The sequence below is a fragment of the Meriones unguiculatus genome, chromosome 2 (genome assembly GCF_030254825.1).
Source record: "Meriones unguiculatus strain TT.TT164.6M chromosome 2, Bangor_MerUng_6.1, whole genome shotgun sequence".
In the NCBI taxonomy this organism is placed as follows: domain Eukaryota; kingdom Metazoa; phylum Chordata; class Mammalia; order Rodentia; family Muridae; genus Meriones; species Meriones unguiculatus.
The window spans coordinates 52889999-53112144 of record NC_083350.1 but is presented as its reverse complement, the minus strand read 5'-3'; the positions used below and the strand labels follow the sequence as shown (position 1 = coordinate 53112144).

Sequence of the window (222146 nt, the reverse complement as noted above, 5' to 3'; positions counted from 1 at the left end):
GAGCCACTCCCTCCGTCCCTCTAGGAGCTAGGAGGGCTAACAAGCTCATTCATAGGGTTGTTCGAGGGCTGAGAGGACATCATGCCAGGCTCATAGTAGGCACACAAATGTGCACAGGATGTAGTGTCCTTAGACAATTGCCAGACTCCTAGCTGGGTTCAGGTCAGGAAAGATTCAACCGCAGGCCACTGCACTAGCCTCCAAGGCCCACCTGCCCGTTGGAGGCTGATGAAAACCCCTTCCTTCCACCCCTTGCTCTGCCTTCTAAGCTGAGGCTGGTTGGAGGCTGACCCAGGCTCAAGGTGGCCACCTGCCCCCAAGAGCTAATTTTTTAAGAGATGAGGAAGTCAAAAGCAGAAAAGTAGAATTTAATCAGTGTCTCCACATTGAGAACAGATGAACAAACAGATAAAGAAGAGGAAAACTGGAGCCAGGGACCCCAGACGTAACTTCGGGACACTGACAGGCAGTGGTTGAGAGGGGTGCACAATTACACAGTCCTGTCCCAGGTGTGCTTTCCTTGATCTTTCCTTGATCTTTGTCCCACTTTGGCTTTGCCCTACCGTGGCAAGGAGACTACTCGCCATACTGCTTGAGGGGACAAACTGGCTCTTGGGGGCGGAGGATGGGGTAACTCCTGCCCTGTGGTGCAGAACGGATCTCATGGACGCTTACCCTTAGAGAGGGGATGTTCGGCTCCTGGTGCCACCAAGCTTTACTTCCTAGAATCTAAGGTGAGTTCAGGTAAAGGACAAAGACTCCCCTCTGTGCCTTCGGCAGTGAAGAGTGACAAGCTAGGTGCACCCTGAGTGGTTAACACGCCCCTATGCATGAAGCAAGAATGGGGATCCAAAGCAAAGGAGCAAGGCAGAAAGTAACAGCAGACACGCCAGGCTTTTCTAGTTACCTTGTGGCCCCAGGGGAGGAGTAAGAAACTGTTAACAAAGAAGGTTTTTTTTACGCTTACATATATGCCATGTGCACCATGTGTGTACAATACCCACAGAGGCCAGAAGAGGGAGTCGTATCCCCTGGAAATGGAGTTACAGGCAGTCTGTTAGCCACCACGTAGGCGCTAATAATCAAATTCAGTATCTCCGAAGGAGCAACAGATGTCTTTACCCGCTGAGCCATCTCTCCAGCTGCATGAAAATTGTTTTATTGCATTTTTTTTTTTTTTTTTTTTTTTTTTTACACAAACACACACTTTCCATTCAGCGCCTGAGGTCGACGAGTTGCAGGAATCGGTTGTCTCTGCCACATGGATTTCAGGGATTGAACTTAGGTCATCAGGCTTGAAGGCAAATGCTGTTGGTATATCTAGTGGTCTCGATTGAGTCTGTTTTCTCTGCCAATTAAAGGACTAAAAGCCAGGCTAGGTCACCACAACCCCGACCCGACACAGGGTTTCTCTGTGTAACAGAGCCCTGATTGTCCCGAACTCACTGTGTAGATCAGGCTGGCCTGGAACTCACAGAGATCCACCTGCCTCTGGCGCATGCCTTTAATCCCAGCACTTGGGAGGAGAGGCAGGTGGATCTCTGAGTTCAAGACCAGCCTGGTCTACAGAGTGAGTTCAAGACAGCCAGGAATGCACAGAGAAACCCTGTCTTCAAAACAAAACAAAACAAAAATCAACAACAAAAATAATTAAAAGTGAGGAAAGCTCTTAGACACAGAAGGCAGCTTTGTAACAACCTTTATTATAAGCAAATAGACACACACACACAGGTGAGGGATAAAACACACAGAGGAAAAGACTTCGCACAGAGCAGAGAGGGGACTGGAGTGCTGTGGGCTTTAGGTGGTTTTGCTGGCCTGGGACAGGCCCTCTTTCCCTAATTTTGGGATCATCAGCTTAAATAAAGAAGGGGAGCTGCGAGACCCACACCTTTATGTAAATGTGCTCGGAACCAGCCTTGAACACATCTGACTAGCTTGGATCTGTGGGTGGGTCCCATGGCAGGAGCAAAAACCAACCAGGTCTTTGACTCAAGTCAAGACTATCTAAACGGCCAGCATGACTGTTCCATGATATGATTAAGGGGAAGGTTTTTATTGTACAGCTGAAAGAGGACAGCCAGAGGCCTGTGGAAGAGTCCAGAGTAGAGACAGAGAGTAGACGGAACACGTCAGCAGACCGGACATGGGCAGGACTATCTGCAGGAAAGGGGAGAACAGCAGCGGATAAAGAATAGGAAAAAACCATAGTGAGAGAAGTAGAACAGAGAGCTATTGAGAGAAAGAGAGGGAGAGAGAGAACGTGGAGAATAGTGGAGTCGGGAATGAATTCCTGCGGGAGGGAAGTCTATGAGATGAAGGGAGTTTTCAGGGTAGGGGAAGAGGTGAGAAAGGCTGGGATGCTAACTTGGAGTTAGAGATGTTTAACAGGTGCTAGTGCTAATGAGGGAGCCTGGAGGCTGACGTGAGCTTTAACATGCTAATAGGTGCCACAGGTGGCCGCATGCCTCTTCTGCCAGAGGTGAGGGAAATGGTTAGATGGGAACAAGTTCCTGAGGAATGCTGGCTTTTATCTAATCACCAGAAATCCAGCTGTAGTCCAGGTTGAACCTATTAGACTGCCTTTTGGAGTCTGGGGGACTGGGGTTTGTTGTTATAAAACAGTAAAATCCAAATTGTTTGCTTTTACCAATGAAGTCTCAGGAGCCAGATGCTGGGGTGAAAAGATATTAGCTCAAAGAGGCAGAGAAAGCACCCAGCTGATCTTCATACTCAGCACAGGTCCCAGAAGGAAAAAGCAAAAACCCCTGTTTCTGTCCACACTATCTTAAATACCCTCTCAATGTCCCTCCTTTCTGTTTAACCCCTTGCCAGCTGGTTGCTTACTCTGCCCCTTAACCTAGGTTAACTTCATTTAATCCGGTGTACAGAAAACTATTGGATTAAAGGTAAGTGATAGGGCCCAGCTATACCATAACCACCTGTTTACAATAAACAGAAAGCCTTTGGGTTAAAGGTATGTGTTAGGGCTGAGCCACACCAAACAAGAAATAGGTTTTTACAGTTTACAATCTCCGGTTCACAATGGGATCAAATATTCCGCAACTGCAGTTTCCTTTAAACCTGACAAAAATGGTAAAAAAAAAGAAGCCGGGAGTTTGACATCTTTATTATACACCCTTCTCTGTGGCCCCTTTCCCTATCTGACTGCATTTACCTCCTGAGCCATATTGCTGGCCCAGCAAAGCAGTCTTTAAGTGCCTGTGACAGAAACTCCTCTCTACAGTGCTAATTCAAAACTGGCGAGGCTTTGTGACTTCCCCAAGGGGTCAGCCACTCCTCAGTTGTCATTTTGTTGTACATCACTCGGGGGTGGTGTGTGTGCATGCAAGTGCTAACTGCATCGTAGGTCTAGTTTTCTCTAATCCTCCAACAACCTGTGGAGGGCGATGTTGTTTTCTCTCTTTAATGCATGGGAAACTGAGGCTGGAAGGGGAGAAGGTCAAGGGCACAAAGCCAGTGGGCAAGTCTAGTTTGGCTTTGCACACACCTGGAATTCCCGCTCTCAGGGTACAGAAGCAGAAGATGGTGGGTTCCGACCTGGACTACATAATTAGACTGTTTTGGAAAAAAAAAAAAAAAGTCAGTACGTGGCCAAGATCCAAAGCCAAGCAGCCACCCACACTGAGGTACTTCCAAAACCTCAGGCAGGGAATGCCGACTGCCGATGAGTTCCGTCGGCGCTGTGTAAACATGTACCTGATCCCAGCATTTGGGAGGTAGGAGAATCCAACGTTTAAGGTCATTGTAGCAAGCTTGAAGCAAGCCTGGCTCGCCTAAGATTCTGTCTCAAGAAAAACAAACAAACAAAACCCAAACACCCTTTAATCAGGATGATACCATTTAAATTAAACCTTTCTTTTTTACAAGATTTTTTTTATGTGCATTAGTGTTCTGCCTGCATGTTATGTCTGTGTTAGATCTTGGGGTCACAGATATTGTGAGCTGCCATGTGGGCACTAGGATTTGAACCTGGGTCCTCTGAAAGAGCAGTCAATGCTCTTAACCTCTGAGGCATCTCCCCAGCCCCTTAAATTAACCCTTTCTAGTAAATGGTAATTTTCTAAGAAATCGAAGCGCAGAGAAATTTAACAACTATCTGGCAATCAGCCATATTTATTCCTTTCCCCCATAACCTCTCTGTTGCTGATTGCTCCTTATTTTAAGACTTCATACAACCTGTCATTTGCCAGACCAGAGCTGGCTAGATAAATGTTTACCAGTGTACCCAATGCCCGTTTGCAGGTATCTGCATTTGGGCAGTGCTTGCTAATTGAAATCCCTGTGGTTGCCAGGGCCTCTCTCCCAACTCTCCTCCACCACCGCCTGAGGGGGGAAATCCCTTGGGTACAAAGAAGTGCGATGACCTCAGATTGGGCCAAAGGCAATAACTGGGCTGGGAATCCGGCCTAAGGTAGCATAGAAGGCCCCAGAGCAAGTCTGATTTAATCCCATAATGGAATGTGACTCAGACAAAGCTTTTATCAGTCTTTCCTCGGACACGACAAAAAGGTCATTCTAGAATCACGGAGGGACGGTTGATATTGTCCTGGGGCTACCCAGAGGTACCAGAAAACCTGACCCATGGGAAGGTCCAGGGGAAAGAGAAGGTATGTGGAGGTGCATTTGATCCATATTCTCCAGGGCTGAAGAAAACAGGAGAGGATGGCGAAGCCATTAGGCTGATAGGACACCAAATTCTTTTTTTGTTTTGTTTTGTTTTGTTTTGTCTTGTTTTTTGTTTTTCAAGACAGGGTTTCTCTGTATAACAGCACTGGCTGTCCTGGACTTACTCGCTCAGTAGACAAGGCTGGCCTTGAACCCACAAAGATCTGCCTGCCTCTGCCTCTGGAGTTCTGGGATTAAAGGCGTGATACTACTGCTAAGAACAATAATGAGGCTCCTCATTAGGCACCGCGCTAAGCCTTCCCTTGAGGTGCACTAGCCCACAAAGCCGCCTGGACAGGAATTCAGGAGAGGGCGCAGGCATTGCCTGCCCAAAGTCACACGGTGACTAGAGTGGAGACGCTGAGATGTGTACCTCCATCTGGCCGACGAGGACGCTCTCCAGAGTAAGCATAGCGTGACTGGCGTTGCCCAGCCGCTGCCTCGCACTGGACTTGGCTCTTGGTTTCCATGCTTCCCCCTCTTCCTGGAAGAGTTCCAGGAGGCTTTATGTAACCACAAGCTTCAGCTTACCCATTGCCCCCAAAGGGAAGAAATGAAGCCTAAAGCAAGGTGATCAGACCAATCAGGAGGAGAGGGGCTACCCGTCCACCCCCACCTCCCACCCCCCAGGGATGACTGCACCAAAAGCAAAGTGGAGCCTGGCATCCTGCCAAGTGCTGTCTCCACCCCACTGCTCCTTCCTCAGCCTCCCAACTCTCCTTCTTCACTTTTTTTCCAGATCAACTTTACTTTCCAGACTCCCAACCCACTGGTCTCCTTCATTGAAGAATACTCCTAAGTACTCATTGTTAGCAGTGGCCTGGGGAATCACCTCCCAGGCCGCTGGAGAGAATCTGTTCCATACAGTGTTGCGCAATGCAATATTAATGGTGGCTAACACTTAACCGAGCCAGGCTTCTTTCATCTTGGGAAGAAAAAGGCAGGCAGAACGAACAAAAGCTTTTACGTCCATCACAAGAGAGCAAGTTAGACAACGGGAGGAGCTCGTGTTTCATGAACTTTGTGTTAGACCTGAACCCTAACAGGAGGCAAAACAGCATGTTAACAAAGAGTACAGACCCTAGGTTCATATGGAGAAGCCTGAGGCCAGCTCCATTATCATCTTTGATTCATTGACAAACAAACTAATACTCTGAATATCAGCTTCATCTATGAAAATAAATAAATAAATATTAAGGTCTCAGTGTTAGGATTTTGGAACCAAACCTGCTTTTGGGTTGCCTAGCAACTTATGATGTCATCATGTGTCACTGGCCAGGTGGCCTCACCTGGAAGTCGTCTTTACCTTGCCCCTTAAAGGGACCAGCCAGCCATGTTGTCTCTCTTGGTCCTTCTTTTCTTGGTCTCTCTTCTCTCTTGGCCTCTTGGCCTTCTCCCCTTTCTCTATTGGGGTGTCCCCTTCTCTTTCTTTCCCTCTCTCTCTTCCCCCTCTCTTTTTTTCTATTATGTCCTGCTTCCCCCTTCTCTCCCTCTCTTCATATCCAGCTAATAAACCTCTTTCATAGAAGATCTGTTGTATGCTAATTGTCTTTATTTAATTTGTCCCATAACATTACACTCAGGTTACTGCCATCGTTCTTGGTTGCCCTAGGATTGCTCGCTGTAGATTCAGCACACTTCTGAGGCAGGACATAGAGAAATCAAGCTGGGACTGACCCGGCAACTTCCTTCCGGCTAGCTCACTGGCTCGCTTTCACAGCACTGGGAGATGTTATGCAGGCCACAGAGAGAGAAAGGTCATCAGTGGTGTTATCTAATGGTAAACCCTGACCTCCAGGAGCAATACTGACCTGCCAGGAAAGATGCACCCACCACCACAATAGGGGCTTGAGGGTTATGGAGTTAACTATCCACTCTCTGATTGGATTTGGGGTCTGCTCCATAGGAAGGAAATTTATTCCTGATTGAGAACCTATTCAAACACCCAATGCAGAGACTTAAAGTGACTGTGGAGTGCCCCACCCTAAATAAGACATCTGTGTCACCACCGTCAAGGCTGATGGAAGAGGAGGCAGAAAAATGTAAGAACCAGATGTTGTGAGGTGGTCTGGTGCTATGTATTCTGAAGCTAATTATTGGACCCCAAGATCTGGTTGCTGCCCAAATGAGCAGACACTCATGTACCCCAAAATGATGTCTGTAAAACTTATTCCTATGATGCCTAAAAATGATGCCTAAAAACTTATTCCATTAGACCAATAAAAAGGTGACAAAGCTAGGCAGAGCAAATGGGGTAGGCATGACTAAGGTTCACTGGCTTTGCGGACAGGGAGGATCTTGGGAAAGAGAACAGGAAGAGGAGGAAGAAAGGGGAAAGTCATGATGGGTTAGGTTATCGTGGAAGGAACCACGTGGGCTGGGAGAAAGAACTCAGAGCATGGCTTGGAAAGGAGCAGCCCAGATGAAGAATATTTTGGGATTACGGATTGCAGTATCTTGGAATTATGGTGGAAGGTAGCCCAGATAAGAACGGTTAAAGCAGATGGCATAGGATGGGGGGGGGGATAATGAGAGAGCATAGGTTGAATGATCTGTCCAGCCCAACGTGAAATAAAGCAAATCTAAAGTCTAACAGGTGTTTGTGTCTTTGTTGATTATGATAGCAGGCTAGATGATACCGCCATAATAATTATAGGGCTAATAATAAACAGTATTAGGCCTTGCCTTTAAATTAACATCAGCAGCCAGGGAGTAGGAAGGAGCAATGTGGAAAGATGTCTTCTGGACATGACCACTGTGCTCATGAATTCATTCTGACTGTGGTTACTGGCATAAAACGCGCAGAAGGTCAAGCCATCAAAGCAAGGCAGCATTCCAGCAGACACTGGGTTACAAGAAAGAAGGAAGAGAGGGCATGAAGTTTGGAAGGGGACAGGCAGAGTGTTCAGGGGAAGAAGATGGGAACAAGAAGACAAACAGGGCCACGTGTAACCCAAAATGGTCTCCAATTCACTATGTAGCTAACGACGACCTTGAACGTCTGGTCTTCATGCTGCCATATCCCAGTGCTGAGGTCACAGGCGTAAATGACTAAGCCTGGTTAATCCAGTACTGTGAGTCAAACCCAGGGCTTCTTTTATGCTAAGCAGGCATACTGCCAACTCAGCTATAAGTACTTAAAAATTTGAAACTTTGATCTCTCCTTGTTTCTTTCTCTCTCTCTCTCTCTCTCTCTCTCTCTCTCTCTTTTTTTTTGAGACAGGGTTTTTGTGTGTAGACCAGGCTGGCCTCGAACTCGCAGAGATCTACTTGCCTCTGCCTCCCAGCCTCTCCTCCTTTCTCTCTCTCTCTCTGGCTTTTTGAGACAGGGTTTTTTCTATGTAGCCCTGCCTGTCTTGGAACTCTCTTTGTAGATCAGGCTGGTCTCAAACTCGCAGAGAGATCTGCCTGCCTCTGCCTCCCAAACACTGGGAGGTGACCTAGAAAAGCTGCATCGCTGAAGATTCCCTGAGAAGTCTACAGAAAGCCACACCACCGATGAATCTGAGCCCTGTCTGTTGTTTACCTTTCACATAACTGAGAAGTGAAGCTTGTGACATTTTCCTGAAGTCTGATGAGCCTCCCCTCCATCCACAAGGTGGCCTTCACACAATCGGTGGTGGTGCACCTTTAACCCCAGCACTCGGGAGGCAGGGGCAGGTGGACCTGAGTTTGAGGCCAGCCCGGTCTACAGAGCTAGTTCCAGGACAGCCTGGGCTGCATAGAGAAACCTGTCTTGAAAACCAAAACAAAATAAAGACAGTCTTGAATTTCTAATCTATCGCTGTCTCCCAAGCACTGGCACCAGGTTTACAAGGGAAAGTTAATAGGTTTGCTGTAGTAAGGGTCTTCTGTGGGTGGTCACCGCTGCGCTGGTGCTAGTTCAAGGCTCCTACATTCATGTCCAACCCGGAGCAGACAGACACATAACATCCATACAGAGACAAACTATTTGGGACCATTTTTTTAAAAAAATAATAGTGAATCATTTCATGAACTCTCACCTGAAATCTCACACTCTCCACAGGACTTCCCAGGCAAATACTATACTCATTTTCCCTTCCTCTTTGAGACAAGATCTCACTATGGACCCCCGCCTGGCCTTGAACTCTCAGAGATCCACCTGTGTCTGCCTCCTGAATTCTGGGATTAAAGGTTTACGCCACTATGCCTAACTTAAGTATCTTAGTTTTACTGTTAGTGTGTATCAGTGTATGTGTCCTGTGAGTGCCCAAGAAAGCTAGAAGATGCTGTTAAATCCCCTGGAATGGAAGCTATACGCAGTTGTGGGTGCTGGAAACCCAGTTCAGGTCCTCTTAGCTAGGGATCCATCCCTCCGCCCCTTCGCCATTATCCTTGTCTTACCAATGAGGAGCTTCAGGCTAAGTAAGAATTAAAGTCACAGAAGCTCAGCCAGCTTGTTGCAGAGCTGTGCTCTTGAACTCCAGAGATGGGAGGCTTATGCCATTGTGGTAAAAAGTCGTTTTCAGCCACTAACTTGGCTCATAGGAATCCACAGCAACCTGTGAGGCAGCAAGGGCTGGTTCAAATAAGGTGTCTGCAGATGCTGCTGCTGAGCCCTAGGCCATGGGGGATGAAAACCTGGTCTGCAGTCTGTGGTTGGTCCACCATCCCATACATTATTGACCTTCACAGCCTATCCAGGGCCCGTGCCTCTGGAAGCTCTGGAGATCGGGGTAGTTAGAAAGCTTCTCTCCCTGGGCCACATGGCACTTATGTTTAATCTCCATACTGGGGAGGCAGAGGCAGGTCTATTGTAGTGAGTTCCAGGCAAGCCCGGACTACATAGTGAAACCCCATATTTAATACAACTAAATTTTTTAAAAAGTAGTTGGCCATGATAGCACATGCCTTTGATCCCAGCACTTGAAAGGCAGAGGCAGAGGCAGATGGATCTCTATTAGTTTCCTCAGGTTTTTTTGTTTGTTTGTTTGTTTTTGTTTTGTTTGCTTTGTTTTGTTTTGATACAGGGTTTCTCTGGGTAGCCTTGGCTGTCCTAGACTTGCTTTGTAAACCAGGCTGGCCTTGAACACACAGAGATTCACCTGCCTCTGCCTCTGGAGTGCTGGCATCGCAGGCATGTGCTACCTGGAACAGCCTGATCTCTATTAGTTTCAAGGCCAGTGTGCTCTACAGAGTGAATTCTAGGTCAACCAAGGCTACACAGTAAGACCCTGTCTCCAAAAAGACAGGGTCCAAAAAGAAACAAGTGAAAGAAACAAAAGAAAGGAAGAAAGAAAGAAAGAAAGAAAGAAAGAAAGAAAGAAAGGAAGGAAGGAAGGAAGGAAGGAAGGAAGGGAGAGAGAGAGAAAGAAAAAAGAAAGAAAGAAAGAAAGAAAGAAAGAAAGAAAGAAAGAAAGAAAGAAAGAAAGAGAAAGAGAGAAAGAAACCTTCTTTCCCTAATTTGGACTCCAACCTTTGTACCTGCCCCCAGAAAACTACTGTCCCTGAATCCCTTTTGCAGATGACAGGAGTTGGTACCCCTCAAGTTCATAAAGAAAAGCATAACGAGGATTTCTGGCTCAGGGGTGTGGGGTGGGGAAACTGCCTTTTTGCATTCGGCTTCTTTTCCGTTAAGATCGAAAGCTGCAATTCAATCAGGAGAAATTTGCCCTCGGGAACACTGAACAGACATCTTAGCTCAAATCAGGCCCTGAATACAAGTGTCAAAAGAACCCCACACTCTCGTTCATTGCCAGCCAAGTCTCAGGGGACGGTCCAATTGATTTGGGAGCGCTCAGTCAGACCTAATGTTTAGTGCACACATCTTCTGCTTGCTGTAGCTTACAGGCCAGCCATCTGATTACAAGTTCAAGGTCCCTGTTTCAATGGGTAAGATGAATCTACCTTGTGATAAGTAGAACACTTGGGAATGAAAGACACAGATGATGTCCTCTCCATTGGAGGATGGCCTAGCTGAGAAGACCAGATGCACACACACACACACACGCGCACACACACACACACACACACGCGCACACACACACACACACACACACACACTCCTCAGGATTTAAAAGAGTCAGAAAGAGAGCAACCACCAAACAACAGACAGATATAGGCGCCTCCTGAGTGCTGGGATTACAGGTGTGCACCACTGTGCCCAGCCCTAGTTCGCTTTCAACTGCTGTGATAAAACACAGCATGGGAAAGGAAAGGATTTATTTGGCTCACACCTCCCTATCACATCACAGTCCATCATTGTCCATCATTGAAGGAAGTCTGAACTCGGAGAAACCAAAACCAAAACTAAACCAAAACAAACAAAAACCCCCAAGCACAACCAAGTAGGGTGGATGCCATTACCACCTATAGGTGGCATAGAAAGTAAAGTTTGTTGTTGTTGTTGTTGTTTTTTAATTCTTGGGGGGGGTCGTTTTTTGTTTTGTTTTGTTTAGTTTTGGTTTTGGCTTTGGAGACAGGATTTCTATGTGTAGCCTTGGCTGTCCTTGACTTTGTAGACAAGGCTGGCCTTGAACTCAGAGATCTGCCTCTGCCTACCCAAGTGCTGGGATTAAAGGCATGCACCACCATGACCAGCTAATTTCTCTCTTATGCTGGACATGGCGGCTCACATCTGTAATTACAGATGGCAGGTGGATCTCTGGCCAGCCTGGTCTAGAGACCTTGTCTCAACAACTCAGAAATTATTGGGACAAATTCTTTGGGTGTGTGGTTCAGTGGTCATCATTCTTTTATTGCTGTGTCCCATTGTCATCACTTATGAGAAAATTGTGAGTAAGTGGGGTTTGTGATTATAAAGATATGGATTCAAATCATGGCTCTTTATAATAATCACGGAAACAGCCTCACTCTAAATATTTCAAACAGGTCCTGGAGAGACGGCTCAGCACTGACTGACTGCTCTTCCAGAAGGATCCGGGTTCAATTCCTAGCACCCACATGACAGCTCACAACTGTCTGTAACTCCTGTTCCAGGGGATCCAACACCCTCACACAGACATAAATGCAGTCAAACACCAATGCACATAAAATAACAATAAGCAAAATAAATATTTCAAACAGAGATGATTTAATACAGGAAAATTAGCACTGTGGCTGCTTTGGTGGTGGAGAAGCCATTGCTGATGTGGTGTGGAAAGTAAAAGCAAGCCAGACATTATGAACAGGGTCAGGAAACAGCAAGGCTAGGGGTATTTCGCCTTCTGTCCCCTTTGTTCTCTGCATCAGTTAAGTTCATGTCACTGTGACCACAGTATCTGAAAGAAACAACGTAGAGGGAGGAAAGATCAGAGAGTTTCACTCTATCATGGAGGAGAAGGCATGGCAGAGTAGCTCAGCTGGCAGGATGGCAAAGCTGTTCATATTACTGAGGCCCAAAGAGAGGAAGATCAGAAAACATTCTCTACCCCACTCGCACCCAGCCAGCGGCCTGCTTTCACCAGCTAGGTTCCACCTCCCAAAGGGTCCTGGGCCTCCTGAGATAGGACAGGCACTTGGGATCTAACCTTCCAAACAGGAGCCTAAGGGCACATAAAAATACAATAAATTGGGAAGGAAGGGAGGAAGGGAACGAGCCGTGGGCCCGCGGAGGACAATTCACATCCACACCGGAACCTTCCCATCTTGTACCAGCGCCTCCCACTGGCCTAACTCAGCCAGGAGCCAACTAGCAAGGGAGCCTGGGAAATGCAGCCAGGTCAGGAGTGGGGCAGGATTAGAAGATAAGGTGGGTCCTTGTAACGCGATAACTGAAGCAGAGCAGCAGATGTGAAGGCAAGCTAGCGGCGAGTTCCTGCTTCATAAAACGGCTTGAATTCAATGGGCAAGTATACGGAAAGCGTGAGCACAATCCTTGGCACCTGCTGGGAAAAAGTCAAGCTTCAGATAGGTTAGTAGATTTGTTCCAGCAAAGAGACTGGGCATCTGAGTGGTCGGGGCAATCTTGAGAAAGTCAATTCTTTTCCTTCCTCCTTAGCTCTCCTTCCCAGTCTTTGGATTAAAGAAAATTGATTCTGCAAATATTTCCTGAGCACCCATTGCATTCCAGGTACCGTGCAAGGCAGACACACAGTCCTCACTCTCCTGGGGTTGGCAGTCTGGCGGGAAGAAAGGCAAGGTACGCAGGTGACCATCCAGTTGCATAATGCCACAAAGAACCAGGTGCTGTGAGGGGGATCGAGGTGACCCAGTCTAGTCTAGGAAGGTCAGGGCATCTTCCTTGTGACCCGGGGAGGGTCCCAGCAGAGTGCGCGGGACCAGCAGCCCAGGAATCGCCAGAACCAGCGAAGCTAAGGCCAGGCGGGGATCACGCCTCACAAGCGCTCGGAAAGACCCCGGGGGGGGGGGGGTCGCAGCAGGGCACCGGGTCAGGTCCACACAGCAGGTCCCAGGCTCAGGTTCCCCGCCCTGGGCCGCTGCTGATCCTGCGCACTAATGTGTATCGAATTTTTGTAGAACTGGCCCGCGCCGAGCGTGCGGGGGTGGGGAGGGGGTCGTGCTGCCAGAGCCTCCTAATTCCCTTTGTATCGATCCCGCCGTTAATGACATAACCTTCTCCTCTAATTAACTGACGACTGCATTAGCGGCCTCCGCTCGCAGCCCGCAGCTCCCCGCCCCCGCTCTTCCCCTCCCCCCCGCCCCGCTCGCCCCTTCCCCGTGGCCGCATCCACCCGGGGCTGGACGGAGGCAGGACGTTGGTTCTAGAAGGGTTTGGCCAACTTTGCAGCCGCTCAGTCGCTGTTATTCGTGTTCCAACACCGGGCAGAGCACTTAACATGCTTTAGCTTAGGATTCATTATAAAGACTCAAGAGACACATAGTGGAAATTGGGGCTAGTAGGAGGGAAAACGCAGGAACCACGGATGGGGAACAAGCCACTGGGAAGGCTGGATTCCCAGCCTCCTGCTCCAACCGGGAGGACTCCCAGATTTGTGTTTGAACCGGTGGGTGACCCCAGCACTATTCTAAGAGCATTACAGGTGCTTCGCACGCAGAACAGCAGATGATTGAGCCCTCGGTGCCGTGGATGTTGGAGCTGCGATTTGTGTTTTATTTTGCTTTTCCTTCCTGGATGCTCATTTCACAGAAGTGGTCCAGCTTTCGCTTCGCTTCGTTTTTAATCATTTAATTACATTTCACCTATTTTGTGTTGGGGGTGGGAGTCTTGGGTGTGCCACGGCGTGTACGGAGATGAGAGGACAGCCTGCAAGAGATGGTTCTCCCTTCCGCCCTGTGGGTCCCCGGAACTGAACTCAGGTCCTCTGTGTAGCAGCAAATAAGTGCCTTTACCTGCCGAGCCATCTCTCTGGGCCTTGTTTTAAATTTACAAAAACATATCGTTTATTTTAGGCGCCTGTGCGGAGGGTCCAGGATAACGTGCTGGAGCCTGTTTTCTCCTTCCGTCATGGGAGCCTCTCGGAATAGGGTCATCAGGCTTGGCGGCAGTGCCTTTACCCAGAGTGTCCTTCGGTTGGCCCTGGTGTTGATTCTGAGTCAGGGTTTCCCTGTCGAAAGGAGTCGAAAGATCCTCTGTCTCAGCACATGGGGTGCCGGGATTACAGATCTGTGCCAGCATATCCAGAAGCTGGTCGTGTTTGCCAATTCTTTGGGTGGCAGAGAAAACAGAGAAAGTGGTCTTCTCTTGCCAAACACAAATACAGGGTCCCAAATTTTGTATACTTTACAGTTATTATCTCTCTGTCTAGCTCTGTCTGTCTCTCCTCTCTCTCTCTCTCTCTCTCTCTCTCTCTCTCTCTCTCTCTCTCTCTCTCTGTGTGTGTGTGTGTGTGTGTGTGTGTGATTATTTTTTTGAGAGAGTCTCAAGGGCCCTGGGCTGGCCTTGAATTTCTGGTCTCCCTGCCTCAATCTCCCAAGTACTGCAACTTCAGTCCTAAAATGTAAAATATTTTTAAAAATCTGTCTTGGGACTGGAGAGACCGGCTCAGCAGTCCCGGGCGCTGGCGGCTCTTGCGGAGCATCTAGATTGGGTTCCCAGCACTAGTGGCTCACAATCATCTGATTGTGAGAATCTGATGCGGCTTCTGACCTCCTCGGGCACCAGGCATGCGTGTGGTACATATGCATACAAACAGGCAAAACACTCATTCACATGATTTGAAAGAAATAAATAAGAATTCGTCTTAAAAATAAAAGATGATGCAACACCAGGTGTTGGTGGCGCACACCTTTAGTCCCAGCATTTGGGAGGCAGAGGCAGGTGGGTCTCTGTGAGTTCAAGGCCAGCCTGGTCTACAGAGTGAGTTACAGGACAGCCAGGGCTGCACAGAGAAACTGTCTCAACAAACAATAACAACAACAAAAAAGATGAAAAACTCTCCAGCGTATTCATTACATAGAGGAGACACGTGAAGGTGGAGAAGCTTCAAGTGGTTTGCGGGGACTGCTCTCGCAGAGAAGAGAGAGCAGGACCAGAAGCACCTCATCTGCCACCTCCTTCCTGTCTAGGAATCCTTCCTGAAGGAGAAACCTGTATTTGACAGGTGTTTAACATCCAACACTGAAGGGCCCATGGTTCTTCATTTTATTTTTCTTGTTTGTTTGTTTTGGGGGGTGTTGAGATGGGGTTTCTCTGTGTTGCCTTGGCTGCCCTGAACACACATCTATCCACCTGCCTCTGCCTTCCTGAGTGCTGGGATTACAGGCACAGGCCACCAAGCCTGGCTTGGGCCCATCCTTCTTTAGATGGAGACGGAAGAGAACAGGATTAAGCCCCAGTCCTCTCAAATCCAGACCAAGCCGGATCTCCTTCCCACCGTGCCCCTTATAGTGACCCTTCCCACCATGAGCTCTCACTGACAGCCAGCATGCCATTTCTGAGGAGCTGAGATTTGGGAATTCACTTCTAGGTTCCTCAACACAGAGCTCCCTCTCTTTCCCACAGCAGGGAACCAGCTTGAGTCAGATGGTCTCTTTCGGGGGTTACAAGGGGTCTTTTGTGTTAGGAGGGCACAGACAGAATCCGCCTGGGGCAAAGCTGGGAAACAGACAGGCCCCTAAGAGCCAGGCTCACCCTCCTTAAGGGAGAGGGGTGAAATCACTCCCTCCATATCCTATCTGGTGTGTTTGTCCGAAGGCCTCCCTTCTAAGGAACAAGCCTTCAGCGATGCCCCTCATGTCTCTTCCTCATAAAGCCTGAATGAATGCTGAATTCCTGACCCTCCCATGCTCCCAAAGTCTTCAGAGTGCATGTGCTTTCTCAGAAAACAAGCAACATACTTCCAATCCACGAACTGAAGGTTAGTGTTCGGACTCTGGGCATGAGTTAACCTCTAGACACCCGTTTCTCCTCTCTGAAAATGAGATAATAGGGGCTAAGGAAATGGCTCAGCAGGTAAGAGTATAAACATGACGACCTGTGGGTCCCAGTACCATTGTGAACAAACAGACAACAACAGAACCAAAACCAGCAGAAGGCTGTTGAAATGGCCCAGTGCTTGCCATCAAATCTTGATTTGAGTTCTCCAGGACCCACAAGAAGGAATGGAAGTAGCAACTCTTGCAGGTTGGCCTCTGGCCTCCTCTACACATGCACAAGCACTCACACACATGTTAATGGATAGATGTAATATAATAACATTGTATTAATAATAATGCGATTGTTAAAGCCCAGTGTTGTTGTTTGCTTTTATAACCAAGCACTGTGGAGTTGGCACGTAGAATTGATGTGATTTGCTGCTTGCCTGACTAGCTCCAGGCAGCAGGAGATCCTGTCTCAAAGGAAGAAGGTGGACAGTGCCACAGCAGAACTGATATGCCCCTCTGACCTCTTCAAGCAAAAAAAACATGAGACGATGATGGATTTAAAATAGAATAATAAGCTGGGCCTGGTGGCACTCACCTGTAATCCCAGCACTGTGGGAGGCAGAGGCAGGTGGATCTCTTTGAGTTCAAGGTCAACCTGGTCTACAGAGTGAGTTGCAGGACAGCCAGGGCTACTCAGTGAAACCCTGTCTTGAAAAACAACAATAGGAACAACAACATAAATGGAATAATAAGCCAGGTACAGTGGTGCACAGCTTTCACACTAGCACTAGGGAGACAGAGGCAAGAGGATCTCTGAGTTCAAGGGCTCCCTGGTCTACAAAGCCAGTTCTAGAAAAGCCAAGGCTACACAGAGAAAAGAAAATAAATTAAAATGGGAAACAGTGACAGCCGTAAATAAATATTTACTTTATTTTACGTGTACATGTGTTTTGCCTGCGTGTATATGTGGATGAACGTACGTACATACCCATGTGTGTGCCTGGTGCCCAGGGAGGCCAGGAGAGCTGCACTGGATCCCCTGGAACTGGGGTTACAGGTAGGTGTGAGCCACCACGTGGTTTCTTGGAACTGACCTAGGTCCTCTGCAAGAGCAGGAAGTGCTTGCTCTTAACCCCTGAGCCGCCTTTCCAGCCCCAGACTTTAAATTTTGCTGCCATTGTTTTTTAAAGAATGTGCAAATTAATACTGAAAATCTCCTTCAAAGTTGGCGAGTTTCAGAAGGATACCAGAAGAGACAGACCGCAAGGCAGCTCCACTTCAAAAGGCCACACAGGTAGAGTTCCTAGTACAGCATCCGACACTTACTGAGCCCACGAAGAATAATGCCTCTGCCTATGGTCTGTCTGTCTCCACCACAGAACTTTATCTCTATGCCAGTCTACTGCCTGCATTACCCAGCGCGCAGCAGGTACTTAGCAGGAAAAGACCCAACTCCAGCAACAAAAGTATGAGCATCCCAGGATCTGGGAAAAAAAGGCCTATGACTTAACTGAATGGAGACTCCAGACAGCCCATTTGTAGACATCCTTCTCGGGGGGTGGGGTGGGCCTCTCATTCTTGGTGCTGTTCTACCTCAGACACAGGCTCATTTCATCCTTTCACCCCCACAGGCCAATGACCTCTGTTCTGGGATGTGAAGGGTGAAAGGTCATAGATCTCCTCATGGCCAAGAATACCAAGCATGCCAGACCAGACCTCTGCATACCAGCTCTCCAAGACCCCTGTCCCTTCCACAAGGCCTAGCTTGTGTACTAGCGGCGCTGCCATGCTTCCTCAGGGAAAAAAGTGACAGGAACGGTTTGCTCACAGGACCCTAGTCACAGCCAACCACTCCTCATCCCCTCAACATTTCTGGCCTCTGCATTTGTCCCTCTGATCTCTGGACTGCCCTCTCCTCATGTCTGCAAAGCAAATCCTGTTCATTTTTCAAGCCTGGGCCTCCCAGAAAGCCTTCCCTGCACCCTGGAAAGAGCTCCCTCTGACTGAGCCTGGGGCCAGATCCTGTCCCTTCTTGTAATTCAGGCTGTGTGGTTGCAGCCCAACACTGGACAACAGAAGCTACTCAGTCTGCTGTTAGCTGAGTCTTGATTGTTAGATCGCCTGCTCTGTAACCTTGGGTAAGTTGCTTGGCTGCACTGAACCTCCTGGTAAAATTGAGAAAATAAAATAGGATAATTATGAAAATTAAATGAGATAATGCTCATTATGCCATTAGCATGGTGCCTTATGCACATTAAACTCACAATAAATGTTAGCCATTATCATTGTTTCTGTTTTCCTCCCACTCCCATCCCCATCCACAGTACACAGATAAGGCCTTGACCGCTTCAATATCTGAAAGCAGATTTCTTTATTTTTTGAAGGCAGAATTTTATTGGAACTAATCTCTTAGATTCCAGATGTGAAAACCTTTTTCCAGAAACAGCTACATTGAGAACATTGTTAAGAACCAAAGATCACAGCCAGGCACACTCCTTTAATCCCAGCACTCTGAGAGGCAGGGGGATCACTGTGAGTTTGAGGACAGCCTGGTCTACAAAGCGAGTCCAGGACAACCAAGGCTACACAGAGAAAAACCCTGTCTTGAAAAACAAAACAAAACAAAACAAAAGAAAACAAAACAAAAAAGGAGTAATAAGGCAGAATTGCTGAACTGTAAGACTACCTTTCAAATGTGCTATGAAGAAGAAAACAGAGGGCTTGTCAGCCAAGGAAAGCAGCTGGAGGCTTACCAAACAAAATCAAATTAACAAATATGGGTTTTTTGTTTGTTTGTTTTTATTTTTGTTTTGAGATCTCACTACAGCTTGGGCTAGCCTGAAACTCTTATGTAGACCAGGCTGGCTTCAAACTCAAGAGATCCTCCTGCCTCTGCCTCCCAAGCGCTGGGATAGAAGGTGTGTGCCAGCACCACTGTCCAGCTCAGATCTACTTTTTAAGAGAAGGAAGGGCTTGTTCTGCCTCCTGGTTTGAAAGCAGAGTCCTGTTGTGAAAAGCGAGGTGTGGTGTTGTGAGTGTAAGGCGACTGATCACAGACAAATACAGATCAGACAGATTAAGAGGAGAAAAGGCACCAATGTTTGCTAATATTTACGTGTACAAGAGTTCATAGAAAAGAAGTGAAAAGGCAGGAAACAATTAGATTTGAGAGTCTCTGTCCCTTTTAAGAGAAGGAAGAAAAGCTGGACAGTGGGTGGTAGAGAAGGATGAGGAAATGTGTGGGAGCAGTGAAGCCTTTCTGGGACTGGAGAGACGGCGCGGTGGTTAAGAGCACTTGCTGCCCTTTCTTGCCGAAGTCCCAAGTTCAGTTCCCAGGACCCACAATGTGGTTCACAACCATCCTTAACTCCAGTTCCAGGGGATCTGATGCCCTTTTCTGCCTTTCTTAGGTACCAGGCATGTATATGGTACACGGGCTTAAACACAGGCATAACACTCATACACATAAAATAAAAACAAATCTTTTAAAACTTTCTTTTTTTTTTTTCTTTTTCTTTTTTTGGTTTTTCGAGACAGAGTTTCTCTGTGTAGCCTTGGCTATCCTGGACTTGATTTGTAGACCAGCCTTGCCTCAAACTCACAGTGATCTGCCTGCCTCTGCCTCCCGAGTGCTGGGATTAAAGGCGCGTGCCATCGTGCCTGGCTTTAAAAAACTTTTTTTCAGAGTAGCTTTTCTTCAGGTGTCTAGGTACACATCAGCAGCCCCAGCTCTCTGGGAGTCTGAGGCAGGATTGCTTGAGATGAAAAGTTTGAAGCCAGCCTGTGTAATGAGAGGTCTAATAACTCCAAAGCCTCTGAGAGACTCCTGAAGGCCCCAATCTGTTTGGCTAACCTGACTCCATGACAGGCTTCATTTTCAACTTTGCCTAACTAGGCCTGAGTTTCTATTTCTTGGAACATAAACAGTTTCTGGAAAACCGGAAGCTCACGGGCAGCCAATCATCTTGAAGGTTAACACATGGGCTTGAGCTAAATATTATGATTCAGAAAATCTGAGGAAAAGTCGTTAGCAACTCTGGAAAGTTCCTAAATGCTTAGCTAATCCTAACCACCACCACCCCTTTTGTCTTTAAATTGAGCTGGTGTGCTTACTGTATGGTCCCATCCTAAGGAGTGGTGGCCCCGGCATGCTAGAAATTTTCTGCAGAATAAATGCTCCTCGCTTTTGCATACCACTTGAGTCTGGGGTCTTTCTTCAGTGATTCTCGGACACTAACAGGTAACATGGGGAAACACTGTCTACATGAAAGAAGAAGAGAAAGGAGGAAGGAAGGGAGGGTAGAAGGAGAAAGGCAAGTAAGCTAGCTGAGTCTGGTAACACACACCTATAACCCAGGACTTGGGAGGTGGAAGCAGAAGAATTGGAGTTCAAGGTTATCCTCTACTACATAGCAAGCTGAGGACAGTCTGGTCTACACGAAACCTTGTTTCAAAACCCTCAGGGAGAAAGAAAGACATTTTTCTCACTCTGCCACCATTGTTGGGTGAAAATTTATGCCTTGCTCTCAGGAAATGAAAGAGAGAGAACTCTTCCCATTTCTGTTGCTTCTCAGTTGTTTTCAGCTCAGTGCAAAAATAAACATTTTGTGTGTAGCACATTCACTTTGCCCCTCTCTGCAACAGCCAAGACCAGAAATCTAGCAAGCCTGCAGTGATCTCTGTTTCCTGAGCCTAGTAGTGGCCCTGTCCAGAAAAATCAATCCAGATTTCCTCATGTACAGAGAGTCAGTTTGCAGAAAATAGTAGACAGTTGAAGATGTTCCTGGCCCCTGACTCACCAGTCTGGCTTCCCTAAGGCCTACTGAACTTCCTAGCATTGCGTAATGGCTAGATACCCTTGTTCAAAGCAAAATCAAGTAATTCTGTTACTTGCAGTTAAAAGACTATTGACAAATAAGCTGTCTTTCATGTGCCAGGCATGGTAGCACACACCTGTAATCCCAGCATTCTGGAGGCAGAGGCAGGCAGATCTCTGTGATTTAAGGCCAGCCAAGACTACACAGAGAAACCGTGTCTCAAAAAAAAAAAAAAAAACAAAAAAGATGCTGGCTTTCTTTGCTTTCGAAACTCATTCAGGGTCCCTTGGGATCTGAGCTGCAGATTCAGGATGCGGGTTTCCACCCTGGAGCTCAGATCTTGAAAAAAAATGTCCTAAGGCAGCTCCCCCCAGAATCTGAGCACAATTGTTGGGAGAGTCACCTGCATCGCCTTCTGGGACATAGGACAGAGCTCATGGTGCCTACAGGTATCTCTCCCAGAAGCAATGACAACAGTGCCTGTCTTTATTCAGTGCTCATCCTGTATGAGGCATCGTAATAACTTCCAGCCTTCAAAACAACCAAGTTGGGGCGCTGGGGAATTGGATCGATTGGTGAAGTCCTCACCCCACAATCGTAGGGACCTGGATTTGGATTCCCGGCATCCACATCTTAAAAAAAAGCTAGGCATGGCAGCACCTAGCCATCGGTGGGTGGAGACGGGCGGATCCCTGAAGCTTGCCCAGCTAGTCTCGGTGAGTCAGTGATCTCTAGGTTCAGTAAGAGACCCCACCTCAAAAATAAGATGGAAGCCAGGCATGGTGGCACATACCTTTTATCCTGGCACTCCAGAGGTAGAGGCAGGTGGATCTCTGTAAATTCAAGGCCAGCCAGGGCTACATAGGATGACCCTGTCTCAAAACAAAACCAGACAACAAACACACACCAAGTCTGCTGCCTCAAGACTGTCCCTCAGCACTCGGCCCTGCTACCAGGAGCCCTTCGCAGTGTGCTACACAGAAACTAGTCAAATGGCATTACCCATCCCAGCCAGCCACGACAGCATCAAGAGCTTCTGCCCAGCCAGTGTGCCTCCACATGATCCTGGCTCTGGGCTGTGGGCTGGGAGAGTGTCTGGTTGTTTACCAGGAATTTGGACCTTCTTCAGAGAAAAGCACAGATGACCTATTAGTCTAATATAAGCACTTAGCAAGGAATGACTGTACCATTCACACCCTCAGGCCCAGGCTAATGGAGCCAAGGCAAATGGAGAGGCTTAACTGCTCAGAACTCTCCCTGGGAGGAGAGGAAAAAGGAAGGTGGGTGGATCCTGTGCCCCCACTGGAGTTTGCAGGGAGGCAGCTTGGCTGAGCATTTTCTGGGCTGGGCAGGCTGTGAGGGCACAAGAATATGCAAGGAGAGGCTTGCCTGTTCCACCCACTGCTCTGGCATTGGCTGGTGTGTATATACAGGAACACACACATCCATTCAGATCATAACTTACAGGAGTTGGTTCTACTGTGGAAGCCCTAGGGATCAGACCTCAGATCATCAGGCTTGCTGGGAGTGCCTTTATTCACTGGGCCATCTGCTCTTCAGAGAACTGGGCTTTCATTCCCCTACATGGTGGTTCACAACTGACCAAAACTCTAGTTCCAGGGACTCTGACGATCTCTTCAACCTCAGTGGGCACCACACATGCACGAGATACATGTACATACACGTAGGCAAAACACTCATGCACACAAAATAAAATATTTTTAGGTAGAAACAAACAACAAAAACAATGGGATATGCCTCAGTGGTAGAGGACTTACTTAGCATGTGTGAGGCCCTAAATTCAATCTTCCGCATCACACACACACAAACACACCCCACAACCTTATATCAAAGAACAACAGGAAGGGCTCCGATTTGTATCTGATTTGTCTCCACAGAAAGTTTTGTTGGAGTTTAATCTCTACTCTGAGGAACTCAGAATCTATAGGCCGGGCATGGTGGTGCACACAAATCCCAGAATTTGGAAGGCAGAGGCAAGAGGATCTCTGTGAGCCCGAGGCCAGCCTGGTCTATACAATGAGCTTCGGGACAGACGGGGCTGCACGCTGAGACTCTGTCTCATCACCTGACCCCCACCAAACAACAATAGCGGAAACAATCCAACTTTAGTATTTAGAGGTGGGGCTTTTAGAAGGTGCTGGGACAAGCTCAATAAGGGTGCCTCCATGGTTGAACACTGGTGGGAAAGGGGAAGAGGAAGAGGGAGGGGAACAGAGAGGAGAGGGGGCAGGCATGGTAACAAACAGCTGCAATCCTAGCACCCAGGAGGCTGACACAGGAGGACTGCTCGGACTTCTCTGGGTTACACAGGGAGCTTTAGATGAGCCTGGGCCGCAGTGTGAGAGTCTGTCTCACGAAAAATAAAACAAAAACTGCTGCACATGGTGGCATATGCCAACGACCCTAGCACTTGGATTAGATTAAGATTCCAAAGTCATCCTCAACTGTGTCGTGAGTTTAGAGCTCCTGGGCATGTCTCACATGAGACACCATGACGAAGACAACTTATAGAAGAAAGAGTCCACTTGCTGTAAGGTTTGCTTACAGTTTCAGAGAGCAAGTCTGCGACCACCCTGGCACGGAGTGTGGCAGCGGCTGGCAGGCAGCACTGGAGCAGGAGCTGAGAGCTGACATCTGATCCACAAGCAGGAGATAGCTAACCGGGAATGGAGTGGGCTATCGAAAGCTCAAAACTCAGCCCCAGAGACACACCTCCCAAGCCTTCTCAAACAGTTCCACCAACTGGGACTTAGCATTCAAATATATGCACCTATAGGACCATTCTCATCTAAACCACCAAGATCATGTCTCAGACACAAACAAAACCAGGCATGGTGGCACATGCCTTTGGTCCCAGCTCTCAGCAGGCAGAGGCAGAGGCATCTCTGAGTTTGAGGTCAGCTTGGTCTACAGATGGAGTTTCCAGACGGCCAAGGTTATACAGAGAAACACTATCACAAAAAAAAAAAACCCGAACAGAACAAAACAAAAGTATATGAGTTATGGGGGGACATTTCAGAGATTAAGCACATACAAGCCAGTATGGCTGTAGACTTATAGAGTGGACATTTCACATTCAAATATAACACAGTGGTTCCAGGAGATTGGCTCATCAATTAATAGCACTTGTTGCTCTTGCAAAGGACCTGGGTTTGGTTCCAAGCACCTATCTGGTAGCTATAACCATCTGTAATTCCTATAGAGGGTTAAATGAACCAATGTGTGTTCTTAAAAATAATATGCATTAAATAGTATTTGCCACACAGTATAAGCTCAATAAATGAAAGTCAGTGTTAGAATTTCTTGCTGCATTTATCACACTGTTGTTTTTTTCTTGACTGTCTTATCTGTGTCCCTACTTCGGTATGTGAGAGGTTTGAAAATAGAGTCTGAGTCTTGCTACCTCAGAACCTCTTCCATCTAGCACAGTGTCCTACAGAGTCAGGACTGATTCAATACCCTTTGAAAGAGTAAGTGAGTGAGTGAGTGAGTGAGGAAATGAATGAATGAATGAATGAATGAATGAGCGAACACTCACATCTCTATAAAAATACTGTTCGGCTACTCTGCATGGGTAGATGTGTCCTTACTCCAGTAGGATTACATTCAGCCTCTGCTTTCTTCTAGGCCTATTGCAATCTGGAACAGATCAGTAACGCAAGGGTCCAACCGATGCTGGGTTGGCCGAGGGCCTCCTCAGCTGCACTGGTAGATGCCAGGCAGGATCTCAGGGTCACCTAGAGCTGGGATGGGTACTATTTTTCTTCCAGCTCTGTGTCAAGAGAGGCTGAGAGACTTGCTTGAAGTCGCACAGCAGTTACCAGTAGTGCTGCTGCGTCTCTTCATCACCCTGCTGGTGCCCTCGTGCCTGTGACACACCACTAATTGTGTAAAACTTACAATGTAAGAAAACGGGGAAAGACCAGAGTCTTCAGTCAAAACGTTTAATCATGACATAAGGGGCCAGGGGCGCTTGGGGACAGTAGTAGGCGTTAAGCAAGACCCAAAGGCTTTAGCTCTTCATGCCCAAATGTTCAGAGTTGCCTGGCAAAGCAGTGAAGACAACAGGTTCCCACCTTCCTCAGCGAGGGGAGGAGGGGCTGGAGCACTAGCCTTCCTCACAAAGGGACCTTCTTGCTGTGCTGCCTCAGAACCCTCAGCCCCTCCTGCCTGGAGAATGCAACAGGAATGACTGATGTATTAGGCTCTGGGTGGTCCTGGTAAAGAGGAAGAAGGGCTGGGAGGTGGAGCGAGTCCCCACCAGAATATAAGGCCAAGCTGGATAGTCCTAAGGAAAGGCAGCCTGCGCCAGAAGCAGGGGTAAGGGACTTTTGAAAACTCGCCTCCCAGGCTCTGAAGGCCACAGCCCCTTGATTCCACTAAGATCTCATCTGGAGCACACAGGAGATGCAGGAGGATGCCTGGTTGGTTCATTGATGCCGGGCTGCCCACGGCATCTTCTTCCAGGGGCTGTCATTTTCTCATTCATAACAGGCTGCAAGTCGTCTGGGTGCAGTGGAGAGAACAAAGGACCCCGGGGAAGCCCAGCTACCAGAGGGTCTGAGGCAGAATCAACGAAAGCACGAAGAATGTAAGAACGGGTAGCCTGGGCTGCGGCCTCAGAGCAGGGTGATTGTTCTGTGGAGGAAATGGAACAGTGTCAGCCCAGGGGACAGCTCCCTTTGTCACCTAAGCTGCCTTCCCTCCACGTGTGCATTAGAGGTCCCTGAAGTTCATGGCCCCTCTCCCAGCCTCTCCCTTTGTCTGCTTGGTTTGAATGTTCTCCAACTGGCGTAGGAAAAGCTTGTGGTGTATGACAGAGAAAGTCCTACCTGCTGTGGCGTCACAGAAAAAGTAGAGGCTGCCCAGTCCTGGGAGAAGAGTTGTCTGTGGAAACGCATCTTAGCTGCAATGGCCTCCACTGTGTAGAGGAGAAAAAAGGTTGGAGCAAGGTGCCGGGAAGCTTCTCAGACTCCCAGGGCAAGAGGAGGGGGGTGTCATGGGTCCCTGGGATACAGTGGGCAAGTGGGTAGGAGTTGGGGTACACCATGATGACTTGTTTTGCCTGCTAGTTCAAGTTCTGGGAGCCTAGACAGGTTGAGCGGGCAGCATGGAGGTCACTCTGGGAATGGGAGGAGTGGCCGAGGGATAGAGGGCTGGTCCCGGAAGAGGGGTGCTCTGACTAAAGAGATGGACAGGACCCATGTGGCTACACAGCTGGCTCCTCCCGTCCCTCGGCTTCAGGGCTGGGTGCGCAGGAGCATACGCACTGAGGCAGGGGTTCTGGGAGAAGGACCTTTCCAGTTGTTCACACTCATCCTGCAGGTTACCACTGCCGCGGCAGGTGCAGGCTAAGGCCACGCTAGTGTTGACCTTGCTGACGAAGTTTGGAGTCATGGCAGTTCCTGTTGGGTGAAGGAAGGGACTGTCAAGGTCTAGACAAATTCCTCTATCTTCTTCCACCTGCCTCAGGACCAAAATACCATCCTGGGTTCAGTCCCGAACTTTCCCACCTCAGAGCTGATCAGCCTGCTGACTCCCAACACATGCCCCAGCCTCACCAATCAGCCCCAGGTATGCCCGCAGACACCTGGACTGCTCAGTGGCACAGGTCCCGAGGATGTCCATAGGATGGCAGTGGGTCTGGAAGTCCATCAGGCGTGATCTGGAAGGAAGGAAGTTTCCAGGGTCCCCATTGAGGATCTTGACTTCCCCCTCACTGTCCTCCAGCTGGCCATGCCTCTCTTCAGGCCAGCTCCTTCTCTGCCTTCGGTGCCACCCCCTCACGATTCGGTTCCCACTGCCGCAGCCCCACGGACCATCGCCATGACTGTGAGCGCCACGTTCCCTCGCCATATGATCTCAGACAGCTCCTTTCAAGTTTCCTTGACTGTGAAACAGCGAGGACCGCAGCAGGACCAGGCCGAGTTTTGTGAGGGCGAAACACGAGAATGCACATAAGGCCTTTAGCATAGCGCCTGGCCCATACCAAGACACTGTGATTATTAACAGTCACCCTACATTAGAAAAGCTGGTTTTCCTAGCTTCTCCTCCTGTTGCTAGGATAAAATGCCCTGACAAAGCAGCATAGGGGAGAAAGGGTTTAGTTTAGCTCACAATTCCAGGTTACAGCCCAACATAACAAGGAAGCCACGGCAGCGGAAACGTGAAGTGGCTAGTTATATCCCCGATGCCGAGAAGGGAGAGGAGAACACACACTTGCTGGCACCCAGCTCACTCTCTCCTTCTTCATACAGTCCAGGACCCCAAGCCCAGGAAATGGTGTCATTCACAGTAGAGGGTCCTCCACACCGAATACTGTAATTAAATGTAACCCCAGGACTAGGGATGGATGGCTCAGCAGTTGAGAGCAGTAGCTGCTTTTCTAGAGGACAGGGCCTCTTAGCACCCACATGTGGCTGACGACCATCCTGTTCCAGAGTGTCAGATGCCCTTTTCTGGCTCCCAGGGTACCAGGCATGTACATGGTACACATACATACACGCAGACAGACAAAACACATATGATATCAAAATCAGTAAATATTTAAAGCAAACAAACAAAACCACCTAACTATCATAACAGTTGTCTTTAGGTGCCAAAATTGTGAGTGTGTCCTTCTGTATACATTTCTCCAGTTTGAAGTGCATTTTGCCTTGTGCTGGGTTATTTGTTTAGTTCTCTGTTACTCCTGCTCAGCTAGGAACTCCTTGAAGGCAGGGCCAGTGTTTTACTCTTTTCAGAATGTGTGAGATGATAGCAATGGCTGCCAGAACAGTAATCATCAGGAGCACAGAACGGTGAAGACTAAGTCACATTCCTGTCTTCGAAGCCAAGTTAGAAATCTGACTTGAGACGGGCACACGCCTTTAGTCCCAGTACCCGGGAGGCGGAGGCAGGTGGATCTCTGTGAGTTCGAGGCCAGGCTAGTCTACATAGGAAGTTCCCAGTCAGCCAAGCCTACATAGAAAGATCCTATCAATAAAAAGAGAAGAATAACAGAAAAGAAACCAGACTCTCTACATAATAAACCTTGAACATGTTATTTCACTTCTTTATTCTATGATTTGCTCATCTGCAAACTGAGGATGATACAAAATAGTAACAGCAACTATCTTATTTGTAGGTTTCCTGGGAGGCTTAGACAAGAAAATACTAAGTATTTAAAGTGGCATCAAGTTGGTAAGAAGTGGCTGGCAACGTTAGTATTATTATTGAGAGCTCCAAGCCCAAGCTTTTTAAAAAAGATTCATTTATTTTAGGCGTATAGGTGCTTGCCTACATGTATGTCTGTACAGCGTGTGTGTGCCTGGTGCCATGGAGGCCAGAAGATGGAGATCCCCTGGGACTGGAGTTATAGATGATTGTGGGCCATCGTGTAGGAGCTGAATTCAGATCCTCCGTGGCGGCCTCAAGGCTCTTTACACCTGAGACATCTCTCTAGCCCCTCACCTGGGATTTAAGCTAGGTCTGACTTTGAAAACGTCTTGCTCATACCTGTCCTGCCTTCATGGGAAATTACATATGAAGTAAGATACATGCCATGTCTGGAAAACTCAAGACACAAATGTGTCTATCTTTGTTGTCTGGATAGAAAATGTCTGGCAGAAAATGCTCTCCAGAATACAGTAACAGGATATTGAGTGATGTTTTGACATATTTTTATTAACATATATTAATTATGCATAATAACGGGCTTTGTAGTGACAGTCTCATTCCACTTTTAATTTTCGTCTTTTGAGACAGTCTTGCTGTGTTTTCATGATGGTCTTAAATTTCCTCCTGCCTCAGGCTTCTAAGGTTCTATGAGGTGTCTGCAAGAGCAAGGATAGCAATGCTGACCTCATGGGACTCTGGTCAGAGTTAAGTTGCTGGGTGTGCTCAGCCTCATGGGGGAAAGCAAGGCTCAGTGACTGCCTGTGTTTGGTAAGAACTTGATTGTGATTTCTTTCTAAGGTTTGGGTTTTTCTGAGACAGGGGCTTATACAGCCCTTGCTGGCCTCAAGTTCAGGATGTATATGAGGATTTTTAAAATTCCTGATCTTTCTCCCTTGGCTTCCAAATGCTAAGAGTTCAGATGAGAGCCACGATCCTGGGTTGGAATTTTATTTCTTTTTAAATTTTGTTGTTGCTGTTGTTTTATTTCTGTTTATTTTGAGACATGCTTTCTCTGTATAATCCTGGCCGTTCTGGAAATGCTCTGTAGACCAGGCTGGCCTTGAACTCACAGGGACTGGCCTGCCTCTGCCACCTGGGGATGAGAGCACAATTCCCTGGGGTCACTTCTCACCCACCACCTTGTTGAGACACAGCCTTTCTTCTCTCTGCAGCTGCCTGCTCTTGGCTGTCCTGGAAGCTTTTGGGAGTTCTCCTGTGTCTGCCTCCCAGCTGTAGGAGTACTGGGACTACAGATGCAAACCATTACATCCCAGGGCTGCCTAGCACTTGGGAGGCAGAAACCCCCCCCCCCATGCTCTGAGTTTTAGGCCAGCCTGGTCTACATAGTGAGTTCCAGGACAGCCAGGGCTATAGAGAGAGACCTTGTGTCACAAAAACAACAACCAAAACAAAAGCAACAAACAGAAAAAAAAAGAAATAAAGAAAAGAAAAAGAAACAAAGAAGCAAAAGTTAAAGAAAAGAGCTTCTAGAGCCTGAGATATGAAGTCACCTAACAACAGGAAGTCTGAAGACCTAAGGTCCCTCCCTAACCCACCACCTACTTAGAGGGAGAAGAGAGTTGACCTTCCACCTCCATAAGTACACTCAGACTCTGTGAGGTTTCAGGACTACCCCATCTCCTTCACCTCACTAAATAAATGAATAATAGATGTAGGGTGTTGGGTTGTTTTGTTTTTTTTAAAGCAGGGTTCTCACTTTGTGCCCTGGTTGGCCTGGAACTCACTAAGTTGACCAGGCATTTAGAAGGTAGGGGGAAAAGGATCGAAAGAGTTCAGGGCTATATGAGACCTTGTTTCAAAAAATTAAATTAAATTAAAAAATAATAAAATAAAATAAAATAAACGCACTCAGGAAATTGAGAGGAAAACTTAGGCCATATGATGTAGGGGTCAACCTGGGCTACATACAGAAAGGAGGGAGGAAGGGCGGGAAGCCAGACCCCGGACACCTTGGCATACCAAACCCCTGCCCAACCTGCCCACCCCCACAGGGCACCTGCACAGAGGGTCCGAGCGGCAGAAGCCCCGCAGATCCAGGCAATTGGGGGGCACGGAAGGGAGAGCACAACTGGGGGCGATGGTGTTGCGCCGGCGTTCCCCGCAGCCCGCATCTTCCGGCGCGCAGGGACACAGCAGCAGGCCCTGAGCGTGGGACTCGGCCGCCTTCTCAAAGAAGGAGCGCAGCTGGGCGAGGCAGAGGTGGCGCTGGCAGCGAAGCCCTGAGCAGGCCTCCCCGTAGGCCTTGCGCAGGCGGTCACACTTGTCGTTAAGAGTACACAACATGGCAAATTTGAGGCAGAGGTCCGAGTCTGTGGGGAGAGTAGCACCAGGTCACCAGGCGGAGTCTCGTTAGGAAATTCAGTAAACCCCTCCTGTGACAAGTAGATGAGGTGGCAGAAAGGAAGGACTGTTCTGAATTAAGCCACCTCTAACTCTTCTTGTACAAACCCTGTCTGGCTCCCTGTCCTCATCTTGTCTGGTGAAATGCTCGTCATAGTCATCACCACCGCTGCTGCTGTGGTCGTCATCATCATCATCCACCATCCACATACATCTAACACCCACTCATTTATTTGTCACGCAAGCAGCAGGCAACTCAAATAAACAAAACGGTTCCCTGCTCCTAGGCAGTGAGAGCTGCTGTGGGAATCACAAATCAGAGAGCTTTCAGACGGCTAAAACACAGGCAACCAAATTTTAGTTAGGTTTGGCTGGGGCCTTTCTGTTCTGTTCAGGGTTTTGTGTTTGAGAAGGACATTTTCTTTTTTAAAAATTGTGTGTATGTGTTGTATGTGTGTGTATGTATGTATGTATGTATATGTATGTAGCCCAGACATGGCCACATAGTGAGAACTTGCCAAAGGAAGGAAGGAAGGAAGGAAGGAAGGAAGGAAGGAAGGAAGGAAGGAAGGAAGGAAGGAAGGAAGGAAGGAAGGAAGGGAAAGAAGGAAGAAGGAAGGAAGGAAGAGAGAGAGAGAAAGAAAAAGAGAGAGAAAAAGAAAGATGTGTGTGTGTGTGTGTGTGTTTTAATTCTTCCAGGCATATGATATACTCATATAATTTCAGTATTTGGAGGAAGAACATGAAAGAGCAATTCTTCAAGGTCAAAACCCAGGACATCCTGAATTTAAAAACACAGGGACAACTATACAATAAATCTTATATCTTAAAATGCAGTGCCTTATGTATTCTTTGGGGTTTTGTTTGTTTGTTTGTTTTTTAGATAGTTAGCTCAGGGTGGCCCAGAACTCCTTCTGTAGCCGAGGATGCCCTTGAACTCTGATCGTCCTGCTGCTACTTCTCAACAGCTTGCATTAAGGCACATACTGCCCTACCCAGCTGTGCATTTGAATACTCTCTCTCAGTTAGTTCACAGCCTCGTTGTCCTGGAGAAAAAAAAATGTGCATCAGAGCGTCTCCTGGACGGTGGCTTCCACCCAGAGTGACCCCTGTGAGGAATGAGACTCCTTTTTTCTGCCCAGTACCTCACCCACTCCATTAGAATGGTTGATAACAAGCATTTTCATAGTCCTTGGGGACTTTTGAAAAAAACCTACTTTCCTGCCACCTTAAATGTGGGTAAATACTCCATTTCAGCGTGCTGCCGCCACTGCCACTCCTACATGCCCTTCCTGAGGACCTGGGGCCCTAATGGGCTCTGGAGGTTTCCCTAGTAACTGCTGCTTTTTGATGATTCCTGTGAACAAAGACCACGCACCGCACCGCACAGCAGCTCAGACTTCCATCCTGATACAGCAGGCTGGAAACTCCTCCCCTGAAGTCCCCCCCACCCCAGTCTGTGCTCCCCTCCCCTCCCTTCCTCTCCCCTCCCCTCAGAGCCCAGGCCCAGCCGCTCTTTCCCCACACCTGGTTTAAGCATGTTCAGCTTGCTGAGATTCATTTTCCAGGGTTTGCTGGTCACTGTGTCTTCATAGGGGGAGACATCCAACTCGTAGTCACCTGGAGAGAACAGGGAGGTGTGTGCATGCCAAGGACAAAGGCTTGGGAAGTGGAGCAGGGAGGCCTGAAGCTGCCGGGTCAGCCTGCAAGGCCTCGTGGAGCAAAAGAAAAGACATGACCTCTCCCTACAGAGAAAGCTGCAAGCCATACAGAGACCGGAATAAGTCAGTCGTGAAGGTACAGCTTAGGCCCGATGAATAAACATAAGAGAAGAATTAAGAGCTACCATTAAGCACACTGGATCCCAAGCACACACAAGGGCACAAGCACACTCACAGCTCACTCCATCCCTCCTACAAGTCCTTGAGAAGGTGAGAAGAAGCCGAGAATGAGAGGCTAAGTGACCTGCTTGGATTCACGTTCGCTTAAGAAGGGGAGCCGGGCTAGGCATGGTGGTGTATACCTTTCACATCAGTACTGTGGGACAAGGAAGGAAGGTCTCTACGATGCAGAGGCCAGCCTGGGCTATACAGCAAGTTCCATGCCAGCAAGAACTATAGAGCAAGACTTTGTCTCAAAAGAGGGGAGAGGGTTGGCTATAAAATATACACCCATTCCAGAATATCTGCTCCTAAGTATAGACATTGCCTGTGGGCACACAATCAAGCAAGGAGATGTTTTCTCTTGCCGTTAGGGAAGGGACAGGAATGGATGTTGTTCTAGGCTTAACCATTCACCGTGGAGACACATGACGCAGCACAAAAACGGAAGTGAGGCCAGGTCCTGAGTTGGACCAAAATGAGAAAAACCAGAGGAAGAAAAGACACAGTGACCTCACAACCAACACATTTCTCCCGGTCATCCCATGGACTATGGGTTACTGAGGGGGGAATTAGTTAGGTTGTAAGCACAGTGGGTGTTTAATAAAAGCTAATTGATAAGTTTCCCTGGGGTCTGTGGATGCAGTTGAGTTGTTAGGGGGCTTGCCTGCCATGTACAAAGCCAGCAGCACTGAGAATAAACTAGGCAATACCGGCATTCAGAAAGGGGAGGCAGCACAGCAAGAGTTCATGGTCATCCTTGGCTACACCGAAAATTAGAAGCCAGCCTGGGTACATGAGACCCAGTCTCTAAATCAGTCAATCCATGAATCAATCATAAGAAAAAGGTGAGCTTGCTGGGTGCCACCCACCAGGTCTTGGTAAATGCATCTTGAGGACTGGAGGAGTGTGGGTGATGTCACACTAACAGGAAGACCTGGGAGCTCCTAAAGGGGAAGCAGGAAGTGGGAGAAGCCCAGAAAATGTCTCTGGGGAAGATGGAAAAGAGAAACAATTGGGCAGAGGAGTGGAAGGCAGGAACAAGGAATGTTATAGATGATGTCATCACTTCCGGTTACTGCCCATCGCCCGAGCCTGCGGGAGCATGACGCCTCCCACCTGTTGCCGTGGGACTTGCATGTCACCTGTGCGAGGAAGACACATGCTCAGCCCAGTGGTGTCAGGCTTGCTTTGGCCTATGAAGTGTAGGCAAAAATGATGTCAACCACACTGGAGCAGAGGTTTTAAGAACCATTGCATGGTTCTGCTGTTCCTCCTTTCTCTCTGCCAGCCTGGGTCCTCCATGGAGACCAAAGGTAGAACAAAGTTAGCTATTGGGAGCTGGCATCAGATGCAATACAAGCAAGAAATACATTTTCCTTTTAAAAAGCCAGTGGTCTGGAGGAGGGCTTGTTGGAACTGCAGCTTAACTTGGAAAACTCCTGTTTATGACGGCCTGGGGAGGGCTGGCAGTGTGGCTCAGTGGTGGAGTGATTGATAACAAGGGTGAGGCCCTGGGTTAGATCCTGAGCACCAGAAAAGGAAAAAAAATCAACTAGGAGGAGAAAAAGAAAGGTGCAGTTAGTATGTAGAAATAGATTCCTATAGTAACAACATTTTCCAGATGTGTGGCTTTGCTCTGTGACTGGACAGTGGGAGGAAAGGAGGCTCTTAGGGAGGGCTAGAGGATTGGCAGGCCCCATTGACGAAGCTCTTGGTAAAACTGTTACCTGCAACAACTGGGAAGATGACATATGAGGAAGATGATGACTGAGTTCGTACTTTTAGGGGAAGAACCTGAGATGAAGGGGTCTAGGGCCATGTATTGAGTATGCATGTGTGTAAGAGTGTGTGTGTGTGAGTGTGTGTGTGAGTGTGTGTGTGAGTGTGAGTGTGAGTGTGTGAGTGTGTGTGTATTTGGAAGCCAGCTCTGGATATCTGCCTGTCCCTGCACCCCAGCACTATTAAGGCCTCCGTGCCCAACTTTGAACGTGATGCTGGTAATCCAAGTTATTGGCTATGACTGGCAAGGTGCTGAAAGAAAAATGGAAGCTCAGAAAAGAGCTGTCCAGTTCAGCCTAAAGTGAGAGAACTATCCACTTCTGAGGCAAATGTAGGATGCTTGCTTAAGGCCAGGAGTTCTAGACCAACCTGGGCAGCATAGTGTGCTCTCATCTCCAATAACAACAACAACAAAAACAATAACTGAGCAGTGGTCAGTTAAAGTGCTTGCTGTGCAAGTATGAGATCTGAGCTTGGATTACCAGCACCACATTCAAAGTTGGGCATGGAGGCCTTAACAGTGCTAAGGTGCAAAGACAGGCAAATACCCAGAGCTGGCCTCCAAATACATACACACACATACACACACACTCACACACACACTCTCTCTCTCACTTACTCATACACACACACACACACACACACACACACACAACTGCTGGCCTCCAAATTCACATGCACACACTCCAGTTGGACAAATATACTTAGGAGAAAAGAAATAAAAAGATTAAAGCAGTGATTCTCTCATGGAGGCCTGACAAAGGAAAGAGACTTTTGTTTTGTTTTGTTTTGAGACAGGGTTTCTCTGTATATCTCTGGCTGGCCTGGAACTCATTCTGTAGAACAGGCTGGCCTTGAACTCACAGATATGTAGCTGCCTCTGCCTCCTGAGTGCTGGGATTAAAGTCATGTGCCACCACCACTCAACTCTGGCAACAAACTTTTAATTAGGTTTAGAAGGAAGTGCATGTCTTAAATTATGGAAAAGGCTACTGGGTGCACAAGATGGCAGAAATTAAAGATATAAAAAGCCATTATGTGTTGCACAGCCAAGAGCTACCAATCTGTATTAAAAGAGACTATGAGACTTAAACTCCCTCACATCCTCCAGGCAGGAAACAGTCTGAGAATATTGCTTAGTCCCCAAGGAGGCTGCAGTCTCTCACGCCCATTTTAACCATGGCCAAAGAGAATAATAGAAAAGCAAGAACCTGGCAGAGGGCTGGCCAAGAGCCCTAGAGAACAATGGACAGGGCAACTCCTCCCCTAAAGCAAAGGCATCCTTCCTCCTCCTGGGCATGAGGACTTTCAACATGTGCCATGAGTCGGCGTGTGCCAAATGCCTCCATCGGTGTACTTTTTAGAAGCTTTACTTGTGTCTCAGTCTGTCTCCTCACCGCACACTGAGTATGTATGGAAGTCAGGTCACTGGTCTCTTCAACTTACAGGTTTCTAGATCCAGAGGAGTCGGCTCCAGACCCAGCAGAGAGAATCCCATGAGCCAGGACATATGCCCGTGTTCTCTGCACTCAAAGGTTGACGGCAGGAGGAACACAGGGCAGAGGCCAGTCTCAGCTTAACCCCTGGGGCAAAAACATAATGGTCTCCAAGTGCCAGAGAGGGTGTTGGCTCCCCTGGGACTAGAGTTCCAGTCACAAGCCGACTCCTGGCTGCTGGGTGTTGGGGGCTGCTGGGTGCTGGGATTTAAACGTGGGACCTCCGGAAGAGCGGCAGTGCTCTTACCTGCTGAGCCAGCTCTCCAGCTTCCCTCCCCATCCCCCCTTTCTTTTTTTGAGACAAGGCCTCACCCCAGCCTGGGACTCATCAAGCAGGCTCAGCTAGCCAACATTCTCCAAGGATCTGCCTATCTGCTTCCCCAGCCCTAAAATTACAAATGTCTCTCGCTCTCTTGTTTTGTTTTTCATGTGGGCTCTGAAATCACCTTAGCTCAAGGCTGACTGAGCTACCTCCCTAGCTGTTTTTGTTTTCTTCACTGTCCTCAGATATGTGGGGATCCTCCCACCTCGGTCTCTTTTTTTTTTTTTAATAATTTATTTAATTTTATTTTATGTGCATTAGTGTGGAGATGTCAGATCCCTTGGAATTGGTGGTACAGACAGTTGTGAGCTGCCATGTGGGTGCTGGGAATTGAACCCAGGTCCTTTGGAGGAGCAGATAGTGCTCTTAACCACTGAGCCACCTCTCCAGCACCCACCTCGGTCTCTTGAGTGCTGGGATTACAAACATCTGTGCTCAACTATGGAGGTTTTGCTACTACAACACAGTCCATTAAAAGCTGACTAGTAAACTCGGTGGTGGCGGCTCACAACTTTGATCCCAGCACTCAGGAGGCAGAGGCAGGCAAGTCTCTGAGTTTGAGGCCAGCCTGGTCTACAGAGTGAGTTCTAGTATAGCAAGAACTGCCCAGAGAAACCTGGTCTTCAAGACCAAAATGCAAATAATTAATCAATTAAAATTTAGTTGATTTAATTAGTTAATTAATTAATCAAAAATTATTTAATAAATCAATTGAAAAATTGACAAGCAGAGACAGGGGCCTATGGAAAGAGGCAGTTGTGAATCTTCTGCCTGGCTCCCTCTGTGCCTGCTCTTTCACTGTCTCCTGTCTGGTTAGGGACAGCCTTTCCGTTAAAGACTGTAATGATGTGCTGTCTTCCCCTCTCTCTGAATCAGTAGGTTCCAGGAAGTTCTGAGCCTGTTTCTGAGCTGAGACGCTTTCCTCACTTTCCTGCCCTAGGAGCTCCTCAGGCTGGGGTTCTCTGTGGTTTAGAGCTTGTGAAGAAGGAAATCCAGGTAAGAAAGTGGACATAAGGGGCCAGCAAGATGGTTCAGCAGGTGAAGGCACTTGCCACCAAGCCTGGGAGAATGAGTTTGAGTCTCAGAACCTACACTCTGGAGAAAGAGAACCAACTCCACAAAAATGTCCTCTGACCTCCACACACACACACCCTGGCATGCATAGGAACACATCTGCACATATGAATAAATAAATAATTTTTGAGACAGGGTTTCCCTGTATAGCCCTGACTGTTGTAGAGCAAGCTCTATGGACCAGTCTGGCCTCGAGAGACTCACCTGCCTCTGTCTCCCAGCTGCTGAGATCAAAGGTGTGCGCCACCGTGCTCAGCTGGAAATATTCTTAAAAGAAAGGTAGAAGTAGGTAGAGGAAAGGGCAAAGTTTGAAGGACCCAAGAAGATAATGCCAAATTTCCCCTCCATCTCTTACTGATGCCACATGCAAAACTCCATTCGTCCCCACCAAAATTAACCATATGGCTGTCCTACACCACCGAGAAATGACTTCCCCAAATCCACCCTTGTGACGTAGTCCCCTCTAGGAGAGCGGCCTTACCAAGGCTTCGGGCAGGGTGGACGGTCCAATAAATGTTCAGACAGGTAGCTTGGTGCTTCATGCGCCGGTGGCACGTGCAGCCCATCAGGGAGCTGTTCCTGAGTTGTTGTGCTGCCTCGAGGCAGTCCGGAGACAGGGCAGACTCCTCGAAGGGCAGTGGGGTGCTCACACCTGAGGTGCAGGAAGCCAGGCGGTGGTAGGCAGCCTTGCAAGCGGGATTAGCCTGGCATTTCTTTCTGGCTTGGATACAGCTGTTCATAAGCCTGTTCTCTGTGGGAAGGAAGTCTCCTGCAAAGATAGAAATCAAGTGAGGCCACAAAAGCTGCCTGGGAACAACACCAAGTCACGAGGCAGGGTAGGGGAGAGTCCAGACAAAAACCACAAGAAAACTCTAGGGTGTCTATCACAAAAGCCCTTTAAGGATAAGTGTGGAGGGGGCTGAAGAGATCAGCAGCTAAAAGCACTGGCTGCTCTTCCAGAAGACCCAGGTTCGACTCCCAGAACCTATAGATGGTGGCTCATGGCTGTCCCTAACTCCAGTGTCAGAGGATCTGTCACCCTCTTCAAGGCACTGGGCACATGTGGTACAGCACCCAAAACACTCATATACATAAAAAACCAAGATATGTCTGCATCATGCTGTCGGCACCCATGAAAGAGCTGTTCCCGAGTGTGTGTGTGTGTGTGTGTGTGTGTGTGTGTTTAAGAGGCATGGAGATAAAACAGCCAACAGGACTGCAGTTGTCCCAATATACAGACAAGACCCGAGGAGAGATGAGGATGTGACGAAAGAGGTTGCTCAGCCTCCAGGAGGTCAGAGGAGGCAGCTACCTGGAAGTAAAGTTAATGATCCTTCCGGAAACGGGAAAGGTTGACCGTGGGCAGAGCCATGCCATAGGCAGGGCTCTCCCCATAACCAGAGGGTTGGCAGTTGTATGGCAGTACCGAATTAAAGCCAGCAACAAGTCCGAGTCTTTGCTATGAAACGTTTACGGTAGACTGCTAAGACAGCTCAGTGGCTAAAGGTGCTGGCCCCCGAGCCTGAGGGCCTGAGCACAATCCCTGAGAGCCAGGCAGTGGAGGAGAACCAACTCTCAGGAGCTGGGCTACGGCACACATGCCCCCCACAAGTAAATAAAACATAGTTTTTAAAGTGTGTGTGGGGGGATTTGACCCACTTATTTGCTCGGAAATACCAAGGCCGGTTGCAGTCCAGTCCTTGGAGAAGCTCTCAGACTCGGCGTGCCCACCGTGCGTCATGGCAGAACACTTCCCGCCAGTCCTTTAGAGCAGTGGTTCTTGGCCTGTGGGTCTAGACCATTTTGGGGATCAAATGGGTCACCTATCAGACATCCTGCACATTAGGCTTTTATGTTACAATTCCTAACAGCAGCAAAATTACAGTTATGAAGTAGAAACAGGATAATTTTACCGTGGAGGGGTCAGCACAGCATGAGCAACTGTATGAACGGTGCAAGCACCGAGAAGGTTGAGAACCACTGGTTTAAAGGGACAGTGTGGGGCTGGAGAGATGGCTTAGTAGTTAAGAGCACTGGGTACTCGTCCAGAGGACGTGAGTTCAATTCCCAGCACCGACGCGATAGCTCACGACCATGTGTAACTCCAGTCCTAAGGGATCCAACACCGTCTTCTGGCCTCCTCCAGCACCAGACACACTTGTGGGGCAGAGACACGCATGCAGGCAAAACACTCATATCCTTAAAATAATAAAATAAACAAATCTAAAAGTTAAATGTTCTGAACCCAGGACACTTTTTAAAAATTAAGTGAAAAACTTAGCAATCCTCATTAATTCTTTCCTTCCATTGCTATCCTGTGTCCAGAAAGCCCTCTTGGCTCAACAACTAATCTGGAATCTGTCTACCGTCTTCCTAGACCAGGTCTTCCTACAGCCCTCCTTGATTGCATCTTCCGAGTCCATCCTCTCTCTCTCTCTCTCTCTCTCTCTCTCTCTCTCTCACACACACACACACACACACACACACACACACATATATCTTTTTAGCGATCCCCTTTTGTAGGCTAGAAAACCTTTTATTAAGGTAAAATCCACACAGCATAAACTTTACCCTCCTCAAAAATTGTCTGTTATGAAGGGCGTGTGTGCTACGGTCAGAAATCTGGAACTCTCGTTCAACATGTAGGTCCCAAGAACTGATCTCAGGGCATCAGGCTTGATGGTAAGTACCTCTACCCCCTGAGCTGCCCTGCCAGCCCCCAGATTTACCTTCTTCTTTATGTGTGCGTGCGTGTGCGCGACTGTGTTGCCCATGGGGGCCAGATGGGGATTTGGGTATCCCAGAAGCAGCGTTTGACAGTTGTGAGCCTCCATGTAGGTACTAGTCATCTCTCAGAGCAGCAAAGTGATCTTAACCATGGAGCCAAGTCTCCAGTCCTGCTGTGTACAACTGTGGGCGGTGGTGGTGGAAACGACTAAATTGTTTTCCACAGAAGCTACACTTTCAGATGGCCACAATGGAGCTGCGAAGATTCTGGCTCCTCGTCAGACTTAGCAAGTCTTGTTATTCTCCATTTTTGTTTCTATTACGGCTATCCTCATGGGCGTCAAGTATTATCACGTTGTGGCTTTCATTTGCATCTCTCTAATGACTAAGGTTGCTGAGCGTATTTTTATGTGCTTGTTAGCCACTTGCATGCCCTCAGTAATAAACTGAAGAATAGTACAGGAAAGGTCCATGAATAAAAGATGTATAGAGAAATGAATTTTATAAATGGCGTACTTCTATGTACCCAGCATCCTAGCAAAGACACAGAACATTATCCATGGCCCAGAAGTCCTCGTCTAAGCAACTACTTGTTGCTGTTGTTTCGGGTTTGTTGTTGTTTGTTTTGGTTTTTGGTTTTTCAAGACAGGGTTTCTCTGTGTAGCCTTGGCTGTCCTGGACTCACTCTGTAGACCAGGCTGGCCTAACGGCATGGACCACTGGCTTTGAAAGCTTTCAAGTTTGTCTTTGAAAATTAGTATCTTATTGCTAACCCCAGAGATCAGTTTTATTTTCAGTCACTTGATATGTGTGTTTTTGCATCTTGGCATGTATGCATTCGAGTATGTTTATTTTCGTGGTCTGTTGCCCATGTATTACCTACACAAATGTGCAGGACATGTGCCTATCCATGCGCACACATGAAGAAGCCACAGAAGGACACAGGTGTCTTTCTCTGTTCTTTGCCTTGTGGCTTTGCTGGGCCAGAAGCTCACCTCTTTGGCTAGGCTGGCTGACCAGCAAGCTCTCACAGTCTACCTGTCTCTGTCCTACAGCGCCAGGATTATAGGTATATACAGCCGTGACTGATTTTTTTGGGGGGAGGGGGTTCGAGACAGAGTTTCTCTGTGCATAGCCCTGGCTGTCCTGGACTCACTTTGTAAGCCACTACCCTGGCTCTGACTTTTATTTATGTATTTATTTATTTATTTTTTACTGTGGGTACTAGAGATTCAGACTCGAGTCCTCATGCTTACCAAGTGATCACTGCTACCTACTGAGGCACCTCTCTAGCTCTTTTTGTGTTGTTTCCTCTTTTAAACAGCCTTGCTAAGGGTCCCAGTGTAGCGCAGGAGCTCAAGCTGGCCTTGAATTCGCTATCCTCCCTCCTTCCTCAGACTCCTGAGTGTTGAGATCACAGGTGTGAACCACGATGCGTGACATAGCTTCTTTTGCTCAGTAATATATTTATGAAGTCTACCAATAGTGGAGAGGATTTGTCGATTGCAAAATCCATGAAAGGTAACAGTAATGGTAAATAACTGTGAGGCTTTCTTTCTCTTCTCTTCTCTTCTCTTCTCTTCTCTTCTCTTCTCTTCTCTTCTCTTCTCTTCTCTTCTCTTTTCCTCCTCTCTTCTCTTCTCCTTTCTTCCCCTCCCCTCTTCTCTTCTCCTTTCTTCCCCTCCCCTCCCCTCCCCTCCCCTTCCTTCCCCTCCCCTTCTCTTCTACTAGAGTCTTGTTCTGTAGCCCAGCATAGGCTGGCCTGGAGACAATCCTCTCACGTGTGAACCACCACAACCATTTAAAAGTCCGTGCTTGTTTTTTGAGAGAGAGCCTCAGATACTCGAGGTTGGCTTCAGACTCTCCGTGTAGTGGAGGATGACCTTGAACCTCTGATACTCCTGCCTCCACTTCCCCAGAACTGAGATTACAGGCATGCGCCACCATGCCCATTTTAGAAGCCTTGTCTGGGCAGGCAAGATGTCCTAGTCTACCAAGCCAGGACACTATTGCAGGTTGTTCTTTGACCTCCACATATGTGCCCTCCACTCCCCCACCCCCCATAAGTAAACAAACGTAAAAGATGAAACCGAAGAGGAGGAAGAGAACACGGTGGAGATGGCTCAGCTCTTAGGAGAGAAGGTCCTTTGTTCTTGCAGAGGACCTGAATTCAGTTCCCAGCATCCACACAAGACAGCTCATAACCTCTTACAACTTTGGTTCCAGGGTATTCAATGCCCTTTTCTGGCCTCCACTGGCACTTGCACTTATACACACATAGTGGGTTCCAGGACATCCAGGACTACGTAGGGAGACCTTGTGTCAAAGAGGAAAGAAAGAAAGAAAGAAAGAAAGAAAGAAAGAAAGAAAGAAAGAAAGAAAGAAAGGCAGGCTTGGGTGAAGGAGCCTTGGCTGCAAGGCAGAGCTGGTACCAGTTTCATCCCCCTGCAGCTGTGGAACAAAGGAAGTGTAAATGAAAGCCCCCCACATCCCAAGAAAAAAGATGTCAGGCATCCTGGAGACCCAGTTTTGCAACTACAAGAAGTCCTGTGATGTGAAAATGAGCCATGCTCCCAACATTAGTCATCTCCTGTGCAGGGTGTCTAGAGGAGTTCCAGACACATAGACACCTGTAAGGCAGCCAGTCAGTAGCACTGTCAAGGACCAGCCCCTCCGCAGCCCCTGACCTGGGTACCAATCCAGAGACTGTCCAGGGTTCCAGGGTATATAGGTCCAGGGCTGTGACAGCCCTCGAGCTGTGTGTACAGAGTGGATGTGAATGCGTAGAAATTTGTGTTTGCACATGCATGAATGCATGCCCACCTGTGGGGCTGCAGATATGCCTGTAGGGTGGCCCCTGACTGCTTGCAGGTTGGGTGGAGATGAGGGGTCGTTGGGTCTCACTCTGCAGCCCCAGTGGCCCCATAGAACCTCATGGCTCACATGACTCTGAAAGCCTGTCAATAAAACAGCCAGTGTGAGAGAGAAAGAGAGAGAGAGAGAGAGAGAGAGAGAGAGAGAGAGAGAGAGGAAGGAAGGAAGGGAAGAAAGAAAAGAAAAGGAAATCTTTACCAAAAGGGGGTCATGGATGTAAACAAGTCCATGAGAATTCTAGACAGATACTTATTACAAATAAGTGTAGGTTAGTGGCTGATTGAAATAAATACCTTAAGTTTCAGTGTCATTGCAGTTACTGAATTAAACACTTAACTGAACCAGGTGTTGAGTCCTAAGCCATTCCAAACGAACAAGCTCTCTCAGGACTCTTGGTGGATTCACCCACCTCTCAGGTCACAAAGAACTTGGAAGACACTTTAAATTTCAAAAGAAAAAAAAAAAAAAAAAAAAGGAGAGGTTGCTTCCTAGACTGTGACGCAGGGGTTTAATTCCGGGCAGCATCATAAACGGATACAATGCACAGATGTTTGCGTTCATTGACACATATGTTCTCTTCTTGGCTGCTGCTGGGAAACGGAATCTAGGGCCTTGTTCACGTGAGGCAAGGGCTCCAGTTCTCAGCTCTGTCCCCAGTCCTTTTTCTTTTCTTTCTTTTGCATCTTCAGTTCTGCTGATGATTGGAGATTGAACCCAGGGTCTCACCTGTGGGAGGCAAGGGCTACCAAAGGGCTGTATTCTTTTCTTTCCTTTCTAACTTTTTTCTTTCTTTCCTTATTATTGTTAGTGTGTGTGTGTGTGAGAGAGAGAGAGAGAGAGAGAGGAGAGAAAGAGAGAGGTGTGAGAGTGTGTGAATGTGTGTGTGTGTGTGTGTGTGTGAGTGTGTGTGTAAGGTCTTTCCAAGCAGCCAAGATTGGTTGGAACTTGCTCTATAGTCTAGCTGCTCTAGAACTCACTATGTAAGGTCAGTCTTGTCAAACAGACCTTCCATTTCTTCTACTTCACGGGCTAATGAGGGAGAAGTGTTGAATGTTTATCCCTGCCCCTAACATGAAGCCACATGTCAGGAGTAGTGGAGTTTCCTGGGGGGCAGCCAAGTCAGACTGATGAGTGCTCAGACCGCAGAGGCATGCCGCCCCACCAACTTTGCCTTACTCTTCAGCTACCTCCACCTAAAAGAGAGATTAATTAACGACTATTTAAAGGCCAGGTAAGCCAAGCATGGTGCACACCGGAGGCAGAGGCAGGTGGATCTTTGTGAATTGGAAGCCAGCCTGTGTACACAGTGAATTCCAGGCTAGCCAGGGCTCTGTCTCAAAACACACAAAAAGCGCGATGCTCCACAGGCATGGCAGCACGTGCCTTTCCGCAGCACTCAGCCAGGAGAGGAAAGTGTGCTCCGAGAGTTTAAGGCCAGCCGTGGTCACACAGTGAGACACTGAGAAGAAAACCTTAAGAAGCTAGATGATTTCATGGTTTTAGTTGTGCCAGTTTCTCTAGGAAGAGCGGGCACATCCAGGCTCCCCTGCCTTTAATCTTATATCCAGAGTTAAGCAATGACAACCCCATTTAAGTACCTTGTGCCTTTTAAAAACTGATTCTAACTGGATTCTTCAGAGAACAATTAGCTGTCAGCCTCTGCATTTGGACACAAGAGCCTCATCTGTTTCTCTCCAGCCTGGTTCCTTGCATGAGTACCTATTTAAGGGTGACTGAGCCAAGAAAAGTAACAAGCGTCAGGGAGGTAGTCAGTGGAGCCGCGCTCAGACTCAGAACCAGGAACTCCTGTTTCGACCTGGTTTAGAATGATTCTCAGCCCATGACGCGGCATCCCTGAGCAGGGAAAGTCCCCTTTATGTTCAGCTTGGGGTGAGCAGTGGCTATTCTCGGTAGTGAAAAACTCCCTTTCGGTCTTTGCTCACAAGCAATTGGATGTCAGCGGTGCGTACGTGTGCATCTGTGCGTGCGTGGTGTGCGTTTGCGAGAGAGTGTGCGTGTCTATGTGTGTGAATGGTGCATGTGTGTGAGTGTGTGGTGTGTGTTAGTGTGTGGTGCGTGTTTTTGCAAGAGTGTGTGTGTGTGTGTGTGTGTGTCTGCATGTGGGGTGTGTATGTGGCGTGTGTTTGTGAGAGCATGGGTGTGTGTCTGTGTGTGTGGTGTGTGTTTATGAGAGAGAGAAAGAGAGGTGTAGCATTAGGGATTAAACCCGAGGGCCTCAGGAATGAAGCAAAGCAAGTACGCTAACACCTAAGCTAGCTCCCCAGGCCCTGGGAAGGCTACTTGAGCAGAAATTATTACAAGTGTTACTGTGGACTGAACCTGTCAGTCATTCTGCTTCACCATTAATGAGGAAGGTGTCTACTGTTTACCTCTGACCCTAACAAGCAATCCTATGTTTGGACCAGTGGAGTTCCTGACGGGCAGCTGAGTCAGATGAATGAGCTCTTACACCGCACCCCCACTGCTGGCATTACAGATGTAAGCTGCTGCTCTCAGCTTTTAACGTGGGAACTGGAGATCTGGAACTCGGGGCTTCCCCAGACACATGCTACTCCCTCCCCACCCCCTGCACCTTTTTTTTTTTTTTTTTGAGACAGGGTGTTGCTAGTTATGTAGCCCAGAATATCATGGAGAGTTTTGGCAGCTCCATGCCAGACTGCTCACGACTGTCTCTCTATCATACTGCCTCTCTTGTGTGTGGTCTCTTGCTCAGGATTCCTTCCACACAGGCTAAGTTGGCTGTTTTTGTTTTGTTTTCCTAGAGCATGAGACCCACAATGAGACTCCAAGTGCCTTTTCTCATTCCTAAGGTCTTGATCATTCTTCCCGGGGATGGTGGCCTTAGGCTTCTCTTCCTTGGGGTGGAAGGACATGATTATATAGTCCCTGAACTATATAATGCCACAAAACTCTTCCTGTGGCTCAGTTATCTTCTGAGAAAGGCATGGTTCCAGGCACCTTGCTGGAGGGAAGTCCTGATGAGGAGGTCCCTACACTGATTTTATGGGAGCGGGTGTGTCTCTGACTCTTCTGCCTGCTCTTGGGACTCTTTTCCTCCTCTCGGATTGCCTTGCACAGTCTCAATATGAGGGCCTTTGCCTTATCTTATTGTATTATGTTGTCATGTTTGGTTGTTGTCTCTCGGAGGCCTGCTCTTTTCAGAAGGAAAATGGAGGGGGAGTGGATCCAGGAGAGAAGGGAGATAGGGCAGGAGCTGGGAAGAGTTGGGGGGGGGAAACTGTGGTCAGGATGTATTTTGTGAGACAAGAATCTATTTTCAGTTTTAGAAAGTGTACCAAACAAGTGAATCTCAAAAAAGAAAAGAAAGAAAAAAGACTTTAATCTCAGGACTTGGGACACAGAGGCAGGTGGATTTCTATTGAGTCTGAGGCCAGCCTTCTTTATATAGACAATTCCAGGGTAGGTAGGGCAAGATAGTGAGACCCTGCCTAATAAAAAATACAAACAAAAAACTCACAAGCAAACAAGAACTCCCGATATCCAGTGAGATTAGGGGGTGTTCAGCTGTGTGCTCTACTAGCATATCCAAAGCCTTTGGTTCCGCCCCCAGAACACCACAAACCAGGAGGCTGTGGTGGCACACATCTGTAATCCCGGCTCTTGGGAGGTGGAAACAGAAGCATTAGAAGTTCAAGGCCGTCTTATTCCTAGCCAGTTCCGGGACAGGACCGCTCCACGAGAGACTCTGTCTCCAAAATTAATTCATTAACAAGCATATCCCAGGGAAGGAAGAGAACAAGTTGGTGGTAAAATTCTCAACCACAGAAGCAGGTGACGAGGTTAGCAAATTCTAGGCAGCTCACAAGCCTATTCTGCGGCAAGTCTACGCATACTCTTTCTTTATCTGAACCTAGTTTCTGCTTCCTTCAAAGAGTTGAAGGCCACTTAGGGCCGCTGGCAGCCTCTGATCAGATTCTCCCTTCCTGGAGATGATGCTGACTTGACAGTGGTCTATTGCAGATGGTCCCATGACTGCTTTAAACGCACCTCAAAAAGGGGGAAGAAGTAGAAGCAAGGGCGAGGAGACGCTTGGGTGGCCAGGGTTTGCTAGGGCTCCACCTACAGGAGTCCACACTCTTGGATAGGCTCGGAAACTCTGGGCTTCCTACTTCACAGGTCCCCAGACTGGACAGAGGAGCGCGACCAGAAGCAGCTGGCTGCACCCCCTCTCGGCAGCAGCAACCTGCGTCCCACCACACTCTCACCTCCACCTGCCCGGCAGTCCCAGGGTTCCGGCTGAGCGAGTGCGCGGGCGACAGACACTTACCTGCTCCAAGTGGCAGCCACAGCGACAGCACCAGCAGCAGGACCAGTGGCGGAGGCGGCGGGCTCCGAGAGAGCCCCATGGCGACGTGTGGACGCCGGGTGTCCGCTCCCCGGCGCTCCGCTGCCTCCGTGCGCGGGACTCGGAAAGCTGGGCTCCCTCGGCCGGCGCCTCCCACCGCTGCCTCCCGCCCCTCCTCGTGGCGCCGCCACTCTCCCACTAGGGTCGCGGGCACCGCCCTCCAACTCTGAAGCGCCGGGCAGCATCGGAGCCTCGGGCCGCTTACCACCCCGCCACCCCACCCCCCACCCGGACCCAGAATGAGATGAGACCTCAGGGCTGCTTGGGGTCAACAGCGTGAACCACTAGTCTGCCCACCTCCTGTCTCGCTGCTGTTGAGTGTCAGAAACAAAGCACTTCTTTCCGAATCCCTCTGCCCATCCAGGAACAATAACAGCCACAAATGAAATCTTGTAACAACGCTTGAATCAACTAGCGGTGGGTGGCGGCTCACTCCCGAAATCCCAGCAGTTGATCGAAACCTGACCTCGAGGGTGAGTTGGAGACCTGTCCGGGCTACAGAGTGACACCATGTCTCAAAAAACAAACCAAAGCCAAACCAAACCAAGAAACTTTGAACCGTCACGGTTCAAGGGTATCTTGATTTCGTGTGTGTGTGTGTGTGTGTGTGCGCGCGCGCGCGCGCGCCAAGGGTAAGATTTTAGGATTACTAAAAACAAGATTTCTGAAAAATGGTCGTCACCCTGGCGAAATGACGAAGGCTAGCCTGAACTTTGCGAAATCACACTGCTCCAGAATGAAGACCCTTTGATTGAAAAGAATATTCCTTAAAAGAATATCCCTCCCACTCTACCGCTACACAGGGCAAACACTGACCAAAACTACGATGCAGCATAGTCTGTAGAGGGAGACCCTGGATGCAGTGCCCAGCATAGCACTCAGAGAAGGAGACAGAAGTACCAAAAGTTCAAAGCTGAACCAGTCTGGACTAGAGACCTTGTTCTCAATCACACCCCCTCTCCCCCAGCCCACCAACTGCCAAATCACTGAAGACAGTGACCAGAGACACCACCTAGGAGCCTATTTTCAGATGATGAGAGTTTGTGAGCAGTCTTCTGTACCAGGATTGAACTAGCCTGAAACTGTTGTGTCCAGAACACAGCATGTCACCTCTGAGGACAAGGAGAATTGTCAGGCCTGATTCCCACCAGTTTCCAGAGTAAAAACCTGACTTGGAAAGATTAGAACTAAGCAGAGTGGAGAAAGAAAAACAAGAGTAAAGGGTGATGTGAGAGATTTCATCTCCTAACCCTCCAACGTGAGCACCCCCCACCTCCCACAGCCAGACTGGCTGTGGGCCAAGAGGGAGTGTATTGTGAAGTAGAGTATAAACCTGAGATTTATTGGCTGCTTCTTCTGAATATGGCCATCCTGTTGTGGCCTCTGGGGGGCATTTGCAGATGTAATCAGCCCAGAAAGAGAGTCATCTCAACCAGGGGTGTAAATCACCCTTCACAAAGCTGGAAGAGAGACATGTGGCCCTAGATAAGAGGAGGACTGGTTTGGCCTCTGTGCCCTTGCCTCCCTTCTCCTGCCCAGGGGGGAGCTGGCTCCTGAGCTGTAATGCACTTTAAATGGAGTTTGTGCTTGCGTTTTAATCTATATCTGCCCTGCCAGTTTTACAGGAGAGCTGTGAAAGCGAACATCTGGCTACCCACACAGGGCCTGTTTGCTTCCAGCTCCACCCTCCTCTCTCAGCACCTGAGCCTTCTCTCCAGTGACATCAGGAAACCTGCAGCTGGGGAGCTGGTGGCCTTTACTTTCGACTTCATTCTTGAAGGAGTTTCAAAAAGAATTTACAAAGAAAAGGGGAACAATTTTCAGGTGTTCGGAGTGCTAGGAATGAACCGAGTTCCAGGAACTCACAAACGTGGCATAGTCAAAGGGAACCAGCTACCGTGCTATGTCCAGTTCACTGCAGAGAAGTACCAAAAGTATCTTTCCAATACTGTTCCCATAGGATGAACCAAGAATTTGGGGACTGTCTGGCATGGTGGCGCACACATTTAACCCAAGCATTCAGCAGGCAGAGACAGGGATTGAATCTCTATGAGCTTAGTGCCAGCCTTGTCGACATCGTGAGAGATCATCTTTTTAAAAACACGCAGGAGCAAGATCAAGCAGATTGACTAGAGCTGCCAACTTTCCCCTGAAAGAGGCGACAAAGAGGTGCCTGAGGCATTGTTTCTTTCTGAGTTTACCATCACTGGGCTTTAATGAGGATTGGTAAACAAGGTTAGGGAGGGCTGAAGAAGCCTCTGCGAATAAATATGACTCCAAGACCAATGACAGCCCTCTGGCATACTTTCTTCTCACCAACTGTCCTCAGACTGCCAACACCTGTTAAGTATGTGGCATAGCCCTTGGGAAACTTGTGATGAAAAATGAGCCAGTCATTTCTACAAAGATGGTGTCATTCAGCTATCATCCAATGTCTTTTTAAGATTGGCTATCTGCACATATGCATATGACATAAGATTGACTATATAACATATGCAAATTTGGCTAGTACAAAGTGATTAAGACACAAATCCAGCCTTGGGAGGCCTTACAATCTACTACTGGTGCCCAAAGCTCCAAAGTCCCTCTACCTTACTGCACTTTGATTTGTAATGTTGATTTTCTCCTCTGATTAGGCTAACAGGTTGTGCTTTCTGCCATCGTCCCCCACTATGGAGCTTTACCTTCTAAATTGGAATGATAGTATAGTAAATAGTTAAGAGCACAGATTACAGTTGCCTAGGTTCAGTGCTCTCTTCAGCACTTGCAAGGTGACAATAACAAGTCAATTTTCTGTGCTCGATTTCTATGTGTAAAATTAAGGACAATGGATTATATGATGTTTATGAGAGTTAAATACACATTAAACATGGAGTTCAGCAAATGCCCTCAGCAGCACAAGCACTAGACAAATTGTACCATCTCAAGTAGTTGTTTTTCTTTTCTTTTTTTTTTTTTTTTGTTTCTCGAGACAGGGTTTCTCTGTGGAACTCTGGCTATCCTGGAACTCACTCTGTAGAGCAGGCTGGCCTTAAACTCACAAAGATCCGCTGCCTCTGCCTCCCAAGGACTGGGATTAAAGGTGTGTAACACTACACCCCGCCCACCTTTTAAATTTTATTGTTTATTATTGTGAGTGTGGGTAAGAGAGCATCCTAGCACGTGTGTGGAGGTCAAAGGGCAACTGACTGAGTTATCTGTTTATTGCTGTTTACAACCAAGGCAACCTATAGAAGGGTTTGTTGGGGCTCACGTTTTCAGAGGGTTAGAGCCCATGACCGTCAAGGTGAAGAGCGTGTTGGCAGCAGGCAAGCATGGTGCTGGAGCAGTAGCTGAGAGCTCACAAGGTAAGAAAACAACCAGGAGACAAAGGGAGATAAATGGGAAGGGGGTGGGCTTTGAAGCCTACCTCCAGTGAGACACTTCCTCCAGCAAGGCCACCCCTCCTCCAACAGAAACATGTCCTAATCCTTCCCAAACAATCCTACCAACTAGGGACCAAATATCCAAACAAATGAGCCTATGGGGATATTCTTTTTTAAACCCCCACAATGACTTTCAGGCACCCATTCTCTCCTCCTCCATGGTCAGGCTTGCATAGCAAGTGCTCTGCCTGCTGAGCCATCCTGTTCAGAACCCTTGTCAGCTGTTTTTTTTTTTTTTTGTTGTTGTTGTTGTTGTTTTGTTTTTCTTTTCTTTTCTTTTCTGGCAGGGTGTTGGGGGAGTCTAAGACAGGGTTTCTCTGCATAGCCCTGGCTGTCCTGAAGACCAGGCTGGCCTAGAACACAGAGCCCCACCTGCCTCTGCCTCCTGCATCTTGGGATAAAGGAGTGCACCACTGCCTGGCTTTGTCAATTTCTTTCTTTTTTTAAACAGGGGTTCTCTACGTCACCCAGGCTGTCCTGGAACTCACAGAGATCCTTCTGCTTCTGCCTCCCAAGTGAGTGAGTGGTGGGATTAAAGGCACCACTGATGAGCCCTGTCAGTTTCTGTCACAATTACGGTGGCACCAAGAAGGAATTGTCTTTTATTTTTTCCTAGGCTAGGATTTTCAGTGTTGCCCTGGCTGACCTGAAACTGACTATACAGACCAGGCTGAACTCAAATTTGCAGAGATTCTCTTGCCTCTACCTCCTGAGTGATGAGATTAAAGCCATGTACTACCTTGTAGTACCTTGGGTATATTTACCTGAACTGAATGAGAAATGGCTTATGCCTCCCACTTTATGTTCCTAATAAGGTTAGCAAGGTACTGAGCTGACACTGATAACCACTCAGTTTTTAGACCAAAATATCTCCACTCTTTACTACCTGACAAATATCAGGTAGTCAAGGCCACCAGTGAGCGCTGTACCCCCTACACAGCCTTGTACTTTAGTGTCTGTGGTTGGCCTATGTGACACATGAGTTCTCAAGTACCTACAAATGTGATACAGATTTAAAGCTGGACAGATCACCCACTCCTAAAACATCCGCTATTGTTGGATGAGGATTTGGAAACAGCAAAATCCATGAAGTAGGGGAGGAATACAAGGGCAGGTAAGGGAAGAGTAATCAGAATGTATAAAATGTGTGCATTAAAAAGTCAAAGAACAAATTTAATTTTTAGATCCTTATCAATACTGCATAAAAACCTGAAAACAAATGAACAATAACAACAACAAAACTAGAAAACTCGTGAAAGGTAACTACTATCTATTGTGTGGTCTTTTCTGTTTACTGTTTTACATGCAAGTGTGTGTGTATATGAGAGAGAAAAAGAAAGAGAAAGAGAGAGAGGAGAGATACTGTCTCAAGTAGCCCAGGCTATCTATGAATTTATAAAGTAGCCAAAGATAATCTTGAGTTTCCGATCCTGTCTCTACCTCCATAATACAGGAATTGTAGCTGTGACCAGACCAGGGCTTTGTGAATGCAAGTACTCTATTAGGTTACATTTTCAACCCCTTTCCCTTCGTGAGATAGGATTTCATGGAGCTCTTAAACTCAATGTGAAACCAAGAGTGTCATTCAATTTCTTACCTCTCTTCCACTACCTCCCAAGTACTGGGATTACAAGTGCTCCACCATACCTGCCTTTTCTGTTTTTGTTTGAGACATGATCTCACACTAGCTCAGACTAACCTAGCCTAGTCAGACTAGCCACTACATAACCCACCCTGGCTTCGAACTCTAGGCAATCCTCCTGCCTCAGCCTTGGGTGCTGGGATTGTAGGTGTGAGCCACCATGTGGGTCAGCTATGTGATCTGTCCCTCAATTTCTCTCAACAGGATTGTGAAATTAGACTGTTTATATGCGATGAGTTTAGAAAGGTTTTTATGCAGCAAGCAGTTGCAAGGTGTACTTTTACCCTTGAAAGTAATATGCATTAAACAACCCAGTCCTGATACAGTGCGAGAGAAGAAACCTTGGGTCTAGAAAGCTGGCTCAGAGATTGAGTATTTACTCCTCTTGCAAAGGACTCCAGTTCAGTTGCCAGGATTCAGTGGCTTACAACTGCCTAAAACTTGTTTGGGCCTCCAGGCAAGCATGTGGTCTACATACTTATATTGGGCACTCACTCACTCATTCACTCTCTCTCTCTCACACACACACACAAAATAAAGCCTATGAGAAAGCTGGAGTTCAGTGGTCCAACACCTGCTTTCAATAAGACATACTGAGCACTCTGCCCATGCCCCGCCCACCAAATAACGAGACAGTGTGGGGAAATGTTTTTAGACAAACACCGATTTCACAAAGAAGATAAAAGTCCTAGCATTTTCCTTTACAAGAATATCCATTTAAGAGGACTGAAATGAGCTGGGAGTGATGACACACGCCTGTAATCTCAGAACTCAGGGAGGCAGAGGCAGGTGGGTCACTGTGAGTTTGAGGCCAGCCTGGTCTACGAAGTGAGTCTAGGACAACCAAGGCTAACCACAGAAACTGTCTCCAAAAAATAAAAATAAAAATTACTGAAATGTGAAGACAGACACACCAGCGTATTATTGGTGCTCAGTTCTACATTTCTGGGGAGATTTATCAGGAAATAACCCACTACCCGGTTATTTCTGCTTGAAATAACCACTGGAAATTTCTGCTTGATCCTGGCACGTGTATGGACAGACCCAGGTGCAGCTCCTCCCTGCCTGCCCTCACTCTGCTTTCAGGTTAACTTTCCTTCTGACAGACTGCTGGGAGCAAAGGCTGCAGGCTGTCTTTGAGAATACAGCAGTGCCCTCTGCTGTGAAGCATGGACTCAACAAGAAATCAATCCAGCCACAGGCATGGGCTACTCTTCGGCTAAAGCCCTTTTACCCACTCTCATCAAGATTAGCCTATTCCAGAATCCGGGATTTTTTTTTTTGTTGTTGTTGTTGTCTCTAAGTTTATGCTTCAGAGTACTTATTCCTTTCCTAATCTTGGACTATCAATCACCAGTACCAGAGCTGTGCCTCTCACCGCACAGATGAAAGCCCGACCACCTCAAAGAGCTCTGGGAAAGTTTGGAGCACTGCAGAACAGTCTGAAAGGTTTCTGAATTCTCTTTGCGCTTCTATTTTATTTCTTTCTTTCTTTTTTTTTTTTTTTTTTAAGACAGGGTTTCTCTACATAGGTCTGGCTGTCCTCGAACTTGTTCTGTATTCCTGGTTGACCTTGAACTCAGAGATATACTTGCCTCTGCTGCCCGTGCTGGGATTATAGGTGTGCACCTCGCCCAACTTCTGCACTGTTTTCCTCTATCTTTATCTTCATATATCACAAATCTCCATTTCCAACTAGCTTAGACCCTAAACTCTATCCTTGACTATAAAATGGAATGGAAACATTTAGAAAATAGAAAAACAGAACACCTCAACTATATAAAAGAAAGTTGTTGAACTAATTTAGAGCTATGATCTACCCAAAACACTTTTAGGCAACTCATGTGAAGCAAGCACCTGTCAGGACACCATCGAAAACTAGCTTTTTTCTTTTGTTTCTCTGCCTAGCACTGGCTTTCCTGGAACTTGCTCTGTAGACCAGGCTGGCCTCAAACTCAAAAAAAGATCTGCTTGCATGTGCCTGAGTGCTGGGATTAAAGGCGTGTGCCTCCACCACTCAACTGGAGCAGTTTTTCAAAGTCTTGTTTTGTGCTGGTGACTTAAGGGTTGTTTTTTTTTTGTTTTGTTTTGTTTTGCTGTGATAAACACGACGGCCAAAAGCAACTGGGAAAGGAGAGGGTTTGTTTCAGCTCACAGCTGTCAGGTCACCCCCTCGCTGAGGGAAGTCAGCGCAGGGCCCACGGCAGGAATCTGGAGGCAGGAGCTGATGGAGAGGCTGTGGAGGAGCACACTTGCTTACTCACTTGCTCAGACTGTTTTTTTAACCCAGGACCACAAGCACAGGGGCGGCATCGACACTGAGCTGGGCCTTTCCATATCAATCACCAACCAGGAAAACGCCTAACAGACTTACCTACAGGCCAGTCTTATGGAGGCACTTTCTTTCTGCTGTTTTTTTTGTTTGAGAAAGGGGTTCTCTGCATCCTTAGCTGTCCTGGACTTGATCTTTAGAACAGGCGGACGGCAAACTCAGAGATCTGCCACCTCTGCTTCCTGAGTGCTGGGATTAAAGGTGTTGCTACCAAGCTCAGCTTGGAGGCACTTTTTTGACTAAGATTCCTTCTTTCCACATGATCCTAGCTGTGTCAAGTTAACATTGAAAACTAGCTATCACAGCTAGTGAGGTGTCTCGGTGTAAAGAAAGGCATTGCCTCTTGAGCCTGATGTCCCATATTCAATCCCCAGTTTGGTGGTGGGAGGGAATCAACTCCTGCCATTTATCCTCTGGTCTGAGCTACATGGCATGTGTGCCCACATGTAGAAACTCATGCATGCCTACATTGTATTTATTATATTTACAAACACTTGGGTGACAGAGGCAGGCAGCTCTCTGTGAGTTCCAGGACAGCCAGGGCTAGATTTATAAGGTTTTTAACCCCATGTAATTATGTGCTTCAAATGTGTGCCAGATGCCTTGGAAGCCAGAAGAGAATGTCAGATACCTTGTTAGCAGAATTAGGAATGGTCTGTGAGTCACCATGTGGGTTGGTATCTTCTGCAATAGCAACAAGTGTTCTTTCTTTCTTATCCAAACAATGTCCTGTCTGCATGTATACCTGTGCGCCAGAAGAGGGCACCAGATATAGATGGTTATGAGGGACTTGAACTCAGGACCTCTGGAAGAGCAGCCGGTGCTCTTAACCTCTGAGCTGTCTCTCCAGTTCTTTAAAAAAGACAAATCAGAAACCAAAATATTTTAAGTCTGTGCCATGTGTAGGTGCCCACAGAAGCTGTAGCTGGAGTTACAGGTGGCTGTGAACTCCTTGGTGACAGTGCTAGGAACTGTACTTGGGTCCTTTTGAAGAGCAGCAAACAGTACTTTTAACTACCAAGCCACCTCTCCATCCCCTTGCCTTTTTTATTATTGGTTTTGTTTTGACTTTCAAGACAGGGTTTCTCTGTGTAGTCTTGGCTGTCCTGAACTTTGTAGACCAGGCTGACCTCAAACTCACAGCAATCACCTTGCCTCTGCCTTCCTGAGTGCTAGGACTAAAGGCCAGCGCCACCACGCCCAGCTTCCTCCTTATTTTAAAGCCGTGGCTTTCTGTAGCCTGTGCTGATTTGTACCCAAGAATGATCTTGACTTTGCAACCTTCCTGCCTCCATCTCTGGACTGCTGGGATTAGAGGCATAGACCAGCAAGCCCACTTATGATACATGGAGGTTGAGCCCAGGGATTCATGCATACTAGAGAAGCACTCACCAACGGGCTCCAGATTGGCCTGAGCCTGGAGCTGGGACATGGCTTGATGGTTAAGAGCACTTGCTATTCCCAGCACTCACGTGGTGGCTCAGATCTTTCATTCCAGTTCCAAGGGATCTAGTGTTCTATGATGGCTTCTGTAGGCATCAGGCACACAAGTAGTATGTTTGCCACAGGCTACATATCTTGTAGCGAAACTCACTGTTAGGTCTTACCCAGAACATTTTCCCAGGTTTGTAACCTAACTCTCACCCATCCTCTTGCCTTTTAGAAATACAAACATGTACCACCAAGTTAGCTCAAGAATAGAGCTGAAACTTTCCCTTAGTTACTATGCCTCAAGGTGCACAAATTCCCTGAAAAAGTTCTTCTCTTTGGTTCTGAGACACCCTCAAGCAGCTGAGGCTGGCCTGAACTGACATGGAGCTGAGTGAGACCTAGAACCTCAGCTCTTCCAATTCATCAAGTACTCATTACAGGCATTTGCTCCACACTTGGCAAAGTTTTACAACTTAGACTTTTATTCTTATAATGGAAGAATAAAATCTGAAGTGAGCCATTAATTAAACACACACACAATGCTTCCCAACTCTGCCCTCCTTGCAGGGGTCATGCTTTTGTTCCACTTTTAGTGGATGAGCTGCTGAAGCACCATGATTTTTTTTTTAAAGATTTATTATGTATACAGTATTCTGCCTGAATGTATGTGTGCAAGCCAGAAGAGGGCACCAAATCTCATTGTAGATGGTTGTGAGCCATCATGTGGTTGCCGGGAATTGAACTCAGGACCTCTGGAAGAGCAACCAGTGCTCTTAACCTCTGAGCCATCTCTCCAGCCCCATGATTTTTTTTTTTTTTTTTTTTTTAAATTTCAAACAGATTCCAGGTCCAGGCTCTAAACTTGAGCACTAAAAAAAAGAATGTTGGCATATATCTTTAGGTCTCAAAGCCTAGAGTGTGCACCTGTGTGAGGAGCTCAGGGGATGGATAACCTTGGGTGTTGGCCTTTATCTTCAAGTCAGAGTTTTTCTGTCATTCATGTGCACGCCGAGTTAGCAGGCCTAAGAGTTTCCTGGGCTTCTGTCTCTACCTCCATCTCATGGTAAAGGCACTAGGTTACAGATGCACAGAACAGTTCCCAGCTCTATGCAGCTTCCTGGGTTTGGAACTCAGGCTTATGTAGCAGTATTTTACCCACTGAGCCATCTCCCTGACTATATTCTTTGTTTATGGTGCAAAAGCTCAGATTCAGGGTTCTTCTGAATAAGAAGCCCCTTAAAGGAGCCTCATCTCATGACTAATCTCCTTATGTAGATCTTCTAAGAGACTGGGTTCATAATGACACTTTCCCATTTGAGTAGAGGATGGGAAGCAATGGAAGGAGAAAAAAAAAAAAAGCCAGACCTATGCAGAGGAGCCGTCTGGCTTACGGTAAGGTATGAGAGACTGGAAAGGGAACTCTCTGAAGCAGCACCAATATCTCTGCTCACCATCCAGAACCCAGCCCACAGCTCCCCGGAAACAAAGCCAGACCTCAGGGGTAGCACTTCATCACTACGGCGCCCTGTTGGCCTTTAGACAATCTGGAGGCTTTTGTTGAAGGGGTTTTGTTTTGTTTGCTCTGTTGTTTGTTTTTGAGACAGGGTCACATGTAGCTCAGGCTGGTTTCAAACTCACAGAGATCCTCTTGCCTTTGCCTCCTGGGTGCTGGAAGTAAAGGCGTTTGTACATGCCTGACTATGTCCAGCATTTGCAGATACTTTTTAACAATCATGGGGTTGGCAGCATGGAAGATGACTCTCTTAGGGTCTCCAGTGGCTTCACTGTCATTCCCACTATCATGGGCTCACATCCTTCACCAGAAGGGCAATGTGCTCCTGCAGCTGCCGCTCCCCTTCCTGGGCTCTGCTCTGGCTCCGCCATCTCAGCAGCTCAGCCTGGTGGTCTTGGTGATGCATAGGACAGTAGTTCTGCGGATCACACAGTTCCTGAAAGGTACAAGACGTCAAAGATTCCTTAGACTTCTGAGATTTACCTAAGAGATGCTGCTCATTGTTGCTGAAGAATGTAAAATGAACTTTTATTCTTCTGCTTCAACTGTTGTCTTGGAGTTACAGCAATCGCCTTGCCTCTGCCTTCCTAAGTGCTAGGACTAAAGGCAAGCGCCACAACGCCTCCTGCTAACCTAGGCCTAGCCCTGGAAGCTTCCAGCCTCCATACAACATAACCTAGGCCTAGAATGTTTTCAGCCTCTGAGACTTACTGCTTAATATGCTCACCCTCTCTATTTTTTACTGAGGCCTGGGCTGGCTGGTTCAACTCAGCTGTTCTGGCTCAAACTCCTCTTCTAGCTGACTTACTCAATCTGGCTTCTTTCTCGCCTCTGAATTGCTCTGCTTGGCCTTGAACTAACTGCAGCCATCTGTTCTAATCTCCTGGCTCCTTCTTATTCTCTGGTTCATTCGGTATTCACCTGAATTCTCTCTTTGCAACCTGTCTCTTTATAACTGTCCCGGTAAAACTGCCTCCTCTCTCTCTCTCTTATTGCCTTGTAAGTAGCTTCTCTTTCCTCTCTCTTCTGAAATTTGGGCATATCCTAGTCTGTCAGATCTTTCTCTGATCTGTCACTTTTCCCACCACTCAATTAAACATCACTTTGAAACTTGGGTGCTTCCTTCTACAAACTAACTTTACCTTCACTGTTTGGGATTAAAGATGTGTACCGCCACACCTGGACCTAAGCTTTTCTTCACCTGAAACTTGCTTTATACCAGGCTGGCCTTGAACTTAGATCTGCTTGCCTCTGTCTCCTGGATCAAAGGCATGTTTGTATCACACAGATCCAGAAGGTCTTGGATGTGATCTCTTGCCAGAACAGCCATGTTCTGAAATAACATTCCTCTACAGAAGAACAGTTTCTTCTTAGAATGTTTTACCATCCCTGGAGGTTGCACGCTAAAGCTGAGTCTGAGCCCACCCTCCCCCAAGTTCTTCTACATCCCTTTACCATATATTCTGGAAAGAAATCTCTGTATCCCCCTTTGAGGATATACAGCTCGGGGTAGTATAATGTCGGATACTGGTTCAGAGCTCTGTCTTTTTCTCTCAGAGCACGGCACCTGTAGAGAAAATCCAGAGATTGGTGGAATGAAGGATGCACAGTCAGGACCTTCAGAGGGAGAACAGACTACGGCTAATTCCTCTAAAGGACCTTTAGTGCTGGGAAGGTAGCTCAGTGGTAGAGCACTGTGCAGCATAGGGAAGATATAGATTTACTCTCCAGCCCCCCCTAACACACACCATGTTTACTAACCAAGGTCCGAATAACATTGTTTTCCTTTCCTCAATGAAGCTTCATTCCAAATCCATTTGTATAGGTGTGTGTTTACATGATTTTTTTTTTTTTTTTTGATTGCTGGGGATCAAACCCAGGGACTTGTATATTCTAGGGAAGCACTCTATCAAACTGCAGTGGAAAGCATTCATTCACGTTAGTCCTTGCCCAAACTGGTGTGCCAAGTCTCACTCATGATCCATTTCCATCACCGGCTTTAGCTCATGTAGACACTCACATTCGGGGCCCTCTCTCTGAGGAGAATTCACAGAGGAACACAATGATGACTCTTTTCTGGATGTCCAGAGGAACAACAGGCTTCTTCAGAAAGAACTCATGCAGTTCCTTCTGACTGTACAAGTTTAAGGCTCCCTGCAGAAAAAGAATGTTAGCAAGTACTCTTCACGAGCTGTGCACAAGAATGAGCAAGATACTGTTCTGGGACATTTAGGCCAGAAAACTGAGGCAACACGGAATTCCAGGGTAGGAATCTAACCCTACCTCTGTACCTACCCTAGGGTTTGGCATAGAGTTTGGTATTCAATAAACGTTTACAGAACTAAACCACCCAGAGTACAGGTTAAACTACTGAACTGTCTGTGAACATTAAATGTTTGCAAAGTGCTTCCTGGTTCCTGGATTGTTTTCACTCCAGGGCTCCCACAGAAAACAGGGAGACTGTCAAGGAGGAAAAGGGATTGCTGAGGGTACATAGGATCCTTTGAAGGGATCCAATGTATAATGGCTGGATTTCACAGGATCCTTTACCCTCATACCCTTCTCAACAAAACCAGCTCTGCAGCTCTTCCCGTGCCGATGCCCACGATGGAACCTCACCAGGACGTGTCCTCCCAGGTACTCATAGGGATAGCGGCAGTCAACGATGTAAAACCTCTCTATCAGACTCTGGAACTTTCCAGACAGCAGCGCAGCCAGCTGCACAGAAAGAATGACAGATTATCCTGTTCACGGTCGCTCTGAGGGACAGGAGTCACACAGCCCCCTTTTCTATATTCCCATTAGTCGCCCAGGATTGCACTGCGTGCACAACCTCCAAATGTGGCCTTTATCTGCAACCTGCCGATGGTTAGGCCCATCCCACATGAGCATGAAATGGAAACGGCCTGTGTGGAGGAGCCAAATGGCTGATACTGACGTTGTCTATATAGAGGCAAGCACGACCGAGATCAGCCTCTTAGGAGACAGCCGAGGAGGACAGCAGTAGGTACAGGTAGTAGCTATAGAACCCAGTATAAGAGAACATGGGAAATAGTTCCCCATTCTCCGAGTCTTTGAGACGGCATACACAGGTGAGGATTCGGATTTAAAGGAGAAAAAGCAAACCACTTGTAGAAAAATAAACTGGCCCTTTCTAAAAAAGAACTTTGTAAATACATATAGAAATGCATGAAATTATACTTTCTATTTTAAAATCTTTGTTTTGTGAGATAAAGTCTTAAGTAGCCCAGACTGTCCTCAAACTCACTATGTACAGGAAGATGGCTCTGAACTCTTGATCCTCCTGGTTTCCCCTCCTAATTGCTGGGATTATAAACACATTACCTCCCCCCCAGTTTCTTATAATACCTTCAGTAAAAGTACACAAATTGATATTCATCTTAGCATTGTTTTAGGATACTGAAATATTAGAAACAACTCAAATATCCAGTGAGAGTGGTTTAGTGAAAGAAATTACATATTCTAATAAAACAGATTATATAATTATTAAAAATAACATAGATTATCTTTTTTTGTTTTTCTGCTTCGTTTTTTAAAGCAGAGTAGCCCTGGCTATCCTGAAACTCAGAGATTCTTCCTGAGTGATGGGATCAAAGGTGTGTTGCAATCACTGCCGGCCCCTTTTTTGGAGACAAGGCCTTTTAGTCAGGAGAAGGAGGCAGTATGGCCTACACTGCAAGTTCCAAGCCAGCTGGGACTACATAGAGAGATCCTGTCTCAAAAAGGAGTAGGAGGCTGGAGTACATTAGGTGCTACAGTGCACACACAAAGCCCACTCCCGACCCTGCAACTCTGCCAGCACTGTTATACCAGAATCGAGAAATGGAGGCCGAGGCTCAGAACCTCTAAGTCATCAGCCATCTTCAGCTGTATGGCAAGTTCACAACCAGTCTGGGATGAACTGAGATGAAGGAGACTGTCTCAGAAGGAGAGTCATAGTGAAAGAGAGAGAGAGAGAGAGAGAGAGAGAGAGAGAGAGAGAGAGAGAGAGAAAGTTAACATGTAAATCAGGACTCATGGTTACTTGAAAACCTCAATTGAGTAATTTTTTTCCTTCTTTTTTTAATATTTTCTTTCCCTTCTCTCCCTTATCTACCAAAATATATCATTCGTTTAAAAGAAAATGTTAAAAAGGTAGAAAACAGTGGGGTCAGGCATGGTGGCACACCCTCTAATCCCAGCATTAAGGATACAGACCAGGCAGGTCTCTGGGTTCGAGGCCAGCTTGTTCTACACAGGAAAATGTTGTTTTGGAAACAACAAAAAAAGATAGAAAATGGATACAAAGACGTCCTTTCAATACAGTTTCAGTTGAATAAGAAGCCCATGTGAGTGGAAAGAATGAAAGAAATACAGATTGCAGTAGGTTTTAGGGAAGCACAAGCCAGCTGGCTGATATGATCCAAACAGTCACCATCTCCAAAATCTGCTTACTGTGTCTGGGCTGATGTACTTCAGATCCTGGTGTCTCCCTGACACCGTTGGCAGCACACACACCTAGAAAGACCCAAGAACTGAAATAACAGCAGGAATTCTCCACCCAAGCGTCACATCAAAGACTCTTATAAGGTCCTTTCCAAGCGATTCTTTTGTTTTGTTTTGTTTGTTTGTTTTGAGACAGGGTTTCTCTGTGTAGCCCTGGCTGTCCTGGAACTTTCTCTGTAGATCAGGCTGGCCTTAACTCAGAGATCTGTCTGCCTCTGCCTCCTGAGGGCCAGGTTTAAAGGCTGCACCACCACATCTGGCTTCCAAGTGATAGTAGAAAACAAAATTAACTACTGAACAGCTATTGAAAACCATGAAATAAAGGGTCTGAAGAGATGGCTCAGTGATTAAGTGGTGAGTTACAACTGTCTCCAGTTCTAGTGCCAGTAGATCTGACATCCTTTTCTGGCTGCTGTTGACACCGCACGAATGTGGCATATAGACAGACACAAAAATTTTGTTGTTGTTGTTTTTTTGAAAGTCTTACTATCTAACCTTAGCTGTGCTGAAACTCACTCTGCAGACCAGGCTGACCCAGAATTCAAAGAGACGGGCTGCCTCTGCCTCCCAAGTGCTTGCATTAAATGTGTGCCACCCCACCTGGCTAAATCATCTTTATTGTTTTTAATGATGAAACAAGGGGCTTGCTCAGTGGGTAAGAGCACTTGCTCAGTGGGTAAGAGGACCAAGGTTCATTTCCCAGCATCCAAGTTATGGCTTTCTTGCCCAGACATATATTCAGGCAACCACATTAAAAAAAAACATAAAATAAGGATAAACAAGTCTTTTTGTTTTGTTGTTAATGATAAAATGGGGCCTATGTTTGATCCCTAGCATCCACAGACAAAGTCAGGCAGGATGACATTATTTGTAATTCCAGAACTGGGGAAGTGGAAGCACAAAGATCCCTGGGGATTACTGGCCAGCCAGTCTGGTTCATCTGCAAGCCCTAGGTCCCACTGAGACCCTATCTCATAATACATGGTGATAGCTCCTGAGGAAAGCCACACAAGATTGATCTATGGCATCCACATGCACACATACACTAAAGCATGTACAGCCCCACACACATCCATAACCAAAAGATTAAATGGCCAAGCACATTGGTTTATATCTGTAATCCTACCAGTTGGGAGGCTGAAGCAGAAGGATCCTGAGCTATGAGATGCTATTTTAAAAAACAGTAACAGCCGGGCAGTGGTAGGGCAGGGCAGAGGCAGAGGCATCTTTGTGAGTTTGAGGGCAGCCTGCTCTACAGAGTAAATTGTAGGACAGTCAAGGCTACAAAGGGAAACCCTGTCTTGAAGAAAAAGAAACAAACAAACAAAAAAGGAAAACACCAACAACAAACAAAGCAAAACAAAAATATAGGACCAGAGTGGCTCAGTGGGTAAAGGCACTGGCCACCAAGCCTGAAAACCTGAGTTCAACCCCCACGACTCATGTAGTGAAAGGACAGAACTGACGCCCACAAGTTGTCCTCTTGCATATGACTGCATGCACAGTCCCATGCACACACACTTATTGTAAATAAATAAACGTATTAACAGCCAGGCTTGGTGGCACACACCTGTAAACCCAGGACTCTGGGAGGAAGAGGCAGGAGGATTAATGTGAGTTTGAGGCAGCCTGGTCTAAAAAGAAAGTCCAGGACAGCCAAAGCTACACAGAGAAACCCTGTCTAAAAAAAAAAAAAAAAAAGATTAACAATTAAAAACTTAAAAATGAAGATAAATGATTAGCAGAACCGTTTACTACTGAAAAGACTGTATACCTGAGGTCTCAACCCCGGGCCTTCCACACGCTACCCTGGGCTAGCCTTCACTCAAAGACTTTGGTAGTTGTTCAGAGGTAGGTCTCACTATAGCACAGGCTCACTATCTGGCTTCAGTGAAGATGTTCCTGATACAAGTGGGAAGAGAGGCAGTTTGAGGACTCAATCCAGAAGCTGGGCGCAGCAGGCGAGCACTTTATCAAAGAACTGTGCCTTACCCTAATGAGCCCACAAGACGACAGAAAACAACAAAGAGACACACGGCTCAGTGGACCCTAAAGAAGTGTAAGCTACTCTGGTGCTATAGGGGTAGGGAGACACAAAACCTACGTGTATATATGAATTTGTATTAAAAGTCTGTGGAAATACACACAAGACTAACTTTTCTGGCTAGGTGGTGGTGCACGCCTTTAATCCCAGCACTCGGGAGGCAGAAGCAGGCAAATCTCTGAGTTCAAGGTCTACAGAGTTCCAGAACAGTCAAAGCTACACAGAGAAATCCTGTCTCAAAAAACAAAAACAACAAAATAAACAACAACAAAATTTCTGGTTGTGAGATAAATTTTATAATTTTCTACCTTTTTTTATTAATCAAGTATTATTTATTTATTCGCTTGTGCGCACATACCTGTGAACACACATATAAGTAAAGGTATATATAACCAAACTCACCTTGGAGAAATCACCAATCAGATGCTCTTGCTCAGAATCTTCCTCCTCCATTTGAATGGCATCAATGTTACAAAGAGGGACAGGCTTCTTTAGACTTAAGTCCTGAAATGAAAAACTCTCACTTACCCACAATTCTCATGGTAGATGTAAAGACCAGGACTGGCAACATGGATCAGTAAGTAAAGTACTTGCTGGGGCTTAGCAGCCTGAGTTCAGTTCCCAGAACCCTTATAAATATGGAAGGGAGAATCAACCCCACAAAACTGCTGTTCTCTGACCGCCATATGAATGCCTACACACACACACACACACACACACACACACACACACACACGCACACACACGCACACACACAGATACATAAAATAAAAATCTAAAAGAAGTTTTAAACAAATAATTTTTTTTTAAAGATGTGGAGGCGCTGGGACTTTTGTGCATTGCTGGTGAAAATGTAAAATGATATACTGCAGTAGGACAATTCCTAAAATTTAAGCATAAAATGGTCATATTTGACTATATAGACTGGGGTATGAGCTCAAATGGCCCAGTAGTTGCCTGACATTTGCTAGGTCCTGGGTTCAAGCCCCAACATTGAAAACAGTATCAAATATCACATGAGCTAGGCATGTTGGTACACACCTGAGATGCCAGTATTTTGAATGCTAAGGCACTAGGACACAGGTCAATTAGGGCTACTTAATAAGACCCTGTCTTTGAAAAGAACAATAAGACACCACCACATGAAACTCCAGAAATATGCACCTCTCTCCCTTCGATGCCAGGGATGGAACCCAGAGCCTCCTGAACAAGTACCACAAATCTTCTCTTTGCACATGTGAGTGCTCACGTGGCCAGAGGTCAACCGTGGGTGTCATTCCTGAGCAGTCGACCATCTTGTTTTTGCAGCAGGGCCTCTCAGTGAAGTCTGGGACCTGCTGATTAGACATGGCTGACTGCCTATCCAGAACTGGGACTATGTTACAGAGCTGACTTTCTTTGTGGGTGCTGGGGCTCAAGATTAGGTCCCCATGCTTACGCGTAAGTACTTTACCAATTGAGCTATCTTTTTTGTTTTGTTTTGTCTTTGTTTTTCAAGACAGGCTTTTTTGTATGTAGTTTTGGCTGTCCTGGAACTCACTCTGTAGACTAGGGTGGTCTTGAACTCACAGAGATCCACCTGGCCACAACCTGGCTGAGGTATCTTTTTTTTAAAGATTTATTTTATTTTTTTGATTTTATGTATGTTTTGCCTGAATATAACTATGTATATCATGTGTGTGCCTGCTGTTCATAGAGGCCAGAAGTGGGAATCAGATTCCTTAAAACTGGAATTGCAGGTAGATGTGAACCACCAATGTGGGTGCTAGGACTTGAACCTGTGTCCTCTGGAAGATCAGCCAGCGTTCTCAACCACCCAGCTATGTCTCCAGCGTCAAACTGAACAATCTCTCTAGCCCAAGGAATCGTCTCCATCTTAATTATGGTTGCTCAGCTTTAGTAATATAGCACATATTAGTATCATAATATTTATTAAATGTTGTTCCTACTTACATCAGCTTTTATTAACAATAATAAAGCAGGGCTGGAGAAATGGCTCAGCGGTTCAGAGCACTTGCTGTTCTTTCAGAGGACGGAAGTTTGGTTCCTAACACTCACATGGTAGCTCACCACAACCTGTAACTGGAGCTCAGCAGATCTGACTTGATCTTCTGGCCTAACTAATGCATAAAAATAACCCTTTAAAAATAATAAACTATGTAAAATAATAAGCTGTTTTTCTTTCATTTGAGGGGTTGGGAGAAAGATAAGGTCTCACTCTGTATCCCTGGCAGGACTGGAACTCACTATGTAGACCAGGCTAGCCTCCAGTTCACTCTGCCTCTGCTTCCCAAATGCAGAGATTAAAGCCATGTGTAACCACCCACAGCAATTTTTCTATTTTGTTGAGTTATAATTCATAAGCAAAAAAGATACACAACACAAATTACTATGTCCCTCACCAAATATTGCTTCCCTGTGTTTGCATGCCCACCCACACTCACAGAGAAAAAGAGAGAGAAAGGGAGTGAGAGAGACAGAGAGGGAGAAGTGAGGGATGAGAATATACATACTTTAGGGAGAGGCAGAGACTGAGACAGGGCATTACTACATAATCCAGGATTGAACTTGGACTTCTCTTACCTCAGCTTCCTGAGTGCTAGAATTATACAAACTACTTTTAATACTTTATCATATAAACAGCAATTCTATGGAAGGCTTATTACATTCTCCATTTAATTTATTTTTTGGCATGTGTATCTGTGTAGTATGTGTGTAAATATGTGTAGAGGCCCTAGGTGGATAGCAGGAGTCTTGCTAAATCACACCCCTCCTTATTTACTAAGGCAGAATCAGAGAGCTTGCTGGTAAGGCTACTCTAGCTAGGCAGTATACAGGAATTTAAATTTATAACATGGCGGCTCTTGCAAGAGATCAAATCCAAAGATCTTCTGGGTCTGTATGATCCAGTTAGAATACATATACACCTTTAATTCAGGAAACAGCCAAGCACATCAGAGTTCAAGGCCAGCCTGGTATACAGCAAGTTTCAGGTAAAGAAAAGCTTAGGTCCAGGCATGGTGATAAAGGCCTTTAATCCCAAACTATGAAGGTAAAGTTAGTTTGTAGAAGGAAGCACCCAAGTTTGAAAGTGATGTTTAATTGGGTGACAGAAACAGTGACAGATCAGAAAAATATTTGACAGAGTAGGCTATGCCCAATTTTCAGGAGAAGAGAGAGGAAAGGGAAGCTACTTAAGGGGCAATGTCGGGGGTGGAGGGGAGAGGCAGGCAGTTTTACTGGGACAGGTTGCAGAGAGAGAGAACTGAGGTGAAGACCCAATGAGCCAGAAGATTAGAGCAGATTGCTGGAGTTAGTTTGAGGGCAAGCAGAACAATTCAGAGGCTGAGAGAAAAGCTAGATTGAATAAATTGACTAGTTGTGGAGTTTGAGCCAGAACAGCTGAGTTGAACCAGCCAGTCCAGACCTCAATAAGAACAAGATAGGGTAAACTTATTAAGTTGTAAATCTCCAAGGCTGAAAACATTCTAGGCCTAGGTTAGATTTTTTTGTATGGAGGCTAGAAACTTCAAGGGCGAGGCCTAGGTCAGCAGATGAAGGCAGCAAGCTTCCGAGACAGCAACTGAAAAAGGCAAATTAAAGTTCCTTTCACGAGCCGACCTGCTCCAATCTTCACCTGCTGGATTCACCTTTCTAGAGCTGGAAACACAGGTGGAATTACCCAGCATTTCTAAGGGTCCTGAGGGCGTGAACTGTGGTCTTCACCCTGTGTGGCAAATACTTTATTGCCCAGCCCTCCTCTCTAATTTATAAGGGAAAATTGATGCTTGAAGTAGTGTGGCAAATCGTCTAACACTAGCAATAGGGCGAGAACTAGAACGCAAGGACCTTACTCCACTGGACAGCATCCGCCCTATGGAAGTCATTAAACTTTCTTAGTTTATTGAAACAAGGTATGCCTCTGTTACCCTGGATGACTTCAAGCTTAAGGAAGCCTTCCTGCCTCAGTTAACCAAGCGCTACAATTATAAGCATGAACCACCAAGCCTGGCAAATCATTTACTTTTAACTTTTTAAAAGTTTCTGTACAACTAGCATGCTATTCCTCCCCATACCCCCATCCTCCCTTTTGTGCCCTCTCACTTCCGTCAACCAGGTTGGTCCCCCTACACAATTTTACTCCATTTAAATGAATAAATTTAAAACCATCTTTGTCCACATTATCTTCAAATATGGGATGTCAACACATCTACAAGGCATAAGCACCTTCAGATTATATCCTAGTGATGTGGGAAGTACCTGGAAGACAATTGCAAGACCCTGCTAGGTTATTCCAGCCATTGCTTTTGATAGCGACTCAAATTACTCAACACCGTTTCTCATCCAGTAATAGGATGATCTCCAGGGTGATGTGACATTATCCGTCAAGTATCTCTTAGAGTCTAAAGACTTTCTTATTACTATTACTATTATTATTATTATTATTTTAGTTAAAAAACCCTGGTCCCCGGAAGAGCACCCAGGGCTCTTAACTGCAGAGCCATCTCTCCAACCCTATTACCATTTTTGAGACCAGGTCTCACTATATAATCAAGGTTGGCCTTTAATTCACAACCCTCCTGCCTCTATCCACAATGTAGTGGAATTATGGGTATGTATCACCATTAAGACCCTGTTTTTTGTTTTTGTTTTGTCACAGCCCTAGTACAATACAATATTGTTTAGTTAAGATCAAACATAGAAGCTCATGCCTGTAATTCTAGCACAGGGAAGACTGAGGCAGAAGAATTTCAAAGCAGCCCAGACTATATAGTAAATTCCAGACCTGCTTTGGCTACAAGTGAGTTGCAGGACAGCCTGGGCCTCATAATGAGACAGTCTCAAAAACCAAACAAAGTGAAAAACAAAAGTTGGTGTGGTAGAACAGGATTGCACAATATAATCCTAGAATTCAGGAGGTTAAGACAGGAGGATTGCCAGTTCAAAGCCACTCTGGGCCAAACTGCAATGTCAACAGCCTGGAAAAAACCCTGTTGTTTTGTTTTGTTTTTGTTTTTGTTTTTTAAATAGAAAACAAAAACAGTAAGGAAGAACCGGAAGCCATTGAGATGATTCAGCTGGAGAGGCCCAGCAACCTGGATTTAATGCCTGGATCACACGGTAGGAGAGAGCGGACTTTTCACAGTCCTCCTCTGACTACCACACATACGCCACGCCACGTGCAGGCGCACACAGAGACACACAGGCATATGCACACAGTAAATAAAACAAAAATAGGAGGGATGAAAAATGAAAAGTAACAGAAGAGTGTACCTTGGTGTCTTGGTCTTCTAGAGAGAACTCCATTGGGTCTTCTGAAATCCTTCCTTGGTCTTCTAGCTTTTGATTTTTACTGAGTTTTAGAACTGTAGTGATGGGACTGCCCAGACACTTCATTTTGCTCTCCACCAAGATTCCATTTTCCTGTCAAGTATATTGACAAAACTATAGTATGAAGGTTTATGTCTATGATCCCACTAATTAAGAGGCTGAAATAAAAGGCTTAGGAGACTGAGGCAAGCCTGCATGGCAGCTCACAACTATCTGTAACCCCAATTCCAAAGGATCTGACACCTTCACACTAATGCACATAAAATGAAATAAAAGAATTAAAAAAAAAAAAAAACTAAAAACAAGAAACCCTTACCTTATTCAAAACACCTACATCATGTATAAAAATTGATTCAAAATATACCAGCAATATAAACAATTAAAAATTAAAACAGCAAAATAAAACTTAAAACTGCACAACACTTAGAAGAAGCTCCCTACAGTGGCAGAAGCTTACAGATCAGGATTGTGGAGACTGAGGAGGAGGAGAGCCTGAGTAAAGGCTTTCAAGGCCGGCCTGAGCAGCATAGTAAAACCGCATTTCAAAAAGGAGAAAAGAAATGGACAGTGTGCACTGTGACACATGTTTGTTGTCCTAGTACCTAGACTGACAGAGCAGGATTGTTGTGGGTCTGAGCACAGCCTGGACTGCAGAGTGAGCTCTTTTCTCAAAAACTCAAAAAGAAAGGATGAGAAAAGAAACCAAAGGCTAAGAAAAATTTCACACCACAGTTTAAACAACTAAAGGATCAGAAGATACACATAGCTCCTCCTTGGTTCTGCTTGGATTAACTTGACTCACCCTCTTCTCCTCTTCTTTACAAGTTTGAATCATCATAAAACATTATTGAGGTTTTAATCTCCCTTTATTAATCACTTTTTTTTTTTTGAGACAGGGCTTCTCTCTACAGCCTTGGCTGTAAGCCTTGATTCGCTTATAGCCTAGGATATTTTAGCCATCAATCGGTGATATTCAATAACTCACCAGCACACAGAGGGGAGAAGCCAGAGGATCTCCAGGCATTTTTTTAAACTTCGGGGTCCTAGGTCCCTCCCATTCCAATGCCTTTAAACTGGTGTTTATCTGCATAGGAAAAACTGCATTGGCTAGAGGAAGAGAAGTAGTAATAATGCCTGCCAAAATATTACATCTGATCAAGCTATGAATAACTCTCATGAAACACAGAGATGTAATAATTAAATGCACATCTGAAGATGTAAAAAATACTGTGGATTATGTCTTACACACTTATTTGCTTTGGAGAATATACATTTTATCATCATAAGCAAAAGAATAGAGCTGAAAGAAAGTTTACCTGGGAAGGGATCTGCAATTTTATTTGTAGTTATTTATTATTTTGAAAGATGAGTGTTTTTCTTTATTTAATGTGGATGAGTCTTTTGTTTGCATATATGTATGTACTTTGTGTGCACCTGGTGCCTGCAGAGGCCAAAAGGCAGTAGAGTTACTGATGTGTGTGAGCCTCCATGTAGGTGCTAGGAACTGAACTCACGTCCTCTGGAAAAGCAGCAAGTACTTTTAACCACTGAACCATCTCTCCAGAACTGGGATTATGAGATTTTAAAAAGTGGTTATAAGCTTTGTAATCCCAGCACTTAGGGAGGCAGAGGGAGGTAGATTTCTGTGAGTTAGAGGCTATCCTGGTCTACAAAGCGAGTCCAGGAAGCAAGGCTACACAGAGAAACCCTGTTTCAAAAAACCAAAAGTGACTACAAAGGGAGATTAAAATGGTGCTAACAGGGCTGGAAAGATGATTCAGCTTGTAAAGGTACTTGCCACCAAGCCTGACAATTTGAGTCTGATAGCTGGAACTGAAGCGGTAGAAGAAACAAACTGACCCCTGTAAGTTGTCTTCTGCCTCTATGGGCATATGAGCATGTGCACACATGCACACACACCCAAAATTTAAAAAAAAAAAAAATCTTCAAGGGGCAGCAGTAGTAGAAATTTTTAAAAGCTGACTAGAAACAGCTAGAAACAGGCATATTTTCTTCAGTATAGGAAAGGAATAGTGGGGCCTGGAGACATGGCTCAGTGTTTAAGAGCCTTGCTGCTCTTATGGAGGACCCAGGCTCGATTTCCAGCACCTACATGGTGGCCAGCAACCACCTGTGACTCCAGTTCCAGAAAATCCAATGTCCTTTTCCAGCTCTGTGGGCCCTGCACTAATATGGTGTACAGAAATATGTGTAGGCACCACAGATATACATGCAGGTAAACACACACATAAGATAAAAATAAGTACGAAAGAAAAAAGATATTATAGCAGCTCTACCATGCATACCGACCTAGCTGAAGGCATGGAAGAGAGAGAAGATGTCCAGAAAAGGAGTTTAGGTGGATAGATTAAAGAATCATCTTGGCAAGCGGGTAGCTCAGAAAGGGCACTTTCAACTTGAAACACGATGGTGGAAGGCTGACACAGCTTCTACAAGATAGAGTCAAACAGTCTGACTAAGGAGAAATTAGGAAAAATTAAGGTGGGCCTGATATTCAAAGTAAACCGATGGACTGCTCAGCTGGTACGCACTAGCGCTGTAGGCTCAATCCTCAGGAAAACAAAACAACGAAACAAACAAAGGACTACACTGAGGCAGGGGGTATATAACTCAGTGAAGGGAAACAGCAGTTTGAATGAGGCCTAAACTTAGCAATAAAAGTATAGCCAGAAAGCAAAGAATTTGTGAAAGTTACATATGTTTTCACAAAATAAAATTATTTAGGGCTAGTAAGATGGTTCAGTAGGCAACAGTGCTTCTTGCGAAAGCCTGAGGACTTACATTCCATTCCTGGACCCACTGGGAAAGGAAAGAACTGGCTTACAGAAGTCCCCTGACAGGAACCTGCACTTACAGAACATGATGATTTCAAAACACTTAATTACATGATAGTAACAGCAATTTGTACACTTAACTGATAAACTGAACATAACTGATAGCTCAGGTTTCCAATAAATACTCACATTTTCTTTATTTCCAGATATGCTACACTTTGCGTACTTCTTTCTGTGGCCATGATCCAAAGCGTTTGGAGTACTGCAAAGAAGCTGTACCTAAAAGACATTATAAACAGAAAGCATTCAACATGCACAAGCCACACGGCCAGCTAGGAACCCTCTGCCTTCCCCAGAGAAACAAACCCAAAGTCAAAAAGGATGCTTTTAGCCTCAGTGCTCAACAGGTGTTCCAGCCCAGCTAGCCACACATAGTGAGGCTCTCTCTTAAAAGAAAAAGAGAAAGGAATGGAGGCTTACTTACTGGGAGGCCTTTCATAAGGTCCTGATGATGATTCCTGAAGAATAAAACCAAAACAAACAGTGGTTAGCTAATCCCCACATCCAGTTTGGTTCTTCAGTGGTTGGAGACACCCTGGCTTTTCTTCTTTCCTATTCAAGGAGTCCTACTCGTTGGGGTTTGTCTCTTCCAAGCACATGAAGGGTACTAGATATCCAGACTCAGTGGCATCCTATAGAACAGGCCCAGTTCACCAGCACAAGTAGACAAGCTAAGCATGGACCACGGGGGAGTCTGTCTGACACTATTTCAGGGTCAGTGTGAGGGGTGGAGCCTGGGCCTTGCACAGACTAGGCCTGCCAGCTGAGGATACCTCCCACTCCTGTCCACTTCTGTCCTACATCTTTCCTAAATTCCCACTCAGTCCACCACTATAAAGCCAGCACTCAGGAGGCTGAACTAGGAAGATCAATACAAGTTCAAGATCATACTGACTACAGTGAGACCCTACCTCCAAAAACAAAAGATAAAAAAGCATCCTCCCCAGCATGCATCATCCCTTGAGTTTTTGATCTTAGCCATTCTGATGGGTATGAGGTGAAATCTCAGGGTCATGTTGGTTTGCATTTCCCAAATGACTAAGGACGTTGAACATTTCTTTAAGTGTTTCTTTGCCATTTGATATTCCTCTGTAGAGAATTTTGTTTAGCTCTGTATGCCATTTTGTTATTGGATTACTTGGTTTGTTGGTGTTTAACTTCTTCAGTTCTTCAGCTATAGGAGAAATCAAGGAACAGGAAAGGAGCCTTCCACAGAGGACCTTTGAAAGACTCTACCCACTAGGGTATAGAAGGAGATACTGAGACACATAGCCAAACTTTGGACAGAGTACTGGAATCCTTATGGAAGAAAAGAGAGATAGAAAAACCTGGAGGGGACAGGAACGTCACAAGGAAAACAATAGAACCAAGAAATCTGGGCCCAGAGGGCTGTGCAGATACCGATAATCCAACCAAGGACCATGCATGGAGAGGACCTAGACACCCTGTTCAAAGGAAGATCATTGGCTGCTCAGTCTCCAAGTGGGTTCCCTAGTAAGGGGTACAGGTGCTGTCTCTGACATGAACTCAGCAGCTGGCTCTCGGATCACCCTCTCCTGGGGGCACAGCCTTACGAGGCCAAAGAGGAAGATGATGCAGCCAGCCTTGATAAGACCTGATAAGCTAGGGTCAGATAGAAGGGGAGGAGGTCCTCCCCTATCAGGGGACCAGGGAAAGGGCATAGAGGGAGAAAAGGGAGGGTGGGTGAGACTGGGAGGAGACAAGGGAGGGGGTTACAGTGGGGATACAAAGTGAATGAATTGTAATAAATAAATAAAAATTTTAAAGTATAAAAATATTATAAAGCTGTGTGGTGGCAGTGGTGGTGGTGCACACCTTTGACCCCAGCACTCCGGAGGCAGAGGCGGGCAGGTCATCCAGGTCTGCAGAGTGAGTTCCTGGACAGGCAGAGCTACACAGAGAAACTGTCTCCAAAGAAACCAAAATAAATAAATAAATAAATAAATAAATAAGTAATAAGTTTTGAAAGAGCTGAACTGAAATCAGTTTTTATAGCTGGGTGGTGGTGGTGCACACCTTTAATTCCAGCATTCAGAAGGGAGAGGCAGGCGGATCTCTGTGAGTTCAAGGCCAGCCTGGTCTATGAAGGGAGATCCAGGACAGCCAAGGCTACACGGAGAAATCTTATCTTGAAAAACCAAAAACAAAAGTAGAAATCAGCTTTTTATTCCATATACACCTGGCTAAATATTTTAGAATCTCCGGGACAGACTCTATTAATAGTTATAACAACAAACACAAAATGCTTGGTATGTACTAGATATATTTTTTTGTTTTTCTTTTTTCTTTTTGTAGAAGGGGTAGAGGAGGTAGGAGATGGTGTTAAAATAGTGTCTTGCACAGTCCAGGGTGGCCTCAGACTTGTTACATGGCTGAGGCTGGCCTTGAACTTCTGATTCTCCTCCCTCTACCACCTGAGTCCTGGGATCACAAATGTAAACCATATTACCTGGTGCTGGTTGGGTTTGTTTTTAATTTTGGTTTGGGTGGTGTTTTGTTTTGTTTGAGACAGTGTCTTATATCGCCCAGCCTCTCATTTTTATTTAATCTTTGCAATAGCTGTTTACAAAAAAGTGCTACTGTTACCCCATATTGTAAGTACAGAAAGTCCAATCCAATGAACTAAACTGTGGGTCCCAGCTGGTAAAGTAATAAGCCACCAGAACCCAGAGTCTCATTCCAGACCATGCATCTTTAACCGCTGAAATACAGCACCCCTCACGTGCAAAGAGAAGCCACAGCATGAGTGCAGTCCACCATTTCCCCTCATGGAAAACAGCTATTTCTGTGTATGCTGGTTTAAAATAGCCTGCCCTTTCACAACACTAGTCAGAACTGGAAAACTTAAAAGCTGTCAGGCTGGAATCTAGGCCTCCAAGCCCACTAATATCCAAAGCGAAATACTTTCTAGTCTTCAGATTCCACATAGGATAACATCCCTGTGATCCATGCGGAAAGATTAGGGCATAGACCATTTAATAACAGAACTTACATCCCATTGAACTGTATATCCTGAGGTCCTGAGGAATCCAAGGAATCTGCAATCAGATAGGAAGAATCATGGGCTGGGGTTGTAGCTTCCTTAATAGTGTTTGCCCAGCACACACACAGTCTTAGGTTCAGTCCTCATCTCTGTATAAAACCACGGTGACATGCATCAGTATCCCATCACCACCAAACAAATACACACTAATAACAATTTGTTTGTTGTTTGTTTTCCAAGACAGGGTTTCTCTGTGAACCTCTGGCTATCCTGCTCCATAGACCAGGCTGGACTCAAACTCATAGAGATCTGCTTGCTTCTGCCTCCCAAGTGCTGAGACTAAAGGCGAGTGCCGCCACTACCCAGCTAATAAAGAATTTCTAAAAACTGCGCTGGAGAGGTGGTTCAGAGATGTACTTGATGTTCTTTCAGAGGTCCCAGGTTTGGTTTCCAGCACCCACAGGGTGCTCCACAAGGGATCTAACACCCTCTTCTAGCCTCTTCAAGAATCAAGCACACACACATACATGTAAGCAAAACATACACCTAAGAATGAATGAGCCTTAAAAAAAATGTTTCAAACCCAATCGTGGTGGCACAAATATGCCTGTAACTCCAGCACTTGGGAGGTAAATTCAGGCATATTATAAGTTCAAAAGCTACACAGTTGAGTTTTAGGCCAGCCTGAGCTACATGAGACCCTGTCTCAAGCCTCCATCTTCTTCCTTCCCCAAGAAAACAAACAGAAAAGAAAGTGGGTTACTTAGGAAATCTGAAATTAGAGCTAACACTAGAATGGATTACCAGCAAAACTTTTTAGACCCAGAAAAACCACCTATTAGTTGACACCAGAGGCGCATGCATGTACACACATAGAGACACAAAAACAGTTTCTCACAGAGTCACACACAGAGACACAATTAGTTGACAAAATTATTTCTTTTGTATGTGGAAGGCACCAAGGACTGAATTCAGGGCCTTGTAGAAAAAAGTGTCAAATTTTTGGTTCTACTGAGATTAAATTAGGATAAAAAAATACTACTACTGCTGCTACTAATAACTTTACTATACTTTCAACCCCATCATTGGTCAGTCAACAAAATATATTTCTTCTTAGAGAACTTTTCCTAATGTAAAGCAACCTCTATTACTCTTATTTTCTCTTTCCATTAATCATTTAACCTCAAAATTCCTACTTTTAGGCAAATGTTCTCTCAGGGTTTTGGTATGTGGTAGCTCTGGCTGGTCTGGTAATCTTTCAGTAACTCTGGCTTGCCTCAGCATCCCAAGTGCTGGGTTTACATAAACTAAACTAACATATCTGGTTTTATGCAGGTTCTTTACCTACGTTTACCAACTTCCATTTCTATCCTATTACCTTGTCTTCTCTCTGCAAGATTAGTTTTAGTTGCAAACCTCAGCCTTTAAAGGGTAAGCCATCTCTCCAGCCCAGGAGATGGTTTATCAATTAAGTGCACTTGCTGCTCTTCCAAAGGACTGAAGTTCATTTCCCAGCATCCAAATGGCAGCTCACAACAGTCTGGAATTCCATTTCCAGAGGATCCAGTTCTTCTGGCCTCTAAGTGCACCAGGCATACATGTTGCACACATGCACACATGCATGCAAAACATTTACACACATAAAAAATAATAAAAATAAAAAGTGTTAAGTTAGGTTTCTTTTTAAGGACTGCACCCCTACCAGTTTCCTCAAAGTCAGCAGAAGTAGCCAGCTGAGACGCAGACATCTCTCCATTGCTAAGATTCGAAAGGTCAAGGCAACGTTTTGGTGTTCCTCTGTTGAGACATCAGAATATATTAAGATTCCCATTAGGGTGTACTATCCTTAAAAGGTAGAAATTATGTCTTCATTTGAAATCTCTCTCATCATCACAAAAATCTAAACAATATCCAAATAAGCCCACCTGCTATTTGGAAATAGCTCAGACTGGGCTAAGAGCAATCTCCCACCTTCCCTCTATTTCAATACTGTGAGCCTCATTCTCTTCTCACCAACACCCTGAGATAGGATTTAATGAGAATTTAAATTTTCAAAAATTTAACTACATTTTATTTATTGTGTGTGCACACATTTGTGTGTGAAGGTCAGAAGACAATTGCAGTAGAAAGGAGCTCTATCTCAGGTCATCAGGTTTGGTGACAGGTGTCTTTACTTGCTGGGCCATTTTACCTGCCCAGTGAATAGACTCTTGCCCCACATTCTCTATCTTGTTCACCCTGAACACATAAACTCAATTTTCCCCCGAAACCCCTACTCCTCCTCAAATACTTGTTTGCTAATGAGATGTAAAGACAACATGACCAAAATGAAAAGTAGAACACTAACATTAATACAATCAAAGTGACAACTCAGCACATTGATTCTGACAGGACAGGAAAAAAATTATCCCTGGTAAGACACAACATGACTTTTTTTTTTCTTGTTATTATTTGTTTGTTTGAAATAAGGTCTCATTCTGTAACCCACTAGTTCTTCTGGAATTCAATAATAGGCCAGGCTGGTCTTGAACCTGTGATCATCCTTGTTTCAGCCTGCAGAATGGTGAGATCACCAACATACTCCACCACGTCCCGTTAGAAAGACATTTTTTTGTTGTTTGTAACATAGAAAGGAAAACCAATACTCAAAAGAGTAATATATTTTATGGTCAAGGCTGAGACTCAAACCCTGAACCTTGAAACAGAGTAATTCAGCAAACAAACTTGTTCATAAAATCAAAGATAAAGTGTAAAAAGAAAAATTAACTTATGGGCTAAAGAGATGGCTCAGTGATTACGAGCTTGCTGTTCTTCCAAAAGGCTGCGGTTAGGTTCCCAGCACCCACTTCTGGGTGGCTCACAACCGTATCTAACTTCAGGGGGCACAATGCCTCTGCCCTCTACAGTCACAAATACAGACCCACTTGCGGACTACACACACACACACACAACGACAAATATTTTTTTAAACGAATTTACCCAGACAATACGCTTAGGTTTGCGGAGTCGAGGAGTCTGTCTCCCGGAGACTGAGGGACATCTGAACGGACGGTAAAAGAGGAGTTTCTCTCCAAGAGCAGGTGTAACAGCTTCCTTTGATCGGACCTAAACCTGGGTGCGGGAACTGAACTGCCCTCGTCGCCCGCAGACATGCCTGTAGAGTCTTCACCGAGGGAGGTGGGGCCACCTAGAAGACACTCCGGGCGTTCAGCTCTCCCGACCTCTCCGCCCTTCCAGGGCCATGCGGGGGGGCATCCCACAGGATCAACACGACCCGCTGGAACGTTACATGGCAGTGGTTCGGGTAGGAAACTTACAGACGTCGGGCCAGCTCAGGGCTTCCAAGGTGGAAGGAGAGAAAAGCGGCTGGATCCGGCCCACTACGTCCCCACTCCCGACCGGAAGAGACGGATCGACCCTGCAGGGGTCTGGATTGGGAGAAACTCCCGCAGGACTGGCTGCAAGCGAAGCCGCCACCGAAGGGGAAGGAATCAGACAAACAGCAGCTCTTCCAGCTAAAATCGCTTCCGCGTAACCCCGAGGCTTCTCCCCGGAACTGGCCCGAGGGCAAGACTACCAGCCTCTAGGCCTGGCCATTCAAATCTTCCGCTCTCTCAACAACCTATCGCAGGCCGCCTGCTAGCAGCGTCAGCCAATCACCGCGCTAGCCCCGCCCCGCCCCTGACCAATCGCCAATCTCGTAACTCTTCCGCTGGGCAGCTCCGCCGCGCAGAGAGCCTGGTGCACATTGGCTCTCGCCGTGGCCAATCGCCGCGCTTTTCCTGGTCTCAGGTCCCTCCGCCCCAGCAACCCCGGGTGCTTTAAATTGCGCTCTGCTAACGAAGACGGGCTGTAGGAACTGTCTTGGGGTGGAGGTGACCCCCCTTCTCCTTGCTTCTTTTTCCTTTTCCGCCTCGTTTCGCTCGAGGTCGGTTCGCTTGCGGCTGGAGATGGAGCATTTGCCGCCGGTGTGGCAGTTGTTGGGACATGACAGGTGTGTGTTGATCCTGAGGCGCCACCGGCCCTTCCGAGAGGCTCTCCGGGTAGAAATTCCCTTTTAGGGAGAGTAGAGGAACTGGACCTTTTGACGTAATCCTTATGAGAGGGATGGGGGTTCGTGCCAGCGCTCGGGAGACTGAGCTAGAACCGCTGTGAGGCTGAGGACAGCCTGCGCTACCCTGTGAGTCCCAGTGGGTGGGTATATCAGTAGAGATGGAGGTGGTAATAGGACTGAACCCAGAGCCTCGGGCACGCTAGACAAGCGCTGCCATTTAGCTGTTACTCCCCAGCCCGAGATTCCTTTATAAGGTTTATGTTAAATTATGTGTACGGGTTTGTGCCAGTTGGGACGTCAGAGGCAAGCCCTTAAAGGAGCTGGAGTCATTGACAGTTGCGAGCTGCCCAATGTGGGCAATTTCTCTGCAAGAGCAGAATGTGCTCCGAGTCACTGACCCATCTCTTTAGCACCCGAGCCCAAAAAATTCGTAATTTTTTTTTCTTCTCTTCAAAGCTTTGGAGAGTGTGGGTGTGAGTATAGATGAGATAATTGGACATGAGTGTGGGTGCAAGCTGGGTGGGAAATTTTAATTAATGTACATGCTAACCACCTGGAGATCCTGAGAAAATGCAGATTCTGATTCAGGAGGTCTGGGTTGGGGCCCAAAATTCTACGTTTGTAACAAATTCTCGGTTGATGATGATGTCTCTGGTTCCAGGACCATACTCTTTTTTAAGATTTATTATGTATACAATGTCTGTCTGTATGTACATCTTCATGCAGGCAGAGGGCACCCCATCTCATTATAGATGGTTGTGAGCCACCATGCGGCTGCTGGGAATTGAACTCAGGACCTCTGGAAGAGCAGATAGTGCCCTTTATCTCTGAGCCATCTCTCCAGCCCAAGGACTATACTCTTGAGCAGCAAAAGCAATGTGCTATACTTTTTGTGTCTATTGAGACAGGGCCTGACTATTGTCTTCAGTTTGAAATCCCTCAGCCTCAGTCCCTTGACGTATGACAGGTGTGTGATACGTCCAATTTCCTGTACTCCAGAATACATTTGAATTTTTTCTTTTTTAAAATTTATTTTCATTTCGTGTGTTTTGTTTGCATGTATGTCTGTGTGAAGGTGTTGGATCCCCTAAATATGGAGTTACAGGCAATTATGAACTACCATGTAAGTGCTGGAAATTGAACCCTGGTCCTCTGGAAGAGCAGCCAGTGCTCTTAACCATTGAGCCATTTCTCCAGACTTTCCTTCCTTCCCTCCCTCCCTCCCTCCCTCCCTCCCTCCCTCCCTTCCTTCCTTCCTTCCTTCCTTCCTTCCTTCCTTCCTTTCTTCCTCTCTTTCTCTCTTTCTTTTGTTCTTAATGGTAAACTGAGTCAGGGTCTTGGTATATAGTCCTTGTTAGCTGCAAACTCATGATTCTTCTGCCCTTACCTCTAACTTCCGGGATTACAGGCATGTATCACCACACCCATATTCAAATTTTTCATAACTAAAAATTTTTAAGCTGAATATGGTAATGCCCACTTGTAATCCTAGCATTGCAGTGGTTGAGGAAGGATAATTACCAGTCTGGGCTACATAACAAGACCCAGTATCAAAAAAAAATGTGGGGAGCTTAGTGGTGAGAGCTTGTTGTATAAATCCTTGTGAAGCTGAGGCAGGAGGATCAGAAGTTCAATGCCACCTGGGCTACCTAGCAAAACCCTGCCTCAAAAACAGGAAATGTTTTAATTTAGTAACTATTTAAAATACATGCCAATAGATCTGTAAGAGTATGGCCCAGGAATGATCGAGGCTGCCAGGTGCAACTTGTGCTAATAGCGTGCAGACCGCTTTTTGAGAGAACTCAGAAATACAACCTTTAAAGCTGGACTTAGGAACTAAAGAAATGGCTCAGTGGGTAAATCGTGTACAAAGCAAGCATAAGGACCAGGTTTTGGAGTCCAAGAGCCCACACAAATACTGGGTAGCTTGATGCCCTTGCCTGTATCTTAGTCTTCAAGAGGCAGAGACAATGAACCCCTAGAACAAGCTGGCTATTTAGACTAGCCAAATCTGTGAGCTCTGGGGTTAAGTGGGAGACCCAGCCGCAGTATACAAGGTGAAAAGTAACACGCCTGACTTCAGTCTCGTAGATGATACATAAGCACAAGCACCCTTACATGTGAACAGACACACACATACACAGTATACACATATGAAAAGGAAAAAATAAGCTGGCTCACTCCTGTAATCCCAGAGCTTGGGAGGCTGAGGGAGGGAAAGTACCACCATTTTAGACACTAGTTACTTTCAGACCACCAATCAGGACTGTGGAGGAGACCCTGCTCAAACAAACAAACAAACAAACAACCCAACAACAAACCCCCACAACTTCTATCTGCTATGTGGATCTTGGCAGTTACAGTGGCTGAAAGATGCAGCTTATATATATTAATATATATAATGTATAATATATATTTTAATATGCTAATATCCTTTTTATCTGCAGAAGCTGCTTCCCCAGAAAGGAAGTATGTGCGAAGTCTCTGTCCTCTAGTATAGAGATGGTAAGTGTGGGAGTCATCACGGAGTCATGCCATGTCAGGTAAGTTGGAAAATAAGGCTGGGGCTTAAGGGAGCGTGAGAGGTGTTTACTTCTGCTGTGATGGCTATGGTCGTCCTTCTCCAGACGCCATGTATACTTCCCCGCAGGTGGGAAACTGAGACAGATGAAGTGGTCCTGCGGCGGCGGCAGAAGCAGATAGATTATGGCAAGTGCACACCTGGTTACCAGTGCTTTCTGCAGCAGGTGCCCAAGTGAGTGCAGATGTGGGTGGTCACGACAAGGATGTCAGCCAAATGGCTGTAGGGCATTGTCAAGTGATGGGAAGATAACTGGAAACTGAGAGCTCCAACAAAGGTGAACAATGACTAACTCTCCTGCAGTCTCATCCCCCAGTACATATGAAATATATGAATGTATTTCATTATTACTGGTTCATTTAGCCTTTTAAAGTTTTTAGTATGCACACGAGTGTGCATGTGAGTCTACACAGTACATGCATGCCTGTGGAGGCCAGAAGAGGGTATCAGATTCCCCGGAGCTACAGACAGTTGTGAGCTACCATGTAGCTCTGGGAATCAAATCCAGGTCCTCTGGTCCCTCTTCTGTTTTCATGTCACATATATTCCAATGTTCTCTTATTCTTATCTCTATGCTTTTAGTCCTCTTCTTCCTCTATAGTTTCCTTCCTATTTTTATGCCCTCCACACACATACACATAGGTATGAAGTGCATCAAAAGTTGGGTATCATCCTTACTCCAGGGCCAGTCTTAACGTCTGTATCATTACAATTTCAGTTTATGTGCTTGCTGAAGTGAACATTATTCCTCCTCCCCTCTCCCTTCCCCTTTCTCTTAGACAGTCTCATGTAGCCTAAGCTGGCGTCAAGTTCATTATATAGTTAAGAAAGACACTGAACTTCTGAGCCTCCTGCCTCCAGCTCTGAGTGCTAACATTTCAGGACTCTAGATGTGTGCCACCAGGGCTAGTTTCACTGTATCTGCTGGACTGGAGAATTATCCTGTCTTTGGGTAATCCTTGTCTAGGCTTCTGATTCTCTGTGATAAGCAGTGAGCAGTGTCCCTTTCCTTTGACCTCAATCTGACCCATTATTTGTTGTTGCCAGGGCACATCGACAGCCAGGGTTTCACCCTCAGACACCAAACAAAAACAGGAGGTGCAGCCGACGATCCTGGGATGCCCAGATCAGGCAATGGAGAAGAGCCTTGCATACCTGGGACCCCCCAAGTCAGCCTCTGCATGATAGGGAGGCTGAGGGGTGTGTTCACTAATCTGGCTCCTTCTATGAGTGGTGTGGGCTCAGCCCTACTTTCTCCACTGTGCAGAGATTTAGGTTTTTATTGGGTGGCAGGGGTAGGGGTGAAGGGGGGGCTAGGATCTGTATGAGAGGATGTTCTCTCACTCTGCTGCCCTTCTAGGAAGGCAACAAAGAACTTCCTGAGGCCAGTGGATTCTACTCCTTTGGATGATCACCTGGATAACTGGCCCCAGGCCCCAGAATCCTCAGAGAATTGGGACAGAGGCCAGGAAGAGGCCCAGGTAGTGTCCTCTGCTAGAAGCCTTTAAATGTGTGACTAGATGGGGTCTGACCTGTGAGGGCACAATTAAGATAGAGTCCAAAAGAGATGGGGGCTGGAGATTGAGTGCTTGCCTTAGCCTACGGCCTGATCTCTTTCACCACAAATGAAACAAAGGGAATTGGGCGTGGTGGTACATTCCTGTAATCCCTGCACTGGGAAGGTAAAAACAAGAGGATCAGGAGTTATTTATTTGTCATTTAAAGCTTGATAAAAATAAAACAAAGAGTTCATTACAAAAATTAACAGTAGAAACTCTGAGTTTATGGCCAGCCTCAGCTACATGAGATCCTATTGCTAAACAAAAACAAGACCAGCAAACAAAAACCAAAAAAGCTGGGCAATCACAAATGTCCTTGAAAACCAAGCGGTATAATTATGGGCAGTGTTGCACTGTACTGGTAGGCCATCTAAAATCACAAATATACCCATGAAACTTGGTGTGACCTTTTCAAATGAGTCCCTATACATGATTGGCACTGTTTTCAAATTTTGTTTTCGCAGTTTTGTTTTGTTTTGCAGTATTGAGTTTATATTATTCCTTTGCTCTTGGGGATTGTTTTAGTTCTTGTCTCCTTTCTTCCTTTTATGTCCTTCCTTCCTTCCTTCCTTTCTTCCTTCCTTCCTTCCTTCCTTCCTTCCTTCCTTCCTTCCTTCCTTCCTTCCTTCCTTGTCTTTCTTTCTTTCCTTTGTTTGTTTGTTTACTGTGGTGGGTGATGGTGGGTGGTGGTAGGGGTGATGGAAAGAGAGTGAGACAACATCTTTCTCTGTCGTCCAGACTGGCCGAGAATGCAGTATGTAACCCAGGGTAGCCCTGAGTTCATGGTAGTCCTGCTTCAGTCTCTCAAGTGTTGCGATTTACAAGTTTGAGCAACAAAGCCTGACTCAGTTTTTTTCAATGTTTTACAAATAAGCCAATGCCATCTTAACTTTCACACAACTATTTAACTTTAGTAAGCATGGTTAATAGTAAAAAATGAACAAGAACAAGGTGTGACCAGGTTCAGTGGTCCGTGCAGGCCCATTGTCTCAGCACACGGGAGGAGCAGAGCATGAGGATCCCAGTGAACGGGAGGCTAACCAGTCCGCACAGTGAGTTCCAGGACACGCAGTGGTTAACAGCAAGAAACTGTCTCAAAGACCCAAGGTGTTAAGAGTCTCAGATTTTGATATAACCTTTACCTACTACTTGGGCAGTCATTTAACCTATTGGGCATTTTGTTGTTAATGATGGTTTCCATTTGGTGATTGAAAAGAAAATGATAATATGTATGTTTACTTAAAACACATAGTGCAACTAGACATGGTGGTTCATATCTGTAATCCTAGCACCTGGGAGGCTGAGGCAGGAGGAACAGAGGTTAGGACATCCTTAGCTACACAGGAAGTTTGAGGCCAGCGTGAGACACACGACACTGTCTCAAAAACAAATAAAACATGTGCCATGGCACAACGGCTGAAACCACGTCTCCTATACCCTGTCAAAGGAAAATGCTCAGTGCAGAATAAATACACGTGCGCATGCGTGCACCCCCCCCCTTTTCTTAGGTTCCACTCTGCAGCCCTTGATTATCTGCCTCTCCACTTGAATTGTTGACCAGGTTGGCCCGGAAGCAGAGGTGGTCGTCTTGCCTCTGCCTCCCAAGTGCTGGGATTTTAGATGTGTGCCACGACACCTGACCTTCCTCCTCTACTTATTTTTTTCCATTCTTCTTTTTCAGTTTGCACACTTGGAGGGTCCTGCTGCCTCTCCCCCCAGCTCACAGAGGAAGCTCTTCATCACTAAGTCTACTGCTGTTTACCTGTCCCAGAAGAGTAGGGCACAAAATGTTTAGAGAAAACACATGTTTTTTAGGGATTTGCCACTACAATAGTGAAGGGACTGGAATTACCACTTTCTAACCAATTAAAAAAGAAATCTAAAACTCTGCTCTACAAAGTAGTCACAACATGAAAGCATTTATTGAAAACTTTTTTTTTATTATTATTTTAATGTCAGCTGAGACTCCAATTTACAAAAGAGCCAGGAACCTCTATGGGCTTTATTTCCCCACTTACATCAACTTCAGTCTCTTGAAAAAGGACTTAAGACTTTGGCTGAGGTGGGGGGTGGCGGTAGTGGTAGAGACTGAATAAAAAGGTGGTTTCCAGTTCCTGAAGAGGACATACGGTACTGCCGACATCGGTTCCTCATATGCCAGCTTCCTCCCTCCCTTTCTGTCTGAAGTGGTACAACCCATAACCACCATGCTCCCCCTCTACACACCCCGCAACTGAACTGCCTATGATGTCATAATCACAATCCCATTACCTCATCCTGCTGGTGGGGTGAGGGGGTGAGGCGGATAGGGAAAGGAGGGAGTGAACAGCCTCGGGCCCACCTCAGCTTTACAAAGTGTTTTGGATGAGGACAAATTGCAGAACAAGAGGACACAGCCCCGCAACCGTTATAAATCTCAGGTTCATAAAGGCTCCAATATATCCAGCATCTAGAATAGGGGTTCCGCGGACTCCGAGCAGGCCCTGATTGGCGTTTGGACTACATTTCCCAGCAGCCTTCACGCCGGGGATCCGTCCTTTGCCGGGGGAAGGTGGGGGTATGCTTACAGAAAGGTGGCTGTGTCGGAAGGGACAGGAGACCAGGTGAGAAGGCTGTGGCTAATACTGTTTCGTGATCTGAGTGGAACGAGATGGTTCCGTTGGGGGGATGGGGCAGTGGAAGCCATGGACAATGGCTTTGTTTACCTTTATCCGACATGGCTTCCCCTACGTGCTTCAGGATATGCTTCCAACTGGGCCCGTCCACTTTTTGCGATATGTTGGAGGGGGTGATCAGTTGGTGAGCAAACCATCCCATCCCCAAACCACAGCTCCAGGCTCCTCTCCGACAGTGTTCTTCTGAGGAGCACTCAAGAAGAGGCCACGTAGGGCTCGAGCCCCATCGGGCGGTTCCGGGGTATTCTGCGAACAGGCGCGATCCCCCCCACTCTCCTCAGAGGCCCGTTGGTTCGTGCCAGTGCCTTTTAAGGGCACCGTGGGGCGAACGGAGCGCTCAGAGCTGCTCCGGCCGCGGCCCTGGGAGCGGGAGGAGCCGCGGTAGGTAGCGAGAGGGCAGGTGGTGCTGGGGCCTCGGGGCGGGCGCCGCGACCGTACCTCCCTCTCTCCCCTCCCCCAGCCCAGCCGCCAGTGCGGCGGAGCCTCTCCGGCGGCCTCGGCAGGATAGCACGGGGCCCAGTGGGGGAGGGGGAGGCGGAGTGCATGTCCCAGACCCTCCCCATCCCCTGCGTCCTGAGTTCGCTTCCCGCGGTCAGATGGGGAAACCCGAATGGAAATAGGAGAGCGACAGTCCCCCTGAGCAAACCCTGGAGTGCCCCCCCGGGTGCCAGTAGATGTCCCATGCCCCACCCCGCAGGGACAGGCAAGGCAACAGAGAGGCTGAAGATGAGAGGGAGCCTAGCTGTTTGCTTTTTCGTCGTAGTGGGGGGATGGGTGCACCCCACTTGTCACCCCTCTGTTCACCAGAACCATATGGGGGGAAAAAAGCAGTCTAATATCCTCTTAACCTTTTCTTCCATCTCCCTGCCTTGCTCATGTTTTCCTTCACTTTCTCCCAAAGGTGTGGGACTGGGAGACGTGGGGGGAATGCCCCCAGGGGATTTGTGACTTTTCTTTCCCCTGGCTTACTGGATCCTAGGTTGTCCAGGTTTCAACACAACCTAAGTATCCCTGGAATACAAGTGTCAGCGGTTGCTTCCATCCAATAGGAGAGAGAGAGAGAGAGAGAGAAAGTGTGTGTGTGTGTGTGTGTGTGTGTGTGTGTGTGTGTGTGTGTTGGGGGGGTTTCTAGTCCTTACCTTAGGGGGATTGTGGTAGAGGGAGATCCCGGGCTGAAAGTTAGGCCTGGTGGGGTTCCTGGGAGGACCAAGCGGCCTGCTGCTCAGTGAAGGGCTGAGCCTTGTGTCAGTAATGTTAAGCTGAGAAGTTTTAACTTGTTTAGTGAGATGTTGAGAGCTGTCTACCCTTCACATATACAAAATGGAAGGGGAGGGAAGGCCGCCAGAGAGGGCTTCTCACACTTTTTTTTTTAATGTCTGCTTGAGAACTAGGAGGCCCCTTGCAGAGCTGGTTTGCCTTCTTTTGTGTCCTGGTTTGATTCCTTATGGCTTCCGTTCTGTTCCCCCTCTCAGCCTGGCCTGTTTTAGGAAACTCGGGCTGAGAGTATCAGTTGCATGGTGGTAGTTGCATTGTTCCAATTACCGCTGTGTGTGGCCACATCCCAACAATTAAAATGCAGAAAAATAGAAAATCACTCTCTTCAGCTGCGCCTAGAGAGGGCTGGGAGTTTGCTGTTTGTCCAAATGCCTCCTGAAAAGCTTGCAAGGCTTTTCACTCCCTGCTCCTCATGGCTGGTCAGCCTGGAGCCTGGAGTCGCTCAGGGAAAAGTCTCCACTTCGGTTCCCTTCTTGTTGTTTTTTTGAGGGCAGAGTTAAGAAAATAGGAGCAGAAGTGATTCAAGTGTTAGCTTCTCCCACCAGAACACAGGGGAGGCAGCTGAAGGGAGTTCTCAGGAGGCTGGAACTTTGGAATGGCAGTCATAATTATGAGTGGAAATGATAGTTAGCTGCAGTGATGATTGACATCTGCACCTTCCTTTCAAAGAACTCCAAATACATCCTAAGGAACTTTGCTCCTCTTTGTCACCTTCCTCGGAAGTGATACCCCCCTTTTTGTAGGGGGTGCGTACAAGGTCACAGGAGGAAGAGCCCTTAGGCTCTAAGTTGGTGAGCAAATGGAGGAGGATGGCATCCAGGAGTATAGCTAGATCCCATTGCTTTCTTCATCTTAAGGGTACCACTGCAGGCATGCCCATGCTTTGAAGAGCAGCAAAGGGAGAGATGAGAAACCGCAGTCTGTCTGAGCTCCTGTTTTTATAGGCCAGTTGGTAAACTATTGTACATCTTTATATCATGTGGGCCTCATTCTTGTAAGATTGTTAAACCCATTTTACATATGGGTAAGCAGGGATGTTATGTGGTTAGCCAAAACTGTCTGCGCAAGTTGAATTAAGGCTAGGCGGTGGTAGCAGCTTTTTTCTTTTGTTTTTTTTTCAGTCAGGGTTTGTAACTCAGGCTGGCTTTGATGAATTTGTTCCTGCTTTCACCTCCCACATGCTGGGATTACAGGTGTGTGCTCAACACTTGGGTTCCTTGGTTGATTGCCCTGTGTGCTAGTTTAAATCTCCATACACTGTGATCTGCCTAGGGGTCATTTATGGGAAGAGGTAGAACAAAAGACATTGTTAACCTTCACTCTTCCTTTGAGCAAGGCCAAAGCCCCTCAGGTAGGTAATTGTGTGGGGTTTTGAAGCTGCTTTCTAATAAAAAATCAGTTTGCTTCAGTCATAAGGAAGAATTTTGTTTAGTTATATCCATGGTCTTCCAGTGGGATTTTTTCCTGAAAAAAACTTGGTTGAATGGGGTCCTAAGTTGTTTGTAATATCTCTAGAGTTGATACGTTGATAGAGTTGAAACAGCTGACTACCTGACTATTCCTTCTCATTGTATAAGAGAATACCCACAGTATCTACTGGGAAATAATGATGTATCAGCTGTTCACTTAAAATCCTATTTATTCTGATCTGAAGCAGAAAAGCCAGGCCTTGCTCTCCTCTCTTTGTACTAAACCCCCGTGGTTTAGGAGAAGGCTTCCTTTCTTGGCTTCTGGCTGTAACATAAAGAGAATTTTGTGCTAATTCAGTATGGAAATAACCATTTGGGCATCTCTGTCGTTTGGGCTCTTTTCTAAGTGGTGCTGATATTCTAAGTAGACACAACAGAGCTTAAGCCAGGTTAGGAATGGTAAATAGGTTTCAATTTGTTTGCCAACTCCAGTTTATTTTACTGGATATCTGGAGTGCCAAGTTCAGAGTGTTTCTGAGGCTGTCTCTAAGCTTACCAGGAAAGCGCTATGATCAATTAGCAATGTCTTCCAGAGGCCTGGGGTGGGGATACTGTGGTAGGTTTGCCATGTAGTCTCCATCCCTGGCCCAGGGACATCTCTAATGTTACTTAGGCTCATCCCTCTGTAATTGGCAGGCTCAGCAGGCATGACTGGAGAGGGAAGTCCCAATGGTGCTAGAATGGTGCTGCAGTGGCAGAAGACGGCTCATGAGTGAGATCTGGAAGAACAACAGGGAAGATATCCATCAATTGCTCCAAAGTGTGCAAGTCAGATCCTGGGCAGAAACATGATAACTCTGATCACTGAGCAGCTACAGAAGCAGACTCTGGATGAGCTGAAATGTACACGCTTCAGCATCAGTCTGGTAAAAGACCAGGATTTGGGCTTTTTCCTGATACTCCCCCTTTTTTGGAGGCTATTTGTTGCTACAATTTTACCCTTGTTCTGTGTTGTATGAAATGTACTTGTAACAGAAAAGGCCACTAACAGCTTAAAACCCAGCCCAAAAGGAAGGGGGCAGGAACACTAAAACTTGGGTGAAAAGGGCTTTGTAATGTCTGAAGGTGTGGATTGTTTCTCACCACCTTGGGAAGACAATAGAAAGAGAACAACACAGGAATCTCTAATACCCTGATAGCCTGTGAATTATAGGAAGAATATAAGAGGTCTCTCTAGAAATGTTCTTCTCCTGACCCAAATAATGATAGCTAATCTCTCTCTTAGCCTTTGCCTGATCATGCAGACATATCCAACTGTGGGAACCCTTTCCAGCTTGTGTCTGGTAAGGAATCTGGTTTGTAATATGTTTGTTTGTACTTATGTCCACACTTTTCTTTCATTGATTTAATGACCAGACCTGATTAGCCTACTTCTAGTTTTTGTGGTGGTCTTTTTATTGTATTTTGTTTTGTTTTGTTTTTTAAGACAAGATCTCACTATGTAGACCAGGCTGGCCTTGAAGTCACAAAGATCTCTTGCCTCTGCCTCCAGAGTGCTATGTATGATTAAAAGTGTCCTGCTACCACACCAGCTTGGATTTTGTTTGTTTATTTGTTTGTTTGTTCGAGACAGAGTTTCTGTGTTTTAGAAACTGTATCTAGCCTTGGCTCTCCTAGAATTTGCTCTGTAGAGTAGGCTGCCCCCGAAGTGCTGGGATTAAAGGTGTGCACCACCAGTGCCTAGCCACCAGCTTCTTCTTCTGTTTTGTTTTTGTCAGTGCCAGCTTCTGAGAGTGCTATTTTGTCTCTATTTTACTGTCCTGTAGGAAAATCATGTTTAGTGTGCTCTTGTATTTAAGGCAGGATCTTGTAGCCCAGGCTGTGCTAGAACTCTTTAACAGTATTGCTCCGAGTGCTAGGTTCCAAGTGTGAGCCTAAATCAGTTTAATTTTTCTTCTAACTTTGAAGAGCTAACACCTTTACATAGTTTAAACACAGGAAAAATAGTATGTTGATAGAAGTCATCCTTTTCTGTTTCCAGGACAGTTAGCTCCTAGCTCCTCCCCAAGAGTAACTTTTGGACACTGAGGCTCAGTGATAGGGCGTTTGGCTGGCATGTGTGAGGCCCTTTCTTTGCTCTTAAGAACTATGTATGGCATGGAGAGACTCCTGTTATTAGTTTTTTAATTTTGTTTCTTATTTTTACATTCATTATATAAAGTGTATGCACAATTGTGCTACAGTGTGTGGTCAGAGTACAAGCTGTAGGAATCTGTTCTCTCCCACCACATGGGTCCCAGAGATGATTGCACTCAGGTCATTAGGTTCGGCTTGAAGCACCTTTACACTTTGAGCCATTTTATTGACCTATAAGTTTCTTATTCCCTTTTTCACATTGGTGGGTGGGGTGGGGTGGGGACTATGTACGAATAGACATGGAGATGAAGGACAGCTTTCAGGAGTTGGTTTTCTCTCTTTCTGTCATGTAGCTCCTAGGAATTGGGACTCAAACTCAAGGCCTTATAGCAAGTACATTTATCTGTTGTACCGTCTTGCGTAGGGCCTGTTAACTAGTTTCTTTTACACATATCCAACCAGATTTTTTTTTTTTCGGTAGTACTAGGGATTGAACCTAGGGCCGAGACATACTGAGCAAGCACTCTGTTACAGGCTGCATCTCCAACTCTCCTGTTTTACATAGTTGAGGCTAGTGTTGAATTCCTGATCTCTGCCTGTACTTCCTGAGTGCTGGAATTACAGTGTGTGCCACCATGCTTAGCTTACTTTTTTTTATTTTGAGATAGGGTTGGTTTTTTTTTTGTTTTTTTTTTTTTTTTTTTTTTTTTCCCCTCACAGACTGGCTTTGAATTTGTAATCTCCTATCTCAGCCTCTGGGATTACAAGTCTGTGCCACCAGGCCGAGCTCACAGTGTCTAGTTCTTTAGATTATATTTATAGAGAGGTGGGAGTATGTGTATACCATGGCCTGTGAGGGTCAGGTTGGTTCTTTGACTGTGGAGGTCTCAGGGATGGACTCAGGTCATCAGCCTTGGCAACAAACACCTTTATTCTCTGAGCCATCTCTTTAGCCCCTGGATTTCTATGTACAAGTAGAAGTGAAGAGAAGTGTATTTTCATGATTACTTTTTTGGCACAGAAAGCTTTTTGCTATTCTGTGTTTCAGTAAAGTTTAGTGCGCTTTGAGTCTACACTAGCTTACTTAAATCCCTATTGATGTGGATGGGGGAAGTTTGTAGGCTTCCAATCTTAGGGTGTGTGTGTGTGTGTGTGTGTGTGTGCATGTACTATATGTCACATGTATGTATGGATACAAAAACGTGCACTGAAGCCAGAGGAAGGGCTCATATATTCTGTTCTATCTCTCTACCTTGTTCCTTTGAGACAGTCTTTCCCTGAACCTGGAGGTAGGCTGGCAGCCAGCACACATAGTGATCCTCCTGTCTTCACCTTCCAGGCTCCTGTGTGATGCCTGGCGGTTTGTGCTAGGATGCTAAGGCTGGTCCTCACGCTTACACAGCAAGTGGTCTCACCTCCTTAGCCACCTTAGACACAAACGCTCTGTTCCTTACACAGAGCTGTCGTGACTTTGTCACTAAGTCACTTTTGATAGGTGAGAATACATTGGAAATGTAAATCCCTAGATTAGGAACTAATCTAAGTGCCTATGATCACAAGCATAACTAAGACAACCAGAACCTTTAACCTGTGTTACTGGGCAGCCACACATCCTTTCCTGGGGGTACCTGGCAAGGGAGGTGAGTTGGCAAAACAGCTACATTCATTCTCTTTCTCTGAAGTACTTGTTGAAAGCCAGGTATTACACCATAAGAATGCACAGTCCTTGCCTTAGGAAGGTTAGTAAGGGGAAGAACTGTTGCCCACATAACTTCTGTCGTAAAGTCTGACTTCATATACTTTGATTTATGCCTTTTCTAGAGAATTCTTTAAAAAAACTTGGATAGACTCATTCTCCTGCAGTGAGCTGTTTCCCCTAAATCACTCTTACATGGGAAGATAGAGGCAAGAGGTTGAAGCAGCACTTAGGAGGTAGAGGCAGGAGGATAAAAGATGTTCAACGTCAGCATTGGCTATATAGCAAGTTTGAGCCTGGTTTGGATTACATGAGACTGTAACAGTAACTTTTGTTCTCCCGAGGTAATTGTCTTAATCTAGGCCTGGTCCTGAAAGCTTCTAGCCTCGGTACAATTTAACCTAGGCCTAGAATGTTTCAGCCTTTGAGACTTACTGCTTAATAAATTCATCCTTGTTCTTTCTGAGCACAAAGCTGGTTAGTTCAATTCAGCTGCTCTGGCTAAAATTTCTTCCCAGCTGACTGATTCAATCTAGCTTCTTTCTCGGTCCCATAAGTGCTCTGCTTGGCTTCAAACTAACTCCAACAATCTTTTCTAATCTTCTGCTCATTCTCATTCTCTGGTTTATTCTGTCTTCACCTGTATTCTCTCTTTCTGTGACCTGTGTTTGTATTACTGTTCTAGTAAAACTGCCTCCTCACTCTGCATTGTCCCTTAAATAACTTCCCTTTCCTCTCTCTTTTCATGAAAGATGGGTGTATCTTATTCTGTCAAATCTTGTCTAATTCGTCACCTTTTCTGCCACTCAATTATATATCACTTTCAAACATGAGTGCTTCCTTCTACAAACTAACTTTACCTTACCACCACGCCTGGACCTAAGCTTTTCTTTACCTGAAATTTGCTCTATATCAGGCTGGCCTTGAACTAATATTTGCTTGCCCCTGTCACCTAGATTAAAGGGGTGTTTATATTTCAGCTGGATCACACAGATCTAGAAGGTCTTTGGATGTGATCTCTTGCCAGAACAGCCATGTTCTGAATTAAAGTTCCTTTACATGAGACCCTGTCTCAAAAAACAAACAAACAAACAAACAAACAAACAAAAACAAACAAACATAATTTTGGAGGACTGGGAAGATGGTTCAGTTGGTAAAGTGCTTGCATTATAAGTGTTTGAACTTGTTAGGGTTCCCAGTATCTGCAGAAAAGCCAGATGTGGCAGCAGAATATAATTGTAGTACCTAGGGAGGTAGTTGTAAGTTAGCCAGCCAGCCTATCCAAATTTATGAGAGTCCCTGTTGAAAAAAAAAAAAAACAAGGCCAGGTGGTGGTGGTGGGAAGACAGGCAAATCTCTGAGGCCAGCCTGGTCTACAAATTCCAGGAAAGCCAAGAACACACAGAGAAGCCCTGTCACAAACAAACCAAAAACAGCACTGCCTTCTGAGGTCCCGATGACACATAAGAAGGGAAAAAGGCCAGAGAAGGAGAACATAGGCGTGAGTTTCAGAACTTAGGCTGGCAGCAGGAAAGGTTGGGTTGAAGATAGGTCTGGTCTAGGAGAGTGGGCCATACACACAAATCTTTGTTTGTTTGTTTTGTTTTATGTTTGTTTGTTTTGTTTTTTGAGACAGGGTTTCTTGGTGTAGTCCAAGCTATCCTTGAACTCACCCTGTAGACCAGGCTGGCCTGGAACTCAAGAGATTCACCTGCCTCTGTCTTCTGAGTTCTGGGATTAGAGGTGTGCACCAGCACCAGCCAGCTCATGCAGATTTCTTGACGATTGCATCTTTTGAGAGGAAGTGGCAGTCAGTGTATAAATGTTATTCATTCCAGGTGGGTTCTTTTTGTTTTGGTTTGTTTGTTGTTTCGTTTTTTATTGTTGTTTGTTTTGCTTTTTGGTATTTTGAGAGAGGGTTTCTCTGTGTTGCCTTGGTTGTCTTGGACTTCATTTGTAGACCAGGCTGGCCTGCCTCTGCCTCCTGAGTGCTGGGATTATAGGCGTGCACTTGCTTCTTCCAGCTTTCAGGTGGGTTCTTGGGATGAAGGTAGCATAGTAAAGTGTGAATCCTGTTTTGTTCATTTAATAACTATACTTTAGAACAAGTTAGACTGCTGTCACCTTGGAACAGGATAATCATAGTACCTCCTTCGTTGAGAGATTTGTTAAACTGCATGAAGTTTTCATTACATTATATGGTACATAAGCTCTTAGAGAGTGTTAGCTGTTAACACTTTTTATTATGAATGCCTTTTCAGAAGGTGCTTCCTGGAGGGGCCTGCCCCACTGTTCCTGTGCTGAGTTCCAGGACAGCCTCAACTTCAGCTACCACCCCTCAGGCCTAAGCCTGCACCTCAGACCGCCCAGCCGGGGGAACTCCCCCCAGGAGCAGCCCCTCTCCCAAGTCCTGAGCCCTGAGCCCCCAGACCCAGAGAAGCTTCCTGTGCCCCCTGCCCCTCCATCCAAGAGGCACTGCCGCTCACTCTCGGTGCCTGTGGACCTGTCTCGCTGGCAGCCAGTGTGGCGGCCTGCCCCCTCCAAGCTGTGGACTCCTATCAAGCACCGGGGCAATGCTGGAGGGGGTGGGCCGCAGGTGCCTCACCAGAGTCCCCCCAGGCGGGTCTCCAGCCTCAGGTTCCTCCAAGCTCCCAGTGCCTCTTCTCAGTGTGCCCCAGCCCACAGACCCTACAGCCCTCCTTTCTTCAGCCTGGCCCTGGCCCAAGAGTCTTCTCAACCCTGCGCCGCCTCCCCTCAGAGCGGTTCTTGGGAGAGCGATGCCGAGTCCCTGTCACCCTGCCCACCACAGCGCCGCTTCTCCCTGTCACCCAGCCTGGGCCCACAGGCAAGCCGCTTCCTGCCCTCTGCCCGGAGCTCCCCTGCATCTTCCCCAGAGCTGCCCTGGAGACCCCGAGGTCTCCGCAACCTTCCCCGAAGCCGCTCTCAGCCTTGTGATCTGGATGCCCGCAAAACTGGCGTCAAGCGGCGTCATGAGGAGGACTCCCGGCGCCTGCGGCCTTCCTTGGACTTTGACAAGATGAATCAGGTGAGACTGGTAGACCAGAGGACTGTTTAAAAGTCTCTCTCCATACCTTCTGGCAGGGCCTCCCAGGAGCCCTTCTGTCTAAAGTTTATACAAGACCACCATTCTGGAACTAGTGATTTTAACCTTTAAAGTTTTCTGCCCTGTCATATTAGTCCTTGGTGTTCCAAAGAAACTAGGCTGAGACAGTAAACCTTCAGACAGGGATCCCTAACTGTCCTGCCGCAGAGGCACTTTTGCAGAGATCCGACTGCCTCTCTGGTGCTAGCATTAAATGTGGGGAACTGGGATTCTATCCTCAGAAAATGTACATGTACACTAAATGTTCCAAATTTTATGATTTGGGACCTCACTCTAAAGCTTAGAATTTCTACCTTCAAGTCTAACTGGGAGGGGCACTTTAAAATTTATATTTGGAGAGCCAGAAGAGATGACTTAGTGGTTAAGGGCATGGGCTGCTCTTCCAAGGGACTTGAATTTGATTCCTAATACCCACGTAGTGGCTAACAACTGTCTGTAAGTTTCATAGGATTTGATGGCCTTTAATGGCCTCTTCAGGCATTGTAATATGCAGGTGATACACACAACCCACACACACAGAGGCAAAAACACCCATACACATAAAATAGAAAATGTACTTTTATTCTCATTTATTTATTTTATTCACTTTATATTCTTATAGCCCCTTCCCTTATCCCCTCCCAGTCCTGCCCTCTCTCCCTTCCCCATCCCGTCTTTCCCTTTTCTCAGAAAAGGGGAGCTTCTTTTTCCATCCACCCCAGCGCTTCAAGTTGCATCAGAACTGAATGTGTCCTCTTCTCCTATGGCCTGGCAAGGCAGTTTTGCCAGGGGAAAGCTAAAATTTTTTAAAATTTTACTTTAGGTTACTTTAGGAAATTAATCTTTGTTTTAACTTTGTTGACAGAAACCATACTCAGGAGGTCTCTGTCTCCAAGAAACAGCTCGAGAAGGCAGCAGCATCTCTCCGCCGTGGTTCATGGCCTGTAGTCCCCCACCTCTCTCTGCTTCTTGCAGTCCTGTTGAGGGTTCATCCCAGGTGCTGAGTGAAAGTGAAGAGGAGGAAGAGGGGTCCGTGCGGTGGGGACGGCAGGCACTGAGCAAGCGGACATTGTGCCAGCAGGACTTTGGGGACCTGGACCTGAATCTGATCGAGGAAAACTAAAACTGAGAGGCTGCTTCCTGGGCCCCACAGACTGACTGTCTAATGGCTACTAACAAGTGTGAAGGCTCCAAGGCTGAGGGCCCAGCCTGGGAAAGGGGGTGAGTGGAGGGCTCCGACTCAGGGCAGCCGAAGTCTGCTCCAGCAAGCTCGACCATGCCAAGAGACTGGCGGGGACAAGATAAACGGAGCTGGTGGCGGGAGGGACGGCCACAGAGCAGACCCTCCTCATGGCGGCCCTGAGTGTGAGTACCCCTGCCACTGAGAGAGCAGTGGGCAGGGAAGGAAGGGGTCTGCTGACCCCAGCTCGGGGAATTTCACTAGCCCCTTTGCTTCAAAGGGCACTTGTGTCTTAGAATTTGGCCAGGGTGGGGGGGGTTCTGTCAGCCTCCTCAGAGAAATTGTGTGAGTGCGTGTGTGTGCATGGGCGTATACTTGAGGAATGGTGTGTTTGTGTAGCCTTAGGGAAGGAAGGCAGGTGCTCCTTTAACAGCAGAGCATTAGGATGCCCCAGAATCTTTTTTTTCATTTTTTTTTTTTTAATATGACATTGGGATTGGGCTTGTTCAAGGTATCAAGAGGAGAGAGGGCTTTTTTTTTTTTTTTTTTTTTTTTTTGTCTTAATAGCTCTGGAGCCAGGCTTTAAAGTTCATATTATCACTGTTCTCTGCAAATGGTTCTGTTCTGGGGTCTAGCAGAATCTTTTGAGTACTGTGACCTCAGCTAATGGTCTTTTCTTCAGCCCTACCCTCTTCCACTAGATAAATCTAGTATTGAGGGCTGGGAAGGCTGTGGCGTTCGTTTCATCAGATTGTCTAAGCTGTGTGCAGCCTGCCTCTCTCGTTTTCTGAGTAGGTGCAAATGTGGTTAACTGAGGCAGACCTGAGGGGCCCCATCTCTCATTTCTTCACCAAGGGGACCTTTCATTTTCTGATTTTTCAAGTCAGAGACAGTGTTGATCCCCAGAATATGTTGAGGCAGACCTGCAGCAGGAACAGTGACATCTAGTTAGCAGAAGTCCTAGATCCCACCCCAGCACTGCTATTGGAAGCTGGCTATAAGGGAAACTTATTCTTGCAAGATTCAGGCCCAGTCTCTTCCTGATCTGCTTGAGAAAGAAGGAGGGCTGTTCAGCATTTAATAATTTGCTTGTCTTCCACTCTTCCCAGGAAATGTTTATTTGCCTCTAATTGGCCCTAAGAGACCACAGAGAGGCTGGGGCTCGCTGAGGGCCTGGCTGGGATATGTAAAGCAAAGGCTATGAGAAGCAGCTGGGAGTTTGTTGTTGTTGGATTGAATTTCCTTTTTTGTTTCTTACCCACAACTTAAGCCAGAGCAGCAATGGCTAGAGTGATGGATTTAAAGTTTGCAGATGCCTTGGTAGGGTTGCCACCAGCAGGCATGCATGTAGAAGCCACCGGTATTGCAGTCTGCGATGCTTTGTTTAGAACACCCTGCATAACGAAATTGGACCTGCCCTTCCTGTTTATTATAGTAAGGGTATTTTTCTGTTCAAGTTTCATGGTTTCTTAGGGCCCAATTCTGAATGTTACAGAAGACAACCAAGGTCATGTTCTTTCTTCCTTGTGGGATTAAGCCTGATGTTTAATGTCTCCCACATATTAATAGGAATACTATTGAGGCTTCAGACTCTTTGCCTCTACTTCAGGGGAGGTAGCCATGTCTTCTTGAGCCTATGGCCCTCAGAGGTTCTACCCTTCCAGGGCTCCTCCCTATCTCCTGGCTAGTTACCACATATTACCACTGGGCTACCAGTCTCTAAGGGCCTAAGAGAGGCTCTCTTGAGAATCCAGGGAAACTGAGCCCAGGAGTTATCCTAGGTTTCATCTTTCCCTGGTCTCTCTCTTTGGTCCATAATTTCCCTGGTGCCAGCTTCTTTTCCACCTGGGGCATCCTCATCCCTGGGCTCTCTGCTGCAGATGGCAGTGCCACCCTCTAGTAGGTCACTGGCAATGCCAATGGGGTCTCTCTGTGGGCCCTTAGTTTAAGTGAAGGCAGGGATTCTGCCTCCATCCTGGCTTTCCCAAAGCCTTTAGGTCACTACCCTTAGGAAAGGAGGCCTACAATTGTCATATTTTGATTCCATTACTTTAAGTCTGGAATGTTAAACTAGGCAGAACTATCATCTTGCTTCCCAGTTTAAATGCCTCTGGGCCTGGAACAAGCCTTTTCAAGACGTGAATCATTTGCTTTACACAATAGATCTGTTCCAACAGTTCTGTGTAAAGCAAACGCTATTTTTTAATGCATTTGGACTGCTGACCATTTAAAAGCAGCCTCTGATTGCTTCTTTTGTAAAGCAACCTCCCTCTACTTTAGCCAGTCTCATGATTTGGGTTTTCACATATTGGGCTTACCCAGAGTGGAGCACACCTCCGGGGCTTGTGGCTGCTGCTGTGTAGACGTCTGCATCTGTGCTGCGTGTGTAGTGTGGCTGGCCAGTAGGTGAGTATTACTGCGTGTGTGAGTGAAGCCACTCCCAGGCTGATGCTCTCCTCCTGTGCCCGGTGACTGCCCAATGGCAGCCCCTGCTGCCCCTCATCCCACCTGCTGCCAAAGTCCCTGTGCTAATGGGATTACAGAAACAAAATGTGGAAAAAAATTTTTCGTAAACTTTGTTTTATATTAAAAAATCCATAAGTTTGTGTGTGTTAAAACATGAGGTTCTGCCTCTGTGGCTGTGTTTGAAAAAATAAAGTTTTATTAGAATAATCCATTTTCCCAAGCAACCTTGTGTACTATAGTGTCTTTTTCTTTTAAGCACACACACATACACAGAGAGAGAGGAAGAAAGAAGTCCACCTAACTTGCTAGTCCCTTTAAGGCATGGTCAGGCCATTCCAGAAGGGCAGTATCTGGTTGCTAGACCCTTCTATGATCAGACCCTGTTGCCTGGGATTCTGTCAGTATTGGCTTGGTCCCGGTTTCCTGATTTATGTGTCTCTTTCCTGATAACACTCTTCTTTTCCAGCTGGTTAAAGTCAAGTACTCATACATTCCAGTTCCCTGAGATATGCTTCATGGTATAGTATAGTTAGAAACTTGACAGGGTTGATTCATATGCTTTGGATGGTGGGAGAAGACAGAAAGGAATCTCTTTGTAAGAGTTTTCAAAGTTAATAAAATGTAACTAATAATAAAAATTAAAAAAAAAAGTTTTCACATGCTAATATGTTGGAGAGATGGAGATTTAGTCATCAGAATTCAGATGCCAAAGACCTGGGTAACTTCTCCATCTTAAAAATCCTGTTTGCAAAATTATCCTAACAGCAAAACTTTTCATGTTCCCTAATGGCTTCTGCTGTTTCCTGAAAAAAGTGTTGCTTAAGTCTAGACTTTCCTATTCCACCCTTCTTATGTTAACATTTTTCTAATGTGTATGGATGAAATATAGCTTAGAGAGCCACGCAAGGGCCTCTGCCCATAAGTTTAGCCTTTCTTTACCAGGCTGCAGGAAGACTCAAGTTGCTTCGCTTATGTCCTACTTTCCCGAGTCAAATATGTGGTACTCATCTTGGAATACCAATGAAGTGTGCAGAGCAGGATTGGCCAGGCTCCCCGGAGCGGGAACCTTTGGATGAAATTATACTCTAGAGAGTAGGAGTTGCCGCCTGCTCTGGAAACAAGGGAGAGGTTAACTAAAACGCCATTGTCATTGCCCCTTGTTTTGTTTGTTTTTAACTTTTAGTTTTATAGTTGGTTTTTAAAGGTTTTGTGCGTGTGTGTGCACGCATGTGCATGTGTGTGGTGCTGGGGGGAAATCTTGTACACAGGTGAATACTCTCTCCGCTATATCCCCAGTTTCATGGTTCTGTTTTTCTGTTAATTTTCTGTTAGGTCAGATGTGTTAATCAGTTTCATTGCTGAAGTCTCTTATAGGAAAGAAATGTAAATTTTATGAGGAGACAGGGATTGTTTTATTTAGTGTAGTGGCCTCAGCTGTTAAAAGTATATTTTATTTGATGTAATGGCCTGCTCATAGGATTACTGCCTCCATCTGCTAACCTAGGCCTAGTCCTGTCTAGCCTCCATACAGTCTCATCTAGGCCTAAATGTTTTCAGCCTCTGAGATTTACTGCTGAATAAGCTCATCCTTTCCAGTTCTTTCTGAACTCTGGCTGGCTGGTTCAACTCAACTATCTGACTCAAAACGCCTCTCCAAGCTGACTGATTCAAACTGGCTTCTCTCAGATTCTGACTGAATTGCTCTGTTTGACCTTACTAACTTTGGCAACATGTTCTAATCTTTTGACCCCTTTTCATTCTCTAGTTTGTTGTGTCTTCACCTGTGCCTATCTTTTTCTATCTCTGCAACCTGTCTCTGTACAATTGTCCTGGTAAAACTTGCTTGTCTCCTTCCTCTCCCTCTGTGCTGGCCTCTTATTTCCTATCTCCTGGTGAGAGTCTCCTATCTGTAGCCCATTCTGTTCTCTGATTTGTCACTTTATCTTTCCCTCATTTAGGCATCACTTTCCAACATCCAGTGCTTCCTTCTGCAAACTTAACTTTACTGTTTGGGATTAAAGGTGCGTCCTAAGGGCGTGTCTTTATTCCAGCCACATTGATTAAAGGTGTGTAGCACACCTGCATTCCAGCTGGATAACATAGACTAGGTCTACAGGTGTGATCCTTCGCAACGGCAGCCATGTTTCTGGATTAGAATTCCTCTACACTCAACACTTTGGAAATTTCCTGGCATAAATGAAAAAGTACCTCTTTTGTTGGATTAATTTCTCCTTTGCCCACCCCATCCCTAAGTTTAAATATAGTGGTCACTGGTGGACCACTGGCGCTAGGCCGGGCGTGGTGGTGCACAGCTTTAATCCCACCACTCCAGAGGCAGAGGCAGGCAGATCAATATGAGTTCAAAGCCAGCCTGGTCTACAAAGTCAGGCCAGGATAGACAAGGTTACACAGAGAAACCCTGTCTCGGAAAAAAAAGAAAACTAGTATTAGATACTGGGGCAGTGATTATAGCTTCATATTGGGAGGAAAAACCTTCAGTAGCTAATTTTGGTAGAAATGACGCAAGACGGATAGGTGGCTAAATTTTTCAAAAAACCAGCAACACTGGCCCATTAGAAAAGGGAAGAAGCTCAACGGGTTCAAGGCAGAACACTAAGATGTTAAAAGCCCATTGGTCTTTAGCCAATGGAAATCTCCATAAGCACACCCAATGGATGTTACTCATTGGCCAATGGGAAAGGAACCTATCACGTCCTGGCCAATTGAGAGTAAATTGTTAATTGGGGTAAATAGTCGTAGGTCAAAAAAACCATCTAAGTACCTTGTCTCACCTCCCTACCCTCTTTAAAAGTCTTCGGTGTTGTCTGAGGAGAGTAAGCTTAAGCTCCCCAACACGTAAAATGGTACTATTGGGGGAGAGGGGGAAAAGGACCCGCCCACCTCCCCGCCCCCCAGCCAAACTTGCAATTCCCCTCCCGGTCGCAGGGGGCACTGCAGGCCCCGGGGAGATTGGGGCGGAGCGCTGCGAGGGGCTGAGAGCTGCTGCCCGGCTCCGGAGCGCTGGGGGCGCTGTGCGCGGCCCTGGCTGCGCCTCCGCTCCCGGCCACGGGGGGCGCTGTGCGGCGCCGGTGGTTGGTGGTGGCTGTTGGGGGGGTGGGGGGGAGCGGCGGCCGCGGGTGGTGCGGAGGGAGGCCTTGCGGGTGGATCGGGCGCTTGGCGGCGGAGGTGGTGGGAGGCGGCGGGCGGGCGGGAGCGCGGGTCCGGCCGGCCCTGGCGATGGCGGACGCGGCGGCCTCCCCGGTGGGCAAGCGGCTGTTGCTTCTGTTCGCCGACCCCACGGCCTCAGCTTCGGCCTCGGCCCCCACGGCGGCGGCGGTGAGCGGAGATCCTGGGCCTGCGCTGCGCACTCGAGCCTGGCGGGCCGGCACGGTGCGGGCCATGAGCGGGGCGGTGCCCCAGGACCTAGCGGTGAGTGGCGGCCGAGGCGGGCACGCGAGGCCGGGGCTGCGGGGCCTGTGGGCGGCCTCCCCGGGGGCCTTTGTGAGGGGGCGGCGGGGCGGGGGTGACCCAGTTCCGCGCCCCGGTCTCTCCCGAGCGCCCCCCGCCGGCACCTCGCTGCCCGGGCGCTCGGGCTCCGGCCGGCGGAGCTTCCGCGTCGGGGTGCGCGCCCCAGTTTCTCCTGGGGGGCGGCCGGGGCGCGAGGAGCCGCCGCCGCTGCCTCCAGCCGGCAGGCCCCGCCTCCTGGGCGACCCTGCTCCGCGCTCCCCCCTCCACGCCCTCGGAGCGGGCCCCCGAACCCCGGGTCTCGCAGAATTCGCCTTGGAGGCCGTCTCGGGGGACCCGCTCCGGGCTCCCTTCCTCCCGGAGCCCGGAGTGCGGCCGGAATGTGGGCAGCGACGGCAGGCACCGAGGCTGCACTTGGAGCTTGGAGCTGCTCAGGGCTTTTATTTATTTATTTTTAATCTGGCACTTACTTCCTCCTTGTTTGAGCGGTGTTCGGCCTGGCGGTCCCCAGAATGGCCAGGTCCGTGGTCTCATTCGAACGCCCATCTTTTGGCGCTTCTAGGTGACAGGAGCTGCTACTGTAAAACGGCAGCTTTTTGCCAAGTTTGAGGTCTGTTGTAGGAGCCGAAGGAGGCTACTGGGTGGTGCTTTTTGCTTCTAACTCGGTTGCCCCCCTAACCTTGAGATGGGTTTTGCTTTGAAACTTTGTATTAGGGTTCGGCCACTTGCTTCGGTGTGTTTTATGGTGAAAGTTGTGTGGTAAGAAGTTAGCTAGCGTTCGAGACCGTGAGCTTCTTTATTTTTGTTAATGTGGCGGCAAAATGCTACCTTTGAGTTTTTTCAAGTCCCTTTAGTTCCTCCTCTGATAGCGGCCCTAGCTTCTCTGGTGAGAGAGATAAAGCTATGTATGATAAATGGGGGGAAGGGTGTTTTGGAGTTATCTATTGATCGATAAACCGAAAGTGAATATTCTTGATGAACTTGATTCCACAGACATTTTATTCACCAAACAGGAATATATTTTGTGAGATCTAGGATAATGTAGCAGACTAGTGCTGGTTTCCTTCTAGCTCTCTGATAGGCAATATTTGGGGTCTTTTTGTTTTATGACTTGTTCCTGGCTCAACCTTTCCCTCTCCTGCCTCAGTTGACTTGCTTTGATCATTCTTGAGGGTGTAGAGAGAAGGCTTGTTAGGGTATTTATGAAGCTTTAGTGGAGTGAATTTGTAAAAAGATACCACAAATGTAAGGGTCTCCCGAACGTGAATAAGATGGGAATTTGACTCTCAATTCCTCTCCCTTTGAATGGAAGTGTGGCTTCGTTAGAGACTTTTGTGTCTCGGATTCACTAATTCACCCTTTGAAGCTAAGCTTACCTAAGACCCACCCCTGTGTGTATACTCAGGCATTGTCATTCCAGGCTTCCAGATTGGGTTTTACTTCTCAATTCTTTGAATAGTTGTTTCCACATTTCCTCCTTCAGATGAATTGGGCTGACGAGCTCTGCGCCTGAAATGGCTACCCATTCCCTTTGTTGTTGTTGCTGTTGGTCTTCCCAGAGGGCGGAGGTTTTTGGAGTACACTGAGTGCTGGACACCTACTAGGGCTAAATACTTAATAACTTTACCACGTGGCCAGTGGAAGTGGGTTTTCCAGTTCTCTTGGAAAAAAGGAAGGTGTTGTTAACTGTGTTGAGCCCTTGAATGATGCAGTGTGACTATGGAAGCAAAGGAACTTGAGGTTTGGGGGATATATTTGTGCTTGTCTTGAACTTATGTTAGAAAAGTCAGAACAAAACTGTCTTGCAGAACTGTTCTGAATTGCTTTTACCTTGAGGTTCTGTTAATGACAGTGACTAGCGGGGGACTGGAACTTGCCGTTTTGTTTTCCTTTTTCATTGACGAGAATGCCTTTGGACTCTCGGCATGTGGACCTTTCCAATTTGCACCACACATTGTAGTAAACACAAGTATCTTCCAATCAAAAGTGTTCTTCCTGTACTCAAGGGTGGAGTTTGCCAGCAGCCGGCCTGTGATTGGGCAGATATTCTTTCAGTTATGTGTAAGAGGTTTTCAGGCGTGCTTAGTTTTAAAGTAATGCATAGCAGGGCGCCCCCTGTTAAAGATGAGTAATTGAGGGTTGGATGAATGAGTTTCTGAAGTGATTGAAAACACATTTCTCAATTTTAGGCTCCATTAATATCCTCTTTCTAAATACTTTTTGACCCAGAAATTTTAAGAGTATGAGTGATCCATTTAATGAACCTGTTTTGATTTCATTACCAATCTCATATGCTGCCTTAAGCTGTGATGTGAAAAATAAAATGAAAATACTCTGTTTTTTGGGAATTTTGTTGATGAGGGTCTTAGAGTAGGTGTCTTTGCCAGTGAACTTCTCTTTGACAAGCAACTATTGATATTTTTTTAGCTTGATACAAAACCCAGTTTTTCTCTGCTTCTCTTGGAATAGTTGCTTTGTCATTCAAAATAACTCTCTTATGTTGCAAAAAAAAAATGTGGCAAGATTATTGGATTTTTGCATTTATCTTATTTACTAATCTAGTTGTACATGTCTGAATTCTTAAGTCACTATTGGTCCATGTAAGTCCCAGAGTCCTTGAGACCATTCCATACATAGGGGCAATAGACACACAAATAAAAATATCATGGATTTTTCTCTGGGTTGTAAGTAAAACTATTTATGGAATGTCAGAGCTATAGACAGGAGAGCACAACCATTTTTACCCTGCCAACTTCAACTTACCAAGGAAGAATAGGATTTTTTTTTCCTGTAAAAAATGGCATCTACTATATATATATACATATATATATGTGTGTGTATACACACACACACACACACACATATGAAAACAGAGGTAGGACTGGAACACCATAGTTGGTGTCTGTCTAGCATACATGAGGCTCTGAATTCAATTCTCACACTGGAGAAACTGGTGGTGGCATGGTGGGGGATGTGCACCTGTAAAATTCTTCTCTACAAAGGTTTGCTCCTTTTTAAACAATGCTATCTTACTACGTAGTATCTGCCACCTGCCCTTAAGAACAAACAGACAAAAAAAAAACCTATTTTCTGTACATGAGTGACTTTGCTTGCATGCCTGTAAACGAAGCTTGTGCATGCCTGGTGCCTGAAGGTCAGAAGAGTGTGTGTGACCCCCCTGGAATTGAGTTACAGACAGCTGTGAGCCACCATGTGAAGAGTGGGAACAGAACCTGGGTCCTCTGCAAGAGCACCCAGTGCTCCTAACCACTAAGCCATCTCTCCAGCCCTGCATTCCTAATTGAATGTTAGCTATACTGTGGACATCAACAGCTGTATATATTGTAAACACTTCCCAATTCTCCCCAACCCTCCCAGGGCCTTTCCTGTACGAGGTGAGTGCAGTACCACTGAGCATCCCTCCTGGGTTGTCACCATTTTTGTAACTACTTCATAGTTCATGGAATGGGGGTACCATTATTTAGTAATTTATTTTTTCTCTTGGTGAACACCCAAATTCAAGTGTTTTCCCCCCCCTTGGGGCACTGAATATACTAATCTGTCCTTAGTACATTTGTGTTTTGTTTGTTTGTGATCAGGTTTCATTTTTGTATTTTAGGCATCCAAGACTGAGATTGTCAGGTTGGCTATGTGTACTTTTATTTCATTAAGTAATGTGTGGACATTTTCCAGTCACCAACAGTGCTGTACTTCTTGTTTTCCTTCATCTTTACTGTCAATTGATGTCCTCAGTCTTTTACTGTTGCCAGTCTAGGAGGTTAGAAATAACATTTTCATGACTATTGGTCTTCCAGATATAGTCCCTCCCTCTTTTTCCTCCCTATTTATGCATCATTTGCTCACTTGATAAATGAGCTGTTTTTTCTTCATTTTGAGTTCTTTATATTGTTATTAACTCTTATTGCTTCTGTAGGATATTGTAATCACTTACTCTTTTTGTTTTTTTGATACAGGGTTCTCTGTGTGGTCCTGGCTGTCCTGGATATCATTCTGTAGACCAGGCTGGCCTTGAACTCAGAGATTCTGTCTCTGTCTCCCAAGAGAGTGCTGGGATTAAAGATGTCACTTCTTGGTTTAGACTCTCTCTCTCTCTGAAAGAACTTTCTATGCCTTAAGACTTTCTATTTTTATATTATATTTTTATTTTAGTCTCTTTTTTTTTTCCCTTTTTAATTTTTGAAACATTTTCACTATATATGTGTCCATGATGTGTTTGGAACTCATTATGTAGACCAGGCTGGTGAGCTCAAGTGCTAGTTAGTATTCAGGGCCTTCTCCAGCACTCTCTGCTCTCTTTAATCTTTGGGTCTTCTATTTACCTGATAATGTTTTCAGTGGATATAATATAGGTGATCTAATCTACCCTTTCTTTTTTTCTACTGGCTAATCAATTGTGGTACCACCAATTTTATTAACTAAAGGTTTTGTTGTTGTTGCAGCATGGTTAATTAAATGGAACTGATCTGGAACTGATATGTAGATCAAGCTGGTCTTGAACTCAAAGATACAACACCAGCTTTGGCCTTGCAAGTGTTGGAAATACAGGTGTGAGTCACTACACTTAGTTTTCAGTTTTAGATAAACTGGGCATGGTGAGCCGGGCACAGTGGGGAACACCGTTAATCCCAGTGCTCAGAGAGGCAGAGGCAGGTGGGTCTCTGTGAGCTTGAGGCCAGCCTAGTCTTCAAAGCAAGCCCAGAACAGCCAGGGCTACACAGAGAAACCCTTTCTCAAAAAAAAAAAAAAAAAAAAAAAACAAAACAAAAAACTGGCACGTGATGCCATGCATGCCTCTTATTCCCAGCATTTTAGAAGACGCTTTAAAAGCAATGAGATTGTGCTCATCCGATGAGAGCATATACTGCTTAATTGGATCTCTTCTAAGAACACCATAACCTTAACTTCAGACCTACTTTTTTTTTAAAGACAAGGTCTCAGTATGTTACTTGATTGTGTAGACCAGAAACTTGATGTGTAGACCAGAAACTTGATGTGTAGACCACGCTGGTGTAGAGTTCACAGAGATCCACTTGCCTCTGAGTTCTGGGATTAGGAAAAGCACGACGACTCTTACCTTCTGTTTTTAAAATGCATTTCTTTTGCTTGGTGTGGTGAGTTGCTGTAATTCCAGCAGAGGACTGGGAAGAGAGAAGTCGAGGCCAGTGTGAGCTGCAGTGTGCCAGGGTGCTCTGCTTCTGCATTCCCCTTGTTTCAAAGTTGTGCAGGGCCTCGTCACACTAACATTAACATTATACAGCAGCTATTTCATCTTCCTGTATTACACATTCAGTTTCCCTTCCTCTTTGGCAGTTGTTTGGTTTGGGACTTTGTTGTTTGGTTTGAGACAGGAGCTTACTATGAAGTCTTGACTGATCTGGAGTTGACCTGCTTCTCCCTACCCATGCCTGGCTAGGTTTTGTTTTTAAAGTCAGAGCCTTGACTGGTCTGCAACTGCGTAGAGCAGTCCAGCCTTGGCCTGGTGCTCTGCTACCACTCCACGCTAGAGCTTTCTTCTTAATTGCCCGTTTGTTGATCAGGGATTCCTGTTACTAACTCCTCACCTGCCGACCGCTTGTATGGAGCTGTGTGTGCTGCTAGCTTGTTCCGAGGGATTTAGTTTCCCCTTCACAGATAGACCCAAAATGAGAGATAAGAAATGTTTTCGGTTGTTGGTTATTTTAACAACAGCTGTGGTGGGTGGGTGCTTGTAGGCTTTCCTGCTTTAAGGCCCGAGGGACCCTTAACACCTGTTACTCCTCAGTTTTTCTTTGCCTTTGATAGGTTGGTGATTTTTAAGCCCTCCGAAACCCATCATGCCCACTGCTAAAGCATTTTTGACTCTGTTCTCCAGATGAGTAAAATACATCCCTTCCCCAGTTGTTCAGTAGTGACTCAGGTACCATGGCCTCTGAGTTTTACAAGAGCATAAGCTCCGCATCTTTAGAGACTTCATAGGTAATGGGCTCTAGGGGACTGACTCACTAACCATGTTCTCTGTAGACTGACTTGACGATCCATATGCAAGGTTCTTAATTTACAGTGGAGGATGTACCTAGAGAGATGAGAATCTTCTCATCTGCTCAGTAAGGATCTCTGCCTTGGGAAGAATTAGACAAGGAAAATTGGGTGTGGCCCAGAGATATTTATAGCAAGCAGCCTTCATTTTGTGGTCCTCTGCTTCCCTAGTGCTTTCTGTCCTCCATTGCTTTATTACTGCTCCCTTTTTGAGATAGCCTTGATATGTAGCCCCAGTGAAGCCTAAATGATCTTCCCACCTCAGCTTCCTGATTGTTAGGATTGCAGGTATGCACCTGTATGCCCACCTTGGGCTGAAATTTTTCTTTTTATTTTATTTATTTTTATGGTCTTAGCTTTTTTTTACCTTTTTTTCTTTTTTCTTTTCTTATTTAGAGACACAATCTCTGTATGTAGCCTTGACTGGCTGAACCTCTATATAGACAGGCTGGCCTAGACGTCTCGGAAATCCACCTGCCTTTGCCTTCCAGCCTGTGTGGATTAAAGATGTGCACTATCACACCCAGCTTTGTTTGTTTGTTTTGGAACTAGCCCTGGCAATGTGATGGTATTTAAAAAGATAAGATAAGCAGAAGAAGGTAGACTTCTGAGTTTTAAGGCCAGCCAAGGCTGCATAACTTAATTGAGATCTTATCTCCAAAAACAAAACAAAAAAAAGAAAAGAAAAACAAAACAAAAAGACAAAAAAAAAAAAACAAGAAAAAAGATAACTGGGTGTGATGGTGTGTTCTTTATGACTTAGGCTAAAGAATCAAGTTCAGTCCAGATTTCACTGCAGTGAATTCAGATCCATGTTGACTTCACTTCCAGTAGAACTATCTGGGGCTAGGGATGTAGACACCATCTCCAACTCCACATAGTTGTGGCATATTACTATAATCCCACCACCATGGTGAGGATCAGGTATTTAAAGTCATTCTTAGCTGCAGATCTAGTTGAAGGCCATTCAGGGCTATATGAATCTGTGCCTTAAAAATAGAGAGAGAAGATATTTTACAAATATATAGATTCTTGGCTGGGTAATTTAACTATGCATATTGTTTCAGTTTCAGATGTTATGGCTTTATCAATAATGTAGTATGAACTTTGAAATTGATTTTTGGAGACAGGGTTTCTCTGTGTAGACCTGGCTGTCCTGGACTTCCTTTGTAGACCAGGATGGCCTCTGCCTCCTGAATGCCAGGATTAAAGGTGTACACCACCATGCTCAGCTTTTTAAGTTAACTGAGTTTAAACTTTTTTTAAAGATTTATTTATTTATATATAAGGGTCTGTTGGCATTAGTTTTTAAAACTTTTGTTTACATTTCTTAAATATTTTTCTCTCTGCTTCACCCCTATCCCTTCCATCACCCCAACACCAGGTAGGAGAGAGAAAGGGTTAGTGGGAGAGGGGTCACAGTTCTCTTTCTTAGCTGCTTCCTGTTGGTTAGGGTCGTCGGGTTCCTTGGAGCCAATCCAATCCTCATTTCAGGAGATCTCCAACTTGTCTCACAGCATCTAGCAGCAGCAAGGGGGAAGCAGCAGCCGCCTTGTTCTTTCTTGGAGCTCCCACTCTCTGGCCTCTGGCATTTATTCTCTCTCCAGAGTCCTCAGATTTAAACTATCTGCAGCTGGCAAAGAGCTCCTCTCGGAGCCCGCATGAGGCAAATAGTCCGCAGCTGTGACCATCTGAATCAGCCCCACATCCCACACCTGGGACCAAAACAAAACCGTGTTTATATCCACAACAAGTGCCTTATTTGCACGTATACCTGCAGGACGAGAGGGCATCAGATCCCATTCTAGATGGGTATGGGCCGCCATGCGGTTGCAGAGAATTAAACTGAGGACTTCTGGAAGAGCAACCACTGAGCCATTTTTCCAGTCCCTAATTTTTTTTATTTAAGAATAACAGCATGCATTATTTCTATAAAATAATGAATTTGTCATATTTTCTCTTGTATATAATTGACTTCAACCATATTCACAAATCATTTTCTTTCTCTCTTTGTTTCTTTGTTCTTTTTTTGAGATAGGTTGTCTGTGTAGCTCCAGGTTGTGGGAGCTTTCTGTCCTGCCTCAGCCCCCTAAATGCTGAGATTACAGGCATGTACTACCATCATGTGTTGACAGTGAGAAGTTCTGAGTAGACTTACTTGTATTTAGGATAATTAAGGAATAGTATCACCAAATTATTTATATAAGATTTTTAGTTACATTTTTACGTGTTCTTGTTTTATTTGTGGCAGGGTCTCAACTTAAACTGGCCTGGAACTCCGTATGGAGCCTGGAATTCACAATACTGCTTTAGTTTCCAGAGCGATGCACCTAGAGGGCTTACGGACATATACCGCCATGCCCAGCACTTCTTTTTTAAAGCTTATACCAATTTATATTATGATTAGTAAGTAATACAGGCTTGCTTAGGGAATCAATGTTAATCCTCAAGGCAATCCTTTGAGGCCCTTATTGTTTCTATTTATAGGCAAAGGAAGTGAGGCTCAGAGGCGGAAGTATAAACATGGGGGAGTTGGGGTATGAATCCTTACCTAATTTCACAGGTCCTCAGAATGCTATACATGTTTTGAGCTTTTATTCAGATTATCACTGTTACACCCAACTACTTTATATTTAATATACTCAGGGTTAGATGGGTATGAAAAGAAACTATAAAGAAAAAAAAATGTTGCTTACTTAAAAATAGCAGTATGTAGACATGTTTTATCACCCACTTTAGCTGTCCACATAACCTACAGTTTCGTAAAATTGTACATAATTCACATTTAGAAATAGAAAAAGCAGAAGTCAGGACTCTAATTACTTTCCTTTACTCTCTGACAGGCATTATCACATCCTGTTCTCTCTGATTTCTCAAGTATATTTTACATCCGTATACTTTTACTTTTTTTTTTCCAACTTATATCTTTGTAAATGGTCTTTTTCTTTCTTTCTTTTTTGGTTTCTCGAGAGAGTTTCTGCGTGTAACAAAGCCCTGGCTATTCTGGACTTGCTTTTCTAGAGCAGGCTGTCCTTGAACTCATAGAGATCCCCCTGTACTGCCTCCTAAGCGCTGGGATCAAAGGCATGTACCACCACACCTGACCTGTAAATGGTCTTTCTTACAGTTTCTTCACTCCATTAAAAGTTTTTCTTTTATGCCTAATCCAAAGCTAATTTTTCCCTTTAAAATAAATAACATAAATAAGTGAAAACATTTATTTATTGAAAGGAAACATCTGATAAAAATCAGATGTTATACCTATAAATACTATTCTCAGCCCTAGTTAGAGAAGCCTCTCTTTGCAATGAACTGCAGGGAATGTAAGATTCATGGCTGCACAAAATGCTGAGAATAAATGATGATGTTCACCCCAAACAAGACATTTATAACACCCCCTCTGAGGCTCAGAGAAGGGACAGACAGAAAGAATATAAGCCTGAAGAGGGAGAAGGGTTGTGAAATAGCATGGAGCCAGGCAAGAGCCAGCCAAGATTGTGCTATCCTGAACTCACAGGGCCTGCAGATCCCAGCACTTCCACCAGAATGGAGGGGTCTAGGGGGCATGTACTCCTCAGGGCTAACTTCTTCTTTCCTTATATCTTTTTCTCTCTGCTCCACTCCAATCCCTTCCATCACCTCAATACCAGGTAGGAGAGAGAAAGGGTTAGTGGGAGAGGGGTCACAGTTCTCTTAGCTGCTTCCTGCTACCCAGGAGGGGCGAGTCATTGCTTTCAGTTGTATGCCACTGGTGACCTCACCAGGCTCCACTAGATTGTGCCAATCCAGAGGTCACACAGCTGGCCCTGGTTAAAATAAACGGGTCACAAAATAAAAGTCATGAGTCTGGAAAACAAACTGCTAGGGAGAAGGAGTGTGATAGGGCTGGTCAGGAGATAAAGGAAGATGGGAGAGAGGAGAGAGTAATCAAGCTATGAAATGTCAGAGAACAAACAACTTAAAAACAAATCATATGTGAACCCATTCTGTCCCAGTTCTCCTACAATTGGCAAGTTACTTGTATTCCCATGTCTTGGGATTCGTCTTCCCCACCCCACCCCCAGGGTTTCTCTGTGTAGCCTAGGCTGTCCTAGAACTTTCTTTGTAGATCAGGCTGGCCTATAACTCACAGAGACCCACCTGCCCGTACCTCTCAAGCACTGAAGTTAAAGGAATGTACCACCATGCGCTGCTGGAAATCTTTCTTGTTAGTCTGTTTGGTAGATAGCACTCTTTAAAACTCTTCTTTCTCTGTTTCTATATTTGGGTTTTTGGAGACAGAGTTTCACTGTGTTGCCCTGGCTGTCTGTAGGCCAGACTCCAAGCTGGCCTCAAATTCAGAGATGCACCTGCCCCTACCACACCCCACACTCAAAACTCGTCTATATTATTTATTCCATAGTATTTGTTGTATTTTAGTTATCTAATTATAAGTTGCTTTGTCAATTCACATTGATTTTTTTTAATTTTTTAATCTTTATTTTATGTGCATTAGGGTGAAGGTGTCAGATCCCTTGGAATGGACATTACAGACAGTTGTGAGCTGTCATATGGGTGCTAGGAATTGAACCTGGGTCCTTTGAAAGAGCACAAAGTGCTCTTAACTGCTAAGCCATCTCTCCAGCCCTTAAATTTTATATTAGCTTATTTATATCCTGATGGTGACCACTCCCTCCCTCGATTTTCTGTTTAAACTGAGTTTATTTTGCCAGGTGGCATTGTCTTTCCAAAACTTATTTTGTGATGTCTCCCTTGCTAACTTTAAAACTAGAATGATGGTTCTTTGAAGGTCTATGAACAAGGAACATACCCTTAGAATTATCTAGGGACCATGCTTCTTAGCTAGATAGTAAAAGCAAAATGAATAAATAGAACAGTCCATCCATCAAAAATCAGAACAAATATAAAAATGAAAAAAAAAAAAAAGCAATGTGAAAAAGTATAAGCAGAATAAAGCTGAGTGTGCTGGTATATATGCCTGTAATGCCGGCACTGTGTGAAGAGACGAGATGATGGTGTTCAGAGCCTGCCTAAGTAGGTAGTGTAAGGCCAGCTGGGCTACAGTAAGACCATGTCTCAGAACAAAGTCCAGAGTGACACGCCAGAGGTTGTAGGTGATTTCAGCAGTAATGTAAAGATGTTCAAATGTGTATCAGTAGCAAGGGAGGCTGATCCAGGTGGTGATGCACACCTTTAATTCTAGCGCTCAGGAGGCAGAGGCAGAGGCAGGCAGGTAAAGACCAGCCTGCTCTACAGAGATGATGGTGTTCAGAGCCTGCCTAAGTAGGTAGTGTAAGGCCAGCTGGGCTACAGTAAGACCATGTCTCAGAACAAAGTCCAGAGTGACACGCCAGAGGTTGTAGGTGATTTCAGCAGTAATGTAAAGATGTTCAAATGTGTATCAGTAGCAAGGGAGGCTGATCCAGGTGGTGATGCACACCTTTAATTCTAGCGCTCAGGAGGCAGAGGCAGAGGCAGGCAGGTAAAGACCAGCCTGCTCTACAGAGAGAGTTCTATGACAGCAAGAGCTACCATGTCTGGGTTTTCTTTTTTTTTTTAAGATTTCTTTATTATCTATACAGTGTTCTGCCTGCATGTATGCCTGAATGCCAGAAGTGGGTAGAGGGCACCAGATCTCATTTTTGATGGTATGAGCCACCATGTATTTGCTGGGAATTGAACTCGGGACCTCTGGAAGGGCTGCCAGTGTGCCTAACCTCTGAGCCATCTCTCCAGCCCTTTAACTGTTTGGGTTTCTTTCTTTCTTTCTTTTTTTTTTTTTTTTTAATCTCTTTTAAGAGGAGCTACCATGTCTGGAAAAAAAAAGGGAGCTAGAGAAATGGTTCAGTAAGAGCTTGTACTGCTCCTATAGAGGACCTGAGTTCAGTTCCCAGCACCCATATCAGGCAGCTCACAATTATCTGTGACTCTTGCTCCAGAGCATCAGATGTCCTGTTTGGCCTCTATAGTCACTCAAGGGGTGACACACACACACACACACACACACACACACACACACGTTCAGAGAAGTAAAAATAAGTCTTTTAATGATTTTTACTCTATACTTTTATGTGCATTGGTGTTATGTGTAAAGGTGTCAGATTTCTCTGGAACTGGAGTTACAGACACTTGTGAGCTGACTTGTGGGTGCTGGGAATTGAACTTGGGCCCTCTGGAAAAACAGCCAGTACTCTTAAACAGTAAGCCATCTCTCCAGCCCCTAAATAGATCTTTTTAAAGAAAGGAAAACCAGAGTCTGGAGAGATGGCTCAGTGGTTAAGAACACTTAGTGCTCTAGCAGAGGATCAAGCTCATTCTCAGCAGGCATATTGACTAGGTCTCAGCTGGCTATGACCCCAGCTCCAGGAGAATCTGACATTTCTGGCTTCTTCTGGGACCTACACTCACACCCTGCACCCACATACCCACCCACACCCATACTCTTGTTTGTTTGTTTTTTTCCTGGCAGTTTCTGTGTGCAACATCCCTGGTGTCCTAGAAGTTGCTTTGTAGACCAGGCTGGCCTTTCCAGCTGGCCTCTGCCTTCAACTGCTGGGTGTGCTACTACCACACCCACTAATACCTACTTTTTAAAAAGAGAGAGAGAGGCTGAGACTCTGTCTTAAAAAAAAAATGGGGGTCCTCATGGAGAGATGGCTCAGTAGTTAAGATCACTAAGTACTCTTACAGAGGACCAAGGTTCAATTTCAAGTAGTCATTGGGAATCAGCCACCTTGATTTTAGCTGTGGAGGATCTGATGCCCTCTTAAGGCCCCAGTGGTACACAGACATATTCAGGCAAGATACACAAATAATAAAAGTTTTCAAAAGTAAAAACCAGGATAGGCTGGATGTGGTGGTACATGCCTTTGATCCCACCACTCAGGAGGCAGAGGCGGGAGGATCACTGAGTTTGACACCAGCCTGGTCTACAGAGTGAGGTCCAGGACAGCCGGGGCTAAACAGAGAAGCCCTGTCTCCAAAAAACAAAAATAGGTTAGGTAGACAGATAAAAATAAAACACACCAAAAAAAAAAAAAAAATGTGCTGAAGAAATGGCTCAGCAGTTGAAAGGATGTACGGCTCTGGCAGGATCCAAGCCTGGTTTCCAGCATAGCTTCTTCCGACTGCAAGTCTGTCATCGTGTGCACCTGCCTGCGTGTGTGCATAATTGAAAATGAGCTAAGTCTTAGGAAAGAAAATGCTAGCAGGAAAAGCCATCCTTGCCAACAGATTTTGTCGTTCATTTTTCTTTTTTGCCATGCCTTTTCACCCTTTCCTCCCACATCTGTCATGTTTCTCTGCTGACATTACCTGCTAGAAAGTCTTGTCAGCGGAAGAATGTAGCTTGTTCCTGAGGAGCAGTTTGCTTTCTCCACCCTCTTCTCTGAACTCACAGCTGTTTAGTGAAACTGGTCTAGTTCCCAGGACGGATGCCTTGTCCAGTGCAGCATAGCATTATGGGTCGTCACATAACTGTCAGGTTGTACCCCTCTGTTACCACTCACATGGATCATCTCTCCTACCTTACTTACTTGGATATTCTTGAACCCTGCAAGTGCTACCCATATTCTTGAGTGAGTAAGTAAAGGAATAACAGGTTTGGTTGGTTGGTTGGTTGGTTGGTTGGTTGGTTGGTTGGTTGGTTTTCTGCGTAGTTCTGGCTTTCCTGGGAATCAGAGATCCATCTGCCTCTGCCTCCTGAGTGCTAGGATTAAGGAAGGGTGTGCACCACCACCTCCTCCAGGCTGGGAACAACAGTCTGTCTGTTTGTTTGCTTGCAGACAGGGTTTCTCTGTGTAGCCTTGGCTGTTCTGGACTTTGTACATTACACAAGCCTGAAATTCAGAGATACACCTGCCTCTGCCTCCTCCAGGGCTGGGATTACAGGCATGTGCCGTCATTGCCCAGCTAAACAGTCTTGTCAGTTGTAGTAAAAGGGTTTTTCAGAGAGAGCCAGAATTCAAACTGATGATTACACGGCAGACATGAAGTCAAATTGTTACTATTAGAGTTCATCAAAATTATTTTCATCAAAAAGTATTTTTTTAAATGTTACTTGTTTTCAGACAGGTCTCAGTATATAGTTCTGGCTGGCTAGTCTGGAACTTGTTATATAGAACAGGCTGGAATCCAGCTCAGAGATCCACCTGTTTGTTTCTGCCTGCTAAATGCTAAAATTGAAGGCCTGTACTCAGCTAATTTTTTTTCTTTAAATTTACATTTATTTGTATATGAGGGAGATTTGCACATATGCCAGAATGCCTATGTGGAGAAGGTCAGAGGACAGTTTGCTGGAATTGATTCTCTCTTTGTTCCATGTGTGCCCTTGGGGATCAAACTCAGGTACCAGGCTTGGTGCCAAGCATCGTTTACTCTTTGAGCCACCTCGCCATCCCTTACTGTTGTTGATTGTGAGATTATAAAAATCTTATTTATTTTAAGATCACTAAAGTAAATGTAAACTACCATTGCTTCTTTCTTTTCTTTTAAGATCTATTTATTTATTATTTATACAGTATTCTGCCTGCATGCAGGCCTGAACACAAGAAGAGGGCACCAGATTTCATTATAGATGTTTGTGAGCCACCATGTGGTTGCTGGGAATTGAACTCAGGACCTCTGGAAGAGCAGCCAGTGCTCTTAACCTATGAGCCATCTCTCCAGCCCACCATTGCTTCTTTTTTTTGCTCCATTCCCTGTTGCTTTTGTTTGTTTGTTTGTTTGTTTTGTTTTGTTTTTGGAAGATGAGCTCTCATTCTATATACCAGGCTAGCCTGGAACCCACCTGCCTCTGCCTCCCAAGTTCTGGGATTAAATGCACCACCATGCACTGAAGGTTTTTTAAGGTTTATTTTATTTTTATTTGTATGAGTGTTTACCACATGTGTGTCTGATGCTTACGCCAGGAGAGGGTATCAGATCCCTTGAAGTGAGTACTTGGAATTGAACTCAGGTCCTCTGCAAGAGTTTCTTAACCACGGAATGTCTCTCCAGCCTCTCACTTTTTCTAAGTTTATAATCCTTTTTCCTGCTTAGTGTGCAGAAAGCTGAGTACTGCATAAAACCAGGTGTGATGACACATGCGTATAATCGCAGCTGAGGGCAGTGTGGGATACATGAGACCCTGTTTCAAAAAGCAGTGGGCAGTGAGGTGGCTCAGCTGTGAAATCACTCTTGCTGCTGAGTTCCATCCCCTGTGACCCACACTGTGGAGGGTCAGAAGTGATTTCTACAAGATGTCCTCCATGTATGTACTCTGGCACTTGCACGCACATACACACAATAAATGTAATAAAAGTTACAGTGAATGTCTTATCAGGTGTGACACTTGTGTCCTAGCCTGAGTTCTGTCCCTGTGTCCCGCATAGTAGAAGGAGGGAATCTACTGCAGAGGGTGTCCTCTGACCTCCACATGCATGCTGTGGCACACACATGCATGTACCAAATACATTTGTTTTCTTTTAGTCTTTCAATTGAAGTGATCTTAGAAGCAAGTTCACAGAAATTTTCTTAGTCCCAGCCACCTCAGGAAAATTGGTTTTATGTATTATAAAATGTGACATTCAAACTTCCTTTAATCCCTTTTGCAGATCTTTGTGGAATTCGACGGCTGTAACTGGCAGCAGCACTCCTGGGTTAAGGTTCACGCTGAAGAAGTACTTGCACTTCTGTTGGAAGGCTCCCTTGTGTGGGCTCCCCGGAAGGACCCAGTTCTTCTACAGGGCACTCGAGTCTCAGTCTCACAGTGGCCAGCCCTGGTAAGCAGCTTTTCCTTTTTCCTTTCACTGATTTATCTTCCTGGGGATGGATGTAGATAAGCTCTCATGTACTCCATGCTGGCTTCCAAATCGCCGTGGTCCAGGCTGGCCTTGCACTCCTGCTCCCACCTCCAGTGCTGGGTCACAGTGTGTGCCTCAGCCCTGTTCATGTCATGCTGGTGATCAGACCATCACAAAAGCAAGGGCTTTGGTTGTTTTGTTCTGTTTTGTTTTTTCTGTTCTACTTTCTCTGTTTTTATGGTGTTGGGTATCAAATCTAGCCTCCCAAGGCCTTTTGCATGCTAGGCAAGTGCTTAATACCACTTAGGTAGATCCTGCAACCCAGTAAACAAATCAATTTTATTGGATAGGGGCAATTTGACCTTTTTTTCTTATATACCTATAAATATTTATGTCATAGGTACTCCTTACAAATTGCAAAATATACATGCCCTGTCCTTAACAGGCTTTTTTTAATTTCTGAAATTACAAAAGCAAAAATAACATATTTTTTGTGTGTGTGTTGTGAAAAAAGGCTATTCATTTGTTTGTATATTGGTTTTTCAAGGCAGAGTTTCTCTGTGTAGCTCTGGCTGTAGACCATGCTAGCCTTGAACTCAGATTCCCCCTGCCTCTGCCTATCAAGTGCTGGGATTAAAGGTGGGCCCACCATCCCTGGCTTGCTCTTAGGTTTTTGTCCTGCATTTTGAGATAGTGTCTTCCTCTGGGCTGTTGATTTATGCTTGTAATACTAGCACTTGGGAATTAAGTGGGTCATGAATGTGAGGACAGTGGGTTACACAGTGAGACTGTCTCAGAAAACAAGTAGTAGAGTGCCTGGTTAGAGTGGTGTGTGTCTGTATATTCAGCATTCAGAAAGCTGAGGCAGGAATATTGCTATGAGTTTAGGGGGCTGTATACGGAGACTCTGCCTTAAAATTTGTACACGCACACAGGTACCCCCCCCCACACACACACACAGGTGGCAGGTTATCTTGTGGGTGAAGGCATTTGTCAATGAGCCTGGTAGCTTGAGTTTGATCCTGGGATCCACAAAGTGGAAGAAAAAACAAAAATAGTTTCTACAAGGTTTCCACTGATAACCATGTAAGTATTGTGTTGCTGTTCATGTTCAAGCATACCACACTCTCAGTTAACAAATATAATTGAAGGCACGGGGGAGAGGAGGTTTGAGGATATAGTTCACTTGCTAAAGTACTTGCGTAAAGCCCCTGGTATATACCTGCTTTTATGTGGCATGTTACATAAAACCGCAATCCCAGGAGGTGGATGCAGGATCCTAGAGGTTCAGTCATTCTTAGTTTATAGAGATGTCAAGGACATCCAGGAGTATCTAAACATATATTACAGTATCTTGTTTGTTTGTTTTGTTTGATACAGGGTTTTACCACGTTACACTGGCTGGCCTTGTAGACCAAGATGGCCTTAAACTCAGAGATCTGCCCACTTCTGCCTCTTAGGTTCTGGGATTAAAGGCAAACACCATCATACTTGGTTTATTCCCGTGATTTTTACATCTCCCAGATGCTTCAAGAGCTGGAGAGATAAGTTTAACTGTGTGTGTGGTGTTCCTTGATCACCTAAGTGCTAGGACTATAGGCAATGCACTAGCACCTTGACTACAATTCTTTCTCAGGCATTCATAGTTTGGCGCTTATGAAGCTCAACGTGATTAGTCAGATCCCTAGTGATAATGGTTAATTTCTTATTGCACTTGATCTTTTTATACCTAAGAGCATTAAAGCCAGGTATAAATAAAGTCAATTCTAGGTGGTTTACACCTATACTTCCAGCATTTGGGAGGCTGAGACAAAAGGATTGCTACAAGTTCCATACTGGCCTGCTGTGTAGTATGATATCTGATCAAAAACCAAACAAACAAACAAACAAAAACCCAAAATTAGAAAACCTTGAGCAAACTTTCTCCTTTCTTTGCTTCCTGTGGTTGTTTGAGGAGCAGAGGCTCTGGGGAATGTGCCTAGAGATTTGCTCTTTACCTTGTCTCTGTTCACTGGAATGAGAAGAGAGTAGTGTTGGCTGTTTTCTCTGAAATTAGAGATGAATTGAACTGTAACCTATTTTCATTCCCAAATTCTAATCCATTTCTGTCATTGTCCTTCACAGACTTTCACTCCCCTAGTAGATAAGATGGGTTTGGGCTCTGTTGTGCCAGTTGAATACCTTGTGGATCGAGAGCTTCGCTTCATGCCGGATGCTAATGGGCTGCACCTGTTCCAGGTACTTGGCACTTGCTCTGTCTAGTCTTGGGCTTATGATTTACCTTGCCAATTTCCTTGTTGATTCAAATATGAGCATTTACCCTGTTCTTTTAGCATTCCTTCCCTTTCTTTAATAAATTACCCTGTGCATTTTGAAGTTTTATGCTTCTTTTAAAAGTACATTTGGTGACTGAACCTATTCTATTCTATATCCACCCACGCACTCTAAAGCAACCCAAGACTACCACAATTTTGAGTTTCTTCAGAAAAAAATAGCTCCTCAGTGTTAGAGAGATGGCTTGACAGTTTAAGAGCACTTGTTGCTCTTCTAGAGGACTTGAATTTGTTTCTTAACACCTCCATCCAGAGGCTTGTAACTGCCTGTAATTACAGTTGTGGGGACCAATGTACTTTTTTTGGCCTCTGAGGGCATCTGCACACATTTTGTATACACACATAAAATAAGTATATGCATGCATAAAAAGAAAAGAGGCTGGACCCTAGTGGAGCTTACATTTACTTTAGTAGCAGGTGAGCAGGAACAAGTAACATCTGGTTCCCAGCAGCATGCAGTATTAAAATACATATTTACGTACAAAGAAAAGAAATAAGTGGATAGTCTAAACAAATTATCTGAGTTGTAGTATCGTTAAGAAAGAAGCTACTGGAAAAAAAAAAAAGAAAGAAGCTACTGACTAGGGAAATGGTTCAGAGGTTAAGAGCACTAGTTGCTCTTGCAGGAGTCCTGGTTCCAGTACCCACTGGTGGCTCAGCCATCTGTAGCTCTAGTTTTTAAGTATCTGATACCCTCTTCTGACCTGTAAGGGCACTACATGCATTGTTACACACAAACATCCAGGCAAAACACTCATAAAATAAATCTAAAATGAAAAAGTTTTAAAGAAAGATACTCTTTTTTTTTTTTTTTTCACTTGTAAGGGCTGTCTGAGAGAGCAAAACAATATTTCCTAAACTATGTTCTATGTACTATTAATGGTAGTTTTGTTGTTACTCTTCCTTATCTAGGGTCATTTCCTCTTAGCATCCTTGCTTTATCCATTTTTATGCTCCGTCTGTGTGTGTGTATGTGTGTGTGTGAGAGAGATAGAGCTTTTTAGTGTATTCTTTTTCTCATCTAGTTAAGTTTTATTGCCATTTATTTTAACATCCAGGTGTTTGCTTTTATCTCTATCAGATGGGAACAGATGTTCAAAACCAGATTCTTTTAGAACATGTTGCATTAAGAGAAACAGTTAATGCTTTGATCGGTGACCAAAAGCTACAAGAGATATTCAGCCGAGGTAAGGACAAGTAGTTTTCTGTCCTTGAGCTCTAGATCACGTGGGTGGTCACTGTTGATGGAGAGAATGCAGCACCATGCAGCTTTAAACATTTTTCTCTGTTCTTTTTGTGAATGAAGTTTTGAGTATCAGTAGTTAGCTAGAATTCTAGACTCAATTGAAAAAGTAGCTCCTTATGTAGACCATTATGTTCAGTGACCCTAGGAATTCTACAGTGCGGCTTTCTACCATTGGGTAGAGGATTCAACTTACAGAGTTTTCTGGTTTTCTACTAATTAATAGTTCCAACGAGTATAGCACCCCTAGATCTTCTTTCTGCATCTTATAAAACAGAGTTTGGTTGTGTTTTCATAAGTAACCACATACTAAACAAAATGTTAAGTTTTGTTTATACTGCCTTTAGAGAAAACTATATAATTACCATCCACAGATTTCTAAAGAGCTAAAAGCTTGTCAACAATAACAAAGCATATGCATAAAGCAGTTCATTCATAGAATGTCCTTTTGTTGTGAATGTGCTTTTGTTGTACATTGACAACAAAAGTAAAGGGATGGGGTATATGGTAGAGGCTGTCAGTGGTGGAGTGCTTCTCTAAAATACACAGTCCTAGGTCCCATCATTTCAGCATGAATTGGACTCTTCACTCAATGGTATTGGAACTGAGGTAGCAAAACACTAATGGTCATTTGTTGTTCCCATGGCAATTTTGTCTAATAACATATTCAGCTAGTGGCCTAGTTTGGTTTGGTTTGCTTTGTAGTATAGACTGGCCTTTTAGAATTTTAAGATTAAGGGGGAAAAATGGTGGCTTGGGAGATTCTTTAGAAATGAAAAGTTTATAAACCTTACTAGGAAAAGTATGTTTCATTTTTATGCAACTGAGTATGTAAAACTAGAGTTGCTCCTCTCAGTTCTGCACAGAAAATGCCAAGTGTTTATGAAACATAGCTCAGCCCAAAACATTCAGTTCTAATTGATCTTTCCTTTAGGTCCCTATAGTGTTCAGGGTTACAGGGTCAAAGTATACCAACCAGAAGGAGAAGAAGTATGGCTCTATGGCGTTATAAGCCGTCAGGACTCAATCACCCGTCTCATGGAGGTGTCAGTAACTGAGGTGAGGCCCTTATTCTGTAAGAGGTACAGCCTTACTAAAAATGACATAGAGAAAGTACTTCAACATAAAATCCAGCAAGAAGACTGGCTTCTACTTTTGCCTCTATTTTCTTCATGATTGGGCCTGAGAAAGGCCATATAACTCTTAACTGTTGGACTTTTGGGGGATCTGCTTACCCTGCTTCATTTCCATCCATGCTTCTGTCTCCTTTTGTCCATCTTACCGCCCTTCTTTCTCCTGCCCCAGCTCAGCAGTTAGCTCTTTATTGCACAAACATCCACATTCCAGTCTGTACCAGTCAGCATCAGGACAACCCTGGATCCATTCTCTTTGGGTTACCCTTTGGCAGGGATGAGGGCTACATGACCTCCTTTATGGCAGTTGCTTTAACATAATAACCTCAGAGAATCATCTTTGGGCAGGTGAGGAAGGACAAGCATTTACATATAGAAAGCTGGTAATGGGCTGTTGAGAGGAGAATACCAAATATTCTGCCAATGCTTAGCTCTCTCTGAGGGCACAGCAATTAACAATTGAAAATACAGGGACTACCTAAAAGCCATTTGATATCTGCAAGCAAGGTCATACTAATACTCCCTCACTATGAATTAGAGGTAAACACGGAAAGCCCCACTGATTTTATAGCTTGGGAAGTACTTGTAAACTGAGTGTTGGTGAGCATACATGAGTCCCAACACTCTGGAATTGTTAATTCCACCTAACGAGAGTAAAGACCAAGTTCTTTGCCCAAATTCTTTGGTCAAATTATACAGGGTTTATTTTTTTGTCAGACGGGGCTATCTAGCTAAAGTGGAATTTGAGAAAATAGCATTGAACATTGGAGAAGGTAGGGTTTATATACCCCCTAAAACTGAAAGGCTTTGGGGTTTTCAAGGGTTGGGGATTTCCAGAGGAATTTTGGTTATGTAGGAACTTGGCTGAAGATCTCAGAATTCTTTGGCAGAGCATCTTATCAGGGTAAGTTCAAGGTGTGAGTCAACTCCATAGGAAGGGGAGTATGTCAGATTCTAGAAACAGACAGAAACAAACTTGTTCTGACTTTATAACAAAAGGGCTTCCACCTTTAAGATGGAGTCAGGCTGGTCCATGAGATACTAAGCAGATGTATGTTTCAAAAAAATAAAGTTATGTTATGTGTGTGCGCAGTGTGCATACTGTGCCCACAGAGGCCAGTGAGAGTGGGATTTCCTTGAACTGGAGTTCCAGATAGTTAGGTAAACCCAGTGTCAACCCAGGTCCTCTGTTCTAAAAGAACAACAAAGTCTCTTAGCCACCAAGCTGTCCCTTCTCTCCAGTCTCCACTAAAGACATTTTTTTTTTTCAAATAATATACATACATGTAAAGTTACAATGAAAACTGTCACTTCCCTCAAGGAGCTATCACTCCCACAGTGATGCCACCAGTTTGACTTTCCCTATTCTTGCTAATATTTTCTATGTGTATGCCCATAATAGGTTTTTATTTATTTATATTATGTTTGGTTGTATAAGTCATACTTTAGTGATTGGTATGATATGGTACATAAGCACAATTCATCTTTTGTATAAAATAAACATAGTTGTATAGTTTATATAAACATAGTTGTATGTTTATTTTATATATGTCAATACAGACACTTGACTCATCCTTTTAAAGTATATGTATATTCTAAATGGATATATCCTAATTTAGTCTAAAATTGGCAGACTTTTAAATCCTGTGCAATATTTTCATTAACACAAGTATGGGTACAGTTAGCACTCTCAAACATTCTTTCACACGTTTTATTAGACTGAATTCCGAAGTGTGGGGATAGAAAGATGGCTCAGCAGTGAAGAGCACTTAGTGCTCTTACAGTTGTAATCGGACTTTACTACTTTGTGGGTTCCTTTTTCTCTTCCACCCTTCTTTACCCTTTTATTTCTTCCTCTTCCCCTCCCTAACACCAGATAGAGAAAAAGAGGATAATGGGGAAAGGGGGTGGTGTTATTCTTAAGACTACTTCCTGATGATTAGGGCCATCAAGTTCCTTGGGGCAAGTTTGGTCTTTGGTGACAGGATTTCTAATTTCTTCTTTTCATTTCTTTGCTCCACTAGGGACTACTTGGCAAACCACAACCAATAGCATCCAACCACCCACCAGCCACACACGTATGGGGTGCCAATATTTATGTATCTGAAAAGTTCCCAGAATTCCAACTGATTTACACACTAGCAGAAACTATCAACAGCTGGCAAAACCATGCCCCTACTAGGACACAAGGCAAATCATAATCATCTGCTACGAAGCAGCTCCATATCCCCACATATGGCATTAAAACAAAAGTATATGCCCATAATATTTCTGCTTTTAAAGAAACCAAAATTCTCACTACAGCACAGGTCCTGAGTTTGGTGCCTGGCACCCATGTTGTATAGCTCATAGCTGTCTGTAACTTTAGTAACAAGGGATCCCACACTCTCTTCTGGCCACTTATACTCATGTACACATACCCACACACAGGCACACATGCATACATATAATTAAAAATAAGTCTGTTAAAAATAAATAAATTCCTAGTGTATAATTGTTAGGTCAAAGAATAAACAATGAATTTGTACTTTATCACATTGTCTCCACTCCTAAAATTTTTATTTTTTTCTATGACAGTTGAGTGCCTGTTTTAATGATTATTGGCTGAGAGATACAGAAATGTAAATGAATATTGCTAAAAAGATAAACTTAGGTCTTGAACTCAGTCAGTTCTTCAACTCATTAACTTAACAAATATATTAATGCTTTCAGTATTCCAAATGTTATTTTCAATACTATTATTGGAGATCATTCTTCTTAGGAAGTTTTCCATCTCATGGGGAAGTAAAAATGAATAAATACCTATATTGTTAAGGAAAATGTATAATGTTATGTCTTGGTTGTCAGGTATTAAATCTTTCCCTTTTTTCCATGTGTTCTGCCATAGACTGGTGAGATCAAGTCAGTAGATCCCAGACTCATCCATGTGATGCTGGTGGAGAGTTCCACAACACAGAGTGAGGTATAGTAAGAGCCCACGTAGACTTATGAGCTTGTTGTAATTACTCTGTCATGTGGATCCCTTGTTTGTATGTTTTCCATGGATACCCTTGAGTTGCTCGCTCTGGCCATTCTTTTCTGTTTTCTCTATGATTTGTCTAGTTAGGAGAGGACATGTCTTATGAAAAAGACCTAGTTTAAGCAAACCCTTTTAATTAAAGCATTGTCCCCAAGTTGTAAAATCCATGGAATCTTTCTTATATTCTCCCAGGACAAGTTATAGATAGTAAAACTTGGGTGAACAATACTAGTGATAATGACCTACCTAATAATAGGAAATAAAGGAAATTTTGTATCCTCCTAACCCCCATCAAGTACCAGTGAGCTCCAAGGTAGTATGAAATTCTATATTTTGTACTGGAATCAAATCGAACAAATGCCTAGTTCAGTGTTCTGCACACAGTGGTTTGCTTTATAATTACTAGGAACCAAGCCAACTCTTGGTTCATTTAAAATTATTAGAACAAAGTTTATGCTAACAATCTGCCTGACAGTGAACTCCAGTAACACCTGCACATTGCTGTTGAGGCAAGAGTGTCAGAAACTCAAAGCCAGCCTTGTCTACTTGAAGCCCTGCCTCAAAAAGACAAAGCAACGTTCGTGTTCCTCAAACTATTAACTCCTCTGCAGTGTGACTGTCTCCATCTTGCTTGATAAGTATGTAGTCCTTCCTTTCTATTGAGATGGGATCTGGGTGTGTCTGGGACTCAACCTATGTAGACTGGGCTGGCCTCAAACTCAGAGATCTGCCTGCTTCTGCCTGTCAAGTGTTGGGCTTAAAGATGTGTGCCGCAATTCACTGCTGTGCAATCATTCTTGTTGAAAGAATATCAGAAGGAAAGGAAGGAACCAGATGAAATTTAATAGTTATGTTACTTTGAATAGGATGAGGCCTTATTGTATGTGCATGGCTGTGAATGCCTATTGTTTAATGATGTATTGAGCTTTACGTTTGCTCCTTTCAATATTTTATTTGTTGGCTTAAGTACTTATTATATGATTGGTACTGCTCAGTTGGTTAGATAAAACTGGAGAGCATGTATAGATCTCATTGCTCTCTGTGTTGTCTGCTCACGTCTGACAGGTCGACATGAAAGGACACACATTGGTTGTTTGGGGAATGCTAGGAAACTGCTCTGAGCCAGCTCTGCAGTTAGCCAGATGAGTTAGAAACTGGATCTGTGTTTTTTAGCTGAAGATACTGGTTCTTTCCTCTTTGGCTTTGTCTTGGTATGACTATATTCTAGACTAACAAAGTACAATTATTACTGATACTGTGCCAAGTTGTATAGTAACCCTTTCTAGACATCCAAGATCAGTCACCTTTTATCCTTTAAGTGTGAGGATGAATGAACAATAAGGACTATATCACAATGAACATTCTTCTGCATTTAGACCAAAAACTTGAAGGATAGCTTTAAGTGAGGATGAAGTAAAAACAAGGTGTTTTTGATATTTGAATGAAAGATTTGGGAAGCTTAGATAATATTGCCAGAAATATGATAGGTACTTAGTCATAATAAGTATGTTATTATTATTTATACCTCTGTGGAAACTTGGGTAATATTAGCAGAAGTATGGGTGAAATGGAAGTATATCTTAAACTTTATTTCTTTTTCCCTTTATTTATTTAATCACTTAACAACCTGATTCCAGCCCCCTCCCTCCTCTCCTTTCAGTCCCGCCCTCATGCTCTACTCCCCCTTACCTTCTCAGAGAAGGGGAGGCTCCCAAGGGGTACCAACCCACCCTGGCACCTCAAGGTACAGCAGGACCAAGTGCATCCCCTCCCACTGAGGCCTGACAAGCAGCCCAGCCAGGGGAAAGGGATCCAAAGGCCGGCAGCAGAGTCAGAGACAGCCCCTACTCCCATTGTTAGGGCAGGAACAAGCTGCCCATCAGTTACATATGTAAAGGGGATCTAGGTCCAGCCCATTGCAAGCTCTTTGGTTGGCGGTTCAGTCTCTTTGAGCCCCCATGGATCCAAGTTCGTTTACTCTGTAGGGTCTTCTTGTGGTGTTCTTGATCCCTCTGGCTCCCTCAGTCCTTCCTCCCACTCTTCCACAGAACTCCCTGAGCTCGGCCTGTTGTTTGGCTGTGGGTCTCTGTGTCTGTTTCCATCAGCTTGTAGATGAGCCTCTAAGAAGATAGTTATGCCGGGCTCCTGTTTGCAGTCATAGCACAGTATCATTAATAGTGACAGGGGTTGACTCTCTGATAAGGTGGGTCTCAAGTTGGGCCAGTCATTGTTTTGCCATTCCCTCAGTCTCTGCTCCTTCTAATCCCTACACCTCTTGTAGATAAGACAAATTTTGAGTGGAAGGTTTTCTGGTGGGTTGGTGTCTCCCTGCACTGGAAGTCCCACCTGGGTACAGGAGGTAGTGACTTCAGGTTCCATAATCCCTGCTGCTAGGAGTCACCCCATAGACTCCCAGGAACCTCCTCTCTCCCAGAGATACCCACTGATTTCCAGTCCTCCCCTTACTGCCACCCCAGCTCTCCCCACTCCTGATCCTTACCCTCCACACTCCCTTTCCCAACCCAGATTTACAAGAGGGGCTGGAGAGATGGCTCACAGGTTTAGAGCACTGGCTTTTCTTACAAAGGTTCTAGCTTCCAGCATCCTCTTGTCACCCATAACCACCTGTAACTCCAGTTCCGGGGATCAGATTTCCCCATCTGGCCTCCATAGGTGTGTGTATAAATATGGCATACATACATAGGTATACACACATGTGTAAAATAAACCAATCTTTAAAGAAAATGAATGAGTTTTACAAGAAAATTAAAGGAGGGAAAAATGAAGACAGCAGAAAAGAAAGACAAAATACAGAAATTAGCAGAAAGGAAAAAAAAAATTTTTAAGACAGGATTTCTTGGCTGTCTTGGAACCTGCCCTGTAGACCAAGCTGGTCTCCTCCTTCCTCTGCTGGGATTGAAGGCATGCACCACTCTACATGGCGCCAAGAAATTTTTAAATATTTAAAAAGTTGACATATCAAATAAAATGATCACAGTGAGGATATGGCTCTGTAAGTATTGAGGGTAATGCTGGTAGATTTATTAAATGGCAAATATTCATCATTACGCACAACTAGGTTATTGCCACCTCAATACCTTCAGTGTTTCTGAATCAACCTAAAACGTACTTCTCAGGAAAGGATGAGAATTGCCCCCTCTTATCTTCTTAAGTGCCTTGCTTCTCAGATAAGTCACAAGTTGTCATTGGTAGTACAACATACTAGAAAGGAGATTCGTGGTTTGGGCCTGTGCTGGTCTGTTGTTTTTTCTCTTTACTAATGGTTTGGAATAAGGTTTGGAAATAAACTGAGTCTTACAGTGTTTATGGGCAGTTCAAATCTATCAGGTTTTGTTTTCCTTTGGTCACAACTCACATATATTAGGTCTACTGATTTCTAAATAGAGGAGATTTTATATTTCACTACTTAAAATGCAAATGTCCATCACAAACAGACAAGGCGGTGTTCACGTGTAATCCCCACACGGTGGGGCAGAGGCAGAAGCTCTGAGTTTGAGGCTAACCTGGGGTCTACATATGGGCACTTGTAGGCTGTCTGGGATGACATAGTGAAACACACACCCACACCCCCATCTCAAATAAATATAAATACATTTTAACTTTTAAAAATATTTCTTTTATGTGTATAGTTGCTTTGCCTGCATGTATGTATGCACCTGAGCTTGCCTGGTGCCCTTGGTGTCAGGAGAATATGTCAGATTCCTTGAAGTGGAGTTACAGGTGTTGAGAGCTGCCCTGTGGGTGCTGGGAGTCAATTCCAAGTCCTAGCAGACTAGCCAGTGCTCTTCCTTGAATCTTCTGTCCAGCCACCACTACCACTACCCTGGCCCTGAAAAAATTCTTCAAGGGATGCTCGAGAGAGATGGCTCAACAGTTAGGATCACTGGCTGCCCTATTAGAGAACTGGTATTTATCAACCAGAGCTCATATTAGGAAATTTACAGCTGCCTATAGCTCCAGCACTAGGGGATCCTACTCCCACACTGGCCTCTGAGGGCACCTGCATACATATGGCAGACGTGGTACTCAATACACATAAATGAATATTTAATATTTCTTTACAGGACAAGTGTGCTCCCAGCCTAGCTCTGACAATTTGTTTTGTAGCAGAAATTCCACAAATTGTTGCAACTCTCAAAAAAAAAAAAAACAAACAAACAAACTGTAAAGTAGTGTGTCATATGTCCAAGGGTTCGCCAAGGCAGCTAACCTCTAGTCGCTATGATCTCGAATGTATGTATATGTAAAGCGAGCTACTGGAAGCTTGGTACTGTCCGGTGTCTTAGAGCGGGCATCAGAGCTGTGCCTGCTGGATCTGCTTCCAGGGATGGGAAAACACTAATGGCTAATGGTTTCACAGGATGAAAGATCCTTTACAATAAACCTTTTTTGAATTTTGTTTTGTAGGGGGGTACCATAAAAGCAGTAAAATCTTCCAAAGGAAAGAAGAAGAGAGAGAGCATAGAGGGGAGAGATGGCCGGAGGAGAAAAAGTGCTTCGGACTCTGGGTGTGACCCTGCTACAAAGAAATTAAAAGGAGACAGGGGTGAAGTAGACAGTAATGGGAGTGATGGAGGTGAGGCAAGCCGAGGGCCCTGGAAAGGAGGTAATGCCAGTGGAGAGCCAGGGCTGGAACAAAGAGCCAAGCAGCCACCGTCTACATTTGTTCCCCAGATTAACCGCAGCATTCGATTTGCCACTTACACCAAAGAAAACGGCAGGACTCTGGTGGTGCAGGATGAGCCTGTAGGTGGGGACACGCCTGTACCTTTCACTCCATATGCTTCAGCCACAGGTCAGACACCTTTGGCCCCAGAGGTAGGTGGAGCTGAAAACAAAGAGGCAGGAAAAACACTGGAACAAGTTAGCCAGGGCATGGTGGCTTCAGCAGCTGTAGCCACCACCGCCAGCTCCACCCCAACTACGGTGAGGATCTCAGACACTGGCCTTGCTTCAGGGACTGAAAAACAGAAAGGCAGCTGGTCGCAGGCCTCAGGAGAGGTGAGTTGCTTCAGGGCAGACTTGGCAGATTTGGGTTAACTCTTCCACCCTCCTTCATTGTTAATACATTGAAAAAACTTCTCATATGCCCCAGGGAAGAAAGATTTCTCAATCAGATTGAAATTGTGCTCTTACTGGGCCATTCCTGCTCATTTGGCAAATTTGTATTTTTTTAGTAACTTTATCATCTCTTCAAAGTCACCTGATGGTTGAGCTAATTACAAAACAATAGGCAATTCAGTTTAATGAGATGTGAAAAATATCTAGGGATCTTTTTTTCTTTTTGTCAATCTGTTTAGTTCATATTGTGGTTGAGCCTCTAACTAGGATTCTGAGAGGCAAAGTTAATGAATTACAGTGTTGATGACAGTGAACACCGTGATGAAGGCTGTATGTGCAAGCTGCCGATACTCTGTCTTTTCAGGTCTTCATTTTTCCTATCATTTGATATGGCCATAGATTTTTCCTTGCTAATTTTGCCCTTTTTAAGAGCACTACTGTAAAATCTGATAGAGTTAGTGTCCAGTTTACTGTGTGCTAAATTTGAGATACATACACACTGGCTTTTTTTTTTTTCAATCACAGTATAAAAATTAGTTGAGTACATTTTGTCAACAAAGTATAATTTATGGTATTAGTCATTTTTTTTTCATCCAAATAGGCTGTTAACTTGTGCTAGAATATGAAATCCTTAACCTTTAAAAAAAAAAGCCTAAAAGTTGGGAGCTAGAGAAATGTCTTAGCAATTAAGAGCACTGGCTGCTCTTGCAGAGGACCTGGCTTTGATCCCCTGCACCCACATGGTGGTTCATAAGTGACTGTAATTCTGGTTTCAGGGGATCTGATACCTTCCTCTGCAGGCCTATACATGTGGTACACTGACATACGTGCAGGCAAAATACTCAGAGACATCAAATAAAAGTAAATAAATCTTTTTAAAAAATACGTGAAAGTTAGATATGGTGTCATGTTCCTGTCAATTCACAGCTACTAAGGAAACAGAGGCAAAGGGTACATTTGACCCAGGAGTTTGAGAAGTTGGTCTGGTAGCATAAGATTTTGTTACAAAAATTAAAACCCAAACAAGAAATTGTGTATAGAGAACTACTGTGTGCTAAGTACTGGATATTATATGTGAAAGCCAGGCATAGAGATGTATGTATACCTGAAGTCATGGCACTCTGCAGGTAAAAGTAAGTTCAGAGTTATTCTCAGTTACTTACAGAGTTTGAGGCCAGTCTGGGCTATATGAGACCCTGTCTAAAAAGAAGAATCCCTATTTGGAGGAGGCGCTCACATACTAAAAAAAATGGGATTGTTTTAAGTAGAGGAATGCCAGATAAAATGGCATTTGGTTGAGGATGTAGCTCAGTGGAGAGCACTTGGCTGTTAGGTATAAATAAAGCCCAGGGTAACTCTCTAGCCTCAGTACAAACCCAGGGCTTATCCGGTTCATCTGACTTCTTCCATTTCCTAGCAAATGTAATTTTGTTGTTTTGTTTTTGTTTTTCGAGACAGGGTTTCTCTATGTAGCCTTGGCTGCTCTGGAACTCTCTTTGTAGAGTTGGCTGGCCTTGAACTCAGAGATCCACCACTGCCCAGCAGCAAATGTAATTTTTATATGCTTAGTATTCAGGGATAGGGAGGGAGATGAAATTGTCCAGGCAGAAGGAGAAGACCCATAAATGTAAAGCTGCTTGGAGTTTTCCTGTTAGGTAGCTAATATTAGCAAAACAACCAGGTAGCTCTTGTTTGGCTTTGTAGTGTGAACAGTCATCATCACAGTGCCTCAGTAATTTAACATTAACACTGTCAAAGGTAGTGAGAGTGTAAGTGGATGAATATAACCAACACAATTTTATGTGCTACAAAGGAGATGTAGTAAATACTTCTATTTCTGGAGTAGAAAAGCGGAATAAATAAATGTAAGCAATGTGGGTTCAATGGGTATTCCTTTCAGTAAGTTAGAGGGCTAGGGATATATTTGCCTCGTACGTTCACAGTCCTGGTAGGTTCAGCCCCTAGTCGTCCCCACTGCACCCCACCCCAAAAAAGCCAAATAGGTTGGAGAAATTTCTGGACTAATAAAATCCAGCATGTTATTAATGTTTGATCCTGCCTTCTGAAATCAAAGCAAAGCCATGAATGTTTTCCTTATAGTGGTTAATCTGAAATAGAAAAACAGCTGCCAAGAAACTTCTCCTAAAAACTGAGTTGCAACAGTTTTCATCGCTTTGTCCTAAGGAAAAGATATGGAATCTAATCATTTGAAGGAAAATGAAAATGCAGCCAGAGGACTTATCGCTCGTGTGCTGCTTGCTTTGGTACTAAAGAATGAGCAACTTAGAATTCCTTACCCTCCTGCAGATGTCAGCTCCTGGCCAGATGTTGCTACTAAACAACAGGAGAGCCTCAGTGCTGTCAGCCTGTTCTCTGTCCTGCACGTGGGGCGAGTGTCAGTGCTTTTGTAGTTAGTGGGAAGATATGAACTTTAACTTTTTAACTCTAAAATGTCCTAAAGTAGTCTTATTAGCAGATGTCAGCTGGAGACAAACCATTGGAATTTCAGGCCTCTGTGCTACTCTGAAGAAAATTTACCATTGTAACCAGTAAATGTTCTATGGTATTTAGTATAGCCATTGTGTTGCAAGGCGGGAACCCTTACTAGCTCCAGAGATTTTCCTGACATCCAAAGAAAACACCATATTTCAGTTAGGGGATAGTTTTTATTTTCAGTATTTTGAAGGTATATCATCCTTTTCTTAATAATACATGATTTGCAAACCAGGTGCTAGGATCTAAGTATTATTAAATTAAGCCAATAATAAGAAAGGGTTCCTATGGGTGGTGTGTCTGTTTATATATATTAGGTCATTTACATTTACGTACAGAAGTTAAGCATTTTCAAGGTAAAGGAAGAAATGTCAAAATGTTTCATTCATTCTAATTTGTTATCCTAAATGTTTGTGTTTGGCAAATATTTCAATTTACAATTTTTGTTTAGGGAACCTTAATAGTGCCTGATTATTGCAAGAGGTCTCACTAAATAGCCTCATGTAACTTAGTATCTTTAGGTTTAGTGTTAGGTGAAGCATCTCTTCAGTCTAAATTGACATGAAAAGGGTAAATGGTTCACACCTTAAATTCCAGCACTAGCTGGACATGATTGTGCGAGCCTTTAATCCCAGCTCTCCAGAGGCAGAGGCAGTCATATCTCTGAGTTTAAGGCCAGCCTGGTCTACAAATTGAGGCTCCCTTACACAGGAAACCCTGTGTCCAAAACAACACAACAACAACAATCCCACCACTGGGAGAGCAGACACCGGGGATTTCTATAAGTTCAAGGCCAGCCAGGGGTCTATAGACTGTATCAAAATATTAACTAATTAAGTAAGTTGATATGAATATGAATTTAGTAGCTGGCTGGTTTCCAAAAAGATCCATTTTATGAAATTTCAAATTAATAGAATTCTTTTATGTACAGGCAGTTGTAATGAAAGTAAAGTAACTTTGTAACATGGGCTATTTACAACACCTTAACCAAAACAATTGAGAAGGAGCATGTAACTTATTGGTAGAGTTCTTGCCTCACATACACAAAGTCCTGGGTTCAGTTCCCACCAGCTCATAAAGCAGGTATGTTGACACACGCCTGTCCTGTAACCTCAGAATTTGGGAAGCAGAGGCAGGAACATTTGAAGTTCATTGTCATTCTGGACTACATAAGGAGTTTGAGGCCGGCTGAGGCTACATGAGACCTTGTCTCAAAAAGAGAGCAAAGCAATACCTTCTGTAATAGGCCACTGAAGAAGTAGATTGATGTTACAAGGGTCTCTAGTTACAAAGTAATACCCTCTTAATGGAGTCTCTTTCCAACTACTGTAAGTCAGATACATCCTAGCATTACCCTGAGTATTAGGTTAGATGACATGCTGCTATCTCTGGCTCACCATGCAAAAGGAAAGATGAATTCTGTGGTTTCCTTCCTACCAGTACATGGAAAATCAAGTTATAAGAGCAGGTTCATGAAATATAGGAGAGAAAAGTTGGTTGGCTTATAGAAATGTTGCTTTAGTGATCACTATGACAAAGATCAGTAAAGTTGTAGCTAGCATCACTAACTGAGGTTAAAATCTTCCTTCCAGAATTCAAGAAATTCTAGTCTGGCCTCTTCTGGATTTGGAGTGTCTCTCTCAAGTTTGTCACAACCGTTGACTTTTGGAAGTGGAAGGAGCCAGTCCAATGGAGTTTTAGTCACAGAAAACAAGCCTTTGGGCTTCTCTTTCAGCTGTAGCTCTGCATCAGAGTCTCAGAAGGACTCAGATCTCTCCAAGAACTTGTTTTTTCAATGCATGTCCCAAAATTTACCCAGCAGTAACTACTTCAGCACGGTTTCAGAGAGTATGGCTGATGATTCCTCCAGCAGGGACTCATTCAAACAAAGCCTTGAGAGCCTATGTAAAGGCAGATCTGCTCTTGGAGCAGACAATAAGCCAGGTCCCAAGGCTGGCAGCTCTGTGGACCGAAAAGTGCCTGCAGAGTCCATGCCCACCCTTACTCCAGCCTTCCCACGGAGTCTCCTAAATACCCGCAACCCAGAGAGTCATGAAAATCTATTTTTACAGCCCCCCAAACTATCCCGAGAAGAGCCTTCTAACCCTTTCCTGGCGTTTGTGGAGAAAGTTGAACACAGCCCTTTCAGCAGCTTTGCGTCTCAGGCATCAGGTAGCTCTTCCTCTGCTACCACTGTCACCTCAAAGCCAACACCCAGCTGGCCCGAGTCTCACTCCTCTGCAGATTCTGCATCTTTAGCAAAGAAAAAAACCCTCTTTATTACAACTGACTCCTCCAAGCTGGTGTCTGGTGTTCTGGGCTCAGCTCTCAGCACTGGAGGCCCAAGCCTCTCTGCCATGGGGAATGGCCGCTCCAGCTCACCCACCAGCAGCCTCACCCAACCTATTGAGATGCCTACTCTCTCCTCTAGTCCCACAGAAGAGAGGCCAACTGTGGGACCTGGCCAGCAGGACAATCCTCTCCTCAAAACCTTCAGTACCGTCTTTGGCAGGCACTCAGGCAGCTTTCTATCCTCCCCAGCAGAGTTTTCACAAGAGAACAAAGCTCCTTTTGAAGCTGTAAAAAGGTTCTCATTGGATGAGCGAAGCTTGGCTTGCAGACAGGACTCGGACTCCAGCACCAACAGTGACCTGTCAGATCTGAGCGACTCGGAGGAGCAGCTGCAGGCCAAGAGCGGCCTAAAGGGGATTCCAGAGCACCTGATGGGGAAGCTAGGCCCCATTGGGGAGCGCAGTGCTGAGCTACTGCTGGGCAAGGGCAAAGGGAAGCAGGCTCCAAAGGGCCGGCCTCGGACTGCTCCCCTGAAAGGTGATCCTGTGGGGCCAGAGATGGGCTTTGTTGTAGCACTAATATCAAATGCTTTGATGGAAAATTCTTAATCTCATAGCATCACAAAGCCAAAGGGGCTTGACTTGGTCCCATCTTCAAGCCTGGTTCAGGCAGTGTTGTTGTGCTGTTATTATGTGGGTTATCTGGCCTTACAAAGACAATTCTTGATCTTGGCATTTTTTTTAACCTTAGCAATTAAGTTTCTTTGTATATCCCATTCATTTCTACTTCACTTTAGACCATCTTTAAATTTACTTCAGGGAGATAGGAAGAGATAGTCACTGTTTCCATAGCAACCTTTTGTAGCTTTGATAAGGCAAAGAGATTCACAGCCTCTATTTGTTCTTCCCGTAAGATATTTAACACCTATCAGAGCCCAGTAACTATGCTAGAACTTTGCCCAGAGTCTAGTGTTAAAAGCAGCTCTTTTCTTCATTAACTGATAGACTTTAGGAGTCCAAAGGCTTTGATCAAGGAAATAGCCATTTCCTGAGGAACCAGAGCCAGATGGTGGCTGCCCTCTTTCTCAGTGGGTTTTTCATCCCTATGCCCAGAGTTTTTTTCACTTTTCCGGGTTATTTGATACATGTTCTCTGTGGTTCTTAGCTCCTAACTGAAGCCTTTTTGCTTCCTGCACTCTGTTCTGGGTACGTGCCTAAGGAGTACAAAGAGAAAGAGCCTGAGTCAGGACATATGTCTTGTCTTAAAGAGGGTCATGCTATTACACTCTAAAGCCTCATAAGCCTCCTGAAGGCCTTTTCTCCTCTCTTCCTCACTGCAGTTGGCCAGTCAGTGCTGAAAGATGTGAGTAAAGTGAAGAAGCTGAAGCAGTCTGGAGAGCCCTTCTTGCAGGATGGGTCATGTATAAACGTGGCCCCTCACCTGCACAAGTGTCGGGAGTGCCGCCTGGAGAGGTACCGGAAGTTTAAGGAGCAGGAGCAAGATGATTCCACTGTAGCCTGTCGCTTCTTTCATTTTCGGAGGTACCAGGCTCTTTTATCTGACTTAATTCCCAGTTTTTATTAGTTTTCATGACTCCAGCCCTCTCTTTCACTGGACCCACAAATGTGTCTTGCCATCTTTCTCACTTTTCCTGCCTAACCTTTGCTCCTAGAGTCCGTGTTGAGGCTCTGTCGGAGTAGTCCATAACTCGGTTGCATTATGAAATGACATGTGGCTTTGTCCTTGGAGAACGGAAGCGGAGCAGTTTTAGCTGTAGCTCTGCTGCTGTTGCCTGAGTTATTTATTCTCAAGTCAGGTTCCACTTGAAGTTAGCATAAGCAAGATTTGGTTTCTATTGCGGATCCGCCTGACTACCTACCTTTTCTTAGTGCTGGTGTGTAACCTGAGAGATGGATAGTAAGATCAGGAGATAGTGTGAGGCTTCTTTTTTCCTTCCTTTGTTTTGCTGTTGGTTTGGTTTAGCGGCAGGGTCTAACTTGTGTTGCCAGTGTGGCCTAGAGTTAGTGGACTCAAACAGTTCTGTCCTGGGCCATGTCAGTGCTGGGTTTACAAGGTGTCTGCCACAATTGACTAAGAATCTTTACTTGCTGAACAAAGAAATTCATTTACTTCTCCGCCTTTTTGACTAAGATCATGTAAAGAAATCTAAATTGTTTATGGGTTTGGCATGAATTTTGCAAATACTTATTGGGCCATTAATTGTGTCAACCATCCCACCCCACCCCTAGATTCAGAAGCAAAGAAAACACCAAATTTCAGCTTCTGTGGTCTGGAGAGGAGGAAGACTTTTTGTTGTTTGTTTGTTTGTTTGTTTGTTTTAACATTATGTTATTGCTGGGCTTATTGGTGCCCGCCTGTAATCCCAGGGTAGAGGCAGCCTGGTCCACAAAGCTAGTTCAGGATAGCCAGGGCTACACCCATAGAAACCCTGTCTCAGAAAAGAAAACCATTGCGTCAAGGGGCTAGAGCAATGTCTCTTGAAAAATATTGCTGTTCTTCAAGAGAACACACTTGTCTCACAACTCTCCAAGTCCAGCTCCAGGCGACCTGCCACCCTCTTGGCCTCTGACACCTGTGCACACCTGGCATACATTAACAAAGACACACATATACTTAAAACTACAAATGAAAATAAAATTTTAAAAGAATGTTACATGTACAAAAAGAAGTTTGTTAGCTAACTGAGGAAACAATCAGTGAAGATAGTTGGTATTTTAGGGGAGGTTAGAATGACTCTGTTGTTTGTTTCTTTGGTTGGTTGGTTGGTTGGTTGGTTGATAGATTGACAGAGAGAGGCAGGGTCTTACTGTGTAGTCCTGGCTGGCCTTGAACTCTCAAGAAATCCACCTGACCCTGCCCCCCAAGCATTGGGTTAAAGATATACACCACCATGCTTAGCCTGAGAGAGGCAACTGTTTTAAATAAGATCTGTGAAAGCAAGTTCATCCTTGATGTTGTACTATTGCTCACAGAACTAGGATGGATAGACTAGGATGGAGAATTCATGATGGGTCGGTATTTTGTTTGTTGTTTGTTTTTTTGTTTTGGAGGGTTTTTTGTTTGGTTGGTTTTTGTTTTTAGATAGGTTCTCATGTGCCCCAGAATGGCCTTGAACTCCCTATGAAGGTGAAGATGAACTTCAGCTCTGTTATCTCTGCCTCCTAAGTGCTAGGATTATGGTCATGTCACACCATGCCCGGTATATTTGGTGCTAAGGATTGGACACAGGGCCCTCCTGCAAGTTAAACAACCACTTTAGCAGCTAAGCTAAAGCTAATGGGTCCATATTTAAAGAACTATTTCAGGAGCCTTGTCTTTTATACTGATAGCGCTTAAAGGTATGGTGATGCATTTGTATAATTCCAGCACTCTGAAGACAGAGGCAGGAGAATTAAGAGTTTGAAGCTTGCATTGACTATAGAGTAAATTTGAGGCTAGCCTGGGCTACATGAAGTTCTGTTTTGAAAGAAAGGGGTTGCGGGGGTTGATTATTTGAGTTGTGGTAAGAGGTAGGATATACATAGAGACTCTTGATTGAGAGCTCATTTAGAATGGCACATCAGATGGAGAACCTCGGTCTGTTTGCAGGAAGCTCTGGCAGTGAGATGGGGGGAGGAGGTTGTAGATATTGTCCTCTGTCTGGTTTCTCTATACTCAGTATAAGAGATAAGGGGAGCTGAGAGATGGCTTTAATCCCACCACTCATAAGGCAGGGTCAGGTGGACCTCTGAGTTCTAGGACAGCCTGGTCTACAGAGTGAGTTCCAGGACAGCCAGGACTACACAAAGAAACACTGTCTCAAAAAACAAACAAAAGATAAGGGGGAGGGTAGTACTGCAGCTGTGAAAAGAAGACAGGAGACTAGCATCTAGTAATCTAGTTGGTTACTATGGCTGCTGGGAGTAAGAAGGCCCACCTAAGGCTGCAGTCTGAGGATGACGCTGCCTCTGCCTTTCTCTGTTCACATTTGGTGGCATGATTGCAGGTCTGAAACACAGGGATGGGAAAACTCATGACAATTCTAAGGGGTTCTAAGGGGAGCTGTGTAAAGAATGGAGACTTGACTAGTGCTAAGCCTTCTACCAGCAGAGGCCACAGGAGTTTGCCCTCTGCCTGCTGGTTCCACACACAGATTTAAGTAACTGGACTGAAGACTTGCCCGGGCTTATAACATTTGCGTGGAAACTTCGCTTTTCTCATTCCTGTTTGTTACACTTATTTATGGGGTTGGGGGCTGGAGAGATGGCTCAGTGGAGAAGCACTGACTGTTCCTACAAAGCGTGCATGTTTGATTCTAGCTCCCACGTGGCAGCTCACAAACATCTGTAACCCAGCCCCAGGGGAGCTGATGCCTTTTTTGGCCTGTTTTTGTTTGTTTGTTTAAGTGGGTGGGTGTGAGTAGGTGTGGTGATGTGCCTATGCACACGCATACCCACCCATCGCTTGGTAGACGGAAGAACTTGCAGGGGTTGGCTGTGAATGAAACGCAGATTGTCAAGTTTGAGAGCAAGTACCTTTCCCCATTGAGCCATCTCACTGTTGTCCGTCCCTTTAGTCCTTAAACGGTAAAGTGCAAAAGCAATTTAAGTATTCTAGCAAATGTGTAAATGTTATATTTACATTATTTTAAGTGCTGTAAGGAACCTACTGGTGACTTAAAATAATATGCAAAAGTATGTAGTACATATACAGTATCATATTCGATGAGAGACTTGATGGGCCACAGACTTTGGTAAGGGAATGAGCAGCAGCTAAGAACTGTGGCCTCCAACCATTTCCTCAGATCCCAAGGGGGTTGGAATAATGTTCTTGTGGAATGTATACGATTTGCCCTTGTTCATTCGCATGCTGATTTTCTATCCCACTATCTGGTTTCAATGCAGATACTGCATTGTGATGCTTATTCTAACATCACCTCTCTCAAGTTTGTGTAAACATGCTACCATTTGTTTTCCATATTGTCAATAAAACAACCAGCCAGTGCTGAGCATTGGAGAGAATAGGGTGGGACATCCTGGTCCAGAGGGAAGGAGAAAGAAGATAGTGGGAGGGGCGCTCTGAGAGGAGAGGACTTGGAACCACAAGGAGAGATGAACCAGACCAAAGTAAGATATGACAAAAAAGCAAGTATGATGTGGGAAATCCAAATGGGAGGAAGCTATGCAGTCTTGGAGGTTTATGATGGAGTAATTATTAGCATTGTGTTCTAGGTTAACTAAATACATCCTAGTCTCTGTTTGGTGATATGGGTATACAGCTGGTTTAGGAATAACCACTGTTTAACTAAAAGATAAATTAATAATAAATATTTATAGTCCTCGACACAAAGGAAGGTTGTATTACACTTGTCTCTCTCTTTTTTTTTTTTTATTAGGTTGGTCTTCACTCGAAAGGGGGTACTTCGTGTGGAGGGATTTCTAAGCCCTCAGCAGAGTGACCCTGATGCCATGAACCTGTGGATTCCCTCTTCCTCTCTAGCAGAAGGAATAGACCTAGAAACCTCAAAATACATCTTGGCCAATGTTGGGGACCAGTTCTGCCAGCTCGTAATGTCTGAAAAGGAGGCCATGATGATGGTGGAACCTCACCGTAAGGCCACATTTTGCTATTTACAGCTCATCCTGCTTGCAGTCTTGATGTCCTTTTACTTCAAGATTGGGGATGGGCATGGTGGTGAATGCCTTTAATCCAAGCCAGCACTTGGGAAGCAGAGCAGGTAGATCTTTATGAATTCAAGGCCAGCCTGGTCTACAGAGCAAGTCCAAGACAAACCAGGGCTATACAAAGAAGCCCTGTCTCAAAAAACTAAAAGTAAGAACTGAGCACTGTGGAACATTTGCATGGAAACTTCCCAGCATTCAGGGAGGCAGAGGCAAGTGGATCTCTGTGAGGACAGCCAAAGCTACACAGGGAAACCCTGTCTTCGGGGAGAAGACCAAAAAAAAAAAAAAAAGGAAAGAAAAGATTGGCAGGAGAAGGCACTGAGGATGAATTAAGACTGATAAGATTTCTCTTTGTAGCAGCCTATAATCAATTAACTGTTTCCAACAGATTATTCATTTTCTCAGGGTTAGACAGTTAGTAAACCAGAAACCCATCTTTTTATGCCTGTCTTGTTTGTCATACATCTGAGAAGCATTTAGATGTCCATTTGGGATTGAGTCATCCTGTTTTCAGTTTGCTTTGAACAAATTTGCATTGGTACCAATGTTCTATGATTTGTTGAGAGACATGGTGCTATTTAATGCTTTGTTTCTCACCTAGAATCCTCATTAATTTTCTTAAACATTTACTTATTTATTATGTATACACTGTTCTGTCTGCACATTAGAAGAGGGCGCCAGATCTCACAGATGGTCATGAGCCACCATGTGGTTGCTGGAGACTGAACTCAGGTCCTCTGGAAGAGCAAACAGTGCACTTTTCTTTTTAAGATTTATTTATTTTATCAATGCATATTCTGCCTGCATTTGTGCCAGCAGACCATAAGAGGACACCATATCTCGTTATAGATGGTTGTGAGCCACTATGTGATTGCTGGGAATTGAACTCAGGACTTTAGAAAGAACAGTCAGTGCTCTTAACCTTTGCACCATCTCTCCAGCCCCTAGAATCCTCATTATCAGAAAAACTATGCAGATATATGGCATACTATTTACAAATTAAGGCCAACTATATTATGAGTTTATACTTTAAATTTTAAATGATGTTTCCTTTTTTTTTGTCAAGTTCTCCATGGTAAAGATTTTATACTTTTTATTTTTTGAGACAGTATCTCAAATAGGCCCAGGTGGCCTCAGACTTGTTACATATCTCAGACTGACCTTTGGACTCTTAATTTTCCTGCTTCCACCTTCAAAATGCAAGAGTTACAACCCAGCTAAAATTTTATTGTTTTCACTGTTAATATGTGCCATTAATTTTCTGTTGACACTAGGTTATCGTTTCACCTACTGTTACAACAACTCCTGACAACATCAGTGTTCCAGATCTTATAACTGTCTAAGTCTAAACACAGACTTGTGCATTTGCTAAATTTTTATTGATGGACAAAATGCCATGAGTAGCGCTCAGTCAGTCTGGGTCTTAGGCTGTTAGTCACAGCAGTCACTACTGATTGTGCTCTTCTCTCACCAGAGAAAGTGGCGTGGAAGCGAGCTGTGCGTGGGGTGCGGGAGATGTGTGACGTGTGTGAGACCACTCTCTTCAACATCCACTGGGTTTGTCGAAAATGTGGATTTGGGGTCTGCCTCGACTGTTACCGGCTCAGGAAAAGCCGTCCAAGGAGTGGTAAGTAAATCCTGTCTCTCTTAGGTAGACATTTCTGAGCTCTGGCAATTGAATCAGGAGTGCGCTTATGCCCCTCTTTATTTGCTTAACTTCATTTGTCTTTATTATAAGAGATTGGTTCTTATAATTTTTAATTCTATAAATGTTTATGTGTCCAGGTATGTGCACAGTTGAGTGCAGGCTTTCACAGAGGCTGGAGGAAGGTGCGGGCCCGCCTGGAGCTGGTACAGATAGTTTTGAGCAGACTGGAACCAAACTCAGATCTTTTGCTAGAGCAGTATATAATTGTGACAGCTGAGCCATCATACCAGCCCCTGTTGTAACATCTTATGATAGCCAATACTCAACCTAGAGAAGCCTGAACTCAAGGATTGTTCCACAACACAGGTGCTCTACCACTGAGCTAAATCCCCAGCCCACCTTTTTTTTTTTTTTTTTTTTTTTTTAAGATTAATTAAGCCCGGGGGTAGTGGTGCACCCCATTAATCCAGCACTCAAAGGCAGAGGCATATGTAACTCTGAGTTCCAGGACAGCCAGGGCTACCCAGAGAAACCCTGTCTGGGGACCGGAAAGACTTGTTTTATTTTTAACTATTCGTATGTGTGCATGTCTATAAATGGATATTTACGTGCGATTACAGTGCTCTCAGAAGCCAAAAAAGAAAATCTGCCTGGCTGTGGTGGGCACATGCCTTTAATGCCAGCACTTGGGGCCAGAGGAAGAAGGCTCTCTGTGAGTTTAAGGCCAGCCTGGTCTGCGTAGCAAGTTTTTAAGACAGACACAACTATACAGAGAGACTTGTTTTTCAAAAAAACAAACAAAAAGGAAAATCAAAAAAGGTAGGATATCAGATTCTGGAGTTACATCTGTTCTTAGCTTTCTGGTGTGGGTACTGAGAACTGAACTTGGCAACATGTGCTCTTAACCACTGAGCCATTTTCCAACCCTACCAATTCACTGTATTGTTTTTTCAAACTAACTTTTTAAAATGTACAAAACAGCTGGGTGGTGGTGGCACACACCTGTAATCCCAGCACTTGGGGAGGCAGAGGCAGGTAGATGTCTGTGAGTTTGAGGCCAGCCTGGTCTACAGAGTGGGTTGTAGAACAGCCAAAACTACACAGAGAAACCCTTTCTCCAAAAAGAAAAAAAAAAAAAAGTACAAACCAGTAGTTTAACTTACAAATTTGTATGGCAACCATGTTAAGTTCTGCGCTTCTCAGCTGTCATTTCACATTCTGTCCTCGAGCTGGCATTGGTTCTCACTAATTAATTTTTGTCTCTAAGGATTTGCATTTTCTAGTCATGTTATATAGATGGAATCATAATATTTGGCCTGATATCGGTACTGGGAACCAAATGGCTTCTCTTAGAATGATGCTTTATACTCAGGTCTGTGTATGTTACTGTACATACCAGATTCCCCTGTTATCTAATGATGTTCTATTGTATGTATATATATATGTACATCTGTTATATTCGTTTTTGGCTATGTGGGTAGTCTACGGTACAGGCTTTTGTGTGGACAGATGCTTGTTATATAGCTAGGAGTAGAGCTTTTGGGTCAACCTAGGAGTAGTAGATAAACATTTGTAATCCCAGCATTTAGAGGGTAGAGGGGAGGATTAAGAGATGAACTCTAGCTTCAGCTACATTGTGAGTTTGATGCCAGCCTGGATTACATGATAAAAAAAAAAAAAAAAAAAAAACAGGTGGGTGATACAATAATTCTGCAGTTAACTTTACATGGAGCCTGATGTGGTAGCAAATAATTTGAGTATATATATATATCAAACAAAACAGTTGGATGATAAGACGTAAAAAGATACTCAACATCACTAATCATGTAGGGGAAAAAAAACCATACATTGTAGCTAGAATTATACAACTAAGGCACTTTGGAGTATACTCTGGAAGTTCTTCAAAAGGCCTTTGTTGCTGTTTGCAGTGGCACATGCCTGTAACCCCATCACTCAGGGAGGCAGAGGCAGGCTTATCTCTGGGGGTTTGGGGCCAGCCTGGTCTACAAAGTGAGTCCAGGACAACCAATGCTACACAGAGAAACCCTGTCTCAAAACAAAAACAAAATAAAGGGGTGGGAGCTTTATTTAGCCAGGGGTGGTGACCTCTGTGGTGCCAGCATTTGGGAGACAGAAGCACAAGGATTAAGATCAAGGTTGTCTTCTATTATGCAGAGTTGAAGCCAGCTTGGGTTATATGGGACATTCCCAAAAACAGAACAGAGCAAAAAGGTTATTGTTTTATCTAGTCATTATTGCAAAGATGAAGGGTCACTGTGCTGCCCTGACTGGTCTCAAAGTTCTGGACCCAAGTGATTCTGTTGCCTCATGCCTCAGCCCCACACACAGGTATGTGCTACTACCACATCAGGCTCCATAAACAGAAAAAAACAAACATTTTAAACCCAAATTTCCCACATTTTGCATTAGGCAGCATGAAACTGTGATTTCTGAAAAATGGGAAAAAAGAAGCTGATTTCTACAGTGGCTAGTGCACTGCCTAGGAGCAGCTTCTAACTATTGCAAAGAGAAGGAGACCAGATCAGCTTGGCAGCCTAACTGCCTAAGAGATCAAAGTCTTGAGTCAGGCAGAATACTGTAGAGGAAAGAGCTGCACCCCTAACAGAGAACAATTGGCAATTAATTTTCAGAATTCAGGATTTCAGGAAAAAAAAATTATATATATAATTTCAAGACAGGGTTTCTTCTGTGTAGCTGTGACTGTCCTGGGACTTGCTATGTAGAACAGGCTGGCCTTGAACTCACAGAGATCTGCCTGCCTCTGCCTCTTGAGAGCTGGGATTAAAGCCTTATGTCACCATACCTGGCTTCAGAATTCACAATTTTAAAGAGGTACTTGGCTTCCAGCAGTTAGGAAGCAAAGGGCAAGTGAATCTTTGTGAGTTAAAAACCATCCTGCTGTGCATAACAAGTTCCAGGACATCCAGGACTATGTAATAGAGAGAATGAATTTAAAAAAATAAAAATAAAGGGACTCTCTGACATGAACTCAGTGGCTGCCTCTTTGACCACCCCACCCCTTGAGGGAGGAGCAGCCTTGCCAGGACACAGAGGAGGACATTGCAGCCAGTCCTGATGAGACCTGATAAGCTAGGTTGGATGGAAGCGGAGGCGGACCTCCCCTATCAGTGGACTTGGAGAGGGGCATGGGAGGAGATGAGAGAGGGGGCTACAGCTGGGATGCAAAGTGAATAAAATGTAATTAATGTAGAAAAACAAAAATTTAATTTAAAAATTGTCAAAGAACAAAACTTATAATAAAAACTAGACAGTACTTTCTAAAAAATAAAAATAAAACAACAGAAAGAGATGCTTCTTAAGAGTCCAGAAGGATCACACCTTTGTCCCAGGATTTGCTATTAAAATCTTCTTTAATTGGAGGCTGGAGGGATGCTTAGTGACCTAGGTTTAGTTCCCAGCACCTGTAAAGCTCTTCACAACTGTCTAACTCCAGTTTCGGGAGATCTGACACCCTCATGCAGAAGACTGTGGTTCGATTCCCAGAACCCACATGGTGGCTCACAATGATCTGTGACTACAGTTCCAGGATACTGTTAGAAAACTGTAGGGAATATCAGGTGATCTACTGGACATAATTGGTAAAGTGGAAGGAAGTGACAAAAAAATATTTAAACAAAGCCAAAATATTTTATAAGTTTGATAAAACTGTATCTCTATAAAACCAACAATGACCCTCCAAAGAGAAAAAACACCGAGAAAAACACACACAAGGTAGGGATGGTGGCACAGCTCTAATCCCAGCACTAGGAAAGCTGAGGTAGATTACAAATGGAAGCTGCCTGTGCTATGTAATGACACCCTCTCCCCCCAGAAAGGAAGGCACACACCAAAGCACAGCATTTTCTCTCTTGAGGAGTCTACCTGACTCAGAATGTTTGCTTGTTTAATCCGAGTATGGTTTTGTCTGCATTTCCTTATAGTCATAATGGAAATCAGTCTGGAAAAGTAGGAATGTGGGGCCTTGGAGAGATGGCTCAGAGGTTAAGAGCACTGTCTGTTCTTCCAAAAGTCCTGAGTTCAATTCTCATGGGAGCAACCTCATGGGTGGCTCCTAACCATCTGTAATGAGATCTGGTGCCCTCTTCTGGCCTGCAGGCACACATGCAGGCAGAACACTGTACAAATAACAAATGAGTTAATTTAAAAAAAAGAAAAAGGAGGCGTGAACAGATGGCAGACTGCTCAGTACACATTTCATGTCTAAGAATGGCAGCCAGTTTATTAGAAAACAACACAGTAACATCTTCAAGTGCTGAGAACAAGCCACTTAATATACAATTAACACTCAAAATATTTTTCAGTCCCAGCACTCAGGGAGACAGAGGCAATTGGATCTCTGTGAGTTCAAGGCCAAGCTGGTCTACAAAATGAGTCCAGGACACCCAAGGCTCTATACAGAGAAAACCTGTCTCCGTGCATGAAAGCAGACAGGCACGCAAAAATATAAATGTAATTTAAATTAAAAAAAAAACCCACACAACACAGAGTTTATTTAGAAGTTTTTAACTTATAAATAAAATGTCTAGGGGCTAGAGATGGCTTAGCAGTTAAAAGTACTAACTGCCCACCCAGAGGAGCCAGGCTCGATTCCCAGGACGCACATGGCAGCTCACAGCTGTCTCTAGCACCAGTTCCAAAGGATCTGATGACCTCTTTTGGCCTCTGTGGGCACTGCATGCACACAGTACACAGAATATACATACACCACTTACAAAAAATAAAAATAATGTAAAGAAAAAAGAAAAGAAATTGTGTAACAATAGTAACAAAGTGGAGGGCTAGAGAAATGGCTCAGTGGTTAAGAGCACTGCTTGCTTTTCCAGAGGACCCAGGTTCAGGTCCCAGCACCCACATGGAACACCCTCACACAGACAGGCATTCAGGAAAAACACCAATGCACATGAAATAAAAATAGCTTACTAACAAAACAGTAGCACAAAGTTTTATATGCATGTATGTATGTATGTACTACACCCTATATGAAGTGTTATATCAGCTGGAGATAGACTATAAGTTAAAGATTAATACTTCTAACCCTAGATCAGTTACTAACAGTCACAGCTATGGGGGCTTGAGAGATGGCATATTGTCTGAGAGTGTTTTCTGTTTTTTCAAAGGAGTTTCCTTCCCAGCATCCTCCATGTCAGGCACCTGTACACATACAGCATTCATTCACAGACACACATGGAGTCACATTTTTCAACTCTACTTGAAATCTGGCAGCAAATACCTATAATGCTGCCACTCAGGAGAAGTAAGCAGGAGGTTCCAGAGTTAAGGGTGGTATTTGACTTCATTATAAATCTGAGATATATTTATCATCTCTGAGGCCAATCAGAGATACATGAGAACCTGTCTAACAAAAAAACAGAACAAAAACCGTGCTGGCCAAGATTGAAAGAAAGGTAATAAGTGCAAAGAGTTCAGGTTTGTAGAGGGATAGGACAGTATTCTTTGTCAAAATTGATTTTAAGAAATAGGGAATGTTTACTTTAGATTGTAGGTTTAAATTTTTTTTTTTTTAATAAACTGTAGCACAGTAGAACAGCTGTTATTTTTTAAATAAGCTGTTGCTTTCTTTGGCCATAAGAAAATTGGCCTGTATGGTTCTAAAACCTACACTCACTGAAAGAGATCCATCTTAGACTCCATAAAATAAGAAATTAATTTCTGTTTCAGAGACAGAAGAAATGGGTGATGAAGAAGTTTTCTCCTGGCTAAAATGTGCAAAGGGGCAGTCCCATGAACCAGAAAACCTCATGCCTACCCAGATCATCCCTGGCACAGGTAAAGAAATTCCTTCTGAGATTGGGTGAAAAAGTGTTTTGTGCTTATTTCTTTTGATTTTATAGTGGTGAGTATTGAACTCTCAGCTTTTTACGTAGTAGGTCAACACTTCTACCACAGAGCTATATCCCTAGCCTAAGTGTATGGCTTTAGTTTGAGCTTCATGTGGATGTGTGTAAGAGAGATGTGTGGGTGTGTTGGTGTGCAACATGGGTGTGTTTGGTGTGGGTATGGTGTGTGGGAATGTGTGGTAGGTGTGTGTATACACATGTGTTTGAGACAGGGTCTCCCTTGGTAACTCTGGCTGGCCTGAAAATCATTGTGTAAAACCAAGCAGGCCTCAATTCACAGAGGCCTCTTGGCTCTTGTTTTGCTTTAGTCTTTTGTTTACTATGTATGTGGGTGTTATGTCTACATGTATGTCTGTGTGACCATGGAGGCTAGAAGAGGGTATCAGGTCTCCTGGAACTGGAATTCCAAGGGGTTGTGAGCCACTGTGTAGGGAATTGAACCCTTAGACAGTGTTAAAGGAACTAATATTTTTAACATCTGAGCCATCTCTTTGGCACCATTGTTTTAGCATTTTTTCCTTAATTTTCAAAGATTTATTTTTATTTTTCTATTGTTTATATCTATGTGGTATATCTGTGTGCAGGCACTCCTGGAGCTCAGAAGGGGGTATCAGGTGCCCTGATGCTGGGGTTACAGGCTGACATGAGTGCTGGGAGCTGAGCTCTGCTCTCATAGAAGAGCAAGAAGCACTCCTAACTGCTGATTACCTCTGCAGGCCCTGTTTTAGCCTCAGAAGCACAGACTGGCCTGGAACTCACTGTGTAACTAAGCTTGAATTTAGGATCCTCTTGCCTCCTCCTCCCAAGTACTGGGAATACAGGAGTAGGCCACCACACTCTATTGTCTACATGCTGGGATGACCTCGGGGCTTCATGCATGCTAGGCAAGTACTCTGCCAACTGAGGTCACATTCCCAACCCACAGAAAGGGGTTTTATGTAATATAAGCAGGCCTTGAACTTGGGACCAGTGAGGAATTAGCTAGGCCAGAGTAAAAGAAAGCACTCTCTAGACTGATGGCTACTTTTCTCATTGCTGTGACAAATAACCAAGGTAAAGTCACTTAAGGAGTGTATTTAAAGTCAGGATTCAGAAACAAAATGCTGGTGTTCTGCTTGCCCTTTTTAGTCATTTTTGGGCATCTGAGGATGGGTCTTCCCTCTTGAGGTAAGCCTTTCTGGAAATATGCCTCAGACAACTCAAAGTTGTTTTACCACAGGTATTCTAAATTCAGTCAAACTGACAATGATGATAAATAATCGCACTAGACATTTAGAAAGACTTCTGGTTTTAGGCTTATAAAAATCCAGCTAAGGGGCTGGAGAGAGATGGTTCAGCAGTTAAGAACACTTGCTACTCTTGTTACCTTGGTTCAGTTCCCAGAACCCACATAGGACAACTCACAATCACTTGTAACTCAAGTTTCAGGAGATCCAATTCCCTCTTTGGCCTTCAAGGGCATGCATCTAGTACATATACATGCAACCATTCGAGTAAAATAAAATCAAAGCAAGCAAACAAAATGTGTTTTGCCTGGAGGTAGTCGCACACCTTTAACAGCACTCAGGAGGCAGAGGCAGGTGGATCTCTGAGTTTGAGGCCAGCCTGGTCTACAGAGTGAGTCAAGAACAGGGCTACATAAATTTAAATTTAGAAAATATTGTGTGTGTGTGTGTGTGTGTGTGTGTGTGTGTTCAAAGCCAGAGTGGTCTGCAGGGTGAGTTCCAGGACAGCCAGAGCTGCACAGAGAAACTCTGTCTTGAAAAAGAAAAAAAATGATCAAGTAAATGCATTTTTATAATCCAGCTGAGAGCTGCCATGATGTAACCCTGGTCCTCAGGAAGCTGAGGTGGAGAGGAGGACTGCAGTGGGCTGGAGGCCACCTAAGCTACATAGTATGTTCCAGGCCAAGCAAACAATAATAAAAATAGCCACCTGAGGGGGTGGATGTTTAGCTCAATGCAAGGCCCTGGGTTCGGTGCTCGGCTTCCAAGGGAGAGGGGGATATTCAGTGCAGCATAACCAAACCCTTGAATTCATGAAAGAAGATGGCCACAAGCTGGACAGAAGGAGTGACTGTGTTTAGGTCATATTCCCAGCTTCCTGCAGCAGCTCCTCCTTAGAAGTTCAAAACCAACCTGGGTCCTTAGACCCCTGTCTCAAAACGGTATTTATTACACCATGACATATGACAGTGTCCAGTGGTACTTACTTACTGCCCTATTTTTCTCTTAGCGCTTTACAATATTGGAGACATGGTACATGCTGCCCGGGGAAAGTGGGGAATTAAAGCAAACTGCCCCTGTATTAGTCGGCAAAGCAAATCCGTTTTGAGACCTGCTGTCACCAATGGGATGTCACAGGTAAAGTGTGTGGGGCCACAACTGAGAGGCTTGGTTGGCTTCTTTCTCCTTCCTTCCTTCCTTCCTTCCTTCCTTCCTTCCTTCCTTCCTTCCTTCTTTCCTTCCTTCTTTCCTTCCTTCCTTCCTTCCTTCCTCCCTCCGTCCCTCCCTCCCTCCCTCCCTCCCTCCCTTCCTTCCTTCCTAACTTTGGGTTCTATTTTCTTTTTTTTAATTGTTTTATTTTAGAATTAATCCCAGAAGGGACAACCCTGGGGTAGAAGATAGGGATGGTAGGGAGGCCCAACCAAAACTTAGTGTATATGAAAATGCCATAGGGACCTGTTACCTTGTATGCCAATTAAAGCAAAAATTACTGCCTTCAGTTTAAAAGGAAAAAAGTTAATCCAACTCCTCAGGATTCTGAGGTGGAAGAATTGTGAGTTTTGAGGCCCATCTGGGCAATATCAAGACCACATTTCAAAAGGAAAAGCAAAACAATAAGAATTCATAGTGTACAGCTTTCATTTGATACTCTCCTAGCACCACTAACACAGGATAGATGACTGAAAGCCCAAGCATGGATGCTGAGGGATCTGCAGATGTGGCTTCAGTAGCATTAATGAGCTGGAGCATTCTCTGAAAACGTCGGCAGTTAATAATAAAGTCAGAATATGATGAACATTTACTATGCCAGAGCTGTGCACAGACTGGCTTTTAATCCCCCAGAATGGCTTCATGCAATCACCTTTCTTTCTTTCTTTTTCTTTCTTTCTTTCTTTCTTTCTTTCTTTCTTTCTTTCTTTCTTTCTTTCTTTCTTTCTTTCTTTCTTTCTCTTTCTTTCTTTCTTTCTCTTTCTTTCTTTCTTTCTTTCTTTCTCTTTGTCTTTCTTTCTGTCTTTCTTTCTGTCTCTCTCTCTCTCCCTCTTTCTTTTACTGTATTTCTTATGTATAAGTGCTCTGTTTGCATGGACACCTGCACACCAGAAGGGGACATAAGATCTCATTGTAGATGGTTGTGAGCCACCATGTGGGTGCTGGGGGTTGGACTCAGCACTCTTGCAGCCAGTGCTCTTAACCAATGAGCCATCTCTCTAGCCCCTATGGGATTAACTTTGAGGGGAATTAACTTTTAATAACTACTTTTTTGTTGTGGAAATCATCTAACACATGCTTTAAATTATGAATTCCAAATCTTATTCACTTGGTTTTCCATGGAACCAAACTGCTAGCACATTGTAGATGCAATAAGTACATATGGAATTAGAAAATGGATGAAATAATGTTGTTTGGGATAGTTCCAGGTTGTTCTTCGCAGACCTGTGTAGTGTTAGCAACCATTGGTAGTCATGTTCCATTTGCTCTACCCACACTCACCCTCTGCAGTCCTCCTAACTAATGCTCTAATCTTCCGTGCCTTAGCTTCCCAGTATAACCCCTAGTGCCTCTTCTGGAAATGAAGCTACCTTCTCAGGCGGAGGCGGAACTGCCACGGTAACAAATCCAGAGCCAGACCAAGTTCCCAAAGGTGCCGGCCCTGACAGCAGATCTGAGGAGCCCCTCAGAGCAGAAGGTTCCACATCAAATAGCAATAGTGAACTAAAAGCCATCAGGCCCCCGTGCCCTGACGCGGCCCCTCCCTCCTCTGCCCTGCATTGGTTAGCGGATTTAGCAACTCAGAAGGCTAAAGAAGAAACAAAAGGTGAGATGAACCACCTGTGCCCTACGGGACATGGGACGAGTGTTGGGTTTGTATTCTGTGATCTTTAAGGCGGTTGGAGTAAGTTTCCTCCTGGTTTGTTTCTACAGCTAGAGTTGACAGCTACACTTAGAGCAGTGGTGTTACTTTGAATCAGGGGCTCAGCTGGCCTTGAAAGGAACAGCCATCTTAAATGGGCTTGACAGCCACCTGGGAATTATTTTTCCAATGGATATTCTTTCACCCCACTTAAACCCATTAAGTTAGAGTTTTCTGAGATAAGGACTGATCTCCATTTTTAAACAAACACCACGAATGATTCCAGTCTAAGAGTTCTGGAGACCCACTTAAACTGTCTTAGAAGATAAAAGGTAGGTGAGAAAAAAGGAATTTTGTGATCCAAGCTTAGACAAGAAGAAAGAATTAGAGAGTTTTTCTATATCCCTGAAACCTGGTGTTCATAGCTTCTCAGCCTTGACACAGACTAAACCTACATAGTTTGAAGACAAGACAGGACAGAAGCTCTTTCCTTGCTTCCCAGCGGTGTCGAGAGAGTCAGTGTCTGCTGCCTGTTTTTCCCCGTGTGATGTTCTCTCCTTTGTGTCTTGCAGAAGCAGGGTCCCTGAGGTCGGTGCTCAATAAAGAGTCTCATTCACCCTTTGGGCTGGACTCATTCAACTCCACTGCAAAAGTCTCTCCGTTGACTCCAAAGCTTTTTAACAGTCTGTTACTGGGTCCCACTGCCTCCAACAGCAAAACTGAGGGTTCTAGCCTTCGAGACCTCCTTCACTCTGGGCCCGGAAAGCTTCCTCAAACCCCTCTGGACACGGGCATACCCTTCCCCCCTGTTTTCTCTGCATCTTCAGCAGTAAGTATCCTTTCTACAACTCTAACCTTTAGTATTTTTCCATGAGAAAACCATCACAGATCTAGATGATTGGATCAGAGGATATTCTGGCTGCTGTGTTCTTTATTCTTTACATGGTCAAGCTAGCAAGACCTCTTTTAACATTAAGTTCTTGGAATGTTTGAGATCATTGTAAATAGTAAGCCTTGGCTACCTTTTTTTCCCCAGAGATAGGGTTTCTCTGTGTGGCTTCCTTTGTAGGTCTTGTATTTGTTCCTTGTTCCTAGAACCCTCCTTGTGTGTACACAGGCTTGCTTGCTTTATCACTTCTGCTTCCCACCTGAAAAATACTGTTCTCGGAAAGCTGTTTTTTATATTTTACACTTTAGTTTTGTTAGACACGATCTCATGTAGTCCACGCTAGCCTCTCAGACTTGATGGGTAACTATGAGTTACTTTGAACTCCTGATCCTCCTGCCTCTGCCTCCCAAATTCTGAGAATACATGCCTGTGCTACCACCTGGGTTATGCCACACTCATCCTCTACACTTCCTAACATTTATTGTAATCTGCTGTTTTATGTATTGTGTTTCTTTGCCTATACTAAAGGCATTTTATTTACTAGTACAATCTCTAGTACCATAGTGTGCAGTAGTCATTTTCAGTAAGCACTGATGGATGAACTATGCGAATTCTCAGAATACAGAAGTTAGAGATAATAGAAACAGGGAGTGAGCGGAGGGGCCGAGAAATGGCGCAGTAGTTAAGAGCACTGGCTGCAGAAGACCTGCGTTCACTTTCTAGTGCCCTCATGTCAGCTCACAAGCCTTTACAGGGGATTTGATGCAGGCTTTTAGCCCCTGAGGGCAACAGACATGCGTGTGGTACACAAACAACATGCAGGCAAAACACACACATTTTAAAAAAACAAACAGAAAGGCCTTGCAGGTTTCCCTTTGTCTTTTTTCCATTTAGGGTGTGTGGCTTGGGGCCATCACAATATGGGAGTCTGCTCTCCTTCTGTTGAGTAGATAGTGGTCAAGTTCAGGTCATCGGACTTTGGCAGCGGGTGTCTTTTTACCTGCTGAGCTGTCTGACTGACCCCGCATTATTTCTTGAGTGTCATTTCAGAAACATTACTATATAATTTTCTCCTGTTGACACAAGTTTGCTCTACAGTTTGCTTTTGTGCTTTTCAGTGTATATATCTTGTAAGTCATTTTAAACAAGTACATGAAATTGTTTCTGATTCTGTTTATGGTTAATGGCTGCACTCTGAAACCATAGGTGGTTGAATCTATGTAGTTGTTTCTTTTTAGATAAGTAATTTCAAAATTGAATATTTTGAATATTTTTGTACTTGCTTATATCCCTATTTTCTTGAATTTTTTTTTCAGAACATTGTATGATTACATGGTTTGTTTTGTTGTTGTTGTTGTCTGTCTGTTGAGACAGTCTCACTGTGTATCCCTGGCTGTCTGGGAATGCTGTGTTGACAACGCTGGCCTTGAACTCACAGAGCGCTACCTGGCACTGCACCCAGTTGTATGACAAGTGGTTGGTAGTACTTCAGATGGGAGTATCAGGTTTATAGGAGTCCTCTGTTCCGTTCTGTGACTTTGCCAGTGTCTCTTTCATCTCCAGGGAGCCTGAGCTTTCCCATCCGCTGAAACAGTGAGATGCCACTGTTCTGTTACTGGGTGGTAACAGAAGGACTGAAGGAGTGTTCTTAGACAGACATTGTTAAGATAGATGTTCTGTGGCAGGGAATGGCTTTTCTGTTACACGAGCGGGTGCTCACCTGCCACAGGGGAAAGCATACAGGGTTCAGTTTTCTCCTCAGACTCTGTGGGTCCATGGATAGAGCGCAGGCCATCAGACGTGGCAACAAGCACCTTTACCCACTGATCTGTCTCACCGGCCCAGAAAACCACTGCCTTGTGAGGTCTGGTCAGTTCCTTAATTGCGTTATGTCTTGGGGATACCATCCAAAGAGAGCTTTTTCTAAATGAATCTTTTAAAATCAGCCATAGCATTATATGAACTCTGCAGACTACATGCATATGCTTATCACAGAGTTCAATATAAAGATGTGTTTTCCAGGTTGGGAAATACATTCCCTCAACGGGCTTGGAGGCTTACACCTTTAATCCCAGCACAGGCAGGCGGCCGCGCTTGATGTACAGCCCAAGTTTCAAGGCAGCCAGGGCCACACAGAGAACCCCTGTCTTTTTCAAAACAAAACAAAACAAAACAAAACAAAAAGATCTTTCTGAGCCAGGTGGTGGTGATGCACACCTTTAATCCCAGCGCTCAAGGCAGAGGCAGGCAGATCTCTGAGGTCTACAGACCAAGTTCTAGGACAGTCAGGACTACAAGAAGCTGTCTTGGAAAACAAAACAAAACAAAACCTTTCTGTACTTTCATAAACGTAAGAAAACATAAAAGGCTGAGAAATGTAAGATATTAAAAATTAGTAACTTTTTGTTTCCCCACAGTTACAGAAGGCATCTTAATAAGTTTTATGGTACTTAATTAGATAGATTAGAACTTGGAAATATTTTAATGTTCTTATGGTGCTTGAGTCAAGCTTACCTGAGGGTTTGTCTGTGAAGGGAGCGAAGAGCAAAGCCAGCCTACCCAACTTTCTCGACCACATCATTGCCTCGGTGGTAGAAAATAAGAAAACCTCAGATTCTTCAAAGCGGTCCTGCAACTTGACAGATACCCAGAAGGAGGTGAAGGAGATGGTGATGGGGCTAAATGTGCTGGACCCCCACACTTCTCACTCTTGGCTCTGCGACGGGCGGCTTCTGTGTCTCCATGACCCCAGCAACAAAAACAACTGGAAGATCTTCCGAGAATGCTGGAAGCAAGGCCAGGTAAGCAAACTAAGTTGCTGAGTTCTTTGCAGGCCTGTCTGCAAGATCTTCTGCCAGAAAGACATACACAGTAAATTCAACTTGTTATTTCAAGTTGACTTTGCTTTTTAAAATCAAGGAGCTCCCTCAGAACACTCTGTGTGTCTTCCAATGTGAGGCCGTATGTTGTATCTGTAAGGCTCTCTCTCGTACACTGAGCTGCCCTGGATGACAGCTTTGGAGGAGACTCCGAGAGTGTAGTGCTGGATAGGGTGAAGGTGTGAGCTGGAGTGACAGGTAAATACTGAGTCTTTAGTGGTGCATGTGATAATGTGATGGTGCTTCAGGAGCGAGGAGCATGTGGAGTTTCTCTGTTTGCATTTGTATTATGAGGAAATATTCTCAAAGTTGCATTTGCCAGCAATGTCTCCTTACCTCAAAACACTAATACATACCAAGTAAGAAAAATATCTTAAGTGGATGTCCCTCAGAGTGAGAACACAGCATAACAGTAGAGCAGAGGCAGTCTCATTCTCTTTAGTTAATGTACGGGAATCTGTGGATTATAAACTGGAGAAATATTTTCTAAATGGTTCTGATTGGATGTTATCTTTGTTTTCACAGCCAGTGCTAGTTTCAGGGGTACATAAAAAGCTCAAGTCTGAGCTCTGGAAGCCAGAAGCCTTTAGCCAGGAATTTGGAGACCAGGATGTGGACTTGGTGAACTGCAGGAACTGCGCTATAATTTCTGATGTCAAAGTTCGGGATTTCTGGGATGGCTTTGAGATTATATGCAGTAAGTAACTTTGTTGACTGGTTATGTGATGACAGGGTGGGTAATAAGCATCTAAATACTCAGTCCTGCACCATATCCTCTTGGAGGGAGGGCCTTCTGTCTCGATGCCAGCTGTGTACAGCTGCATGAAAGTCCTGTTATCCCAGATCAGGCCTGCACTTTGTGTTAAGACTTAGGTTATAGGGAGCTCTCTTGCTCTGAGGAGGGGAGCAGGAATCCTGTGAGATGGAGAGATGTGACTCAGATTGCAGTAGTGGGTAGAAAAAAAAAACAAAGCCCTCCTCACCTGGTCCTTTATGAACCAGGAGGTTGTATCTCCTGAGACTCAGTCCCGAGAAGATTAAGTAATAGGGGATTGTGAGAATGCTGTCTGTCTTCTAGAGAGACTGCGGTCAGAAGATGGGCAGCCAATGGTGCTCAAACTCAAGGACTGGCCCCCTGGGGAAGACTTTCGGGACATGATGCCAACAAGGTGAGTGATTTCAGATAATGCCATTCTCAGAGGCTTGTGCCTGGCAGAAGCCAGCACAGCACAGTCACAGAGATGTGAACTTGATTTCTTTCTCCTCCCTGGAGCAAACTGAGTCATCTTTCCTGCCCTTTCTTAGGTTTGAAGATCTGATGGAGAATCTTCCTCTGCCAGAATATACCAAACGAGATGGCAGGCTCAATCTGGCTTCTAGGCTACCCAGCTACTTTGTAAGGCCTGATCTGGGCCCCAAGATGTACAACGCCTATGGTATGAGGGAGAGGACAGAGTTGCCCCTTTGGGGGACTGCTGTTCTCATTTTATATAGAGAGATGATGGGGCAGGTGACAGGTGATTTTGAACGTGTTTCCTTTGTCGGTATTGATTTGTGTAACATTCATAAGCTTGCGTATTTACTCAAGCAGACATGTTCTTATTAGTTTTATTTTTAGTTTTACTAAGACTGAAGAATACCAAATACCTTGTGATCAGGCTTGTATTCTCTTAAAAGTGACCTAGTACTGTGAAAGGTGAATTCTGTCTGAATGTCTGTAATGTTTAGAATTTCAAGAAAGGGACCATTTTCAAGAAGTGGCTTGATGAATGCTGATGATATGTAGATCAAGCTAGGAATTAGTCGTAAACTGTATAAAAGATAAAGGAGAATGCTTTGACTCACTTTCTCTCTTCTCACCTCCCAAACCTCTTCCTCCTCTTCTGTGAGTCCTGCCTCCCTGTAGTGCTGGAGATTGAACTTGAGGCCTGAGCACCTTAGCCAAGCATTCTCCCACAAAGCTGACTTCTTGACAGACACACACACATCTCCCTCTCCCAGGGTTGCTTATTCAAGCACGGCCTTGGGCATATTTTCAGGGTTTACGTGGGTCCTTTGGAATTTCACCCCTTTACCTTTCATATTTTCCTCCCACCTTTAGGCTTGATAACAGCAGAAGACAGAAGAGTTGGTACAACAAATCTTCATTTAGATGTGTCCGACGCGGTTAATGTGATGGTCTATGTTGGGATCCCTATCGGGGAAGGTGCTCACGATGAAGGTGTGATTGCTAGAAAAATTGCTGTGGTCTGGCTGCCCTGAGAAGCGTAGCAACTGGCTGCTTCTCCTCGGTTAAATACAGTGGCTTTTTCTTAAGTTCCTTCCACACTCCATGTGCAGTTGGCACCTGGGGGCCATTGTTAGACAAAGGGATGTTGAGCAGAGTGCTGCCCTTCAGGGAGTGCTCTCTCTTTCTACCAGCTGTATAGCCCAGCCAGGAGAGGGCAGAGGCCTGGGCCATGGTGCAGCGGTTAAGAGTACTCTGCCCCAGCACCCACAGCAAGAGCCTCACAAACCTCCTGTGACTCCAGCTTTAAGGAATGTGATGCTCTCTGGCCTCCCCAGACACTGTATGCGTGTGGTGCACGTGAACTCATACACAAGTGAACAAGTAAAAATAAATACATTTTTAGCCATGTGCAATGGTGCACATCTATAATCCTAGCACTCAGAGAGGCAGAGGCAAGTGGATCTCTGAGTTAGAGGCCAGCCTGGTCTACAAAATGAGTCCAAGACAGCCAAGGCTACACAGAGAAACCCTGTCTCAAAAAAAAAAAGAAAGAAAGAAAAGAAAAAGAACCAGGAGGCAGGGTCAGGTGGATCTCTGAGAGTTTAGGACCAGCCTGGTCTCCTAAGAGAGTTCCAGGCCAGCCAAGTCTACATATTAAGAACCTGTTGCTTTTACCAAGTGGGTCTCTGGGACCCAACTGAAGTCATCAGACATGGCAGCCCTTGCCTTTATTTTATGAGTCACCTCACCAGCCCCGATATTCATTTTGATTTTATTTTTAAACAGGGTCTCTCTTTTTTTTTTTTTTTTTTAGAATTCCATATGTAGATGAGGCTGACCTCAAACTCAAAGAGATATGCCTACCTCTGCCTCAAGAGCTGGGATTAAAGGTGTATACCACCATGTCTAGCAAATTTTGATTCTTGATTCTTTGATATTGTTAGAGATAGAAGAATGGAGAACAAACTTACTTAATTAGACATGGTTTTACTGGTCAGACTGGTTACTTTGACATCACCACTTTGTTCTTTTCAGAAGTACTCAAAACGATTGATGAGGGAGATGCTGATGAGGTGACCAAGCAGAGGATTCATGATGGGAAAGAGAAGCCAGGGGCTTTATGGCACATTTATGCAGCCAAGGATGCAGAGAAGATCAGGGAGCTGCTCCGGAAGGTATGCCTCCTGCTGGGCAGGACTGCTCCAGCTCCTGGCTGTGGTCTTGGCAGACACCAAGGTCTCTTACTGGTAAATGGCATGGTAGCTTATACCTGTAATTCCAGCACTTGGGTGCTGTTGTCAAAAAGATCACAATTAGAGGCCAACCTGGGCTACATAAAGAGTCCCTGTCTTTAAAAAAAAAAAAAGCCAGAGGCTGGAGAGATGGCTCAGCGGTTAAGGGTACAGACTGTCCTTTCAGAGGACCAGTACCTATATTATAGCTCACAACTGTCTGTAACTCCAAAATCTGACACTCACATAGACATACATACAGGCAAAACACCAATGAACATAAAGCAAAGGTAAATAAAGTTAAAAAAAAAAAAAAAACTACTTGCTAATCTTGCAGGGGGCCCAGGTTTAGTTCCCAGCATTTGCATGAAAGTTCTTGGACCTTTGTAAAACTTCTTAACACATGTGCCATACAGGCTTACATCACACATGCAAGCAAAACACTCATACACATTAAAAAAAAAAATATTTTAAAAAAAAGAACAAACAAACAAAAAAAGGGTTGGAAAAACTGGCTTAGCAGTTAAGAGCATTGGCTGTTCTTCCAAAGGTCCTGAGTTCAATTCCCAGCAACTATTTGGTGGCACTTCCTCTGGAGGAGTAGCCAGTGAGTGCTCTTAGCCTCTGAACCATCTCTCCAGTGTCACAACTATCTATAATGGAATCCCATGTCCTCTTTTGGCATACAGTAGTATATGCAAGTAGAGCACACATAAACATAAAATACATAATAAATTTTGCCTGTGCCTAGTGGTGCACGCCTTCAGTCCCAGCACTTGGGAGGCAGAGACAGGTGGATCTCTGTGAGGCCATCCTGGTCAACAAAGTGAGTCCAGGACAGCCAGGGCTTTTACACAGAGAAACCCTGTCTCGGGAAGAAAAAATACAAGCTGGGTTTGTAGGTAAGAGGGCTTACCTAGCGTGCATAAGGCTCCTCATCTCTGAGGAAGGAAAGAGAAAGGACTGTTAGCCAAGAAGCCTTTTTTCAAAATGCTCTAGAGTCCTGAGCTCAGACTTATGTTCAACATAATAAGTAATATTTTATGACCCCCTGGTGGCTATCCTACACATTTTTTCCTATACGTGCATAATGGTACATAAGGTACAGTAAAAGAATAACAGTAGTACTGCAACATAACAAACAGACTATTTGGGGAGGGGTTGGTTGGTTAGTTAGTTGGTTTTGTGTTTTGTTTTGGTTTGTTGAGACAGGGTTTCTCTGTGTAGCCTTGGCTGTCCTGGAACTCCATCTTTAGACCAGGCTGGCCTTGAACCTTGAACTCAGAGATCCACCTGCCTCTGCCTTTCAAGTGCTGGGATTAAAGGTATCCGCCACCACTGCATGGCTGTGTAACACCTCAAACTTGTGATTCTCCTGCCTCTGCCTCCTTCAGCAAATTCTTCCAGTGTGCTCCACCACAACTGACTCATTGGGGATCTTCGAGTTTGTGATCACGCTTTTGTCTTTCGGGAGTAATTTTTGTTTTGTTTTGTTTTTGTTTTAAACATGTATTTATTTATACAGTATTCTGTACCGAATTTGTGCCTGCAGGCAAGAAGAGGACACCAAATCTTAGTACAGATGGTTGTGAGCCACCACATGGTTACTGGAAATTGAACTCAGGAACTTTGAAAGAACAGACAATGCTCTTAACCTCTGAGCCATCTCTCCAGCCCTTGTTTTGTTTTTGAGACAGGGTTTCTCTGTGTAGCCTCGGCTGTCCTGGACTTGTTTTGTAGACCAGGCTGGCCTCAAACACACAGAAATCTACCTGCCTCTGCTTCCCAAAGGGTGTGTGCTAGCGCACTCTGCTTTGAAAGCAATTATTACATAAAGAGTACATGCTCTCTGAAACTTTTGCAGCCATCTGAACTGGAACAGCTATTAAGTGATAAATGCTAGAGCCTAGACAAGCACAAGACGTGTCTAGTGGAAGGTGAAGCTGGGCAGTGGGAGCATCTTCCACACCTCATAATAATACCATACAATCTTACACTTTTGCAGCCTTTCTGACTTTTCTGTGCGGTGTGTTTAGAGCAGGGCTGGCTGTGGGTAAGGAAAGGCTACTATATTAATTCTTCCATTTTGGGGATTTTGATCATGACTTCAGGTTGGAGAAGAACAAGGCCAAGAGAATCCCCCTGATCATGACCCAATTCATGACCAAAGTTGGTATCTGGACCAGATCCTCCGAAAGCGACTCTTTGAGGAGTATGGGGTGCAAGGCTGGGCTATTGTGCAGTTCCTGGGTGATGCTGTCTTCATACCTGCTGGAGCCCCTCACCAGGTGTGTTGCAGTTGAGACTTTCCACATCTCATAGGCTTTGCTGTTTGTGTCTCTCTCTAGTCTAGCTGGAAATGCAGAGTTACACTGTTTGCTCTAGCATCAGGACTTGTTAATTTTTCATTTTATTTTTTTGTATCTTTAAATACTTGCTTTTTTGTTTTGGTTTTGGAGACCAGGCAAGCCTCCAACTCAGAGATCAGCCTGCTTCTGCCTTGTTAGTACTAGAATTAAAGATTAAAAGCATGTATTATCATACTCAGCCTATTTAAAATTGTGTGTGTGTGTCTATGTGTAGGACAGAGGGAAATTAATGGTAGTTGGTTTTCTCCTCCCACCATTGGGATCTGTGTATCAAACTCGGAGTACCAGGTTTGGTATCAAGCACATATAGCTGCTGAACCATCTCCATCTTACCAGCCCTTATTTTTAAATTTGCACTCAACAGTGTTTCTATAGTTTTAGCAGAACACAATGGCATGTGCTGTGGACTAGAGGATTGCTTATACCTGAGAATTCAAAACCACTATGGGTGACATAACAAGTCTCACCAAAAAAAGAAAGAAAGAAGCTGGGTGTGGTGGCACACACCTTTAACCCCAGCACCATGGGAGGTAGAGGCAGGTGGAGCTGTGTGACTTCTGAGGCCAGCCTGGTCTACAGAGCAAGTCCAGGACAGCCAAGGCTACACGGAGAAACCCTGTCCCAAATCACCAAGAAAAGAAAGAAAAAGGGAGAAGAAGAAGGTGTTGGGTTGTGTTTGCTTACGTTGCCGAGCCTAATGCCCGCACCCTCCCGCTGTGCCCCTGCCCAGGTTCACAATCTGTACAGTTGCATAAAGGTAGCGGAAGACTTCGTCTCCCCAGAGCATGTGAAGCATTGCTTCCGCCTGACCCAGGAGTTCAGGCACCTCTCCAACACGCACACGAACCACGAGGATAAGCTGCAGGTAAGCTCTGTCCCCTCACACGCCCTCTTCCACCTAAGTCAGACACGCTCTCCTCGTAGGACTTTCTGGTAGAGAGATAACTGGGGAAACTGTCTGGGCGTATAACGGCTTCCTGTCAGGAGCAGATGCCCAGCCATTTCCGTTGTGGGTTGGTTGGTTTGTTTGGGGTGTTGCTTTGTTTTTTAAACACTCTCTCAAATAGCCCAGGCTGTCCTTAAACTTTTTTTTTTTTTAAATATTAATCACAGGTTATTTATTTTGTATCCCAGCCGTAGCCCCTGTCCTTGAACTTCTGACCCTACTCTTTCCAGCTTCTCTACAGGAACTTATTACCTACTCATCTTAATTGATGCTTATAACCTAGCTGAAGTAGACAAGTATCACAAGTTCCAGACAAACCTGGGCTTCTTGAGTGAGACCATGTGTTGTGTGTGCTAAGGGGTCTTTTAATCTACTCATTTCCAGTGCAGTTAATGATTCCATTTCTCTGTGCTTGGGAATTTTTTTAGTGTTGATAACTAAGTAGACTTACCTTTCTGGCCCGGGGAGAATACTGCAATACTGTGGAGGTTTTTATTTGGGAAGGAAGGTGCTTGTTTGTACCTTTTTTTCAGTGCTGGGCCTGAATACAGGGCTGTGGACATAGTGGGCAGGCACACCACTACTGAGCCACACCAGACTAAATTCAAAGCAGGTTCTTGCTAAGTTGCCCCAAATGCCCCGAACTCTCCATAGCCCAGGCTGACTTAGAACTTGTGATCCTTCTGCTTCAAGTGTCAGGAGGAGCTAGCTAGAATTATAAGCCTATGCCACTAGGTCCCGACTATTCAAAAGTTCCTTTTTTTAATTGGCTATGAGGTTTATTAATAAGCACCATTAGTGGTATAAGGGATTCATCCTTCATCACAGTGGAAGGCTTCACAGGAGGCAAGCCTGAGCTTGTCCAGGGAACACAGTAAAACCTTTGGAGATGAGCAGCTTTCAGCTCCCACGTCCTCGGGTTCATCTGCATTAAATTTGGTGAAGCCACACTTTGACAGGGGGATCTTCTGGTGGTCAGGAAACTTGAACTTGGCCCTGTGCAGGGCCTCAAGCAATGTGCTCCTTATTCTGTAGATTGGTACAGATGAGCATTCTTATACAAACGTAATCACATTAATACAGAAACTATCTTAATGTACCTATTTTATAACCTACCTCTTTTAGGTCTCAATTGGAAGACTGTCTTTACTCTTAATACCTTTTTAAAATTATTATTGTTATGTGCATGTGTGTGCAGGTAGAGGCCAGAAGACATTGCGTTCTCTGGAGCCGGAGTTCTGGTACTGAGTGTGTTCTAGAACAGGCTGTCCCCTTAACCACTGAGCCAACTCTGCAGCCCCCTTACAGCCTTTTCTGTAGTGTCTGGGCTACAGGAATGGCTCAGAACTTAAGAGCACAAGCCAGCCAGTTGTGGGGTTGCACAAACTCAGAAAGTAGAGGCAGGAGGATCTCTGTGCGTTCCAGGCCAGCCTGGTCTGCCGAGCAAGGTTACAGCATAGCCACAGCTACACAGAGAAACCTGTCTCAATAAAACAAATAAACAACAATAAAAACATATGCTGTTGTCCCAAAGAACATGGGTTTGGTTTCCAAGACTTGCAACTGCCTGTAACTCCAGTCCCAGGAGATTTGGTGCTCTCCCCCTGGCCTTTACAAGCCTTGGCTCATGTATGTAGGCATGCAGACATGCAATTGAATGAAATAAAAACTAATCATCCTTTAAAATAATAAATAAATAAAAATAACAGGATTGGGGTCAGCAAAATCGCTTAGCAAATAAAGGCACTTGTTACCAAGCCTAATGACCTGGTCCAATTCCTAGAACCCAGATAGTGAAGGAGAGAGCCAGCTCCCACAAGTTGTCTTCTGACGTCTATGTATGCTGTGGTACTCATTGTGTAAATGCACATATGTAAATGTAATTCTAAAAACAATATACTAGCAACATCAGCTGCACAGGTGTAATGCTGGCCTTCCCAGTGATTTCATCCTTTTTTCTCAAGTGTGGACCTAATATCCTGCCTGACTTGTAATTCGTTGTGGAGCTTCATTTGGAAAGCACTTGGTTACTGCTTGGATGTGTCCACTAGCTCTTCAGGAAGTTTGTTGTTGGAGGGGACATAGATCTGCATTTGTGAGCTGCCATGAACTGACAGTGCTCATTGCTCTCCAGGTGAAGAACATCATATACCACGCAGTGAAAGATGCTGTTGGCACTCTGAAGGCCCACGAATCCAAACTGGCAAGGTCTTAAAGCATGGGGAACTTCAGCTCTCCTGTGAAGCAGGCCTTTCACAACACTTAGCAGGGAACGGCAGGGATCTCTGCGTTAGCAGAGGCCCTTCCCCAAGCCAGTGTGGTCAGTATTACAAACTCTCCAGCCACTCTTTCTATGCTGCCTCAACACTGAAGGTTGACACAAGAAAGCCGCACTGTTCACACACACAGTTTCAGACTCGAAGCCGAGGGTGCCACACTCCCATCCAGTGGCCTTTTGGGAATCCAGGTTGCTTGAACATCGCTGGGCTTTCCTGCACATTCTCCTGGTTTGAGACCATGGAAGCCAGGAATGTGGGCACACCTTCCTTTTCTGTTCCTCTTGTGCCTACCAAAGTGGGAATGTGTATAGAGGCGGGGGAATTCATAACTGGTAAAGTGAGGTGATGACTTAATGTGCCTGCCGGAAGCCTGGCAGTGTCTCTGCACATAACCTCTGACCTGGCCCATCCCAAGAGACGGGGTGCAGCCATTCCCATACTCTCCGGAACACTGGAGTCTTCAGGGCCTAGGGAGAGCCCACTGCTTTTCCCAGGAGGCTTCAGGATTAGGAAACGTGTGTATTTAGTGAAAAATAGGTTTGTAGTGAAATAGTTACTATTTCATGAAAGTAGATATTTTTAGAACTTTTGAAATAACACAGTTGTTTTCCTGAACTATGAGGAAAGGCACATTACATTTAGTCTTCCTTTCAATAAAACTCTTTGAAAAGAAATATGATTTTTAGAAATCAGCTATCCCTTATAGCACAAAATCAGCCAAAGTGTAATTTAAAAGAATTGGCTTTTGATTAGAATCCTTTTAGTTTCTCCCGTCCCTCTCAGTCTTACCTTGAGGAAGCAGTCATCTGAGAAAGAACTGTGCCATGTCTGAGCTGTGGCGTGTTCCCTGCGTGCACACTGCTGACTCCAGGAGCCGTTTTCACCGATTACCAGCGTTCCCTTGGGACTCCTTGTATGTTTCCAAATGGGGTGGAAATTTTGATTTCCAATATAAGAGGGTTTTTGTTTTGTTTTTTTGGAGTTTTGTCTGGAAATATTTTCAGCAAAACTTTACAACTCTGGAGTTTTTAATTTACTTGGAAATGATGGAATTCATTGGCCCACAGGTACATTGGGAAATGTATCCTTTCCAGGTGTACTGCCCTGCAGCCTTGTTTATATGTTCACAGTTACTTTCTTTTTTCTTCCTTTTTTTTTTTTTAAATAAAAGTCATTTACTGTAGAATACTTTTAATTTCACTTTCTGTATTTTAATTTTATTGAAGGGCTGATTGGGATTTCCATGTTCTTATTAAAAAATCTAACAAATCTGTTTGGAGTAGACACAATTCTTTCTGTTCCAGCCTTTTTAAAGTCAAGACCACACTGGGCTGTTAGAGATGGGAGTTGATGTCAGCCTTTTTGACTGCTCTGGATCTGGTCATTGCGCTTGGTTGTTTGAAGTGCTCAGGAAAAAGAACAACAGTAGGCGAAGAACCAAGGAAGCTGTTGGGTGCAGAGAGGGGTTTTTCTCATAATTTATGCTCAGCAGACAAAATTACATGAGTAGGGTCCTCCTTCCTCTAGGGTGCAGGATTAGAGAAAAGTGCCTTAATGTGCAGCCTGAACAAAGCTCCAGGCAAGGCCAACGCAGCTGCCTCTGTAAAGTGTGTGGCCCTAGGTCCCTCAAAATGAAGACTGCAAGTGGGGATTTGTTTATTAAGTAAAGTTAAAGTGTGTTTGCTGGGTAAGGAGAGACCACATTCTGATTAAAAGAGACCTTTTAGGAAGGAAGTTGTAAAGACGGTCGAGAGGGGTCCCTAAAGACCTGCTTCCCTGAAACACCTTCCAAAGCATTTGGACCTGAAAACGTAATTATCAGACTAGAAAGAGACCACTTGTGTTGTTCAAGGACACCAGGTTTGAACAAGACCATAATTCTTTGAAATACAGACTGTGGGCATGTCCTTTCAGCCTGACCAGAACAAGTTAACAGTGGCCACCAAAAGGATTGTACCTCAACATAAAGGCGCCAGGATACAGCAACTTTAAAATGGGACAGGGAAAGAGGGCAGTGAAGGAGGGATGCTTTGGTGAAAATCAGGAGGCGGGCTAGCCTACATTTTGGATATAAATGTCTTCAGAATTAGGACATCCTCTACCAGTGTTACTTGCTGATGGGGCGGGGGAGCTGAAGTCTCTGCGCTTTTTGCACTGACTTGAGACTCCTCCCTCCACACACAAATTAAATTTCACATCTTCCCTAACCCCAGCTCAGTTTAGCACCAAAAAGTCGGATCAAAGCATCCCCTCAAACTGGGAATTGGTAGTTATTGCGGAGGACTGGAGTGGATAAATGCAGCTGTTCATGGCCTCAGGAGCCCAGGTGGACATCCTTACGGAGTTCTTAACGAGGAGGAGGGTTTGATGGTTAGTGTTTGGAGGATATCGCCTAATAAATGTCTTCGGTTCATGTGGTGACAAGTATGATTTAATGGTTTTGTGATCATCAGCATAGTAGTAACCAATAACCCCCATCTGCAAGATGAGTATAATTATAGCTGCCCTATAGAGCAGTAGTGGGGATTCAGTGAAATAACACACGACGCTCTAAGCACAGGGAGGGCCTTGCTCACGGTGAAGCAATAAAGCAGCCCTTGCTCCTGGGATATTTAAGCCTTCAACCTGATGCGGGCCGGGCGGGAGGTGGGCCAAAGCTGATGTCAAAGGATGGAACCAAAAGGGTCCCCGCCAGGTCCACGGCCTCCAGCTTGAAGCTCAAGGAAAGTGAACAAAACGACTTAGAGGAAGGTTGGGCGCTCAGAGTGAAGGCGCATGCCCAGCCGCAGCAGGTGCTGGGGGGGCGGCACCGACACCGCGGCCTCCCCTTTAAGAGCCGCAGCCGCCCACGGTCCGCCGCTGCGGCAGGGACCTCCCCTTTAACGGCGGTAACTCCGCGCTCCGCTGACCCTACGGCGGCTGCCGCTGCCTCCGCCGCCGGCCTGGGCAGCCGCATCCTCGCCCGGGCTGGGTCCCCGCCCCGCCATGGTGTCCTGGATCATCTCTCGCCTGGTGGTGTGAGTGCGGAGGCAGCAGCGGGGCTCGCCCGGGGTGGGGGGCGAAGGGGCCGGTGATGGAGGGCGCGGTATTCAAGCCTGGGATGGATTAGCCCAGGGTCCCTATGTGGTGTCCCCAGAGACGGAGCTGTGGCACTGACGACTGGAAGGGGCGCATGGCAGGCCTGGTCTCCCAGGGACCTCGCCCATATTATTTTTAAAACCCGTTTATTCTGAACTGCCTTGCTCCTGCGCCCTCCCCCATCCTAAAGGCTGAGCAGCTACTGATTTATAAGGGGTGACGGGCGCATCCCCTCCCCCACCGAGCAGATCTAGGCTGCAGGAGCCCAGTATACAAGACCGTCCTTTCCCTCCAGGAAGAGACTGAGTGGAGAGTGTGACAGGGTCCTCATGATTCCGGGGCTCAGATCCACAGCGCATTCCCTAGGGACTCCCCAAAGATCTCAGGCCTTTCTCCCGCTTCTGACTGGAGACAGGGTGAGGATGCCTGTCCCAAGGCATCCAGGAAGGAAGGCGGGGTATGGAAGCCGAGGTGCTGGGAGGGCAGAGTCGGGAGGTAACAACAGAATGGAGGTATATTATCTGCCTAGGATTGGGAAAGCCACTGGGAGAACATTTGGTGGCCTTGATTCCAGTCACATTGTGGAGCCGTGGCCCTGGCACCTCCCCCAGACACAGGAACAAATACCTCCCTCCCCCAAACACAAACAAGCCTGGATTCTGGCCTTGAGGATTCTGCCCCGCTATCCAACCTCAGCAGCACAGGTAGTGGGTGTCCTGTCTTGGCAAGGCAACTCCCACGCTTGAAGGTGCCAGCCCTTCCCCTGGTTCAGGTCAGGGCCCTGCCCTCGTGCCCCGTCAGGACTGGCATCTCAGCAGCTCCACCCTTCTTCCCACTGAATGTTGTCACATGCTTGTGTCCTGGTTTCCTCTCAACCCCCTGGAGTTTCCTCTTCCCACCCCCTGGAGGCCTTATCTCTCCCAAGTGGTGCTCAGTTTGGCTACTTCTCTTCCGGCCTGCGCAGACTCCCTTCCCTATATGACTCTCCCTTCGGTGTATGACTCTCTTTCCCATCTGCGTCCTTTCTGTAATCTGTAGTGGGAGCTCAGGGCCTTAGGCCCAGGTCTTCTGGGCCTGCCCCTGGGCCATGCTGACATTGGGGTTATAAATCTTTGGTCTCTTCCAGGGCCTCCCACACCTGTGCCCACTGGTCCTAGAGCCACAGTAGTTCTCTAACTGCTAGGCTGGATGCCCTGTTGGGTGATGGGTGATGTTAGGCTCCCTTGGGGGAACTGGCCCTACCCAGCGTGTCTCAGACAAAAAGATGGCGAGTATGGGAGTATGAACAGATGAGTTGAATAGGCCAAGAAGGGAGACATCTCATGGTGGTGACCAGGCCTCTCAACTCCCATAACGCGCTTGCGCATAGCCACGGATCCTGGCTGGAGGGACCACTTTGGATCTTCTGGTCTCTGGGTCTCTTCCTTTCGTCAAGGGCTAAAGGGATGAGCAATGGCTAGGGACAGGATCTCACTCACCCAGGCTGATGCCCCTGAAGGCTTTGACCTTAATCCTTGATCAGAGCTCCTCAGCCAGCCGGCTTGGAGTTCTGACCCTTTGCCCCTTCGCCACTGAGGGCCTGGTATAGAGCTTGAAGGGAGAGTGACCCAGTAACCGTGCCTGCTTCCCTAGGCTCATCTTTGGCACCCTGTACCCAGCCTATTCTTCCTACAAGGCTGTGAAGACCAAAAACGTGAAGGAATATGTGAGTGAATGATCGGACCCCCGTTTAACAAGCACGTGGGGGCTGCATTTGTCACAGTACAGATGGGGGTAGGGTGTGGCTCTGTGCCACGCTATCCAACAAGACCCTGGGCAAAAGAGGTTCTGGGATGTCCCCACCCCCTACCCAGGAGTGGCATGATTGGCGGGTGCGGTCCTGAGTATCTCTTTCTCCCAGGACTTCTAGTATGGAGCAGGCAGTGGTGTGGGATCCTGTGTTTTCCTCGACTTAGCTCTGGCCTGAGGAGTGACAGGCTGGGGACCTTGGGTCCACTCAATGCTGGCCTTTGTCCCTCAGGTGAAATGGATGATGTACTGGATCGTCTTCGCCTTCTTCACCACAGCTGAGACACTTACGGATATAATTCTGTCCTGGTGAGGTTCCGTGTCCCCTCCTTTCACCTCAGGACCCAGACTAGAGTCAGCACCCCCACCAACTCCCAACAGTCCGTCAGCACCCTTAAAACTGCTCTTCTCACCTGACCAGCACAGTGAGGACAGACAGAGCAAACCGGGCCTTTAATCCCAGCTCCTGGGAGGCAGGGGCAGGTGGGGCTATCCTAGCTCAAACAAACAAAAAAGAGCAGACAGGACTACCACATTTCTTTCTGGTGACAGCCACAGCACCACAATGGAATTCAGTGAGTGTGCATCTGCTCCTGAGCCTTTCCTGTGACCATAGGCAGATCACCAGTCCCCAAGCCTTGTTTGTGGGGCAGTCATGTATTTCGATTGTGAATCGTGTGGACACTGAATGCTTATATTTCCAAGGCACTGCAGGCACTAATAGACCTACAGTGTAGGAGCGTTATTGGGACAGAAAGCATGTCTGAATCTGCTCAGAACTGGTTACTGTGTGAGCAAATACAAATACCTCTTGAACAGTAAAGTACATTGGAACTTGAACTTGTAATCCCAGCACTGGGCATATCATTGCAGTTTTGAGGCCAACCTGGGCTACATAATCTCAGGACAGGGGCCCGAAAGGTGGCCTGTCAGCAAAGCTCTTTTGGCACAAGCCTGATGACCTGAGTTTGACCCCTGAAAGCCATGGAAGAGCAGAAGAGAACCAGCTCCAGATACTCTGGTCTGGCCCCCACACATGCACCGTGGCGCACCCAACACACACACACGTGTGCATCATATAGGTAATCACAGTTTTTAATTAGCTTACTGACCACAGCCGTGTACCTTCATAAATCTGCTTGCTTTTTTTTTTTTTTTAATTCAGAAAAGTATTTTCTTTCCTTTCTTTTTTTTCTTTCTTTCTTGCCCTCTCCCCAACACAGAGTTTCGCTATGTATTCCTGGCTGGGCTGGCCTCAAAACTGAAATGATCCTCCTGCCTCAGCCTCCCAAATACTAGGATTTCAGGTGTATACTGCACTACTCCTCAGCTTTCTCTTAAAAAGCAAACAAACTTGTTTTCTGTACATGGATGTTTTGCCTGCGTGCGTGCGTGCGTGCGTGCGTGTGTGTGTGTGTGTGTAGGCACATTGTCTGTGTGCCTGCTGCCAGAGGAGGCCAGGAGACCAGGAGAGGGCATCAGATCCCCTGGAGCTGGAGTGATAGACAGCTACGAGCTGCCATGTGGGTTCTGGGAACTGGACTCCGGTCCTCTGCGAAAGCAGCCAGTGTTCCTGACCACTCAGCCATCTCTTTTCTAAACATGCTTTCCTTAATCCTTAGGGCTTCCCCAACCTTTTAGGCTTCCTTACTCTTTCCCCATCACGCGACAGCTTGTCAGTCTCGTATCTGACCTCCATGCTGGCTTCAATGGCATGGCTTCCTTCCTCTGTCTCCATTCTTTTCTTCTAGGAAACTGCTGATTTCAAGCTCCAAAAAATTGTCCCTGACTTAAAAAAAAAAATTAAAAAAAAACATTAAATGAGAGATAAAAGAATTAAAAGATTGAAAAAAAATCTCATTTCACTTGTAGATAAAGCCCCGATGTTTGCCAGCTGTAGTGTTGATAGGGAGAGCACTCAGAGATTAAAAGATCAGGGTGCTAAGTCTACATTCCCTGGGTATAAGTGAAGGAGGGAGCTCTGATGAGGGATCTGTGAGGATGTGGAGGACCTGAGGGAGGTTATGGCCTGAGCATAAAAGCCTGTGGGAAATGGAGAGCCGTCCTCAAAAGCCAAAGGAATTGAGTGCCTGCCACTGCAGCAGGAGACTGTGTGACACAGTGAGATTACATCCCAAGGAAAAAAAAATATTATTTGTATTTGTTTTTATGAGACAGGTTTTTTTTTTTCTGTGTAGTCCTGATGGTTCTGGAACTCACCTGCCTCTGCCCCCCCACCCACCCAAGTAAGGGAATGTACCACCAAGCCCTGCTTTAAGAAAAAAATAATTAAAGAATTAATTAAAAAATTAATTAAAGAATATTGAAGGCAGTGGTGGGGCATGCCTTTAATCCCAGCACTCAGGGAGGTAGAGGCCTATGAGAAAGTCTAGGACAGCCAAGGCTACACAGAAAAACCCTGCCAAGAAAGAGAGATGGCCAATGGGTAAAGTACTTACCATGCAAACATGAGGCTCCAACTTCAGTCTCCAGAAACCACGTTTCAAGGAAATGATGGCGCATGCTTGGGATCCCAAGGCTGAGAAGCAGGTGGCTTACTAGGAATTGCTGGCTCTGAGCCAGCGAGCAAAGAATACCCACGGCTGACCTCTGGTCTCAACACTCCAGTACACGCACGCACGCACGCACGCACGAACTGGAAAAGGAGCCACGCATGGTGGCTCATACCTGTGGGTTGTACACAGTAATAAACCCAGCTTCTCGGGGGGCTGTGGAAGGAAGATTACAAATCCAAGACCTGCCTAGGCAACTTAGTGAAAAATAAGAAGTCAGAAGACTGGGGAGATAGCTTAGTGCAGAGAGCTTGCCCAGCACAATCTGACGCCAGTTCTGGGGGTAAAAAAAATGAGGTCCTGCATGAGGACTTCATCCTGGCCCTCTTCATGGAAGGAAGGCAGGAACCTGGAAGACAGGGAGATCACCTTAGACTTGACCTCAGCACAGAGGAGTTGGAAAGAAAAGACTTGGGGACTTAGAGGAAGGGGGAAGGAGAGCTGCTTCCTGGGGAAATTTCTCCTGGGATCTCTTTTGCTTTGTTTTATTTTCTGAGACAGGGTCTCGTGTTCCCTAGGCTGGCCTTGAACTCACTGTATAGCTGAAGATGAACTTGAACTCCTGGTCCTCCCGCTTCCTGGTTCTCAGGCCTCCACCTCCCAGCACCTGAGATCCAGGGACATGCCCCTTGCTTGGCCTTTGTTTCGAGGTCTGTTTTGAGATAGGGTCTTAGGTAGGCCAGAATGGCCACCAGTTCGTGGTCGGTCTCCCAAGAGCTGGGATTATAGGCATGTACCCCAAAAGGGGGTCACTTCTTACCATCCTACATGGAGTCTCATTTTAGGGTTTTCCCTCCCCCTCCCCCAGTCTCCTGGAAACTGTCTGGCCCCAGAGATGGGAGCTGTCCAGGCTCAGCGCTGCTAGGCCCCGCGTCCCCCTTAACTCGCGCTCTGCGCGCACCTCTGTCCTTCCAACAGGTTCCCCTTCTACTTCGAGCTCAAGATCGCCTTTGTAATATGGCTGTTGTCGCCTTACACCAAGGGCTCCAGCGTCCTCTACCGCAAGTTTGTGCACCCGACGCTGTCCAACAAGGAAAAGGTTTGTCCCCAACCCCGGCACATCCCAGCCTGGCCCGACCTGGGAGAGCCTAGCTCCCTGGGGCGGGCAGTGTCTCTGCCTGCCGCCCCACCTCTCGGGTCTCTCATCCCTCCCCCTCTCCCCAGGAGATCGACGAATATATCACACAAGCCCGAGACAAGAGCTATGAGACCATGATGAGGGTGGGCAAGAGGGGCCTAAACCTGGCTGCCAACGCTGCGGTCACGGCTGCCGCCAAGGTGAGACGGGGATGGGTCCAGACCCCCAGGGCCCCCACCTTGTTCACCTGTGTCCTGTCCGGACCCCTTGGCATCGCCCTGTCCTTGGGCCTTGGCGATTTTGAGCTGTGCAGCTCCGGCCCTGTTTCATCTACCGCCTGGTCAGTTTCCTCATCTGACCAAAGGGAAAATACCCCCCAAAACGCCACGCTAACCTCTGTCTCCACCCCGCCCCTCCCCCTGCTCCCCTGGTGCGTGGTGGTGACCCTAGGGCCAGGGGGTGCTGTCTGAAAAGCTCCGGAGCTTCAGCATGCAAGACCTGACCCTCATCCGGGACGAGGACGCGCTGCCACTGCAGGGGCCGGACGGCCGCCTCCGAGCTGGCTCCGGGGCCCTCCTGGACACTATTGAGGACTTAGGTACTGGCAGGCCCCGGGCTGTGGGAAGGAGGCCAGAGCTGAAAAGACCAGACAAGAGAGACCCCCGGTGTCCTTACTCTCGCTTCCTCCCCCTCCCCAAACCAGGGGATGACCCTGCCCTGAGTCTAAGGGCTGGCACGAGCCAGGCAGATCCCCGGACGGAGACCTCAGAAGATGACCTGGGAGACAAGGCCCCCAAGAGGACCAAGCCTATCAAAAAAGTGCCCAAAGCTGAGGTGAGAACACAGGCCTCGGCCTGGGGAAACGGGGAAGCTGCCGTGGGGCCAGGCTGAGTCCCGCCATCCTCTCTGCGTAGCCACTGGCTCCCAAGACGCTGAAGACCCGGCCCAAGAAGAAGAGTTCTGGAGGGGGTGACTCTGCTTGAGGTCCTCGCCCCCCCCCCTCCATCTGTAGGACAGTAGCACTGGGAGGAACTGCGGTCCCAGCCTCTCCGCAGCGGGCTGTTAGCCCAAGTGTTTCAGACCCTCGAACCCCCTAAGTGGCTGTTTCCAGTGCCCCCTCCCCACGGGCACCCCTCCCAAGGGGGCTTGGCAAGGAGGGAGGCAGGCGCAGCTGTAAGGTTAAGGACAGAACACGGCGACGGAGCCCCTGCGGAGGTGGGGGCTCCTTGGCCAGCACTGCCCTTCTTGCTGCTCCAGCCCCCACCCTGCCCATCCAGTGCCTTGCTGAAGACCGCGCCACCCCCTTCTCTGAGGCCTGACGTGCCTCCAGCGCTCTTCCTCGAATGGGGGGTAGTGGGTGGCCACACCACAGTCCAGAAAGACCAGGGAGGGGGCCCTTGAGAAGGGGGAGAAGTGGGGCAGGTCTGGGAGAGGGGCAGGGTGTTGCTCAGGCCCAACTATGAGTGGAAGACTCTGGCTGTAAAGCAGCAGCATGGCTATGCCAGAACTGCAGCTGGTAGGGCTGTGTGCTCTACACACCCCCGCCCCCAAAAGAGAGGTGGGGAGGCTGGCTCACCTCCTCCCTACCTCAGCCCTGGCCTTTCTTCCTCTTTACTCACTCCTGCTGGTCTCTGAACCTCAGAGGACTCAAGTCCTTGACAGAATGAGGCTCCAAGGGACCCCTCCCCTCCCCTTCCCATCCTTGATCACTTTTACACACTTATGCCCCTAAGCTGGATTCCTCTACTCCCAGGGTCCACTGTAGAGACCCTGCCAAGATGGCTTCTTCCCTCTCCTATAAAGGGGACCCATCCTACTTTGCCATGGGGTCCCCTTCCTGTGCCAAGCAAACCCCTGTCAGAGCCAACCTGGACCCCACCCCTGGCCCTGGTTCTGCCAGCTTCATTGAGGGCCAAGCAGAACCTGTGAAGAAGGGAAAGAGAGGCAGGAGCCAGGAGGCTCCCAATTCCACGGTGCCCACCGGACCTTGGCACTGGATGAGCCAATAAATTAAATACTGGCATCTCCTTTATTGTCTCCTCTCGTTCCTGCCCCACCAAGCCAGTAAGCGGGAGGGACCTCACCGAGAAGGAAGGCCCCGCTGTAAGGGGGCTAGGAAAGGGCCAGGTGGATCCAGGAGCGTTGACCCATCCAGGAAAGAAGTGGTTTAAGGATCCGTACCCCCGTAAGTTGTTTACACCCCAGGATCCTGTCCCCAAGACCTCTGTGGGTCCTTAAGTAGCACACAGGTGATGCCAGATACAAAGTCTAGGGACAGGGACCCCAGGGAGGTGCCCAGGGGAGAGAATGGGGGTGGGGCTGTTGACAGCTGAAGATGGGGCAGCAAAGCCCAGGACTGCTGGCGTGGTTTGAAGGGAAGAGAGTGGAGTCAAGGAAGGTTTGTGGGCAAACCAGTCCTATAGGTCTCGGGGACAGACAAGTGAGAAAGGGCACCAAAGCCTGGGACCAGAGGTCCATTGACTGTGGAACCAGAAAAGGTGGAGCCCTGACTGCTGAGCGGTGCTGAGAGGTGGCGGAATCTGTGAGACATAGTAGGCTTCGCTAAGGAGGCGGCTCCAAGGGCCAGAACCCAGGAGGGATCTAAGATTGCAGAGCCGCAGAAGCAGCGATAGGGAAAGAGGCCCAGAGGAACAGCAGCATCTCAGTCTGAAAGGAAAAGAGATCACTGAGAGTGGGGTGGGGCCGGGAGGACAGCAGCCTAGACTTGACTCCCTGAGCCGGGCAAGTATCTCTCAGCTAGACTTCCCTCTCTGGCATCACAGGGCAGGTGTGCCTGCCATACTTGAGCCAACTATCAGAACTCCCAGAGCAGAGACGTGAGGCCGTAAGAGCCCTCTTTTGGGTGGTGATGGCCCATCTCTTTAATCCCAGTACTCGGGAGGCAGAAGCAGGTTCTCTTGAGTTTAGCCTGGTCCACAGAGTAAGTTCCAGGACAGCCAGGACTTTACAGAGAAACCCTGTGTCAAACAAACAAACAAACATTAAATAAGTGATAGACGAATAAATAAAGGGGCTCCTCTTCCCAGCCTGGAATCCTCTGGTCACACAGCTCTTTGAAGGCATTCCTTTCGCCATTGGCCCCTAACTCATGTTTCCATTGCTGTGGTAAACACCACTGCCAAAAGCAAAGAAGGAAGGAGAGGGTTTACTTCATCTCACAGCTCTCAGGTCACCCCCTCACTGAGGGAAGTCAGGGCAGGGCCCAAGGCAGGAATCCGGAGGCAGGAGCTGATGCAGAGGCCACGGAGGAGCGGTGCTCCCTGACCTGCTCCTCCTGGGTCATTCAGTCCACTCTGGTATACCACGACCACCTTCCCAGGAGCGTCACTGGCCGCAGAGAACTGGGCTCTCCCACGTCTGTCATCACTCAAGAAAATGTGCGCTACAGGTTTGCCTATCTCCTGGAGGCAGCTCGTCAAGATTTCCTCTTCTCACATGGCCCTAGCCCGTGTCAGGGTGACAGAAAAACTAGCCAGCACAGCCCTTGAGGAATTTGGCTCCTTTTCTTAAAACGGAAAGGAGAGGAAGGTACCAGTCAAGGAAGAGAGTCATTTGAGAAGATCCTCAGAGAGTAAAATGCTATAGTACCACACCAGCACTTAACATATAGCCAGGAAAACAAGTCAGGCGTTCTGTATACATTGTATTTATTTGCTGCATAACACACACACACACACACACATTGGTGTCGCGACTACTGCTGGCTACCACGTGACCATTCTCTATATATACATCTGGGTTGTGTGTGTGTGTGTGTCAAAAGGAACATGTTCAGATTTCCAAGCTCTTTGTTCTGTTGCCATGGAAACATTCAGGCTTCCAGAACTCTGGGCACAGGGCCTGCCCCCCGTGATGCAGGGGAGGAGAGGAGAGATGGAGGGTGACAGAAAGAATAGTCGGAAAGCCTTTCAGGAGAAGTTGGCTGGTGGGACTCCCTGGTATGAGAAACCTCATGATGTCCTCATTCCCTAGGTCCACCTGCCCTCTCTCCTTTGCCTCAGGTCTTCTCAGGCTAGAGCTAGGTGGAGGGCACTAAATCAAAGGGTTCTCAAGAGCCTCTGAGAGGCTTTAGCTTGAGGGCTAAGGGTCTAGCGCTGCGTCACGTTTCCGGGTCTCCCGGGAACATTAGGCAGCCCTGCAGGCCTGGGTTCCAGACTCTGACGGCCTCAGGCTTGAAGTTGCTTCATCTGGCTTCTCCTCCCTTCTTGTGGGTGTTCCAACCTCCCAAGAACCTGCTTAAAATGGGATTTCCAGGCCCTGACGTCAGAGGAAAGCCAGCAGCTCCCTCTAGGCTGCGCCAGCTCTACTGTGATTAGCCTTGCTCAGCCTGCAAGAAAGCTGACAGAGGAGGGAGGAACTTAGGACCCTAAACAGTGGTCCCTCTATCTGCAACAACCTGGATGACAGGAACAAGCTGTTTCCAGGTCAAAAAGACCTTTCCCTTTAACTTAAATTTCAGCTAGTGAGCGATAATTTCCCTCCAAAACGCCACGGTTGTTCCCTCTCGGTTCTACCACTCACGGCTGGCTTCATCTCGTCAGTCCTGAGAGCTGGACAGCGGCTTCCGTTTGGGTCCTACCCAAGCGTCAAACTGGAGGTGGCGTCTGTGCGAGCTCTACCACCAAGATGGCGAAAGGTCCACTAGGTGGCGCAGCTCCTCCCAGTGTGGGATTCCAGCAGCGAGCCGAGCAGTCTCTCCAAAGGCTCAGGGCCGGAAGGCCAGAGGCTGCACACACTGCTCCATGGAATGGGAAACTGAAGGGGGGAAAAAGCATCTTTGAGGGTAGGAATGGGCAGCTGTGGGTTCTCCAGCAACCCGTCAGAGCCCCATCTGTATGCACTCTCTCTACTTTGAACAGGAGGTGGACAGACAGATTCCAAGAATCTGGGAAGGAATGTGCACGTTTCTGAGCGCAGGGGAAATGTCAGGCTTCCTCCGGGAGGGACCAAAGCTGCCCTTCCGAAGCAGCATCTAAGGGAAACGTACTGACGCCGAGCATGGTGGCACGCGCCTTTAATCCCAGCACTCCGGGGGCAGAGGCAGGCATATCTCTGTGAGTTCCAGGCCAGTCTGGTCTACAAAGCGAGTTCCAGGCTAGCCAGGGCTATTACACATAGAAAAGTTGTTGCGGGTGGGTGGATGGGAGAAGGCACCCACTGAAGCAGATTTCAGGGTTGGGAGAGGGGAGGGGCAGAGTTGGGGGGTTTGGACCCCTGGACCTAGTCATAGCAGCATCTCAGGCCTGCCCCAGGCATCCCTAACCCTAGCCTTTTCCTTTATTTTCATCCAGAATATTGTGGAATTGGAAGAGAACAAAACCCCTACCCTCACCCCTCACCCCACCCCACCCCACCGCACCCTACCCCTAATTCCCAAGTGTCCTTGCAAGGCCTGGCAGAATTGAGAAGCCTGGCCAATGACCTGCCTTTCGCTGACCTCTTTCCCGAACTGACCCCAGCAGGCCTGTATCTGTGGTGAACTACCTCCTCCTTTTGTCCCAGCCAGATAAGTGATCAATAAATAATGTTGCTTGAAATATTGATGGAGAGTTTTACACCTGCATCCCTTAGCTGTGCCCGGCAGGGGCATGACCCTCCAAGAGAGCCCTTTCACATTGCCAACAAAAGGTTTTCTTTGGCCAAGATTTCCACCCGATCCCATCTGAACCAAAATCGTGACTCAATTTCAGCAAGAGGAAGGGATGTGAGAGATTGACTTAGCTCTGCCCCTGAGAAGGATGGTTTGGCTAAAACAAGCAGAGGCCCTAAATGATTTACCATGATGCCCTCCAGAGCCTACTGTCCCATGTCCACTTCAGGCCTGCCAGGTCCGCTTTCTGAGTGGCCTGAGCAGAAGGCACTCATGTGTGGGGCATCACAGAGAAAAACTGTGATCCCAGCCCCCAGGAAGAAGAGGCAGGAGGATCACTCCAAGTTCCAGGCCAGGCAGGGCCGCAGAGACTCTGTCAAAACCAAACAAAACAGAATACAAGTGATCATGTGATAACGTCTCTGGCCTAGGTCACTCTCATCTGCTTTGTTCTCCAGCGTGAAGGGTAAGAAGAGGAGGATGAGAGGGGAGAGTTGGAGACAGAGGAAGCTCTTGGGCCACCTCTCCCCCACCCTCCCTGCTTTGCGCTCTTCCGAAGCCATGTGAACCCAAATCACTGCACGGTGCCGCCTCCTGCCCAAGTGCCCCAGCCCTCCCCCTTCACTAGGTCAGCTCCCACAAGCGCACAGGCCTCAGCTCAGATGGTATTCTGTCACCTCCAAGCTGTCAGGTGTCCCCTCTGGGCCCCTGTCACACCTGTCCTGCCTGCTGTCATCGCTCACTCCCTCAGTACCTCTTTGGGAGTCTATCTCCCCATCAGACTGCAAACCCTTTCTCACACACAGATGGGAGTCGGCATTCCAGCCACATTCAGTTCTCGCTTTAATTCAAATGCTAAATTGGGAAGAAGAGCAGTTTCACACTCCATATTTAGCCTGGGAGAGGAAAAGTGAGACAGCGTGGATGTTACCAGGGAAAGAAGGCTGGGGCTAGGCTCGGGGATGGTGGAAGACCTACCCAAAGCCCAGGGGAAGAGCATGGAACCCTTGTCAACTCACTCCTGCAAAGACTCCCAGAGGCCCGAATCACCCACTAAGAGACCCGAGTCCTTCCCTGCACCAGCACACTCAGCACTTCCTCAGTGAGTATGTGGGCATGGCTCAGGAGGCAAAGCCGCCCAGGACATCATTGGGTGTGGCCGTGTGCCCCCAGAACAGCGCTCAGCAGTTAGAAACAGGGGTGGGGGGGCAGATCTGGGCTGAACTGTATAGTGAGAAAATAAAACAAGCACAACCTCAGAAAGCCTATCCAGAGAGGCGCAGGCTCGGGGCCACAGGCTGTCACCTGCACCGCACGGCTATCGCCACAGAACAGTAAGATTCTGCATCCACAACACTTGCACAACTGTGTTCTCAGCATGGAGAACAAAAAACAAACAACAACAACAAAAAAAAAACACAGGCTGGGGGGGAGGGAGAGAAAGCTCAGTGGCAAGAGCAGCTGTTCCTCTTGTAGGGGCTGTGAGTTCAAGTCCTACCACCTACATGGTGGTTCACAGCTATCTCACGCCTCTTCCGGGATAGCTGAGATGCTCTCTTCTGACCTCCACAGGCACCAGGCACACACATGGTACAAGGGCATACATGTAGGCAAAGCATTCGTACACCTAAGACAAAAACAGTATTTAAATGGAAACCTCCCTTCCCATGTTAAAATAGGCGGACACACAAAATGTGAAATACACATGACGTGGCACGTGATTCGATCCTCGTACAGGGGTGCTACAACAGGAACAGTCCACAGTATCGAGGTGTGGTGGTGCACTCAGGCATCAGAGGCAAGTGGTTTCTGAGTTCGAGGCCAGCCTGGTCTACGGTGAGTTCCAGGACAACCAGAGCTACACAGAGAAACCCTGTCTGAAAAATCAAAAGGGAAGAACAGAAGAACGGTCCATGAAAACATCATGCCACGTGAAATAAGTTAGACACCAAAGACGCCACAGTCTGTGTTCGCCTCATCTGAGCTCCCAAGAGGAATTAAGTGTGTAATAGAGACGGAGGCTACACGGGCTGGGAGAAGGGGATAGAGGGCCATTGTTTAATGGGTGTAGATTTGTGTTTGGAAGCACTAAGGGGTTCTGGAAGTGTTGGTAGTTAAAATGTTAAATTTTACATATGTAGTATTTTACACACACACACCCTTTTTTTTTTTTTTTGAGACAGTTTCTCTGACTGTCTTGGGGCTCACTGTGTAGATCAGGCTGGCCTTGAACTCACAGAGATCTCCCTACCTCTGCCTCCCAGACAATCAATTTCTTGACAGTGTTAGCAATCTGCCGTAGGACCTCACGTGTTCCGTCTAGGCACGCGTTTTTCCCGTGAGTCATGTCAGCTCCGAGGACACGCACACTGACACGCGACCCTCTGCCCCTGGGCTGGAGGGAGACCGGCTCCTCTAGGTTCCAAAGCCCCCTCCATCTGCCGTGTTGGTGGGAGCAGCAGCGTCTACACAGCAGAGCCCTCCCTGCACACCCTAAAGGCAGTGGTCCCTTCCCAGCAGGCCACTCGCCAGTGCAACCACCCGGGCCCAGGAAGCTGAGAGACCACAGCTTCTGCACAGCTTATCCTGAAGGTACAGGGAATCCGCGCTCCCATATGGAGGGCGCTGATAGGAGGATGACTGGAGAAGGAAGAGGGACAGGCAGGTCCCTCCCTCTGAGTCTCCCATACTACCCCATGCCAAGGGACATAGATGGCCCTACGGGCTAAGCTGCCTCTCAGGGAACTGGGTGGTCCATTGCTCAACGCCTTTCTGCCGTGGGAGTCCCAGGAACAGCAGGTGTGCTGATGCTCCCGGGAAGCCCTGTCTGGGCCCTGTGTCCCCTCCCTGACTCCCCACTCACCCCTTTGTGCTTCTCATTCTTTTCTTTTTTCCTTTGCTTACTTAGAATATTCGGGTTTGTTTTCTGAGACAGGGTCTCGCTTTGTACACCAAGCTGGCCTCCAATTTGTGGAGACCCTCCGGCCTCTGCCTCCCAGGCACTGGGACTGTGGGCGTGTGTCATCACTTGCTGATTCTCTTCTTGTGATTTTTTTTATAAATGGCAACTTGACTCTGACTGGCTGGGGTGTTTGTGAGGAGGTGGGAGTTAGGTCAAAGACGACTGTGCTTCCCCCCTTCCCCCGTGAGAGAATGTGTCACGCTGCTGCTGAGGCTGGCGTTTCCTCTTTTCATTCTTTTTAAATTTCCAGTCAGCAAAAGCCAGCTGGATGTCCAGTGTCAGCTTCAAGGCATGCATACTGCCATGATGGCCCTCTGGACCTGGACTGGGGGGAAACTGAGTTCGGAGTTTCCCTGGACCAGCCTTAAATTCCCTGGGTAGCTGAGGATGACTTTGAGCTTCTGCTCCTCCTGCTCTGACCTCCCGAGGGCAGGGACTCCAGGGGTGGGCCACCACACCCAGCTTGCTCTCGCTTTTTTGCATATCTGTCTCCACTAGGCTGGGGAGCAGCAAAAGCCGGGTAGGAGGGTCTCCTTACTTCTATCCCAGAGCCGACATGACATTTGGTCAGTCAACATGACATGGATGGAAACGATCTGTTTGCCTGTCTGTCTTCTATCTCCAGCTTACTCAGGAACTGCATAGAGAAAGCCTGGGACCCCGGAGAACCGCTCATGGTGTGAGGCGCGGTTTAGGCAAAGGGTTCTGAAGCCAGACCGTCTGGAATAGAATCTTGGCTCTACCTCTGACCAGCTCCGCGACCTTGAGCAAGTCGCCTTGCCCCCTCTATGCATCCTTCGCCATCAATGACCTAAAGCTGAGAAGGAGAGCGACCTCACAGGCACGGTGAGGGCAGACGCTGGGAGACAGCAGGCTCCGAGCTTGCCACGGAGCAAGCGCGTGCTGGGAGCGGTGGGCTTGGGAGACCAACGCTTCCAGAGATGGAGGGAAGCCGGCACTGTGACACCGCTGCTTGCTCGGCGTTCCCGGGTTTGTCGGGATGGGGGGTAGCCGAGGACAGTTCCGACTCAGGTAACCCCAGAAGGTGCCTGCCTCCCCCTCCCCTCCCCCTCCCGCCGGGGCTGCAGAAGCCAGGCTAACCCAGCAAGCTGAGCAGCCTGGCGCTGGGTGGGGGTGAGGGCCCAGAAATAACCCGTTTCTATTCCTGCCTCTCTGGGCTGGGTGGGAACGCTGCCTTTTGAATCTAAAGGCTGTTTTCGACTTCCTGCACATCACTGGGGCTCTTATGTAACATCCCCTCCCTCTCCCGCCCGGGGAGCTTCCAGAGATTTCTGCAGCCTGCTGGCTTTGCTGCACACTGGGCTGGGGGCGGGGAGAGCAGGGGAAACTCCACAGGGTGGGCTGTCCTCGGAGCCCGCTGTCTTTGCAGCCTCGGATCCAGGAGAGGGGCTGTGAAGCGCACATCAGAGGGACTGAGGTCCAAGGACAGCAGCTTCGCAGGGCACCCTGGGGCAGGAAAGATCCTGAGGGGCAGGCTGGATAGCCAGCTACCTCCTCCTTCTACAGACCTCCTTAAAGACAGCCTGCAGCACCTCCTCCAGATCTGTGTGCCTCAGTGGCTTCCACTTTAAGCCTAACCTAACTGTCTGGATCATTGCTCCTTGGGGCTCTGAGGACTTGATTCAAGCTACCCAGACCACATCTGCCTTTAGAAATCCTGTACCCAGTGCCAAATTCCCCATGGTCTCTTTTCTACACGGCCTGGAGGCTGCTGGGGCGGGCGAGGTACTCTCTTCATTTGTGTGTGTGAGAGAATGAGAGTTTATGTATGAGTGTGTGTGTATGTGTGAGTGTGTGTGTGACAGAGAGTTTGCATGTTGATGGGGATTTAACCTGGAACACTGAACACACCAGCCAAAGCACTCTGCTCCTGGGCTACACCCCAGCCCATTAGGGCTCTCAGACCACCATCTGCTTCAGGCCTCAGCACCACTCTGCACAGCCCTTCCCACCTGGCCTGGGTCTCAGGGTTTGGGACTCCACACTCCACATTCTGGGATAATCCCCTCTCTCCCATGTCCCTGTCTTTCCCCACAGCTCCCCCTTTGCCCCCCCACTTCTTTCTCACCTCACACGTGGCCTCTCCAGGCTTCTTCTCATCCCTCAAAGCCCTCCGTGGATGGGAGCAAAGCTGTACCCAGAAGCACTCCAGGACAAGCCGTCTGGGTGTCTGGGTTTCCGCTGGGGCCCCTCAGCCGTCGGAAAGTGTGACGGCCAACCCAGAGAGAACCCAAAAGAGAGTCACTTCCTGAGACCTAGGCTAGCCACAGCAGTGGCAAACCACGGTCTGAGCAGCACACGTGGGTGCTGACACAGCCGAGCTCTGGGAGGAGGAAGTGGCAGTGGAAAAGGAGGCTTGCTTTCCTCTGAGAGCTGCAGCTTGCTTGGCCTTCGTGAAGGAGTCGAGACAGCTCACCCCACTTGCTGGAGAGTCAACAGCCTGGTTCTCCCTCCCCTCTCCACTTCTCAGAGCGTGACAGCAGTTCTGGCTGCTCAGGGCCTCTGGCATCAGTCACTGGCCAACAGGACCCTAGAGCCCCAGCTTATCCCTGAGGTATTCCTTGGGGCCCAGCATCCTTCCCACAAAGCCTGTCTTCCTATAGGCCTCAGGACATTTTCCCATTTGAGTTGGTAGGTATACATACATTGGGGATTCCTCACAGGTCCAAACTGTCACTTAGCTCCTTGGGAGGGACCAATTTTCCCCCCATGTCACCATTGTCCCCTGTCCCCCAATCACCGCATGCAGAAGTACCACCGTCTATAGAACAGCTGGGCAGAGGCGGGGGTTACTCAGATGCTCCTAGCCAGCCGTGCTGGTGAGATGCTGGGCCAGTGATACAACCCTCTACAAGAGTGTGGCAGACGTTTCTCCTCACTGCCCGCCTTTACAGAGTGCTCTGGTCTGGGCAGTGTGAAAGGGTTTTGAGCTCAGTGCTTCACTGTTTCTGGGCGGAATCTGCCTTCCAGTGGCTTATCCTCAGGAGTCCTGGCAGGGTGAAGAGGGACACGAGGTCTATGGACCATGATACTAAGCGACAAAGAGTAAGGGTGGGCAGGTAGGGTACAGTCAAGCGCTGGACATTCTGAGCCTGTCTACATCTTACCTTGAGGTGTTGGACCAACCACGTTCCTATTCCTTTTCCTCCTGCGGTCTTTGCAGGGTGGCCTCTCCTTTTGGAATCCCTCACCCCAGACCCCAAGCCTCCTCCTAGGCATTTCTTTATTTGTTTGTTTGAAACAGAGTCTTCGTTCTGTACAGCTCCTGGTACCCTGTCTCTTTCTCCTCAGTGCTGGGACTAATGACGCACACCAGAATACTGCCCTTTATTTATTATACATGTGTGCCTGTGCACCAGAAGAGGGCACCAGATCTCATTATAGATGGCTGTGAGCCACCATGTGGTTGCTGGGAATTGAACTCAGGACCTTTGGAAGGGCAGCCAGTGCTCTTAACCTCTGAGCCATCTCTCCAGTCCCCCTAAATGCTTGTTTGTTTTTTAAAGAACGAATTCAGTTGACACTTGGAAGGCTGGGAAGGGCTGCAGGGTCGGAACTTTGAGGCCAGCTTGGACTATACACTAAGACCCTTCCTAAAAAAAGAAAAAGCATTTTATTTGGTAAAGTAAGCTTTTCTATTCTTTGCAATGGCAGCCCTTTCTACTCCAGGCCATTCTCTCATTGGCTAGCATTGTTTTTACCAGACAGGTTAGAGAGGGTCCTTCTGGCTACCCAACTACAAGCTAGGCCTCAAAAAGCCTCTCAGTTCTCCACTGTGAAACACAGGCCTCGGGAGGCTCCTTCCCCTCCAAGATGTTTCCACTGTCCCTGTTCACCTAACTCCCTGGAATGTCCCTCCTTGTCTTACTGTTTTGAGACAGACCCTTACCTCGCCCAGGCTAGCCACCTGAAGTCTCCCAAGTGCTGGAACCCCAGTTACAGGAGCTCCTCACCCATGCACACCCAGCTCCCTTCTCCCTTTTAAGTCCTCCATGCTGCTGACAGCTGGTGGCTAAGGGAGCACCTTCTTATTCTCCATTCTCTTATAACAATCCAGGCTTGCTTCTCCCCAGGTAAGCTCCTTAGAGGGCATGGCCAGAGCTCCACCATAGTACCCACAGCAGCTTCTCGGAGAAGTTTGGAACCAAGGACGCTTGCTCTTATCAAACGACGAGGGAGGGAGGGCACTGACTTGTGAAACTGAAGTGCCACTGTTTCACCCTCTCTCCCTGGGCTCCCCTACTTACCTTCCTCAGAGTCCTAGAAGGCCCCCTCTTCCTGCAGAAGTTACCAGCTGGCAGAGACCACGCCCTGCCTGAGACAGTTGTCCACTGCGGACAGACTAAAGCCCAAACTGAAATCCCCCTCTTGGGATTAAAACAAAAAACATATTTACAGAACACAGCTGAGTTTTTAAAGAAACCCAAACTTCCATAACACTCAAGAGTTCAAGAGGAAGTCCCAGGAGCGATTCTTCTCGGCCTGGCTCGGGTCAGCACGAGCCCATCCCAGTTCTGTCACTCTAAAACCAGAATTCTCCTAGATTACAGGATCCGATATGGATGGCCATGCCTGTGTTACAGATCTACGCTTAGATTTGGGGGTGGAGCTGTTCCCCCACCCCCAAGCTCTCCAGTGGTAGTAATTTCTCAGGAGGAATTGCTGGCTGAGGAACATTCAAAAAATAACTGGAGCTGGACTCACGCAAGATGCAGACAGGCAGATGTCTCAGGTGGAGTTGCACATTACACTCTCGGGGCAACTGTTTTGTCCTGGCACCCGGCTGGGTGGCGCGGGGTGGGGTGCTGGTCTTTAAATGCTCCGGGGGTAGAACAAGGAGCCCCACGGGTGATTCCACTGTGCATCTAGATTGAACTTTTCTGTTCTAGGAAAAAAAAAAGTTCTATTGCAAGAAGGAGGATGCAGATTATGGGTTGGAGAGATGGCTCCGTGGTTAAGAGCACAGGCTGCTCTTGCAGAGAGGACCCTGGTTTGGCTCCCAGCAGCCACAGGAGACTCATAACCTTCTGTAAGCAGTTTCGGGGGATCTGATGCCTGCGTTTAGACTCTATGGACACTTTACAGAGATGGGGCACTTACACTCACACAGGCAAAACCTCAGACACATAAAATAATTAAGGCTGTTTGTTTTTTTTTTAAATAAAAGGGATACTGATCAGTTGTTAGGGACAGCATCTCTTGTGCTCTTGTGTTAGGACTGGAATGCTTCTTTCTTTTTAAAAACATTAATTTTATTTTACGCACATTGTTGTGATGGTGTCAGAGTCATTGGAACTAGAGATACAAACAGTTGTGGGCCGCCACGTGGCACTGGGAATTGAACCCAGGTCCTCAGGAAGAACAGTCAGTGCTCTTAACTGCCGAGCCATCTCTCCAGCCCTGAAAGCTTCTCTCTCTGCACAGTTTTTTTTTTGTTTGTTTGTTTGTTTGTTTTGGATGTTGTTGCTTTCCTTCTCTTTTTTAAAAAGACGGGGGTCTCGTGTAGCCCAAGCTGCCTTCAAAAGTAGTTAAGTCGCCAAGGATGCCCTAGGACACTTGATGGCCCTACCTGAACTTCCAAAGTATCGGGAATTATCAGCACGGGGCTGGTTCGCGACAGGCTGGGACCCAGGTTTTTCTGCACACTAAGCTCCCTATCAACTGAGCTGCGTTCCCAGCGAGGTTAGATGGGCAACATCACAGCCACCCCGGCTCACCCAGCTGCAGTTGACAAACACGAGCTCTGCCTTTGGGAGACACAGGCAGCAGGCCGAGTGAATGTCAGTCTGCACAAACACTCCTTCCTCGTGAATATCCCTAACATAAGCTTTGTTTTGCAGCTGGAGAAAGTGAGGCACGCAAAGCTTGCTCAGAGAGCCGCACCGGAGTAGCAAAACAGGAATGCATTCTCCCTCAGGAAGCATCTTGGCTCTGCTGTCCTGGCCGGCAGGCTGTGAAAGGACGCACTAACAGCCCTAAGTGAATAACAGCACCCGGCCGAAGAACTGAGGAGCGGTGAGCTCAGCTACAGGGGGCCCTGCTTCATTCTGGACTCACTGGGCTGCTTTTCCTAAAAGGGGGGGGGGCAGAGAAAGAAAAGAACCCCCTCCCCGGTTAAACCCTGACCTTCAGTCTGTCCCTCCTTCCGCGGGCACTACTTGCTTTATGTTCAAATAAAAAATAAGATTAAAACCCAGCACTTTCCCTGGATTCTAAGCTAGAAACAGGAGCCTTTCTCCTCTCCCTTTGGGGTACATGGGGATAGGGTTGGGGGAGGAGAGCTTCACTGCTTGCGTCAGGGTCCCCGGGGACCCCCCACGCGCTCCCTGCCCTTGGCCTGGCTCCGTGAGGGAGGTGTTACCCTGAAGCCCGGCGCCTTGGCTGCGGCGGTTCCCCCGGGACTGCGGGGAAGGCCCGAGCCGCCGCGCCTGCTCAGTCCTCGCTCACTGCGTCGGAGGCTCTCCCGGCCTGGCTCCGCGCCCGGCGCAGACTACGGGGGGGGGGGGGGGGGGGGGGGGGCCTGGAGGAGGCGGAAGAGCCCGGCGCGCCCGGGGCCCCGGGAAAACAGCGAGACACCTCCAGAGGGCAGCACCGATTCGCAAGCGCGTCCTCGGCACGCCAAGCCCGGGGTCGCGGCGCCCCAGAGGAAAAGTCCCCACTTCACACCAGGCCAGGGTCCGCCCGACCCGTCCCTGGAGGTGTCCAGGCATTACGAGAACCAGCAGCTCCCGGCGGGGACTCGGGACTGTCCGAGGGCAATCAGGTCCCCCAAGGTGGACCGCAGGGGGGAGGGACTGGCCTCTGAAATCTGGGTGGCGCCCTGGGAGCCCCAGGTTCCAACACCCCTAGCCTACCGACGGCCTCGGGTTTCCTGGTGACATGTGGAAAGTGACCCTGCGGTTGGTAGAGGCCAGGTCAGGGCCCCGCCTCTCCTGGGCGGCCTCTGCCCCAGCCCGCCCAGCCGCTCCTCCTCTCGGCAGGCTCGCTCCCACGGTCCCCGAGGTGGGCGGGTGAGCCCAGGATGACGGCTGTAGAACCCGGGCCCGGCTCGCCCTCGCCCCCGCGCCGGGCCCGGGCTTCCCCAGCCCAGCTAGCGCCCGGGGGCCGTGGGAGCCGCTGCGCGCCCAGCCCTACGCGCGCCCAGCCCTCCCCACGCGGGCGTCCCCGGCTCCGGCGCGCGCTCAGGCTCCCGGTTGGGAACCAAAGGTGGAGGGGGGGGTGGGAGGTGGGAAGCGCCGACCCGGAAACGCCATATAAGGAGCAGGAAGGATCCCCCGCCGGAACAGGCCTTATTTGGGCAGCGCCTTATTTGGAGAGGCCCAATATGGCTCGGCCGCTTCCGGCTCTGGGAGGAGGGGCGAGCGGGGGTTGGGGCGGGGGCAAGCCGGGAACTCCGGGCGCCCGGCCCCGGGGGACCGCTGCTGCCGCTGCAGCGTTCGGCTTTCCCGGGGCTCGAGTGCTCAGGAGGCTGGAGCGGGTCGCAGGATGGAGGTGCCCACCGATCTTGGGTGGGGAGGGTGGGGGGCTTCACGTCACTCCGGGTCCTCCCGGCCGGTCCTTCCATATTAGGGCTTCCTGCTTCCCAAATATGGCCATGTACGTCACGGCGGAGGCGGGCCCGAGCGGGTCCAGACCCTTGAAATAGAGGCCGATTCGGGGAGCCGCGAGAGATCCCAGCGCGCAGAACTTGGGGAGCCGCCGCCGCGATCCGCCGCCGCCGAGCTTCCGCCAGATCGGCCCCTGCCCCGGCCTCCGCGGCTGCCCCGCGTCCACCCCGGGCCGCGGCCACCGCCAGTCTGGGGGTCCGCCCACACTCCCCACAGCGCGCCCCGCGCCCCGCCTGTGAGCGGGTCAGCCCCCGACAAGGGTGCCCTCAGTAGCTTCGGCCCGGGCTGCGCGCACCGCCCCGCATCGGCTCGCCAGCGCTCTCGTCCGGGATGGCAGCGGCCAAGGCCGAAATGCAGCTGATGTCTCCGCTGCAGATCTCCGACCCGTTCGGCTCCTTCCCTCACTCGCCCACCATGGACAACTACCCCAAACTGGAGGAGATGATGCTGCTGAGCAACGGGGCTCCCCAGTTCCTCGGCGCCGCCGGAGCCCCAGAGGGCAGCGGCGGCGGCAGCAGCAGCAGTAGCAGCAGCAGCAGCGGCGGCGGGGGAGGCAGCGGGGGCGGCAGCAGCGCCTTCAACCCGCAGGGGGAGCCGGGCGAGCCGCCCTACGAACACCTGACCACAGGTAAACGCTGGTCCGCGCCGAGCCCCCCTCCCCCCCGGGGCCGCCCTGACGTCCGGTCCTCCGCCGCGGGGACCTGCTCCGGGGCCTTCGGGGCGGAGCTGGGGTTTCCCTCCGTTCCGCGCGCGGCCCCAGGGTCTCGTGTTGGGGGGGGGGACGTCCCCCTCCCCCCGCGCCTGCGACGCGCGCGGAGGGCAGAGCGTTTGTTTTGGATGGAGAGCTCGGGCTGCGTGGGTGGCTGGGGGGGAGGAGGGTTTGTTTTGATGAGCGGGGCGCCCTCTCCCCCACGCGCGCGAGGCGCTGCGTGCCCGGCCTCCGGGGGGGAGGGCTGAGATGCGGGGTGCAGAGGGGGGCGCCCCGCGGCTGCGGCCCCCCGGGCGCCCGCGGGATTCCCTCGCCCGCGCGCAGCCTCGCTGCGGAGCCGCCGCAGAGGGGGGGATTCTCAGCGTGCGTCAGCGGCGCGGACGGGCAGAGCCCAGGGGCGCTGCGCCCCGCTGCCATCCACCATTGACCGCCCCGGCGGCCCGGGCCCCCTCTCGGCCCCACCGAGGGGTGGCTCTCCGCTCACCCTCTCCCCCGTGTCTCCCGCCAGAGTCCTTTTCTGACGTCGCCCTGAACAACGAGAAGGCCATGGTGGAGACGAGTTACCCTAGCCAGACTACCCGGCTGCCCCCCATCACCTACACCGGCCGCTTCTCCCTGGAGCCCGCGCCCAACAGCGGCAACACGCTGTGGCCCGAACCCCTCTTCAGCCTGGTCAGCGGCCTCGTGAGCATGAGCAACCCTCCCGCCTCGGCGGCCCCGGCGGCCTCCCCGGCGGCGGCGGCGTCCTCCTCTGCCTCGCAGAGCCCGCCCCTGAGCTGCGCGGGGCCCTCGGCCGACAGCAGCCCCATCTACTCGGCCGCGCCCACCTTCCCCACCCCCAACGCCGACGCCTTCCCCGAGCCCCCGAGCCAGCCCTTCCCCGGCCCCGCGGGCGCGGCCCTGCAGTACCCGCCGCCCGCCTACCCGGCCGCCAAGGGGGCCTTCCAGGTGCCCATGATCCCCGACTACCTGTTCGCGCAGCCGCAGGGCGACCTGGGCCTGGGCGGCCCCGAGCAGAAGCCCTTCCAGGGCGCCCAGCAGCCCTCCCTCACCCCGCTCTCCACCATCAAGGCCTTCGCCACGCAGTCGGGCTCCCAGGACCTGAAGGCCCTGAACGCCACCTACCAGGCCCAGCTCAGCAAACCCAGCCGCCTGCGCAAGTACCCCAACCGGCCCAGCAAGACGCCGCCGCACGAGCGGCCCTACGCCTGCCCCGTCGAGTCCTGCGACCGCCGCTTCTCGCGCTCCGACGAGCTGACCCGCCACATCCGCATCCACACGGGCCAGAAGCCCTTCCAGTGCCGGATCTGCATGCGCAACTTCAGCCGCAGCGACCACCTCACCACGCACATCCGCACGCACACGGGCGAGAAGCCCTTCGCCTGCGACATCTGCGGCCGGAAGTTCGCCCGCAGCGACGAGCGCAAGAGGCACACGAAGATCCACCTGCGGCAGAAGGACAAGAAGGCGGACAAGGCCGCCGCCGCCGCCGCCCCGCCGGCCGCCCCGTCCCTGCCCTCCTACCCGTCCCCCCGCCGCCGCCTCCTTCCCGTCCCCCGCGCCCACCTCCTACTCGTCCCCCGGCTCCTCCACCTACCCGTCCCCCGCGCACAGCGGCTTCCCGTCGCCCCCCGTGGCCACCAGCTTCGCCTCGGGGCCCCCGGCCTTCCCCGCCCAGGTCAGCAGCTTCCCCCCCGCGGCCGTCACCCACTCCTTCAGCACCTCCAGCGGGCTCTCGGACATGACGGCCACCTTCTCCCCCAGGACCATTGAGATTTGCTAGAGGGGACCGCCAGGAGGCCTAAGGGAGGCGGAGAACGCGCCCCGGGGGGCCGCCGCGAAGGACAGGAGGGAGGAGGCGGCCCTCGGGGGAAGACCTCGAAGCCAAGGCCTCCCCTCCAGGCCGGAGCCGGAGGTGGGGCTGGCCGGCAGCCCCTTCGCCAGCCGTCCCCGCCTCCCCGCGCCCGCTCCCTCCGACTCCAGCTGCCTGAAACAGCCATGTCCAAGTTCTTCACCTCTATCCAAAGAGCTTGACTTGCATGGGTATTGGATAAATCATTTCAGTATCATCTCCACATGCCTGGCCCTTGCTCCCTTTCAGTGCTAGACCATCAAGTTGGCAAAATGGGTTTGGGGCCCTGAGAACCCTGCCCTGTTACCTTTGTACAGCGTCCGTGCCATGGATTTTGTTTTCCTTGGGGTATTCTCGATGTGAAGATAATTTGCATACTCTTGTATCATTTGGAGTTGACTCCTCACTTGCGGGGGGGAGGGGGAGCAAAGCCAAGCAAACCAATGGTGATCCTCTGTTCTGTGAAGACGCTGCTGCCACGATAGGTTTGAAGCGTTTTTTTTGAAGCAGCGGCCCTAGGTAGTGACTGGAGCATGTCAGAGCGTTCCGTTAACTTTGTAAATACTGCTCGACTGTACTCACATGTGACAAAGTGTGGTTTGTTTGGTTTTTTTAATTTTTTTTTTCTTCTTTTGAAAAAAAAAAAGATCTTTCCCGTCCCCTTGGTTTCAAAAGTTTCACGTCTTGGTGCCTTTTGTGTGACACGCCTTGCCGATGGCTTGACATGTGCAATCGTGAGGGACACGCTCACCTCTAGCCTTAAGGGGGTAGGAGTGATGTTTTGGGGGAGGCTTTGAGAGCAAAATGAGGAAGAGGGCTGAGCTGAGCTTTGGTTCTCCAGAATGTAAGAAGAAAAAAAAAATTTAAAACAAAAATCTGAACTCTCAAAAGTCTATTTTTTTAACTGAAAATGTAAATTTATACGTATATTCAGGAGTTGGAATGTTGTAGTTACCTACTGAGTAGGCGGCAATTTTTGTATGTTATGAACATGGAGTTCATCATTTTGTGGTTTTATTTTACTTTGTACTTGTGTTTGCTTAAACAAAGTGACTTGTTTGGCTTATAAACACATTGAATGCGCTTTATTGCCCGTGGGATATGTGCTGTATATCCTTCAGAAAATTAAAAGAAAATAAAGACGCCGGAGCTGGTTATGTTTCTCCTGGGCTGGGGGAGGGCGGTGCAGCAGTCAGGCCTGCCCTAAAGGGGGGTCGAGGTCTTTTTCAGATTAGGACCTTACAGGGTGTGTGTGTGTACCTGTTGGTGCTTGGAACTGAACAGGCACCTGGTAAGCAGGCATCCCTCTCCTGCCGGGGCCTTCCTTTGTTCTGCTTCAGTCTGGTTGACCGTAGCTTTGTGTTGGTTAGCTGGAACCAAAGGTGGCCATGCGGCCAGAGGCAGTAGCCAACCCCACCCCTTAACTCTACCCAGGATAGGAGAAATCCGGTCCCTGCCCGACTTAGGGGAGATAAGAGGTGGACAGCACAAGCTTTGGGAAAGTTACAAGGCTAGCGCTGACTCAAATTCTCCCTCCTTGCATGTCCCCAGCAACTCAGAAACAAGGGCTAGTTCCCAAGCCAAGAAGCCTTCCAGGAAGGGGAGCATCCCTTTGCCAGTTGGAATGGCCATTCTTGGCAGCTTCCTGGGAGACGGGGCAGGGTGGTTAGGAGGGTGGCAAAGTGTGTTCCCGTTGGCATAGCACTAGGTTCCCTTGACCCTCGTCCCTAAGGGTCCTACTCACTGCTGGAGTGACCCTTGTTCCGTGAGCATCTGTCTGCTCAGTGAGAGCCTTTGACCTGGCCGTGACAGACAGCAAGCACAGTTCCTGTTCCAGGAATGCAGATGGTTGGGAGATGGAGATGCCGAGCCAAAAATTTCAACACGACGGTGTGTTACACAATAAGGACAAGTGTGTGGCTCTCTCTGGGAAGCACAAAGATGGTCCGTCTACCCAGCTGGGGACTGGAGGGACAGCTAAACCGGAGGCCTAAGTAGGGGTGGACCCCATTGCCTGTGTGCTGCCGAGACAGGGAAAACGGTGGCCGATGGCGTGGCGTGCAGGGATGGAACGCTTCCTCCAACACTAACACGCCTGGGGTTGACCAGTTATCCACAACCTCTGGGAAGTTGGTACAGTGTGCTGGAATTCTCAGACCTTGGCTCCCCTCTCGTCTTCGGACACGAGACACCAGAATATCCCTTCTACCCAGCACAGTAGTCAGTAAGTACAGTTAAGGTAAACTCACCTCCCACCACCCCTTCCTTCTCTGGGGGCCCTTCAGGTTCTCAACCCTCACCTCCTCTGTCCTGGCAAATTCCAGTAGTCCATTGGCATTAGCCTAGTTTTGTTTTTGTTTTTGTTTTTTTGCATTCTAGTCCTTCCCTGCCAACACTTTTCCCTGCCCTTTCCCATGACTCCAGATTCCTCGGCTCAGAGTATGGGGAACCAGCCATCTTCTCTAGACAAGGGCACATCCCTGCCAGCCTCCTGGCACGTCTGCCAAGTCCCCATAGGACATTTGTGCTGGCAGACCTCTTCCTAGCCCCGCCTACTCTCCCCCATCTCACTCTAGGCTCGGGAACACAGGTCTGTGCCTGCTACACATTCCTTAGAGTTTCTCACCCCAGATTCTCCAGAGACAAAGTGCATCGGAAGTCCAATTGTGTGGGAAGGGAGAAGCAGAGACAGTTCCTGCCCAGTGAGTGTCTCCTCTTTGAGGCCTCTAGAATGAGATTACCAGACCTGCCTGTTTCCCGAAGGGTCCCACTGCTGCCTCGCACCCGGGGTGGCTTTTGGTACTGGCCTTGAAAACAAGGTCATTGCTAGGCAGATGGCTGGCTGAGAAATTCTGCCAAGCTTGCCAGCCAATTTTTGCCAGTCTTGGCAAAAGGTTTCATTAGATTCTAACATCCAAACTCAAGTTCTTTTGCATGACTGAAAAAGGCCCCACTAAAAAAAAAAAAAATAGCCCTGTTTTATAGACCAGGAACATAGGTGTGTTGGCGAGGTCTGAGGATGCAGCTCTTCGAAAGGGCTCTTTTGTAGCGTGCATCAAAACCTGGGTTCCAGAAGAAGTGCCCAAAATAACAGCAGTGCCGACTTCATCTCTTGCTCCTAGGAGGGGTGCCTGCAGCCGAAGGCTCAGGACAGTGCTGGAAAAAGCTGTGATCATGGTAAAAGCTGAGGTTTGGAAAGGGCATTGAACGATGGATTGCTACCCGGTGACATTGCTCAGAGACTCAGGAGGAGGGAAAAACCAAAACCGTAGCACAGAAGAGGAAAGGGAGTAAAGAGTTAGAGCTGAACTAGGGCAACCCTGGCCGACCAGCATTCCTCTAAGGTTGGTTTGTTTGTTGGTTTGTTTGTTTTTTGGTGGAGGGGCAGTGTTTCTCAAAAGGGTTTCCTGTGTAGCCCTGGCTGTCCCAGAACTCACTTTGTTGACCAGGCTGCCCTCAGACTCAGAGATGTGCCTGCCTCTGCCTCCCAAGTGCTGGGATTATAGGTATGCATCTCCACACCTGGCTCCCTCAAAGTTCTTGGCAGCTCTTTTTCTCTTCAATTTCCAGGATGCTCAGCCCCCTGCATTTTGAAAGGTTCCACTCAGAAGGAAAGAACTTGGCCCAGTTGTCACACTCAGTTTCCCCGTGAGCTACCTTCTGCATCTCCTGACTCGCAGGAGAAATAGAGCTACGTCAGAAAATCATAGGGTGAGCATTTTCTGCTGGGTCCCCATCCCGACTGCTGTCCTAGCTTAATGCTGATAATATGAATGGGGGAGAAAGGGAAAACGGAGAGCCCAGTGTCCTAAAGAAAATGAGACTAGTTCTCAAGGAATCAGATGTCAAAACCCTTCCATTTCAACGTCTTATCCAGGAACCTTTGGATACGGTGGCATGGTGATTTCCTCCAATTGAAACATTCCTTCCTGGAGGGAGGAAGGAGGTCCTAGACACAGGAAAGTCACAAGCCTCCCAAGTTTGAGAATGCTGAAACTCACAAGCTTCCTAAGGCCATTCCCTAAGGTTATAGAAGCGAAACGAAATGCCAGGGAGAGGAGGGTCTCCTCCCGTCGGTAAGAGGAGAGGCTGACCTGGCAGCTGACAGCAGTGCAGGGAGAAGCCGGGAAGCCACGCTCATGAGGCCTGACCCATGCTGGATGGACTTTGAGCCGCCCGTGTTCCTGTAACCCCTAACCTATATTCTCGCAAGTAACTTCAGTGAGCTCACGGGCTCACCAAGCTGGACTTTGTGGGCTCTTTAACCCATCCCCAGTACCCTATGTGGCGACGGGGGCCCAGTTCTGGTGGATTTATCTTGTTTTCCAGTTACAGCTCTCTCTGCCAGACAGGCCCGTTCTTCTCAGCACCAACGGGATCTGATTTTGGTTTTTAATTTACACATTCTATTTATTTATTATTAGTGGTTGTATGTGTATGTATGGGTGTGCGTGGGTGGTCAGAGGACACCTTTTGAAGGATGGCATTTTCCTTTCACTGTGGGTTCTGGGGATCAGACCCAGGTTTGTCACGTTTCCACGGTGAACTCTTTTATCCCTGAGCCATCTGAGTGTCCTTGGTTTTTCCATTTATTTATTTTTAATTAATTAATTAATTTAAGGCAAGGTCTCACTGTGTAGCTCTGGCCTGGAATTCACCGTGTAGACCGTGGTGGCCATGAACTCGTAGCAATCCTCTTACTTCAGCTTTCCAAGTGTTGAGGTTACAGATCTGAGCCACCACACTGGCTGGTAGGAAAGCTTTGCTGTTTTGTGTGAGTCACGTGGCTCTGGCTGTCCTTTAAGAGTTTTTAGAAGCTGTTGAGATGGGCTCTGTAGTACATACCTTTAATCCCAACAATGAGGAGGCGAAGGAAGACAGAGCTGTGAGTTTGAAGCCAATGTGGTCTGCATAGTGACCAGGCCAGCTAAGGCTACCTACCCAGACCTTGCCTTAAAAACAAACAAACTTATTATGACAGCTTTATTGAAATATAGTTGATATTTAATAAATGATATGTATACAATAATATAGACACTGTATACTTTTAATGTTTTATCCAACTTTTGACACAATATATCATGATCATATTCTTTCTCTCTAATTCTTCACAAATCCTCATCTCCATACCCACCAAATTTCGTGTTCTCTGTCTCTCTCTATCTTCTCCTAAAACAAAACAAAACAGGAAAAACAACAATTAAAAATGAAAACCAAAGCACACAAACTTTTTAAAAAAAAATCAATAAAGCAAAATTACCAAAACAAAACAAAATGTTGATAAACAAAGTGACAGTCTATTGGAAAATATTGATTTTTTTTTTCTTTCCCAGCAACCATCAACTGCAAGTAGATTCTTAGTTAGGAATGGAACTTTGTGTCTACTTCCCTTTCTCAGCGCTGGCATTTTTATCTCGCGTAAACCAGTGTGGGACTTGTGTGTGCCGTCACGGTCTCTGTGAGATCATGTGTGCATCAGTCCTGCTGTGTCTGAAGACAATGTTTCCCTGGAGGCATCCACCACCTCTGGCTCATAATCTTTCTGTCTCCTCTCCTTCATAGATTCATTCCCGAGCATGGGGGAAGAGTAGTTTGACATCCCCTTTAGGGCCGAGTGCTCTGGATTGCGCGTTGTCCAGGTTGAAGGTCTCTGTGTTAATTACTATCTACTGCAAGGAGATTCATCTCTGAGGAGAGCTGCCTGATGCTCTGATCTGTGGGTTTAGCAGTATGTCATCAGGACTCATTTTATTGCTGTGTTCCTTTAGCAGAATAGTAGCAGTAAGTTTTCCCCGAGGGCCATGACCTGTCTGGTCTCAGGTCCTTGGCTATTTTCACAGGATCAGGTATGGGTTCTGTCTCACGCAGTGGGCTGTAGATCCAATTTGTAAAAAGTGGTTGGTTACTCTCATAACACTTGTGCCACTATTACACCAGGAAATCTGGCAGGCAAGTCACTTTGGTAGGTTGCAGGGTTTGTATCTGGGTGAACTTTATGATTACTTTTCTCCCCTAATAGTGCAGAAAGTATCTCCTAGTAGCTCCTAGTCAGTCGGGGGTGAAGCTTCTAGTTGGGCACCAGCTCCATGTTTGATGAGGCAAGTGGTGTCTTCCGCAACAGGGCCTTAGCAACAGGCTATGAACAGTAACCCATAGCCTTAGCAAGAGTGTGTGCTTTTTTGTAGGAAGCGGTCAATGGGACTCCTTTGGCCAACAACTCAACAAGATGTGACCCGTTCTTGGCACTGAAGGTTTTATTTGTGGGCATAAGATGTACAGTAGGAGCATAGTCTCCCCTATAATATGGTGACTCTGTTTAGATTTTTTTACACACACTTAGAAAGCATCTACAGAAGTAGCAGGTTGTTTTGTTTTGGGACAGGGTTTCTCTGTGTAGCCTTGGCTGTACTGGAACTCATCCTGTAGACCAGCTGGCCTCCAACTCAGAGATCTGCTTGCCTCTGCCTCCCAAGAGCTGGGGTCAAAGGTGCGCCACCACCATTCAGCTCCGTAGGACTTTTCAAAAGGCTGTGTGATATGTAACTTAGAGCTGGGGAGTGAAGCTTAGTCATACAGCACGCGCCCACAATGGCCAAGGCCCTGGGTTTCCTGAGTCCCAACATACACGTACAGGCAAAGCCATCACCACAAGGTAGCAAACACATCCGCCCCGTTTAAAGCTTCCTCATGACCTTTGGCAACCTTTGCTTTCCGGGCACCGCTGTTGCTCTTCCCGCTGTTGCTGTTATCAGTCACTTGGCACTTCCAGGCTTCTTTGTGTATGTACTTCTTAGAGCAGCAGCGTCAATTTATTTAGTTATTTTTGTTTTCATCTCGTGGTGCTGAGGCTGGAGCCCAGGGCCTCAAGCTTTCAGGCCCGGCTTTCTGCTGCTAGGCTGCATCCTGAGCCTGCATCGTTTTTGTTTTTGTTTTCTTGAGCCGTTCATGTCGTGTCTATGAATATGTCTTCTTCTCCTTGGTGAGGAGTGGTCTGCTATCCGGCTCTAGCACAGTGTGTTTATCTTTTCACCTAAGGATGAGCGTGGTTTGGGTTGGCTCTTCTGGTCCTATAGTGAAGAAAAATAACCAGTGAACATTTAAGTATAAATGTTTGTGTTTCTTTGAATCCAAACTTTCCCTCAAGCTTTCTAGCTCCTACTTTCCACCCCTGTCCATGATCACAGAGTCAGGATTTGGCCTCCTGAAAGAGTTTCTTTTTGTAACCTTTCCTAAAGTAAACAAAGTCAGCCCCTTCACCATTTTTATTGCAGTATTCCAAACTCACTCCTATTGGTTTTTATCTTCCTGCTAATCAGATGTCTGGACTGAGCAAGGTGTATCGTCATTATCTAGTCAGCTCAGCAAGTGTGCGTAAGTCCCTGGGAATGTTCTGCATGGAGGGGAATGTTCTGCAAGGAGGGGAACGCGGAGCCATCGCCATTCAAACCAGCACAGTGATGTAGGAAGCTGGCCCAGGAGCCTGGTCCTGACAGGCCTCCCCAGTGTATTTTCCAGAACACTGTCCCCGCTCACTAGCTATCCCAATTCCGCCTCCTTCGGGGATGATATGTGAAACTAAAGGTCTCTATCCGGGCAGGACAGGTGCACAACTGTTCAAAGCACAGGCTGCCCTCCCTAGCAGAGGACTCAGGCTTGGGTCCCAGCACCCACGCGGTGGCTCACACACACGTGTCTGTGACTCCCATTCCAGGGGATCTTTTGGTTTCTGCGGACACCAGGTATACACATGGTGCACAGAACAAATGCCCATACACATAAAATAAATTCAATCAACCAGTCTGGCCTCTCCATACACACTGAGGCATGAACACACACACACACACACACAAACATATTAAAAAAAATTAGTGGTGGTGGCTGCCTCCTGTCCCACTGGCACAGTTCAGAGAGGGTTTGTCACTACAGATTCAAGGTGGTTTCCAAAACTGTCTCCTCAGAGCTCTTTTGCTCTCTTCAGAGCCACATTATTTTATGCTAATGAAATAATCAAGATTCTAGAAACTTTCTTCCCAGGAGTACCTCAGTTCTGCTCAAAAGCACTTTTTTGATTTCCACAGTCCCTGCTGTCAGCCTTCTGGGAGCAAAGTCTTGTAATATTCCCCTATAGGCTTCACTGTCCCCATTGGCTTAAGGGAGGAAACGACTTCGTTTTCTTCCTTAAAGAGATGAAATTTGCAGGTAAATGGTGGGACATGGAAAGGATCATCCTGAGTGAGCTGTCCCAGAAGCAGAAAGACACACACGGTATATACTTACTCATATAGACATATAACATAGGGTAAACCTACTAAAATCTGTACATCTAAAGAAACTACACAAGAGAGAGGACCCTGACTAAAACGCTCAATCCCCATCCTGAAAGGCAAAGAGGTTGGACATCAGAAGAAGAAGAAAACAGGAAACAACCTAGGAACCTGCCACAGAGGGCCTCTGAAAGGCTCTGCCCTGCAGACTATCAAAGCAGACGCTGAGACTTATGGCCAACTGTTGGGCAGAGTGCATGGAATCTTATGTAAGAAGTGGGAAATAGTAAGAGCTAGAGAAGATAGGAACCACACAAGGAGAGCAACAGAACCAGAAAATTTGAACACAGGGAACTTCCCAGAAACTCATACTTCAACCAAGGACTATTCATGGAGATAACCTAGAACCCCTGCACAGATGTAGCACATGACAGTTCAGTGTCCAAGTGGGTTCCATAGTAATGGGAAGAGGGACTGCCTCTGACATAATCTGATTGGCCTGCTCTTTGATCACCTCCCCCTGAGGGGGGAGCAGCCTTACCAGGCCACAGAAGATGACAATGCAGCCACTCCTGAGGTGATCTGATAGACTAAGATCAGAAGGAAGGAGAGGAGGACCTCCCCTATCAGTGGACTTGGGAGGGGCATGTGTGAAGAAGGGGGAGGGAGAGTGGGATCTGGAGGGGAGGAGGGAGGGGCTTATGGGGGATACAAAGTGAATAAAGTGTAATTAATAATAAAAAATAAAAAATAATAAAAAGAGATTATATCAGCTGGGCATGGTTGCACCTGTAACCTCTGTATTCAGGAGGCTGAAGCAAGAGCATCACCTCAAATTCAAGGACATTTGGGGCTCTATAATGAGTTCCAAATTAATCTATGATATGGAGTAAGACTATTGAAAAAAAAAAACCAAGACATTACTTTTTCTTATTATGAGATATAATAGGGCTGGGCTTGGGGACACATGCCTATAATCCCAGCCTAGCACTTGGAAGAGTAAAGTAGGAGGACTGAGAGAGAGAGTTCCGGGCTGGCCTCAGGAACACAGTGACATAGTGCATAGTGACACACACACACACACACACACACACACACACACACACACACGGTGTAGCCTTGTTGGAGGAGGTGGGTGGGGGTGGGCTTTGAGGTTTTAAAGCTCATGCTAGGCCCAGTCTCATGCTCTTTCTGCCACATACTGGTCAGACGTACGCCCTCAGCTTCTGCTCCAGCGCCACGCCTGTCTGCCATCACACTTCCTACTGCGATGATCATGGACTAAGCTCTGAAACTGTAAGCCAGCCCGCCACCAAATGCTTCCTTTCGTCAGTTTTCTTGTTCATGGTGTCTCTTCACAGCAATAGAACAGCGACTAAGACAGCATCCTGCCCTTTCCATGTATGTTAAAGGAAGTAAAAAAACAAAACAAAAAAATCCTTGACACCTTAAATCTCACACATGGATAGAGGAAGAGTGCATTGGGCCAGCTGGTAGTTTAACAGCACGGACCAAGAGCCTTATAATAAACAGCTCACGCCCGTTGTCTTAGCAGTTCTATCAGGACCGCTGGTAGTCACGTGTTGTGGTGGAGAAAAATGCACATAAAAATCCAGTGAGTGACAGCTGGAGTAAATTGCTATAGTATAGGACTGGCTACCAGGCAGTTATTATAAATCGTGTTCTGGTGCTGAAAAGAAAGCTCGGTGGGTAAAGGAGCCTGCTGTCAAGCCTGGCAGTCTGAGTTCAGTCCCCCGGACCTACAGAGAGGACTGGCTCCGGAAAGCCATCCTCTGCCCTCCACAGCCATACCATAACACCTGTATGCACACATATAGATAAATAAACACCTGCAATGATAACAAATTATTCTGAAATAATTATTGACCTGAAAGATACTTACAATATACTTATTAGTAAGTAATAAATTGGCATAGTGTCCCAGCACTCAGAAAGCAGTGGCAAGCTAGGCTACACAGTTAATTCTCTCCAGGTGAAACCCTATGTCTAAAAAATAAAATAAAATTGATACTGGGTAATAGAACCTATATTCAGCCGTGCCTGGTATTGGAGGCCTCTAATTTCAGTACTCAAGAAACTGATCCAGGAAGATCATGAGTTTGAGACCAGCCTGAGCCTGGGCTGCATGAGCATTCTAGTCCATCCTGGGTTACACAGTGAAACCCTATCTCATAAACAAAACAAAACAAGTCTTTCACGACATTATTCCAGCTTTATCAAATTCATATACATATATAACACCACCTTGAACTCAGTATGTAAAACAGGTTGGCCTTGAATGCAAGAAATCTGCCTGCCTCTACCTTCCAAATCCTGGGCTTACAGGCATGTCTACTACATATAAATACTATCATTCATATATCCTTCTCCTCTTCCTCCTCCTCATCTTCATCAACATCATGTTTTTTTGAGACAGGGTTTCTTTGTGTAGCCTGGGTTACCCTGGAACTGGATTTGTAGAATGAGGCTGGCCCCAGACTCAGAGATCTGTCTGCCCCTGCCTCCCAAGCACTGGGATTAAAGGTGTGCACCACCAAATCTGCTTTATGAATACAATTTTTAAAAAAGAATCGACAATCATTTTCTAGAGTTTGGCTGTGAGTCTCAGCATCTGCTTCAATCCCCTCCTGGGTGGAGTTTTTCAGAGGACATCTGCTCCTGTTCTTTTTTCTCTCTTCAACTGCTTCTGGTGTCTACTGTATTTGGGCAGAGTGGAGGGATAGAAGGACCTGGAGCTTCAAAACAAGACCAACAGAGCCAACAAATCTGGCTCAGGGGGCCTGCAGAGACTGATACACCAACCAAGGACCATGCATGGAGAGGACCTAGGCCCCCTGTTCAGATGTAGCCCATAGGCAGCTCAATCTTCATGTGGGTTTCCTAGTAAGGGGAGCAGGGGTGTCTCTGACATGGACTCTGTTGCCTGCTCCACGATCACTTCCCCCTGGTGGGTCAGCCTTGCCTTGCCAAGAGGAAGAGGATCCAGGCAGTCCTGATGAGACTTGATAGGCTAGGGTCAGAAAGTAGGGAAGGAGGGCTCCCCCTTTCTGAGGACTAAGGGAGAGGATTGGGGGGAAAGGGAGGGAGAATGGGCCTGGGATGAGATGAGGGAGGGGGCTACGATCAGGATGCAAAGTGAATAAATTAAAAATAATAAATTTAAATAAAAATCACTTTCTAGGACCTGGTGTCATGTGGAATCTTTATGAAGGCCCTCTGATGGAGGCTTTTGTCTGCCCCTTCAGAAATGAAGAGTACTGAAGATATAAAGGGTTATATCTTTTAGGGACTCTAGGATCTTTACTGTATGAATGAAAATTAGCTATTTAGTATTCCCTTTAGACCGATGCTCTGTTAAACACTGGCAGGACAGAAGTGCCAGACAGCTGCTACTAGTTTCTAAATCTCTAGACTATAATGTTTTGAAAAACCAGAAGGACCAGCTGGGCACAGTGGCGCACACCTGTGATTGCAGCACTTGGGGAGGCAGAGGCAGGTGGATGTCTGTGAGTTCGAGGCCAGTGTGGTCTACAAAGCAAGTCTAGGACCACAAAGGTTATACAGAGAAACCCTGTCTCGAAAGCCCAGCCCACCCCCCCAAAAAAAAAAACCAGAAAGACCTGGGCAAGGTGGTACACCCCTTTAACCTCACCCAGAACACAGGAGGAAGAGGCAGGATCTATGTGGATTTGGGACAAGCATGGCCTATAGTGGGTTCTAGGCTAGCCGGAGCTGCACAGTGAGATGCTTTCTAAGACAAAAACAACCATAAAGTCAAGCTATGAAAACACTGGGCCTAGCCCTAGTTCTTAGGGAATCTGAGGCACAAGGATTTCGAGTTCAGGGTTAGCCTGAGTGATACAGCAAGCTTCAGCCTGAGCTACAGAGTGGGACCCTGTCTCACATGAAGAATGCTTGCTTAGCAGGCCTGGGAGCCTGGCTTCTAGCCATTCTCCTGCCTCAGCCTCTTGAGGAACTGGGATTAGAGAGGCACACCACTAGGCCCAACTTCCCCTGTGTGTGTGTGTCTGTGTGTGTATCTGTTTGTGTGTGTCTGTCTGTGTGTCTGTGTTTACTACAGTGCTTTATACACAAACACACTTGTGTAGAGGTTAGAGGACAATGTTCAAGCTGTCTCTGTTGTCTAACCTAACAATTTTCAGGTTCTCTCCTTCCACTATATGGGTCCTGGGGTTTGAACTCAGGTCATAAGATTTGGTGGCAATTTACCAGCTGAGCCATCTCACTGGCCCTTCCTCAACTATTTCCTAGAAAACTGGTGAGGTCTTGCCAGACACTGGATTGTGTTTTTATCCTGTTTCTAGCCATAACTCACAGGCAGCATGGGTCAGAAGCCTTCTCTGCAGTTTCTTTCTTCTGTCTGCTGCTGAGTTGGCTATTGGTGGTCTCAGTGATTCACAGGTCAGCCTGCTCACCTTAGAGAGCTCTAATTAGGGGTCAAGAGAAAAAGAGCCCAAGTGTGACTTTCTGAAGGGCTCAGAGTAATACCGGGCCATCCAGAATCTGTTGGCTCTCTTAGCCATTCGGTCAAAATTCATCCCTCAGACATTTAGCAAAATCCAGTTTCATGTCCAACCCTGAGAGCAGAATCAGGATAAATAGTCTGGGGAGGCACAGCTGGGTGGGGGGAGATTTGGAAAGAAATAATCACCGGACATCGTGTGTATGAAAGGTGTGTACAGGACGAGGAGTGACTCAGTCTGTCCAGGAGCAGGGGTGCAGGAACAGGGTGGAGAAGGAAGCCTGGGGAATTCACAGGAGAAGGCCGAGGGGACAGTGAGCGCACAGCAGAGGTTCCTCACTGGACGACGGGGTGTTCAGAACCAGTTCGTTAATGGCAGTGTGGCCGGAAACAAGAGGAGGGGTGGGGAATGCAGCCGGAAAGGCAGGTTGGGGCCACATTTGGAAGCTCTCTAGTGATGGCCCAATAGGTTGAACTAGGAGCAGGCTGTGTGTGTGTGGAAGGCTGCGTGCTTCGCGCCTTCTCAGAAGAGCCCAGGTGCCCGCCCTTGACCCAGCTATTACAGTAATGGCAACAATTTAGACCAATCATTCCAGATTTCATGCATGCCTTTCACGTTATGAGTTCCAGGTCAGCCATGCTTAGGCTGGTCTTAAACCCAATAATCCTCCTGCCTTAGCATCTCAAGTGCTGGGATTTCAGCGTGAGCCGCAGTCTTGGTTTCCTTTCTACTGACGAGATAAAACACCGTGACCGAAAGCAACCTGGGGAGGAAAGAGATTACTTCATCCTACATCTTGCGGGCCATCACCCAGAGAAGTCAGGGCAGGAACCCAAGACAGGAACCTGGAGGCAAGAGCTGAAGCAGGGGCCATGGAGGAGCACTGTCCATTGGCTCGCCCCCTGTGCCTGGCTCAGCCTGCTGCCTTACAGCACCCAGGAACCCCTGCCCCGGGCTGACACTGCCACCGTGAGCACACCAGTCCCACCCACACCAACCATCAGTCACGGCCTGCAGAAGGCCAGTCCGAGGGAACTGTTTTCTCAGTTGAAGCTCCTTTCTGCAGATAACTCTACCTTTTCATCAAGCTGATAAAAGGACAGCAACAGCCCCTAAACAGAACAGTCACCAGGCCCAGCTCTTTCGTTCCTTTTTAATGTTGGGTTTTGGTCAGTAAGAGCCACGTTAGACTCGGTTATTCAACTTTAACCCAATTTCCTCTAAGTAAGTTGTAATACGTATGCGTCTAACAAGCCAGGTGGGTGGTGCGTGGCTTTTATCACAGCAGTTGGGAGGCAGAGACTGGGGTGGGGGTGGGGTTTCTGTAAGTTTGAGGCCAGCCTGGTCTACGTAATGAGTTCCGGGACATCCAGGTCTATATAGAAAAACCCTGTCTCAAAACAAAAACAAAACAAACAAAACCAAGAATATCTATGCATTTAAATACACTCTAATTTCATGGGCACGTCAAGTTTCATATAACACACACTGACACACACACACACACTGGCACAGACACACACTAACACAGACACAGACACACTGACACACTCACAGACACACACACACATACATTGATATGCGTACACACATACACACACACACACACACACACACACACACTGTTCTCCTCAGTGTTAGGAATGGAAACACCAAATGCTCTACCTCAGCCCAAAGCTTCATACTTTTTATTATGGAAAATTTCAAACAGTCAGAGAAGCGGGAGGGGATAGCCTCAGCCCATCGCTATCTATCAAGCAGTTCAGAACTTAGACGCTCACAGCCAGCCTCAGTTTCCTGGCCTTCTCATTCTCCTCACACACTAGCGCACACTGAAGCAAATTTCACACATCACACAATTTTAATCTATAAATACTTCAGTGGACACCTTTATAAACTTTAAAAATACTTTTGTTTGAATCAGTACCTCAAATGCCGCACTTTGCATTTGGTCAATATGTCTCAAGTTCCTTTTCAGCCATGATAGTTCTTGGCGTTTATTTTAACATCTTATTTATTATGTGTGGGGTGGGGTCTGTGCCTGAAGAGGTCAGAGGACAACCTGCTGGAGCCGGGTCTTTCTACCACATGGTAAAAGAATTTCCCATTTTCAGGATTTGAAAGTTTGCACTTGTTCCTATTTTTTGCTTTATATGTCTTGGTTGTTTGTTTTTCGAGACAGGGTTTATTTGTTGTAGCCTTGGCTGTCTTGAAACTCACTCTGTAGATCATGCTGGCCTCGAATTCACAGAGCTCTGCCTGCCTCTGCCTCCTGAGTGCCACCACCACCCTGAGCCTTAAATGCCTTTTAATCTCATGATTTTCCCATGAACTGGCTATAAGACCAATTTTTTTTTTCAGTGATGCTATGTGCAACAGGGGAGTACATAATTTCTTTTCCTCTCTTTTCTCCTCTTTAATTTTCCAGATATGATTCCTAAAAGTTACAATATGACTCATAAAACATTTTAGTTTTGTAAAGATTTTTTTTATTTTATGTGAATGGATGTTTGCACATACGTTATATAATCTATACATATTGTATGTTATATATATTAATATGCACCATATGTGCTTGGTACTCATGCCAGAAGGGGGTGCCCAGAGCCTCCTGGAGCTCCATGTGGGTGCTGGGAACCTAAGCCAGGCTGTCTGCAGGGGCAACAGTGCCACCATCTTTGGAGTCGCGTCTCATTTTATATTGCCCTGGTGGGGCTGTGCGCGAGCCGAGTTGGCGGAGCACCTGCTCTGCAGGCACAGGAAGTCCTGAGTTGCTCCCTAGCGATGCATAAGCCAGGTGTGGCAGTGTACACTCGTGATAAACTGGCACGTGGGGGCAGGAGAGGCTGAGACGTTAAAGGTCGGCTTCACCCGGCGAGGTCAAGGCCAGTTCTATGCTATGAGACAGTCTCAAAAAGCCCAAACTACGCGAATGCATAAAGTGTACACGCTAATGATTTTCAGTCAGGTTACAGTGTTGTGAAGTGGTTGCCGCTACCTAATTCTAGAACATTGAAATTCTCCCCTAAGAAGTGCGGTACCAGCTGGTTGTCCGTCCTGTTCCTCATCACCTGCCGCTGCTGGCCTCACTTTCTGTATCTGCAGAGTTCCTTGTTCTGGGGGTTTCCTACAAAAGGAACAGTATAGTATGTCATATTTTGTGTCTGGTTCTTTATTGTTATTGTTTTTTTGAGACAGGGTTTCTCTGTGTAACCTTGGCTGTCCTGGACTGGCTTTGTCGACCAGGCTGGTCTTGAACTCAGAGCTCCGCCTGCCTCTGCCTCCCCAAGTGCTGGGATTACAAGTGTGTGCTATGGTGCCCGGCTTTTGTGTGTGGTTTCATTCAGTTTAGCATAAGGTTTTTAAAGCACAGTCATGTCACAATGCCACTCTTGTAGCATTCCTTCTTATGGCTGAGTAATATTCCAAAAAATGACCATGCCACATTTTATTTATCCCACTGCCAGCTGGTGGGCATTTGGTATTGGTGTCACCTTGGGCTGTCTTGAATAATACTGGTATCATGAACATCACGCCAGGCTTTCCTATGGACGTATGATTCCCGTTCTCTTGCCGGCTGTCTATTTTTGTGACGTTGCAATTGTAGGGTTCAAATATCACCATGTTATAACGACATAAAGAGAGCCCTTCTGCTCTCCACCAACGGCTACAGAAACCTTTCCCCTCAGCCCTGTTCCTGGCTTTGGTCGTTGTTGTTTTGTTGTTAAGGTTGGCTCTTCCTGGATTGCACGGTCTGGTTGTAAATTTCTGGGCTGAAGTGATGCTCCCAGAGCAGCTGACGGGGTGCAGGTGCTCCCCATCATCGATGATTCTTGCCTAACTATGATCTCATTAGGTGTTGCAACGATTCTTGTAATTTTACTGCTCCATTTGCATTAATTGCTAAGGATTTTTCTAGACTGAATCATAGATGTGAGAAAAAGGTAAACTAAATCCATTTCAAACCATTGTTTGTTTCACTCATTTTTCCCCACATTGGGAATTTCATTAAATTCATACATGTATTTTGATCATATTCGCTCCCCTTTCAGTTTTTCCTGGATTCCTCTGCACCGCACTCTTTATATTGTTTTAAATTTATTTTTATTTCATGTGTATTGCATGTATGTCTGTGTGATGGTGTCAGTTTCCCTGCAAGTGGAATTACAGAAAATTGTGAGCTGCCTTGTGGGTGCTGGGGATTGAACCCCAGTCCTCTGGAAGAGCAGCTAATGCTTTAACTGCTGAGTCATCTCTCCAGCCCCTCCACACCCCATTTTTATATTTTTTTAAAGACAGGGTCTCATATTGTCCAGGCTGGCTTTGGATTGGTTGTATTGCTGAGGTTGGCCTTGAATTCCTGATCCTCCTGCCTTAGCATCCCAAGTGTCAGGATTATAACCATGTAAAATCATCCTCAGGAAGAGAAATATTTGACTTATTTTTTTTTGTTTGTTTGTTTTGTTTTTTGAGACAGGGTTTCTCTGTGTAGGCTGTCCTGGACTCACTTTGTAGACCAGGCTGGCCTCAAACCCACAGTGATCCATCTGCTTTCTCTCCTCAGGAATGCTAGGATTAAAGGCATGTACCACCATGCCCTCTGATAACCGTCTTTTGCAGTGGGCTCCCTGTTTTTGTTGTTGTTTTCTTTTGTTTTGTATTCTGAGACAGGGTTTCTCTGTGTAGCCCTGGCTGTCCTGGAACCTGGAACTTGCTCTGTAGACCAGGCGGGCCTCGAACTCACAGAGATCTGCCTGCCTCTGATTTCCAAATGCTGAGATTAGAGGCATGCTCCACCATGTCCAGCTAAACCTGTTTTCTTAAATAACATTTTAAAAAAGTATGGTCCTGGAGCCGGGAAAAATCTCACCTTTTCCCGGGAGACTGAAAGTGCAGCTGCTTGACACCTGCAGCACAGGAACTCCTCCCCGGGTGGCTCAACACCAGACTCCGCAGAGAGCAGGAAACTGGCTCCCTGCACCCTCGGTAGGTGGCCCACAACCACCCATAGCTCCGGCTGCAGAGGGATCCGACACCCCTGCCCGGCCTCTGTGGGCACCTGGCCCTTAATACCCATTCCTGCACAACACGCACGCACATAGTTAAAAAGAAAATCTAGGAAGACAGAGATTCCTACTTTCCCCTCTTCGCCCCTTCACATTTTCTGTTCCACGGGCGGACACAGTGCTCTGCGGAGGCCTTTCGTCTCCCACCAGCTCAGCCTCCAATATCATTCCTCAAACTTCACCCCAAGTGCCGTAGAGAAGCCAGGGCCTGGGCTCCAAAAGCCAAACTCCAAGCCGGCGAGTGCACGGCTCTGAGCTGAACGTCTTCTGCGGAGAGAGACAGGGTTTTACGGACAGTTAACGAAACTTCTTTCCAACGCCTGCATTGTCTGCAGTGAGCACGCATTACCCACAGTGGAATAACAGTGTTTAAAAACTAAACAAAAGAGACGGCGGGAAGGAAGGAAGCCGTGTGTTCTCACTTTCCAGCTCCCTTTCCCCTCCGTGTGCGCCATCCTTGACTTTCTGTTTCAGGCAGAGTGGAACCTTCCCTCTGACTCAGACTCTCAAGTGTCTCCCACCCCCACAGGCCGCCGCTGGGTTGGGAGCTGGTGCAGAAGCACCCCGCAAAGGGCTCTGGGAGGCGGTCCACAGGAGACACGCGGCTGGGGGGAAGAAGTGTTAGCCAGCAGGTGTGGCTGTCCCGTCTCTCGGACTAAACTCACCTTCCATCCTGGCCCCCCAACCCAAAACACCACGTCCAATTTGGACATGTTGTTATCTCTCAGGGAACTCTCAAGGGTGGGGAAGGTAGGAACCCTCTCCGGTTCCTTCCTGCCTCACGATCCACGACTGGATGGAGAGGCAGCTGAAGGCAGCTCTTTAAGACCCAAGGCCTCACCTGACCCCTTCAGGCCCATGTGTCCAGTAAGGACTCCGATGGTTCGTCTGAATGAAGCCAAGTGGGTGCTGGCTAGGTATTACCGGTGTGATAAACACTATGAACAGATTTTTGGGGTCTCGGCCTTTCTGCGCAGGCGCCTCAAAGGAAGGAAGAAGCCGCCTTATTGAGTCAGGAGGCAGCAAGGTAAAGCAGGCACCAGCAGGTGCGCCTCCTCTGGATGAGTCGATGGCAGGCCTGTTCCCTGAGACCTGTTCAAGAGAGCAAGTTCTCTTACACCGCATGCCATCCCCCCCCACCCCCGCCAGGCTCATTGGAAGAAGGTCTAAGAGTTACATTCATTTAGTTAGCGTGGGTAGGTGTGCCACGTTAATAAATGGGAACTAGTTCTGTCATGAGGGTCCCGGGGACCAAACTCAGGTTGTCAGACTTGGCAGCGGGCTTGTCACTTTTGGAGGAAGACATTCTGACGGTTGAATGACATCAGGAAAGGGCAGGAGAGGGAAGGAGGTGCCATCTGGGGTCCTCTCCTTCCTGAGTCCTGGCCCTCCACTCTTCAGGGCAGGGCCTGCTGGCTAGCTCCGCCCAGGGTTCATTTTAGAGACTTCTGACATCCTATGAGGACTTGCATCAATCTTCCCACCTACCCTGGTGGCAGCTTGATGCCACATTCTTCCTAGCCAGTGAGAGAAGTGGAAGTTTCCTCCTTTTCTCCGAGCCTCTCTTCCCCTCCCTTTTGCGGGGGAGCTGACTGCTCTCTGGAGGCTCTGAGGGATGCCGGGCTGGCTCTAATGTGATTTTGCCTAGATGGAGCTGGCAGCTGGGAACCACTTTCCCTCGGCTTGCCCTCTGCTGGGAAAACTCCATGACGGAGAGGCAGCTGGCTTGAAGCTGCTAGGCTGCTTTGGAGCCAAGAAAGGGCCACACACAGGAACATTCAGGCTGGAGACAGAGGCTGGGGCCGCCTTTCTTTTCCTGAGCAATCCCTAGAAAGACAATGCTTTGGGGGAAGGTTCACTTGCTTGGAGCACAGAGGCAAATACAAAGAAGAAATCACGGAAGAGGAAAGAAGCAAATACAGCAGAGCGCGAGAGCTTAGGAATGATGTGGGGCAGGAGCTCTGAAGGACACAGTCCTGATGCTGGGGTGAGAACCATGTGATCCTTGGTTATGCTATGGAAGACGTTTGCTCACATTCTAATTCCCCGATTTCTAAAACAAGACCTCATAGAACCGAGCAGGGGAGTAGTGGGAGATAGTCAATATTCATGCATTCCACAGATGTTCAAATAGAAAACCCACTGAATTCTGGAGGCTCTGTGATCTATCAGTTTTATTCTACGGTAGCGGAAGCCGTAAAAGCCACTCAATTTGTTGGGCACCCGATTGTGTAGAGAGATGTTTATCATTCTCCAGTGACATCCCCCAAAGGCTTCAGAACAGGTTTCTCTGGGTGGCTAAGGACTGACATGCCGGGGAGGAGATCCAAGCTGCATCTCCCTTGAGCCTTCGGCTCTCTGGGAACCAGTCCTTCCTCTCTGTACCAGCACATTTCTGTTCCCGGGGAGGCCTGGATGACACAGCCACATGTCACTCTGTGGCCCTCAGAAAGAGCCATGTCCCTGGTGGAATTGAAAAACATCCTTGAAAGCTGCAACTTTTACAGGGAAGGTTACCATGCCAACCGCAGCCTCCTTGCCCAACAGGGATGAAAGGAAACAAGGCCCTGGGTGACAGGCAACCATTGTGTGTTCACAGACTTGCCTGGAATCTATCTGTGGCTCCTGACGGCTGCTCTGCAGAACAGGGCAGGGAAATTCAGGTTAGATTTCAGTGGGACTCCAGGACAGGCTGGACTGACGAGGGTGGATTGGGAAACGCTCTTCTGAGAGTGATACCATCTCTTGGTGAAATGCGTGGGTGTGGTACCCACAGGAGGGGTGGGAGGGGAGGTGTCCTACATACCAGGTTCTGCCTGGGATGGGAACTCCACTTCCCCGGGGTTCTTTTTTGCCTCTGCCACCCTTATCCTCTGGAGGAATTACAGGAGGGCGGTGGGCAGGGACAGCAGGTCACTGAAGCATTAGCCAAGGTTGCAAAGGAGTGTCCGGGCCACATATACCTCAGGTAAAAGGCAATACAGCCTTAACTGGGCCTGGTGTCACTGACCCGCGAGCCCAGCTACTCTGGAGACTGAGGCAGGAGGATAGTAAATTCAAGGTCTGCCTGCACTAAAGGAGTTTCAGGCCAGCCTGTGCAACTCCGTTAGAAAATTTAAAAAAAACCACAAAACCCAGCTGGGCGATGGTGGCACATGCCTTTAACCTCAGCACTTGGAAGGCAGAGGCAGGTGGATCTCTGAATTCCAGGCCAACCTGGTCTACAGCCAGAGCTACACAGAGAAACCCTGTCTCAAAAAACCAACCAACCAACCGCAAGGGCTGGGGTTATAGGTCAGTGGGAGGGAGAGCCTTTGCCTAGCTTTTGCACAAGACCTTGAGTTTCAGTCTCAATATTAAAGGGGTGTTGTGAAGGATGCCAGAGCAGGGTAGCCTCTCTTCACCGAGACTGGCCTTCCAGAAGAAAGCCCACGTTCTCAAGCCAGGGGCTACTTCATATTAGACACCGCAGCACCCCCCCCCCCCACGTTTATTCTCTATCTCATTTCATCACCACAAACCTGCAAAGCAGGAACTGTGATCCCCTTTACACCGCAGGCCTGTTTCCAACATTAGCCCGCTGTGGAGGGGAGAAGCTGGGAAGAGACTTCCTCTGATCTCGGCGAGGGGAAATCCCGCTCCTTGGGGAGGCCTATCTTCTGGGCACGTCTTCCGAAGCAGCATCCCGGTCCGTCCCTTTAACCGCAGGCAGTTAAGGGGAGGCAGCCAGGCGAGGGCCGGGAAAAGTGCCCGGCGCACTGCCACGGGGTGTCGGCCGTGGGCCGCGGCCGCGCTCGGGCGTGCTTCCCCCGCCGCGGAGGGGAGGCCGGCCGCCCGAGGTCGCAGAGCCCGCACGGCGGGCCCGGGATTCCCAGCCCGCTGGAGCGCCGCCAGGCCCCGCCCCCCGGGCCGAGCGGCGCGCAGCCCCGGCGGGGGCGGGGCCGGCGGCCCCGGGCGGCGGAAGCTCCTCGGCCCCGCGCTCCCCGCCCCCGGCCCGCCCCCGGCCGCCCCGCGCCATCTATGGCGCTTCCTTCCCGAGCCCTACAAGGAGTTTCCTTCTCCGCCGCCGGCCCATACATGGTGCTTCCTTCCCGGCGGAGCTGGCGGGCTGCCCGCGGCCTGGAGCGCGGCCTCCGAGGCGGCCGGCGGCGCCGGGACCCTGCCGCGGAGGGGAGCGCGGGACAGGCCGCTGTGCAGAGGCCCTCCGGACGGCGCCGCCTTCCACCGTAAGGTCAGAGGGGCCCGTCGTTGCTTTCCCTCCCGGGCCCGCGGCACCCCTTTGCTGGGCATCCGCCAGCCGCCAGCAACTCCTAAGCCACGGCCGCCCCTTCGTCCTGCCGCCCTCCCCCCCACACTGGGTCTTCTAGGAACGTCGGGCTGCTGCTCGCTGCTCCCGCCTTTAAGGCCTTCCTCACACCCCTGCGGGAGAGCCCACGCTCCTAGTTCTCCCTAAAGCGGTTGAGACCGACGGCCCGAGGGAACCCTTCTCTACCCTCGTCCCCTAGGTCCGCAGACGATGCTCCTAGCAGCCCTGTGCACCTTGGTTTGTCCAGACTGCAGCCTCGGCCTTCCACGCTCTTGCATTCCCAGCTCGCACCTCTACTACCCCGTTATCAGGCTTCCATAGCCCCCCCTTAGGTTTCCTGGGGCGTGGAGGGTCGGGAACCCCAGAACCCAACATGAATAGTTAAATTTTGTGAGGCAAGATGGAGGAGGGGCGGGGTGGGGGAGTAGCAAGCCAGGCCAGGGGTCCAGCTACAGAGCAACAGTTCTCCCCCCCCCCCCAGGTGCCCCACCATCCAGAGTGGCCGGCCTCTCCTGCTCCGCCTGGCAGCTTTTAATCCACCGCAGCAAGAGGCGGCAAGCCCCTAGGGGCCCTGCTACAGCAGCTGAGACTCAAACTCTCAAACTGGCCACCCTGAGGTGATCTGTCCCGAGAAGAGGTCCCAGAGAGGTACTGGCACCGCAGTCGTTTAAGTCCAGACTTACTGCTGGGAGGCAAGCCAGCCTCCACGTTGCCGGGTAACCATCTCGAGAGCCCTGGCGTCAGAGAAGGGGTTTCCAGCGCCAGGCAGCCTGTGAATCGTCGTTGCTGTGTTTATTTTTATATTACATTTTTATTTCTTTATTTGTGTGTGTGTGTGTGTGTGTGTGTGTGTGTGTGTACGTGTGCCACAGGACGTGGAGATCAGAGGACAATAAGTCCCACGTGTAACCAGGTGTGCTCCGGGTTCAACCTCAGGTCGTTGTGCTTGGCGGCAGGAGACTTGTGCAGAATCATCTCAACGTTGGTCTTTCTTTCTCTTCCCCTTTCCAGACTTTCTTTCTTCCTTCCTTTTCCTGGTTTTGATCTAGAAGAAATCGATCTACAGGCTTCTGGGCTCTACCAGCTACCAAGCACACGCGCTGTGACTGCAGCTAAGGCCTTTCAGACATTGAGTTCTGAGTGTGCCAGTCCCCCACAGGTCGTCTTGAGTGCCTGTGTGCCTGTGCATGGGGTGCACGAGGCTGTTAAAGGTCCAGGAGTTAGGTCCCACACCCCTGCCCTGGGAGCCTCTTGCCTGACCATTGTCCTTAGCTGGGTGAAGTGGTCTGGGAAGACCAGGCTTCCCGAGGTCCTCTGTCTCCCCGCTGCCTTTCGCCCTCTGCTGGCCAACGCCTTCTACCGGGCGAGGGCGGTTCAGGATGAGGTTGGGAGACCCCGGGCTGGAACCCAGAGAGCTATTCATAACTGAGCCGGGTGGAGGAAGAAGGCGCTGGCGGTGCTGAACTCCACCAGGATGCCACAGAACTCGTGGAACCGCAGGCTTCTGCTTGGCAGGCCTTCCCTTCGCGGTGACGAGCTTGGAGACTAGGAGTTGGCAAGAGTCCTAGGTCTCGTGAAAGCTCTGATGCCAGCATTTCAGGTCCTTTCGAGGGTTGGATATTTGATCTAGGTTGATAGATTTCTCTCTCTGTCTCTGTCTTCCTCTCAGTGCCTTTAATCCATTTAGCCATCTCAACAACCCTTACTTATTAAGTTGGCATACACAATGTGTTTGAGTATGTGCCTGCCGGTATGTGTGTCACTGGAGAGCAGAAAGGGATGTTGGAGCCTCTGGCAACGGGAGTTATGGACAACTGTAAGCGGTCCATGGGGTGCAGGGAATGAATCCTGATTAAGAGCAGTAAGTGCTTTTAACTGCTGAGCCATTGCTCCAGCCCCCTAACACAAAGTTTTGTTGTTTTGTTTTCAGGACAGGGTTCCTCTGTGTAACCCTGGCTGTCCTGGACTTGCTTGGTAGACCAGGCTGGCCTGGAACTCACAGAGATCTGCACGCCTCTGCTGGGATCATGGGCGTGCACCACCATGCCCTGCTCCAATACAGATTTTTAAGACTATTCTATTTTTTTCAAATTGTAGATATGTGTGTCTGTGTGTGGGTGTGTGGACATGGGGGTGCAGGTGCCAGCAGAGTCCAGAAGAGGGTGTCAGAGCCCGTGGAGCTGGAGATACAGCTGTGTGAGTGCTGAGATCAAACTCAGGGTCTTCCTCTTAACTGCCACGCCTCCCTCAGTTCTTAATGTAGATTTTTAATCACTAGGGTTAGGAGAAAGAGGGGTGCTGGGGAAGAAAGTCTGGGTGCTGCTCCTGTCCCCCTCATGCCCTAGACTCCTCTGCCCAGTGCTGTGTGCCTGTCATTTGCCTGGGTTTCGCCTGGAGACCCGGTGTTCTTATTGTCATGTCTGCCACGTTGACTTGGATAGTCCCGTTATCAACGGAATGAACGGAGTCGATAGTTGCCAGTACTGCTTGTGGAATCCCACTTTGTACGTACTTCCTCGTCATGGTGTTTTATGATTGGGAAAGCAGCTAGGGGCATTTAGGTACCTTTTCCCCAGAGCTGTGATAAAATCTGGTACTTGGCTTCAGAGTGATGGTCAGCCCTGGCAGACAAAACAAAACAAAGGACAGTTCTGGCTAGCTGGAAGCTGCAATGTAGACCAGGCTGGCTTTAAGCTGGAGCCGTCTCATGCCCCTGCCTCCTAAGTGCTTTCTCCTCCTCCTCCTCCCCCTCCCCCTCCTTTCCCTCCTCTTCATCTTCCTTCTGTAATCAAACCCACAGTCTTTCCCATGTTAAGCAATCATTCTGTAATGGAGCCATATCTTCAGCACTTCCATATATATATATATTTTTTTTAGATTTCTTTTTAATTATGTGTCTCTGATTGTGATGGGTTTGTGCAAATGAGTGCAGGTGAGAGGCCAGAAGAGAGCATCAGCTCCCCTGGAGCTGGACTTGCAGGCAGTTTCGAGATTGGGTGCTGGGGTCCTTGTAATTATGAGCAGTACACACTCTTAGCCCTTCCATGTGTTCAGAGCCTTACCCAACATCACACTCACAGGCTCTGTAAGTTTCTGCCCATCTCCCTGATTAAAATACCTCTGTAGCCTTTCATAGTCTTCAGATGAAATTGTGATCTTAGCCGCACTTTTCACACTCAGCTGGGTCTGCTCTCCAGCTTAACCAGTATGGTCTCACATAGCTCAGCTTGTTCTCAAATTTGCTCGGTATCGGAAGTTGACCTTGAACTCCTGACCTTCCTTCTATCTCTCAAGTACTGGGATGACAGGTGTGCACCCTCACGACAGGCTTTAGCTACTGGTCTTCATCCTTTACACTCACCAGTAATCCAAAAGCCCCGTTCACACCAGCCTCCTCGGTGAGTTGTTCTGGATTGGGGATCCTCCTTTTCTCTGTCAGGCCAGTTTGCCCCCAGCCTCACATGCAGCACTCCTTCATTTGTCACAGTTAAGACTTCACTAGAGGGATTCGCTAGTCTGGAAGCCATGTGGGACAGTGCTTGTCTGTTCTGTTCATGAGATATTCTCAAGTCTGACCCTTTGCTCGTCTATGGTTTGGGGTAACAATGTAGTATATTTAATGAGAGCCTTATTTTAAACCTGAAGCATAAAGAAATGGTAAATACCATGCTCAAGCCACAGGGCTTTTAAGTGGAATGCCACTGGAGCAGTGGCTTAGAGGTTAAGAGTGCTGGCTGCTCTTCCAGAGGACCCAGGTTTGAATCCCAACATCCACATACCTGGCTACTTACAAGTGTCTGTAACTCAGTTACATTTTCATTAAAAACAAAAACAAACAAACAAACTTATCGGCCAGAGAGATGGCTCAGTGGTTAAGAGCATTGTCTGCAATTCCAGAGGTCCTGAGTTCAATTGCCAGCAATTGCATGGTGGCTCACAGCCCTCTGTTATGTGATTTGGGGCCCCCTTCTGGCATGCAGGTGTACATACAGATAGAGCAATGGTATACATAAAATAAATACATGCTTTAAAAAAACTTCCTACACAAATTTACAAAAGAAAAAGCAGAGAAGAGGGTAAGGGAAGAAAGGCGTCAGGGAAGTGCAGGAGCCGCTCTGTGTAATCATAGAAACGCAAGGTTGAGCTGGAAAGAGGAAACTTCACCACTGAAAGTATCTGAATGGCTGATAAGCATATGAAAAGACACTTCCCATTATTAGTCATCAGAAAAATGCAAACCAAAACCACAGTGGCCCCAGCAGTGAACAATCTGATATTCAGATAGAAAGATTTATACAATGGAAATTACAAAACATTGCTGAAAGGAAATCTACATAAATAGAACGTCATTCTGTGTTCTTGGATTGCAAACCTTGTTCTTATTTGTTTTTTTATTTTAAAGATATGGTCTTACTGTGTAGCCTGGGCCAGCCTGGACCTCACTATACAGACCGTGCTGATCTCAAACCTATAGAGAGCTACCTATACCACCATGCCTGGCCTTAAGACTTTTTTTTAAAGATTTATTTATTATTTATAAGTATTTTGCCTGCATGTGTGCCTGCAAGCAAGAAGAGGGAACCAGATCTCATTATAGATAGTTGTGAGCCACCATGTGGTTGCTGGTTCAGAACCTCTAGAAGAGTAGCCAGGGCTCTTAACCTCTGAGCCATCTCTGCAGCTCGTGATTTTTTTTTTTTTTTTGGCTGCCCAGGACTCACTTCGTAGACCAGGTGGCCTCGAACTCACAGCAGTTTGCCTGCCTCTGCTTCCCAGAGTGCTGCGATTACAGGTGTGTGCCATCACACCTAGCTGATACTTCGTGATTTAAAAGCTTACTATAAAGCTGTATAAATCAAAATAAGATGGTAATGTGGTCTTACTATGTAGCCAGACTGGCCTGGATTTTTTTTTTTTAATTTATGTGTATGTATTTTGTTGGCATATATGTGTGTGTACCACTTGTGTGCCTGGTGCCCATGGAGGCCAGAGGAAGGCGTTAGATCCCTAGGGACTGGAGTGACAGATGGCTGTAAGCTGCCATGTGGGTGCTGAGAATCAAAGCTGAGTCTTCCGGAAGAGCAGCTGAGCCATCTCTCCAGCCCCTCGCCTGGAATTCTTTTTTTTTTTTTAAGATTTATTTTATTACATATATAGTGTTCTGCCTGCATGTACAACTGCATACCAGAAGGGGGCACCAGATCTCACTATAGATGGTTGTGAGCCACCATGTGGGTGCTGGGACTTGAACTCAGGACCTCTGGAAGAGCAGCCGGTGCCCTTAACCTCTGAGTCGCCTGGAATTCTTGATCCTCCCAGGTGCTGTGATTACAGATGTGCATGATGACACCTACCAGGTCTGGATAGAGGATTCCAACCAAATTAAAAACCTCTGAGGAGAGGCTAGAGAGATGCTCACGGCTAAGAGCTCTTACTGAGGCAGAAGCCGAGGCAGAGGCAGAGGTAGGCGGAGCTCTGTGAGTTTGAGGCCAGCCTGGTCTACAAAGAGAGTCCAGGACAGCCAGAGCTACACAGAGAAACCCTGTCTGGAAAAACCAAAACAAACAAACAGACAGAGCTCTAGCTCTTACTGATGTTCAGGAAGGCCCTAGAGCAGGTATGACAGTGTGTGCCTTTAACCCCCGCACTTGGTGGGCAGAGGCAGGTGGATTTCTGTGAGTCTGAGATCAGCTTGGTCTAAATAGCAAGTTCCGGGATGGACGTCCTGGGAGGGCTACATATATGGATACTGTCTCGTAAAAGCGAGAAGAGAGGGAGGGTGATGGCACATACCAGGTCTCAGTACCGTGAGCTGCTGGAATTCTAGTTCCTGGGGGTCAGACACCTTCTGGCCCCTGCAGGCATCGCGTGTGCTCACATACACATAGGGCATTTAAGAAAATAAATCTATAAAAAGTTTGGGAGACTGTGGCTGTAGCTCACTGTAGCTCAGTGACAGATTGTCCAGCATGTATGAGGCCCCAGCATTGCGACAAAATAAATAATACAAGGTTCTAAACATCAGAGAGCATAAAAAAAAAAAAATGAGGCTCAGTGAATAAAAGTGCCTCCGAGCCTCACAACCCAAGTTGTTGTTTTGTTGCTCCTCAGGACTCACGTAGCAGAAGATCGCTCTCACCTCCACATCTGAACTGTGGCATGTGTGTGCACAGATATACCCATGAGCAAATGTGTGTGTGGGTTTGTTAGTTTGCTTGTGTGTTTGTGTGTGTGTAGGTGTGTGTGGTGTGAAAATGAACAAAGGACAGGAACAAACAGTGCTATACAAATGGCCAACAGTCATATGAAAATGTGTTTGAAACAAGATTAGTCCTTAAGGACATGCAAATGAAGACTAAGGCAAGTTCTGCTTCCCCCACACTAAGGAGATACAGCAAAGAAGCTGGACTATACCAAAGGCTGGCGAGGAGGTGGTGAGCTTGGGCCCTTCTGCAGGTGGGAATGTAAAATGAGCCCACTGGGGAAAACTTTGGAAGCTGGAGTTAAACATTCCAGCACAGTGGTGCATGCCTGTAATCCATTCCAGAGACTGAGACAGGAGGATCATCATCAGTTTGGGCCTTGCCTGACACTCTGGTTCCAAAAATACCAAAAAAGAACAAAACAAAAGCCAGAAAAACATGTAACCTATTGTGTTTTTTT

The 222146-nt window shown here is 46.9% G+C and overlaps 7 protein-coding genes and 4 long non-coding RNA genes across 21 annotated transcripts; 8 read left to right on the top strand and 3 right to left on the bottom strand.

Moving 5' to 3' along the window:
• Positions 1–24704: 24704 nt before the first annotated feature.
• Positions 24705–46920, bottom strand: Gfra3 (GDNF family receptor alpha 3). 2 transcript variants are annotated; one of them, XM_060377465.1, is made up of 9 exons: positions 46758–46920; positions 37329–37616; positions 37052–37114; positions 31821–31913; positions 29950–30262; positions 26336–26439; positions 26045–26179; positions 25607–25695; positions 24705–25412 (listed from the first exon to the last, which is right to left on the bottom strand). In XM_060377465.1, the coding sequence occupies exons 1-9, from the start codon at positions 46834–46836 to the stop codon at positions 25323–25325; spliced, it is 1254 nt and encodes a 417-aa protein (XP_060233448.1). In that variant the 5' UTR covers positions 46837–46920; the 3' UTR covers positions 24705–25322. The 2 variants fall into 2 exon arrangements, with proteins under 2 accessions (XP_060233448.1, XP_021509058.1); XM_021653383.2 differs by lacking the exon at positions 37052–37114.
• A 9205-nt stretch (positions 46921–56125) lies between these two features.
• Positions 56126–78500, bottom strand: Cdc25c (cell division cycle 25C). 3 transcript variants are annotated; one of them, XM_021653364.2, is made up of 14 exons: positions 78236–78500; positions 77898–78105; positions 76621–76715; positions 74928–74973; positions 72339–72372; positions 72044–72133; positions 70045–70143; positions 69003–69152; positions 64131–64232; positions 61634–61696; positions 59798–59896; positions 59199–59332; positions 58634–58745; positions 56126–57614 (listed from the first exon to the last, which is right to left on the bottom strand). In XM_021653364.2, the coding sequence occupies exons 2-14, from the start codon at positions 78068–78070 to the stop codon at positions 57465–57467; spliced, it is 1347 nt and encodes a 448-aa protein (XP_021509039.2). In that variant the 5' UTR covers positions 78071–78105; positions 78236–78500; the 3' UTR covers positions 56126–57464. The 3 variants fall into 3 exon arrangements, with proteins under 3 accessions (XP_021509039.2, XP_060233443.1, XP_060233444.1); XM_060377460.1 differs by lacking the exon at positions 61634–61696 and having other exon boundaries at positions 77898–78500; XM_060377461.1 differs by lacking the exon at positions 70045–70143 and having other exon boundaries at positions 77898–78500.
• A 228-nt stretch (positions 78501–78728) lies between these two features.
• On the top strand, positions 78729–84961 carry LOC110558464 (oocyte-specific histone RNA stem-loop-binding protein 2-like). The gene is made up of 7 exons (XM_060376908.1): positions 78729–78912; positions 80048–80095; positions 81420–81515; positions 81623–81727; positions 82601–82753; positions 82914–83034; positions 84794–84961. The coding sequence occupies exons 3-7, from the start codon at positions 81475–81477 to the stop codon at positions 84905–84907; spliced, it is 534 nt and encodes a 177-aa protein (XP_060232891.1). The 5' UTR covers positions 78729–78912; positions 80048–80095; positions 81420–81474; the 3' UTR covers positions 84908–84961.
• Positions 84962–85436: 475 nt separating this feature from the next.
• Positions 85437–99276, top strand: Fam53c (family with sequence similarity 53 member C). 6 transcript variants are annotated; one of them, XM_060377462.1, is made up of 6 exons: positions 86152–86168; positions 88184–88255; positions 89168–89397; positions 89757–89814; positions 94565–95349; positions 96272–99276. In XM_060377462.1, the coding sequence occupies exons 3-6, from the start codon at positions 89320–89322 to the stop codon at positions 96527–96529; spliced, it is 1179 nt and encodes a 392-aa protein (XP_060233445.1). In that variant the 5' UTR covers positions 86152–86168; positions 88184–88255; positions 89168–89319; the 3' UTR covers positions 96530–99276. The 6 variants fall into 6 exon arrangements, with proteins under 6 accessions (XP_021509043.1, XP_021509042.1, XP_060233446.1 ...); XM_021653368.2 differs by lacking the exons at positions 86152–86168; positions 88184–88255 and adding an exon at positions 85437–85715; XM_021653367.2 differs by lacking the exon at positions 88184–88255 and having other exon boundaries at positions 86013–86168.
• A 2886-nt stretch (positions 99277–102162) lies between these two features.
• On the top strand, positions 102163–167332 carry Kdm3b (lysine demethylase 3B). The gene is made up of 24 exons (XM_021653358.2): positions 102163–102481; positions 118147–118314; positions 120460–120573; positions 121750–121855; positions 122846–122970; positions 125932–126006; positions 130492–131085; positions 135231–136467; positions 137270–137471; positions 141326–141540; positions 143089–143241; positions 148984–149091; positions 151398–151525; positions 152924–153203; positions 153812–154068; positions 156663–156929; positions 157533–157704; positions 158086–158176; positions 158313–158443; positions 159109–159228; positions 160273–160412; positions 162581–162757; positions 163569–163703; positions 165919–167332. Exons 1-24 carry the CDS (start codon positions 102290–102292, stop codon positions 165997–165999), a joined length of 5268 nt encoding a protein of 1755 aa, XP_021509033.1. The 5' UTR covers positions 102163–102289; the 3' UTR covers positions 166000–167332.
• A 1548-nt stretch (positions 167333–168880) lies between these two features.
• Positions 168881–176607, top strand: Reep2 (receptor accessory protein 2). 2 transcript variants are annotated; one of them, XM_021653386.2, is made up of 8 exons: positions 168881–169080; positions 170774–170846; positions 171162–171238; positions 174421–174541; positions 174667–174780; positions 175037–175178; positions 175284–175414; positions 175495–176607. In XM_021653386.2, the coding sequence occupies exons 1-8, from the start codon at positions 169049–169051 to the stop codon at positions 175561–175563; spliced, it is 759 nt and encodes a 252-aa protein (XP_021509061.1). In that variant the 5' UTR covers positions 168881–169048; the 3' UTR covers positions 175564–176607. The 2 variants fall into 2 exon arrangements, with proteins under 2 accessions (XP_021509061.1, XP_021509060.1); XM_021653385.2 differs by having other exon boundaries at positions 168890–169080; positions 175031–175178.
• An 831-nt stretch (positions 176608–177438) lies between these two features.
• LOC110558459 (uncharacterized) lies at positions 177439–185783 on the bottom strand. 2 transcript variants are annotated; one of them, XR_009589841.1, is made up of 4 exons: positions 185243–185781; positions 180380–180564; positions 179123–179356; positions 177439–177558 (listed from the first exon to the last, which is right to left on the bottom strand). It is a non-coding gene; the product is annotated as an uncharacterized LOC110558459 (long non-coding RNA). The 2 variants fall into 2 exon arrangements; XR_002477013.2 differs by lacking the exon at positions 177439–177558 and having other exon boundaries at positions 178232–179356; positions 185243–185783.
• On the top strand, positions 179281–180106 carry LOC132652346 (uncharacterized). The gene is made up of 3 exons (XR_009589843.1): positions 179281–179384; positions 179461–179655; positions 179893–180106. It is a non-coding gene; the product is annotated as an uncharacterized LOC132652346 (long non-coding RNA).
• LOC132652345 (uncharacterized) lies at positions 183359–189498 on the top strand. Its single transcript, XR_009589842.1, has 3 exons — positions 183359–183673; positions 183779–183999; positions 189015–189498. It is a non-coding gene; the product is annotated as an uncharacterized LOC132652345 (long non-coding RNA).
• Positions 189499–190839: 1341 nt separating this feature from the next.
• On the top strand, positions 190840–194491 carry Egr1 (early growth response 1). The gene is given in 3 exon segments (XM_021653384.2): positions 190840–191409; positions 191999–193020; positions 193022–194491. Coding segments are annotated over 3 exon segments (1572 nt in total). The 5' UTR covers positions 190840–191111; the 3' UTR covers positions 193274–194491.
• A 49-nt stretch (positions 194492–194540) lies between these two features.
• LOC132652344 (uncharacterized) lies at positions 194541–198780 on the top strand. The gene is made up of 3 exons (XR_009589840.1): positions 194541–195566; positions 196913–197053; positions 197220–198780. It is a non-coding gene; the product is annotated as an uncharacterized LOC132652344 (long non-coding RNA).
• Positions 198781–222146: the final 23366 nt, after the last annotated feature.

What these genes read in the sequence shown, in the direction of transcription:
- Gfra3 (XM_060377465.1), bottom strand. Translation starts at nt 46,836, where the DNA reads ATGGGGCTCTCTCGGAGCCCGCCGCCTCCGCCACTGGTCCTGCTGCTG. An exon ending in GTGGCTGCCACTTGGAGCAG is followed by an intron (nt 37,617 to 46,757) that starts GTAAGTGTCTGT and finishes CTATCTTTGCAG; the next exon opens with GAGACTTCCTTCCCACAGAG. An exon ending in CAGCTGGGAGACAGAGGCAG is followed by an intron (nt 31,914 to 37,051) that starts GTGAGTCTCTCG and finishes TGTTCTCTCCAG; the next exon opens with GTGACTACGAGTTGGATGTC.
- Cdc25c (XM_021653364.2), bottom strand. Translation starts at nt 78,070, where the DNA reads ATGTCTGCGGGCGACGAGGGCAGTTCAGTTCCCGCACCCAGGTTTAGG. An exon ending in TGCTGACTTTGAGGAAACTG is followed by an intron (nt 74,974 to 76,620) that starts GTAGGGGTGCAG and finishes ATCTGATTGCAG; the next exon opens with ATTCCTTGGATTCCTCAGGA. An exon ending in ACCTTATGAAAGGCCTCCCA is followed by an intron (nt 72,134 to 72,338) that starts GTAAGTAAGCCT and finishes AATGTCTTTTAG; the next exon opens with GTACAGCTTCTTTGCAGTAC.
- Fam53c (XM_021653368.2), top strand. Translation starts at nt 89,320, where the DNA reads ATGATAACTCTGATCACTGAGCAGCTACAGAAGCAGACTCTGGATGAG. An exon ending in CACGCTTCAGCATCAGTCTG is followed by an intron (nt 89,398 to 89,756) that starts GTAAAAGACCAG and finishes TCTCTCTCTTAG; the next exon opens with CCTTTGCCTGATCATGCAGA. An exon ending in ACTTTGACAAGATGAATCAG is followed by an intron (nt 95,350 to 96,271) that starts GTGAGACTGGTA and finishes CTTTGTTGACAG; the next exon opens with AAACCATACTCAGGAGGTCT.
- LOC110558464 (XM_060376908.1), top strand. Translation starts at nt 81,475, where the DNA reads ATGGTAAGTGTGGGAGTCATCACGGAGTCATGCCATGTCAG. An exon ending in CATGATAGGGAGGCTGAGGG is followed by an intron (nt 82,754 to 82,913) that starts GTGTGTTCACTA and finishes CTGCCCTTCTAG; the next exon opens with GAAGGCAACAAAGAACTTCC. An exon ending in GAGGCCAGGAAGAGGCCCAG is followed by an intron (nt 83,035 to 84,793) that starts GTAGTGTCCTCT and finishes CTTCTTTTTCAG; the next exon opens with TTTGCACACTTGGAGGGTCC.
- Kdm3b (XM_021653358.2), top strand. Translation starts at nt 102,290, where the DNA reads ATGGCGGACGCGGCGGCCTCCCCGGTGGGCAAGCGGCTGTTGCTTCTG. An exon ending in TCACCAATGGGATGTCACAG is followed by an intron (nt 151,526 to 152,923) that starts GTAAAGTGTGTG and finishes TCCGTGCCTTAG; the next exon opens with CTTCCCAGTATAACCCCTAG. An exon ending in TGGCTTTGAGATTATATGCA is followed by an intron (nt 157,705 to 158,085) that starts GTAAGTAACTTT and finishes TCTGTCTTCTAG; the next exon opens with AGAGACTGCGGTCAGAAGAT.
- Reep2 (XM_021653385.2), top strand. Translation starts at nt 169,049, where the DNA reads ATGGTGTCCTGGATCATCTCTCGCCTGGTGGT. An exon ending in ATCATCTCTCGCCTGGTGGT is followed by an intron (nt 169,081 to 170,773) that starts GTGAGTGCGGAG and finishes CTGCTTCCCTAG; the next exon opens with GCTCATCTTTGGCACCCTGT. An exon ending in ACGGATATAATTCTGTCCTG is followed by an intron (nt 171,239 to 174,420) that starts GTGAGGTTCCGT and finishes TCCTTCCAACAG; the next exon opens with GTTCCCCTTCTACTTCGAGC.